The following is a 288,358-nucleotide window of genomic DNA, read 5'->3' as shown; positions in this document are numbered from 1 at the left end:
TCATTTTTTTCCCATAATTATAAAATCTTAGAGCAAGAAAAGAACATATGGAGTTTGTCAAGTCCAACTTGATTACTAAGAAGAAAAATATGCACCAATGTTGGGTTTCTGCATAACTTGGTTTCCTTTCTACTTTAACAGCCAGCATCCTATTTTTTTGTAAAGTTAATATCTTAGATTAAAAAGAATTCATCATCACCCTCACCCGAACACGTAGTGTCACCTTATGACATCATGGTCACCATAGCAACAGCTGTGAGTTTACAGCACATTGCCTTCAGTTAGGGATCATGGTAATGAGTTAAAGTATGGCATCTTCAGATGCTGATGTGAACAGGAAGGGAAGATGCGAAAAAGGAGAAACAGGTGTGCTACTTTTCCTGCCAACATTCCTTAGACCTGAGATGAGGTGGGAGTGAACATGTGAATAATCATTAAGGGACAAAAATAAATCTCCTAATCATCTAGCCAATGAAAAGAAGGAGAGGGGGAGAAGGACAGAAGAGAAAGTAGAAGTATTCTGGCATCCTATTTCCAAATGTCAGAGGGTTGAAAATTCTTGACTCTTTCTCTGCGTTTTGTCCTTGAGCTGTGTAGCATATCAGAAAGAGCAGGGAATTAAACAACTCTGGGAAGAAGTTTTGGACTATACCAGTTATAAGCTTTTCACACTTGGGAAAGTTCTCTAGTCTTTTGAATCTCAGTTATCTCATCTGTAAAAGGGGTGTGACATTTGCATTCTGAGAGTGTTAGGAAGATCAAAGGGTAATGCAAGTAAGGTATCTGATGTGCAAAGCCCTCAGTTTACTTTTTTTCTAAGTGTTTAAATTTTAGACTTATGAAATATGGTAGTCAGTGGTGGACACATAGATGGCCATCCTATCCATTTTTATACTTTTCTACATGTTTGGACTATTCTCTAGTTGTTTGATTTCTAAATAAAAATGTGTTAATTTATTTAAATCCCACTTTGGTAACAGATATCCATTCTAGATACGTTTTACTCTGAGCTTGGTCAAAGCCCTCCACTTCTCTGAACCTTCAAACTGTATAAACAGAAAAATAGATTGTATGCTTCTGTTAACCCTTGCTACTTATATCACACTTTCATATCATCCAATCCTTTCTACGCCTGTGGATTTATCCATCACTGGAACTGCAACATTGAAATTGGAGCTTTCTTTCTCTTTTTAGAATTTTTTATTGGGGTATAGTTGATTTACAACGTTGCATTAGCTTCCACTGTACAGCAAAGTGAATCAGTCATACGTATGCACATATCCACTCCTTTTTAGATTCTTTCCCCATATAGGTCATTACAGAGCACTGAGAAGAGTTCCCTGTGCTATATGGATATTTATTTCTATTCTTTTTGTTTGATGAATGTCTTTCTAATTAGACTTCAGAGAGAAGGTTTTGCAATGTTTTGCTTCTTGTGTCCCCAGGTTCTAGCACAGTCCCTTACACAGAGAAGGTGCTCAATGTATACCTTTGTTGAATAAAAAGATCTTTAGGGGCTTCCCTGGTGGCGCAGTGGTTGAGAGTCCGCCTGCCGATGCAGGGGACGCGGGTTCGTGCCCCGGTCCGGGAAGATCCCACATGCCTCGGAGCGGCTGGGCCCGTGAGCCATGGCCGCTGAGCCTGCGTGTTCGGAGCCTGTGCTCCGCAACGGGAGAGGCCGCAACAGTGAGAGGCCCGTGTACCGCAAAAAAAAAAAAAAAAAGATCTTTAGTAGATATCATTATTTGATATAAGTACTTAAAATGCCTGCAGAATATTATTGAATACCTCTATGAGTGCACTCACTGAAATAGCCAAACGTGCCCTTATATATGCCTGACTTTGTCTATATCGCTGCTTGTTAGCCTTTTGTGCTTGAATCTCTGTCTCCAGCTGAGCCTGTTTCTCTGCATGTCTCTCTTGATCACTTTCAACATACATATGTCATTCTTTTCTTTCTCTGTCTCTTTAAAATCTCCCACCCCGTCTCCTACACTCAGTTTCTGCCCCCCCCCCACGTTTTTTTTTTTTTGTCTGTGGTCTTTAAAAAGATTTTTCCTTGGAACTCTCCTGCCAACATAATTCCATGTGAGTTACATTCGTTTGCAAAACCTTTCACTGCATGAAGATGTTTTATTTAATTAGTAAAAGTTCAATTATTTTTTGTCCCCCGACAGAGCATCATACATCACCAAGTCCGGAGAGTCATTAGCTATGAAATTAATCAGGATGGAGGAAAGCAGAATAAAATCCCGGACCCTGGTGTAACTCACCATGTCTCAGATTCAGCTGTGCCTACCCTCCAGGACGCAGCCCTCTCAGGACCTCTTGGGCCATTCCTGAGTCTGAAGGAGGCAGTTACTCACCCCAGCACACATGCTGCTGCTCAGGGACAGAGGAGGGGACCAAGGGGAACTGAGAGTATTTGAATATCTCAAGCACAAAATGTCCCACCTGGGAACTCCCATGACTCTTGAGAGAAAGTATTTATCTGCCAGAGCCTCTTTCAGGTTAGGTAGAAGGTGACTGCTTCCACTCTTGGGGGGATAAAGAAGAGAACTTGTTTACATCTCTGCCCTGCCTAATATACAGCCTTTAGGGAATGCTGCCTTAAGATTATGATATGATTAGGAATAAAACAGGAACCATGCATGTAAACCCCCAAGAAGCATTTGATCTCTATATAAATTATGTTAATTAGTTACTCTCTCGGTCTTAATGCTCTCTGGTCCTCAGTTTCCACGTCAGTAAAATGGGAATAATGATGTCCACTGTATGTCCCTTGCAGAATTGCTGCCAGAGTAAAAGAAAAGAATAAAATTAACATTGGGATGCTAAAATGACACTTTGTTTCCTAACAGTTCTCAAAAGTAACTTTGTCAAATACAAAACCCTATGTTGGGACTAAAAACAAAACAACACGTGACCATTCTGTTCACCACATGAATAAGAGAGGCAGCCGTCATGTGTCAAAGGGAACACTGGTCAGAGCACATCTTTACCCTTGGTGACTTGTGTGACTTCGAATCTCTCTGTGAACTTCACACAGTGGCAAAATGGAGAGTGGAGGTCATCGCCCAGGGTGTTGCTGTAAGAACAGAGTAAGTTCATGAACATTTAACTGCCTTTATTCTGTCTTGAAATACCATCAGTTAAACTTTATGTTCTTGGTTGCTTCAGTGTAGCTATAGGCTCTTTACAAAATGTATATGGTCTAGTATGTGATTCTTTCTCTTATCATTATTCTCCCTCCTGGATCCTTGTATCAGTTTCTTTATCTGGAATCCATCATTTAGGCAGCTTTTACTAAGTATCATGTGCGATGTAAAGTAGTTTGCTTGCATTACCTCATTTACCCCTCTAAACAGCTCTATCAAAGTTGGGCATTATCTCCATTACACCAAGAGGAGGGGAAAATAGTGTCCTGTAGTTCACTGGTAAGCGGGAGGCCCAGGAGTCAAACTCCTCACCATTTGCTTCTGAAGCTGGAGCTCATTCCTTTTTATGCCATGGCTTTTCAACAAGCTTTCTCTAGGAACTGTCAGAATCTCTGAATTCCCCCTGGGATGCTCAGGTATAAGGAATGGGCCAGCCTAGGGTCAGGTTGGGTTTCCAAGCAGCAGCTGATGTGCTTGCTTTTCTGCCTTGTTCTTTCAAATGCAACCGAATACACAGCCAAGCAGGTGACCCGAGCCTGGCAACTGGGAAATTGTAATAATAGTAAGACTGTGCGTCAGTACAGTAACTTTCATCTGGAGGCATCTGAGGACTCTGCTGACATTAATTAAACTTCACAGCATCCTCATCCTTTAAGGTCAGGACTGTACCAATTGTAAAGAGAAATAAACTGAGATGATAATGACTCTCATCAAAATCAAGATGGATCATTTGTCAGAATAGCCTCTGAAGCAGATGATAGAGGCCCAGTCTCTAAGTCAACAGAAACAATCATCACATAAGGGTGTCCGTGAAAGCACCAGCTGTGAAGTCAGTAGACGTGTCTTTGGCCTGTCCTTGCCATTTATTATCAGGGTGAATAGAGTCAGGACACTTTTCCTTTGCATTCTCCATGTATCCATCAGTAAATCAGGGGAGCTGCTGATCACTGTCTTACTTAGAATCACTTATGTTCATGGCAATATGGTCCTTAATAATAAATTATATTAATTATATAATTAAATATACCTATATAATTATATTTATTAATATTATAATTAATAATAATAATAATCTTCCCAGTGTCCCAAACGGTGCTTCATGTACATGTGCTACCAGGTTGTTTCAGAATCATCTTGGGGATTGGGTGGGGGGGTGGTGATTAGGTGCATCGAAGAAATGCAGAGTCCCAGGGCCCACCCCAGTGACTCACAAACGGAAAATTTTTTAAAACTCCTCAAATGCTTCTGATGATGTCTGGGACCCACTGGAGGCCAACCTTCATTCTGATCTTTGCATTTTTATGAGTTATAGTGATATTTTCTGCTCCTGCCCCATTTGTTCTCTCTCCAACTCTCTTCTCCCAACCCATTTACTGCCCTAGATTCCACCTTAAAATATGGATCATCTGGGGCTTCCCTGGTGGCGCAGTGGTTGAGAGTCTGCCTGCCGATGCAGGGGACACGGGTTCGTGCCCTGGTCTGGGAGAATACCACATGCCGCGGAGCGGCTGGGCCCGAGAGCCATGGCCGCTGAGCCTGCGCGTCCGGAGCCTGTGCTCCGCGACAGGAGAGGCCACAACAGTGAGAGACCCGTATACCACAAAAAAAAAAAAAAAAAAAGAAAATGGATCATCTGCTTGTTTTCAACAACAATTGAAAAAATATTTTCATAGTGAGGTAGCTTACAGGCAATCCACTTATGGTGACGTAACAGAATGGTTCCAAAGGAAATTTTGATTCTATAATAATAGCAGATCTTCACCAAACACTTACTACATGCTAGGCACTGTTAATTATTTTTACATGTATCAGTTGATTTGGTCCTCACAGAAGTCAAATAGGTAGATAATTCATATTATTATCCTTGAAGCTGAGGAAACTAAGATACAGAGAAGTGGGGTAATTTGTCCAAGACCATGCAGCAGAACTAGGATTTGAACCCAGACAGTGTGGCTCTGGGGTGTTTTCTGTTAAGCTCTAATGATGGTCTGTCAACTAATCCAGAGAAGAGAGAGGATCCTGATAACTATGTACTATGAAGTACTAAACAATACTGACACCTTTCAGACTCTGATAAAAGCTATAAAAGCCTCTCCAGAAAATTTTTGCTATCATTTAAAAAGGCAACAAATGTGTCTCTGTGGCTTTTGGGTAAAATTACAAAGCACATTATGGGTAAAACACAAAGAAGAATTTAATGGGCCAAGCTGTCAGTTTTTAATAGTCAGATTTCTTCAAGGTGGTAGTGAGCTAACCTTTGCAAGAGGTGCTCAAGCAAATGGTGAGCAGCAAACTCACAGTGATGCTGCAGATGGAATTTTTCTATAAGAAATCAATTGCCTTTCCGGAAAGGAAAAAGTGCACCTTGGCAGTCTGTAAAGAAGGACACCGAAATACAGTCTCAATAGTGTAGTGTTCATATTGTCTGGTATGTAAGAATAATTAAAAATATTACTAGTTATGTAAAGAAGCTGGACAATGTGGCCCCAAACCTGGAAACTGACCCTGAGATAACCCAGCTATTAAAATTAGCAACAACAAAAAAAGTACTTCAAAGCAGCTATTATAACTATCCCAGGACTTAAAGGAATGTGCAATCATACTAAGTCTCCGGCAGCCACATAGAAACTATAAAGAAGAACCAAATGAAAATTTTAGAAACAATGTCTCAGAGCTTAAACGAAAAATTCACTCATTTGGTTTACTAGCAGACCTGAGAAAACAGCAAAAAAGATCAGTGAAACTGAAGACATAGTAATAAAAACTATCTAAAATGAAGCACAGGGAAATCAAAAGACAAAAAAATAGCAAAGCTTCAATGACTTGTGGGAAATATCAGTCCATTATATCAATATCCACATGATCAGAGTCCCAGAAACAGAGGAGAGATAAGAGGACAGGAAAGCGGCAGGATTGATAATGGTGAAGTGTCTCCCCAATTTGGTAGAAAACAAACTTACAGATCCAAGAACATCCAAAAGGAAAAAAAGCCCCCAAATGATAAAAACAAAGACAATGACATCTAGAGATATTACAATCAAACAATCAAAAATTAAAAGAAAATATTGAATGAGTCCAAAGAAAACGACACATAGATAGAGTAAAACAAGGATGTAAATGACAGCTGATTTCTCACCAAAATCAAGGGAGGACAAAGGCAATCAAATGACATCTTTAAAGTGCTGGGGGAAGGGTGGGAAATTGTCAGCCTAAAAGTTCATATCCAGCAAAAATATCCAGGAAAAGTGAAGGCAAAATTAAGACATTTTTATTTATTTATTTTTTTGCGGTACGCAGGCCTCTCACTGCTGTGGCCTCTCCCGCTGCAGAGCACAGGCTCTGGACGCGCAGGCTCAGCGGCCGTGGCTCACGGGCCCAGCCACTCTGTGGCATGTGGGATCTTCCCGGACCGGGGCACGAACCCGTGTCCCCTGCATCGGCAGGCGGACTCTCAACCACTGCACCACCAGGGAAGCCCCAAGACATTTTTAGATTTTTTTTTTTTTAACTGAGATAATTTGTCTCTAGAAGACTGGAGTTACAAGAAGCGGGAAGAAAGTTTATCAAACTAAAGGAAACTGACAGACCTACAGAAAGAGCTAACAAGTACCAGGAGGGGTAAGCATAAGACTAAACATCAAAGACAATTTTTAAAATTGTCTTTATATATTTAAAATGCATATGACTATTTTGAGCAAAATATATAACACCACTTACATATTGCAGACATATAAGATACGTGAGACCATAAAAGAGGAGGATGGTAAATAACTCTACTGTTGCAAGTTTCTTTCACTTTACTGGAAATAGCGACATTAGGTCCAAGTAGACTATAATAACTTGAGGATGCATACTGGAATCCCTAAGACAACCGTTTAAAAAAAAATAAAATTGAGGTGGTATAGCTGAAAAGCCAATAGAGGAATTAAAATTAAATGCTGGAAAATACTTGATTAACACAGATGAAGGCAGGAAAGGACAAATAGCAAAGTAATAAGAAAATTGTAGACCTAAATCCAACTATATGAATAATAATATTAAATCTAAATGAACTCAACATTGCAATTAAAAGACTGAGATTTTCAAACTAAATAAAAAAGCAAGACGCAATGCAATTGTGTGGTACTTTGAAAATTAAAAGACGGCATAAAAATTACCATGCAAACGTTAAGATTAAGAAAGTTGAATCAGACAAAATGGACTTCAAGACAAGTACTTTTTTATTTTAAAATTGTCAAACATACAGAAGAACTTCCAAATAGCTTAAAGAATTTCTATGCACTCTGCACCCAGATTCTCCAAGTGTTAATATTTGAGCACGTTTCTCAATATCATTCTCTCTATATATCCGGCTTTCTCTTCTTCCCCCTTCCCTCTCCCTTTCTTTGTTTATCTGCGTAAAGATCTGTACACACACACACACACACCCGAGTCTGCAGATCTTTTTTTCCTGCATTACTTGAGAATATGATACATACATAATTCTCTTTTACACTTAAATATTTCATTGTGTGTTTCCCCAAAACTAAAACACTATCTTATATAAACAGGATGCAATGATCAAAATCAGGAAATTTACATTGCTACCATATTATTATCTAATCTACAGATGCTATTTAATTTTTCCCAATCATCCCTCTAAGGTCTTTTTTATAGCAAAAATAACTTTTCTTCTAGTTCAGAATTTAATTCAGCATTAAATGTTGCACTTAATTTTTGTGTCTCTTTACTTTCCATTAATGTGGAATGGTTCCTTAGCCTCTGCCCTTCACGACCTTGAGATTGGGGAAAATCACAGGTCTTCTGGGGTAGAATGTTTCTCAAACTGGGCCTGTCTGATATTTCCTCATGACCACGCTCAGGTGATGCATTTCTTGCAGGAGTACCTTGGGAGTGCTATTGTGTCCTTTTCTCAGCAAAATATTAGGAAGAAAATGGTGCCTGTTTGTCCTACTTCTGGTGATTAACCTTGATCATTCAGTTAAGGTGGGGTCTGCCAGTTTTCTCCTTCAAAGTTACGATTTTTGCATTTGTTTAATAAACATCTAACTGGGAGATTCTTTGAGACCATGCAAATATACTGTTTCTCATCAAACTTTTACTGGTTTTAGCATCTGTTGGTGATCCTTCCCTGAAACGATTATTACTAAGGTGGTTTCTGATTGAAAGCCACAAGTATAAAGAGTAGCACTTGACACTGAAAAAGGGTTAATTTGTTAGGAAGATATAGGAATCATAAGTATGTATATATATATATATATATATACATATACATATATATATATATATATGTCGATAACAGAGCTTAAAATACATAAAGCAAAGCTTCCAGAATTAAATGGAACAAAGATATAAATCCAAAATCATCATTGAAGATTTAAAAATACATGCAGCAAATTGACAGAATTAAAGAAACATAGATACATCCATAATCATAATGAAGATTTTAACACTCTTCTTCAACAGTTGATAAAGTTTTAAAAATTCTGTAAGGACATACTGTGAATAACACTATCAGCCACACTAACCCAAGTGACAATTGTACCACACTACACCCAGGAACTACAGAGCATACAGACTTTCCTAATGTACATATAACGTTCACCAAGAGAGACTACGTGTTGGACTATTAACTAGGTCTCAATAACTCTTAAAAAGAGATATCTTACAGAATATAACTTCTAACCAAATGGAATTATATTAGAAATCAAAAACTTCTAAGACATCTAGAAAAGTCCCAAATATTTGTAAATTAAAATGCTCGGTGAACAGTGCCTTAGCCAAGGAGGTGGCCTTATAGTCAAGTTTTAAATATAGATTCTGCTGTGTGACACACTTAGGGGGTCTTGGGAGATAAACACTATTTTTTAATACATTTTATTATTATTCAGCATTTGCATATTTCAACAGAGAATTTTCAGGTAAAGAAAGAATGACAATATAATTCACTGTGATGCAGATGTTTAATCTCATGATTTGGCAAAGGCCTTTATTGGTGAGGGAAGTAAAGCACGGGCCAGAACACATGCCACCCTCCAGGCTGGATGGAGTGATTCCCCCAAACATATAAAGGAAGGGACCCGGTGCCTTTCATAGGACCTGCTCCACCCCGTGGTTTCTGTGGCTATCTCCTCTATGATTTGCAGAGGAGAGGTACGTAGCTACCCTGCTTTTCCCAGATTCCAGCTCTTAGAGAAATTGACATTATTCAGGCTTCAGGGAACTATAGAAATGAAGCAGCAGCAGCAGAATCACCTGGCAGCACATCACTGCATAAATGCCACTGGATCTTTATTAGAATGGAAACAGAATGCTTCAGAGTAGCTGACCTCAGGAGGCTCTTTCTGCCCATAGACTGTGAAACAAAATTGCATCTATATCCAGATATACATTTATATATTTTATTTTCCTTGTTTTGTCTCTAGTAACTAATTTTCTATTATGAACATTATTCTTTATGTAAGATATATATATGTGTGTGTGTGTATATGCATCTATATTTTTTAAATTTTAAAAGTGAAAGTGAATTCAGTGCTCAAAGCAAGGAAAGGTTTTTTTTTTTTCCGTTATCCCTTTAGAACATTGCGCTGTCCCCATTATTTTGGGAAAGAAATCAGTGCTTTAAAATGATTAGGAAACTAAAGGGGTGGAAAGTCACACTTGATTTATTTTTTCAGGTGATGAACTTCACACTTGAGAGGGAGAAAAGGGACCTGAGAATGTAACTGTGAGTTTGGAATCAGTGTGCTAGTCAAAATGGGTGTCAAGAAGAGAAAGGTGGGAGGGGGCATTACAAATCAGGAAAAGCAATTCAGTGAAGACGTGACGCAAAAGGTCAGGCTGCTAAGAGTCCCTGAAGGGTGAGAACCAGAAATCACACGATGCAGCCCACGCAGGCCCGCATGAAGGACCAGAATAATTGATGATATAAGAGCCAGAATCTGCGTAATTCACAGGATCTTCACCACCCACAGACATGCAGCCCAACTGTCTCTCTGCAAACATTATAGAACTCGGGTGGTGGTGTGAGGGTTTGGGGCTGCAAGGTGATAAGGTAGCTAAAGAGAGAGGGCTTATATGGACAGGGACCTTGGACAGGGACCTGCAATGCATCCCTCTCCCACCCACTATGTTTTGAAGATAAACAACGAACAGGTACCACGTGAGAATCCAACTTCCCAGTGTGTGTGAACGTGTGTGCCAGTCTCTAATACCATAGTATCGTTCTCTCTCTGGTGAAAAGCTGGGATTTATAGCTTCAAAGCGAAATAGACATCCTCCCGTTCCTTCAATCTAACTTGAGCTAGCAACACTCAAGCCTGCCTGGGAGAAAATAACACAGCTGGTTCCCCAGCGGAGGCTCTCGAAAAGGTAAAGAGCAGGCAAGAAAGATGCTAATAGCTGGTCCCTGCTTTTTAAGACCCAGCAAGCCTGTCTGCTATTAATCGTGCCTCAATTAGTGACTCAGACTTGACCAATCAGATGAACAACTCTTCCTGCCTTTGGGAGAAAGCTAGGCAGTGGGTGGGGAGTGGCAGGCCTGTTGTGAAGAGAGGAGTAGATATTGACATTGAGGACCCTACAGTCTCCATCAAGCTCACACATTTCCGCCTAGGTGAGCCTGGGTGTGTTTCCCTAATCACTTGTCCCCTTGAACGGACTTGAGCTTCCAGTAATTGTTCTCGGCGCTCCCTACATCCTTGGTCCTGTTAGACTGAATCTGGCTCTTGCTCTGACCATCTCTCTGTGATTTCTCTAAATCAGAGCAAGGAAGAGGCAGGCTACAGAGTGAATGTGGGAAATCACGTAAACTCTCTGGGTCTGCCATTTTTATTAATGTTTAGATTCATTCACTGGGTGCAAGGCCTAGTGCCAGGAACCTTGGGAACAGGGCTTAGTAGCTGTTGCCTTTGAGGTGCTCACAATTTAGCAGGGGAGACAGACCAATCATGTACTGTGGCAGGCTGTGCTAGTTTGCTAGGGCTGCCCTAACAAAATTACCACAGACTGGGTGGCTTAAACAACATAAATTTATTTTCTTACAATTACGGAGGCTGGAAATCCAAGATCAAGGTGTCAGTAGGGTTGGTTTCTTCTGAGGCCTCTCTCCTTGGGTTGCAGACGGCCACCTTCTTGCTGTGCCCTCACGGGATCTTTCCTCCATGCACACACATATCTGTGTCTTAATCTCCTCTTCTAATAAAGGACATCAGTCTTATTGGATTAGGGCCCACTCATCCATATGACCTCATTTTATCTTAATTATCTCTTTAATTATCTCCAAATACAATCTCATTCTGAGCTACCTGGGGTTAGGACTTTAACCTATGACTTGTGGGGGGACAAAATTCAGCCCATAACACAGGCACTGTGCTGGATGTAGAAAGCTAGAAAACAGAGTCCCTACTTTTGAGAGGTTTTCAGGCTAGTGGGAGAAGCAAGGCCCCAACTCAGTATAAATCAGGCAGGGATACAGCGCTTTAGGAGCGTACTTTAAAATTGAAGGAATAAATATATTCACAAGTAAATAGTCTACAAGTATCTGGGGAGGTTTCATGGAAGAGATGGTAAGAATGTTAGGACTTGAATAGAAGGAGGTACCCTCCCTTCCTGTCGCTTATAAACATTGTCAGGACTTTTGCCTTTCCATCTAGCAGTAAACTCAACACAATGTTCCAAGGGGGTGGGGCAGGAAGGAAAGGGAAGCAGGAGGAGTGAGAAACTGGAGTCTTCGGTTCAAGCAGTTGCCTCCTGCTTGGTAAATCCAAACTCTCTTTTGCTCAGCATCCTTTACATTATCCAAGATGGTTGTTAATTATTTTCACTCAGCTAAACATTCCTAATTCCCTCAAATATGCTCAGGCCATGTAAGCACGAGAAGGAGCCTTAGAATTCTATGAAATTGAGGGGGAACACAGATGAGATTTAGAGAGGGCTGGCAGCCTCTAAAACAAGAATCAGTTTGTGGTTATATTACATTGTACTGTGGAGAGGGTCCATAGTTCTCCCTGAATAAAGCTCACGTGACTCCTTGGAAGGCTTCCTTCCAGGGCGCTTGGAATAAAATCCATTCTTGTTACCAGGCCCTACAAGATCTGACCCCTGCTTATCCTCCAAATTCATCTCCTACAACTCTCTTCCTTACTCCTTGAACCACAGTGATCCCAGCCCCTTCTCTATTCTTGAAACATACCAAGCTGATTCCTGCTCTAGGAAATTAGCTCTTGCCTCTCCCTGGAATGCCCTGCCCCCAGATCTGTGCCTGTCTGGTACCTTCTGGTCATCCAGATCTTAAGTTAAATGCCGCCACCTTTGCACCCAGATTATTAACTTCGTCAGTCATTGTTGATCCCATTGCCCTCAGTATCCTGTTTTGTTTTCTTGATATCCCCATCACAATCTGAAATGATCTTCTCTACACCTTCGTTTAGTGGCATATTTCATGCCACACAACTCAAATGTAAGTTCCAGGAAACCAAGGCCCATGTTTATTGCTGTCCTCCAAGCATCTGGAATGGCATCAGGCACATGGCAGGGAGGTGATCAATACGTATTTCATGCATAGATCCTCAGAGTGACCCACGATTTCTTACTCCATCTCATGTTCGTTAAGTGAACAAATAACAAACAACTAACAAGTAAAGAAGTAAAACCAAGAAACACCAGTTGCATTGAATCTGTGTATTTTGAAAATGAGGCCCAGAGGAGTTCATTCATTTTAACGAGCCCTGTATGGGATCATTTCAGCCTTTTTGCCATCTAGGAACTTCTGTTTGGACCTGATCCAGTTGCCAGTATTCTTCCCAAAATGTGGTACTGGGAATATTCCATAATAGGCTGGCTGGAAAGAGCAGGATCACCTCCCTTATCTTGAACCCCCCGTACCTCCTACAATGCTTTAAATTATTTTTCAATATCTTTCTTGTGCCATCAGGCGGCTTATTACTTGCAGTTCTTTTGGAAGCAGTTGCCATAGTTTCTGTTATTAGTTATTACTAATAATCCAAACAAACACTTTAGTTTTCCCAAATTCTAGGAGGTATTTTTAAAAGGGCCATCTTAATTATGCATAAACAATGGAGAATCACAGAGGATTCATTAACATAATAAACAGAAGTCTGTTTCCAGCATCCCACAAGCAAGGTGATATGAAAACAACCATTATTTGCTGCTTAACAACTGTGGGTTTCTTTTCCAAGTTCTTCTCCCAGCTTTCCTAATTTGGGGACTCTTCTTGCTGCCTATACTCTCACCTGAGGGGAAAGGGAGAGTTTAAAGAGGAAGTGGCTCTTGGTCTTCACCTTGAGATAGAGATAGAAATGAGACCAGGCATACTCCCAATAGATAGTCTCAAAACAATAACATGATAAAATAAGAAGAAGAGTGGATATGTGAGAAGAGCACAGCCTTAGCACCAGAGAGACAGGAGATCCAATCCTAGCTTCACCACTCACTAGCTGTGTCACCTTGGACCAGCAGTATAACCTCTCTGAGCCTATTTCTTCTTCTTTCAAATGGCATAATCCCATGCTTCATTGGGTTATGAATTAAGTTTGCATCTGAATCTCCCAGCTCAGTGTCTGGCACATCCTTAGAAGCTCTAGTTCCCTTTACCCCAAAAAGAGTCCTTAGAACCTTGCTATGGCTTTCCCCTTCTCCACCCCTTCACCTTATCCTAACTTGGGAAGTTGACCTAACTTGATTCTTCCTGGGGCCCCGGCAGGATCTAGAAGCCAGCAGGCTCTGAGTGGTAGCTGCCTGCCAGTTGGCAGGGAAGAGTGGCATGCCAGAGTGGGGATTGAACTGTTGCCATTGGAGATGGTAACAGATGCTTCCTGGCTAAATCAGGGCCCTGTGGTTTGAGACAGAATCCCAATTACTTCAAATTAGGAGATTGCAACCACAGGGGCTTTTAACCCACCCACTCCTCACTGCAGCCGACCTGGCTTCATTTTGTTGAGAGCTATAACCTGGACTCGAGGTTTGTAAGTGAGAGCATCCTGTACACATAATCATGTTTGAATTATTTAAATTTCCCTCTCTCTGAACCTAAGGTCCTCCTTAGCTTAACAGTAGTCCTGGGAGTAGGCAGAGGGCAATAGAAGAACAATCGGGTTCAATTCTGAACTCTATCACTTGCTGGCTGTTTGACCTTGGTCACCTGTGATCCTCTGTTTTCTCATCCGAAATGACGATGATAACTTGAGTCCTTTTCTGATGATGAAAGTGAGATGCCCAGTGTGAAAAGGCTTTGTAAATCGGGAAGGACTGTACAGTCTCCATACCTGCACATGTAGAACTCGCAGAAACAAAGTGCTGACCGTCCTACGCCACTCTACATAAGGGACTCGGGCATCCGTGGCTTTTGGTATCCACCTGGGTCTTGCAACCAATGCCCAGAGGATTCTAGGGGCCAACCGTACATAGTCCTTCATATCATTGGAAGCCCCTTCAACAGTGAACTCAAGCCTGATACCACTAGTGCTAGGAGCACTCAGGATAGAGTCAGAGATTACTGATGCAAATGTGTTGTAAGGCTTAAGCCATTTATTTAAGCTCTAGAACATTCTTTTTGTCTTTCAAATTGAAGTAAAATTAATAGTAAGATGCTTGCCTCACAGGGTTTACAGTTTTATGAGTGTAATGTGGAGCCCTTTGTAAACTGTAAAGCGCTGTGTACACATGAGCAATTATTATTATGTTCTCAGGCTTTTTTGGGTTTGGCACCAGTTGAGTCAGCTGAATGCTCTGAGCAAGAACAATCTGTTTTCTTTCCTCCTGGCAAAGAGCACAAAAGACAGAGCAGCTCATAGAAACTGGGGCAAGAGAAAAAAGACGACTCTCCTCTCTCTCTCTCCCTCTCTCCCTGTCTCTCTCTCTCTCTCTCTCTCTCTCTCTCACACACACACACACACACACACACACATACTCACCTACACACAACTTCCCCATAGATTCCCACAAGTCCAGCATTCACAATACCACGCCAGGGCTTCCCTGGTGGCGCAGTGGTTGAGAATCTGCCTGCCAGTGCAGGGGACACGGGTTCGAGCCCCGGTCTGGGAAGATCCCACGTGCCGCAGAGCGGCTGGGCCCGTGAGCCATGGCCGCTGAGCCTGGAGGCCACAACAGTGAGAGGCCCGCGCACCGCGATGAAGGGTGGCCCCCGCTCGCCACAACTAGAGAAAGCCCTCGCACAGAAACGAAGACCCAACACAGCCAAAAATTAATTAATTAATTAATTAACTCCTACCCCCAACATCTTCTTAAAAAAAAAAAAAAAAACCACGGCAGCACTTGGGAAGCGGCCTCATTTCCTAAGCCGTCTCTGTATCCCAGCCCCGATGCTCCCGCTAGTTGCCCGGATATAGTTAAGATCTAAATTAAGAACGGGTCCCTAGCTCCAGCAGGCCTCGTTGCATGGTGTGGAGCCTGAGACTTGGCTCCCAGGCCACTGACTCTTCCATTGCTTTAGCCTCTGCTTCACCCTCAAGTCAGTCAATCTTTAACTTAGGTTAATTTTTTATGTCTGAAATCCACCACCTTCTCTGCAGTCCCTTGGACACCACCTCATTCCAGCCACCGCACCCTCCTGTTCCCCTCCTCCAGCTCCTACAAGGTCCTCCTTCCCAGCCTCCCTGTCTCCACTCCAGCTTCCATTTCATGGGTTTTCCTCTCTGCACCCAGAGGGGCCTTTTTTTGTTGTTGCGGTACGCGGGCCTCTCACTGCTGTGGCCTCTCCCGTTGCGGAGCACGGGCTCCGGACGCGCAGGCTCAGCGGCCATGGCTCACAGGCCCAGCCGCTCCGCGGCATGTGGGATCTTCCCGGACCAGGGCACGAACCCGTGTCCCCTGCATCGGCAGGCGGATTCTCAACCACTACGCCACCAGGGAAGCCCCAGGGGGGTCTTCTGAAAAACGCAAACATCACTACTCTGCTTAAAACTTGTCAAGGTCTTTCCACTTCTCTACAGTAAAAAGAAAAAACAAATGCCTTAACAGAGCTCACAGGACCCTGCGTGAGCTGGCTCTGTCTGCTTAGCCTCTGCAATACTCCCCTTTGCCCTCTGAGCACCCAAAATACTGACCTGCTGTCTGTTTAGGGAACCTGCTCTCTCTGCGTCAGTCTGTTTGTGGAACATCTCAAGCAAGCCCCTCCTCCCCTGCTTACTTTGCCCCACTTCCAGCTAATTAGCTCTGTACTCCTGCAGGTACCAGTTCACCATCCTCCCACCAGGAGCATCTTTCTTAGTTTATCAGTGGCTTCGTCCCTGGGCTGTGCATGTTCATGGCGCTTCAGCTCTTCCCGTATGGCGGTTATCCCAGCTTGCCATTATAGGTATATATACTTCTGTGATGATATAGTTAATGTTGCATAAAATTCTGAGCTCTGAGAGTGCAGGAATCATACATTTGCTGACTACATCGTCCTAGATTTTGTGCCACAGTACATGGCACAAGATACAATGAATGGACATGAGTCTGGGCAATTCATGTATCCTTTCTCCTTGTTCTCCTTCCACATCTACAAAACGGAGCTAATATGACTTTTTCCACCTACTTCAAAAGATACACAGAAGAGACGAATGAGATGGTGCATCTGATGAGGGCAATGCAAATAAAGCGTCACCTTTTAAACCAGCACAAGGCTGACTGAACAGCAGGGCCGATAGAAGGCCGAGGCGGGTGGCAGTGTTAGGGTTTGCATCCCAGCTGTGGCACTTGGTTAAGTTTCTTAAGCACACTTAGACTCAGTTTACTCATCTGCAAAATTGGAAAATAACACCAAAATTGCAGAATCATTATGACTATCAGGGATTATGTACATAAAGCAGCTGGCAGAGGGTATAGAGCCTACAGGTGCTCAGTAAAATGTGTTATTACTACTGCTGTTATTACTATTATTGCAGATATTCAGGAAAAGTTAGTTTCTATTGATAATTCATTCCATGTCTTGCTTCCTTTAAAGAGAACTTCCTGCAAAATTTAACTGACGACGCCCTCCTTTTCTGACAAATTATCTACATTTTGCAAATCAAATTCAGTATCATGAAATATATGTATTTTGTTATTCACAAATTAACCCATGTTTGTACATCTTGCCTCTCCTTAAGGCCAAGGACTGTTGTATGGATCCATTTTATCACCAGCTGCACCCACCTCAGTGGAAAGTGTGCTGCAGGTATTTAGAGAATTGATTCAGGAGATATGGGTAAAGTTAACTCATTAATTCAGACGTCACTAATTTGCATTTTAGAGTGAGTGAGTCAGAAGTTCCAGTGCATCTATGGGGTAGCTAAGCCTATTCATAGATAAAGTCAGGGTGTTTAAACCAAGGGGGAATGTAGAATGTTTTATGGAGAGTTTTGGAATCAATTTATTATTTGTTTCCAGTAAGAGGAGAATAATTCACAAAATAGAGCTGGGTTGCATCCTAAACAAGTTCTACTTGGAGGGACAGTGACGGTGGCAGGAAGAAGTTGATGAGTCCTCTCTGCAAAAATAGGTATAAAAATAGACACATCAAACGTACTTCAATGCCAGCTTTATGAGAAAGCAAGACAGCGAGGCAGAGACAGAGAATATAAAAATGAATTTAATTTGGGGAATTTTCTCGACACTCCACTGGATATGTGCATGCTCCAGAGTGCACCAGCTGTTCTCCTATCGTGGAGAGGTGTCTGAATCAGCTGTTCTTGCATGCTGGTCTGAGCACTTTGCCATGATGAACGTGCCTCTGGTGTTTAAAGAAACAGTTTTACACTGTGGCCCCTAAACCAAGTCAGCCGTGGAAGATAAGGAATGGCACTGCATTTTACGGGTAATAGCCAGTAGAGCATAGTGGGTAAGAACACAATTTCTGGAGACAGGCTGATTAATTTCAACTCCCAGAACTGCCACTTAACGATAGGACACTAAGCAAATGACTCAGTCCATGTGACAGTTTTCTCATCTATAAAATGGGGATGATGATTGGACTTCCTCAAAGGATTGTTCTGACAATTGAATGCACTTTATATAAAGTATTTGGCACATACTAAGTATTATATATTTATGGTTGTAATTGTTATTATTTGAGGGATTTTCCAAGGGTAATTTAGACCTTACACAGTTTTTGCCTTAAGCACTGATGATGGAACCTAACCCCCAAGAAAGGTACAGCTTCACTGAATCTATAAGATAATTATAAATCATTTTAGATCATTATTAAAGGAGGTCCTTTGTGGGGTTAGCTAAGATATCAGTTTGTCGACCCGATTCAAGTAACGGCCTTTGATTGTGTCTAGATACTCTTTAAATGGACATGGGATGTACCTGTATTTAGTACAATTCCATTTATTTTTTGAAAGTCCTGTGAACCTGACTTTTCATGAATTCCTACTTCCTGTCCACCTCCAGTGTCACTTGAAATAACAGGGAGTATTAGTTCCATGTTATTCAGCATAAACTCTAGTGGGAAAATTGTGACTCCCTGGGTGGCTGGAAGGGTCCGTGTCAGTCGTGCAGCAGTGTTCGGAGAGGAACAGGCATATTTAAGGAAATAAAGCATAAAAGTTCAAAACCAGACCTCTAGATTTGGAGACCCTTAGCTCCAATCCAAGATCTGCATCTAACTGTGGCTTTGGATAAGGTAATTAAGCTCTGAAAATTAATTTACTTATCGGGAAAAAAGGGGGAGGTGATGGTGGCATGTGTTTCATGAGATTTATTGAGATAATGAATGGATATTATCTGCATAATATAGCTGACTCATAAATACTAACTATTATTATGAAAATATCTCCACCTACATCCTAATATGAAAATCCCAATTCTCTTCTATTCATTTAGGTATGGTTTGTTGAGCTAAATAAAACTTAGAGTTGGGAATCATTCTGTCAATAGTTTGGGAAACTTTTTTTTTAATTAATTAATTTATTTTGGCTGCACTGGATCTTCGTTGCAGCGCACGGGCTTTCTCTAGTTGTAGCGAGCGGGGGCTCATCTTTGTTGCGGTGTGCGGGCTTCTCGAGGCTTCTCATTGCAGTGGCTTCTCGTTGCGGGGCACGGGCTCTAGGCACATGGGCTCAGTAGTTGTGGCTCACGGGCTCTAGAGAGCAGGCTCAGTACTTGTGGCACACGGGCTTAGTTGCTTCGTGGCATGTGGGATCTTCCTGGACCAGAGCTCAAACCTATGTCCCCTGCATTGGCAGGTGGATTCTTAACCACTGCACCACCAGGGACGTCCCAGGAAACTGTTATCTTCAGATAAGGCCTTCTTCCAGGACAAGTCCTTCTTTCTCACAAGAAACACTCAGGATGGGTATTTTTCTATGCTTTTTACATGTCTGAAAAATCTTCTCTCCTCTAGAGTTGTACGAGTCCTTGGGACTGAGAAACTTTGTTAAGGGCATCTTTGAACCTTGGTCTCTGCCAGCCATTCTTTTAGGAAAAGGTATTTAACCAGTTAACTGAGAACCGAACAGATTCCAAAGTCGATGTCAGTGTGTGTTCATTGCCCAAGAGAAATACAACAGTGTATGGAAATGATCTCAGAGGCTCTGAAAATGTTCCTTCCTGATCCCCTCATCTGTCAAAATTCCACCCATCTCTTAAAACCCAACTCAAAAGCGATCTTCATGTGAAATTATCCCTGACCATGTTCAGCCTAAACCGAGCACTTCCTCCTGTGAGCCCTTCCTCTGCCCACCTTCCGACCATCTTCCATGAACACCTCTCACATGCTTCACTGGACAAAAGTTATAGCTGTACATTTCTTGTCACACTTTCAAGGAGGAAACAGACCAAAGTTGTTAAAAGTGCATGTGGTTTTTTCGGACGTCTGAATTTAAATCCCAACTTCTTTACCTGTTTGCTGAGTGATGTCGAAAAAGTTAGAGTTTAAACTTCTGGAAGGCAGATGCCAGAACTTGGACAGAGGTCGCCAAAATGCATCTGACGAATATTAAATGAAAGGGGACTTTTTATGAGTTCACAGGGTTTAAGTTCAGCAGGAATTAACTATTTGGCGGTGGCTCCTTGGACACTTGGCAAACACTGATTAATTTCAGGAAATTATAAATAGGGGAGGCATGGGCTCTGATTTCTTAATTATTTTCTTGGGTTCCCTTCAGCCTCGAGGATCTGATACAAGGTCTTTAGAGGTGGTAGGCCTGGGTTCCTATCCTATCTCTCAACTTTGTCATTTATTCTGAGACATAGATCATGTAAGTCACACCCCTTTAAACTCTGGCTTGCTTATATAAAAAGAATAAGAATACCTTCCCCGTAAGATCCTTATGAAGATTTACTTATACCAGCAGACTCTTAATAATGTTCTGTAAAATATTAATCAAAGAGCATATAAATAGATATTCTGGAAAACAAAACAAAACGAAAAACTGGCATGGTCAAATGTGTTTAGGAATTGCTAGATTAAACAAAGTTGAAGAGATTTATTTAAGGTAGAACTTTATAAGATCTTTATATGTCAATGTGCATTATGAATCTTCAGAAAAGATGTGTAAGGTTCGATGTCTCTGAAAGTATCTGCATAGAACCTATGGTAGCCAGAGCTCTTGACATCTTGACAAGTGATGGAGCCCAACTCAAAAAAGGAGAGAGAGAGAGAGAAGTGCTTTTTTTTAACTATTACGTCTCTGGGAAAGGCTATATTCAGAAGATCAAAAGTAGTCATCAAAACTGGGTCCAAGGGCTTCCCTGGTTGTGCAGTGGTTAAGAATCCGCCTGCCAATGCAGGGGACACGGGTTCGAGCCCTGGTCCGGGAAGATCCCACATGCCGCAGAGCAACTAAGCCCATGCGCCACAACTACTGAGCCTGCGCTCTAGAGCCCACAAGCCACAGCTATGGCGCCCACGTGCCACAACTGAAGCCGGCGTGCCTAGAGCCCATGCTCCACAACAGGAGAAGCCACCGCAATGAGAAGCCCATCGACACAACTAGAGAAAGCCCACATGCAGCAACAAAGACCCAATGCAGCCAAAAATAAACAAATAAAATTTAAAAAAAAAACTAGGTCAATGTTTATTCCTGGATTCTTAGTATTGCTTCATGTTTATATTCTATGAGTAGTGAATTGGGTCCTTTATCCATCTCTGTACTAACCAATAGTCTGATGACGACAGTCAGATGGATATGATGCTCTGATTAAATGTGCTTCATCCCTGGAGCTTCAGATGAAATCATTTCCATGTTACCCACCTGGATTAAGAGTACGGTAGGAGTGATTTAGGGTCACATTCTCAGAATGGGTACAAATAAGTTAGAAACAACATGGTATGTGCTACAGAATCATGCCCTCTTTTTTGAGGTGTGGAAAATCAGATGAAACAAAGATACAACACTCTTTGGGAAATATGAGTTAGGTGGTTATGAATAGGACCTGGCCATGGGAGGCCCTCATGAGATGTCAGTCCCCTTTCCTTTTCCACTCTCCTTATGCTATTTTAGTGTCTGATGACACTCAATGAGCCTCTCAAATGAGTCAATCAAACCACGTGAAAAAATCTGTGAATACCTGAAGATCAGTCCAAGTACCAAGTCTTAGAACCTAACTCAAACTTCCAAGCACTTGAGAAGTTCTTTAACCTTGTTCATGAGACCAATCCTATAGGATGCCTGACTATAGTCTACTGGGCATTCTTTAATTGAAGACACCAAAAATAGCTATGTTTCCATATAGCATACAGCCCATAAGAGTCATACATATTTATTAGTTTAAATGCCACAGGAAAGACTTTCACAACTTTTTTCTCCATCCGTTATTAAGGTTATTTTTTTCCCATTCTCTCTGAAGACATGAATACTTCAAGGTGGCCTTGACCTGCTCCTTCTTTCCTCTCTTCCCTGACTGCTCTGGGCTCCCACTTTACCTTTCTTACTTCCTCTGATCCCTCTTGGTTTACCGCCTGCACTCCCCTTGGCCGGTCTCTCTCTGGCTTCAGGGCAGCCTCATTTCCTGACTTCTTTTTGATCTTTATCTATTTTTGCCAACGTGTGCCTCCTCTTGGACCTTTTAAACCCCTCACCCTTAAACCTCTTTCCTCACTTTAGGGCCTGCCATGGCGTTACATGCTTAAATATTGTCTTCCGCAATTGGGAGCCATATGACCTTCTGTTTGCAGAAATCGTATCCATATTCATAGGTGGCTAAGCATATTTTATAAATCAGAATGCACTGTGAAATACACTAACCCATCCTGCTGTTTCAGCTTGCCTAACAGAGGAAGCTACAGTCTCTTGCAATTTTATTCCAAGGAATAAAGACAATGTTTGGCAAATGAGAATGTACTCCAGCTCCTGCCGGAGGGAAGATACCAGTAAATCACACCCCTGTTAACCCCTGTTAACCCTGTTATACAAATATTAACCCCTGTTAACCTGCTGGGGCTTTTGTCTCCCCAGCAGTACCTCTGAGTGCAGGTAAATAATAATAGCAATAATAATAATGGAATTGTACATAAAAATATATTTTTCATCTGGAGGTTTTCCTCCTTGTCCCAAAGCACTGTAGCTTCTGGAATGATCATCGAGCATCCAACTCTGTTTTTCAAGAACCAGCCATGTCATTCAGCCAATAAAGAACTGAAGCTAAATGACTGACTTTTACAGTAAAACAAAAGAGGAGATGAAGACTAGTTTTTATTGAACATCTACATTTCAGCACAGGGTTAGATGTTTAGCCTTATTTGAGCCTCAAAATGATATATATATATATACACACACACACACACACACACACACACACATATAGATATAGGTATAATCTTAGCTTAGACTGCATTAACAAAAATACCATGTACTGGGTGGCTTAAACAACAGAAATTAATTTTGCACAGTTTTGGAGGCTGGAAATCCAAGATCAGGGTGCCAGATGGTCAGGTTCTGGTGAGAGCCCTCTTCCTGACTTGCAGATGGCTGCTTTCTTGCTGTGTCCTCCATGGGACTCTACTCTCTTCATTCCATCATGAGGACCCCACCCTTATGGCCTCAGCTAATCCCAATCACCTCCCAAAGGCCCCACTTCTTAATAACATGACACTGAGGGTAAGGGCTACAACATATGAATTTGGGGGTAGGGGAGTAAATATGCATTCGGTCCATAAGAATATATGTGCCAGTTCTTCCAGAGGAGGAAACGAAGGCTCTGACATAGTCCAAGATCACACAATGAGTGAGCAGAGCACCTACTGGACTCCAATCGCTCTATCTCTCTGACTCCAAATCCAGGTACATTTCAAGACTGGTTCTTTAAAATTTATATATAGGAGAAAGAGGGGGAGAAATAATTCAAAGTCTGTGAAATCTTGCAGTGACGGGGGAGCTCACTTCCTCTCACGGCATCCTGCTGTTTTCATGATGTGGGAAGTAAAGCGTGGATTGAGGATTATGCTCATCTAGTTTTTAGACTCGTCTCTGCCTCTGTTAAGCAAGTTTCCCCCTCTGGAGCCCCTCATCTCCTAAATAAAGGCATTAGGAGGTGCTATGTGAGGTCTGTTCTGAATGACCAAAGCCCTCATTTGTGGAGTGATCCTAATGTGCTATGTGCCAGATACCCTAGTAAGCTCTCATTTAAATTTCCCATGGGCAATAAATCATTCTTTAGATGAGGAAAATGAGAGTTCAAAATGTTAAATTAATCCACCTAGCAAGTAGAAGCGATTGGAGCAGAGATCTGGCCTCAAGACTGTGGTCTCAACAAAAATTCCAAATAACAGTTTAAATACTCTTTCCAGGAGAGTGCACATTCCTCTTAAAATATGAAAAACAGCTCCAGGGATGGTCTTACACATGAAGGTGACCAGGGAACTCTAACCCCATTGATCTTCCTGCTATAAACACAGTCCCTTAAAGTGAAAGACGTATCCAATCTGCCTCCAAGGTCAAATCCTAACTTCCCCTAAGGCCAATCATGGTTGTGGTCCATTTATCTGACTACAGCTCAAGGATATAGAGACGGAGGTTTATGTGCTGGGATTTGAACCTGCGGCTCCCAGAAATCTCATGGGTGGGCAGATGCTCCACTAATTAAGCCCTCCCACTGACTCTCTGCCTTGCTGGCTGTATGTCATTTTTGTTAGTTCCCTGCATGCCATGCTTATACTGCCACTGATACTGTGCACTCTGGTAAAACCTTTCATCTTCATATCTCAGGCTGCTTTTCAAACAGTAATTAATGATGTCTCATAACCCCCTGATGAGATTATTATGTATAAACACAGTCTCATGCACGGCCCAGCAAATTTTGTCATCAGGAGTTGTAAGTTCAATTCACACCTCCACGGACCTCAGACTACCTTCACAAAGGCAAAGGAATGAAGAGATGAAAAACGGCGATACTATAATTCACATCAGGAAAAACTTCTACTGTTGAGCAAACATTGAGATATTTTTGAACATATAAAATTCATGGGTAGCATGATGGTCACTCATGGAACACTGGAGTTGGAGGATAGAAGATAAAGGTCTTCAATCTGCCATTGATACCGAGTTCACAGAGGTGATGTCATCAGTCTATCTTGGACAGCAGATTAAATCCCGTAAGCCTTAATTCTTCATATGGAAGTAGAGATAATGAGAGTGCCTATTTTACAGACTTCACAGAAGAGTTAGTTGTTCAATCAAGTCAGACCATAAATCACAAAGAGTTTGGGGGCCTGTGAAGTGTTATCCAAATATTAATATTTGCAGTCACTATGATCTGAGTTCACGATGACCTGCAGGACAGAAAGCTCCGTTTAGTTTTGTTTACCATGCACTTACTGAGCACCTAGAAATCCCTGCAATGATTCTGGAGATGGAAGGTACAAAGATAGATACAATTTATTTTCCTTCTGAGGATTGCTTGCCTCATTGGGTCTATGCCAAGATACTATGGAGACAGATTTTGGAATTTCAGTCAGCACTGGTTGCAATGCTGTCATCATTCCCTATTTTTTTTCTTTCTTTTTTTCTGTTTTGCTTTTCATAGATAGTGTGAACCCAACCACAATGTGGGATTGCTATGGTCTGAATGTTTTTGTCCCCTCCAAATTCATATGTTGAAATCCTAAGCTCCAAAGGTGATGGTATTATTAGGTGGAGACTTTGCGGGGTGATTTGGTCATAAGGGTGGAGGCATCCTGAATGGGATTAGTGCTCTTATAAAAGAGATCCTACTTACTCTGTTCTCTGCTGGGTCTCCTGCTTGTACACTGAGTGATGGGACTTGTCAGCCTCCATGATTGTCTCTCCATAAACATAAAATTGGTTCTATTTCTCTAGAGAACCCCGAGGAAAGGAAACCAGACACAAGAGTATATTCTGTACAATTCCACTTCCATGAAGTTTTAGAATAGATAAATTAACCTGTTATAAGAGAAATCAGAATCATGGTCGTCTGAAGTAGGGGGTGGGAATTGATGGGGAAGGAAACAATGGAACTTTTGGAGCCGATGAAAATGTTCTGTAGTTTGATTGAGGTAGTCATCACAGGTTTGTATATATTTGTAAAAACTCATTGATTTGTATACTTAAAATGGGTACATTGGTCTTATTGTTGTAAATTACACTTCAGTAAAGTTAGTTTTATACATGAATACAAAGATTTTATCACATTAATAGTTGTCCAAAATATTGGTTTCTTCCCTCACAATCTGGCTAACTTATTCGTTAGACGAGATAAAAATAAAGGGCCCCCTTCAATTGGGAGTTTCTATATGTCTAACAATCCATGTGAAATTCTGAAAATATCAGACTCCACGTGGGAATGCTCAGGTTCTTTTTTTATGAACAAAGGGTAAGCTGGCAGCACCTGCTCTGATTTGTCAAAACCAAGTAGTCTCTATCATGTGGCATTTCACAGAACTTTGGGAACTCAACAAGCCTTTACAGGAGTATGTGAGCACACTCGAAGTATGCTTCTGAGGAAAAGAATATATCGGTTCTAGCTGTTAGTACCTGCTGTTCAGGTGTGCTTAACTCATGGGAAGATGAAAAGATCTGACTCCTAAACTTTCCCAGCAGAATATCATGCTTCATCATCTCCTCTCCCATTTGGTACCTGAAACATAAGGTTCTCCCTTCAATGTCTAGGATGCTGTGTTGACCCCAGCTCTGGATAACAAGTTACATGTTCTGAGTGCTTACTCTGTGAGAGGCACTATAATAACCACTTTATGGACATTACCTGGTTTATTTCTCAGAAGGACCTGAGAAGAGATTATCTTATTCCTTTTGGGTAAAGTGACTAGTGAAGGGCCATGCAAGTGACACAGTTATCCAATGGAATCCATTGCCTGGATTCCAATCCAAAGGAGATGGTGACATGCATGTGCGCTAACCGTGGGGAAACTTCACCTCCTTGATGACAGTCTCTGCCAAAAGCTGGCTTATAAGCTCTGGAATTGGAGACAGCTAAGATCATACGACTTCTGCCCGTAAATGAAGTCATATCGGCCGAATAAAGTTGTACAGAACATATGATCTCAGGCCACGGGCAGAAACGTCATTTCTGTGATTCTCCCCTCTCTTGTGTCCTCTGGTAGGTCAAGGCTGGGGGTCTCCAATTTTAACTGCATTTATGTTTTGGGACATTTTTTTTTTTTTTTTTTTTTTTAGTGGTACGCGGGCCTCTCACTGTTGTGGCCTCTCCCGTTGCGGAGCACAGGCTCCGGACGCGCAGGCTCAGCGGCCACGGCTCACGGGCCCAGCTGCTCCGCGGCATGTGGGATCTTCCCGGACCGGGGCACAAACCCGTGTGCCCTACATCGGCAGGCAGACTCTCAACCACTGCGCCACCAGGTAAGCCCTTGTTTTTGTTTTTAATAAAATGATAGCAGAATGAAATTCAGCTACATAACCGGTGGGAACCCGTGCAAAATAGATGGTTGGACCTTGGTCAGGGTGGGAAGGTCAGTCTCTACTTCCTATAGGTCCATTGCTCTAACCCATGGACAACACCCCAAGGATCACAGAGGGGGCAACACCCCAAGGGATTGCAACCTTTAATTACAACAGGAGCATGTTAAGTACCTGGGTCAGGGGTGGGCAAGAGGCTGCTGCCAGGTTGCCTGCTGAATGCATGATGGTGATACCAAACCAGGGCAAGACACCCACCACCCCGCCCCACCCCAAGAGGCCACAAGGCACTGGCCCAACCCTACTCTGACTTGTGCCCGCATGCTGGCCCCCGCTGTAGACAGAGGATGGTGGTGTAATCCAGTCTTTTCTCTGCCACTGAGATCTGGTCACCACCCAGGATGGAGGGTGGCAGTGGCCGTGAGGTGAGGGTGGGAAGGTAGAGTCTGGGCAGGGCTCAGGGCACCAGGGTTGGAGAGTAGAGTCTGAGGGCACATCTCGAGAAGGTGGAGCCCCGTGCGAGCAGTGCCGCTGAGCCCTCAGCACATGCACCATCGTCCCATCTGACTTCTCTCACAAAACACAGGTTCAAAGGCAAGATGATTAAGAATTTCAAGACCGCAGCAACAGAGCTTCATACCCATGCAGGGGATCCTCCCGAGTCGGGGGCTGTGTGTGGTGTGACCTCACCTACAAAGCTGTCCCTGGCTGACAGCAGTGCATGTGATGGTTAGGTGCATGGGTTTGGGGGTGAGACTGCCTAGATGCAAATCCCATTCCACTGCTTAGTAGCCATGTGTCTTCTGGCCAGTTACTTAACCATGTTGTGCCTTAGTTTTCTTATCTGTAAAATAGTGTTACCGTGAAAATTCAACGTATAAAATGAATTAAGCACTCAGGTTGTAGTACTTGGCACATAGTAAAACTTACGTGTTAGCTATTTCCTCATTATTTATTAATATTTCCCACATAAATGTCCCAAAGCCCTTGTATGCACGTCTCTAAGCAAAGCCATTTGCACTACTAATTCACCGATGTGAGTTATAACGTGTATGCTTCTCTATTTAGTCATCTCCTGCTGCATGTTTTTATTATTGACTAGATTGTTTCAAGACAATATTAAAAAACAATTTGTAAAAAGGGAAAAAAAACTTTGCGTGAACACACATACATAATTGTTTCAATTTTTGCATATAAGATACAAGCACTTGCCAATATGCATGCATATTTTTACAAAGCTGAAACTGTATTGTATATATCATTTATATATTTTTCACTTAATATTAAATTGTAAGCATTTGTTTGTGATGCTACATTATCATAATCATCATTGCAATGGTCGCATAATACCCTATTATGCTGATACATCATAATTCACTATAACTTATTCCCCTACTGATGGACATTTAAGTTGTCCCATTTTGGGGGCAATTATGGCTAATGCTATGGTGATGAGCACTTAGCTTTATCCTTTTGTTGAGTTATTTTCTTGAGATCCATTTCCAGGAGGGGGATTACTGGGGCAAAGGGAATAAATATATGTAGGCTTCTTTCTACAAGTTGAGCCATTGCTTTGCAAAAGGATAATTGTAATGATAATAATAATAGCAATAGCAGCAACAAGGGGCATACTCTGCACAGACTGTGCTAAACTCTCAGCAGGTGTTATATCATTCCATTCTTTCTATGGCCCCAGGTATTCTTTCTGTAATTCCCCTTTTATGTATGAGGGGACTGAGGCACAGGGAAGTTAAATAACTGGTGCAAGCCCATATATTTAGTAAGTGGAAAAGCTGGGAAAGGAGCTAGTCTAGTCTGATACTGAAGCCTGTTAATTACACCAGGCACTTAAACACTCCCCTTTGTTTCCTGCTCTCCGTGTAGTGAGGACCCTATACATTTTCAAATATGTTCCCTTTGGAGTCCCCGTAGAGATCCCCCTTCCACCTCCACACAGTGACTGTTTGCTCTTTGGATGCTTTCTCATCCTATGTAACATCAGAAAGTAATGACAATTGTTTACCTTCGTCTACTCTGTTCTTGTTTTTCTTTCCCTTCCCTCACCTGCCATTTTCTCCCTTTCTCTCTTTTACGCCTTCTCTTCTTTCTTTTCTCTCCCTCCTTCCCACATATTTGGAGGATCTTTTATGTGCTAAGTTTTACTAGAAGCTGATATGGGGTCTTTATCCTTTTTTTGTTTCCTTGGTTGCCGTGACATTTTCCCCTTTCAGGTCTTTAGGCAATTGTGCCAAACGTTAATTAAAAATTTCATCTACTTTACAGTGGTATTTTGCAACTTATTTTGAGTGCCGTTAAAATTTAATTGGTGACTTCATATTTTTCTTTAAATACTCTAAGCTATTTAAGAAGTTTACAGAAGCCTGATCTGTAATTTGCATCCATCTCAGAACAATTTTTTTTCAAAAGAACATGTTCATAATGTATGTCATATATATTTCCACAATATGCAAGAGAATCAGTCTAGGTGTGTGCAGACTTTCTTCACACACTTTTTAAGACAACCATTTGGGATAAAGTGAACCATATTTTGTTCCACAGTGTTCATATATTGTCCAAAGCATTTTTAGTGTAGGGTTTATCTACTCCTATTGTTTTTAATGTAATATCTATTACAGGAAAGAAATGTTCAGATGGTTGTAAGCAAACAGTTACTGAGCCTCTATTCTGTAACTTAAAAATAACTATGAGAAAAAAGAGACGGGGGATTAAATAAGTTAAAAAAAGAAACAAAACACGAGGAAATTGAACAGGTTGCAATATGTGCTGAAGTGGAAGAATCATCCCACACCCAGCACATTCTATTACAGATGTTACAAGAGCACCAGAGAGAGTCTCCAAACATCCAGCACATAATTCAGTGGTGAACTTTAGAACTAAGCCTGGCTGAGAATAGCTTTCTAGATTGCAGTGCCCACCTCTTGGGGCTTACACGTCCCTCTATCTCTCTCATTCCTTCTCCTTCTCACCTCTTTCCCCCTTAAGCCCCTTTCAATCTACAGCAAAATGAAACATTCAAATACATTATTCACTCCAGAAGAAAATGTCAGCTCTTTCTTTCCTCTCCCCATTTATTGTTTTCTCTGGTTTTCCTCCTGGCTGCTGCTGCAGACCCAAGTCTCAGTGGTTTTGGTCTGTGATATTTTGAAATAGAAAAATTGCAAGGAAATATTTCCCTAAGCACCTGGGAGTTGAGCAACTGAAAAATAAAAAATCAGAGGTCTCTAATAGCACCCTTTGGCTGTGGTTGTTAATGGGGTGCTAATGAGACAGGACACGGACAAGAAATATATAAACCCAGGTGGGTTCTTCTAAGATCCAGGTCATCTTCAGGCTCCAGGGGATCCTGAGCCCAAATTATCTTTTTCAAAAAAAAGAACAGAAAAGAAAAAAAATATTGAGAGTAGCCAAAACCCAAAGACATTTATAGAGCAGTAATAATGTAAATTGCAATGGCTTCCTACGAACGTTGGGAGATAACTTCAAATTTGTTTGTTTTTGCTGTGTTTAGTGCCTCAGTATCTCCATAGTATCTACATCTACATCTCATTCCTCCATCACAACCTGAGGTCCCCAGACACAGAACTGTGCTGGGTCCATCTTCAAACACACAGGAGGTCTAGATAAACCTTTGCTGAATGAACTGCCATGGGAGATGGAGTCATGGAAAGAAAGTCCAAGCAAAATGACTACTGGGAATCTTTCCCTCATCTTTTCAAAGAATATCGTGCAACCCAGCATGCCTTCATATAACAAACAGACCGCTTATGTGATACAAGTGAGGAGCCTTTCAGATGTCTGAGTTATGACACCTACTGCAGTATTGCTTACAAAAGAAAATCAAATAAGGGGATACCTTCTCAATACTATCAGTGAAGAACTGAGTAGTTTCATCCATTAAATGGACTAAGTGTTGAAAGAGATGAGTTCATGTCTGCAGACATCAGGAGAGGCCCATGTCATATTTTAAGGGGAATAAATAATTCTGCATATATAATACATGGAATTAACTGGTTGCTCACATGCATTTGTGTATCTGTAGGATGTAGCAGAGTAGCTAACGTGTGGGAGTTGCCTTTTCGGCTCAGTCATTGGGCTAATGTACATCATCTCACTTAATCCTCACAAGCAATCCAGAGAGATGGGTCATGATATTGAGTCCCAGTTCTTCACTTGAAGAAATGGAGACCCAGAGAAGCTGAGTCACTTGCTCAAAGTCACACAGGTAGGAAGTGGTAGAATTGGGACATGAACCCAAGTAGAAGGAAGCCAGAGCAGTGCTGCTAACCACCAAATGCTACTTCCCCAGCCACACTTGAAACAGTGGTTCCCTGGGGGTGAGAAGAGCTTTCACTTTCCATTTTTTGGACTTCCATTCTGTTTAGTTTTAAGCAAGTATTGTCTTCATCATAAAAATAATTCGAATTTTGAAAAATTAAAAAGCAGATTCCAAATGCCCTAGGGGTTTTTATAAGCCATGATGAGCTAAGGCAGTGTGAAAAATAGGAAAATATTTACGCTATCAATGACCAGAGAAGTGAGAAAAAGAAGGGAAAGGCTAAGGTAAGGGAGGAGATGGTAGAAGGAGAAGAAGAAGGAGACTCCTTTTCTTTCTCTATGGCTATAGAGCTCCAGGGAAGCTTAAGAAGGTCCCCCAAATAATAATAACATCAACAGCGCTAGTTTGCACAACCAAACCACAACTAACATTTTTGTAGTGTTTATTTTTAAATCCCACAAAATCTCTTCTCTTTCCTTCCCTCTTCCCGTGTGTTCTTTGCCACCCTACATGGCATGCCCCTGTGGTCTGTTCTGCAACATCTGTGATGACAAGTTGAGCTCAAGACATAAATTAGACTTTTAGTATAGTTTTCCTATACAAGACAATCGAACAATAACCGGTTTCTGTTATTTTTAATTGAATTAGGCAACATTGTGTGGAACACAGAATTGACTTGCCCTATAGTTTTGCCCAAGGGAAAGAAGGAAAGGAAGCAGTGCTAAGGTTTAGGCCAGGCAGAGTAAAGGGAACTCATACCCAAGGTCCCTTTGACCTCAGGGGAGCCCTTCTGTGCATGAGTCGGTTGGCCTTGTGATTGCACGATCACCACACAGCACTGAGACACCAAGGTGAATTCAAGTGTAGAGTGGGACTTTATCCTGGCCGCTGAGATGGGTCTGGCACCTTGGGTGACATGGGTCAGCGAAGCCAGCTTTGTTAATCTCCTAGAGGGACATGACAACTTTTCTGAGTTTTCATGAATAAAATGGGTCCAAAAATGGGTCTAATTGCCCTCCTTTCCAGGGTTATCATGAATATTAAATTGGATAATATATATAATGCTCCTTTCAAATGATAAGTCCTAAATATATATATATATATATATAAATATATATATATATTTTTTTGCAGTACGCGGGCCTCTCACTTTTGCGGCCTCTCCCATTGCGGAGCACAGGCTCCGGACGCGCAGGGTCAGTGGCCATGGCTCACGGGCCCAGCCACTCTGCGGCATGTGGGATCTTCCTGGACCGGGGCACGAACCCGTGTCCCCTACATCGGCAGGTGGACTCTCAACCACTGCGCCACCAGGGAAGCCCAGTCCTAAATATTTTTGATACTCCCTTTCCCCTGTTTGTTTCTAACTCCTGTTCCCAAAGCCTTGCCAACGCTGTTTCCCCCACCCACAGAGCTTTCCACTTTAGGAAAAAATACCAGCTCTCCCCTTTAATATCTGATTTGGAGCTCAGATAAAAAAGCTCAGATAAAAGCTTTCTTTTGTCTAACACCAAGCAACACTGACCTAGATTCAATTGTAGAGTCTCCCCAATGCTCAGTTTCCCCACATCCAAAGTAAGATGATTGGAGAGGATAACTCGAGTCTCGTTTTAATATTAAACCTCCTTAATTCTACATATTTTCATTTCTGTCTCTCTTCCCTCCTCCCCCTCTTTGTGCATTTCTCCCCCTTTCTGTGTCACACTCTGCTGGTGAATAGAATTTAAACCATGAATCAGATTCAGGTGTTTACTTGCATTGCTCACAAATAGAAGACTTAATTGTGCAAGAATAGGTTCCCACTTTTCTGATTGAATTAGTCAGTTCTGTGTCTTTCTCCTCCCTCCCTCTGGCTTTTCCTCTATTTTTAGATAGACAGTCTGAAAAGTCTTAATATATCAATGACATTTATAACACATGTTAATATCTAAAGCGTCAGTGCTCTATTTGTAGAAATGACTGCTCTGATGAGATGCTTTTATTATATCATGACTTTTATTATAAGTAGGATAAAACTGTGCACCCTTTTTTTTGAAAATTAAGTAATAATAATAAACTATTCCCTGCCCCACTTTGTCCAACCATCAGCTTCAAGTACTAGGTTTTCCTTTTTTGGGGGCACTTTTTATAAACTGCTCTTTACAATTTCAGGGTGAATATCTCTCTCCTGGAATAGATGACAGCAGGTTCTTCTGGAAGAATGCATTAGGGAGGTGAGTGCAGACACCTGGGGATCCATTTTATCATCTTCGTAGCTTCACAAGCTCCCTAATGGGGCCCAGAACCTCAGAACTCTGGGGGTGGCCAGTGCTTTGTTCTTTATATAAAATGTATAACCCCCATTTCTGCACCACCACGCTTTGCCAATCATTAAAGTGCATTTTGCAATTATATGAGTTGAAAGTTAACAGCATCTGTTTGGGGAGCACACAGACATGGGCTGGAGTTGCTGTCTGTCCCTTCCCAGCTGTGTCATTTGGGTAAGCCACTTAGCCTCTCTGAGCTTCATTTTTACATATAAAAAGTAGAAAATCAATACAGCTACTTCAAAGAGATGGTCTGAGGATACAATTAGACGGCATATGTAAAATATTGACCACATCTTGAAGGTTCAAGAGTAGGAACTGTTGTTAATTTTGTTGTAATTATTTTTATTACTACATGAAGGATTTCTTTCTTACTCTACATCTCCATGCTGACCTTCTACTTGTTTGACCTTCCACCAAAATTTAGCTAAATGTCACTTGTCACTTTCTGACTGTCCAACTTTATCATGTCCCCTCCAGACCAGCACCTGACATGCACATATACAACCTACATTCTAACCATACAGAACTTTACCTTCATTCTCCAGTAGGCCAGGATTTTACAAGCCTTCATGGTTGGTCTTGCTCTGCCGTCTGCCTACCTGTCTTCCTTTCTCCCCTCAGCTCACTCTCCAAACTCAGCTTAGATTACACCTCCTAAGAAGCCCTCGCTTGTCTGATCTGAGGTTAACCCACCTCTGTGAACCCGTAAAGTCCTCTCTCTGCTCTAGCCTGGCTTTTGCCAGAGTTATTAATGTAGTTGACTGGGTCACTTCTCAGACCATGAGTTCATGGTGGGCAGATATTCTGACTCATTTGCCTTTGTATCCCCAAGTCCTAGCACACAGATCACAATAACTACGTGTTGATCAGCTGATTTCTGTGCCTTTCTGATCCCTCCTGGTAGATTGTCAATTCTTCCAGTTTGTGGATAACTACTTGGTTTTTGCTGGCCTCCATTATCTCTAGCACAAGTCTTTATTTATTCAGTAAACATTCTTGAGTGTTTACACACTCCTTGGACCTAACATAGATGGTGAGGTCTGGTGATCCATAACTTAGAAGAAGCAATTCTTTGGCCCTTCTCTCCACACCACTCACGTCTAATGTAATTCTTCAGCTCTCATCCCCTTCCAGGCATTGGGAAAGGTGAAGGGGCAGGATTGTATGCAGCCACTTTTTTGTGTAGCATACATTATTTTTACTCACATCCTAATGACTAGCATTTAATCCCTTGGTCATAACAGGCTGTAAGGTGAGCTATGATATGTAGTCTATAGTTCATTGGTCATACGCTGTGTGAAAATTTAGGATTTCTCTAATCAAATAGGGGAGAACAGACATTGGTGAACAGTTAGTAATCTCTGCCTTAGGAACTATACTTGACAGACAACATTGTAAAAGACAGATATGGGGCTTCCCTGGTGGCACAGTGGTTGAGAGTCCGCCTGCCGATGCAGGGGACACGGGTTCGTGCTCCGGTCCGGGAAGATTCCACATGCCGCGGAGCGGCTGGGCCCGTGAGCCATGGCCGCTGAGCCTGCGCGTCTGGAGCCTGTGCTCCACAACGGGAGAGGCCACAACAGAGGCCCAAGTACTGCAAAAAAAAAAAAAAAAAAAAAAAGTATCCTTTGTCTGGGGGAAGGGCCTGGGGAGAGAAGAGAAGTAGAGCAGGGGAGGGAGGCACAACATTTGGAGAAGTTATGACTAAGTTTAGCTGCTTGAAGGAGATTTGCCAGAGGCCTGAATCCAATGCACGGAAGCCCCAGGGCACCCAGCAGCGCCTCACATCCTGTGCTGCTTCCCAACCCGACTGCCTTCAAAGATGCAAGAAGGGTGAGGAGGGGAAAGAGGAGGAAAAAAGCTAATAGCTGAACTCCCCTACTTTCCAACTGCCCTCCTCCATTTGAAAAGTGAACTAATAGAGGGTTAGGGACGAGTGGAGACAGATCTGTGCTTGCATCCTGCCAAGCAGAGGAAGGAGCAGTAACGTTGCAGAGGTATTATTATGCTGCCTCGCCAGCATCCTTAGAATAAACCCCCAAGGAGTTCAGGTTGAAGTGGAACAGTCACAGTGCAGCTAACCCATCCTGCACGTGGAATGAGCTATGGCAGCACCTCACCTAAAGACGCAAGTGCAGCAGCTCTTACAATCACGAGGATCTTTGCTTGTTTACAATCTTCTGTTGGGGTTGGGGGACACTCTGTTCATGGCTCCACAGATCCCCCAAAGAATGCACACATCCCTTTCTTTCACTATCTTCCTGCCAATGCTTAAAAAAGAAAAAAATCGCTTACAGATGGCCCATGTGTGCACATGTGTGTGTGAGTGTACGTGTGTGTGTGCATGTGCGCCCGCCCTCCCTTAGCAAAAGCTAGTCTTTTTTGCTCCTTTTTCTCTTCCTGTAGCCCCAGAGGGCTAAAGAGAGCCTCTTGTCCCATCCTTGAGAGGACCTGTCAGCCAGCGAAGTATCAATAATCCCTTTAAGGAGTTTAAAAATAATTTGCTTTCCTGGGGCTTCCTGGTCAGAATTTGGTTTGGGGATTTGGGGGGATTGCAAAGGGAAAACTACTCTGGACTGGAAATCTTGAGTCCTGAGTGTCTAAGAGTCACTGAGTGTGACCTTTAGGGGTCATGATGTGGACTGAAGGAATGTTTGTTAGGTGTTGAACCACAGACCTTCCATCCAGCATTTCCACTTCTGAGAATTTCTCCTGAAGAAATGATCACAGAAGTGTACAGAGATTACTAGAAGGCCAGTAGTAACATCATATGTAAAATTTTAAAAAAAGAAAAGAAACAAAACCAAAAAAAATTGGAGAAACCAAATTGTCAACTGTAGGGAATAGATTATGCTAATTATAAGGCATCTTATCTCTGCAACAGAAACACACACACACACACACACACACACACACACACACACACACACACTAAGAAAAAGAAAGACTAAATTGATAAACAGCAAGAAATGTCAGGTCAGGAACATGGCATTTACCAAAGAAATAATTTTTAAAAGTCTAATAAAATGCCTACAAGTGTATTAGTTTGGCAAATCTGTATTGAATGCCTACTCTGTGCCAATGCTGGCAATACATTGCTTAATAAATACAGGCCCGGACCTTGCCTTCAGGGAGCTTATCGTCTGGCCTAGGTAAGAGCTGTTATATTTGAATAATAGTATTAAACATGATTTTGTATCTTCTTTCTTCTTTTCTCCTGGGAATTGAGAAATATCTTTGTTTTTGTAATTTTGAAAAGTTTGAAAGTAAGTCACCTTGTATTTGGACAACACTTTCACAGTCACTGTGTATCTGCTTCTCACAGCTGTTGATGCAGAGGGAGAGATGGGGGGAAAGGGGGAAGGCAGGAGGGACACGTGTCACTGGGCAGGAATCTGCTGTGGGACAGGCGTACCTACTTTACCCTATTCAGTCCCCAGGACACCTCAGGGAGCCATGTACTCACTGTTAATGCTGCTTTGCAGTTAAGAAACCTCTCAGATCAGGATTCTAATATCCAGGGCTGTATTAGACCTGACCCAAGTTCACCAGTTCACACTTCCTTCAACTGCATGAAACTGCACAGAAACGGGTGGCTTAGGGAACTCCAACCGGAAGTTATACCATCACCTGGAATTCCAACACAGCACTAGTTTCTTGATAAGTTTCCCTTTTTAATTCTCTACCCCCTGCCAGTAGCTTCACTTCCTCTGATTCAGTTTTTACAACTGTAAAATGAAGAGGGTAATAACTTTCTCCAAAGGGTTAGTGAAGCATTAAATTAGTTAATACAGTAAAGCTCTCCAAATAGGGCCTGAGGTGCAGTAAGCTCTCGGTCAATGTTATCTGTCATCATCATCATTATCATTGTTGGTATTAATTACACTGTTTTTTGTCCCGGTCGTGCATAGACAAAACCACACCCAGTCCCCGTAGGCTCTTCCTTTTTCCTCAGTGTCTCCCTCACCCTCTAATCAGGTACCAAGTCCTGTGGATTCTGGCCTTCATTGTATCTCCCATGGTGATGGCCTTCTCTTTGATAACTGGGGGCAATAAATAACCGTAGGGATTTTATCAATATGGCAGCTATCTCTCAGGGCTTAAGCTGAAGAATCAATGGATATGAGGCTCAGGAAGACAAGATGGGCCTCCGAGGGGCGGGGCGAGATACCGAAAGGGAAGGGTGATTAAAAGGCAAGATAAGTGATCACTTTGACAACATAAAGATGTCCCACTTCCCCGGGTTTAACAGGCTAAGCAAGAAAAGAGGATTCCCTATCTGCAGAGGTCTTTGCAGAATCGAAGCCAAGTCTGTTCTGCTAGCTTATCCAGATGAATGGAGAGCAGTCCAGCTACTTAGGCTGAGCCTTTGAATGTAGGAGCCATGAGGAACGTATTTTCAAAGAGGTGGTAAAGCAATTACACCATTAAAAATTATTAAAATAGTGGCTCTGTGATTTTGGAGTATGTAACTTCAACCCTCTGAGACTTGTTTCCCTCCCTGGTAGTTAAAGATCATAAAGTTTATCTCATGGGACTTTTATGAAGATGAAATATATATAATCGATCTGGCACATAGGAGGGAATCAATAAATGGTAGCTATTATCATTACTATCGTGGGTGATAAAATGAGGAAGACACAGCTGTTTTGTTCTGGTAAGGAAGCGAGAAGCAAATGGACATTTATTGAATAATATCTAATGAATTACACTATATGTCATATAGTATGAGTGTATATATGTGTATATACACATATAATCGATGCTTATTGTTAATAATTAACAGTTGTTGAAAGTTAACGATTGTTAATTGGTAATGGTGGTTAATAATATCTTAGCTTTGACAGTAGTATCTCATATTAAGACAATAAAATGAAATACCAATAAAAACTCTGGACACAAAGTACAGGGGGCTTTCTCATGGGTGAGCACATTGACATGCTTAAAAGCGTGATGTGCTCTGATTCCCAAGACTGGGCACAGGGGCTCTGTTCAGGACTTGACCTCATCCTATGTGCCTTTTTACTTGGATGTTCCTGAGTTGTATTATTTATAATAAAACTGTAATCATAGGTATAGATCTTTCCTAAGTTCTGTGAGTCATGCTATCAAATTATTGAACTTGAAGAGGTCATGGGAAGCCTGGAATTGGTAGCCAGTCAGTCGGAAGCAGGAGTGGCTTGGGGGCCCCATGAACATGTGGCTGGCATTCAAAGTGAAGTCAGCCTTGTGAATCCTTGTGGGGGGTTGTGATAACTCCTGGGGGCTTGTGCCAAAATTAAATTATAGTATACCAGTTAGTGTTAGAATAGTTAGGCTTGAAACCGAGCAGTGGATCTCCAAATAGCAATCCACCAGTTAACAAGATAGAGAGAAAATTGCAGGATCATATCAACCAGTGCATAAAAGAAAAGTCACAACATTCAACATTCATGATAAAAACTCTCAGAAAATGGGAACAGAGAACATTCTCAGCTCTATAAGGAGTAGTTATTAAACCAAACCAAAACAAACCAAAACAAAGACACTATAGCCAACATTACACTTAGTAGTGTAAGACTGAGTGTGTTTGCCCTAAGGTTGGTAACAAGGTAAGGATATCTCACCACTCTTATTCAACATAGTACTGGAAGTTCAAGCCAGTGCAGTAAGGTAAGAAAATGAAATAAAAGTCATGCAAATTAGAAAAGAATAAATAACATTTTCCTTATTTGAAGATGGCATGACTGTCTACATAGAAAATCCCGGGAAATTAAGGGGGAAAAAAAAGAAAGAAAAAACCGTAGAACTAATAAATGAATTCAGCACAGTCACAGGATGTAAGATAAATGTAAGAAAATAAATTTATTTCTTTATACTAAAAATGAACATTGTGGACACCAAAATTAATAATATAATGCCGTTTCCAGTCACTAAAAAAAAAAAAATAAAACACTGAAAAAAATTGTAAATCTAGTGAAACAAGTGTAGGACTTGTTTGCTGAACGGTATGTGATACAGAAGAAAGAAAGAAAAGATCTAACTAAATGGAAAGACATATTGTTCTCACAAACTGGAAGACTCAACATAGTAAAAATGTCAGTTCTTCCGAATTTGTATCAACTTTTAACTCCATTTCTATCAAAATCCCACCAAGATTATTCTGTAGATATAGACAAGATTACTCTAAACTTCGGAAAAAGAAGAATAAAGTGGTAGAATGAGTCTGCTTCACCTCCAGACTGATTATAATAAGCCCCATCAGTTAAGATGGTGTGGTGTTGCCATAGAGATAGATGCATTGATCAATGGAACAGAACAGAGAACTCAGAAATAGAATTACACAGATGTGCCGAACTGATTTTTGGCAAAGTTTTTGCTTTAGGCCAGTAAGTATTTGGTAATTTGTTATGGCCAAAATTGAAAACTAATACAGGGTCTTCACTAGTCAGAATATGACTGAGTCCTGAGACCAGAAATTTGAGGACCACTTTACTAAGAATTTAGGCCAATATTTCAACCTTCACGAGCCTCAGTTTCTGTCTGTAAAATAAGGATAACAATTTTCCCAAAATAATAGGGCTGTTTTGAGTATCAAATGAGGTAATTCATTTAAAGTAGAATTGGTTAGTGCTAATACGTGTTAGCTATTATTATTGGCAGAACTATAGTTGGTTAGATCAAAATCACAGAGGAAAGAGGATGGTAAAGAAAAGTGCTAAAAATGAATAAACACTGTGAATAAAAGTCCTAAAGGTATCTTTCTCTTTAATGAACCAGATGTGACTGGAGTACAATTACACTCCGTTGGGTGCCCATTCTCCTGAATCACTTTTTATTGTTCTGAAAATATTGATCTTTTGAGGTAGATTCTTCCCAAAGTTTTATAAAGTACTATAATTCTCAAACAACAACAACAGCAAAACCCACGCTAGCTCTCACTGATTTAAAATACAAAGGCTGTACTTAACGTTTTTAATTTTATTTTATTTCTGCATATTTCAGCACATTGCTTGTGCAAGAGAGGCCTGGCGTTTTCACACATTATCTTGGTGCTCACAAGCACATTCTTCTGAGCCTGGGCTTCTATTCATGTCTTAGGAAGGATGGGCATAAGAAGATCTCCTTTCTTTGAACCACTGGCTAGATCAACTGCCGTCATAGGCAGGGGTGGGGTACCTACTGAGAGCATGTTATTGTTTAGAGACCAGACTGAACCTCACAACCCCCCCCCAAAAAAAACTAACAAAAACCAGAATTAACATTTTTAGCCTTCAAACTACGTCTTTTAGTCTTAAAACCAAGGTTCATAAATGGTTGCTCTTCCTTTATTTACGTGACCAACAATTAAATATATATTGAGCAGGTACTAGAAGCAACACAGGGTCCTAGCCCTAGGAATATGTCTCTTGTTTGTATAGGGATTAGAGTCTGATGTTCACTACAGTCTCGAGCTTATCACACACCAGAAATTCACACACCAGAAATATTTCATATAGCACTTTCCACCACTTAGGTCCTAACAAGGTTTATATTTGGTTGTTATGATAATGAAAAGTAGATGAATGCGCTCTTCTCGTTCAGATTTCTGTTCTGTGATCCTTCCTTTATAATTTGATCTAATCCATTCCTCTCCTGTCTCTGGGTTACTCGCTATCATATCAACCTGTTGTGTTTTTCTTCCTTCTTCATACTCTTTATTATGAAATTATTTTGCCTATTTATTCCTCTACTTGCTTATTGTCTGTCACTCCTATTTGATTATAAATTCCAGGAGAACATAGATGTCAAATGGCTTTTATCTCTGTAGCCTGGTGCCCAGAACTACATGTGACACAGCCAGTGGTCAAAACACATTTGAATGAATGGATAAGGGAATCGTTAGTTTCACTCATACTGGTCTGGGACTGCACTGTCCAATGTGGTGGCCACACATGGTTATTAACTACTTGAAATGTGGCCAGTCCAGAGTAAAAGATGCTGTAAGTATAACATACACTTTGGATTTCAATGACCAGGTCCCCCCAAAAGGTACAATATCACATTAATAAATTTTTACATCAATTTTATGTTGAAATAATAATATTTTGAATATTTGGGTTAAATCAAATATATTATTAACTATTTTAGAAGGTAATTTCACTTATTTTTTTTTTTTACTTTTTAAAATGTGGCTACTAGAAAATTTAGAGTTTTATATGGAGTTCACCTGTGTGGCTCACATTATGTTTCCATTGGACAGTGCTGGTCTACAATGATAGCCATGAAAAACAAACTGCAAGAAATACACAGATGTGGATAGGGTTAATTAATACGAGGGCCCGGGCAGAAGCAGGCAACACTTGGAATAAATTCAGATTCTGGCCCTAGGCAGCTTGGAAAGTGAACATTCCAACCTAAAAGCAGTGAAGCCAGTATTTCAGGGAGTTGTCTGACAGAAGCTAGATGCCACACCCACACTGAGAATCTGGGAAAACATGGACAAGGATTAAGGCTGCCACAACCTCATACTAGACTCTCTCAGAAACCGCATCCCTCCCTTTGATGTGTGACCCAAATGCTATCAGGATGGTGGGCAGCGACTAATGGTGACAGCTTTACGAGCACAGTGGTGCGCAGGGATACAGACAAGGAGCTCCCCAGCAGCTCAGGAGGGACTTTTAAAGGCCGTTAAATCAATGCTGTGATATTTTATGTTTCACTCCAACAGTCCTGGCTTCAGATGGGCAATTCAGAGAGGGATCTGTGGATGCGTCCTGAAGCTTCTCTGGAATTACAGTGGAAGGCTGGGATAACAGGTCTGGTTCTGCTTTGCCTTAGATGTGGGGCTTGGAGACTTACACAGGTGGGGAGCTTCGTCTTGGGAGGTTTGCCCAGTGAGGAGGGTCCACTTTTTGTCTGAGCCTCCTGACCTCTAATTTTTTCTTTGGATACCTTGCTTCAGGTGTGTGAATGTAAAGAAAGCCAAGGATGTTAGTGTTGGTGTGGCTCTGAAATTTTTCTCGATTTTAGTGGGTATGAAATTCCCCACAGAGGAAACATCTGACAATGCAGCTATTCTGCTTCTGTCTGAGGTCTGGGGCTCGGGAATCTGTGTCTTCAAACCCAAGTGATGCTGACGCTGATGGTCTGTGTGGCAAATCCGGGACATTTGCCTCAAAGGACAGATGAGGAAACTGAAGTCCTCATAAGGAAAGAAACTTGGCCGAATGTTCACTGAATCCTGATTTCTGGAGTTGCAGCCACGATGTTTTTAATGGCTCACTGAGCCAAACCAGGACCAGACTTTGGCAAAACTGTCAAGCAAAATATCTGGCGACAGTGGAAGTTGGGGTTGCCTTATGATCTTTAATGCATTCCCTCACTTGGGTGCCAGTTGCACTGGTCTATGCTCAGTTGTCTGCCAGAATAGGAGTTCTTTCTGTGGCCTTGCATCCCTCAAAACACACGAAATGAAACGCTAAGTGATACTTCCCGGAGACTGAGTTCAAGGGTAAAATTAGATTTTGAAACTACTAGGTTTCAAGGCTAAATGAGGGTTTTGTCTCTTTGTATTTACTTTGTGTTTATTTACAACCGGGCTCATGAGGGCCTTTAATATGTTCATGTCATACAATTCATTTGACCCCAGAAATCTCACAAAACTCTAGATCGGAAAACAACAGGGACTCCAGTGTATTAAATATTACAGTATTTTACTATCCATTATTTCCTGCAATTACAACCACTATGTCTGAGGGAAGGGCTGTTATAACCTTCCCAGGTTATTGGATGAAGCCACTAAGGGGCAGGTGGTTTAAATGAATTATCCGAAAGCACAGAACTAGTGAGTGATAAAGTCCTTTCTCAAACCCTAGTCTTCAGCCACCACATCTGAGGCTCTTTCCCACTCTTCTGTGGGTTGAATTACTGGGAAATTAACAAAGGAGTCTCATTCAGGAACGGGACAGTTTCCATTTTGTACCTTTCCTCAAATTACTTTGCACATTTTTTCCCCCAGACCCAACTTGAAGCCTGCAAACAAAGGCATGAGAGTATTAACACCTCAGATGGAGCGTCTGTGAATAAATTGATTTGCCACCTGCAGGCTCTCTAACCCTTCACCCCTGACTATGGATCCTGTGCTCTCTCTATTGCTAATTATTATTTAACTAAAAAAAAACGAAGAACGTGGAAAATGCATGCTGGATTTTAATGTCCACGTGCCAGTAACCATTGTGGAATCCAAGAACAGAGTAAAATCAGGAATGAAAGGGCCCTTCTCTGTGACCCACATGAGCCCCAGGCCTTTCCATTCCTGTGAGGCCGGCAGGCTCCCCTCATCTCCAAATCCAGTTCCATGAGAGCTGGATATGACCAGGAAAGAAAGTCCTTCTTGGAGCTTACCAATTTAGTAGCGCCCAGAATCAAGCATGAGTTTCTGAAAGCAGATTGACAGACACCAGCTCCTTTGGGATAATATGTGGTGGTGGATGGTCACCTCCCCTAGTCTCTAACCCAGCTGGCCTCCGCATTTCTGGCCACCGTATCACACAGTGGGGTTCCCAATAGTCTATCCCCTCTGCATGCCCCTGGATGGTGGGCCTGAGTGTTGTGAGGAGTGTAACTTGGCAGTCTCTCTGAAACTAGAGTCTGTTTTTCCTTTTAATAGTTTCCGCTTACCGTTATTCCTGTATTTACTCCAAGAGGGCTATGAGTCTCAGGCACATTTTAAGAAATAAGACGTAAGAATGGCCTCCTTGAGCATTTGTGTGAGCATTGCACACGTGTGAGTGTGCATGCATGCCTGTGTGCCCCACTGAGTGCATTTACAGGAAGGAAAGGCATTCATTAGTTCCTTAGAGCCACCTCGAAGTGCGTGTTCTCTATATAAACACACCTCTGCAAATGACAAACACAATCTTGAGTTGTGCAAGACCACAGCTATCCCGGCATTCAGCACTGTGGGAGCTCTTGCAGAAGGAAGTGACAGGATTTGCACAGGTGAAGCAGGACCCAGGGATATTCCCAAACTCCCTCCACAATCGCATCTTTCATTTTTACATCAAAGCAAGCCACCCAGTGCTAGAAGTACAGAGTAGTGGTTAATGCACCATGGCTTGGACACCTCTTGTGATGAAGAGCTTACTGCCTCAGGGGAACTGCCCTCTGCCATTTCAGGGTTGAAATGTTTCCTTGTAACATATTCTGCTGGTCTTAAGTGGCTCTGTAGAGTGTCAAGGAACTTACCTGTCCCTTCTTCCACCTAGTGGTGTTTAGTATCTTTCCTCAGGTCTCTGTAGGAAAAAGAAAATGAGTTTTACAAGATTAATAAACAACATTCCCTTTCCTTTACAATATTCAGAACTTACTGAGAAATAAGATTCAAGAGACACACCAGTGAAAATCAAACATGCCAGATCTGTTACCAACAAAAGCTTATTTGGAGGATAAATCAGGTCAGCCACTATCAAGGGCTTCCTTTCACTTCACACTTGAAGTAAATGTACCCACCCATCACAGGCAGCACTGAGCCACTGCACAGCCCACCCTGCCACCATCTGGGCTGAGACTGCCTCTGTAAGCACACGATTGAAAAACATGGAGATGTGTGGGTTCTGGGGACAGGCTGCCTCTAAAAATGGTAGCTCAGGAGGGCTGAGATCCTTCTCTCAAACTCACCCACTGTGTAAGTGAATAGTCATCCTCTGGGGAAGAGAAAGTGAAACCAGAAAGAAACAGAAAGTCTCTCCTCTTGGGCATTAGAACAGGAATTTCCCTCCCTTCGTGGATACTTGAGTTGGGGGGAAGAGGATCACCCTTGCCCCCTCCCCGGCAATTGCTATCTCTTGTTCAGCCGTCCTCGTTAACTCATAATCTTGGGTGACCTTCCCTGAAAGTCATTTGTGGTTCAAAGTACCCTCTTACTTGTGAGCCTGAGCATAGATTAAAAACTGATGTCTAGGCAGAGAGGAGAAAACTGAGGTCCAGAGTGGTTAAGTGGCTCCTTCGAGGTCACACCCGGACATCAAAGCCAGGCTTCCTCCCCATCTGTCCTTGCTACATCGCCCTGGGCTGCCATGCTGGCTCCCCAGGCAGGGACCGTTAGCTGTACAGGCTATTGTTACAGTACTATCTGTCAAATGAAATGACGGTTCTGAGATCCTGGCGGCCTGACCCAGATGAAAACTGGCAGCCCCAGGAGGAGAGAGCGCGTTTGACTCAGCACAGTCCCTTAATCCATCCTGCCTTCTTGCAGGGCACAGGGGGAGTCGCCATGCCTCCCTATCGCCTTAGCGAGTAAGCAGCTGTTGAAAGCACGCTGAGAGCAGCCCACCAGAAACACAGAATGGAGGATTCTGTTTTCTAAAGGAAGCGGTTGATCAAAGGGGAGAAAAATGAGAACGAAGGGATAAAGATGAGACAAAATAGTTAAGGGGGGGAAAGAAAACCATTTCACTGTGCTAGAGCCTGAGACGGTGAGAAAAGGAAGAGGGAGCCAGCCTTCCTTAATGGAGCCCCGCGCCCTGCACACCCATGGCAGCTGACACCCAGGAGGATCCTGTTCAGTTGGCCTGGTTTCACAGCCAACTGAAAGTATGGCACTAAACGTGATCTGTTTTAAATGTATTGCAGTTGAATTATTTAATTTGAAATTTAGCTGGTGCCACAGGCGCTGGAGCGGGAGCAAGAAGAATGAACAAAATAATTTCATTGGAAAACGGTTTAATTTTTAATTATGAGATGGGGCACTTTGAGGGAATGAGGTGATTGGTCCACGAAGCTCTGTCTCCTGGATCCGTGTGGAGTCACGACAGGCGCTTGAGCGTATTTAATTATCCTGTCCCGTTGTCTGTCCACTGACTCTGAGAACTGACAGGGAGCAGAGGCCCAAACAGCGTAATTATAATAATAACACTTATCACTGCAGCTCGTGTTTGTGTCAAGGAAATTTGCACTCATTTTCTTCATTGTTGCAGATACCATAAGGTAACCTTGAAGTCATTTTGTCTTTTTGTATAAAAGAAAAGATACGAAGCCCTTGGGACTGTAGGAGAGAGACTTGGACTGGGAATGAGGAGAAGGGGATGCTACTTCTGTTGCTATGGTAACAATAATCCTGTCACCTTGAGCAAGTCACTTTACCTCCCTCGGCCTTAACTTCCTTAATATATCATAAGGCCATTTGGGTCTGAAGACCTTTTTGATCCCTTCCAACTTGAAAATATGCCTCTCCTCTGTGATCCTAAACCAGATTCTATTCCCTGCAGATGAGGCTCTTTCGGGAATCCAAATGAACACTTCATTCTACTAAATATCATTCTATTTATTAATGATCATTCAATAACTCTTTATTGAGCAGTATTGCACTGTGATCCCTTATGATCACTGGGAATCAGGAAGACTTGGATAACTCAAGTGATGCTAACTCCTAGGCTGATAGCACTGGATGGGTTAATTGATTTCTCTAAGCCATATCTCCCTAAAATGGGGAGAAGGGTAGTAGTTACCTAAGGTTTGTGGTGAAAATTCAATGAAGTAATCCATGATGAGGATTACCGTTTTCTTGTCATAACTCAATTTGGAATCTATAACAAATGGTGCAAAAAAAAAATACATTTATTTATGCATATATTCATGTGAATGTTTAAGCATGGATGTGCAGAAATGTGTGCATCTATAAGCACCTGTGGCCACATAGAGGGATACACACTTGGTCCGTATGCACACGCATTAGTGTATGCTTAAGCACATGGGCATGCACATCACCACGTGCACATCCATATGTGGCCATGCATATATTTATCCACAGGCATGCATGTGTTCAAACACACATCCGCACAGATACATATGCACAGAGGGTATTTTGACAACACTGTGAACAGCTCCAGCAGCAAACACTGTGGTGGTTCCTATAATTTAATTCAGCAGTTGTCACGAAACTTCAGTTCTGGTTTGGGAGGAGCTGGGATCTCCAGCTGCACTGGGCTTCAGCTCTTAATCATTGTAAGTCAATTAAAACAATGCTTTCAAACATCAGTTTTCTGCATCATCTGTACAATCTGAAATATAGAGTGTGTACTTCATTCCAAGTGAATCAGAGGATGCTAAATCAAGAGCAGAACTTGACAATGGTTCTCAAACTTCAGGACCATAGCAACTCCCAGAGCATGCTTCAGATGCCAGTCATTCATCCTCAGCCCCAGAGATTCTTAGGCTGGTGTGAGGCCTGGGAACCTGCATTTAACAAGCCCCGTCAGTGATATAGATGCTGGTAGTTCACGGAATACTTTTTGAGAAGCACTAAATTAGAGACTATGTAAGCCTCCTTATTTTGCAACAGAATAAGTAGAGGTCCCAAATGGTGAAGTGACTTTCCAAAGTTCCAATGCTGCTAATAGCAGGATAGGATTTGAAGCACAGAGCTTGTCCCTGTTTATTAACAAGGTGGAATATGGAGTTATTATTTTGCCTGTGTAGGTCTCTCAACTTCCAACAGGATTTTTAAGGTTCCCAGAGTCATTCTTCTCCCTCTCTCTCTGTCTCTGTCTCTGTTTCTCTGTCTCTGGCTCTGGGTCTGTCTCTCTCTCTCTCTCTCTCCAATTTTGCCCCCTTTCTTTCTCTCTTCTTTTTCTGTGTCCAGTATTTGAATATGCGTAATCAGCTAAATAAAGAGGGTCAAAAGTGGATAAATGTACAAGAAAAATATCTTGGTGGAAAGGGGAATGACTGAATTGGGAAGAGTGTAAATACGTCTTGTGTTCCTATTTTGTGCTAGGTAGTGTCTTGGAGTTTTGTACCAATTAGAGCTGTGATTGGCTGCAAAAAAAAAAAAAAAAAAAAAAAAAAAAACCAGAACAACTGACTAGAGTGGCTAAAACTAATAAAAGTCTATTATTTGTTTATTTTTGGTTAAATAAGGATCCAGGGTGAGGGATTGTTTTGACTGCTTAACAATATTGAGACTGATGTCTGTATCTTAATAGTTCTTTTTGTCATTCCCTCATGTCTGTCAACACACCATCACAAGACAGTTGCTACAGCTCCAGGCATTGCATTTGAATTGAAGGTGAGAAGAAAGTTGGCGATACATAAGAGCTTCATCTGTCCCTTTTATTAAGGAACAAAAGCTTTCTTAGAAAATTTCAGCAGGCTTTGGCTTATGTATCATTGGGGAAGTATTTAGCTGGAAATCTGCTCTCAGAAATAAAATGGATTATGTCAGCAAAGACAAAAGGGGAGGGCTTTGGAAAATTTTGCACCTTCACACTTGTGTCATAATGGAGAAGGGAAGGAATAATCCATGTAGTATAAAGATAAAAGAATAGGTGCTTCTTTGCTAATATTTTGTAGGTGATGGTGGGAAGGTCATCTTTTCATGTAGCAAGCAGTATTCAAGCTTATATACCAAGAACTGGACGAAATGCTGTAAACATAAAGTACAAATAGTAATGGTTCAAGTCCTCGGTTTTACAGTTAAGGTCACAGCCAGGAAAGCGATAGTGCAATTCAAGGTAATGTGAGTTACAGTGGAGACACAGTGTTCTATTTTTGCCTGTCGTTTCCACGCTCCTTAAAGTGTTTATTCGCTCTCTGTGGGTCTTCCAATAAAGAACCAAGACCCACAAAGTTCAATATGAACAAAACCACCTTACTAGACTCATCTTGTATTACTTTCTCCCTCATTCTGTGCACACATCCATGATAACCTTCTTTCCTTCCTATAACTGGCCGAGCTTATTCCTACCTCAGGGCCTTTGCACATGCTCTTCCCTCTGCCAAGAATATGTTTTACCTACCTTTTCAACATACTTCATCCATCAATCCCTATTCATCATTTGGATTTCAGCTCACAAATGATATCTAGCCCCCCTGATGAGATCATATCCGTTGTTGCCACCCTCATAACACTCATAGTGCCTATCATATCCTGCTGGGAGATAATTGTGGCACAATTTGATTCATATATGTCTCTCACTCTATACTTTAGACACCAGGAGGGAAGGGGCTGTGTGTACTTGGATAACCATTCTTTTCTTCAGCACCTAGTGCATAGTAGGTACTAAATAAACATCTATTAAATAGATAGTAGTACATGAATGGGTAGAATGAAGCCACAGGTTCTACTTAGGGGTTCCAGCCTCCACAAAGGATTTAGCATTTGAACTTGCCCTCTTTGATGCTCAGTTTTCCCATCTTTTAAATGGGATACAGCACATTGATTGCTGGGGGTTTTTCCAGTCTTATTTTTCGCTAAGATCTACTCTTAAGCCCTGACTCCATCTCTGTCTTTCTGTGTGCCCCTGAGCAATACGCTTAACTGCCCTCAGCCTCAGTCTCCTTCTCAATAAAAACAAGTAGAGATGATCTCTAAGGCTCCTTCCAAGCCTGAAGCATCAGTGAGTTTTTGAAACTCCAGAAGGAGCATGAAAACCACAGGATGGGAGCCAGAGGGATTCTGCTGAGTTGTGCGTTTGCAGGTGTATCTCAGCAGGTTCCCAGAAGCCGTTCTTGAAGGGACTCAGCATGTTACCTGGACTAATTTGTAAAGGAAATGAAAAGGAAATGGACTCGTTATAATGAACACCATTAATTCACCACTCCAGACTTCACTGTTTGAACAGCAAGTATCAAGTGATGCAATTGTCATTTGTCGATTGAATTCTGCTATTTTGCCTGTTGGAAATGACCAGCCAACACCACAGCGTGCAGACAACGACATGACTACTAATTAGCATATATATTGTTTGTCCTGGTATAAATTTATGGCAAACAGCAATATTTTACACTCCAGTAAAGTTAATAAATGAAGCTTTGAGCTATAAAAATTTCATGTTCCTTTGTGCAAAGGTCAATTATAAATAGTTAAGCACATATTCATTCAAAAGCTGGAGACCTTGCAGCCAGGAGAATGAAATATATTCTGGTCAATTTACACTCTGGCTGGACTTGCCTTTCATTTTATAGCCTTCATGACATCCTTCTTTTCTGGTCTGCACAGTCTGGTTCCCAAAGAACTTCTCTGGCTGGAGGGACTGAATGAAATGAGTATGTAAATGTTCGCAGGTCTACAGTTTGATACCCAGAATGTGTTCAATAAATATCCGTTTAAACTCATGTGGGTAGCCCATGTGAGAGAAGGGGACACAGGGATTCAGAGCAACTCCTGAATCTCTTTGCTCATGGAAAGAACACTGGACTAGAGTCAGATGATGTGGGTTCGAGTCTCAGGTCTGCTGTGAACTAGTAAGAGAACTGAGGCAAGTGACACTCTTCTCTCCAGGCCTTAGTTTTCTCGTTGGAAAAAATGAAGAGCATGTATTACATTAGTATTCCAGTTACCTATTGCTGAATAACAAAATATCCAAGACATAGACTGGTTCAAGGTGTTTCAAAAATTCAATCATTTTATTACATAGCATAAGTGGGTCAGGAAATTGGGCAGGGCTTGGTGGCGGATCTTCTGTTCCATGTGGTGTCGTTGGTCATCATTCAGTGGTATTTGGCTGGTGGATAGCTGGTCTACAGAGCGCAAGGCAGCCTCTCCCACATAGCTGGTGCTTTGGGGGGTGGCTGGAAGGCTGGGCTCTGCTGAGACTGGATCTTCTGTGTGTGGCCTCTCCAGCATGGCATTTTCAGGATAACTGGACTTGGACATGGCAGCTAAGGGCTCCAGAGAGAGTTTTTCAAGGGACAGGAGGTAGATGCCGCCGCTCTCTTAAGGCCTGGGCCCAGAAACTGGCAAAACACCATTTCTACCACACTTTATTGTCCAAAGTAGTCACAGGGACCATCTGAATTAAAATGAGGCAACACAGATCTTGCCTCTTGACATGAGTGCAAGATCAAAGATTTTTCAGCCATTTTTAATCTGCCCCTACCCATGTGTTCTGATTTTGTTGCATATTAAAAAGTGTTGCATGGAAAAGGATTTGGTGGGTGAGTAAGTTTGAGAACTAGTGGGCCAGAAAGTTGAGCCATGTTTTTTTAAACAACAACACTCCTAGAGTCTTTGACTTATTCCTTCATTCTCTTTATACTTAAATGTTTACTATACCAGAATCCTGCCAGGCTACAAAAATGAAACAGTGTACAAAATGGAACTTACATTCTAGTGAGGGAGGGGTTTAAACAATAATAAAATAAATGCATAAAGTCAGATGCCAATATGCATTATGAAAACAAGTTGCAGTGATAGAGAATGACAAGATTTACTCTTTCAAATGGGATGATTAGATGGATTGAAAAAGCATGTGTCACAGGTAGCTCAATAGTGAGAATGGAAGCTTACGGAGGGTTTACACAGTAGCATGAACAGGGTACAAGGCCCCCAGGGTAGGAGCATTTTTGGCCAAAGTGGCTGGGATGGCGTGAGGAACCACCTAAATGGCAGAGTTGAGATCAGAGAATCAGGCAGGGCCTTGGGAACCATAGCAGAGTTTGGAATTTGTTGAGAGTGTAATGGAAAGCCACTCATGAACAAAGATGGGATGGAATCTCACTTTTAAAAGCTCTCTCTCTCTCTGCCTGCTCTAATAAACAATAAGAGGCAAGTAAGTGGGGAACCAGTTAGGAAGCCATTGCAATACTCCAAGAGAGTGAAGATGATGATGACATTACCCCTGCAGAGGTGAAAGTGGAGAAAGGAGTCTAGAATTGGGAGATATGGTAGTAGAGATGACAGATTTTGCTGATGGATGGAATATGGGATGTGAAGAAAGAGTGAGAAATGCCTTTGAGAGTTTGGATCTATGTAAACTGTGGGGAAGTAGTCTTAAATAAGTTAGTGCATGTCATGAATATCAAGGTGAACACTTGCAGACAAAGTCTGAGGACCAAAATTCTAAGGGACACATTTAGGGGAATGCCAAGCAACTCCTCTTGTCAAGGAAAAATTGCACAAGACAGAGTTAAACGGGCAAGGAAGGCTTTATTGAGGACTACTGCCATAGGGGAGAGAGACTTCATTAAACTCTGCTGAAACAAAAGGCAGGAGGTTAAGAGCTGTGTGGGCTACTGGAAAGGGGCTGGAGGATGATTTGGAGAGTAGGGCGTTGGTCAATGGGATTAAGTCATCTGCATTTGCTAATCGGCCTCCATTGAAATTAGGCTCTTACCCTCCCACAGAATCTAGGAGGTAGGGGTACTTACCTAGATGATTACATTTTAAAGGGATGGCTCCCAGGTCCTTGAGAAAGGCATTCCTGAGTTGTTGAAGTTGCAAGAGTCTGGGAGAACATTTACAATACATCTCAAAGAGGCAGAGGAAAAATGTAAGACTGTACATTTTCTGAAATAAATGCTCTAAGGTAAGGGAGATCAGGGGCCTATAGTCAGGAAGAAACCTGTCCAAAGTTTAGTCAAACGGAGGGAATGCTAAGACCATTCTGGTCACTCTATCGTCTGATGCTTCCACGTTTGAAAATTTAGTCACACTTGATGGAATGCTAGCAACCTGGGTCTGTTCTGCCACAGACTATCTGCTTGACCCTGGGCAATAATATTAAATTATCTTAGTCTCTACTTCCTAATTCTTCTACCTCAAAGCCTTTTCATTTTCTATTCCTTCTTCCTGGAAGGATCTTCTCTCAGATATCTGCTTGGCTGACTTCCCCATCTCCTCCTAGTCTTTGGTTTCAGTGGGGCTACCCTCACCACCATATAGAAAGTGGCAAATGTCACTCTGTTGCTTCTTATCCCCTTTATCCCTAATGTACTACATCATTTGTTTATTATGTTTCTTATTGATGATCTGTTGCCTCTGCTGGAATGGCAGATTTATGGGCAAAGTAGCTCATCACAAAATTACTTACGATAAGAAGAGATTTTAAAGAAAAAACCTAAGTGTACAACATTAGAGGAATAGCTAAGAAAGTCAACTCCTCTCCTCAGGGGAATAGTATGCAGCCATTTAAATTATGTTTATGGAGAGAGTCTAATAAGGAAAGCATGTGTCTGGAAAGGATAATTTAAAAGAGTCTGAATATAAGATTACAAATAAGTATATTATGAAAACAAAAAATTTAAAAATAAAGAGAAAAAATGTTAGAAGGAAATATGCCATGGCACTCATAATGATGACCTATACATGTTATTATATCTATATCTGTATTTATATCTAGATAGATGTCCATTTATATATGTATATATAATGTTTTATTCTTTCTTAATTTTAATATTTTTCAATTTTTAAATAATGATCAGGTTTAAGAGTGGAAAAACAGAATCTTTTAAAAAATAAAGACTCTGTGAGACTGCAAGATTATAAAGTTCCTAGTCCCCAATTTGTGACACATCCATGGAGTTCAAACTGCTTTGGCGCTTACAAGGGGACATGTGTAAAGTGAGTACCAAGAGAAAGCTAGAGCCTATCTTTTGGAAAAACTCCCATGGAATTTTGAAGGGGAGCGGAGAAATAGAAGCCTGGGCAGAAGGAACTAGAGGAAGGCAAACCACAGCGAGCGTTTTGGGACAGAAGCATGCCCGTGGAGAGCTCTGGGGATCCTCCATGCTGCAGAGTAGAGCGGGGGAAGCAGTGCAGCAGGTATTATCAATACCAGGCCAGTAACTAGGCAACTAAAAGATCTGTAAAGAAAGCACAGCTTCACGAGAAATGCGGGTATGTGTTTTAAGAAGACGCGGTGGGGATTAACAGCCCTGTGATTCATGGAGACAGCAATTTGTCATCGGTGCTATCTGCCGAGCGTAGGGGACAAAAGTATAGAGACAACACAGGAGAAATGTGGCAATGAACTGAGCGATGAGCACAGATGGGCGAAGCACCAGAATCACTTCACTTTAATTATTTTGAGCTCTGCTTTCACCTAGGCAATGTCCGGGGGCATTGTTCTCCCTTTTTTTGTTTGTTTTACTCTGGTTTGTTTTTTAAATGCTGAAATCAGTTTCTCTAGGATATCTCCTTGGACCAGAGGGAAGGCTCTGTTTTACTGAATACCTGCTAGGTGTCAATCATTACCAGCTGTGGTATCTTTCAGACCTCTCCATGACCAACAGTGTAGGCATTACTATTATTCTCATTTCAGAGAGCGGTAAATTAAGACTTAAAAGAGGTGGTGCGATTTTGTTACAAAACCACAAATCAGTAACTGTAGAATCCTTGTATGGAATCCGTGCCTGGCTAGCTTTTCTTACCATCCCTTTCTACATTGCCGATCAAATTATATGTATGTGAATTCTTCCTCTTGGGCTGGTTCAGAGAATCCGCAAAACCTGTTGCTCAGAATTCAGGGTATTAAGGCTGATTGCAAAAGGAGGCTTTAGTGTTGAGTCTGTTGATTTTCCAGGCTGTGCACTAACTTGACAACTTCACATGCTTCTCCGCATTCAATTTTCTAGCAAAATGGAAAATGCAATTACAGTTTTAGCAAAATATTGTTGTTGCTTCAAAAATAATTAAGCATCTTATTAAATTGCTATTTTACCAAGTGGGATGCAATGGCTCTATAGGGCTTCGTCAGGGAAAAGCAAGGGCTTTTCAGAAAGGGTGTGTATGTGTCTGTCGGGGGAATGCATCTCCAGTTAGTTAATAACCTGAGTTCTTAGAGGAGAAAGGGTGGCAAGGCGACTCCTTTATAGGGCAGATTCTCTTATTAGGAGTTTAATACTAAGGTTGACTGAAGCTCTTTCCATTGCAGTAGCTTTGGAATTTATTTCTCCAGGATCCATTTTCACTGCTTGACCTTAAGGGAGTTGGCTGCGGGGAGAAATCCTAGCAGGTGAAACACCAGTTCGGAAAGTACTTGGTCTGTCAAAAAGGATAAAAGACGCCTTTATTAGAACGCACAGGGAGCTTCCGGGAAGATGGCGGAGGAGTAGGACGCGGAGATCGCCTTCCTCCCCACAGATACACCAGAAATACAACTACACGTGGAACAACTCCTGCAGAGCACCTACTGAATGCTGGCAGAAGACCTCAGACCTCCCAAAAGGCAAGAAACCCCCCACATACCTGGGTTGGGCAAAAGAAAAAAGAAAAAACAGAGACAAAAGGATAGGGACGGGACCCGCACCAGTGGGAGGGAGCTGTGAAGGAGGAAAAGTTTCCACACACTAGGAAGCCCCTTCGCGGGTGGAGACTGCGGGTGGCGGAGGGGGGGAGCTTCGGAGCAGAGGGGGGGAGCTTCGGAGCAGAGGGGGGGAACTTCGGAGCCGCGGAGGAGAGCACAGCAACAGGGCTGCGGGGGGGAAAGCGGAGAGATTCCCGCACAGAGGATCAGGGCGGACCCGCACTCACCAGCCCGAGAGGCTTGTCTGCTCACCCGCCGGGGCGGGCGGGGGATGGGAGCCGAGGTTCGGGCTTCGGTCGGATCCCAGGGAGAGGACTGGGGTTGGCGGCGTGAAAACAGCCTGCAGAGGGTTATTGCACCGCGGCTGGCCGGGAGGGAGTCCGGGGAAAAGTCTGGGCCTGCCGAAGAGGCAACAGACTTTTTCTTCCCTCTTTGTCTCCTGGTGCGCGAGGAGAGGGGATTAAGAGCGCCGCTTAAAGGAGCTCCAGAGACGGGCGCGAGCCGCGGCTAATAGCGCGGACCCCAGAGACAGGCGCGAGCCGCGGCTAAAAGCGCGGACCCCAGAGACGGGCATGAGACGCTAAGGCTGCTGCTGCCGCCACCAAGAAGCCTGTGTGCGAGCACAGGTCACTATCCACACCCCCCTTCCGGGGAGCCTGTGCAGCGCGCCACTGCCAGAGTCCCGGGATCCAAGGACAACTTTCCCGGGAGAACGCACAGCGGGCCTCAGGCTCGTGTGACGTCACGCTGCCTCTGCCGCCGCAGGCCCGCCCCGCACTCCGTGCCCCTCCCTCCCCCCCGGCCTGAGTGAGCCAGAGCCTCCGAATCAGCGGCTCCTTTAACCCCGTCCTGTCTGAGCGAAGAACAGACGCCCTCCGGCGACCTACACGCAGAGGTGGGGCCAAATCCAAAGCTGAGCCCCTGGGAGCTGTGCGAACAAAGAAGAGAAAGGGAAATCTCTCCCAGCAGCCTCAGAAGCAGCGGATTAAAGCTCCACGATCAATTCGATGTACCTGCATCTGTGGAATACATGAATAGACAAAGAATCATCCCAAATTAAGGAGGTGGACTTTGAGAGCAAGATTTATAATTTTTTCCCCTTTTCTTCTTTTTGTGAGTGTGTATGTATATGCTTCTGTGTGAGATTTTGTCTGTATAGCTTTGCTTCCACCATTTGTCCTAGGGTTCTATCGGTCCGTTTTTTTCCTCTTAATAATTATTTTTTTATTTTAATAACTTTATTATATTTTATCTTTATTTTATTTTACTTTATCTTCTTTCTTTCTTTTTTCCTTCCTTCCCTCCTTCATTCCTTCCTCCCTCCCTCCCTCCTTTCTTTCTTTCTTTCTTTCTTTCTTTCTACTTCTACTAATTCTTTCTTTCTACTTTTTCTCCCTTTTATTCTGAGCCGTGTGGATTAAAGGCTCTTGGTGCTGCAGCCAGGAGTCAGTGCTGTGCCTCTGAGGTGGGAGAGCCAACTTCAGGACACTGGTCCACAAGAGACCTCCCAGCTCCACATGATATCAAACGGCGAAAATCTCCCAGAGATCTCCATCTCAACACCAGCACCCAGCTTCACTCAACGACCAGCAAGTTACAGTGCTGGACATCCTATGCCAAACAACTAGCAAGACAGGAACACAACCCCACCCATTAGCAGAGAGGCTGCCTAAAATCATAATAAGGCCACAGACACCCCAAAACACACCACTAGACGTGGACCTGCCCACCAGAAAGACAAGATCCAGCCTCATCCACCAGAACACAGGAACTAGTCCCTTCCACCAGGAAGCCTACAGAACCCACTGAACCAACCTTAGCCACTGGGGACAGACACCAAAAACAATGGGAACTACGAACCTTCAGCCTGCAAAAAGGAGACCCCACACACATTAAGATAAGCAGAATGAGAAGACAGAAAAACACACAGCAGATGAAGGAGCAAGATAAAAACCCACCAGACCTAACAAATGAAGAGGAAATAGGCAGTCTACCTGGAAAAGAATTCAGAATAATGATAGTAAAGATGATCCAAAATCTTGGAAATAGAATAGACACAATGCAAGAAACATTTAACAAGGACCTAGAAGAACTAAAGATGAAACAAACAATGATGAACAACACAATAAATGAAATTAAAAATACTGTAGATGGGATCAATAGCAGAATAACTGAGGCAGAGAACGGATAAGTGACCTGGAAGATAAAATAGTGGAAATAACTACTGCAGAGCAGAATAAAGAAAAAAGAATGAAAAAAACTGAGGACAGTCTCAGAGACCTCTGGGACAACATTAAATGCACCAACATTCGAATTATAGGGGTTCCAGAAGAAGAAGAGAAAAAGAAAGGGACTGAGAAAATATTTGAAGAGATTATAGTTGAAAACTTCCCTAATATGGGAAAGGAAATCAAGTTAAGTCCAGGAAGCACAGAGAGTCCCATACAGGATAAATCCAAGGAGAAACACGCCAAGACACATATTAATCAAACTATCAAAAATGAAATACAAAGAAAACATATTAAAAGCAGCAAGGGAAAAATAACACACAAGGGAATCCCCATAAGGTTAACAGCTGATCTTTCAGCAAAAACTCTGCAAGCCAGAAGGGTGTGGCAGGACATATTTAAAGTGATGAAGGAGAAAAACCTGCAACCAAGATTACTCTACCCAGCAAGGATCTCATTCAGATTTGATGGAGAAATTAAAACCTTTACAGACAAGCAAAAGCTAAGAGAGTTCAGCACCACCAAACCAGCTCTACAACAACTGCTAAAGGAACTTCTTTAGGCAAGAAACACAAGAGAAGGAAAAGACCTACAATAACGAACCCAAAACAATTAAGAAAATGGGAATAGGAACATACATATAGATAATTACCTTAAATGTAAATGGACTAAATGCTCCCACCAAAAGACACAGATTGGCTGAATGGATACAAAAACAAGACCCATATATTTGCTGTCTACAAGAGACCCACTTCAGACCTAGAGACACATACAGACTGAAAGTAAGGGGATGGAAAAAGGTATTTCATGCAAATGGAAACCAAAAGAAAGCTGGAGTAGCAATTCTCATATCAGACAAAATAGACTTTAAAATAAAGACTATTAGAAGAGACAAAGAAGGACACTACATAATGATCAAGGGATTAATCCAAGAAGAAGATATAACAATTGTAAATATTTATGCACCCAACATAGGAGCACCGCAATACATAAGGCAAATACTAACAGCCATAAAAGGGGAAATTGACATTAACACAATCATAGTAGGGGACTTTAACACCCCACTTTCACTAATGTACAGATCATCAAAAATGAAAGTAAATAAGGAAACACAAGCTTTAAATGATACATTAAACAAGATGGACTCAATTGATATTTATAGGACATTCCATCCAAAAACAACAGAATACACATTTTTCTCAAGTGCTCATGGAACATTCTCCAGGATAGATCATATCTTGGGTCACAAAGTAAGCCTTGGTAAATTTAAGAAAATTGAAATTGTATCAAGTATCTTTTCCGACCACAATGCTAAGAGACTAGATATCAATTCCAGGAAAAGATCTGTAAAAAATACAAACACATGGAGGCTAAACAATACACTACTTAATAACGAAGTGATCACTGAAGAAATCAAAGAGGAAATCAAAAAATACCTAGAAACAAATGACAATGGAGAGACGACGACCCAAAATCTATGGGATGCAGCAAAAGCAGTTCTAAGAGGGAAATTTATAGCAATACAATCCTACTTTAAGAAACAAGAAACATCTCGAATAAACAACCTAACCTTGCACCTAAAGCAATTAGAGAGAGAAGAACAAAAAAAACCCAAAGTTAGCAGAAGGAAAGAAATCATAAAAATCAGATCAGAAACAAATGAAAAAGAAATGAAGGAAACAATAGCAACGATCAATAAAACTAAAAGATGGTTCTTTGAGAAGATAAACAAAATTGATAAACCATTAGCCAGACTCATCAAGAAAAAAAGGAAGAAGACTCAAATCAATAGAATTAGAAATGAAAAAGGAGAAGTAACAACTGACACTGCAGAAATACAAAAGATCATGACAGATCACTACAAGCAACTCTATGCCAATAAAATGGACAACCTGGAAGAAATGGACAAATTCTTAGAAATGCACAACCTGCCAAGACTGAATCAGGAAGAAATAGAAAATATGAACAGACCAATCACAAGCAGTGAAATTGAAACTGTGATTAAAAATCTTCCAACAAACAAAAGCCCAGGACCAGATGCCTTCACAGGCGAATTCTATCAAACATTTAGAGAAGAGCTAACACCTGTCCTTCTCAAACTCTTCCAAAATATAACAGAGGGAGGAACACTCCCAAACTCATTCTATGAGGCCACCATCACCCTGATACCAAAACCAGACAAGGATGTCACAAAGAAAGAAAACTACAGGCCAATATCACTGATGAACATAGACGCAAAAATCCTCAACAAAATACTAGCAAACAAAATACAACAGCACATTAAACAGATCATACACCATGATCAAGTGGGGTTTATTCCAGGAATGCAAGGATTCTTCAATATACGCAAATCAATTAATGTGATACACCATATTAACAAATTGAAGGAGAAAAACCATATGATCATCTCAATAGATGTAGAGAAAGCTTTCGACAAAATTTAACACCCATTTATGATAAAAGCCCTGCAGAAAGTAGGCATAGAGGAAACTTTCCTCAACATAATAAAGGCCATATATGACAAAACCACAGCCAACATCGTCCTCAATGGTGAAAAACTGAAACCATTTCCACTAAGATCAGGAACAAGATAAGGTTGCCCACTCTCAGCACTATTATTCAACATAGTTTTGGAAGTTTTAGCCACAGCAGTCAGAGAAGAAAAGGAAATAAAAGAAATCCAAATCGGAAAAGAAGAAGTAAAGCTGTCACTGTTTGCAGATGACACGATACTATACATAGAGAATCCTAAAGATGCTACCAGAAAACTGCTAGAGCTAATCAATGAATTTGGTAAAGTAGCAGGATACAAAATTAATGCACAGAAATCTCTGGCATTCCTATACATGAATGATGAAAAATCTGAAAGTAAAATCAAGAAAACACTCCCATTTACCACTGCAACAAAAAGAATAAAATATCTAGGAATAAACCTACCTAAGGAGACAAAAGACCTGTATGCAGAAAATTATAAGACACTGATGAAAGAAATTAAAGATGATACAAATAGATGGAGAGATATACCATGTTCTTGGATTGGAACAATCAACATTGTGAAAATGACTCTACTACACAAAGCAATCTACAGATTCAATGCAATCCCTATGAAACTACCACTGGCATTTTTCACAGAACTAGAACAAAAAATTTCACAATTGGTATGGAAACACAAAAGACCCCGAATAGCCAAAGCAATCTTGAGAACAAAAAACGGAGCTGGAGGAATCAGGCTCCCTGACTTCAGACTATACTCCAGTGCTACAGTAATCAAGACAGTATGGTACTGGCAGAAAAACAGAAAGATAGATCAATGGAATAGGATAGAAAGCCCAGAGATAAACCCACGCACATATGGTCACCTTATCTTTGATAAAGGAGGCAGGAATGTCCAGTGGAGAAAGGACAGCCTCTTCAATAAGTGGTGCTGGGAAAACTGGACAGGTACATGTAAAAGTATGAGATTAGATCACTCCCCAACACCTTACACAAAAATAAGCTCAAAATGGATTAAAGACCTAAGTGTAAGGCCAGAAACTCTCAAACTCTTAGAGGAAAACATAGGCAGGACACTCTATGACATAAATCACAGCAAGATCCTTTTTGACCCACCTCCTAGAGAAATGGAAATAAAAACAAAAATAAATGGGATCTAATGAAACTTCAAAGCTTTTGCACAGCAAAGGAAACCATAAAGAAGACCAAAAGACAGCCCTCAGAATGGAAGAAAATATTTGCAAATGAAACAACTGACAAAGGATTAATCTCCAAAATTTATAAGCAGCTCATGCAGCTTAATAACAAAAAAACAAACAACCCAATCCAAAAATGGGCAGAAGACCAAAATAGACATTTCTCCATAGAAGATATACAGACTGCCAACAAACACATGAAAGAATGCTCAACATCAGTAATCATTAGAGAAATGCAAATCAAAACTACAATGAGATATCATCTCACACCAGTCAGAATGGCCATCATCAAAAAATCTAGAAACAATAAATGCTGGAGAGGGTGTGGAGCAAAGGGAACCCTCTTGCACTGTTGGTGGGAATGTAAATTGGTACAGCCACTGTGGAGAACAGTATGGAGGTTCCTTTAAAAACTACAGATAGAACTACCATATGACCCAGCAATCCCACTACTGGGCATATACCCTGAGAAAACCATAATTCAAAAAGAGTCATGTACCAAAATATTCATTGCAGCTCTATTTACAATAGCCCAGAGATGGAAACAACCTAAGTGTCCATCATCGGATGAATGGATAAAGAAGATGTAGCACATATATACAATGGAATATTACTCAGCCATAAAAAGAAACGAAATTGAGGTATTAGTAATGAGGTGGATAGACCTAGAGTCTGTCATACAGAGTGAAGTAAGTCAGAAAGAGAGAGACAAATACCGTATGCTAACACATATATATGGAATTTAAGAAAAAAAAATGTCTTGAAGAACCTAGGGGTAAGACAGGAATAAAGACACAGACCTACTAGAGAATGGACTTGAGGATATGGGGAGGGGGAAGGGTAGGTGTGATAAAGCGAGAGAGAGGCATGGACATGTATACACTACCAAACGTAAGGAAGCAGCCGCATAGCACAGGGAGATCAGCTCGATGCTTTGTGACCGCCTGGAGGGGTGGGATAGGGAGGGTGGGAGGGAGGGAGACGCAAGAGGGAAGAGATATGGGAACATATATATATATATATACATAACTGATTCATTTTGTTGTAAAGCAGAAACTAACACACCATTGTAAAGCAGTTATACTCCAATAAAGATGTTAAAAAAAAAAAAGCACAAAAAGGACTGAGCTTTGATTGTGCACCTACTATGCTTCGAGCATTGGATAAAGATATTCTTTCTTTTATTTAGAGAGAAAGAGAATGCTTCATTAATATCAAAGACAAACTCACAGTTTACTAAGCGTCTATGCTGTACCAGGCGCTGTGCAAAAGTACTTAGCATGCAGTTTTTCACTGAGTGCCACAACTGCCTGAATAGGCATTTAGCAGAGATGAGGAACTATAAGCACAAAGAGATTAATAAATTTCATAAGCCATAGAGCGAGTAAATAGGAGAGGTGGCTTGATTTCTAGAATCTTCATCTTGGCCACTGTTTTTTAATCAGTAGCTTAAAAAACTAATGCTCGGATACTAAAGAATTTATTCTATGTGGATAAAAACCTTGTATAACATTACATGTTTAAAGGAAGAGAAGCCTCATTTCAGAGCCTAGCTCTGTTTTGGGAATGTGGGCAATTTACTTTGCGTTTCTGAGGCTCTATCTCTTCACCAATGTTACTGAAACCAGAGTAGACATTAGAATCACCCAGAGGTGCTTTGTGACCACCTAGAGGGGTGGGATAGGGAGGGTAGGTGGGTGACGGAAGAGGGAGGAGATATGGGGATATATGTATATGTATAGCTGATTCACTTTGTTATAAAGCAGAAACTAACACACCATTGTAAAGCAATTATACTCCAATAAAGATGTTAAAAAATAATAAAATTAGGGCTTCCCTTGTGGCGCAGTTGTTGGGAGTCCGCCTGCCGATGCAGGGGACACGGGTTCGTGCCCCAGTCTGGGAGGATCCCACGTGCCGCGGAGTGGCTGGGCCTGTGAGCCATGGCCGCTGGGCTTGCGTGTCCAGAGCCTGTGCTCCGCGGTGGGAGAGGCCACAGCGGTGAGAGGCCCACGTACCGCAAAAATAATAATAATAATAATAATAATAATAAAATAAAAATTAAAAAAAAAAAAGAGTCACCCAGAGGGCTTGCTAAAATCCAGATTGCTGGGTCCTACCCCCAGGGTTATTGACTCAGTTTGTCTGGAGTGGGTCTGAGGATTTGCATTTCTCTCAGGTGATGCTGATGCCACAGATATAGGACGTCACCTGGACAAACTCTATTATCCATACTCTGAATCCAAACTCTGATTTTCCCTGGACTGAAAGACTTTGCTCTCTCCAGAGCGTTAGCTTTGGGGACTTGGTCTGATTCTTCCCTCTTTGTTTGCTAGCTATGTGGTCTTAAACAAGTTGATTAATCCTTTTGAGCCTCAATACCTTCATCTGTAAAATAGGGCTCTTGCTTTCTTTGTCACCACCCTGTTGGGGAGGATTATAAGAAGTCTCTTATGGATGGCATCTAGCCTATTTTCTGGCTCAAATACTTAATAGATGTTGCTTCTCAACATTGGAAAGTTATCAAGATTATTTTCATGATGCCTGGCTTCATATTCATTTATTTTTTTTATTCACTGAATCTACCAAACACTGTAACATTTTCTTGGCAGTTTTTTTATTTCTTAGGTCTTTGCAGTTTCCATTATAAAAATATGCTGTATATACTGTAGAACGCCCAGATTAGAGCAAGGGCCTCACCCACACTACACATCATTATTGTTGGAAAATACTACGTGTATAGTTTCAGTTCAGAAGTCAGATTCACGGAATTCCCCCGAAGAAAGAATTCTGAGTGTTTTTGGATTTAAGGCTTCTATAACCTTCAAGGACCAGGAATCATCAGGGAAGAACCCCAGAGAGGTAAAGATCAAGTTGAAGAGTGGTTAACCCCTTGATGCCAGAGGGACTGTGTCTCAAATTGAGAAATATCCTACCCTGTCCTATCAAGAAGGCATCGCTAGTGATTTATATTAATAACTATCCATCAAACTAGTTAGAAACTTAAATGAATTAAACATATGTTTTATTATTTTAAATAAAACCTTACATCTCCCACCCCCCATAGCTCCAAGCAGAAGTCCCTGAATACTATTTTCCCCCTCATCTTTGTCCAGGTTGAAAATCAGTGTATCTGGTTCACCTTGAATCTTGAGCTGCATATTTTTAGCAGCAGAAAAGCCTATGTAGCCAGCATCCCTGGGAAAGAGGCAGATAACCCCCCAGTGTCCTCCAGCCAAGGAGGAGGGCAGAGGGTTCAGAGGAGCAGAGTGCCTGCAGCTTGGATAATTCACCAGCCTCCATTGTTAACCAAGGAGCTTGCTGGGTGGTGCCAGGACTAAAGGACCATGGAGCAGGAGTTAGAATTTTCAGAAAAGGTCCCTGATCTCAGGCCACCAGTTCCTTTAACTATTGAGATCAAGGTGGGAAGAAGGTTTAGAGTAATTTAAAAAAAGCTCTCATGCATTATTATTGTTATGGATACCAAGCAGTATCTATTAAGGAATGGATGTAATAGGCAGTAGGAATTATAATAGTTAAAGCTCCAATATGCTTACCATGTGCTACTCACTGTTCTGTGTTTATCTTTGTTGACTCGTTTTATTATCATAACATTTTATAGATGAGAGAAAAAAAAAACAACAAGGAACTGAGAGGTTGATGAACTACAAGGTGCTATGTCATTAATTATACTATGATTTCGAGGGAAGGGTTTTCTTAAAACCTTAATTTAGCCGATGAAAAAAATTGAAGGTGACTTCCCTGAGATTCCACAGCTTGCTTGAGAAAGAGCTATAGGCTCTGAGCCCACAGGGTAGAAATCTTTGCTAGATTAATCTGAAGCCTTTCTGGAGGTGATGAGACTTGATCAAGCTTTGCGGTATAGAACAAACCATATTGAGGAGTGCATCTCGTTAAGATTCAGGAAGACCAGGTTCCCACCATGCCTTCCCTAAAGATTTTCATCATGGCCCACAACCTCTGCCCTGTTTATATGCCCAGAGTGATTGGAAAGGTCAAATGTTAAAGTGGATATAAACTCTGCCTGGAATGCCATGAGATGGATCCACATGGCAAACTCCTATTCATCCGTCCAACCTTCATATCAAGGTTCACCACTCCAAGCAGTCATCTTTTCCTCTCCCTCTCTTTTCTGGGGAAGATTTCCTCTCTTTTTTATTTGCCCTCATGATATCTTCACTCACACGGCACTTGAGATCCTCTGTGGGAAGAAGATTAGCAGAGTCTTGTCTTATTGGTGTCCTCATTCCAGTCACGTGGACAAGACTCAGGAAGTGTTTAATTAGTTATCTGAGTGGTCTTTTCTCAGTTCTACAGCATTTTCCTCTCCCTGTGTAAAAGAAGGCTAGATCATTAATTGCACAAATAATTATTAGGGAACTCTGAGCAGGGCACTGTTGTAAATGCAGGTGATACAGTTGTAAATATGATGGAATATATATTACTTAACAGAGGATGCAGCCAATGGATAGGAACATACGAGAGTATGGGAAGAGAGAGAGAGAAAGGCAGAGGGATGAAGAAAGCAACTTAGGTAGTTTATCCACTTGTGTCTCCCTAAAATTCGTATGTTGAGGTCTTAACCCTCAGTGTGATGGTGTTAGGAGACAGATCCTTTTGGTGGTAATTAGGATGTGAGGGCAGAGCCCTCATGAGTGAGACTAGTGCCTTTATAGAATTGACCCAAGAGAACTCCCTTGCCCCTTCCACCATGTGAACGTACAGTGAAAAGATGGCTATCTTTTTTTTTTTTTTTGGCGGTACGCGGGCCTCTCACTGTTGTGGCCTCTCCCGTTGTGGAGCACGGGCTCCGGACGCGCAGGCTCAGCGGCCATGGCTCACGGGCCCAGCCGCTCCGCGGCATGTGGGATCTTCCCGGACCGGGGCATGAAGCCGTGTCCCCTGCATCGGCAGGTGGACTCTCAACCACTGCGCCACCAGGGAAGCCTCCAAGATGGCTATCTTTTAAGTGGGCTCTTGTTGGACACGAAATCTGCCAGAGCCATAATCTTGGATTTCCCAGTTGCCAGAACGGTGAGACATAAATGTGTGTTGTTTATCAGTCCTCCAGTTTATGGCATTTTTGTTACAGCAGCTCACGTGGACTAAGACATACATATACTCATCCAATCATTCATCAAAAATCATAAGCATATATTATATGCCATGGGCTGTGCTAAGTACTGAAATATAACGTCGAACAAGATCTAAACCTTGCCATTAAAATACTTACACCCTAGCCAAATCCCCAGTTATAATCATAATCATAGCCCTGGGATTTGGGCCACAAATATAGAATGGAAGCAAATAATCTTGCCTGTTACGGGCACAGCCTGGCTTGCAAGATTTCCTCATGGCTCTGTGTTTTCTCCTGGGAAAGGGAGCCATGGCTCCAGGGGCTCCATGAAGCAGTGACATTTCCTCTGGCTATTAATCAGCACCTTTACCAGTGCAGCAGCACTGTGGGGACAGGAGGATAGAGGATGTCTCAGATGCTATTTACTATCTCTCTAGAGAAAGTCTCTGACCTCAGTTTCCTTTATTGACCCATTTCACGCTAGTGGAGTGAATTTTCAAGGCCCTTTAGGGACAAATCAGCTCCTCTTGTCCTTGTTAAATGGACATACTCCATGTAGTCATGGATGGACACAACCTTATCATTGGGAAGATAAGGTCTGAAGTGCATAATTTGGCTGCAGTGACCCAGACTGCAGCTAAGTCTTTAGAAATCAGGCTCTAGTGGCAGCATTTCATGAGCAGGACTTAGGATTGGTTCCACATTCTTATCCTAATTTGAAACAGAAGGAGGGCAGGCAGAGTGACTTTGCCCCTAACTTAAATTATACTTAGGCTTCCCCAGGGAGACACCACTGCCACACGCCCCCCAACTCAAGGAGGACTGCAGAAAGGAATTGTATAGGACAGAAAGAAAGAATTGAAGGTAGAAAGAGAGAGAAAGTAAAAGAGGAGGAGAAAACAGGCATAAGGGATTGAGAGCATGATCAAACAGGGAAGATTTCCAGAGAGAACAAGTAAAAGATTAAAATTAACTAATAGGATGGATGCATCAGTCAGGATGGACTAAGTTATGCTGTAGTAACAAATAACTCTAAAATTTCAGCAACTTAAATCAACAAGAGTTTATTTCTCATTTAAGCTGCATGTCTATTGTGAGTCAGAAGGATTATTGTGATCATTGCAGTCACTCCAGAATTCAGGTAGTGGAACAGGCAGCCTCTCATCTGTTTCTGGTCACCACATCAAAGGGAAACTGAGTTCAGAAGGATCTCTAGCAATTAAATGCTCTGAACCCAATAGTAACACACAATTTTTGCCTGTACTGTATTGGATGACCAAGTCACATGGCCCCACTCCCCCAGGAGGTACCAGAGCTATGCACTCAGGAATTAGAGAGCGCTGGTGTCTACCCCAAGGGGCCTGGGAATTGAAGGAGATTCCTCAGAGGTGCTCCTGCCAGTATATTGTTTGCAGAAGTGGTCAGGTCTCCAAACTCTCTCTGATGAAGATCCTGGTCCTGGTAGGAGTGTGACTACTCTTCCTGAGAGTTGAAAAGGAAACTGATAACAAAGCATAGGAAGGAACAATAAAGGCAGATAAGACCATGTTTAATGAGATAATATTCTACTTTTTCTTTCCATTTCTGCTTTTCTGTGCAAGTTTGAATTCTGGCTACATCTTTTATGAACTCTGTGACTTGGAGGAAGTTCCCACTCTGTGACTCAGATTCCTCACTTTATAAAAATGAGCATAACAACATTACAAATATTAGACTTCTGTGGATATTTATTGAGTTAAAACAGGTAAAGGGCTTAGGACAGTTCCTGACACACACTAATAAGTATTCCATGGTATTTAGCATCCTTCTTCTTAACAACTCGGTGAGGTACGCTATGAGTCATGTTGAACGGGCTGGGAAGTGAGACCTGGGAGGCTAAGAATAATCAATATCATGTATGTGGTCACTAGTGGAGCCAAGGTTCACTCACTTTTAGGGACTTTGATTCCAGAGACTGAAGTTTACATTTCACTTCAAAATCATCATTCCAGTTGATCCCTTCAGTAGCCCTGTGGGCTAGAGTCAACAACATTTTGGCCATTACTGCCATCACTACAACTTCCAGGTATCACTCATAAAATACCTGTGTCTGCTTTACATAAATTATAGCTAAGCCTCCTAACAGTACCCTGAGGTTAAGTATTGTCACCTCTCTTTTTTTTAATTGAAGTATAGTTGATTTACAATATTGTGTTAGTTTCAGGCATATGGCAAAGTGATTCAATTATGTATTTTTTTCAGATTATAATCTGTTACAGGTTATTACAAGATACTGAATATAATTCCCTCAAAGAAGTTAAATAGTACATTAGTTTGCCAGGGCTGCAATAACAAAGTAACACAGACTGCATGGTTTAAACAACATAAATGTATCTTCTCACAGCTCTGGAGGCTAGAAGTCCAAGATCAAGGTCTTGGCAGGGCTGGTTTCTTCTGAGCCCTCTCTCCTTGGCTTGTAGATGGCCATCTTCTCCCTGTGTCTTCATGTCATCTTCCCTCTGTGTGTCTGTGTCCTAATCTCCTCTTTTTATAAGGACACTAGTCATATTGGATTAAGGTCCAGCTGTGTGATCTCATTTTACCTTACTTACTTCTTTAAAAGCCATGTCTCCAAATACAGTCACATACTGGGGTAGTGGGGTTAAAACTTCAAAATGTGGATTGGGGGAACACAATTCAGCCTGTAACAAGAGCCTGCCTCCAGATGGAGCCAGGATTTAAACATAGACTGTTCTGATTCCAAGTCCACATGATGCTTCCACCTTCAAGCCATTAGTAAATCCCTCCTGTATGCTTAGCACAGTGCTTGGTGTTTTCCCTTCCTTTTTTTAACATATAGTTCTCAGAGGAAATGTTGGCCCCTTTGGGTAGATGAGAAAATTAGGGACTCATGGTAGGGAGGAATTTCTTCCAGTTTTGTCACTGTTGGTCACCTTGGGGTGCGTTCAGATCTTCTTACTCTTGACTAAGAAGAAACTTTCTCCCTCCTTTAGTTTGCTCCTTTGGAAATGAGGCAACCCTTTTAAAATAATGCCATATCCATTACATCACCAAATGTTAATATTTTTTACAGTACCCACTATGTGCAAACATGAGGAAAGGCACTTAACACGTAGAAAGCAAAGACACAATGCCAGATGTTTTAGGAAATTGCAAATTGCAACCCAGAAGAAAAGGCAAGTAATAGGGAGTAAAATAAAAATGCCACTCGATGTTCAATGGGAAGTACTGTCAATAAATCATGTAAAAAATCATCAGAGGAGGAAAAAACAACTATAGACTATGTATTCAGGGAAGACATTTTGCCAGGGCGTAAGGAATGTGCTGGGGGTAGGGGTGGCTAGAATGCCAGCAATGACAGAGACAGAGGTTCTGAAGAGGTGTTTGGGGGACAATTTCTGGTCATACTCTTGCTTATCTCTTAATGGTTCACCATTGCCTGCAAAGTAAATCCAAGTTTCGTAGGTTGCACTTTGCATCAACTAGCTGATGCTTCAGCCCTATCATCCACCCCCCACACCCACTGTGTAATGATGGACTAAGAGCCAGTCCCTAAAGTGCCTTTCATTTCTGGCTCTGGTCCTTCACTTGTGGACAGGAACAGTGGCAGAAAGGAAGATGCAGGGGCCTCAGTCATGCAGGTCCAAATTCTGGCTCTGCTACTTACTAACTAGTGGGACATTTGGCAAGTTATTCAACCTCTCACTTTGTTGGCCCATAAAATAAGAATAGTAATAACTACCTGGCAAGGGTTAGGGGAAGATGTAATGAAATGAAGTAAATAAAGTACCTAACTTACCACCTACTCTATTATATATACTTAGGAAATGGTAGTTATCATTATAATAATGATGTCTTCCTTGTGCCAGCAACTTCTACTGCTTCTTAGCCTAAACAATTCCCACAGCACTTGTTCACGTTTACACCTGAGCGTTATATAACTGCATCCTATTACTTACAGAGAGAAGCAATGCCATGTGGTGTTTAGGAGCTCAGTCCTGCAGTCAGTCTGCTTACCATTTATTAACTGTGTGACCTTGGGCAAGTCTCTCTGAGTCTCAGCTTTTTTACGTATAAGATGGAGAACAGAGCATTATCTCATTCACAGAGACAATTTGAAGATTAAATGAGTTTACACTATAGTGCCTGGAATATAGTACCTACTCAGTAAATGTTGGTTCTTGTTATCTCCATTTCATAGAGGAAGAAAGAGGTTATGTAATCTGACCAACGTTGAATGACTAGTGGGACAACAAATTTCAGCATCAGAATTTTGTGTTAGATGACTGTGCTCTTAATCACCAGGCATTTGGCTTCCCGCATAAATAAGAAACACTTCCACCTCCAAGTCCTTCCCACTGTCATTATCTGATGCATGTACTTGACAACTCTGCAGGCCAGGCAACAGTCAGACTATCAGACTAGAGATAGGAAGATCTGCCTCCGACTTCCATTCCACTTATAAAGAAATCTGCCTGGATACCACCCACTTCCTCCCTCTACCCTCAACACAGATGCATTTTGCATATGGAAACAGAAGGATCACTGGTAAAGTACCATGTGCAGGGTCAAGTGATCAAGACCAAAATCCGGCTCTCATTGAGATGACAGCTGATTTTTTGGGTTCCTGCTGATTACCATATCCTGTTAGGCACTGGTGAGGGAGACTGGGAAATGTGTGTGTTCGATTATTTTAGGGATTGGATCATGGTTCTCTCTGGCACATGGTAGGTACTCACTAAATATTTGCTGAATGAATGAATTCACAATTAACACACCTATCTACTCGTCTCTCTCCCTCTCCCTCTATCTCCCATCCATCCATCCATCCATCCATCCATCCATCCATCCATCCATCCATCCCTCCATCCACCTAACTAACAAGGCCCCTTCCTCATCTTCATAATGCTCCCTCAAATGGGGGAGAAATTGATGAAAGCAACTACTTACTGTATGGTGTGTCAAGAGCTGTGATAGAAGGGGGTGCTGTAGGCATCAAGGAAAGTTCTCATGACTCGCAAAATTGTTCACTCTGTGCCACTCAAGGTGCCATCCTGCCCACACCTATATTTTCCATACTAGCACAAAAAAGTCACGATTTCAGTGAAAGCTTATATAGTGCTATGGTTATGCTATTAGCAAGCAGCAACAATCATGAAAAGAACTTTAATACAAATGGAACAAAGAATGGAAGAAATCAGGTTGCATTCTCCAATAAGAAAAAGCAATATATATATATATATATATATATTTGGGGCGGTGGGGAAAGGTGGTTCTACATGAAGAACATAATCTATATCACACAAGCAAACACTGCCCTTTCTTAATACTCTGAATCATAGATTCACCAATCTTTTTCTCTTGACCAAAAGGTCTTGTTACCTAAACAAGCTTGAACTATTTTTAAAAAATTTTCTTTGTTAATTTTGCTTTCTTAGTTCTTCTCATTTCTCACTCTATTTGCCTTAAGTTTTTTTTGTTATTTGTTTTGGTTTGGTTTCGTTAAAGACACGTCAACGTTTTTAATTAACTGTGTTAATTAAATACATATATATTTTTTCATATCTATTTAATAAGTAGAAAGCATATAGGCAAAAGAAGGCAAAATGGCTTCATCTATCATCTATGTGTCATACGTTCAAAATAACATATTAGGGGTTCCTTGATGTTTTTCTTACTTTCACTTTCCACATCTTGATAGTCACCAAGGCCTGTTAATTTTATGCCCTAAATTTCTCCCAAACTCACCTCCCTTTGACTACCCTTAGTCACTGCAGTATTTCCAGTCCTCACGGGTGCCTGAACCATTGCAATGGCATCTTAAGTATCTGATCTCCATTCGCTGTCCAGCAATGCTGTGCATCCCCTACAATGTTGCCAGAGGGGCGATTCTAACACCCAGATCTGATCATGCTCTCTACTAATTCAGTGGTTCTCCATCTGTTGTTACAGGTTTAAGTCTGAGCTCCTCAGTATGATGTGATGGACTGACCTAGCAAGATCTGACTTCTGCTTATGGCTCCAACTTCACCTCCCACCCAGACCAGCTAATAGGTAGGGATCTAACAACTCTCCATATTTAATTTTTGTCCATTGTCTGCAAAATGGCTTAAAAGTCCTTCTCCTTTTAATATACTGTTTCCCTTGTCTGCTGTTTAGAGTCTTCACGATTTTTGTATGCCTCTTGTTTTTTTTCTTAACTGCCAAAACTCAAAGATAACTTTTATCCTTGCAAAGAGCCTTTATGACTCCCTTTTTACTACTAGGGCACCTTATGGGTACTGTTATCTTTATATATCGATAGATTGCATTGAAATGTTTTAACTTCCATTTTTTCTTGTAAAGTGATATAACACCTTGTAAACCTTAAGAAAACATCTGAATAAGCAGAATGGAAAAAAAATTTAAATTATCCATAATTTCGGCACTCCAGTGCAGCTGTCATTGACACTTCCGCAGACTCTACCTATAGTCTTTTCTCTAAACGTATATAAGTGTTTATTTTGCAAAAATATATTCATGCTCTCCCTATTGTTTTGAAATTGGCTTTTTGAAATGGAAGAGTATATTGCAAAAATCATCTCCTGCCTTTAAAATTATTTCCTAATATCACTGCCAATGCTGAAACGTATTTCCTTGGACGAATGAGATAATTTCCTATTATTCGAACTACAGTTATGTCCCAAAGTTTCACATTACAAACAAGAAGGCAATTACTCTCTTTATAACTAAATCTTTGAGTGTGATCACCATTACTTCTGTTTGATAAATTTCAATGGGAGGAATTTCTGGATCAATGCACTCAAGTTTAAGCCTTTTGATACGCATTTCCAAATGGCTTTCCAAAAAGACCCTCTTTATTTGCACTCCCAAAAAGCTTATAGGGGTTTGCACTCCCTATAAATATATAGGATATTTGATATGCAATTAAATAAGCGAAAAGTATCTTGTTGATTTAGCATAATCCTTTCTGACGTATATTTTCCTTTACATATTAAACTTACATATATATGTATATTAATTTTATTAATTGGGTTCTCGATTCACTTTCCAGTTCGGTATTTATCTTTTTTTTCTCATTGGTTCATAAAAGGTTTTTTATATTGCCCTTTGTCTGTCATGTATGCCTCATAAAAGTTTCATTTCTTTTTGCTGTCTGCCTTTGAAACAGAAAATGATTTATGATACAATGCCAATTGATTTGAAATGCTACCAGTATTATATATTGATTCATATATACACTCAGATCAGTTTAAGAACATTTAAAAATAATTCGTCAGCCTGCTCCTCTACCACTGCTCTATTTTTAAATTATTTTGGTTCATATCAATATTACTCTTTCTTTGTGTTTTTTGGTTTTGTTTTTTCTTTTGGCTGCATTGGGTCTTCGTTGCTGTGCACCAGCGTTCTCTAGTTGTGGTGAGCAGGGGCTACTCTTGGCTGTGATGCACGGGCTTCTCATTGCGGCGTGAGGGCTTCAGTAGTTGTGATGCACGGTCTTAGTTGCTCCGCGGCATGTGGGATCTTCCCGGACTAAGGAACAAACCTGTGTCCCCTCATTGGCAGGTGGATTCTTAATCAATGTGCCACCAGGGAAGTCCCTCAATATTATTCTTATTGTTATTATTAAAATTAAAACTATATTATTGTAAAGTGGTGCTGGGAAAACTGGACAGCTACATGTCAAAGAATGCAATTAGAACACTTCCTAACACCATACACAAAAATAAACTCAAATGGATTAAAGACCTAAATGTAAGGCCAGATACTATAAAACTCTTAGAGGAAAACATAGGCAGAACACTCTATGACATATATCACAGCAAGATCCTTTTTGACCCACCTCCTAGAGAAATGGAAATAAAAACAAAAATAAACAAATGTGACCTAATGAAACTTCAAAGCTTTTGCACAGCAAAGGAAAACATAAACAAGATGAAAAGACAACCCCCAGAATGGGAGAAAATATCTGCAAATGAAGCAACTGACAAAGGATTAATCTCCAAAATTTAAAAGCAGTTCATGTAGCTCAATATCAAACAAACAAACCAATCCAAAAATGGGCAGAAGACCTAAACTGACATTTCTCCAAAGATATACAGATTGCCAACAAACACATGAAAGGATGCTCAACATCACTAAACATTCGAGAATTGCAAATCAAAACTACAATGAGGTATCACCTCTCACCAGTCAGAATGGCCATCATCAAAAAATCTACAAACAATAAATGCTGAAGGGCTTCCCTGGTGGCGCAGTGGTTGAGAGTCCGCCTGCCGATGCAGGGGACACGGGTTCGTGCCCCGGTCCAGGAAGATCCCACATGCCGCGGAGCGGCTGGGCCTGTGAGCCATGGCCACTGAGCCTGCACGTCCAGAGCCTGTGCTCCGCAACGGGAGAGGCCACAGCAGTGAGAGGCCCGCATACCGCAAAAAAAAAAAAAATTGCTGGAGAGGGTGTGGAGAAAAGGGAACCCTCTTGTGCTGTTGGTAGGAATGTAAATTGGAATATTTACATTCCAATTGGAATGGAATATTACTCAGACAAAAAAAGAAACAAAATTGAGTTATTTGTAGTGAGGTGGATGGGCCTAGAGTCTGTCATACAGAGTGAAGTAAGTCAGAAAGAGAAAAAAATATACTGTATGCTAACACATATATATAGAATCTAAAAAAAAAAAAAAAATGGTTCTGAAGAACCTAGGGGCAGGGCAGGAATAAAGACACAGGCATAGAGAATGGACTTGAGGACACGGGGAGGGGGAAGGGTAAGCTGGGATGAAGTGAAAGAGTGGCATGGACTTATATATACTACCAATTGTAAAATAGATAGCTAGTGGGAAGCAGCCACATAGCACAGGGAGATCAGCTCCATGCTTTGTGACCACCTAGAGGGGTGAGATAGGGAGAGTGAGAGGGAGATGCAAGAGAGAGGAGATACGGGGATATATGTGTATGTATAGTTGATTCACTTTGTTATAAAGCAGAAACTAACACACCATTGTAAAGCAATTATACTCCAATAAAGATGATTAAAAAAAGAATACAATTAAACAAAAAACTATTATTATTGTGATAGACACCACTTACTGATCATAACCAACATAATATTTCAACATAAAATGCTTCAGAAAATATATCTGATTTATTCTTTCAAACAACTTTATGAAATAGGTACAATTATTATATATTTTTCAGATAAGAAAACTGAGACATGTGTTATTTACTGTCTAGCAGAACTGAGATTAAAACTCAAGTTGGCCTAACACCAAACCTACAAACTCAAATCTGTACAAATAATTTCTCTTTATTAATCTTCAAAATATTTTTTGTGTCTATTCTCAGATGGTTTACTCTTGGAGATAAACTTTAAAATAACTTTATTAACTTTATAAAACCAGCCTTTGCATTTTTTAATAAACTTTTGATTATGGTGTACTACACATATGTACATAAACCATAAGTGAGCCTGTGTGTAACCTATACACAGACCAAGAAATTTTCCCTCTTCCACTCATTACTATTCCCCAGTTAAACACTATCCCGACTTCTACACCATAAATTAGTTTTACTTGGTTTTGAGTCTTAAAGAAACACATACATTTATGTTATTGATTGTCTTTTCATGTGCTTTTTGGCTATTTGTATATCTTCTATTATGAAATGTCCATTTTTTACTTTGTTTTTAAATTCTTTGTCTTGTTATTGAAATAAAGAGTATTTTATATATTCTTGACATTCGTCCTTTCTCAGAATACATATATGTGTGTGTGTGTGTGTGTGTGTGTGTGTGTGTGTGCATTTTTCCTGTGCTTCCTATTTTTCAACCCTTTTTTCTGAAAAGAAGAACATATGATTAATCCACTTTTCCCATTATGGTAAATACTTACTCCACAATCGTAATCTTTTAAATGTTTCTTCTCAACCTTTTATTTTTTAGCTTTTGTGTTTAGGTATATATGATGCATTTCAATTACATAATTTTGTGACCATTATGGTCAAGGTTTATGTTTTCTAGAGATACACAGTTGTTCAGAGCATCATTTATTGAAAATACTGTCTCCAGTAAATTACTTTGAAAACTTTCTCTAAATTCAATTGAACATATGTAAGTGTGGGTCTGTTTCTTAACCCTTTCTCCTATTGTCTGATCTATAAATCTATTCTTTTGCTAATAGCACACTGCCTTAATTATTTGAAGCTACATAGTAAGGCTTGAAATCAGGTAAAGGATACGTTTGTAACTTTTTCTTTGCTTTCAAAATTGTTGTAACTACTCTAGGTCTTTCGGATTGCCACATACATTTAGAATTAATTTGCCAATTTCTATTTAAAAATGACTGCTGGGATTTTGATTGGGATTGCAATGAACCTGTAGATCAATATGAGAAGAATAATGAATCCTATTGTTCGTGACTATGGTATATGTCTCTATTTATTTAGGTTTCATTCAACTTCTCTCAGTAGTACAGAAACCTTAAGAATCTAGTTTACTAACCTTTTATATCTGAATAAAACCAAAAGACTTCTCAAAAAGTAGCTCTTTTTTTTTTTTTTTTTTTTTTTGTGGTACACGGGCCTCTCACTGTTGTGGCCTCTCCCGTTGCGGAGCACAGGCTCTGGACGCGCAGGCTCAGTGGCCATGGCTCACAGGCCCAGCCGCTCCACGGCATGTGGGATCTTCCTGGACCGGGGCACGAACCCGTGTCCCTTGCATCGGCAGGCGGACTCTCAACCACTGCCCCACCAGGGAAGCCCAAAAAGTAGCTCTTTTTAATTCTATTTCTGATACCTCTAAATATGAGTCAGAATAGGTTTCTTCCTTTTGTATGTTTTCTTTCGCTTCCCTCTCTTAGCATAGCAGGCAGCTTTTAGTTGAATGCTACCATGTCCTTTTCTTTCAGACTTTCACCATATCCTTTGGTAGAACGTAGACTAGTGGTAAAGCACTTTAATATGACCAGCAACTGGGCTGATATAAAGTAGAGTTGCAGTTCTTATAAAGTTTCATCTCCCTGGTTTGCACACTCCTTGACTACAGCTCTTCCAAGAATTCCCAGCTGAGATCCCTGGGTGTTTATTAGGTCCCCTCCCTGTTGTGGTTTCTGATCACCAATTTTTGTCTGGTCAGCTCTGAGAGACTTGGAACACTCTGTTCTACACTTAAAAAGGCTGCCGCCTTGCTGGCTATTCTCCTGACCTCTACAGTTCAAGAATTCACATATTTCAAGAAAAACCAACAATAGTGCTCACTTCTGTGAACTCTCCTTTTTATGAGAATCTTGGCTTCCTAGGTCTTGGTTACCTTGACAGTCATAAAATATTTTTTTCTCCTCAGATTTGTGAGTTCACCAAAAATTCTACTGTTTTCTTTACCACTTAGCAATGGCCATCTGCCTCCTTCTTCCAGTAATAATAATAGGCAAATGCCCTGAGGAATAATGTGGGTAGATGCTGTATGGTACCTAAACTTTCTATGATTCTCTTCACTCTGGATTCCTGGAATCTCAAGACACATTTCTCTCAATAGTTATGTCTTTTAAACAATTATTGAAAACGTTTTTGTCTTTTTTTTTTTCTCTTTGTTCCCAGTGGGAGACTGGTCTTACACAAGCTACTACATCATGGCCTGAGAATTGTCCTTTTTGTATGTGATTTATCTTTCAGGACATTTGCCCATTTCACTTATATCATCAAATTTATTGGCTTTAAGTAGTTCATATTATTCACTTATTTTTTTTTTGTAGCATCTAAATGATGCCCTTCTTTCATTCCTGATATTGGTAGTTAGAACGTTCTCTCTTTTTTTCTTGATCAGTCAAGATAGAAGTTGGTCAGTTTTAGTAGTCTTTCCAAAAAACTGACGTTTGATTTCAGTGATTTCCTATATTTTGTTCATTTAAAAAATATTACCACTCTTTATTATTCTGTATTTTTACTTTCCTTGGGTTTACTTTGCCTCTCTTCCTCTAGTTTCCTAACGCAGAAGATTAGAAAATATTTTTAGACCTTTTTCTCTGATCTAATAAATAATTTAAAACTATAGATTTCCCATATAAGCACTGATATCTCATATGTCATACTTCACAACTTTTGATATTTTCATGTATATTTGAATTCAAAATATTTTCAAATTTTCTGTGTAATTTCCTCTGTCATCCATTGTTTTTTAGAAGTGTGTTATTTAAATTTCAAGTGTTTGGAGAGCTTTCAGATTTTTCTCTGTTATTGAGCTCAAGTTTTATTATGATCAAAAAACATGCTTTGTATAAATTGATTTATTTTAAACTTATTGAGACCTTTTGTGGCCTAGAAAATGATCTATCTTGGTGACTGTTCCATGTGTGCTTGAATAGATTGTAATCTCTTGTTTTGGGACTGAATACTCTAGAAACATCAAGTAAGTTCAACTGATTAGTAATTTTCAATTTTTCTATATCCTGGGCAAATTTCTTTCTGATTGTTCTATCAGTTAATGAGAGACAGGTATTGAAATCTCACGTATATTTTTTGTCTATTTCTCCTTTCAATTCTGTCAGTTTTTGCTTTGTAAATTTTGTGCTTTGCTTTGTTGTTAAACATATGTAAATGATGATTTTATATTTTCCTATTATAGTCACCCTTTTATTATTATGAAATTTCCCTCTTTTCTCTAGAAATACACTTGTTTTAATGTCTGTTTTGTCTGATATTAATACAACCACTATAGGTTTCTTATACTTACTGTATGCATGATTCCTGTTTCCAGAAACTTAATTTCCACCTATTTGTTTCTTTGCATTTAAAGTATGTCTCCTGTAGGCAGCGTATAGTTGAATCTCACTTTTTTTTGAGTTTCAGAATCTCTGCCTTTTGATTGTAGTATTTAATTTATTTACATTTAAGATAATTATTAAATAGTTAGATTTAGATGTAACAATCTAATTGTTTTCCAATTTCCCTTTTTTTTTGTTTTATTATTTATTTATTATTTGTATTGTTTTATTCCTTTTGTGTTAAGCAAATATTTTTTAGTATGTCATTTGAATTCCACAACTGAATTTTTACATTTTCTTGCATTGTTATTTTTGTTTGATCTGGGAATTACAATATGCATATTTAAATTATTACCTTCTATTTAAAATCAATCCTGAATTTCTTCTAGTTAAAACAAAAATAGATGATTCTGGCTGCAGTAAATTTCCAATTACTCCACTTCCATCCTTTGTAATATTTTGCCATATATATTATCTTATACACAGATAGATAAATAGATCACTTGATACATAGATAGAGATAGGTACTATAGATATAGATAGGTACTATGTATCCATAGATATCTACATAAGTATATCTGTCTATACCTATATCTACATCTATATCTGTATATTACATAGATATGTTATACACAACAACACTTGTTGCATAATTTTTGCTTTAAATAGCCATATATCTTTAAAGGAATCAAGCACGATGACTGTGGAGATGCACTGACTGGATCTCCTTTAGCGTACATGCTGAGGGTAGCGTAGTTAACTGACACTTCCAGGTGCTGTTCCCATAAAAAATGAGGTCATGCTCCCCCCAGGCTGCTCATAGCCAATGACTGAGCAAGCTGGAGATACTACATTCCTGCTCAGTGTGGAATTATCTGACAGGCCCTCTGGCTGAGATTTTCTTAGAAATGTCCTGTGGGCTGAAGACTTTCCTACCCAATCCATCTTTTGTTCTCTCTGTTCACCAACGTTGGACCTGCACTTTAGTCTGAATGCTCTCTGCCTGCTCACATTCTCTCCCCAATAATTCTTCACATACATTTCCTTAAAGTAATCTATCACATTTAAACCCAACTAAGTGTCTCATTCTTGGATGACTTAAACTGACTTAAGAAAAATTATATACATATAGTTGACCCTTTAACAACATGGGTTTGAACTGAGTGGGTCAATTTGTATGTGGAATTTTTTTTTTTTTTTTTTTGCGGTATGCGGGCCTCTCGCTGTTGTGGCCTCTCCCGTTGCGGAGCACAGGCTCCGGACGCGCAGCCTCAGCGGCCATGGCTCATGGGCCCAGTCGCTCCGCGGCATGTGGGATCTTCCCGGATCGGGTCACGAACCCGTGTCCCCTGCATTGGCAGGCGGACTCTCAACCACTGCGCCACCAGGGAAGCCCAGTATGTGGAATTTTTATTAAAATATTTTAAAATAAATATGTACAGTACTATATGGTCCATGTCTGAATCCAGGGTTGGTTGAATCTGTGTCTGTGGAACAACAGATACAGAGGACCAACCGTAGGACTTGAGTATCTGCAGATTTTGGTATATATGGAGGTTCCTGGAACAAATACCTTGCTGATACCAAGGGACCGGATGACTGTGTATATGATTTACAGTGTTCTTTATCCCTTCCTGTATATACAAGTCACTATCTGATTTTACTTCTTTTCAGCCTAAAAGATTTCCTTTAGCATTTCTTTAAATTGTGTCTAGTAGCAATGGATTCTGTCAGTTTTGTTTCTCTGAAAATGTCTTTATGACACCTTTAGTTTTTTCTTTTTTAATTCTTTCAGTACTTTAAATATCTAAATCCAATATCTGGCTTTCATTCAGATGTTAATTATATTATTGTGCTCCTCCTTGTAGTGTGTTGTTTTTATGTTGATGCTTTTAATTTGTTTGTATTATTTTTGGCTCTCAGCAGGTTTACAAACTTATGTGTTTTTTTTTGTTTGTTTTTGTTTTTTAAATTTTGTACAGTTTTATTGAGATTTTTTTGGTTTTCATCCATATCCTCCTTGGGGGGTTGTTGAGCTTCTTGAATCTGTAAATCAACAAATTTAGGGGAAATTTGACAATTATATCTTTAAATATTTTTTGCTCCATTCTATCTTCTCATTCTCGGAGTCCAATTGTTGGACTACTTGACCTTGACCATGGGTCTCTGTGGCCCTTTATGTATTTTTTCAACATCTCTCCTTTCTGTTATTTGAGTAGAAAATTTCTAGAAATCTTTCTTCAAATTTACCAATTATTTCTTCTGCCATCTCAAATCTATTGTTGAACCCATCTAGTAATTTTTTTTCATCTCAGTTGTTACGCTTTTCAAATCTAGAATTTTAAAAATTCCTTTTCAAAGCTTCTGTTTCTCTGTTAACATTTCATTTCTATTCACTCACGAATACCATCTTTTAATTTTTCAAATTTATTTTCCTTTAAATCTTTGGAAACATTTGTGTTAGCTGCTTTGATATATTTGCCTACTAAATCCAATAGCTAGACATACTCAGAGTCAGTTTCTATTGACTGGCTTTTCCTAGTTTGTTTTCTTGCGTAAGGGTCATACTTTCTTGTTCTTTGTATGTTTGGTAATTTGGGGTTAAAAACTGAACATTGCAGATAATATGTTATATAGGCTTCTGGACTCTGTTGTGTCAGTTCTAATAGGCGGTTAACTTGGCTGTACTCACACTGAACTCCCTCTCGCTGTGGTGTGCAGCAGCTGATATATCTTTGTTCAGTTTTTTGGCTTCAAGATGTTGCTTTTTGAGACATGTGCTCTGGATGTCTCCCATATCTACATAATTTAGTGGTCAGCCAAAGTTTGGTGCAGACTTTATACTTAGATTTTATTTGAGGGTCACTCTCTGTGATTCCCATGGATTAAGCTTTCTTTCTTAATCTTCTGGTTCTTTTAGTAGCTCTCATGCCTGCCCTCTAATACCTTGAGAGGCTTCCACTTCTCTGCCATCAGAGATCTGTGTTGGGTGGGCAGCTCTCTTAGGTAAGAAAGTCCCAACATCACAGTTCTTTTTGGTGCAGTAGCAGTCTTTGAAATATAACCTCTTCGCCAGTTTTGACCTGCCTGCTCGTCGTTATTTTGCAGTGTCTTCAAATGTTTTTTAAATAATTTTATCCAATTTTTATCATTGTTATCTGTGTAAGAAATCACCTGTTCTCATCATGTGGCCATTACCAGAAGTCATGGTCCTGATTTAATAGTATTTTCCTCATGCTAGTTTCCATTTATGTGTAGGTAAAATTATATGCTATATTTGTCACATTTTGGAATATAGTGTTCATTACAAATTAGACAAATAAATTAAAAAGCATACTTCTTTTTATGTGCTTAAGAACTATTAAAGTTTCTTAGAAGCTGTGTTTCTTTAAGATTTAAAAATCTCTCTGTGTCCTGGCTATTGTAAATAGTGCTGCAATGAATATTGGGGTACATGTGTCTTTTTGAATTATGGTTTTCTCAGGGTATATGCCCAGTAGTGGGATTGCTGGATCATATGGTAGTTCTATTTTTCGTTTTTTAAGGAACCTCCATACTGTTCTCCACAGTGGCTGTATCAATGTACATTCCCACCAACAGTGCAAGAGGGTTCCCTTTTGTGTTTGGAGGTTGTACCTCACTTCATAGCCTCCAGGTTTTACTCTTTCCTCCTCAACAGAGTTTGTGAGCTTACAGTTACTTTTAAAAATACATTCCTTTTTTCTATTTAAAAAAATCTTTCCATTAAACACTCTGGGCTCTGTATTGTTTCTGTTTATTATATAATACTTGGGTGATTTTCACGTGACATTCATGATCACTGTGTATTTTAGACTTTCAACATATGCTTATATCAATCTTGATAATTTATATTTATTTAGAAAGTAATTTTCTACATATTTTAAAATTTATTGGCAAAAGTGTACATCATATTCTTTCATCTGTTTAAAAGACTCCTCTCAGGAAATGAAACTCTCATGCACTGTTGAATGAATGTAAATGGGTGAATGAATGTAAATGGGTGCAGCCACTATGGGAAGCAGTATGGAGGTTCCTCAGAAAACTAAAAATAGAACTACCATATGAACCAGCAATTCCACCCTTGGGTATATTTCCAAAGAAAACAAAATCACTAATTTGAAAAGGTACATGCACCCCAATGTTCATGGCAGCATTATTTACAATTGCCAAGATATGGAAGCAACCCAAGTGCCCAAGGACAGATGAATGAAGAAGACATTATTTTTTTATATATATATATATATATATATATATATATATAAATACACACACATACATACATACACACACACACACACACACATTACTTAACCATAAAAGAAGAATGAAATTTTGCCATTTGCAACAATATGGATGGAACTGGAGGTTATTATTCTTAGTGAAATAAGTCAGACAGAGAAAGAAAAATACTGCATGTTTTCACTTTTATGTGGAATCTGAAAAATAAAACAAATGAATGAATATAACGAAATAGAAACAGACTCACAGATACAGAGAGCAAACAATTGGTTACCAGTGGGAAGAAGGAAGAGGAGAGGGGCAAAATATGGGTATGGGATTAAGAGGTACAAACTATTGATACTATGTATAAAATAGATAAGCTGCAAGGATATACTGTACAGCAGAGGGAATTTCACCTATTTTATAATAAATTTAAATGGATTATAATCTGTAAAATATAAATCACTATGTTGTACACCTGAAACTAATATATTGTAAATCAACTATACATCAGTAAAAAATTAATTAATTAAAATAAATAAATTTAAAAATAAATGACTCCTCTCTGTCCATAGTCGTAAGTTCTTTTTCTTTTCTAATGTGGCTTATTTGGGTTTTCCTTAGTTTTCTATTACACTCACTTAAGTTGGCTATTTATGTATCAACCCTGCTCTTTAGGCTCTGACCACCTTGAAGTCAAGAATCCTGCTTTGCTCACCTTTGTGTTTAAAACACCTAGTACACCTTATAGGTCTTTTCTGATTGTGTACTTAAACGAACTGCAAAGACTCTGTGTTATCTATGAAGAAACTACTGATTAAACCGATCTAAGAATTTCATTTTCACCAATGGTGAAGCTAAGAGGAAAGTGGACTTGCCCAAGGTTACATAGCAAGTTTGTGGTAGAGCAGAAATTTCTTCTTCCCAACAAACCATGCTGTCTTGCTAAAATGGATTAAACGGAAGACAGCTTCAATTACCACCTCTTCCACACACATATATTCAAGTAAATTATGTACTTATTCCAAAGCAATTTAAGCTCTAAAATTGTGAAAGTCTTTCCATTAATATTCTGCTTCGTAAAATCATTTTTGGTTATTAATGACACCTAAATTCAGGGCTTCTTGTTCTTGGTGTTGTGTCATCCCAGGATCATGTCAGTGTGTGATGGATGTTGCTAATTTAGTGATTCTTTGCAACTTTGTAGAGAATCACCCTGCCAGTTTTTGGCAAGAAGATTTGGTTTATTAAACTTGGAATGCACCATCCAGGATAAATAATGTCTAGGTCTGTCGCACTTTAGGAATGTGTTCCAACTGAGGAAAATAAATAAGCTTTCTCTTTTCTCTCAGCTGTATCTATTCATTTTGACGTCAATATTCTATGACGATAAACATAGAATATCGAAGGAAGGATTAAGCTGGCAGTCAGGAGACCTGGGTTCTTTTTTTTTTTTTTTTTTTTTTTTTCAGTTCGCAGGCCTCTCACTGCTGTGGCCTCTTCCGTTGCGGAGCACAGGCTCAGCGGCCATGGTTTATGGGCCCAGCTGCTCTGTGGCATGTGGGATCTTCCCAAACCGGGGCATGAACCCGTGTCCCCTGCATTGGCAGGCAGACTCTCAACCACTGCACCACCAGGGAAGCCCGAGACCTGGGTTCTTAACCAAACTCTACCATTAACTTTCTGATGACTTATTTCCTTTCTAGGGATCACAGATCCCTTATCTTTAAATTGAAGCACTTAAATGTGTACACAGAGTCTGAGCATACCTCAGAGATGCCTTAGAGATCTCTATTTAATGCATAAGGACAGAAAAGCTTTCAGAAGCCAAAGCTTTGTCTAACCTCTGAATATGAAAAGGAAGCCCAGTTTTTTTAGAGAAGCATTTCCTTTCTTTTCTGCCATTAATCAAGAATTCAAAAAATTGCACCCTTATTTTGATGGAAGCCAGCCTCCAAAACTTTCATAAGGGAGATACAGAAACTATGTTCTAAACAGTCAAAAGACTGAGAAATCACTTTCAGCACTTTTGTTTTAAAGTTGTGGGTTAAAGGAAGCAGAAGACAAAGACTTTATAGGGGAGGTGGCTTTAGAGATGTTCCTCGAGGAATGAATAAGATTTTCACGTTCACTCGTTAATCCTTTTATTCCTCTAGTACTCTGTTTATTCAGCGTGTAATTCTTGGGATCCTACTGTGGACCAGGCACTGTGCTAGTCATTGAGGAGACCATCGTGAGCATTAGGGGGGTTATTGTCTAGGGAGGAGGTAGACATTAACCCGATGATAATCACATGAATGTACCATTACAACTTACTGTAGCTATTATGCAATAAGAAAGTACAGTGTGACTTGATGTAATTCAGTGAGGGTAGTGAAGGATGTCCAGAAAAGGCCTGCTTCTTGGATGCAGTGACCCTTGGGCTGATATCTGCATTGTAACTGGGTTAAGGGGAGGTGTGGGAGGGGTAGAGGAAAGGTTCTGAAGAGGGAGGGAGACTGGTGTCCTTATAGAATGGAAACGAGGTCGGTGAGGCTGCTGCTGAGAGTCAGGAGGGGACGTAGGGAAAGGATATTCTGGGCTAAGAGCAGATATGGAAAAAAGCACAGCCTGTCCTGAGAATTATAGGTAATTGCATTTGGTACGAGCTTTCCATACCTGAGGAAAGGAAGTGGAAGTTTTTGAGGGAAAAGTAGGTTGCGTTTGTACTATAGAGAGGTTTAGTTGACAGGTTAAATAATCCCTGCTTAGGTACAATGTGTTAAAGAAAGTCAGAAAAGTTATTGTCCTTGGAGCATGCTTTTACAAATGTATATTTTTTGCTAGGTGAGGAGATTTTTAAAAAAAAGGAAAGAGGGCTTCCCTGGTGGCACACTGGTTGAGAGTCCGCCTGCCGATACAGGGGACACGGGTTTGTGTCCCGGTCCGGGAGGATCCCACATGCCGCGGGGCGGCTGGGCCCGTGGGCCATGGCCGCTGGGCCTGTGCGTCCAGAGCCTGTGCTCCGCAGCGGGAGAGGCCACAAGAGTGAAAGGCCCGCGTACTGCAAAAAAAAAAAAAAAAAAAAAAGGAAAGAAAAAAAACTCACTCTAAGAAAGGGGGTCTGTGAGGGACACCATGTGTGTAGACCACGGGATGAGTGCCTGCACTGATATTACCACGCATCTTGCGGGCCCTTTTATGTGGCTAGTTGCAAAAATGTGTGAGGAATGGAAGCCGAGCCTCTCCCTTTTCATCACCGATGCCGTTTGTTGTTGCTTTCTGCCTGTTTTCTTCCTTGAGGTGTCACCCAGACTGTACATAATGACACGGAGAAAAATAAAAGCATCTCTTTTTCATAGTTGGGTTGTAGTAACATATGGTCATGTTCACTCTGCAAAGACAAATAGCTCAAGTGATAATCACAACAGGGTTGAGAGGTGCAGGAGGAAGATTTTTGCCAGGATCCCCATTCACAGCTGACTCTGGAAAGAGAACAATGTGCTTTGACAGCTTTTTAGCCCCTGCAAAGAAGAAACACTTAAATACCTGCACTGGAAGAAATAGAGGGCTGAGAAGCGGGCTAGGATACAGGAGTCATCGCACCATGGGGGGCAGCACCCACTCACACCCCCTCAGCTTCTACACCAAACTCTCACCAAGTCCTGTCAAGTTTGTTTCTTAAATTGCTGTCTGTTTCTCCCATCTTCTACCAATTTATTCAGGTCTCTATTTTCTCTTGTCTGTGCTATTTCTTTTTTTTTCTTTTAATTTTGAATCTCTCTATTGTTTATTATCTTTTTTTAAAAAATGTATTTATCTATACAGCAGGTTCTTATTAGTTATCTATTTTCTACATATTAGTGTATATATGTCAATCCCAATCTCCCAATTCATCCCACCCCCACCCCCTTCGCTTTCCCCCCTTGGTGTCCATACGTTTCTTCTCTACATCTGTGTCTCTATTTCTGCCTTGCAAACCAGTTCATCTGTACCATTTTTCTAGATTCCACATACATGTGTTAATATATGGTACTTGATTTTCTCTTTCTGACTTACTTCACTCTGTATGACAGTCTCTAGGTCCATCCACATCTCTGCAAATGACCCAATTTCATTTCTTTTTATGGCTGAGTAATATTCCATTATATATGTACCACATCTTCTTTATCCATTCATCTGTCGATGGACACTTAGGTTGCTTCCATGACCTGGCTATTGTAAATACTGCTGCAATGAACACTGGGGTGCATGTGTTTTTTGAATTATGGTTTTCCCTGGGTATATGCCCAGTAGTGGGATTGCTGGGTCATATGGTAGTTCTATTTTTAGTTTTTTAAGGAACATCCACACTGTTCTCCATAGTGGTTGTATCAATTTACATTCCCACCAACAGTGCAAGAGGGTTCCCTTTTCTGCACACCCTCTCCAGCATTTGTTGTTTGTAGATTTTCTGATGATGCCCATTCTAACTGGTGTGAGGTGATAACCTCACTGTAGTTTTGATTTGCATTTCTATAATAATTAGTGGTGTTGAGCAGCTTTTCATGTGCTTCCTGGCCATCTGTATGTCTTCTTTGGAGAAATCTCTATTTAGGTCTTCTGACCATTTTTGGATTGGGTTGTTTGTTTCTTTAATATTGAGCTGCATGAGCTGTTTATATACTTTGGAGATTAATCCTTTGTCCATTGATTCATTTGCAAATATTTTCTCCAAGTCTGAGGGTTGTCTTTTCATCTTGTTTATCGTTTCCTTTGCTGTGCAAAAGCTTTGAAGTTTCATTAGATCCCATTTGTTTATTTTAGTTTTTATTTCCATTACTCTAGTAGGTGGGTCAAAAAAGATGTTGCTGTGATTTATGTGAAAGACTGTTCTTCATATGATTTCCTCTAAGAGTTTTATAGTGTCTGGTCTTACATGTAGGTCTTTAATCCATTTTGAGTTTATTTTTGTGTATGGTGTTAGGGAGTGTTCTAATTTCATTCTTTTACATGTAGCTGTCCTTTTATTTCATCAGTGCCTTATAGTTTTCTGAGTACAGGTGTTTTACCTCCTTAGGTAGGTTTATTCCTAGATATTTTATTCTTTATGTTGCAATGGTGAATGGGATTTTTTCCTTAATTTCTCTTTCTGATCTTTTGTTGTTAGTGTATAGGAATGCAAGAGATTTCTGTGCATTACTTTTCTATCCTGCAACTTTACCAAATTCATTGATGAGCTCTAGTAGTTTTCTGGTGGCATCTTTAGGATTTTCTATGTATAGTATCATGTCATCTACACACAGTGACAGTTTTACTTCTTCTTTTACAATTTTTATTCCTTTTATTTCTTTTTCATCTCTGATTGCCATGGCTAGGACTTCCAAAACTACATTGAATAAGAGTGGCAAGAGTGGACATCCTTGTCTTGTTCCTGATCTTAGAGGAAATGCTTTCAGTTTTTCACCATTGAGAATGATGTTTGCTGTGGGTTTGTCGTATATGGCCTTTAGTATGTTGAGGTAGGTTCCCTCTATGCCCATTTTCTGGAGAGTTTTTATCATAAACGGGTGTGGAATTTTGTCAAAAGCTTTTTCTACATCTATTGAGATGATCATATGGGTTTTATTCTTCAGTTTGTTAAATGGTGTATCACACTGATTGATTTGCATATATTGAAGAAACCTTGCATTCCTAGGGTAAATCCCACTTGGCCATGGTGTATGATCCTTTTAATGTAGTGTTGGATTCTGTTTGCTAGTATTTTGTTGAGGATTTCTGCATCTATATTCATGAGTGATAGTGGTCTGTAATTGTCTTTTTATATAGTATCTTTGTCTGGTTTTGGTATCAGGGTGATGGTGACCTCATAGAATGAGTTTGGGAGTGTTCCTTCCTCTGCAAGTTTTTGGAAGAGTTTGAGAAGGATGGGTGTTAGCTCTTCTCTAAATGTTTGATAGAATTCACCTGTGAAGCCATCTGGTCCTGGACTTTGTTGGAAGATTTTTAATCACAGTGTCAGTTTCATTACTTTTGATTGGTCTGTTCATATTTTCTCTTTCTTCCTGGTTCAGTCTTGGAAGACTATACCTTTCTAAGAATTTGTCCATTTCTTCCAGGTTGTCCATTTTATTGGCATAGAGTTGCTTGTAGTAGTCTCTTATGATGCTTTGTATTTCTTCAGTGTCCGTTGTAACTTCTCCTTTTTCATTTCTAATTTTATTGATTTGAGTCCTTTCCCTGTTTTTCTTGATGCGTCTGGCTAAAGGTTTATCAGTTTTGTTTATCTTTTCAAAGAACCAGCTTTTAGTTTAATTGATCTTTGCTATTGTTTTCTTTGTTACTATTTCATTTGTTTATGCTCTGATTTTTATGATTTCTTTCCTTCTACTAACTTTGGGTTTTGTTTGTTCTTTTTCTCCAATTCCTTTAGGTGTAAGTTTAGATTGTTTATTTGAGATTTTTCTTGTTTCTGAGGTAGGATTATATTGCTATAAACTTCCCTCTTAGAACTACTTTTGCAGCATCCCATAGGTTTTGGATTGTCGTGTTTTCATTGTCATTTCTCTCTAGGTATTTTTTGATTTCCTCTTTGCTTTCTTCAGTGATCTCTTGGATATTTAGTAACGTATTGTTTGGCCTCCATGTGTTTGTGCTTTTTACGTTTTTTTCCCGTATTTGATTTCTAATCTCATAGCGTTATGGTCAGAAAAGATGCATGATATGATTTCAATTTTCTTAAATTTACCAAGGATTGATTTATGACCCAAGATGTGATCTATCCTGGAGAACGTTCCATGTGCACTTGAGAAGAAAGTGTAATCTGCTTTTTCCAGATGGAATGTCCTATAAATATCAATTAAATCTATCTGGTCTGTTGTGTCATATAAAGCTTGTGTTTCCTTATTAACTTTCTGTCTGGATGATCTGTCCATTGGTGTAAGTGAGGTGTTAAAGTCCCCCACTATTATTGTGTTACTGTCGATTTCCCCTTTTATGGCTGTTAGCATTTGCCTTATGTATTGAGGTGCTCCTATGTTGGGTGCATATATATTTATAATTATTATATCTTCTTCTTGGATTGATCCCTTGATCATTATGTAGTGTCCTTCCTTGTCTCTTGTAACATTCCTTTTTTAAAGTCTATTTTATCTGATATGAGTATTGCTACTCCAGCTTTCTTTTGATTTCCATTTGCATGGAATATCTTTTTCCATCCCCTCACTTTCAGTCTGTATGTGTCCCGCAGTCTGAAGTGAGTCTATTGTAGACAGCATATATATAGGTCTTGTTTTTGTATCCATTCAGCAAGCCTGTGTTTTTTGGTTGGAGCATTTAATCCGTTCACATTTAAGGTAATTATCGATATGTATGTTTCTACTACCATTTTCTTAATTATTTTGGGTTTGTTTTTGTATCTCCTTTTCTTCTCTTGTATTCCACTTAGAGAAGTTCTTTTAGCATTTGTTGTAGAGCTGGTTTGGTGGTACTGAATTCTCTTAGCTTTTGCTTTTCTGTAAAGCTTTTGATTTTTGCAGCGCATCTGAATGAGATCCTTGCTGGGTAGAGTAATCTTGGTTATAGGCTCTTCCCTTTCATCACTTTAAACATATCCTGCCACTCCTTTCTGGCTTGTAGAGTTTCTGCTGAGAAATCAGCTCTTAACCATATGGGAGTTCCCTTGTATGTTATTTGGCATTTTTCCATTGTTGCTTTTAATAATTTTTCTTTGTCTTTCACTTTTGTCACTTTGATTACTATGTGTCTCCGCATGTTTCTCCTTGGGTTTATCCTGCCTGGGACTCTCTGCGCTTCCTGGACTTGGGTGGCTATTTCCTTTCCCATGTTAGGGAAGTTTTTGACTATAATCTCTTCAAATATTTTCTCAGGTCCTTTCTCTCTCTCTTCTCCTTCTGGGACCCCTATAATGCTAATGTTCATGCATTTCATGTTGTCCCAGAGGTCTCTTAGGCTGTCTTCATTTCTTTTCATTCTTTTTTCTTTATTCTGTTCCATAACAGTGAATCCCACCATTCTGTCTTCCAGGTCACTTATCCATTCTTCTCCCTCAGTTATTCTGCTATTGATTCCTTCTGGTGTATTTTTCATTTCAGTTATTGTATTGTTCATCTCTGTTTGTGTGTTCTTTAATTCTTCTAGGTGTTTTTTCTTTAATTCTTCTCGGTCTTTGTTAAACATTTCTTGCATCTTCTCAATCTTTGCCTCCATTCTTTTTCCGAGGTCCTGGATCATCTTCACTACCATTGTTCTGAATTCTTTTTCTGGAAGGTTGCTTATCTCCACTTAATTTAGTTGTTTTTCTAGGGTTTTATCTTGTTCCTTCATCTGGTACATAGTCCTCTGCCTTTACATTTTGTCTGTCTGTCTGTGAATGTGGTTTTTGTTCCACAGGCTGCAGGATTGTAGTTCTTCTTGCTTCTGCTGTCTGCCCTCTCGTGGATGAGGCTATCTAAAAGGTTTGTGCAAGCTTCCTGAGGGGAGGGACTGGTGGTGTGTAGAGCTGAGTGTTGCTCTGGTGGGCAGAGCTCAGTAAAACTTTACTCCACTTGTCTGCTGATGGGTGGGGCTGAGTTCCCTCCCTTCTGGTTGTTTGACCTGAGGTGACCCAGCACTGGAGGCTGCAGGCTCTTTTGTAGGGTTAATGGCAGACTCCAGGAGGGCTCATGCCAAGGAATACTTCCCAGAACTTCTGCTGCCAGTGTCCTTGTCCCCATGGTGAGCCACAGCCAGCCCCTGCCTCTGCAGGAGACCCTCCAACACTAGCAGGTAGGTCTGGTTCAGTCTCCTATGGGGTCACTGCTCCTTCCCCCGGGTCCTGCTGCGCACACTACTTTATGTGTGCCCTCCAAGAGGGGAGTCTCTGTTTCCCCCATTCCTGTCAAAGTCCTGCAATCAAATCCCACTCTCCTTCAAAGTCTGATTCTCTGAGAATTCCTCCTCCTGTTTCTGGAGCCCCAGGTTGGGAAGCTTGACATGGGGTGCAGAACCTTCACTCCGGTGGGTGGACTTCTGTGGTATAAGTGTTCTCCAGTTTGTGAGTCACCCATCCAGTGGTTATGGGATTTTATTTTATTGTGATTGTGCCCCTCCTACCATCTCATTGCTGCTTCTCCTTTGTCTTTGGATGTGGGGTATCTTTTTTGGTGTGTCCCAGTGTCTTCCTGTCAATGATTGTTCAGCAGTTAGTTGTGATTCCAGTGCTCTCGCAAGAGGGAGTGAGTGCACATCCTTCTACTCCACTATCTTGAACCAATCTCTCTGTTTAATATCTTTTGATTTCAATAGTTAAAAGTTCAAGACAATATCCAACACATTCAAGTGAGCACAGATAAACTGTTAAACCTAAATTACTTCTTTTCCTAAGTCTGTTCTAAAGACAATTCCTTTAAGTTTCAGCTTTATTGAGGTATAATTGACAAATAAAATTGTAAGATATTTAAAGTGTGCATCAAGATGATTTGATAGATCTATACGTTGTGAAAGGATCCCCCTCATCTAGTTAATTAACACATCCATCTCTTCACATATTTATCTCTTTTTTTGTGAAAACATTTAAGTTCCAGTCTCTTAGCAAATTTCAATTATACAATACAGTGTTATCAGGCTTCCCTGGTGGCGCAGTGGTTGAGAGTCCGCCTGCCGACTCAGGGGACATGGGTTCGTGCCCCGGTCTGGGAAGATTCCACATGCCGCGGAGCGGCTGGGCCCATGAGCCATGACCGCTGAGCCTGCGCGTCCAGAGCCTGTGCTCCGCAACGGGAGAGGCCACAACAGTGCGAGGCCTGCGTACCACACACAAAAAAACAAAAACAAAAAAAACAATACAGTGTTATCAAGTGCAGTCACCATGTTATACATCAGAACCTCAGACCTTATTCCTCTTGTAACTGCAAATTTGTATACTTTTACCAGCTTCTCCCTATTTCCCCCACCTCCAACCCCTGGCAACCACTTTCTACTATTTTCTACTGTTTCTACGTGTTTGACTTTTCTCTTTCGATTCCACATATAAGTGATACCAGGCAGTATTTGTCTTTCCTCTCTGACTTATCTCACTTAGCATAATGCCCTCAAGGTCCATCCATGTTGTCACAAATGGAAGGATTTCCTTCTTTCTCATGGCTGAATAATATTGCATTGTAAAAAATACCCCACATCCTGTTTATCCATTCATCTGATGATGAACACTTAGGTTGTTTTCATATCTTGGCTATATTGTAAATAATGTTGCAATGAACATGGGAGTGCAGCTGTCTCTTTGATACCCTGCTTTTATTTCCTTTGGATGTATACCCAGAAGTGGGATTGCTGGATCATATCTATGTTATTTCAATAGCCTCCTAATACTTCCTTCTCCTTTCTATTATCTGTGCTGCTAAAAAGTTATCTTTCTAAAATACCAATTTGACCATTTTACTTTACCGTTTAAAACCCAGTGAGGGTTCCCTATTGGTTTCGATCTATTGTACAACCCAAGTTCTTGAATTTGGTGAAAAATAACCTCTAGGAATCAGCCCTTCCTAACTTGGAGCCTCATCTCTGCTCAACACCTGTCCATCACAAGCACATTTTTACACTTCTGTTCAATGACTGATGGCCTTATTTTCAGTTCCATGGATGTTCCAAATAATCCAAGCCCCATGTTTTTCCTTTCCAGCTTGCTCTTACTGGAGTAGTTTTCCTTGCTCCTACTCACCCATCAAAACCCTATTCAGCATTTCCTCTCTATGAGGTCTGCTTAAAGCTTGCCTTCAACAGCACTGAATAATTACCTAACTACTCTCTTTTAGCATCTACATATCTTTTACAGATCTCTGTGATTTCGCCATTAATAATTGTAATATGTTATAATTACCTATTAATGTGACAATCTCCCTATTATTTGGGGGCTTCCTGGAGAAAATGGGGTTCTTCATTAGTCATCATTTGTCCTCAAAGGCCATTATGAACTCTCCAAGCAGCAATACTAGCTGATGTTTATAGAAGGTTGCTATGAGCCAGGAATTGTGCTAAGTCATCCTTTCAACAGCAGGGTAGTAGGGGCTCAATACAGTCTTTTGGATTCCAAGTTCCTCATCAGATAGAGTTTGATCCATTTGCTGATTCACAAATAATGGGGTGAAGAAATTACGTCCTTAAAGCACAGTCTCAGCTAAGGACCTGAGATGGAAGGGACAATTAGGTGATGAATAAAAAGAGTCATACATCTGCTATCCAGGATGTTCAATCGGACTCAAAAAGCATTGATTAAATACCTGCTGCATACCCAACCCTGTACTGAGCAATTTACCAAGTGTTTGCTTCAACAGAGGTGCTCTACCTTATTCCAAGTCAATTTTTCTAATCTGTAAATGAAAATGTATTTGTATTTTGATCATTGTGTTTAAGTTCCATGTGCATAAAAGATCTCACCAGGGACTCAACGCTGAGCACATAGTGGAAAGAGCGAGCACTGGCTAGGAGTCATCAGGGCTCGGGCCCTGCTGTGTGAGCTCAGGCCAGATGCCCCCTCTCTGTGTCTCAGTTTCACCACCTTGAAATTGAGAGAAGTGATCTGGTTGGGTTCTTTTGTCTCTTCCATCTTTGATGCAATCTGTGGCTTAATGGCTCCCTCCTCAGAAGTTTCTCTAAAAATGCCGTTTTCTTTACCTCCAGTTGAAGGAATTCCCCTTCTAGCCTTGAAGGTATAAATATCAAGGGAAGCTGCCAGTGGCATTAGGGCTTCTCTCCTCAAGCTAATCGTAAGGGTTTTTGGAGGTTAAGATATATCCCTAGAAGTAAGAAACAGACCAGCAAATAGCCTGTTTCTGGGCCCCGTATTATTCTGATGCCATGTGTTACTAGGTAAGGTCCTAGAGAAGGTAGAGAGGCAGCCGTGAAGTTGCAACGTCTGATATCACATCTCAGCTCTGCCAGTGGTGTGATCTGGGAGGAAAACCTCAAAATGGGGACAACGTTGTACTTATTGCATCAGCTAGTTTTTTAGTAAACCCATGTATGATGTTTAGAATGGTTTGGGCATATAGTGAGAGCTCCTTAAATATTATTATTATTGTTCATATCATTAATCAAAGTGCTACTTAATTTTACATAGAAGAAAACTAGGACCCAGGGAGGTGATGTGACATTTCTATGGTCACAGAGCAACTCCTTCAGTAAGAAGAAGCTAATACCAAATATAAAGGAAGGATCACTGTCACAGCAACTGATATTTGTATATAACATTTTAGGTTTGCAAGGGGCATCAGATAGGAACGCTTATCCTCACTCTGCAAGAGAAGAACCAGACGCAGAGAGGTTAAGTGATTTGGTTACAGGGGTCATTCATAGCAAAACTGGGATACGAACCTGGATAATTCAACGCCAGAGCTTCTTCCCGTTGCATTAAATTCACGAGGTTGGTAATCAGTTTAAGCCCCTAGCCCCTGTGCCTCCCTAAATTCTCGGCACTTGAGTCAGTAACATAAGAAGAATTCTGCAAGTTTGGAGATGAGAACATACCAAGGTCAGTGTATCTGTCAAAGTGTCTGTTCAACTGCCTATCAATCATCTGTCTTCCGGTTACTCCCAGTGGATGGGGGGGGAGGAGGGAGAGGGATGTTAAGCACTCAGTGGACTTGACTTTGCAGACATTGCCTGCTCTTTCTCTCCAGAGTCTGCCTCCCCAAGTGCTCCTCTGAGCCCAGTGGGAAACCTTGAAGTTTCCTTTGACACTCCAAGCCCCAGACCCCCAAGCAGATGGTCAAGGACGTTTGCCCACTTACTTAATGGCCCGCTCAGGACGTTTGAGGATCCGCACTATCTTCCTATCAGCCTCTCCAAAACATGCATTATCCATCCGTCCTTGAAGCAGGTCCCTTGATGCATTGATTAAAACAGTCCTGTGTCGGATAAAGCCTATGCAATTTTCCAAAAGTCATCATCTCGGCATTTCCCCTGCCACTGTGGAGCACCCCGCCTCCAATTTGGGGACTTGCTCATTTGTTTTCCTTCAGACTATCTTGGAGACACTGTTTCCAGTGACCTCTGCTAAAGGAAGAGAACAGTACACTCTTATCCTGATATTATGCAGCCACAGTGACAAATTGGTCTATTTTGTATGCTTGACAGAAATGGTAGAGGTAGGAAACAGGAGAGACATATGAACTCACTGTATCTTTGACCACTTGTAGATAGAGTTTGGAAAACTTTGTTTTTTTTTTTTTCTTGTTCCTCTCCTTATGTCTGTTCTCATATATTCTCCCTTTAGTTAGTCCTGGAATGTGACAACATTTCCAGAGTAGGCTGCAATTTGAGTAGATTTTTGAAGGCACTATGACCATGAACGAATCTGTCATGATTTTCTTGAAACAGCTCCCCCTAACCTCTCTCCCCTGCCCATCCTTCTTAGAGACACACTCTCCAACTTCTCTGCTAGTCAAATGCTGGATTTGTTTCTACCCTACCCTCTTTTTCATTGTTCATGTCATTAAATCTTATCAAATCTCCCTTAAAAATGTTTAGTTTGTTCACCTCTCTTTGCATTTCTATCACATGTCCCTTGTATGGGTCTATGAGAGGGTGACTTTCCTACGTCTGCGTTTGTGTAATTTTTGATACTTCCACCGCATTTTCTTACACTGCATCATCATCTATTGTTCTGCATTGAATTGTAATGAATGTAAAGCGTGGTTGATTCACCCATGTGGGTGTTGTATTGGTGTTCTCCCCTGAGCTTTCCCTGGCTCTCAGGGGGTCGTTGTCTATCTACTATGTCTCTCAAAACAGAAAGCGACAAATGAATGAGTGATGGATGGAATGAGAAGAAATTATCTCCTGATCACGGAGGGGGTCCAGGTGGCTGGGAGGTAATTCTACAAGGTGAATTGTAAGATGGAACTCTTCACTTAGAAACAGATCAGGAGACACAGGGAGAGAAACCAGGAAACTGACCTGCTGAAGCTCTCCTTCCCCCTAGCTGCTTCTCTTCCTTACCACCTGTACTATTCCTGGACCCATCCCTCTGTGCTCTCATGACCTCCTTACTCATCTGTCACCTACACAAGATTGTAATTGCCTTATGAGGAAAGAATTCTACCTTTACTCTGAATGCACCTGCAGCCCCCAGCAGAGTTCTCAGTGTTTCTTAATAGGTGCTTAATACGTTTGAGTTGAATTATGACAACCTTTGGGGCTAGAGACTTTAGAAAAACTTTCATTTGAAAATATAACTTTTTCTCTTCCGTGTTGATTTTCCTTTCATTCTTGCTTGGTATTTTTAAGTTTCGTTTGTTTGCTTTTGGATTGTCATTGTTGTTTTTAATCCTAACCAGTCTAATCTCTGTTAATAAAAAGCTGAAGGAAGGAGCACTGTTTGTCCCCTGGTAGGCCAGGGAATTCAATTGGAGGAGAATATTGCTTGGTAACTATCGCATTCCAAGCAAGAGAACCCATAAAAGAAGGTCAAACTTCTGGATAACTGTGAGATCACTTGTTCAGGGTTTTAGCTGGTATGAATTATGTTGGCAAGTGAAAAAGAAAACAATCTGATGTAAACTGACATACACAAAGATGGTATTTATTACTTCACATCATGAAATTTCCAGAGCTGGGGTAGATTTGAGGGTGAATAGATTCAGTGTCTTCAAGAACCTAAGTTATTTTCATCACTCTTCTCTGTTATCTTTGAAATATATACATTGTCCTCAGATTCATTCTTCTGAAGTTCACAACATCGTGGCGGCAGCAAATGGGACATTGTGTTTCCTTATTCACATTGAGCGGCAAAATGAGATTCCCAATCCTGAAATTTGTTCTTCCTTTTAGCCAATTTAGAATGTATGAATAATAGGATGACTAATAGACACCAACAGAATGTGATACACTCATTGGCTTGTGGCTAGATTCCTGGACCCATCAGTGGCTAAAAGGGAAGAGTTACCGTGGTTGGCTTAGACAAAGGTTTCCTAACATTTGCATTATTGACATTTTTGAGGCCAGATATTTCCATGTCCTGAGAATGTTATCTTGTGCATTGAAGGAGCAGCATCCCTGGCTCACTATATGTCAGTAGCATCTCTCCCCAGTTGTGGCAACCAATAATATCTGGACACATTGCCATTTGTTTCCTTGGTGGTAAAGTCACCCCCAGGTTGAAAGCCAGTGGCTTAGAACAATAGATTTGAATATTTAAGAATCAACCACCATGTCTGCCTTAATCAATTCCCCCTCACTTCGCAGATTTTTCCTTTGAGAAATAAACCCTTGAAGTTGTTTTATTTTTAAATATATGCTTTACTTACAAGGTCCTCGTCATACTATGCCCAGACTATTACACATCTAACAAGTCTCTCTCGTATTTGCTTCTTAAGAGTCAGAAAGTATGGGAATTCCCTGGCAGTCCAGTAGTTAGGACGCTGCTCTTTCAGTGCCAAGGGTGAGGAAACTAAGATCTCACAGGCCACATGGCCAGAAAAAAAAAAGAGTCAGAAAGTAGAATCTGCACTGGCTATGTGCTAGCCGACTGTCTCCCTTCATACTAACCATGCCATTTCTTTTCTTTTCTTTTTTTTTAACATCTTTATTGGAGTATAATTGTTTACACCGATGTGTTAGTTTCTGCTGTATAACAAAGTGAATCAGCTATACATATACATACATCCCCATATCTCCTCCCTCTTACGTCTCCCTCCCACCCTGCCAGGTGGTCACAAAGCACCGAGCTGAACTCCCTGTGCTATGCGGCTGCTTCCCACTATAACTATGCTACTTCTCTAGTATGGTACCTCTTTATTTATCTATCTATCTATCTATTTATTTTTTAACATCTTTGTTGGAGTATAATTGCTTTACAATGCTGTGTTAGTTTCTGCTGTATAACAGAGTGAATCAGCTATACATATACATATATCCCCATATCCCCTCCCTCTTACGTCTCCCTCCCACCCTCCCTATCCCACCCCTCTAGGTGGTCACAAAGCACGGAGCTGATCTCCTTGTGCTATGCGGCTGCTTCCCACTAGCTATCTATTTTACACTTGGTAGTGTATATATGTCCATGCTACTCTCTCACTTCATCCCAGCTTATCCTTCTCCCTCCCCATGTCCTTAAGCCCACTCTCTACATCTGTGTCTTTATTCCTGTCAGTATCCAAATTGGATAGGTAAGATTTAAGGAGGGAAACCTGATTTAAGGTAGTTGATGTCATTGTAAGAGAGAGAAAGGAGAGGGAAGAAGTGTGAAGTGTGGTAGCAAGCAAAGTTCTCCACACTCAGAATAGCTACATTGGCTTGTCTTTCATTCTGTGAACAGGCATTGTGCTGAATCTGTTATGTGCGTTATCCTATTTAATCCACAATAATACATGAAATGTATGCATTTGTCTATGTATTTTACAAGTGGGGAAACTGAAACCAAGAGACATTTTATTCTTGCCTAAGGTTGCATACTATGGCTTTCATGCAGCCGCTGGGACATAAAAACACAATTTGAACCCAACCCCTTGCCACTCTGAACTCACTATTTTCTAACCCAATGTCTGCCAATATCCATGTCACTCTTCTTTTATGAGCCCATCCCTTGGATCGCCAAGCTTTCAGGATTTTTTCCTTCATGAGGACAAGCATACTGGACACAGGAAGCAGGAGGAGGTGGGGTGTAGGGGGTGTGAAAGGAAAAGGAGGTTATTGAAGGAAAGCTTGAATCTGCCTTACAGACTCATTCCACAAGGCTGCCTTCTGACTCATGTGATAAGTCCTACTCCCTCAAGTCACCTTCTTCAGCCACAGCTGCACACAACACAGTAATCACCATCAGAGGAGTCATCTCCAAATTGCAAAGGACAGCCCAGCACAGGAAATTATAACAGATAACAAACACCGCCTGTATGTATCCATCACGCAGACAAGGGCTGCATGCAGAATTCTACTCCATCCCCTGTAGCTCTCCACTGCCTTCCTTTTCTTTTGCAATTGCACTGATTTGAACCACATTTTTCAAAAGTCTCCCCACTGGTCTCCCTGCTTTTTCTCTCCCCCTTCCAATCTATTCTTACTTAATTGGATTACTTTTATTTTCTTAAGCCACTTAACACGTCACTTCTCTGCTCCTAAAAATGAACAAACCAACTACGAAAGAACTACAATAAAAAGAAACTAAGCTGAAGCTTCTTGCTCATTTTTGCCCTGGCACGGCATCCCAGTCCTTCTGTGATCTGGTCCCAGCCGAGATCTCACTGCTGGTCTTTGTACCTACCAGATTCTACCCTACTGAGCGTCTGCATCATTCCCATTGGGACTGTCCCCTGCTGTGTCTTTGCTCACGCTCTTCTTCCTGCTTAGAATGCTCTCTGATAACTCTGTGTCCTGCTTGCCCTGGTTTGGCAATCCCACTATATTCGCAGTGTTACTCAGAGAGGCTAAAGCCATTGTACCCATTTTATAGGTGACCAAAAGGAGAACCAAAGATGTATGAGACAAAAGTCCAAGTCATGAAGTTTGTAGATTGTAGAGCAGGGACTGAAATCTTTGTCTTCTGATCTTCTAATTCTTTGCCTAATGTAATCATATTCACTATTTTTCACACACAATCCAAGAGCGAATTTGTATAGCCAAAACCGCACCCAGCCCCCTTTCTCACAGCTACTTTATCTTCAAATTTCAGCTGGTAATATCAGCACAGCCCATTTAAGAACATTATCAAGGAAACTACTCTCCTGTTTCCTTTGTCCTAAACTCAAAGGAACCATCTCCATGAGATTAATTCTGAAGCTGCTGTAACAGTTGTAAAGGTAATGCCATCTCCAGTTATCTTAATTGCATATTTGGGAAACCCGCCCTGTGCCTGTTTCATATGGCATGCCATTTGGTGTTTATGACCATCATACTGGAGTTAACAGCATATGGGGAGCTCACCCACTCTGAATACTAAGCTGATCCAATCTCTCTCCCAGAACTGACATGAGAAATAACTAATAAAAGTGATTACAATAATAGAGGGTCATATAAATGCCAAATGCAATAGCTATTCTTCATTATAAAGTTCCTTAATATCTCTTCTCCACCAACCTCATAAAAATAGGGGAGGGAGAAGGCAAGATATTATACATAAATCATGAGAAATATTTCCTCAAGCTTTACTTCCAATCTGTCCATTTAGGGTTAAGATTCAATGTTAGGGTCAACTTGAAGGTGAGGCAAAGTTTCAGGGATAATTGAACTAGAAATTGTGTGACCTTTCCACAGAGCTCTCTTTGTATTTATGCATTTTTCTCCAACCAGCAATAATAATGATATAAAAATATACAAGAATAACACTTAACTAAATCAGATGCAGATGGCTGTTTTATCAAGCAGAGGCAATTTTTATCATTTTAAAAGCTTTTGTTTTTGTAAAGGAAAGAAAATGGGCCATGTTCCCTTGCTTTTTTTTAAGAGAAGAAAAGGCATATGTTTCTTAGTTTGAAATGGAGTATTAATGGTGTTTTCTACTGAGAATTGCTGCGCTAGAGTGAATTGTAGAAAATGTATTTACTTGCAAGCTTTCTGGTAAATTCTTCTCTGACTTAGAGAGTTAGTGGTATATTATATCAGCCTACCTTTCCAAGATAATACTGTACACGCAGTACTGAGAGTCAATCTTCTGAGCCGTTTTTTAATAGATCATCTTGTTTTCCTTGTTTATATTATTGATTTAGGGAAAATCATTTGGTGAATATCGAGAGTTCACCTAAATGAGAAGATGGTAATATGCAGCAAGTAGACAGAAAGGGATATCATCTAACTGGGGTAATAAAAACCTTGCTCTGCACTGCAGTTTATGGTTTGCATTATCCTATTTGAACCTCACTGTACCCCCTGAGAGTTATGGGGACAGAGACTATTGCTCTAATTTTATTTTTTGGAAGTCAAAGCGTGAAGGGTTTAAGTGGCTTTCCTGTGGCCCCCTCCCCACGTGTAGCTGGCAGTCAAACCAGGACTAGAACCTTGGCCAGTCCGTGTGATGTTCCCTCTTCTGCACAAAGCTGCCTCTAGATTAAAAATCAACCCATCTATGCAGAAGCATTTATGGAGCACCTATTGTTTAGCTGGTACTAGAGTTGAATCAGTGACAGACATAACAGTGTTTTTAGGTGCTGTCCCAGCACACAAGGTGCTTACTATTGAGTCTAAAAGACAAGAAAGAAATGTCAGAACTATTTAGTGAGTAAAATGTGAGTGTGAACAACTGCAGGATCAGTAGAGGCTGGTGATGGGGAAGGCCTCATTCGGGAATGAACAGAAAACTAAGGATGTTATTAGCTAACGTTTATGGAACATCTCCTATGTTCCAGTCACTTGAGTGGTAACTTCCTTCACTCATTCTAAAAACATTTTCCAGTTTTGACCCAAAGAAGGTGCTTTGGAGACTTGCAGGAAAGAAAGTCTAGTCCTGATACTTTTAACTATAGGAGGACCAGGAGGATGTGACTTCACCTCTTTGGGCCTCATTTTAATCTGAAAAAAAAAAAAATCTGTTTAAAAAAAGTACCCAATTTTAATATTTCTATAAATAGATTGTAAAATAAAATATTGGGCAATAATAATGACCTTACAATAATTTTGGGGTTTTTGTAATTAGTATAGTAACTTTTATTATTATTACTCTGTGGTAAGGACTGGAGATACAGAAATGAATAAGAAAATGTCCCTAGTCTTAAGAAACTCCATCTAGTAAGAAAGATTTCCATATCCCTCCCTCCCTCCCTCCCTTCCATTTCTTTTTCATTTGTCATTTCTTCTTTTCCCCCTTCTATCATTATTTACTGAGTGCCTTTTCTGTGCCAGACAAAAGCACTAGGTCCTTGATTTTCAAGAGTGTGTTGGGTGCTGACCAAGCCCTGAAGTAGGTCTCTGTCTAGAGGGGGAGATAACTCACAATAGATAGTTACAATGAAGGGTGGGAAACCCTGGGATGGAGTACACCAAGATGCCAGGGGAGTACAAATCAGTGGCAGAGAGGTTAGAAAAAAGTTATAGAAAGCTTCTCCGGGAGTAGGAGAACTGTACTGAATCCTAAAATGCAGCTGGGAGTTGGCCAACCAAATGAGCATTTGCTGTTTCACTAGGTTGGAGCGTTGCTACCTCACTAGGAGGGTGAGGCCCAGAGCAGCTTCATGCCGTTCGGGGTCCTGCAGCGGCTAGATGACCAGGCAGGATGGCTCTGACTCTACATCCTCTCTGTCTAATCCAAGTGGTACGTTCCTTTGCCAGTTTAGACCTCAGTTTCTCTAGCTGTAAAATCACAGGATTAGTCTAGAGTTTTCTAAGGTATGTTTTACTGTGAATATCAAAATTTTTATCGACTGTAGCAGTGACATAGAGGTCTCCATTTGGGGGGGGTCTCTTCACTATTTGTATCGCTTCCTTGGGGATTGCATTTTTATCCCAAGGTTTCAAAGATTACTGAAGACTCCTCAATTAGGTACTCAGTCATAAAGCTTCTTGAGTTTGAAACTCATCTGTTAGACTCAATAAATCAACCTGAATATTTAACAGACATCTCATATGTAACACCTCCAAAAACAAAATCCTTATTCTTTTTCCCTCAAAGCCCTGTCATCCCCTTATCAGTGAATGGTGCCAACATTCACCTAGTGGCTCCACTTAGAAGTCTCTGCTCCTGCCCTCCTCTCCCATCTAACACCCAGTCCATGTGTTCTCCAGAATGTCCTCTACTCTAACGAAACAATATGGATCAAGGCAGAACACAACTGTGCTAAGACGTTGGTAGGAAACTTCATAAAGAATGAGTCAGGGGCTTCCTTGGTGGCGCAGTGGTTGACAGTCCACCTGCCGATGCAGGGGACACGGGTTCGTGCCCTGGTCCGGGAGGATCCCACATGCCGCGGAGTGGCTAGGCCCGTGAGCCATGGCCGCTGAGCCTGTGCGTCCGGAGCCTGTGCTCCGCAACAGCAGAGGCCACAGCAGTGAGAGACCCGCGTACTGCAAAAAAAAAAAAAAAAAAAAAGAATGAGTCAGAAAAATAGCACCAGAGTGCAAGGATCAATCTTACTATCACTTAAAGAGTGACAGCCAAACCATGTGTCCTCTGGGATGCAATAGGAAGTCCCAGTCACCATCTATGAAACTGAATGTAATCAACCCTCTAGTATAACGTTCAGATCTTAGGAAATACAGGGGATAGAGGAACATGCATAATGACGTTCTGAATATACAATCAGGCAAATACAGAATGTGGAAGTCTACATGACAAAAGACCCAGTTTAAAAAAATAATGTTAATTTCATTAGCGATGGAAGAGTTTCCTTTTGTAAGTAATTCCAAGTCAGGCAAAACCAATCTATACTACAAAGGGTAGAATTGTGGTTACTTGTGAAGGATACTGACCAGGAAGGGACATGTGGCTTAAAATTATGTGGTTTATAATCTGTGAGGTTTTTCTATGAGTAGGTAAGATTTATTGAGCTGTACACTTAGGATTTGTGTAAATGATACCTCAAACAAAAATATTTTATTAACTAATTTACATAAAGAGAGAGAAAAATGTTACAAAGTAGACTTAAGAAACATATTAACCTCATTCAATGTGAAAATCTTATTTGGATTCTGATTTGGGAAAAGAAAACATGTAAACAGGAACTTTTTTTTTTAATTGAAGTACAGTTGATTTCCAATTCTGTGTTAATTTCTGCTGTACAGCAAAGTGATTCGGTTATACATATATATACATTCTTTTTTTTAAAGAATATTTTTTTTAAAGAATATTCTTTTCCATTATGGTTTAGCACAGATAGTGAATATAGTTCCCTGTGCTATACAGTAGGACCTTGTTATCCATTCTATGTGTAATAGTTTACATCCACTAAACCCAAACTCCCACTCCACCTCTCCCCCAACCCCCTGCCACTTGGCAGCCACAAGTCTGTTCTCTATGTTAAACAGGAACATTTTAGATACAATGGGGAAATATTGAACACAGATTAGACATTAAATAACAATAAGAAGTTCATAATTCTGTTATGTGTGATAATAGTAATGGTTACAAAAATAACAATGAGGAGAGGGAGGGAGAAGAGGAAGAGATGGTCCTGATGTGGTAGAGATACTGAATTAATTGCTGGTAAACATGATAAGATGTTTGATATCAGCCCCATAAGACTCTAGGCAGGAGTCAACAAACTGTGGCCCACAAGTTAAATCCAACTACCACCTGTTTTTGTAAATAAAGTTTTATTAGAACTCATTCCCATTCATTTACATATTGTCTAGGGATGCTTTTGTATCACAATGGCAGAATTGAATAATTGTAACAGTAATCCCTGCCTTCAAAGCTGAAAATATTTACTATGTGGCTTTTACAGGAAAAGTTAAGCAACCCCTGAAGGGAGTGAGAGAGGAGAAAGAAAGAAGGAAAGAAAGAGAGAGAGAGGAAGGAAGGGAGAAAGAGAAAGAAAAGAAAGAAAGAAAGGAAAGAAAGAAAGAAAGAAAGAAAGAAAGAAAGAAAGAAAGGGAAAGAAAGAAAGAAAGAAAGAGAAAGAAAGAAAGAAAGAAGGGATGGAGGGGGAGAGGAAGGGAGGGAAGGGAAGGAAAAAAAAACCCCTAGAATGCTGCTCAACTGTGTGATGGCTATATACAAATTTATTTTTCTAGTCTCTCTACTTTTATTAATATTTGAAGAGTTCTATAATATTTAAAAATATATCTTAAATGTGGACATGTCCCACCATGAGTCAAGTCATCACCATCACCTAGAATTATTCAGTAGCTTCTAACTGTTCCTCCAGCATCCTCTCCTGTCCTCCCACCCTCTTTTCACTATACTTAAACCAAAGTGATCCATTTAAGATGTAAATTGAATCATTTCACTGAGTGTATTAAAGTTTCTAGTGGAAACATTAAAGTCTGAAAAAAATCCACATTTCAGTCTATAACGTGGCCATAAATGAACTGGCACCCCCCAACCTCATGGGCTTCATTTACTAACACTGTCTGTAACAGCCTCCTCTTAATATTCTTGGTAAACTCCAAACTTATTTCAAATTCAGGCCTTTTTATAGGCTATTTATTTTACCTGGAAACACTCTTGCCGGGCTCTTTGATTGATTTCTTCCATCATACAGGTCTCATCAGAGAAAACTTGTACCTTATTAAAATGGCATCTCCCCCAATTAATCTATATCCCCTGTTACCTTATAGTGTTTGAATTTTTCAGAGTATATATATTTATTATAGCTTTGTATATTGTTTACTCATGTACTAGAAAATAAACTACACATAAATGGAAACTAACCTCTTATTTATTACTTTGTTTTTACCCCTTAGAGTAGAAGCAGAGCAGAGAGTTAAAGAAAAGGGGGAAAAAAAAAAAGAATATGCTGAAAAACGAGTAGGCTCATAGTGAGTAGACAGAGATACTATAAAACAAAAAATTCTAAAACATAGAGATTCATGTGAGGTCAAAGAAACAGAATGCTGGTAAACACAGGAAGCTCTGCAGAGCAGAAGTCCAAGAGAGGTGGAAGAAACAGCAGTTCACATGATGCGGCTCACCTATGGGAAACTTACTGGGTAAAAGATGTGGTCCTAGGAACTGGGAATATAGAAATGTCTAATGTAAATTCCTTTATACTCAGTCAAATGGGATTCCTGGTGAGGATAATAATAGTTCACCTGCTAACCAGGGTGGATCATCTCCTGTATTCCAGGCCCTATTCTAAGGTTTGTGGATGTATTATCCCATGGGCATTTCTTTCTCACAACAACACTCTGGGATAAGTACTATTAGAATCTGCATTTTACGAAAAGGATATTGAGATGCAGAGAAATAGAGTGACTCACTAAGAGCCAGTAGGTGAAATAAACAGCTACCAACGTAAAAGACAGTATTATGGCAGTATTGAATTTTTGCCACATCCCTCTATTGTAGGACTAGGAATGATCTATCAGGACATGTGAGAGAAGGCTTCATAGATGAAGCAGGCAGCGTTCGGCCTGTGCCTGGTGGTATTGGAAAGGCTTCTTACCTGGAGACTAGGGTGATGGTTCTCCAGCTTGACCAAAGGCCATGAGTAACACTATAGATATGTCAAAATACAGTTGAGTGCTTAACTCAACTCCAGAATCCGACAGTGCTCAGAGTTGGAATCCCATTCTGCTAGGTACCAGCTCTATGACCCTATGATCAAGATCATAGTTCTAATTTCTTATTCTGTAAAATGCCACCTGTCTCATTGGGTTATAGTGAGAACTAAAGTAAGGCTTGCATTTGAAGCACACTACCTGATGCATAGCGGTGATCAGAAACTTTATCAGCTCTTACTCATTCCAGTTTAGAAACAGTAAGTATAGGCAGCATATCACCAAAGAAATCTGGTGTGATACGTCTGTAAAAAGTATTCTGAGATCAGTTCACTGATAGCTAGGAATGTGAGAAGTTTGCAAGTTGATCCATCCGAGGCTTCGGACTCACATAAAGGGGTCTGAGTGCTCTAGGCAGGAGATTCTAGGAGTTGTGGTTTTGAGGTGAACTCAACAGGGCATCTTAAAGTATCTTCATTTTTATGATTATTAATAAGCACAGTTCAGGACTAAATAAGACAAAACCTCATTAAAAGTCAAAAGCAGCCCTCTGGCAACTAATGTGAGACTTCTGTAGAAGCAGTGGTGATCTTCTGAAGAAAAGCACACCCCACTTTATTTTTGGAAATATCACTCCTGCAACAGTGAGAGACTGGATGGGGGTGGCTGAGATTTATGTTGGAAGGTCATTTTGAAGGTTATTGAAATCAAGTGAGCAGTGAGCAACTGAACAAGAGGAGTTACAGAGGATTTTAGAAGACGACGGTGATTGGACAAACACTGTGCTCAAAAAGAAAAAGTGATGGCAGAACCAAAACTGAAAATTAGAAAAAGAAAATGCAGGGCTTCCCTGGTGGCGCAGTGGTTGAGAGTCCGCCTGCCGATGCAGGGGACGCGGGTTCGTGCCCCGGTCCGGGAAGATCCCATGTGCCGCGGAGCAGCTGGGCCCGTGAGCCGTGACCGCTGAGCCTGTGCGTCCGGAGCCTGTGCTCCGCAACGGGAGAGGCCACAACAGTAAGAGGCCCGCGTACCGCAAAAAAAAAAAAAAAAAAAAAAAGAAAATGCAGACATTGGTTTTAATAAGAATAAAAAAAGAATCAGAATTACTTTAAAGTCATCCAAAGCAACTGTCAGGGCAACTGGATTTGCTCCAGAAGATCCAGATGTTGTTCAGGGCCCAAAGTTGGTGACGTTGATGAGAAGAGTCTGAGAATGAGAAGACCTCCTGTTCCAGGGTGATGTGAGTGATTTTGCTGTAATTCATGTCATGAAGTTAAGGAGACAGACAATCAGGCATTAGAACGTCAAAGTTGAGTGTTAGAGATCGACATTCAGGAAAGATGATGGAGTAACCAATTAAGACTTTCTTCCATAGTAATCAGCTTCTTCTACATCACAACAGAAAAGTCTGTCTTCGAAGCTTTACAAACCTGTGTCTTCCATGGAAGCATTTATTGAAACAATTCTTCCCAACAAAGTGCATTGAGCACTATTGTGCAAATGATTGTACTCTGGGCAGTGTGGGTGATTTCAAGGAGAACAAGATCCAGGCCTTTTAACCTGCATGGTCTACTCCTGCATTGTCCAATATGATAACAGTTAGTTACATGGGGCTAGTGAGAACTCGAAATGTGACTAGTCCAAATTGAGAAGTGCTATAAATGCAAAATACACTCCGGAATTCAAAGACTTAGAGTGAAAAATGTAAAATGTCATTAATATTTTATATTTATTTATTATATGTTGAAATAATAGTATTTTGGATATATTGAGTTAAAATATATTGTTAAAATTAGTTTCACCTGTTTCTTTTTACTTTTCTAATGGGGCTACTTGAAAAACTAAAATTTGCAATTGGCTTTCATTTGTAGCTCACTGTATTTCTACTGCATGGCGCTGCACTAGACCCTGACCGATTAGACTTCCGGTTGCCCCCTAGAATAGCTGGCATTTAATGGCCTCATTCCTCAGCCTACAGTCAGCTTTCGAAATCTTGCCCACTCCTGAAACCCATCTGAAAGGACATTGCTTCAATTCATCTTTTTCTGAAGTCTCTTCAGAATTCTGAATTTCTGAATTCTCTCTTGAACTTCTAAGGAATTTATTTACAGGCATGCCTCATTTTATTGATATTGCACTTTATTGATATCTGCTTTACAGGTATTGCATTTATTATTATTATTTTTTAACAAACTGAAGGTCTGTGGTAACCCTGCATGGAGCAAGTCTATCAGTGCCCTTTTTCCAACAGTATGGGCTCTCTTAGTGTCTCTGTGTCACATTGTGGTAATTCTCACAATATTTCAAACATTTTCATTATTATTATATTTATTGTAGATATAAAACTTCGATGCATGAGGAATTGCTTCTTATGGATGAGCACAGAAAGTGGTTTCTTGAGATGGAATCTAAATCTGGTAAAGACGCTGTGAAGCTTGTTGAAATGACAACAACAAACTTAGAATATTACATAAACTTGGTTGATAAAGCAATGGCAAGATTGGACAGGGTTGACTTCATTTTGTTTTTTATTTATTTTTTAAAACTATTTATTTATTTATTTTGGCTGCGCCAGGTCTTAGTTGCAACACACGGGATCTTGGTTGCTGCATGCAGGATCTTTAGTTGCGGCATACAGACTTTTTAGTTGCGGCATGTATGCGGGATCTAGTTCCCCGACCAGGGATTGAACCTGGGCCCCCTGCATTGGGAGCATGGAGTCTCACCCACGGGACCACCAGGGAAGTCCCTCCAATTTTGAAAGAATGTCTACTGTGGGTAAAATGCCATCAAACAACATTGCACGCTACAGAGAGATTGTTCTTGAAAGGAAGAGTCAATTGATGAGGCAAACTGCACAGTGGTCTTATCTTAAGAAATTGCCACAACTACCCCAACCTTCAGCAACCACCACCCAGATCAGTCAGCAGCATCAACACAGAGGCAGGACGCTCCACCAGCAAAAGGATTACAATTTACTGAAGGCTCAGATGATTGTTAGCATTTTTAAGCGATCAAATATTTTAATTAAGGTTTGTACATTGTTTTATAGACAATGATATTGCATATTTAATGGACTACAGTGCATATAGTGTAAGCATAACTTACATGCTCTGGGAAACCAGAAAAATCGTGTGACTCGCTTTATTGCAATATTCACTTTGTTCAGTGGTCGGGAACCAAACCTGCAATATCTCCAAGGTATACCTGTATTCATATAATGTATTTATCTTATCTTCATCTGTATTTTTTTATTTATTTTTTCCAGAATATGAATTTTTTTGAAGACAAGCATTTTATATAACACATTTTATGACCCATAGATCCTAGCATAATGCTTTATATATTTTTTTCTTCTGAATTTAAAATAATTCAAGGATCCTGTAATCTGTTATGGAGTCATGATGCTTCAGGGATCCCATAAACTCTTATATATATGAAAGGGAGACACATCCCCTTGCTCCTGCTTTTGTGATACTGTGGCTACTAATGTAGATGGTCAGCAGCTTTGGACAGGGAGAAAATAGGTAAAAATGAGTTTCTAAGTATAGGGAAGCTGAAACATGAAATAGAGGCCATAAGAGAGAGGTTGATAAAACATCTAATCGTACAAGACAGTTGAGAGAGAAGGAGATGGAGAGACAAAGACAGATAAACAGACAGAGATTGGAAAATCTTGATCTGCTTTTCTGACTAGGGAATAGCACATAGTCCAAGTGGTCAGATTTCAGATATATAATCCAAAGGAGGCTAATTCCTGTAAAATGCAAGCCTCAACTTTCAATGGCTTAATGAAATAAAAGGTTAAAGTTAGTTTTCCTTCACAGTAGGATCCGATGTGGAGAATCAGGATTCTAGGATATGCTGTACTCTGAACAGTCATTTAGGGACCCAGACTCCCCTCATTTTGTGTCTTCTTCCCCCTCTAGTTCATAAGAGAGCTCTCCATTCAGCTAATACAAGAGGAAAAATAAAGATAGGGACGTTTATTCATGCATTAGTCCCAGAAGTGTCAGATGTAACTTCCATTCACATCCCATTGAGCCAAACTTGGTCACTTGACCACACCTGAATTTAAAGGAAGGGGAGGAATCATGGTCTAGGTGTGGGTTAGAGAAAAAGGGGAGAGCAAATATGTTGGTGAACACTGGAGTCTCCAGCCCCAGAGAGTACATGTAGGATGGGGCTTTTGATCATTTGTTCTTCCATTCATTCCTTTAATACAGGATTTCTCAACTTTGGCACTATTGACATCTTGGGCTGGACAAGTCTCTGTTATACAGGGATATCCTGTGCCTTGTAGGATGTTTACCAGCATTTCTGGTTTCTACCTTCTAGGTGTCAGTAACACCCCACCAGTCATGTCAGTCAAAAATGTCTCCAAATATTTCCATATATTCTGAGGGGAAGGAGATTGCCCCTAGTTTGATTTACTATTCCTTCCTTTATTATTTTCTGTATGCCATGAAATATCTCCTATTTGCTAACATGGTAAAATTATAGAATTCTTGATTCAAAGACATCAGGAGTTTATTTATTTTTTCCTGATCCTTTATTCACAGAAGTCCCTCAAGCATCACATCAGGGAGATACGAATCAGAGACGACAGTTCTTATCTCAATTTTCAGCCCATTTATATGCCTGCATATAATATTTACCTCTATGTTCATCTCCCTGGCTCTCTAGTCTTATGATCAAAAATTTGTCTCTAGATTATCTTCTATTTTTAATCTCTGTTCAGTCATCTTATTCTGTAATACTGAATTTAGCTTCTCACAACTCTTGAATCTACAGGCTTATTCCAAGATTCAGTCTTTCTTCTCTTTTGTAACAGGGAACAAGAATCATACAAGAACTAAAAGTATCATATCCCAGAAATATCAAAAAAAATATGGCACTCATGCTGTAGTTACCACATCCTGCACTCTTGGTAGACATCACTAGTCAATCATGCTAATCTTTCCTCCTGAGCCTGAGGTCCACCTCAGAATCCAGAAAGCACTTAAGGCAGTTACTATCGATTGAACAGGATTGTAACAAGAGATTAATATTATTTGGTCTACAAGATCTGGTCATTTTTAAAGCCATAGAAACTGAGAACCAGGTGACGAAGTGAAGTGCTCAGGCCACACAGAGTTTTGGTCTTCTGGCCTCATGCAGTTTCTTCTTCTGCACCTGTGGTATGACTTAAGGAGGCTTGCCCAAGCCTGGTGGGACTTGCTTGAAAGCAGAGCCTTGGAAAAGGTGCTAAACAAGCGTATTTCTTGGAACAGTGGTTGGGTGAACTTGAGTTTAACCAGATTCTCTTTTCTTTGCTTTTTGAGCAACAAAGAATACTCCAGTTTATTGCACAGAGATCGGAGGGCTGTAATAACCCTCACCACTGTGATTTTTAAGAGATCAAAGAAAAAAAGAAGATTCTGAATGGTACCTAAATGCCTGCATTTAAAATTCAAGAAAAAATAAAAAGCATCACATAAAAAATTAGGTTAACTGCAGCAGAATTCATGGTGAATGTGGCATGTATATTTGAATGATAGAATTTGACATTCAGTCTTAGCCAGCCTTTTTTAGAAAAAAAATTATCAGAGTCTGGTGGGAAATCAGAAGCCGTTTATGCTTTATTGTTTGTATACAATCAAACACACTGGGAAGAAAAATCGATCCTGGCTTCATTTTCTCATCTGGGTTTTATTTCTCTACCCTCAGCTTTCCCGACCGAGGCTCACACTGTCCATGTTTCTGTGAAATGGGCCTTATGCTCTCATCTTGCCTTTTGATAATTATAGGTCTCCCCAGGAAAATGGCTTTACAGAGAAATTTTATAAATGTTTCAAAGATTTTATTATGAAGAATTCAGCCCTTCCACAATTATTAGTTTTAAAAGGTGCTCTTATAGCCATTGCTAGTAGAACAGCTATTGATCCTTTCATAAAGGGAAGACCAGCTCTCGTACACCCACATGAGTGCTGTACCTTGGCAGCTTTTAAACTCATACAATAATGTGGTAAAGCAAAACAATCATTTTTCTTGTTGGAGGACCTCTCATTCCCACTAATGGGAACACAATCAACTTTAGGGCTATGGGCAATAATAACCGCAAATTTCACTTTTGTTTTAACAGTTATATTGGAGGCTGTAATGAACTTCACCTTGTTTCGTGAAGTTTGCTCAAGAGGCAGTTGCTAACCTTGTTAAAGAGACAACCTTCCAAATATCTCTTGACTCAGTCACCCCTCTCCATCCTCTTTGCCTTAGCCATCAACTCCTTTCACTACTGGACACTTCCCAATGGCTATCACCCTGACTTGCGTGTCCTCCTGCTGTAATTATTGAATGCCTCTCCCTTGACTGTAGGAGTAAGTCCGAACTGTACTATAGGCGTGCTAAGCCCCTGGGGACCTGGTTCTTAACATACTTTGTCTCTTCACTTACTCTCACACGAACCTCATGAAGCAGCCTAACAAATCAGTGATCATATCGTATCTCATTTGGTGGAATGGAGAATTATGGCATGTCTCTCAAGGCAGCTGTATAGTCTAATCTATGGTGGAGAAGTTTTACTTTTTTTTTTTATTAATTTTTCTTGGAGTATAGTTGCTTCACAATGTTGCATTAGTTTCTGCTGTACAGCAAAGTGAGTCAGTTATATGTATACATATATCCCCTTTTTGGGGGGTTTCCTTCCCATTTAAGTCACCACAGAGCATTGAGTAGAGTTCCCTGTGCTATACAGCAGGTTCTCATTAGTTATCTATTTTATACATAGTAGTGTATGTATGTCAATCCCAATCTCATGGACCTAGAGATTGTCATACAGAGTGAAGTAAGTCAGAAGGAGAAAAACAAATATTGTATAATATCACATATATGTGGAATCTAGAAAAATGGTACAGAAGAGCTTCTTTGCAAAGCAGAAATAGAGACACAGATGTAGAGAACAAACTTATGGACACCAAGGGGGGAAGTGAGGAGGTGAGTTGAACTGGGAAATTGGCAGAGAAGTTTTAGAGCCAGACAGATATGAGCTTTAATTTTCTTTTCTTCAGTTAATAAATGTCTGTGAGAAAATCATTTAACCCCTGGAATCTTGTATTGTAAAATGGGCATGATGATAAGAAGAAACAGATGTTAAGGGGCCAGGCACAGTTGCTGTCCTATCATTGTTATGCCAAAAGAAAAGGAACTATATTTCCATAGGTTATATAATATAATGGGAAAATATAGAGGTGTCAGAGGCAAGCAGATCAGGTTTTAGTTTCGCTGAATCTCAGTTTTATCATCTGTAAAACAGAGATCAGGAAATGGGGCTAGCTGGGTTATTAAGATGAAATATGACAATAGATATAAAATGTCAAGTACATTGCCCAGCACAAAGTCAGTGTTTCAAAAGATGGTATATATGATTACTATTATGCCCTCTATGCAATAAAATAGCACTAAAAACATTATTAAACTGCATTCCAACCACACAATGTTAGTAGTGAGTTAGAGGTGAATTCATGCTTGCAGTCCATTTATCCACTCACTTTATTTAATGAGCATTCTTTTAAATTACCATCTTGTTCCAACTATGGTTCCAGGTGACAGAAGTACAAAGATGAATGTTATAGCTCTTGTTCACAAGGAGCTCCCAATCTACTGGAGGAAAGATTTTTCAAAAGGCACGATGCAATATATACATGTGAGAAATATCCAAACAGTGTTCTGCAAAAAAGTGAAAACCAATTGCATCAAAGAAAGTTTTAGGGAAGTACTGACAATTTGAGCATGACGGAGGAAGTGATATCTCAAAAGGCAGTGTTTAGAGGAAGGACATTCTGGAAGCAAGAAACACTTTGAGCATAGACACGGGGATGGGAAAGGTCTGGAGAATGCTGGAGCACATTAGGGAAATGTAGGGAACTCGGAGGATGCCACGGGACTGGAGGAATGCTGGCAGGAGATAGGAGCTTAGCTTGGGGGTAACGGGAGATGACCCCCATTCAATGCAAGATTTTTTTGAATGGCAAAGTGACCTGGTTAGAAAAATGCTTAGAAAGATGATCAAATGGAGATTTGGAGACCAGTGAGGAGGCTGCTGTAATAATCCAGGTAAGAGTTAACAAGGGAACTAAGGTGCTTATAATAGAAATAAAACGTCCAGACGTGAGAAAGACTGCGGCTGTTTTAAGGAGAAAAAAATTTAGTTAATTATTACCATGTGGGGGATATTGTATTTTTTGTTAATTATTGCTGTGTTCTGGCTTGTAAACCCAATGGTTATTCTGATGTTTGAGCAGAAAATATTGTCTCATCAAAAGCAAATTTCATTAGCAAATAAGGTCAAGTGTATTTGCCATGGCCACACCACAGTGGGCGTTGGAACCCAGATTAGAATGTAGGTCAGTCTGGGTCCAAAGTTTACATGCTTTCCATGCCTGTGTTCTACCATACTGCCTTCTGAAGGCATGTGCTTGGGTACTTTGCTCTGCTGGGTAAGGTGTGAAGAGAGCATAAAGTTCATGGAGGAGTGTGATGGGAGATAAAGCCACACAAAGAAACAACGATTAGATTACACAAAGCCTAGTGAGCCAGATGGAGTCAGATCCTGGGGGCAAAGGGGAGTGCTTGAAGAACTGTGTGAAATTAAGAAACATGAATATGGGAAAGAATGGTGGCAGGGAGATAGGTTAGGGGTGTTGCAAAGATTCAGGCAAGAGCATATAGTAGCTTGAACTAAGGCATGGCCATGGGGATGGAAGTCTACTTATTGATACAGACAGTATTAGCAATGTACTGCCAAGGAGTAAAAGCAGGTTTCCAAGTACGAATCTCACATTGTGTTTAGAAGGTAAACAGATGTCTGTATTTTTACCTGGGTCTGTATCTTTCTCTCCCATTCTCTCTCTCATCCTCTCTCTCTCTCTCTCTCATTCTCTCTCTCATCTCCTCGTACCCCACTCTGTCTCCCTCTCTCTCTGTAATGTCTTCATGGGTAATCTCAGAGTGAGAGGATAGCTGGCATTTTTCGGCCCTTTTCTATTATAGCTAATATACTTTTAAGTAATGACTTGTGTCAGAAATTGTGCTAAGAGCTTTATGGTCATTTGCTTATTTAATCCTTGTGATAGTTTTATGAGATAGGTATTAATGTAATTATCACTATTACTACTGCTACTATTATTATTATCCCCATCCTAAAGTGAAATTGAGACTCGTGGTAAAAAGTAAGCAGCCTGCCTAGAGCGTAGTTGCTTTGTTGATTGGATGAATAAATACAGATGGTGCATATTTTAGTAACAGGGTAAGAACCCCAACTAATACTTGCATGCTTCCATGGATTAATATTTTAAACACCATGAAATAGTTTATATTTCATCTATTAGTTCCTTTTATTAAAGATAAAATATATTTAATATATTTATAAATTGATTCACATAGGCTATAAAACATTCTTCACAAATTATATTGTTGTCTAGCTCTCACTTACTCATAGGAAAAAATGACCATTTTGTCTCTTAAAACTTTTATTATAAAAGAGATACATGGGGCTTCCCTGGTGGCGCAGTGGTTGAGAGTCCGCCTGCCGATACAGGGGACACGGGTTCGTGCCCCGGTCCGGGAAGATCCCACATGCCACAGAGCGGCTGGGCCCGTGAGCCATGGCCACTGAGCCTGCGCGTCTGGAGCCTGTGCTCCGCAACGGGAGAGGCCACAGCAGTGAGAGGCCCACGTACCGCAAAAAAAAAACCAAAAAAAACCCCCAAAAAAACCCAAACAAACCAAAAGCAACCTATTTGTTACATTTATAGTTAGTAATAATATGTCCAAATATATTTTTCTCAATCTAACAATGTAAGTAATATTTATAGAATCCTCCCACCACAGTGAAAGATAAGAAGATAGCATGCACATGGGCACATGGACACACACTCACTTCCTTCCTATGTCCCTACTTCCAGTTTCTGTTAGTTTCATTTTCATATATATATATATATATATATATACTTTCATAGTTTATAGCAGTTACATTTTGCATAGTAACCAACATTCTCACCATTCCTTAACCTTAGTTCTACATTAAAATAAAGTCAGTGCATAAGAACTTTGTTTTCATAGTTCCTCTTTCTATGCATTTTATTTTGCTTCATTTCTTGGTTGAATGGATTTTATGACCAGGCTTTTTTTTTTTTTTTTCCCCCCAAGAAGGGCTCATGGGTGACATTTCATCTGAGTTCTACCATGTATAAAAATGGCTTTCCGGGACATGTGTATATGTATAACTGATTCACTTTGTCGTAAAACAGAAACTAACACACCATTGTAAAGCAATTATACTCCAGTAAAGATGTTAAAAAAAAAAGGCTTTCGATTTCCTTTATGCTTGAACACTGATTTGGCATGGTGGAAAATCCTTGAGTCACACTTCCTTTCCGTTAGATCATTGCTTATACACATTGCTTCCCTGTCTGCTAGCCCTGAACCTGGCCTAGGCAGAAACAGAAGCCTATCTGCTCCTTATACCCCTCTTTGGAGGGAATCATGTGTGTGTCAGGAGTCATTCTTTGCCTCTGAAATTGAATAACCTACACAGTTACGTCTCACACTTGATATGATTTTGTCTGTCTATCTGTTAAATCAACTTTCCCAGGATTTGTCGCACCCTTTCACTTTGCATGTGTAAGTATTTCTTTAATTCAGCATTTTTTGTTACATTATAAGAAATATTATTCTCTTGTCTAATTTGTTCTCTTTTTTTCAGGAACATTAATCGTCCATGTGTTTGCTCTCTTCTGTATTTCATAGCTATATTTTCTTCAATCTCTTACTATTTATCCTTTTTCATGTTATTTTATATTATTCCTCTAAACCTGTCCTCCCTAACTTTGTTTTGATGTTCAATGAAGTCTTAACTCTACTTTTTTTTTTTTTATACTTCTCACGATTTAATTTCTATCATGGTTTGTTTATTCTTGTCTAATTATTTGCTAAGTCCTCTTCCCTGGGGTCATTCCCCTCCTTAGTGATCGATTTCTCTGTTTCTGCGAGAATAAGTCTCTTGTGCTTCCCTGGAAGCCTTATATGGTCATGGTTTTCTAGGTGATGATTTAGACCTGCTTAGCTTTCTTCAGGTAATTATGCCATGTGAAGGTACAGACATGATCCAGCAGCAAACCTATGTTCTAAAGAGGTATGCAGGAGATGAATTCAGAAAAGACCACTGCAAAGGGCAGGGTTGCAGGTGCCTAAGAGATGGATCAGGTTGGAGTTTTCACCAGGTGATCTCTCAGACTCTGAAGAGTGAGGATTTTATAGCCTAACTCTGTGCACTCTCTGAGTTTAAAGATATGTATCAGTCTCAAAGGGAGTTATCTGGTCAATCCAAACCCATGCTTATGTCAGGAATTAAACACTGAAATTCAAGAATAACCAACAAACACTAAAGGCTCTTCAGAGTGCCCATTGCACTGCCTGGAAAGATATTCGAGATAATCAGAATGCAGTCTGGCTTTCAGGCTTGTGGCAGACAGTGCTGCATGGTATTCAGGGCAGGGGATTTGTGTTGGTTGACTGGGCTTGAATATTACCTGTATCACGTATCAGCTGTGGGAACCTGGGCAACTTATTTGATATCCCTGAACATCCATCTGTGATTATCTGTAGCAAAAAAAGTAAATTATGTCTGGAAAATCCATGGAAAATTACCTGGCACAAACGAAATATTCAGTACAGCTGCAATGATTGTAATGTAACCAGAAGTAGATGGAGTTTTTTGCGGTACGCGGGCCTCTCACTGTTGTGGCCTCTCCCGTTGCGGAGCACAGGCTCCGGACGCGCAGGCTCAGCGGCCATGGCTCACGGGCCCCGCCGCTCCGCGGCATGTGGGATCTTCGCAGACCGGGGCACGAACCCGTGTCCCCTGCATCGGCAGGCGGACTCTCAACCAGTGCGCCACCAGGGAAGCCCGATGGTGGAGTTTTATTGGAGGTAGTTAGCACTTGTTTTGGCTTATAAGGCATTGGTCACAACGTCTGCTGTGCTAAGTGTGAGCTGCCTCTGTTTGAACATGACACCTATGAGCTCCTGGAGAACACACACAAAGACCGCATCCACTTCTCCTTCTCACCCAGCACAGTCCTGCCCACAGAATGATAGGTGGCTGCTGATACATATTCTAACCAGATTTCAGGACCCCGTGGCCTCCAACAAAGGGGGCAAAAGACAAACTTTGGCCTTGTGGTAAGTGAGCTTCTCACTCCACCCACCGAGTGTTTTTATCCGTATGGATATGATTCCACTTTATTCTGTATAAACCATTTGGGAGAAAAGACCTGTTAACTATTATAAAATGTTAATGATATTTTTAACATTTTGATGTTCATGATAAAAATGAGTTCATTAAAGAAAAAACTTACAAATATGAAGCAGAAAATAAAAATCACCTTTCATCCTACCAACCATAATACGCCACTTTATTTTAAGATGTTTCCATTGTATTTTTAATGCATACACACATATATTTATGTCTAGGTACAATATGTCTATAATATATTTAGCGTTATGGAGGGGAGTGAATTGGGGAATATTTTAAAAGATGTTTAGCTGTATTATTTCCCAACTCGACAGAAGAAAAAAACTAAAAGAAGCATTTGCCTAACAGTAAATTATTTCTCGAAGAAAAAGTCTTTAGCTTTAATGAACAGACACAAAGGCAGTTGTTTATTTGTTGATGGCCCTTCTAGAATCCCCGAAGGGGTTTGGAAACGCTGCCTAAACAGGTGAAACCTCCTCTCCCTGCAGTCTTATTCCCACCATTAATTTATTTAGAAAATCTTTTTACCTCTAGTAAAAACATAAACACAAAGTTATGTTTCAGTCCAGACTGAATTAGTGGAGTCTGAATTAATGAGATTTGCCTGTATTTAATTCAGCTTCTTCAAACGTGCGTTCCTCCTGATAAAATCACCTCAGGATGCAAGAACAAAACAGTAACAGTTAAAATATGCAATGGCAGAACGCCAACTCTGAGTGTACCTTCAGAAATCAATGAGACACCACTGAGGCTTTAAATCTTGCCCCGCGACGGTGAAGGGTTAGCTGGGACGAAGTGAGAGAGTGGCATGGACATATATATACTACCAAACGTAAAATAGATAGCTAGTGGGAAGCAGCCGCATAGCACAGGGAGATCAGCTCGGTGCTTGGTGACCACCTAGAGGGGTGGGATAGGGAGGGTGGGAGGGAGGCACAAGAGGGAAGAGATATGGGATGTATGTATATGTATAGCTGATTCACTTTGTTGTACAGCAGCAACTAACACACCATTGTAAAGCAATTATATTCCAACAAAGGTGTTAAAAAAAAATAAATAAATCTTGTCCAGGAGGTGAGTGGATTGTGTTACAGTTTGGATAAGCTATTCCAGGGCACAGGCTTGCCATAGAAAGTACTCCACAGGCTCGGGGTCTGTGGAGGTACAATTTGCGTTTTGTTAGCAAGAACTTTGCAGCAAAAGATGCTAAAGCTGCAAAGCAGGCCCAGCTCAAATCTGAATGGCACTTGGACTTGGTACAGATTGAGCACCAGACTGGTCTTTAGTGGAGCATCTGGTTCAAGCCATCATGGTTGGTGAGGGATCTAGATACTGACCATAGTGGCCAAATCATGAGAGGATGTTAGGAATAGTTGGGGAGAAGAGCAAAAAAGAAGCAAATGAAGGTTAGGGAGAAAAAGGGGACTGGATGGGAAGGCAGAACAGGAGTAGATGTTTTTGCATGCAAATAAGGGTGATTGACCCAGAAATAGACCACGCCCTCATTTCTACCTGACTTTATCCTGAACATGCTTCTCTCGGATCCATATTTGCATGACTTTTGAACATGCCCCACTTCCTAAACTGAGACTAAACCCTTTGAAGCAAATACTTAGTCGTGGTATCCCCAGTAAATATGATAGCATCTGACACATAGCTAAGGCTTAATGAATGTTCATTTAATGAACAAATGAAGGAATAAAACTGAGACACAGACCCGTATGTCTCAGAACAGCTTTTTTTGATCCATAAAAGGGGAGAGAGATGAAACAGGTTTCGGAAGTGTTTGATGTAGCCAGGCCTGAATATCTGGCTGCGTTCTGTTGTGACATGGAGCGATTTGAGCTTATGCTTATCTTAAGCATCAGGCTTTGGGAAATAGTCCTGGGTCTGAAGGGAGGGGAGTTGCTTTCCTCAAATAGGTGCTGTTAACTAAGTCCAACAAGGTTACTCAGGGCGTTTTGCATTTTAAACATCTGCAGTACCTTACACCACTAAGACCCTGAGAGCTGGAAAGTCAACAATGAAAAGCACAGTGTTTGCAGTGAAGTCAATGTAAGATGGTGTCAGGAGGATGTGTCCTGCGCTCCAAGACCACTGGGAATTCCAGCTCTGGTAGCATCATTTACTTCCTGCAACCTGCAGGACACTTTCTTTCCCTGACTCTGATTCTAGACAGACAGACAGACAGACATTCGTTAACTAGAAGCATGCTGCAGACCACAGGCCACCTCCTCACTCCTCACCGGGAAGTAGAGTGAGGGCTCCAGCAGTTGTGTTTGGAAGAGTGAGTGACCTTTCTTCTCTAGGATCTGCCTACTTGCAAAGTAGTGCACTGGTCTCCTCCCCGATGTAGGGGCGAAAAATTTGCCCCCCCAAAATATGTCCTTGGCGTGAGGATTGTTTGCAGCTGGTTATTTTTGAGAAATAGATGACTCAGGAAGTTTTTCTTTTCACATCCCCCTTAACTGCCTAAAAGAATTTGTAGAGGGCTTCCCTGGTGGCGCAGTGGTTGAGAGTCCGCCTGCCGATGCAGGGGACACGGGTTCGTGCCCTGGTCCGGGAAGATCCCACATGCCGCGGAGCGGCTGGGCCCATGAGCCATGGCCGCTGAGCCTGCGCATCCGGAGCCTGTGCTCCACAACGGGAGAGGCCACAACAGTGAGAGGCCCACGTACCGCAAAAAAAAAAAAAAAAAAAAAAGAATTTAGATAGGGAGGCTGTACCAGAAAGAGAGCTATTACCAAAGATAACTTCTTTTTATATCAGAAAGATTTCTCTGAATGGCAGGGCAAACATCTGTTTTCTAAACGGTTGTTCTTCCCCTCACCCTGTGAACTGTCTGTCTCTCTTTTGAAGCCCCAGACCCCTATCTCATTCTCCCTAGCTCAGGATGGCATATAAGCCTCAATTGCCTGGTTATTTATGGTTTCGTATTCTTATGGGGTCCTTGGACGTACATGATTAAATCTGTTTTTCTCTCATGAACCTGTCCCATGTTGATTTAATTCTTAGACCAGTAGGAAGAACCTAGAAGGGCAAAGGAAAGCTTTTTTCTCCCCAACACTGATATGCCAGGAGGGAAGTTTTATCTTCAAGGGGAGAGACCTGTAGTTGTCTAGTGCCGTCTATGATTGCGTGGGCATATCTGTAATTTGGGGGTTTATATCGTCATGCACACCTAAACCACATCCTCCAATCTCTCCTTTATCAGTGTGACAGGTGATATTTAGATTTTTAACGCCCTAACCACTCTCACTCTCCACTGGTTTAGAATGCAGGTGACATAGGGTCCTCGAAACATTATCCAGGAAGGCACTTGACCTCAGGGAATCTGAGATTTCTCATGCACACAATGGATATGCCCATGCAGGGGGTCTCCCAGGTGTGATAAGGAATAAAAAAGATGATCAGTAGAAAAGTGGATGGTTGTTTCAGGGTTGCCCAAGATGACCCCAAGCCTCAATGATTCACTAGAAGAACTCACAGGACTCAGAAGCTGTTACACTCACGTTATAGTTTATTACAGCAAAAGGGTGCAGATTAAAATCAGCAAAGGTAAATGCGCGTAGAATGAAGTCCAAGAGAATCAAATGCAAGCTTCCAGGTATCTGCTTCCTGTGGAGCTGCAGGGACACTTAATTCTCCCAGCAATGATGTGTGACAGTAGAGGTCAACTGTTGCCACCCAGGGAAGCTCACCTAAGCGCTGGGACCCAGGATTTTCCTGGGACCAGTTATGTAGGCATAATGCAGCGTCCACGTGACCGACCTCAGGTACTCTGACTCCGGGTCCGCAGAGCAAAAACAGAGAAAAGCCCTACATCACATTTGTTAGCACGATCTGTCTGCTCAAACTGGCAGCATGGCCCAAGGCCCCAGGCATATAAAAGCACTCTTCTCAGGCAGAATATTCCAAGGACTTAGAGCTCCTCTCTCAGCAGTTGGCCAAGAGCCAGTCCTGAAGACAAGTCTTAGAAATTTGCAAGGTTTGAGCAACCCAAGTAGCTAAGTTAAGCCTTTCTTGCATAAAGGTCAATCATAAGGTACTATATTCATCTATAACATTAGGTTTCTTAGTGTAAAGGAAACGTACTGATAAGAATGAGGTCTATATTTCAACTAGAAGATCGCTACACTAAAGAATACTGTGAAAGCTTTCTGATTGGGGAGGGTCCACCTTTTCCTTTTGAGGCAGCTAAGTACAGTACCAAGTACGACAGCAGGTGCTCAAGGTTTGCTAGACGAAAGAAGGAGTGAATGATTTCAATAACACGAGCTTGGCATGAGAGGTGATGTGAATCCAGTTCTTCCAAAGTCCCAAAGCCAAAGACATTTTCTGAGACTCAGTTTCCTCCTCTGTCAAATGAGGAGGGCTATGCCTATCTTTCTTTCAGAGTCTTTTGGAGAATTAGAGATTTGAACAGCTCGATGCCAGGCACATAAGTAATAATGGTCCTGCTTCACTGAGGCACAGTCAGAAGTCAAGCCATCCTAGGGAGACCCACTGCTTACCCATAACTTTATCCCTCGTGTGCTGAACTGGCATAAAAACAAAGCAAGGAAAGGTTTAAGTGAGAAGATCATCACTCCAGACCTTTGCTCTGGCAGCCATGAGAAACGTGCCACGATCAAACCATGAGCATCTTCTAATACAGCAGGATTTCCACTTTCTACACCCAGCGTGATGTTTCTATTTACGTTGCTTCTTATCAGATGTCTGAAAAGTACATATTACGACTTCAAAAAATATTTATTTTTTAATCAGCTTATTAGAGAGTTCCACGTACAATAAAGCCGTTATATGGCAGCAAATCCCAGCTGCCGTGAAGGGTTCCTTGCAACGTGACAGATTTAGGTCAGTGTCATTAACAAACATCCAGACCGATGTTGCCAGCTTGAGGATCACAGATGTCAAATTCCCCTCGCGAGAGGACAGAGGGAAAGAGGATTCGTCATACTGGATCATTCTGCCCATCCATCGGCCTGTCCCAGGGAGGATCCTGAACCAGATGCTCTGGAAGAAGGATGTTAAATATCTACATAGTCTCTGAGCAGAACACGGGAGTGAAAGTCAAATGTTTTCATTCCTGCCCTGGATTATGGACTAAATGTTTACATCTCCACCCCCACCCAACCCCTCTGACCTCAATACACATCTTGAAACCCTACGTGAAACTCCAGTGTGATGGTATTGAGAGCCGAGGCTTTTGGGAGGTAATCAAGTTTAGATAAGGTCATGAGATGGAACCCCCAGATGGGATTAGTGTCCTTATAGAAAGAGAAGTCTGGAGCTCTCACTCTCCTTCGTGTGGAAAGACCCAACAAGAAGACAGCCATGTGCAAACCAAGAGCAAGTTCCCACCAGGCACTGAGTCTCTGGCACCTTGATCTTGGACTTCTCAGCCTCCAGAACTGTAAGAAATAAATGTTTGCTATTTAAGCTGCCCAGTTTAAGATATGCTGTTATAGAAGCACAAACCGACTAAGACACCTTGTGTCTGCTAATGACTGTGTGACCTTGCCTAGGCCTCTTTAACCTCTCTGGGCCTCTGTCTGTGCATGTCTGAAATAAAGAAAGCAGCACATGGGTAGTCCACAAGTACTGAGCACATACCTGATGCCAGGTGCTGTACTAGGACTAGGGATACAACAGAGACCAAGATAAATACAGTGTCTTCATAGCTGTTCTGCCAACTTATATCTAATGGATATTAGTTTATTTCATTACGTACAGATGTGAGAAATGTTACCTATTATTTTTCTTTATAAATTATATGTTTCTGAGTTATCATCTACCCGATTAGCAGAATGACCATCACACTCATTCCTGAAATTCCCTCCAGCCCTCTCTTGGATGCTGCTTTAATCCTGCACACGTATGGCCGGAAAGAAAATGAGGCAGAGGCCTGGTCCTTGGTCTCTACTGACCACTAGCTCGCAGCTATGACCTGGAGATGTGTGCAGGAATCCTGCACGCTTCTCCTACAGAGAGCATGCTGGGGTCACTCATGGTACAGTCTCATGCCTCGGGGTCTTCACAAGGCAACCTGGATACTTCCCTCAAGGCCACACACCAGGTGTCCATTCTCCAAGGCATTCAGGCCAGCGGTTGCATTAAAGGTCCTCCTCCCCATGGGGAAGAAAGGTATAGTCTCATTCTCAGAAAGTCCAAGCTACCATGCCATCTCCCAAAGAACCTGTTCTGTCTTCTGATTCAAGTACCTGTCTCTCTCCACCTACTCCACAGTGACTACAGCCTAATTCTTTGATGGACCACCGTATTAGTCTGCTCAGGCCACCAGAACTAAATGTCACAGACCAGGTAGCTTAAACCACAGACATTTATTTTCTCACAGTTCTGGAGGCTAGAAATCCAAGATCAAGGGGTCGGCAGATTTGGTTTCCTCTGAGGCCTCTCTCCGTGGCGTACGGAAGGCCACTTCTCCCTGTGTTCTCACAAGGTCTTTCTTTGCATGCACACATCACTGGTGCCTTTTTGTGCGCCCAGATGTTTCCTTTTTATAGAGACACCAGTCAGATTGGATGAGGCCCACCCTAACAGCCTCATTTTAACTGAATCACCTCTTTATTTCCAAATACATTCACATCCTGAGGTGCTGAGGTTTAGATCGTCAACATATGAATTTGGGGGGACATAATTCAGCATGTAACAGCCATCAACACTATCAACTGCTCCACAAGATGCCATTCTTGGACTACGATGAGAGTGGTCCCCACGCAGCTGTGCAAAGCAACCGGTCTACTGACCTCCCCAGAGGGCGTCTTCTGCAGGATCGTCTCTGAAACCAAAGGAGCTGCTGGCCTTTCCCAGGGGTTCAGAACTGTCTTGAAGGACAAAAGCTGCATTTTGTGGGTGGTACGTGTGAATTCTCAAAAGGACAGATGGATGGTGACTTCTGTTCTTTTGGATGGTCCCATATTCAAGAAAACAAGACACAGTTAATCTCTTAATCAGGACATTCTGCTTCATTAATGATAATAATTAATAATAATAGGTAATACTTATCTTGTGTTTGCTATATACCTGGTGCTTTATACACATAAGCTCCTTTAATCCTCCAATCTTAAGAATCATCGTAAGGATCAAAAACAGAAATGTCAGCAGACAATGCACTTTCAGAGGAAGGATAGCGAGGAATACATATTTATTTTGCTCCTACTATGTGCAAGGTGCTATTTTGGGTATTTTATCTCCATAGTCTTTTTTAATCCTCATAGCAGCCCCATAGGTGGGTGTTAATATCTTCATGTACGGATGATGAAACCAGCCTGAGAGAGATGAACTAACTTGCCACACCGCTAAGTCTTGGCCTGGACCAGGGTTCACTCTCAAGGGAAGTTGACTCCAGAGTTTGTGCCCTTAAGCGCTATTCTAAAGAGGCAGGTGGGTCAGATGAATTTCTTGCGTCATCACTAAGGTTGACCAGAACTTTATATGAGACAAGTTCTCGGAGTGGATCAGTTCCTGGGCAAGTAGTTGGTTCAGACACAGCTGCTGCAGGCTATGGGATGATGACTATTTAGTTGAACTTTACCTGGTAGCAGTGGGATGAAGAAAACAAAAGTGAGTGATAGAGAGTCCAACCAAACAGCATCAGGTCGGCCATAATGACATGAGGAGTGGCAGGAGGGCAAGCCCTGTGGCTGAGAGTCAAGACAGGCAAATCAAAAGGGGGGGCAGGGAAACAGATGATACATGAATTCAGGTTCAAGAGCAAGACTCTGTGCATTAAGGAAGGGGTGGTGATGTATCCCCTGCCTCCCCACCCCCCCACCCCCAGAGAATGCAGCCTCTCCTTTCTTCAGGGATGGGGAAACTACGCAGAGGATCAAACCAGGAGTTCAAGAGACTAGACCGGGGGCCCAGGTACTGGGTTACAAGCATAAAGTGGGACAGCCGGAGGGCTGACGGGCTGCTAGTGCACTTGATCACATGTCATGCTTGAAATTCTGCAAGCGCTGCTAGTTGCTCTTAGGATAAGGTCCAGAATCCTCCTATGGGTTGCAAGACCCTTCATCACATGACTATATAATACTTTTACCTTCTGCTACTCCTTCGCACCCCCAGCCCCAATTCATTCGTCTCTGCTCTCTCTTCTTTCCCTCCCTCTCCCCTTTTCTCTGTCTCATCTCCAGCTGAACTGGACCATTGCATGTACTGCCACTCCACATGGAACAAATTTCCCTTCCTTTTTGTTCAACTCTTACTTATCATTCAAGACTCTCATTAAACATCAGATCTTCTGGTGCTTTCCACGACTTTCCCTCCCTTCCCTGTCCGATCTAGGCTAGGGGTTCATGTTGTAGACTCCCACAGCATCTTATACTTCCCACTCCTTAACACGTATCACACTTCAAAATGAATGTCTATCTTTCACTCTGAACTGCAAACTTCAGGAAATATTTGTTGAATGAATGAATATAGAGTTGAACTCTGACACCTTCAATCTCGACTGACTAAGAACAGTATTCTCTCCAGATCTGACTTCGAGACTGAACTTGTAGGTGGTAATAAGTGGCTGCAGCTGTAGGGAGAGGTGGCCCACGTGAGCCGGGAACCTCGCATGTCCTGCTGGCCACAGTTGCCACATCGACATGCAGTGAAGCTGACTCACCAAGTCCTTGGCTCGGCAAATCTTTCTTAGCACATTGTTTCTGCAGTATTTGAAAGAAATTTTTAAAAATATTCGCTCTGTATTTTTTCCACTAATTTAGACTCTTTTCCCCTTTGCCAGCCTTCTGTCCAACCGAACCTCCCAGAAAACTCTCCTCCCGGGTGCTTCCAATTCGCACGTGTCCCTTGTGCTATAGGCGGGATTTTAAGCAAAAGTTTGGTCCTCGGCTTCCCTGGTGGCGCAGTGGTTGAGAGTCCGCCTGCCGATGCAGGGGACGCGGGTTCGTGCCCCGGTCTGGGAAGATCCCACATGCCGCGGAGCGGCTGGGCCCGTGAGCCATGGCCGCTGAGCCTGTGCGTCCGGAGCCTGTGCTCCACAACGGGAGAGGTCACAACAGTGAGAGGCCCGCGTACCGCAAAAAAAAAAAAAAGAAAGTTTGGTCCTTTTCAGGATGGCAGTAGCAGCCCTTAATGTACCAGCACAGAGCTCTCTCTGCTGTTCCTGGCTGGGTTGCTAAGCAACATCCCTGCTTGCTTGGAAATGGGGCGAGGCTGTACCAAGCTTTGTCAGAGAGGACTCTGGGAACAGTCACCACTCTTCTTCATCACTTCTCTTACAAACTCAGTCTTTCATTCCCTTTTTCCCCGATTCCATTTTTATCATTGAAAAATGATGTCTTCTTCCATTCTGCCCTCCCCCTGTGTGAACTGTTGGAAGCTGGGAATTTGTCTACCTCTTCCGCTTAGTTTCTGTGCTATAGCTGATAGCCAGGGAGCCACATACTCAACAGGGGAAGCCAAAGGGCATAATGGGGTCATGACTTCAAGCTCCAGTCTCGATGCATGCCTTGCCCAAAGGAATTATGAAAGCTAACTTTTACTGAGTGCTTCCCATGTACCAAGGGAGTTCTAGGCAGGCCCTTACCTGCACTAAAGGGTGTAAATCTGTAAAGGGTGTAATGGGTGTAATATAAAGGGTGGAAGTCTGCCAAGAGGAACATCCTCATGGCAACTGGATCAACTGGGAGTTTTTATTCTCCCCAAGCGACAGATGAAGAAACTCCACAGAGGTTAAGTAACTTTCCAAGGTCACAGAGTTTATAAGAATTGAACCTCTTCAGGCCCCAGATCCCACGCTGCTAACCACTCCATCTCACTGTTTAATTTTGTGCTAAAAAAGTAAATGGTGAAACTGAACTTAAGTTACCAACCTTTTTGGTGCCTAAATTCCTCACCTGCATGATGTCGATAATAACTCTCTCCTAGGCATTTATGAGGATTGGATTAGATACACGCTAAGTACCCAGGGCATCATAGAGGAGCAGTAAACATTACATGCCTTCTTTCCCTCTTCTGTGAATGTATGCTGAATCCCATTTCCTAAGACCTGATTGACCTTACAAGGTTAGAAGGTGAAATAGGCATTTATATTCCCCTTTCCATAGACACTGCTTGAAAAAGCACATGTAGAAGTAATTTTTTGGTAAACATCTAAAATTCTTTTTTTTTTTTTTGCGGTACGCGGGACTCTCACTGTTGCGGCCTCTCCCTTTGCGGAGCACAGGCTCCGGACGCGCAGGCCCAGCGGCCATGGCTCACAGGCCCAGCCGCTCCGCGGCACGTGGGATCTTCCCGGACAGGGGCATGAACCCGTGTCCCCTGCATCGGCAGGCAGACTCTCAACCACTGCGCCACCAGGGAAGCCCAACATCTAAAATTCTTTAATCACAATGTAGTTTATTCATTCTGCCTTTCTGTCTGTGTGTCACTGTAAGAGAAAGAAAAATTGGTTTGCATGTTATGGTCAAGAACAATAATTCTGGGACTTCTAGGATAGGCGAGATACAAATAGCTTGAGAAAGTGGGGTGACAGCAGGAAGCTGAATGAGAAACAAGGAAGATATCTTTACACAACCCCACCCACTGTCTACAGAAGTCATTCTCCATCCTCCCCAATTATCCCAAAGATCCCATCCAGCTCTGTGGGGGGATGGGCCAGGGATAGATTTCAGGAGCCTTGGATCAGACTGGTTCCAGCCCATGTTGAAATGTAGGAATAGGCCCAGCTGGAGATCAAAGGCCTCCTCTTTGTATGCTAGGCATGGAGAACAGACTATGGCGTTCATCTCCCGCTCACCACCTGCATATTTCACTCCCTCAGCACTGCTTTCCCAGAGAAGAGCAATGCACAAATCAATAGCACTTTGCCCAAAAAGATGGTGGACCTACCTGGAGCCAGCAGGCTTCCCTGAGGTGTCTGAGCAGGACTGTGAAATGTATCTGGGCTCTGTGCCAGGTCCTGCTCCTCCGGATGGAAAATCTGTCCTAGACAGCCCGTTCCTCCTGGGTCCCTGCTGAAGCTCTGACTCCAGGAGTCAGTACATTTAAAGCTATCTGGGTACCCTTGACTCTGGCTCACAGAGGAATTGAATGGTTCTGTAATAAAACAGTGGTGCCAGATGCCTCTTAAGGTCTGGATTATGCTTATAAATAACTTTGTTAGGCCACTTATTTTCACTAATTGGGGAAATCGTGCAGCATACTTAAGAGACCTATTTTTGGAGACTGGCAAATCATAATTCCATCACTAGCTGTGTGACCACAGACAAGTTATTTCATCTTTCTAAGACTCAGTTTCTTCATGTGTAAGCTGAACTGATAATTCGACCCCCCCTCATTGGGTTGCAGTGAAGTTAAATGAGTAACTCGCATCAAATTGTTACTGTGGTGTTTGGCTTGTAAAATGAGCCCAACTGATGTTAGCTAGTATTATGAAGAATATTATTTTGCGTATCTGTCTATCTGAAGTATATTTTTATTTCTGTCACCTGTTTAACAGATAGGCTTCCTATATGCCAGCCACAGTTTTAGGCTCTCAAACATATGTAGTTCTCATAACCAGCCATGTTAGAGAGAACCTGTTAAGAACCTCATTTTCACAGGAGAAGAAATTGAAGCACAGAGAGGTTAAACATCTCAGTCAAGCAGCACAGGTAGTTAAGTGGATGAGCTCTACTTTCTCTTGTCTCCAGGCTGTACCCTTAGCTACAGCCCTATGCTGCTAGTTATTTTCTCATGTCAGGAATAATGTTGACTATAATGGTTAAATCACTCACCTGGAAGTTGGGGGATCTGAGTTTTAATCTGAGTTCTAATCCGAGGTGTCTAATAATTCAGGAAAACCCAGCTCCTGGGTCCAGGCTTTAAGCACAGCATCCTTTTGCACACTAACAAAATGCTAGGTGATGTTATTATTAATTTATAATTATACATTATGCAATTACCACCATATAATTAACGATCTCTTGGCAGCGTTTGTAATCACCCTCTAATTTGTAAGAACGTTACAGTTTCCTCACTGATGCAAGCCTGTGGCAGAGTCACACCAATCTTGGGTCCCTGGTTAAGGTTTGCAGGGATCACTTGACAGGGAGAGCACAGCCATCCCCGGTGACATCAGTAGGAAAATTTATACCAGTAGCTTGGGAATCCCTTCTTTCCCTTATCAATCAGCTTGGAAGCTTTTATTTAAAACTTTTGTCAAAGCCGTTTTCTTCTTGGCATAAATGGCTCCATGTAGAAGTTTTATGGAGACTGTGAAATCTTGACTGTGGACAGGCTCCTTGTTCATTCTTAGGATTCTTAGGGAAATATTGGCCCTGGGGTGGAGCCAGTGCAGTTCTGGTTGTGGACGCTTACCAAGCAAGGAAGTTTGGGAGTGGAGGTCAGATACTCAAATGACAGTCAACTTGTGACTCATGAAGCTCATTTGTTTATTCCAAGCTATTTAATGGAGGTTTTCACTTAAACTGATTTCACACTGTTATAGAGTAAATATCTGTGTCCTAATATTGATACATTGAAATCCTAAACCCTCAAGGTGCTGGTATTAGGAGGTAGGGAGGTGATTAGGTCATGAGAGTGAAACCCTCATTAGTGGGATTTGTGCCTTTATAAAAGAGACCCCCGGAGAGCTCTCTTGCCCCTACTGCCACGTGAGGACACAGTAGGGACAAAGCCCTTTATGACCAGGAAGTGGATCCTCACCAGACAGTAAACGTGCAGGTGCATTAGATCTTGGAATCCCCAGCCTCCAGAATGTAAGAAATAAATGTTTGCTATCTGAGCCACTCCATCTATGGTATTGTTGGAATAGACTGAATTGAGTAGGACAAACCCTCTCTCTTTCAAACTTCATGTACTATTGTACCAGGCTCAGTGAACCAGACTCTCTCTCCACTGATGATGCAGTACTTACCAATGCATGCCTGCTCATCCTGTAACCAAGCTCATTACTTTCTGGTTTAGAGACCTCTTCCTTTTAGTTAGTGCTTATACAGAATGTATCTACTTCATACATTTGGGATTTTGTATATTTTGGGTTTTATTAACGTGACCATAACTGTCATTTCCATTAAGGTGTTTACCTGTATGTTACTGTATTTTTTTTTTTTTTTTTTTTGCGGTACGCGGGCTTCTCACTGTTGCGGCCTCTCCCGTTGCGAAGCACGGGCTCCGGACGCGCAGGCTCAGCGGCCATGGCTCACGGGCCCAGCTGCTCCGCGGCACGTGGGATCTTCCCAGACCGGGGCACGAACCCGTGTCCCCTGCATCGGCAGGCGGACTCTCAACTACTGCGCCACCAGGGAAGCCCTACCTGTATGTTTAAAACTGCCTTCCCTAAGGGCAGGATTCAGCTATCTGAACTACATTACCTTGATATGAGATTCTAGGCCAAAATATGCTTGAGATAGGGTAAAGGGAACTGAACCCACGCTCAGTGTTCAAGACTTTTAGGACAACTTTGGGTGCAACTCCTCATCTTTGAAAGCTGAAGTGTTAAATTTCATAAAATAAAGGTCTAGGCAAGACCAGAGGCACTGACTGAAGGTTTGTAGTATTCTAGAATGTTCAAGAAAGATCATTAAGGGATCTGTGAAATATTATTCAAAAGTGTATGTGAAGTCTCCATAAAGCAGTCTCTGTAAAACTTCTACATGGAGCCATTTATGCCAAGAAGAAAATGGCTTTGACAAAAGTTTTAAATAAAAGCTTCTGACCACATTTTTATTGGGAAAGAGTCCAGAGCCTTCACATTTCTCAAAAAGATCCGCAGTTCCCCCAAAGTAACTATGACTTTCGAGTTGATTTCCTCCCCATTGGTTCCAAACTGTCCCATCCCATTCCCTGCATCTGTCTTGATCTGTGAGTTTTTGGGAGGAAAGGGGGTTCCAAGCCAGTCAGAGAATGTACCATATGCCTTGATGCTGAATGCTTACCATTAGATCCAATACTGAAAAGTGAGGGATGACCTTCCACTTGTAACTTCAGGCCCTGATAATGATTTGGAAACACAGGGATATTGAGAAAGGAGAGTTCATTCAGGTAACCTCTTCCGTCTGTAGGTTCTCAGGTTGGCAGAGCTGGAGCCACTGGTATTACTCTGTTCTTAGGAAGAGAGTACTCTCCGCTCAGCCTGAGCTCATTATAACCAACCAAAGATTTGCATTGATCTTCAATTGGAAAAATGCCTATATAGAAGATTTTGGTGACATAGAAAAGAAAGATAGAGGAGAGAGAGAGGATATTTGCATATGAGTTTCTGTACATTATTAGCTTATTAGTTTAAATGTCATGGAACTGATTCTTGGTTAGGAGGTTGGACTGGACAGTCTTTTACTTGGAGGTAGTGAAAAGACAACTGTAATCATGATCAGTGTTCAAGACTTGTAGAATAACTTCGAGTATAACTCTTCATCTCTGAAAGTTGAAGTTTTACAGATTCTTAATGACCCCTTTAGCCTAAAGAGTCTATGGTTCTATGTGTCCACTCTTCTCTCCACTTTCCCTACTGAATTGACCATCTTTAATCCTAATAATGTGTTTTGCCTTAAAGTCCACTTTGCTATTAACAGTACTACATCAGCTTCCTTTTAGCTAATATTTGTCTAGGATACCTTTACGCATCTTTTTATTTTCAAACATTTTTCCCATTACTTTTTTTTTTTTTTTTTTTTTTTTTTTGCGGTACGCGGGCCTCTCACTGTTGTGGCCTCTCCCGTTGAGGAGCACAGGCTCCGGACGCACAGGCTCAGCGGCCATGGCTCACGGGCCCAGCCGCTCCGTGGCATGCGGGATCCGCCTGGACCGGGGCACGAACCCGCGTCCCCTGCATCGGCAGGTGGACTCTCAACCACTGCACCACCAGGGAAGCCCTTTTCCCATTACTTTTAAAAGTTATAACTTGTAGTCTGACCACCTCTGTCTCTTTACTGGCAAGTTTTGTCCAAGTACATTTATTGTGATTATTTGTGTGGCAAGTTTTGTTATTATGTCTGTTTATGTATTCAGCTATTTTAATGATTCTTTTGTTTCTCCTTTTCTGCCTTCTTTTTAATTAAAAAACTTTCCCCCTATTAATTTCAACGTTACACATTCTCCATCTATTATTTTAGGGGTTAATTGCTTCTCATGCTTTGACTCTCTGATAGCTTCCCCCAATCATTTATCACCATCTAGTGGATACATATTATTCTTCTCACTTTCTTTCCACAAACAGAGAATAGGAGAAAATGTTTGTCATTGAGATAAGTTTATCAACATAGACAACCCAATAAGATACTCTACATTTAAAATATATCCTTGGAATCGGATAATCCCAAAGCCTCTTTCCCTCTTTTGTGTCAATTTGTTTTACTTCCTAATCTTTCTTCCACTTTGTGATCTGTAGTGCCTGTGCAGCTATGATTTTAATCAATGAAGGGAGACTTTGCTGTTAGTGTGAAGTCTTCTTGTCCTCCTCTTTGAAGGGGGCAGATATGCCAGGGTCCAGAATTTTCCAGTGATTTTATTTGATAGCTAATTAATGGCCTTCTGTGGTTTCCATGGCAATGCCATGCTTTGCTGCCAGGCTTATCCAAATGGGTACTCTGTTCACTCTTTTACCTTAGCATCAGCCTGTTAATCAGACACCATAGGTCCTTGGTTGCTGCATCAAACTGGTAAACACTAACTGAATTAAAATCTCACTTGAGGGCTTCAGGCTTCTCTTCCTCCCAGCTGGAGGGGAACCTTGTTAGCTCAGAGCGGGACCCAAGCAAGAGATACTTGGAAATCCACATAACTTTGTGTCCTTTTATAGAAAGTATTTTCACTTCACCTTTGAACAGATATTTCAATGTCTGAATCTCTGAATCTCTGTGTCCTTGAAAATTTATATATTTCCCTGATCTTTCCAATCATTTGATATTGCTGTATTCTCTTTGTAATATAAAGTGATGTAATTACTGTTGTTAGGGTAATGGGAAGAAACCTTTCTTACACACATACAAGCACACACACACACACAGTTGGTGAAGTCTGGGGAAGAACTCGGGTTGAATGCTGTAACTGAATTCAGATGAGGATTAGGTAGCACAGTGCATATGAAGATTGTCCTGTTACCTGTAAAGGGCTGTGTAAATATAAGGGGTTATTACGTTACGAGTACTTGGAACTTCTTGGAAGGTAGAGATGAAAGAGAAGGGAAGAGAGACAATTGAATTCATTCTTTAGGTTATAAGGCTTATGGATGGTTATTTCAACTTCTCATTAGAGTCGAAATCCTCACTTTCCTTGGAAGGATTATCATTTAAAAGGATACCCTTTGACACTATTATTTTTACTATTTTAACTGACCCTCAAGTACCCATACATATTTATTCCTTTGTGCTTTCGCATTCTCTGTTCCTTTGGCCCTTCTGCTCCTTGTTATTCGCCCAAGTCCTATTCATTTTCAACACTCAGGATGAACATGTCCATATAAAGCCTGTACCAACTGCATGAACAGAATTCATAACTTCTTCACGTCTCCTCCCTCCCTGTGTGTGACCCCACAATAGCACTCATCATAGTGCACTGTAATTACTGTTTACTTTTTAATTGGTTCATATGTCTCTTTCCTTAATGTGTGAATGGCACAAAAGCATGGACCATTTCCTTCCAAATCTCATTTTTCTGGCATGCCTCATTCATCTACTAGGTGTTGAAGACATGTTTAATAATTTACTGACTTTCTGCAAAATCTTGTGCTTGATAAATAGCTGCTATGTGACCTCTGGCATGAAGAATTTCCAACCTAAATGAACACCGAATCCTCTCAAAATCTGAGGTCAAACAACTATGTTGGTGTGAAGTGCACATTAAGTGTTAAAGTTCGTATCAAAATATATGCTAATTCATACTAAAAACTGGAACATTACATTTGGAATTTCACTATGCAAAAAACAGGATATATCTTCCCCTCCACTCCCCCCTGCGCACTCACACTGAAATAAGCTAGATAATTCTTTACTTCTTCTGCACTGAAGCCCTCTCCTTTCATCTTAAAATAAACTATAAGGGGGCAGGTATTCTCTTTGAGTCATATTATTACAGACTCTGGTGACCCCTGAGATAGTTTTTGTATTTTATCTACAAAAGCATTGACATGAGGAAAAAATGCACATTCTAGGACTGGAACCAGTGAATGGAAGGTACACAGAAGCTGGTAAAGGTACAGAGAACCATCTAATAATTAGCTCTATTTTATAACACAAGCTGGAATGAGCACTATTGCTCTCCCCCAGTGAAAGGGGAATCCAAGGAACGTGGAAGATAGATCTAATGAGCTTCCTGTTCCTGGAATGGTCCAGTTAGCAAACAAGGGTATCTCCCAAAGACAGTAAAGAGATTTGCACTGGGCAGACGTCGAGACCAGAAGAGTCCTATTTTCTCTCCCAACCCTGAAGTGTGTGGTCCTGTTTCTCTGCCAATTTGGAAATGAAGATTCGAAGCACCTCTAGCTAGTACCACCCTAGCAAAAAGATAAATGCAGAGTTCCTGGAGAACTGGTAAGAAATGGTATTTGCCCAAATCCTCTACAGAAGTGCTTTGAGTTTTCTTTCTTGCATCTCTCCTTTCAGTTTAAACCCCAAGTCCCAGACAAGGCTTCTCAGTTTTCAGCGATGCCCAAGAAGTGGCAGTGTTAGTGTATTTGTGTGTCTGTGTGTATTGAGTTAAAGGACCTTTTTTTAGATACCTACCTGGGGAAGTCAGCCTGGCAGACCAATGCACTATTAAAACCTACCCTAGTTTATTTTGGTTATTGATTTTTCGTCAAACTAAAGTTTAATATGCAAAGCATTTCTAGGAAATCTGACATCATTTCTTTTTGGAGATGGTAGGTAAAAGGGGTTTCTTGATTAAAAGAAAAAGAACTATCAAAACAACCTGAGACTGAGAAACCCTCATCCCTTGGCAGTTTAGTTGGAGTAGACACACAAGTGGCCAGCATGATTTAGACGGAGCCAGAAGGCAGGGCTCAAATCGCTATTCAGGCAGTAACCATGTGTAGCCAAGGGCTGCCATTTCTCTCTGAGGCTATTTCCCAAACTGAATCAAGGAGGTCACTAAGCTGATATCCAAGGTTCCTTACTGTTTTGAACACCCTGTGATTATGTGAATGCCGCTCCCCCCCAATCCCACCTATTGCCCAGCTTCGATTGGCTTCAGTTCATTCAGCGTGAAAGAAGCTATCTGGGTGAGACAGAACTGTCGTTGCATCCCCACCCTTCTGTGCAAATGAATCAAAAGAACCACAAGGAATTAGGGATAAAGAGGAAAGAAATCATAACCGAAGAAATATCTTCTTTATCTATGTCCATTTCCTCCCACAAGGAAAAATGGCAGTGTCGGTTGTACATTACATATATCTTTCTTTTTAGTGTTTAATCTTAGCACCTGCACAGCAGAGATCTTTACAATTCATTGCATATGCTCTCTCTCATCTCCCCCCTCAATACAGCACCTGAGGCCTAAGAAGCAACTCCCTCCAAGCCCCTCCCAAGGCTGAGACCCTTCTTCACGACAGAGTATAGAAATAACAAACATGCCCAACGGTTTTATACAGTTGCTAGAATGTTTTCGTTTCCAACGAATGAAGATTTTTCCTCCTTTCCTTTGAATATTAATTACATTTTACAAATTTGTGTTTGTTTTGCTTTGCTTGGTTCTGTTCTGTTTGTACAACAAAAGGGAACGTCCGTGGCAAAGAGTCCAGGTTAACAGAGCTTGGCTGTCATCTGGTCCGACTGTTTGAGGATCTCGGTGTTGTAGAGGTCCAGCGCGTGGTTCACCCTGATGATCTCGCTGTTGGTCAGTTTCAGGCGGTGTTTCAGCATACACGAGAACAAGTCCAGCTGGGGCTTCCCCGGGGCCACAGGGGGGGCCAGGCGATTGATTCGGTCCCGAATATCTAACAAGAGGAGCATCACAGACGAAGAGGAGTAGAACTGGCCGCCCTGCGTGTAGGACTGGTTGACCTGCTGCACGGCGCTGCGGAGGAGGTCGGCGTTGAACCTCAGGCTGTACCCGAACACCTGCACATCCGAGATCTTGATGTAGAACTGCCTCTTGGAGGGATCGGACAGGTCCACAGGGCCCTGGCCAGTCTCATTCCGTAGGAGGGTAGGTAGCCGAGTCCGACTACGTAGGTAGATGTGGACCGTCTCAAAAAACGTTTTCCACCGATTGCCCAGCAGGAGGGTCCAGTTGTAGCACTGGCTGTTCTGGAGACGGATCTTCTCCCAGCGCGGGTAGCCAAATTCCCCGAAGGGCATGTTCCAGCCCTCCGAGTGGCTCCCGCTGAAGGGGTTGATGTACACGAAGAACATGGGGTCCAGGCTGCTGTTGCGCATCTGGCAGATGCGCATGGACATGCCGATCACCATGTGGATGAAGTCCATGCGGTTCTTGTTGCTCTTGAGAGTGAGGGACATGCGCTTGCGCCACCGGGGGTCAAAGAAGGTGTCGAGACGGATCTCGTTGCTGATGAAGGTGGTGTGGACGTAGAGGCGCGAGTCCATCTTCTGCAACAGGTACTTTAGCTCCAGGTCCTGGAAGTCCAGGTCGGTCTCGAAGCTGATGAACTGCTCGCTCCGCTCCGAGTCCACGTTCTGTGGTTCGCAGCGGCCTCGATACAGCTTGTAGCCCTTGTTGCAGGAGCCGCAGAGCGAGATGTTGGCCAGGCTGCACATGGCACAGCTGTTGTTCCCTCCGATGATGCAGGGGATGGGGCGCTGGCACAGCGTGGTGCTGCCGTGGCACACGCAGCTCCTCTGGCTCTCCAGGAAGGTTCCCCAAAACCCGTTCTCATTGCAGTAGAGAAGCGACTGGACCCTTGCAAGCCACTGCTGAATTGTCCTGAGGGGTAGAGGTGAGATGGAGAATGTTAACCATCGTGGGTGGGCTTGTGGTTGTCCAGCTAGTAATGCAAAGTGGGGCTATGCTTATCCAACTGCTAATGCAAAGTGGAGCTGCCCAAAGAATGAAAGAACTGGGTGGAACAGTTATCATAGGAAGGGCACCTATGATAGTACTACAAGAACTACACTGCAGTTCCTGCTAATGCCACAGAGCAGCTACTCGACCTTGTACTCTACCCTGCTAATGTTCAGTGTCCTCATCAGTAAAGGGAAGGGGTTGGAGTGAATGTTCTTTGAAGCCTTGCAGCTCTATAATTGTATTACTCATTCGTCCCGCAGAAGTTTGATTCAGAAAATTAAAGCGTATGAACTCAAAAACCCCTGCCGGATGACAACAGATTGTAAAAGACCGGCAATAAGAAGAATTTAGGGGTTAATTCTTTTAACCTGTGCCAGGTGTTTCAACCCTCTTCACAGATTCCTCCCATGAGGTTATATAACATCCAAAAACTTCAACAAAAACAAATTATATTTTATATTACTCTGGAGATCAGGAAGTGCTTCCATACTTATGGTCTTATGTGATCCTCCTAGTGGCTTTTCAGAACAGGTAAGAAAGATGTTATTTCCCCCATGTTTTCCAGAGCTCCAAACTCTCAGGTCAGTGAAATTTCCATCACGACATATACCTCTAGGCCCCCCTCTCCACAGCCCCTCAACACGTTTTTAAACAAACCCAAGCCTGTCCGCACATTCCAGCCTCTGAAACATTCCAGTGAAGGTACATACTAGATCAGATAAGAAGCAACAGAAGAATAGGTAAAAAGATGTAAGACAGTCAGCTTAGTGGCCTCTCATCTTTCCTCATTTCTGTGCAAGTCCCCTCTTCCACGCTACAAATAATCCGTTACATGTGTCTAGCACTTTTTACCCCGCACAGGGTACATTCACTCCCATTTCCTCACTTGAGCTTCACAACCACATCCCCAGAATAGCTTGGGACTTGAGGTCAGTCCGAGATCGCTTCAAATCCTGGCACCTCCACTCCTGAGCCCAGGGAATTCCCCCCACACCGGGCTGTGGTGAGGATGGCATGAATTGTTTTGTGAAGTCTGTGTCCCTAACTTACTTGGTAGGTATTAGGGACTCCATAAAAGTTAGTTCTTGTTATTCCTGCCAAGGGACTCTCAGCTCCACTTTCTAGACATGGCAGGAGAAGCTCAGAGGTGAAATCATACAATGAGCGAGTACAGGAATCTCCTGGCTCGTAGCTCTTCAAACAAGAGTCAAGGAAGCCTTTCTTAAGGCTCTCACGTGCTGTGGTGATGTTGACGATGATGACGACCGGGGCGGCAGTGGTTCCTGATCCGCATTTTTGAGAACTGGAAGTGGAAGCCCTTTTGCATTGTACTGCATCTGGCAGGAAGTGCTAGCGATCTACCTATTCTATCACTTCCACTGCCAAGCCACAGTCACCAAGCCCAAGAACCATGAGGTAGGCAGTACCGCCTGATATTGAAAGGCATGTGCGCTGGCCCAAGCAGAACTGAGTTCGAGGCTCAGTTCTGTAACCAGGAACAAGATACTTCGTGTCTTTGAACTCAGTATCCATATCTAAAAAGAGACTAATAAAGCCCGTCTTAGGCAGTGAGGGAGAGGATTGAATGAGACGGTGTATTTAAAGCATTGAGCACAGAGCCTGGCATAGACCAATTATTAAAAAGGTAATAAGAAGTACTCTCATCCCAGAGAATAAGCGCTTCCTTTGAAGGCACTGAGACACTCTCAGGGATTTCACTATCCCTCTGGGGTTGGAGGGAAACCGTGTGGTTACTTGGGACATTTGGAAATGGATACTGTTGCAACGGCTTCCCAGGATGCTGTGCTTTAAAGGAGGTGCTTATCGGCTGAGAGAAAGCGGAGGAATAATTAGAGCGCTCTTTGAAACAGCTCTGCCTTTTAACTTCACAGAACGATCCTGGCTTTGGCAATGAAACCTCCCTCATAACATTCAAAACACTGTATTGAAACCCCTGGTTTTTTGGTCAGTTTCCCCTCCAGGCTCTAAGGCTGGAGAGAGGGGACCCCCTCCTTCCCTGAGCATCTAGCTCAGAGCCTGGCTCTAAATAAATGTTTCCTGAATGAATGAACAGACAAAAATTAATATTTTTCTTATTTCTCACTTAAAAAACAAACAAACTCCTCTTCTCTCTCCCGAACTGCAGAATTAGTTTTCAATACCTTGCACCCGCACAGCTCCAGGCCTCCCCGCTCTCTGCTTCGTGGGACCAATCCCATTACAGCCTGGAGAACAGCAGCGGGCCCAGCCTTCAGGAGACGAAGCTGGAATGATAATGAGCCATGCGGCTCCCAGCTCCCCAACCAGAACATTGACTGAATATCGGCTATGAGTCATCTGATATTTTTGTGAGCCGCAGGGGCACGCCACACGTCTCTGATTGCGTGTGGTTCCATCTGACAAGAGCGTCATTTCAAAATGCCTCTTTCAAATGGCCCACACTTGCCCCGTCACTCCCTCTCCAAGTGACAGGACAGTACCCCATTTAGAGCTCCTCTGTTCCCATCTGCAAGGCATTCTATAACCCCGTAGAGCGCCCCCTTTCTCGTGTCTCATCATTGGGACCCTTTGTCAGGACCGCATCCCCCCACTCCTTGAATCAATGCCTCATTGTGGCTGAGCTCTCAGCATTCTCAGTGAGGGAAAGAGGAAGATGCAAGTTCCCGGTGAGGCTGCCACAAGCAAAGGGCCGAGTGGCCAATTAGGATTCCAGCCCCGTCGAGCAGGAGGGACTGGGGACAGAGGCCCTCTGAGGCGCAGCAGAGAACTGCCTGGCACCTGCATCTCCTGACCCCAGAATAATCGTGAGGTTGTGGGCTGTATCAAAGAAGGCATTAATGATACTGCTAGAGGACTAAGAGGCGGGGCACGGGGAGGGGGGCTGGGAGCGCGAGGCCCAGGGAGAGGAGAAAGATGGGCACTGGGGAAGCGTGAGGAGAGAAGGAACGGCCTCAGTGATGGAGGTGGAGGGGGAAACAGGGAGCCCGACCCAGGTGAGCAGACGGGGGCTGTGGACGAGGAGGGCTGGAGAGGGGAACGGTGACGGGATGCAATTAGCGTGGGCAGGATGGAAACGAAGACACTCAGGCAAGCCTTCATGCGTCGTAACCCCCGGGGCCACGGGAGGGCACACCACCCTTTTCTGAAAGGGGGGTGGGGTCAGACGGAGAGCAGTGTTATCGGGGAGCCCCGACTCCCAAGGCCAGGGAACGTTCTTTAGCTTTCAGTCCTTCGTTTTGAAGAGAAGAGCAAAACCAGACAAAACAAGCTCGTCCCAGTTTTTTGCATGCTTGTCCTTAGCACAAGCAACTTCTGATAATGAGGAGTCCACCTCAATCAGGGCAATCTCCTACACCTTCTCCATCTCCAGCCAGTGCTCTGGGGAGTAACTGCTGCTATTCAGAAACCCTGCCACGCTGGAAGGCATGCAGCATCTTCAGTCAGCCAAGGGAATCCATGGCTCACAACCGCCGAGCGCTCACTGTGTACCAGGCGTGTGCCAGAGCTCTCCCAGAGCAGCATGGAGAACCGTCCACAGCACAGGTGAGGAGAGTGAGGCCTTGACAAGTGGGCTAACTTGTCTGACATCACAGAGTCAGTCCACATTCAAACACCAAGTTCTCTAACTGCAGCACCAGTGCACTTTCCGACGTACCACAACGTAAAATTATAACGACAAAGCCAGCAAGAAGGAGGAAGCAGGCCACAAGAAGAGAAATATATTGAAATAATGGAAAAATACTGAAACTTTGAATGTGTGAAGGGCCTATTATCACATTCCTTGCTTCCCCTGGACCTGCCAGGATCCCTCTCCTCCATTCACAGATAATTGGAGCTCACCGACAAGTGCTCAGGGAGAGGCTGGGGACCAGGGGTAAGAGGGAACGCGGTCTATAAATACCATTTCCCAGGCTGGCTGGTGACAGCCCACCTCAGCTCTGGCAACAGAGGAGCGGCTTAATAGGCCAGCTCCAGAGAGATGGGGCGGGGGCAGTTTTCACAGAGGGCTGACGCAGACCCACTGCAAGGCATTCGGTGTGTGGCAGTGAGGACCGCGATTTCAGATGCTTTTCTCTGTCCCTGGGGATCCAAAGCATCTTCTCTTTGCAGCCAAAGCTGAACTCCAATACATCCAAATCAGCATCTTTCTGCTGGATGGGATTTCAGTTCATTATGATGGGAGGGGTGGGGGGAGCAGGGGTGAGGGGAGGGCAGGAAGCTGCATTTTTCTTCCTAAAGCTGGAAAACCCTGGGGCCTGGTAAGTAGGCTCCCACAGAGGTTATACATGAAGCTACTTGGACCACAGAAGCAGAAAACCTTCAAGAAGAAGCCTTGGAAATATCCAGCCCAGCTCCCTCATGTTTAGACCTGAACATTGAGATTTAGTTGCTTAGGTGGGGGATCAATGTTTCTTGAGTGCTTTCTTTTTTTTTTTTTTTTTTTTTTTTTTGCGGTACGTGGGCCTCTCCCGTTGCGGAGCACAGGCTCCGGACGTGCAGGCTCAGCGGCCATGGCTCACGGGCCCAGCCACTCCGCGGCATGTGGAATCTTCCCAGACCGCGGCACGAACCCATGTCCCCTGCATCGGCAGGCGGACTCGCAAACACCGCGCCACCAGGGAAGCCCTCTTGAGTGCTTTCTATATCATGGCAGTCAGCCTTTATCCCTACATCAGCCCCATGAGATAGGACTCCTTTGAGAGGAGAGGGCATGAAAGACCAGAGAGGGACTGTGACTTTCCCATGGTCACACAGCATGGACGTAGATCAGAGCTCAGGATTTCTGGATCCAAACCCTGTGTTCCCTCCATTTCCCGCTGTACTTTTCCTACACTCTCAAACCCAGGCTGGAGGAGAAGCTAGGCTCCGGGCCATGGGGACACCTCTGCTGCTCCCCTGCAGGCTCTGTCTTTGCCTCAGCCAGGATTTTCTGGCGACCTGACAGGCCTCCTGGTGACACAGCTGGAGTCGCTCATCATTTGGAGGACAGAGGCTATGCCACCCAGGGTTTCCCATCAGTGCTTTCAACAGGGCACGCCTCCCTTTCGGAACCACCTGGTGGGAAGCCCAGGCTGGGATTCCTAATTCAAGCAAACTTCCTGCTGATTTTAATTGGAGGTTTTGCCCAAGACAGGAATGCAGTGCCAGGCCAGTGGCATTTTAGGGAAGATCATAGGAATCGAGTGCCAAGGAGAAGGGGGGAACAGATTTAGGCTAAAATAGAAAACTATAATCCATAAGTCCCATTTGCCTACCAGGAGTGTTTATTTAAAAGGGAGAGGAAAGTTTAAAAAATGAAATCAGAGTTCTGAATCAGTCATTCTTCTATTAATTCCTAAGACTCTACAAATTGTGTACTCTATAGACCAGAGACTAGTGGTAGACTGGGAAGACAAACAGTTGTTTTTAGGTTTCTGATGATGCACTGTTTAGGGGGTGTGCTGTGTATGACTCTGTTGTGTGTGTGTTACAGGAATAGTGCTGATACAAGATGAATATATCAATGGTGTCAGAATGCTTGGGGCTCTACTGAAAGAAGCCTCGATTTATGGATGTGCTAGGGTAAATTATAACTGGCCATCAGACCCAGTCTGTGTTCATCATTTTCCCCAGATTCATATTTAGCTTTAATCATTCCCCTCCTTGAGTTTCTATCATTGACTTAATAGTTTGTTTTCCTTCCTTTAGTTCTTCACATAATGTCAAAGAGCCTCATGGAACAGCTCATAGCGATGGAAGAAAAAACCCAAAGAAGAATTTTGTGGTCCCTTGCCACGATGAAGATGCTTTCTGGTTTGGAACTGTGGAATGAAGGCAATAGGTCTTATTGGTGGAGGGCAGAGGCAGAGGGTAGAAGGGGGGAGGGGAAGAGCAGCAAAGAGAAAACCCGATGGAATCTTTAAAATTAGGTTGTCAGGAGTTTAACTGGGGAGGATTATGAAACAATTTTTGCAAATTACATAGCTCTGTGTCTGGAAGGAGGTGACAGGCAACATCAGCTACATGTTCAAATTCAGCATTTTGCTTTGGGGCATGGATGTGCTGAGGGTAAGGAGGAAGGATCCAGAAGCTTCTTTAGGGCTGACAGAAATGCTAAAAGCGGCAGGAAGCTCCCAGGTGGAGAGCTGCCAGAGAGTTTTATTCTTCCTGGGCGGAAGTCAGGCAGGAGAATGACATACAGACCAAAGGTGAGAGAGTGAGAAGGGGCTAACCAGGTGTAACGGACCTCACCCTGAAGCACAGTGGTGGTCATCTAGATCAGTGATCTGGGCAGTGACGAGGGGTGAGCCAGTTAACAGACATGGGAGTCAGTTAAGGAAATGCTGGATCTGCTCTACCACTATTTTGTTGTGGATATTTGACCTTGGATAAATCACTTCACCTCTTTGATCCTCAGTTTCTTTATCTGTCAAATGGGAACGGTAACACCTACCTTACACTTTAACTTCAGAACAAGAATCAGATACGTGAAGCTCCTGGGAGGTTCGCAGTGAAAGGAAGCTATCTGTGATTGACCGTTAACTGTAATTACTACTGAGGGCAAAGGAAAACTGTGTTTTATATTCCTCTCAGGTAAAAATATTCCTCTCAGTTACTACAACAGCCCAGTTGATTATAGCTTAATGTCCTAGTCTCCCTGTCACTCACCCTCCACAGTTCTAATGAACGCTGTCACCATGATGCTTGAAGAAAGAGCTAGATGTGGGCTTTGGAGTCAGAAAAGATGGGGTATTGAATCAGAGCTCCGCTCATTACTTAACCTTGAGCTAATTGCTTGTCCTTTCTAAGCTTCAGTTTCCTCAACTACAGAATGGAATAATAATACATTACTTGCAGGACTGTTTTGAAGATCGGATAAGATAATGTATGTAGAGCTTCTAACATAGGTAGGTACACATTGTCTCTCATGAAAACAAACTATTGTGCTCCTCTTGAGCTCCCAAAGAAAATGGTCCCTTTGAAATAAGTATAGATTTAAAAATCCAGGGAAAGAATTCAATAAATATTGTTGGGTCCATTGAATATTGATATTAAAACAGCAACAACAACAAAACTCTCATTGATACTTAATCTCTTCTATACCCCAGAATCATTAACAGATGGATTGCAGATCTAAATGTGAAAAGTAAAATAATAGTATCAACAAAACACCTTTTAGAAGAAAACACAGAGGAGCATCCTTATGACCTTGGAGTAGTCAAAGATTTCTTAACACAGCTCACCATAAAGGGAAAAAACATGTTGACTGATAGGGATATATTAGGATTAAAACACATGAATCAAAAGATACCATTCAAAGAGTGAAAAGACAACCCTTAGTTAGAAGGGTTAGTTAGAAAATATATTTGCAATATCTTTACCCAAAGACTATACTTATAGTACATAAATAACTCCTACACTGGCTGGATGCTGGGCTAGTCAAAGGCATTTCATGCTGCCTGAGTTTGCCACTCCTTCCTGGGTCTCTTTAAACCAGAGTAGATGCAATTATCACAATTTATATTTTTCTTCAGAAGGTTCTCACTAAACTGTCTAATAAATGTGATTTGTCCCAGAAAAAAAAAAAAGGACCAAACAGGAAAGTAGGCAACTGATAACGATGATATGAACGGGCATGTCATAAAAGAGGATATTCAATAGGCTAACAAGCACATGAAACTCCCCGTCATTAGTCATCATGACCGCGCCAATTAAAACTGCGATGGGATACTTCTGCAGCAGGATGGCTGAAATAAAAATAAAAAGGATGAGAAACACTAAGTATGAGCAAGGATGTGGAACAATCAAAACTCTTCTATGCTACCTGCAAGAGAGATCATTCGTTCAGCAAGTTTGGAAAGTGGAATTAACTACTGAAGTATCTGGAAAGCTGAGCGATCCCCTCCCTAGTAGACACCCAACAAAAATGCACATAGACGTTCACTCAAAGGCGTGTGGAAGACAGCAGCACTCTGCCACAGCCCCAGCCTGAAGACTGTGCAAGTGACCACCGCAGCAGAATGGATGTCTAGAAACACAGCGGCATACTCTTGAGAATGAATGTGCCAAAACCACACAAAACAATATGAAGGAATCTCACAGAAGAATGAAAGGTGAAAACAGCCAGATACCAAAGGGGCCACACTGCACAAAGAGAGGAAAAACTGAGCTACCGTGTGTGGAGCCATGAGAGGCATAATTCCCTGGAAGAGAAGGCTGATGGTATCAGAAGAGGACACAGTGGGTTTCTGCACTGCTAATAACGCCCTGTTCTTTGATCTAAGCGCTGGTTACATGTGGGAATTCATTCTGTGAAAATTCATCTTGCTGTACACTTAACGATACTTTCACTTGCTATATATCTCTAACACTTCCATAAAACATTTACCCCAAAAAATCGTCCTTTAAAACAACCAGAAAAACAGTATTAAGGCAGCAATATGTTACATTTTTATATCACTTTTAAACTTTCTAAAGCTCTTCTGTTTGGTTCTCTGATTTAGATCTTCACGACTTTTCTGTGTCATAGGTTGGGTTGAGGGGTATCAAGGATTTTTAAGGATATGAAAAACTGGGCTCAGAGAGGTGACGTGACTTCCTGAAGGTCACCAGTGAGCTGTCACGTCACTAAGATTACAACTCACCCGGATGTGAGTTTGTTGGTCGATTTGGAGGGTGGAGGTGGGCAGGAGCATAGGGAAATGGTGCTAAAGAGGATAAACAGCTACAGAAATTGTAAGAAATTAGTTCTATTTCTGACTCAATCCTCTAAGCCTCTAGATTCTTTTCTGAACAAGAAGCCACTTCTGAGCCCCAGGGAAGGAAAAAAACCCCTGAAAATCTAAAAGCAACAAAAAGGGTCTGGAGATACTTATTTTCTTGCCTTACGTCAACCAAGGGAGTCAATTCCCTACTTGCTGCAGATGTACAATGACAAACAGGGATGGGCATGGAGGCATCCCTGGTAGCGCTGAGCTGAACAAACCCTGCACATCACTCATGGTGAAGCTCAGCTGCCGACACGCAGCTCCCTGCCCCTCACCCTGATTGTGCATCCTTGGGTTGCCATGGGGTTAGGCCTTACTGCCTTCTTAACCTCCGTAAATAGAAAAGAAATGCACAAGATATTCTTAGTGAAAAGCTTCATTGCCCCATGGTTGGGAGGGTACTTCTAGGATTCTGTGACTGACAGCAGGCTACCCCGAGCTAGCCCAGGGTTATCTGTTGGCTTGTACCTCTTCCTCAATAGGACAATTTAGTACACACTCAGAATAGGTCCTTGCCACGAATTTGCCACCTCCTCCCAGGGTGCGTGCACGTGCACACACACACACACACATCAGTAGGTCAGGGACTGTCAAAGTAGCAATTAACTCTGGTAGGTGGAGCTGTCTGCGTGTTTAGCGTGGCAGATTTTCAGAATTCCGGAGTGGAATGATGCCTAGACAAGGCTTAGTCCACGGGAAACAGAGCTTATGTGACTTGCCTGAGGTCACACAAATAGTACCTGGAAAGCCAGAGGCAGAATCTTTCCCTTGAGGAAGGAAGGACCCTGCACACGGCCACAAATGTAGACCGTTCATCTTTCCCCAACCTCTCCCAAGGGGACCGACAGCCTTTTACCTGGGTGACTGTGCATTGGGGGAAAGGAAATATTCATACTTTTCAAGGATTACTGGACACTGGCTTTGAACTGATAGTATTTCTAGGAGACACAAAATGTCACTGCAGTCTACTAATCAGCATAGGTGTTTATGGGGGGGTCAGGTGATCAATGGGACTTTGGTTCAGGTTCTTCTCACAGTGGGTCTGATGGTTATTTCCGCATTCCAGAGTGCATGCTTGAGATTAATCCATAATTGGAAACTCCTTCCTTCCCACTTCTGGCATCCCCACCAAATAATAAAACTTATATTATGGAATATTCTCTCCCTTTAACCAGCTTCCAAGAAAACAAAACAAGACAATAAGAACAACAACGAAACACGTACCTAGGCCGAAGCATGTTGCAAGGGGCATAAACCATACGATAAATCCGCTAAAACAAACTTTGTCTTGATTGACAAAGGTTCAAAAGGGCAATTTTGTATTACAAGATATTTCTTCATAAGGTCTCTGAAGAGTGCACGAACCTCTGTACTAAAATGTATCACAATGGAAAAATAAACAAATGACAAACCCACAATGTATGGCGGGTGGCCACGTATCCTTTGACACTCCTCCCATAGACAGGAGATCTCTGTTCCCCTCCCTTGAATCTGGGCAGATTCCACCACTCCTTTGACCAATACAGTTAAGGCAGAAGTGATTCACTTAGTTTATGGACTCAGCAGCAGCCTCTACTTCTTGTCTCTTGGAAAACTCCCCCCTTAGAGCTCTGAAGCCACTTACAAGCAGGCTGACCACCCTGCTGAAGAGACCACATGAAGTGACCCTGAAGAGACAGAGCTGCCCAGCTGAGCCCAGCCTTTTGCTCACCTCTGCTAAGGAACCAGATATGCGAGTGAAGCTCTCTTAGAACCTCCAGCTCAGCCCAGCTGCCACCTAAGTAGCAATGAGTGACGTCGCGTCACCTCATGTAGACAGAAGAATTGCCCAGCCAATTCGGGCACAAATTCCTGACTCATAGATCATGAGCATAATATAATGATTGGTGCTTTAAGGCCCTAAATTTGGGTCAATTTGTTAAACAGCAATAGATATTTAAACTGTTATATACCATGAGCCCCCAGAGAGAACTCAGGATCTCTCTTCCTCCTTCCATTACTACCAAGCTATGTAACTGTACCAGGCAGAACTTGAAAAATGTCCTCCCTCCCCAAGATTCCAGGCTCTAACCCCCAGGACCTGTGGATGTGGTGAGAGATCACTCCCAAGACTGTGTCCTGTTATTTGGCACAGTTGATGTAAAGATACTGAGATTATCTAGGTGAACCTAATTTAATTAGAGGTGTCCCTTTGAAAGCAGAGAGTTTTCTCTGGCCGTTGGCAGAAAGAGAATTCAGAGAGATCCAAAGCCTGAGAAAGACTTGCTGCACCTCTGTTCCTTTGAAGATGGAATGGTCCATGTACCAGGACTGGAGAATAGCCTCTAGGAGCTAAGAGTGAACTCTGGCCAATGACCAGCAAGGAAAAAGTGACCTCAGTCCTATAACCATAAAGAAGTGAATTCTGCCAACAACCAGACTGAGCTTTGAAGTGGGTTCTCGACATCTTCATTTCTGCTTGTGAGACATCAGCAGAAGATCCAGCTATACCAGGCCCAGCCTCCCGACCCATGGAAACTGAACGATAATAAATGCATACTGCTTTCAGCCTCCAAATGTGTGGTAATGTGTTACAGAACAATACAAAACCAATATAGTTACTCTGGCCAAGACACACTGTTCTATTTTATTCTTTAATAAAATGACAGGAATCGATTAGATGATCTTTTAGGTTCCCTGACAGCCACGACATTTTATGATTTTGTAATTTTAGGCCATTTAACCTTCCTGAGCTTCAGATTCCTAAGGTAAAGCACAGGTGCAGAGGCCCAGTCCTGTGCCGGTTTTCTTTTACCTGCTAGAGCTCAAGATCTCTGTAAACGGAGGCACCCCTGTCTTATTCATCATCTACCAAGACCTCATGCATAACGCCTGGCACTTAGTAGGTGATCACTAAATATCTGCTGGATGAAGGAATGCATGGATAAATGAAGATTCAGTATAAATATTAAGGTATATATTCTTTGACAAGAACAAAGGGCTATGCTTATATAGGATGGCAACAGAAGAAGGGATATTATTTCATAATGTTGGACCAGTCATTAATTTCTGTAAGCCTTAGTCTTCTCACCTGTACATGGGGAGTCTAATCCTTGTTCTAGCTCCACCCAACCCCCAGGTTATTATAACAATCAGCCCTTTGCAAAATAAAATAATCTATACGTAAGGTATCTGTCTTATACATAAGGTATTTGTCTTAGTAATAGTTTACTTTTTAGAATTGGGAATATATCTAAGCCAAATGAGGTAAATTTATTCCCTAATTATACCAGAGACTGAGTACCTTCCTGCTGTTATTTTGGCCACTGCTGGTTAGCAGTCTTGCCACCTCTCAGCAGCAGTTCTACATGCTGGGATACAGAGCCATTAGCATCTGTTTAAGCAGAGGTGTTGGAAACTCAACTCGAAGAAGTCTGGCTGAAGGATGAGGATCTCTATTGTCAGGAAGTCACAAGCTGTGGTAGCACACCAAATAACCTGGGTCATTACCTCTTAACCTGGAGTAAATCACTCTCTTCCAAGGCTGTGTGCTGAGGAACCCAATCCCTTAAAAAGAATTCAAAAAGAATGGTTCTATGGCCAAACAAGTTTTTTAACAAAATGCATATGACCCCTTCTCTATTTAATTATTTTTTTAATTCAACATTTCCTAAACTTATTCAATCAAAGACACCACTTCCTCCCCTCCCCCCATCTCTTCACCCCTTCCCAATATCCTATCAGTTCCCTCAAGGGAACTAACTTTTGCCTGGTTTTGACCAAGTGCACATATTGTGAGATGAGAACATATTTATGGCAGTGAAGAGAGGCTTCTAATCCAAGGTTAGTTCGGTCCCCAGACCAGGCATATCAGTATCACCTGGGACCTGGGACCCAACCCAGATCTACATAAGGAATCAGAAACCTTGGGGTGGGGTCCAGCCATCTGTGTTCAAAAGGCCCTCCTGGTGACTGTGATGCCCGCGCCAGTTTGAGAACCACTGCCTTAACCCACAGATCTGTGGTAAAGCTCATGTCAACACAGGACATTCTCTCTACCCCAAGTTCAAAGCATCATCATCCCTCAACTTCCGTCTCAAATGGTCCCTCACTTCAGTTCAGCAAATGCTGTGTCCTTCTATGCCAGGCACTCTACCTGTTACTGCTGGGGGGGGGGGGGATACACTGGTGAACAAGAAAAACAGAGTCCCTGCCCTCACAGAATCTGTCGTCAAGTAGGGGAAATCTAGGATTAAACACACAATTGCAAACGTGCCAGGGGGTAGAAAAAACTTCCACGCAGGATGCAGTAAAGACATACTGTTGACAGTGCAACCTGGTCCAGTGTGCCAGGACAAGCATCACTAAGAAATGGGGGTTTGATCTGAAATTTAAAGGATGAACAGAATAATCCAGGCAAAGAGAAAAGGCGATTCTTAGAGTCTTCCCGACAGGAATACATTTCTCTCCTTTCTTACCTTTACTGCTATTCAAATTCCATGTTTATACAATGGGAAGCATAACAGCATCTATTTTACAGGGTTGTTGTAAGGATTCAGTGAGTAAATTATGTAAGGCATTTAAAGCTGTGCCTGGTACATAATAAATAGTTATTATACATTAACTATTATTATCATGGCGAGTTAGTAGGAATAAGAGCTGCTGTCTCAGGACAAGCTCCTGAAATTGACCTGCCTGTAGTGACTTGGCACACAACTGACACTCTCCCTTCCATCTGATCAGAGTGATGTGTGATGCTCTTGGTACACTGAATAGTCATGGCGGGTCGGTTACCCTCCTACAAAGCCCACGTGCTTCTGGTCCCTCCAAGTAACAAGCACATTTACCAAGAGTCGTTTTGTTTGTTCCCAAACCTGCTTATGCCAGTTGTATTTGCTATTATGTTCCTGAGACCAAAGTATTCTAGGAATGTGTCTTCTACTTTATGAAAAGTATGTTTAGATCTCTATTTTTGTGTTTGGACAATAATTGTAAAATGCTACACAAAAGCATAAAAATGTCTACGATGAGAAATAATATTAGCTTATAAATTGTATTGGCTTAAACACTAAAGATGTAAGCAAATTAGCTTTAAGTATGCCATTTAACTATCGCTCTCCTTTCTTCCAAAGCGATTAAAAAATTAAACTTTTTGAAATAAAAAAAAGTCAAATAAATCAATGAAATGCGAGCTTTTTTCTGTGGGAACTCATTTGAATTCTGTGGGAAAATTCTATAAAGACCAGTTGATGAAAGAACTGCCACCCACTTAAATAAAGGAGAAGTACCTGGAGAAGACTGGGAGGGTTCATAAAAACCTACAGACGTTTAGGTGTTGCTTCTTAAGAGTCTGTAAACTACTGCTCCACTCTGAATAAACCAAAGTTGGAAATACTATACTATAATTACTATACTATATATAGTATATATACTGTACTATACTATACTATAGTATACTATACTATAATTACCGGTGTGGTTTATGCAAGAAAGCCAGGAAAACATCAAATGGAATATATTATACAAACACCCTCAAAAAAGATTTTGGCCCGACTTCAAAAGGCTGGCCAAGAAATATATATTTATATATTTTAAGTTAAAATAAATTGTGTTTATATATGTGCAGCATTGCATACATTTTAGCGTTCCTTATTTTAACTTTTTCTATTAATTGAGAAATCATTGGTTTCGAAATCTGTCTGATAAGGAGCCTGTGCTTGACTTCTTACTATGTGCTAAAAGTGGCATATATATTCTTTTATTGATTTTTCCGACGGTGGGTATCATTTTTATCTCCACCATGTCAACTGGAAAAACGAAGTTCAGATAACTTAATACTGTGCCAACGTTCCATTGTTAGTAAATGGCAGTCTACACCTTGGTCTGTCAGATTCCAGAGTCTAAAGCCTTAAGTATCTGAAATTTCATTGCCTCTCTACTACGTTATTACATTTTGTTGGGCTCATGAATTATTTTCTCCAATGGAAAGATCTGTGTCTTAGAAGCAGAAACAGTGTCTTCATCAAAAATCTAGCATCTACTACAACTGTGCTCTTGATTATATTAACATTGCATCTGTGCATTTCTTTATAGGTTATGAAGAGTTTTCACATACAGTATCCAAATTGACTGAGACATCAACTCCATAGGGTAGCTTTTCTTATTATCCTGATCATACAGGTGAGGAAACGCAGGGCTCAGGTAGGTTTCGCGATTTTTTGAGGTCACACATCTAATAAGTGGGAGAGCAGGGACTGTCAGCCTAATAAACTGACACTGACTTCAGCTCAATAAAAGATAAGAAGTCACACCCCTCTGCCCCCCAGCAGGAGTCTGTGGAGATTAAATCCAGAGGCAAGTAAGTATAGGGTTCAGAGAGAAGAATCAAAATCAGTGTGGATACTGAAGGTTCTCATAATAGAGAGAACGATTATCCTGGTAGCTGGACTCTTTCCATAGACACCAATTAAACGCTGTCTGGAGCAGGAAGTTTGTAGAAAGCTGACCTGGGCTCAGAAGCTATGGCCCCACGATTGAAGCCTGAGGTGGATGCCCCCAAGAGATCTTCATCCGAACAATGCATAATTATGTTGTGCCTGGCTAAAGCCCGGGTGCTGGGTCAAGTCCACGTGAACATGAGAAGTAAAAAGAAACCGAAGACCAGGAGTCACTGGAAAAAGGCCAATAGTTATACTGCCTGCCCTCAAGTTAAAGCTCCATGAATCTCCTTTGTCTTACAATACTATATCCTCTACAAAAATCGGGACAGGGTGTGGGGAAAAATATCAAATCACACTGTCCTTAAGCACCTAGTTGGTGCTAGGAATTTCTTTTCATCTCACTCTTGGAAGTGTCTATTTTTGTCCTTTTTTTTTTTCACTAGGGCGCATTTCCCAAAGTAGTGGACTTAACAACAGATCCTTGCAGAATTTGGATGCAGGTCAATTAAAGACAATCTCAATTTGCAGTTTCCATTTTACTGCCTGGACTGTCACAGTCAGAGGGCCTGAATTTTAATCACGCTCTGTTCACACATTCCCAGAGTGACCTTGAACACGTCACAACTCCCTTTGGCCTTAGTTCCTTCCTTTGTAAATGAAGAAGACAATTTAAACCACACACAATGTAGTATGTGAAAAATCTGTAGATTATTTGTATGGCAATGCATACAATTTTAAAATATTGTGTCAACATGTTTTGGGGACCCCAAGTAGAAAATAATTTATTTGCCCATTCATTGAGCACATTTTAAAAAATGTGTGCCAATTACCATGCTAGGGAGTTATACTGTTAAAGTGATAAAAAAAACATGGGTCCAGATGCGTACATGGGGCTGACGGTCTCACAGGAGAGACAGGTGTTAATAACTGGGTAAACAAAGGTACAGTGGTAAACTGAGATTTGGGCTTCATTTGGGAAATCAGATCGCGAGGAAAACATATTAAACAAGTCCTGATACAGCCTTTCAATGCAAGGAGCACAGGCTTTTGAGCTGAGATCTGAAAGATGCATAGATACTATTGCAGATAAGGAAGAAGGAAGAAAGCTTCAGGGAAGAGCCTGTGTGAAGCCTATGGGGTGGGAGGAGTGTGCACACCTAGTGAATTGAAAGATTAGTGAGTTGGCTGAGCGAGCCAAGAAGAGGTGTGAAACACAGAGTAAGAGGCAGGCAGAGGCCAGATCACGACAGACCTGTAAGTCATCTTAAGAGTGTGCCCATTCTCCTAAGAGCAGGGATTAGTCACCAAAGGCTGTCGAGATCAAATTTGCTTCTTAAGTAATAATTCTGACGGCCTCCTGGAACATAGATTAGAAAGTGATTTGAGTAGATTTTGGGAGGCTTAGCTAAAAGGCTACTGTCATTTGGGGCAAAAGATCTGAGTTTGAACTGTAGGCTACTCATGAAAATTGACTAGCATCATCAGAAAGCAATATGGTTCAAAGATTCAATTTCCATTCTTGTATCAATATTTTGGAGTTGAACAGTTACTCTGTCACTCTCTGTGAGTGATATTTCTCCTAGGAGTTGGGAAGGACCTCAGAGATAACTGAGCCCAGTTGTTTTCAAATTGTTTTAGCAAAAATTAAAAAATCACCTTATTTTCCCAAATGAGTTTTAACGCAGAATTCTCATAAAGAAAACGGCTAAAGAGCTGCCCTGGTTAAAGGTGAGGTGCACCTGGTCTCTGCTCAGCCTGTACCCGCCCCGCAAGGCTCCTTTTTTGCACCCAGCGTTCTCATTCTGAAATATATGCTAACAGATCCAGTGTGGACTTAGTCGGGCTCACAACAGGGCCCAGCCAGGGGGACTTGAACTCTGGTTCAAACAAGTGTCCTTCTCAAAAGCACATCCTGAGGCTAGATAATGATGCTTTGAAGACAAAGACCCCTTCGCTTGTATCTTTAAGTGTCTTACAGTGTCTGGCATAGGACGGGAGACCAGGTAGTCAGTAAACATTTATGGAATTGCACAGAAGCCAGCGGAGTTCACTGCTCAAGCTGATTTTGTGCTGCTTTTCTTTTTTCTCTCCCTCTCTCCCTTCCTCTTTTCTTTCCTCCCTCCCTCCCTGCTTCCTTCCCTCCTTTGCAATGAGAGGTGATTTCCATCACATTGCAGTTTGTAGTTTAGGCAGGTAATCTGAACACCTTGGATCATCCTGCCTCAGGGGCAGGTAGAATAGCATAGATGTTAAGGGAAAGGACTCTGCCAGGGTTTGAATCCTGCCTCTTATTTGATGTATAATCTTCAGCGAGTCAATTAACATCTCTGGATCTTAAACTTCCCCATTCATAACATGGGATGAGTTGATGCTGCCAGGTGAGTTGTCATGATGATTAAATGAGGTGAAAGTGTGTAGGACAGTGCCCGGGGCAAGAGAAATGCCTTACAGTGTTACCTTGAACCTAAACTCAGCCCCATTCTCTTCCTGATGAATTTAATTCCAAGTTCACCCTGCTTGCAGAGCCCCCTTTCACAGAGCACTCAGAGGTTACACAGTGCTGGCAGACATACCATCTCAGGTGAGCCAGAGACCCTCTGAGGCAGGATGAAGAAATTATGCTGCCTGTTTCACAGATGAGAAAACCAAGGTTCAGAAAGTCTAGTAATAGTGACCAAACTCAAAGCCCACTTCCCAGTCTTTCCGCCTTTTTAACTGCAAAACATAAGGACCTCCTGGTAGCGAAACAATCCACAGGAAACTTCCCTGTGGGTCCCGCCTTTCTTCGACCTGTCTAACTGAAGTACTGTGGTCTGACTCTAGGGCCAGCTCCTGCACAAGCCAAAAGAAATCCACCACAGTATGCCTGGGACCTCCCAAATCACCTAATACGTGATGGAAGCCCAATCTGGTTGGGTGTTACATTCCCCATTGGCAGGTGTGGTCTGGAATTAATCCTGCTACCATCATCCCAACAAGCACTGACCCTTGGGGGTGGGATGAGTCTTATTTATCTTAATGCTTCCAGAGCCCCACACAGAGTAAGTTCTCAGGAACTCCTTGCTAAGTTGACCTGCACTGAACCTGACCTCTTCTCTGTACTTACAGGGGCTGTGTCTGGTGTGTCTGCCTGGGCTCTGGAGCTGATTCCGGGTTCTACAACTGGAGCCGTTTCTTGAATCTCAGCACACTACACTAGGGTCTATAAAACTCTGCTCCTGGTCTGTCATCACCCACATGACCTTGAGGGGCTCACCCTGCCTGTGACATCATCCTACACTCAGGCCAAGGTGCCCCAACCCAGCGCAGCCGCCTCTCCTGCTTCTGCTCGCCTCCTAGAGCCTGCACAGGGCTCCTGACCGCCACACCCACCCATGGAGTCAGCAAGACCCTTCCAATCCTGCTGCTTATCTGCCCTGTGACCTTGGACAAGTTAATTTAATTCCATCTCTGCCTCGTCAGTTTCCTTACCTATAAAACAAATCCAATCGCATCCACTTCATAGAGATAATGTGAAGATTAGATGAAAAAAATATACGTCATCATCAACACTCAGACTCACTGAACATTACTGTGGGCTAAGCAATTTGTATGCAAAATCAGTGCCTGGTAAAAATAAGAAAAATAGCTTAACACGTATTGAGTGTTTTCTGTGTGCCAGGCCCTGTTCTAAACAGTTTATGTGGGTTCAAGCATTTAATCCTCAGAACAACCTTATGAGATTGGCACTGTTATTAGCCTCATTTTATAGATGAGAAAATTGAGGTTCAAAGGTGGTAGTAACTTCCCCAGGGTTATAAGGTGAGCAGGCAATAAATCTGGGATTTGAACCCAGGCAGTCTGACTCCAGAATCTTTATACATAGCCAGCTCTATTGCCTATTATAATAGCTGCTCAGTTAAGTGTTTGTTATTGCTCTGTGATTGTGATTATTATTATCATTCATCTTATTTGCCCTACATATAGGATAGTCACCTCTACCTCCAATTATACTCAATTTATCCTGTGGTGCTTAAACTCCAAAAAGATTTCCTCTGCCCCCAGTGACCCACAACCCCCGGCATTCACCTGCTTGAATCTGGGCTGGGCTTTTGGCCAACAGAATATGGTGGAAGTGATGCTCTCTGACTTCCAAAGCTAAGCTGTAAGAAGCCTTACCGTTTCCTCTTAGTCTCAGGAGGCTGTCGTGTTTCAAGAAGCCCAGGCCACCTGGAGAGGGTACGTGTAGAGCCAGCATCCTGCCAGCCCTGGGAGTGAGCCATCTTGGATGTCCAGTCAAGGCCCCCTGTGACCCCAGCCCCAGCCGACCTGAGGGAGCCCCAGCTGTGCCCAGTCAGTCTACAGAATCCTGAGAGTTAATAATAAGTGTCGTTTTGAGCCCAGAAATCTTGGGTGAACTGTTTGGCAACAACTGATACACAGAACCCCCCTTTTGCCGTCCAGCTCAATATTAAAGTTCCAGTATGCCTTCAAACCAATTACCTATATTTGACTTCTCACTAGATTTTATAGGTAAACACGTCTTTGAAGTAACAATAAAATAATATTTATTGCCCTTGGGTACATTATTAAACCGTCTGTGCCTCAGTTCCCTTATCTGTAGAGTAGAAATAGTAAGACCGTAAGAGTACCTAGTCTGTAACGCTGCAGTGAGGGGGAAGTGAGTTAATTCACATGAGACGCTTAGAACAGTGCCTGATCTTTAGAATCCATATACAGGTGTCCCCTGCTTTTCAAAAGTCTGCTTTATGCCACTTCGCTTTTACAAAAGACCTTACAAGAGACATGTTTTCACTAACCTAAAGAAATCCAAAGATTTTAGCTTTTATGAAGAAAGGTAATTGCTTCTTTGCTTTATGGCAGTTCAGCTTATGAAAGGTTTCACAGAAAAGCTCTATTTTCGGATAGTGGGGGAAACCCGCACTCAGTGACAACTCTCTATTAACTGAGTCAGGCTTTTTACTTAATCTGAAGGCTAGCGCAATTATCCCACGTTGCAAATGACGTACATAAAGCCCTGTGGCTAGTAAACGGAGCCAGGATTTGGATCCAGTCCGTGTGCTGCTAAAGACCCGGGCTCTTTCCCTCTCCCACCCCCGCCCAACAATGCCACCCTTCTTGACACAAGTGATGGCATCTGCTTGGTGGACTCAGCCCCCATGGAGCCCAGGACACAGACAAACCGCAGCAGAGCAAGTGGTTCATTTGCAAATTCCAGCTTGCTCAGCTCAGGTGGCCCAAGGTCCCCAGTGTTAGCACCTCTGTCTGACACTGCTTCGTGGCAGGGAGGTGCCCTGCCTGCTGGTGTGAGAGACGCTCATTAAAGCCTCTGGTTCAGATGGCAGGAAGCAGCCCACAGCCAGCAAGGAGGTTCAGTTCTCCTGGGAAGGCTTCAGACAAATCAGCACAGCTGCATTTCTATGTCCCTTGCCCACCCCAGTATCCAATACATACTAAATGAATATAATTGAGTGACATGCCAAAGTGGAATTCCAGGCACCCTCTCCAGGTGAGTGAAGGAGGGATGTAATGATTAGGGCAAGTTTTCTTATCTCAGGAGGAGAGATGACAACACTGCGAGTTCTTTCTTTGCAGGTCCCAGCGGTGGCAGGGTATTTCTAGCTGTCTGTGCCTTGCAGAGGAAGAGCAAATTACAGATGTGGACAGGTTTTGCACTCAGAATAGTGAGGCGACCTGCTCAAGGTCCACAGCTTGCTAAGGTTAGGGTGCAGTCTCATCCAACCCCCGATTCTGTTCCGTGTTCTTCCCGTTACCCGATTTTGTCCCTCCTTCCTCCCTTCTAAGGCCTGTCCAGCTCCTCTCTCCTCTGGAGCCCTCCTGAGCCTTCCCTAGACCCAGTGTGCTCAATGGTGCTCTACACTCTGTGCCCTGGGCACTCTGCTCACCTTTAATCAATGTGTTTTCCCCGTGTCTTTGGGCTTCTGGACTTTCCACTTCATTTTCTGGAGTGACAGCCAGCAACACTGACAGGTGCTTTTGTTTAAAGTCTGGTAATGGTTAAGTGTGAACTCTTTTGCCCAGGTGCACAGCCAGTGTGGTCAGCCTGGGGATGCACCATTTCTCCACTTAGGGATCTGATCAAAAGCCACCTCTTGTGGTGTCTAGGCTCAATTATATCCCCCCAAAATCCATACAGTCAAGTCGTCACCCACAGTATCTCCGAATGTGACTCTATTTGGAGATAAGGTCTTTAAAGAGGTAATTAAGTTAAAATGAGGTCATTGAGGCGAGCCCTATCCCAATAGGACTGGTGTCCTTATAAGAAAGGAGGATTTGGACACAGATACACAGAAAGAAAAGACCCTGTGAAGACACAGAAGATGTCTAGCTACAAGCCAAGGAGAGAGGCCTCAGGAATAACCAATACCTCAGTCTCAGACTTCCAGGCACCAGAACTGGGAAAAAATGCATTTCTGTTGTTTAAACCACTCAGTCAGTGGTAGTTAGCTATGGCGGCCCTAGCAAGCTAATATATGTGGGGAGTTCTTCCCGACTGCCAACAGATCTCCTCCTCACTCCTCCTTTAAGAGACATCTTTCACGGCACTGTCACCGCGTTCACTTCCGAATCTCCCCCAGTCCTGATGCAGGTCACTTGACTGATGCTCAGTGGGTCTAAATGGAATCCACTTCAGACCCTCACTCATGGTGGCAGTTTGGGCAGTTGTCACAGATGACAAGGGAGCTATTTTGTGACTGGGCCCCTTTCCTAGTCCCTGGTTCTGCAGCATTTTAACAAGTAAGCCACTGCCGGCCGAAATTCCATTTGTTTCACAATGATCACAAGCTAGATGAAAAGAAAGGGGCTCCAAGTTGGGGGGAATGGGGAGAACAGAGATGAGCATGGACGAGCGCAAAAGGAGAAGGTTTTATTATGGGAAATAGAAGAAAATCTGCGACTAATGTGTGGGTTTTAGGTTAATGGGAACTTAAAATAAGGGGCCCTCCATATTGGCTGGTGTAATCAGCAAAGACTTCCTGAAGGAGGCAGCATTTGATCTGCGTCTAGAAAATCGAGAGGAAAATGAGTGCTTGGGTGAGGGTGGTTGGTACAGAGGAGGGCTTTTTTTTAAAGAGCTTGGTGCTTTTTAAATTTTGAGTGCATATAGAGCAGGGTGATTAAGAACACAGTACTTAGAGTCAAAGAGTCGGGGTATCTTGTCTCTCGTTCTTATATCAGCATCGTTGACTTTTGGGGCCAGATCACTGTTTGTTGTGGGGACTGCAGTAGCACTCACATGTGTTATGACACTCAGAAATGTCTTCAGACCTTTCTAAATGTTCCCTGGAGACAAAGCCACCTCCATTGAGAACTACTGACTTACACTGCTGTTTGGGACCAATTCCTTGCCCTCTCTGAGCTTCAGTTTTCTAATCTGTACAATGCGGGTAGCAATTGTGGATACAATATGTGGCTGACACAGAATCTGTTAAGTGAAGGTGACTTAGCCTCAGTCTTTTTAAGAGTGGATCTATTTTCACTGAATAAAGTTGAGTGTGGAATCCCCAAACATGAAACAGATGAACGCATCAGCGCTCTGGCAGACGCAGGGTGGACAGACCCAAGCCTGCTTTCCTGCTCTTCCATGATGCCTTCATGGAAACCCTGGAGACACAAATACAGAAAACCCCCAGGTGTAGCTCATGAATGCCCTGGGAGAGTGGAGTCTGAGAGACTTGGATTTGAATTCTCGCTCTTTCTCTGTGGGTCCCTGAGAAAGTTGATAAACCCTAGGTGCTATGAGGGCATGAGCCCTGTCTGGCTTGTTCACCCCTGTGCTCTCCATCATTCTTCAGAATACCTGGTACATCGCGAGCAGGGCTGGGACTAGGGTGAGGCCAGCGAGGCAGGTAGGCATTTGAGGAGGCGCTCCCTCCCAGGTGAGGACCCTGTCCTCGCATGACCGGGGGAGGGAGTGCTTCCTTCATGGTAGGTGCCTCCTTTGCTTCACTCTACTCCAGCCCCTGAGCAAAGGCCCTCAGTCAATAAATTGTTTGACTCATCAGTTAACCCAGTTTCTTCACCGTTAAGATGGGGATGCTAAAATCTGCTTTGCCAAGTAATTTTCAAGTTAGGTAATACATTTAAGCAACCAGAAAATGTCACGTAGCAGTCAGGGCTACTGCTAATTTCCTTCACCTGTCAGATGGATCAGACAGACTATAGAGGCTGAAAGTTCAGGGTATTTTCAGGAAACAGAAATCCAGTGCAGCCAGAGCCAGTAGGGGAGAAGCCAGAGACAATCAAGAAAACTGTGGGTCAGGACCATGCAAGGCCACGAGCTCCAGATACATCTTCCGTAATACATGTGCCCCCGCACCAGGTCTGAGCCTGTGGAGGTGGCAGGTGGGCCAGCACTTACCTCTCTCTAGGCAGCTGGTGGTTGGGATTGTGGCGGCAGCGGACGCTGAGGCCGAAGAGCTTGCGGGCAGTGCGCTGGATCTTCTGCCTCTGGGCCTCCGTGGCGCTCTGCAGGAGCTTGTAGCGGTTCTGCAGGTCCCAGTCGTTGCCCCAGTGCTGATGGATGCTCCCAATGGTCAGGAAGTGGTTGCTAGGGAGACGCTTCATGAACGATTTAAACTCATCTAGCAAGAGACAAAGGCCAAGAAGGCGGGCTGAGCATGACACAGCCCCCACCTGAGGCGCAAGTGCTTAGCCCCATCCACAAGCAAAGCAGGCGCACGATAAAGCCAACTTGTTGGAGGCCTGCAAACACGGAGCTAGCCTGCTCCACTCCTCGCACGCAGTGAAGAGGCCTGGAACTAGCCTGCTCCACTCCTCGCACACAGTGAAGAGGCCCCTGTGTTTTCAGTAACGGGTCTTTTACTTTGCTACCGCAGGAGTGAACCTGCATCCCGCATCCTTGCTTCAGACAGGGCTGCCCCAACTTCTGTCATTTGAATGCCAACTTTATGACATTCACTTGTACTTATATTTACTTGTACTTATCTTTGAATCAATTAAAACAAATTTTTATCCAATCCAAGTAGAGAATCACTATCAGATGCCCTCGGTAGAACGGGAGCTATAAAAATAAAGCTGTGAAAATAAATATAATGAAAATGATATTAATAAATTCTAGCCAAATGCTGTGGCCTGCTAAATGACTGAACCCCTGTGCCTGCTCTCACTTTGAAATTTAGGGAAGGAGCAGGTGATAGATGTGAAAGGATATTAGCAGCAACTGAGACATTCTCTGTGATGTAATCTTCAGGATCGACAGAGAACTGACATCGATCACCCTCCCCACTGTGTGCCCCACTCTCACTGGAAGCTGCATGTGTGGACCACCTTACATCAAGTCACATTTTGGGAAACTCCAGATGGGGACGAACTCTTGGGTCTCCTGGGTGAAGATTTCTGCCTCAGTTTGTGATGCTGAGTTTCAGTGTGTCAGCATGTGCTACAAGGTGACACAGCCTTAGAAGAAATTATCTAGGTCAGCTTTCTTGTTCTACATTTGGAGAAACTGAAGCCTCGAGTGGGAATATCATTTTCTGAAGGTAGAACAGTCCATGAGTAACAAGAGACAGGACTAAAACCTGAGCTGTTGTTTTCTGATCTAATACCTCCTACTCAATCCCCCACTCAACTATTGGGAAAGTTAAAAAATTAAGAGGTTGATCATTTTGCAGGAAAAACAGGCTAAATGGTTGGGATATCTATCTATCATCTATCATCTATCTGTCATCTATCTATCTATCTATCTAGCTAGCTAGCTAGCTAGCTAGCTATCATCTGTCTATAGATATCTGAAGCTTGATACTTTCCATAAAACCTACAAGGAAATTTCAGGTATATTAGGCATTCTTTTTTTTCTAAAAAATGCCTTCTAAGCTCTCGATAAGCACCAGGGTCAGTCTTAAACATCTAAAATATATAAGTGATTTTACAGCAAACATACGAGGTGGGTGCTTTTAGTGCCCCCTTTTATAGAAAGTAAGACACAGAGAAGTTAATTAACTTACCAAGGTCACACAGCCAGAAAATGGTAGAATTAGAACTCTAGACTGGCTCCGAATCTTATGCTCTTATGTAGCATGTTACACTTACTCTCAACACATAAAGAGGATCAGTGAATTGAGAGGAAAAAAACTACATATTTTTTAATATATTAATATCTTTTCTGTTAAGGTGCTGAAACAGGAGTCTCTGACTCCTCAGGAACCTTGTTATAGACCGTTAGACATGCACGAGTTCAGACTGATTCCTGACCCTTGGATGGCTGTATAAGCATTAGTTTCTCAATGCCTCAGTTTCCCCATCTGTCAGTAAGAGCATCTAATTCAAATCTTGAGAGACGCTGTCTGCCTAAACAGTTTTCGATATCCAGAAGGTGCTGAGTGGATGGCTGTGTAAGATTGGGAGGATACACACGACGGTGCTGACGGATTTACTCAGTGGGCTGGCTGGGGGCAGGGGACTGGCCCTGATGACGCTGCTGCTCTGGCCAGTCCAGCTCTCCCCGCCACACAGCTCATCCTGCAGAGGGCTCTGCTGACCTCGGAGGAGAGAACAGTCCTTTCAAAGAACCAGAATTTGGGTCAGATACGAACACCTAATTAAAAAGTGAAAATGATTTCATTTTCTTGACTAAAAGTAGAAGGGTTCCCTCCCAATAAAGGAGGCATAGACCCCCATTTATGTGTGTAAACTAGGTCCTATGTGACCACTAACTCTCGAGCCTTGAAGGAATCAATGGCTTTGACCTTTGGCCAGTCATCAATTCCTCCAAATTACTTGGGGCTGAGTCCTTAAGGTTATGGGTTGCAAAGGAAAAGGAGGAAAGTGTACATGTACGAGCCACATACACGCGTGGATGGATGGCTTTGTTTTCATGGGTACAAACATTTCAAATGGATGAGTTGAGTGCAGGATATCTAGAGGAAAGGTGTGCTTTTGTGGAGAGACAATCGTGACACAGAAATCATTTCTGTGGCCTTTTCAGCTTACCCTGCAGCATCTCAGCTTTCTGAATTTCCTTCCACACCCACCCACTCAAAGTGGCTTCTCTTCCTTGGGAATAAGGATTCTGTGCTAGGGATTCCTACTACTTGTGCACACAGCCTACACCCCCCTCTGCTTTTTAGCAATCAGTAGAATCTCTTTTCAAAAGCATTTTATCAAATGCTTCTTTTGTTTGAGGCCAAATAATCATCATAATACATTTCCATCATGAACCTCTCCTCTTTCATGGATTCCCAGGATTTTAAATGGACTAATGGGTGCAGGTTCCTAAGGCATCACAGCTCCGCTCGATGACCCCGTGAGAGCAGAATCACGGATGCATTCTGCGCTCCCAGAACTGGTGGGAGGCCTAGAGATCACGGAAACCAGTGGTTTTCAAACACAGCGCTCTACAGCTCCGCTTTTATCTGCGGTACACAGTGGCCCCAAGGTAAGATTTTGTTTGATCAAAGGGTTTCTTGGCTAAAGATTTAAATAAATTCAAATATTAAAAACACAAACATGCCCTCTCATTTATCAGATGAGGGAACTGAGGCCTGGGGGTGGGTAAAGTAGAATTAATAAGTTACAAAAGCTGCTATGAGCAGTGGCTTTGGAATCAGGCATTCCATTACCAGCGCTGTCATTTACTAACTACGTAACCCAGGGGAAGACACTGGGTCTTGACACCCTCCCTCCTCTAGAACACAGGAATATCACTACTCACTTTAACTCAATCTATTAACGTTGTAATAGATTTAAGGGATATATGGTTGTGTTAAAAACAGAAACCCTCTCTACATACGTCCATTTATTTAACAGATCTCTGAGCACATATTAAATGCCAAATATCTACTTGGCATCTCTTTTTGGAAGTCTCAAGGGTTCCCAAGCTTTTCATGTCCCAAACTGAGTACACAGTCTTCTTTCCAAACCTTCCAGGGTGTTCTAGCTCTGTGAGTGGTACCAGCACCCATCAGATTGTCTAGCAAGCATACCTAAAACACATCCTTGGAGCTCACCTCAATGCCCTTCCCTTGAACTCTCAGAGTCAATCTACCATCAAGCCCTGCTAATTGTTCCTTCTAAATACCTCAGCATCTCTGCACGTTTCCCATTTTTACTACCTATACAACCCCTGTAACTCACATGGCAACCACCTCTCTCCCAGGCGCCTCCCACTGGTCCACCTGCACTCACCCTCTGGTCTCTGCACACTCAGGTACTGAGACTCTCCCTCGAGGCGGCCTCTCCTGACTCCCTGGCCATACTGCCCTCCAATGCCACGAGATTTGCTCACAGGAGCCCCTCACTCCTTACATACATATGATTAGCATGTCACTATTCTCTGCAGAGTTACATGATCGGTGCCGGGATTGCCCATTAACTAGAAGCTCCACGAGGCAAAACCCCAACTTTGCACCTCACCTACTTTATGGCCTCGGGTGACTGATGTTCCTCCCCTGAAATTCATTTTTCTCAACCACAAAAACAGGAAATAGCTAAGTTACCTGAAAAGTGACTTCCAGCTATGAAAGTCTGTGAATTCGTTGGCTACCTATAGCAATATCTACCTATGTATGTACATATATATAGATATATACATATCCATACTTACACATATGTGTGTTCATTTATTTAGGGAGACAGGTACACACACGTGCACACACACACACACAGACTCAGGAATCAATACAACTAGCTTTGACTCCCCTCTCCAGAGGCTTCCTATGTGCTATGACGCGTTATTCTCTCTGTCGTCTGGGTACCACAGAAGCAATACATCATAGGACCACGAACTTGATTATGTTATTCAGTATTCCACTCGCTGGAGACTTACTGAGTGCCTACTCTCTGATGGCTGCTAGGATGGCTCTGGACCCTCCAACGTGAAAGGCTTGGGGGGTTACTGAGTGCTCCCCTCAGCTATACTAATTCCAGCGAGATCGTTTTCCCGACTCGGCAGGGCACCATTCATGCAGTAGTGGCATCAGGCTCTCTACCTGAATTCTCCAGGTCCTTGTAAGCTTCGGCCCAAGACTTGGCCATGTTGGCCAGCGTGTACTCCATGATCTGGATGTCGGTGATGGGGCAGTTGCACTGCGGGAACTCCTCGGCACACTGGCATCTACACTGGCTGTTCTGGCACACGTATTCCCCCTCACCGTTGCACATGATGTAGCTCAAGGCTGATTGGACAAATTTCTCTTGCAGATACTGAGGGAAGATGATCTGAAGACCTGTTTGAGAATAGCAAGGAGGGGAAAAGGAAAGGTTAGAAAAGGTGTTTCATTAACAGTTTCGAGAGGTGATGCGTAGGACTCCGAAGCTGCTAGCTTTCTCTCTGTGTAACCAAACTATCTCTGGGCCTGCCTAGATCCACACAGGGCATAACTGGCAAGGCCTCCAGTTGCCTTGCTTCTAGTTAAACTTCTCAGGTCATGACCTTGGCCATCTCTGCACTGCATACTCTATTCTGTGATATTAGGACTGAAGCTAGAGCCAGATCTGTTAATATACCTTTTCCATTTTGGGAGAAAACCCTTACTGAAAGCACAAGATTGCCGTTTATTTTTCCTTATTTCCTTCTTTTCTTTCCTTTTCCTTTCATCTAATATTTATGAACCCTATTTATGAAGCACAAGCCCTGAGCTAGGCACTAGGTCTATAGAGATAAAAAAGACACGACCTTTGCCCTTGGGGAGTTTATAATATAATCAGCAGGGGTAGACATGGACACACATCATCATAACATAGCTTTATAGACCCAGAGCACAGTCAGCCATATGAGGTAACTGGACAGCAGAAGGCTGCAAATAGCATTGCTGGGATAGCAGGGAAACGTTTGCGGAGGAGATATTTGGGCTGGTTGAAAAGTGAATAAGAGATCATTATGTAAAAAAGAACAGGAAGCATACTCTAAAGAGAGGGGTAGCAAGAACTAAGACTTAACATGTCTGGGAGTTGCTGGTGAATGAAATGAATTTGACGGGTGGGGTTGCAGTGCTGGAGGAGAACAGGTTTTAGAAAAGGGCAGATGCCAGAGTGCAAAGGTCGTTATTATATATGCTAAGGAACTTGGACTCCATCCTGTGAATAATGGGAATACTTTGGTAGTTTCCTGGGTAAGGATGATAGAAATAGAGTTATATAATTGAACATGACCACAGTATCACTCACACGTACACATAAATATCAGTGGAGAATGGCATCAAATTAAATTAATTATCTCTTCTTTGCTTAAAAATGAAGAAGGCAAAGCCCACCAAGAGGAAATGAGTAGTTCATGGTTATAAGATGAGTGCTGTTGGCCACACCTCATGATTTTTTCTCTACACTTGACTAATCAAAGTCCTAAGCCAGAGGGCCAATGATGGAGAAGGATTTATCTGGGCACGACTACTAACTACTCTTGTACCTATGAAATGTCAGCACAGCAGGCCAGCGCCTATGGTGCCCAGAAAAAAGGACAACTCTGGGCTAAATTAATTAATTCAAGCACTTTTGCCTGGGACATTTCTCTCCACCTCATTTGGAGCTGCCAACAGTTTTTGCCACCAGTGCATACTGGGGTAATGGTTTTACTACCCACTGTGTAAAAGAGAACTGTGCTATTTGGATTAAATTTTTTTCTCATTCGTGCTTCAGGGACATCCCTAATCCTACTCATCAGGGATCTTCTGAATAAACTCAGCATTTCTTTCACTCTCGACCTCAAAGTTGTGTTTCTAGATTTTTATCTTTGTTTCTCTTGCTTTCAGATTATTAAAAAAAAAAAACGAAGCCCATCATTTCAACCTGTCTTCATATGGCAGCTAAAAAAAGACTATTTTCAGAGGGGCCTTGTGAAAAAGAAGACTGTGCTTCTAGTATGCCTTCTGGTAGGAAATCATAACACAGTAGTTAAGAGCTGGGCATTACTAGAGTCAGGCTTCTCTACTGACTACCTAAGTCATCTCAAGTTAGTTAGTCAACCTCTCAAAGGCTCCACTTTCTCTTCTCTAAAATGGAGATAACTTTAGTACCTACATCAGAGGGTTATTGAGAGAACTAAGTGAAATAATTCTTTAGAATTGTCTAGAACAAGTCCCTGACGCATAGCAAACGAACACATGTGATTTATTCCTAGTTTTGATGATGATGATGACAGGGATGCCATTTCTCTGATTAAAGTTTTTTTAAAAGTTTCAACAGAAACTTCAGGATAAACAAAGGAACAATAGCTGTGAGTATCTAATCAGAAGAAGAAAATATCTAGAAGGCAGTGTTTGGGTATTTGGAGAGCTTCCACAAAAAAGTGGGGTCTAGAATTATGTGTTTGTTGAACCAGCACTGGTGGGAGAGCTATTCGGAAAGGTGGATCCTTTGTCAACATGCACGGAAGACGTTCTAACAGAGCTGAACAGCCCCGGGGCGATGCTCCATCACAAGGCTGGGTGGGTGAGTGCCACCCCAATGAGCAGAGGGTCCAAATCAGTGAGTCACTGCTCAGAAGGGCTCCTGTACGGAGGGGTATGATGCAAATACCAAAAGGTAGAGCAAACCAAATCAAGCAGTAAAGTCCTTCTAAACCAAGTCTCTAATTCTTTCGGAGTATGCATTATTGAGTCACTTTATCTGTATCACCATGTTCACTTCCAAAGCAAAATTTATTTTTAGCTGATCCCAATCCCCTACAGGCATCTAAGTCTATGGATTGGGGTTAAGTTTCTGTTGCTTAAAGACATTCTACAGACTATACTCTCAGTCCTACTTTTCTAGCTTGCTCATCATTTTCTTTCTCCCCCTTTGTAGGGGATAAAATATTCTATTCTTAGTCCCAGCCCAAAAGGAATCTGGGGAGAGCATTTTTCAAAAATTGCATTAAATCATTTCTCCATCTGGCAAGGATACAAAAGGCAGTATTACCTACCCCATGTAACGCAACTGAAAACAGATGAAGTTTGGGATTGGGGGGTTTCTGGGAACAGCTGAAACACAAAACTGGTTGCTCTTTAAAAATGGAAACCCAGAACCTGCCAAGCTGTCTCTGAGGCGGAATCTCCTGGGCAAATTTGAAAGAGAATAATGAAGACATAGCAATTAAAAAGCACTTTTCTGCAAAATGTCATTACTGTTTAAAGTTACATAACCATTTCTCCAGCAGCGGAGGTTCACATAGCAGTCACCGGCAGTGTCGTCTCCCAATGACCTGTGTCCAACAAAGAGGCCCATTGCTGAGCACCTCCTACATGGGCGCCTGAGTCCTGCCGGCTTCAATGGGAACCATAAATAATCTGGAGGGGGATTTGGCCTGGGGAACCACAGTTTGAAAGATATACAGCTGCCGGCTGGGGTGGAATCTTCTGTCCCCAGAGTTCCCAAAGATATACACACACACACATGGAAAGGAAAACTGAGAAAATGAGAGAGAGAAAAAGGCCACCCTTGGTGCCAAGCATATAAATTTGGCCTCACAATACCCAGGAAGGCAAGAGTTGAAAGCGCCATTTGCACAGCGACTATCCCAAGCTAAACATATGGACTCTGCACCCCCAGCCCAGTCTTGTTATACTTAAAAAAAAAATCTTGTACTTTAAAATGGCATGTTCTGCTGTTCCACAGTGGGCACGATGTCGATGTGGGAACCCCCATGTCATCTGCCTTCTCTTTTGCCGATTTCTGCCCCATCTTCCTCAGTCCCCCCTCCTGCCTCACTTCAACACGCACGTTGCACGATACCTTTTGTATTTTACGTACAGTCTCTGTGCTGTCACACGAGAGGGTATCTCTATTTCACTGACCGCGTCCTTTCTCTTCTCTCCTTATCCTCTCTTCTTTTTTTTCAGGACACACGGGCATCCTGCCCTTTTTCAGTCCCTCTTTTGTGCCAGTCTTATTCTTTCTACAGTCTCTGCACTTGTCCTCCCCTGTGCCTAGAATATTCCTTTTCCAGATCTCTGCCTGGCCCCCTTGTCCTGCCATCCAGACTTGTCCAGACCACCCGAGTTAAAATGTCTCTTCTATTTGCTTCACAGAATTAGTTTCTGAATGAAATTACCTTATTCATTTGTCTTCATTTTTGTTCCATCTCCCCCATTAGACAGTGGGCTTAAGGGGGACAGCCCACTGTCTAATGGGGGAGATGGGCTTTAGGGGGACAGAGGCTTATCTGTCCACGACAAGCCCCCAGAATGTAACTTAAGACCAAGCCTGGTGGAGGTTTCAGACTCTCATTTGTTGAATGAAAGAAGCATCCCCTTTCTCATCCCAACTGAAGAGAAAGTTGTCCCTAAAACCTTTGAGGCCATTAGAATTGAGGACATGTCCATAGCTCCACAACTACAGTAAAAGACTCAGAACTTGAATCTCGGAATTTGGACTGAATTCTGAAACACTCGCAGGTCCTTCCGCATCTCCAGTGGGTAAGTGTGGAAACTGAGACGAATGCCTGGCTTGGGGCCTCTGTGGTACCTATGGCACAGAGTGGCCTCTGGGAATGTCTTAGCCCCTCTGAAACTCAGTTTTCTTGCCTGTGAAGTTAAAAATTCCAATAACCACCTTCCAGGGCCATTGAAAAGGGTAAATGAGGGGAGAAAAGGCATAAACAGCACTTTAGCAAACACCTGACTCTTATGGGCTGAATGTTTGTGCCCCTCCCACCCCAATTTCATATGTTGAAACCCTAACCCTGTCCCACCTTGTGATGGCATTAAGAGGTGGGGCCTTTGGAAGATGATTAGGTTTAGATGAGGTCATGAAGGTGGAGTCTGCACGATGGGATTAGTGCCCCTATAGTAAGAGGAAGAGACAGGAAGGCATGCACCCTTGCGCTCTCTCGCTCTTCCTCCCTCTCTCTCTCCCTCTCCCCCTCCTTCCCTCCTTGCCTCCCTGAGCACACACTAAGAAAAGGCCACGTGAGCACACAGTGAGAAAGCAGCTGTCTACAAGCCAGGAATGTGCCTTAATCGGACACTGAATCTGTCGGCACCTTGACCTTAGACTTCCCAGCCTCCAGAATGGTAAGAAATAATGTCTCTTGTTCAAACCACCCAATCTATGGTATTTTGTTATAATTAAGTGTTCAATAAATGTTAGGTTCCTCCATTTACACCCTATTAGAACATAATCCATTACCTGGACCAAACTTGAGCCCTTCTTGGAAAAATCCTTCTTGAGTAGCCCCATTTGGGCTAGTAGGAAACATGCCAAGAGTGCAACTTGTCTTAATAGCATTATAGTAATTATTGTAGGTGCTCATTATTATTGTTCCATTGTTTGTACTTCAATGAATTTTCCTTCCTTCCCTCCCTCCCTCCCTCCTTTCCTTCCTTCCCTTCTCTCTTCCATCTATCTTCTTCTTCTCTCCATCTCTCTTCCCTTCTTTCCACACATATTGCTTAAGCTCTACTGGGTGGCAGGCACTGTGCCACAGATACCAGGGTGAATAATGCAGGCAACTCCCTGCCCTCGCTGACCTCACGGTTAAGGAAGGAGACAGACCTGTAAACAAGCTGCTTGGATGCAGTGAGACCAGTGCTTTAGCAGAAGCACAAGATTGCTCGGGGAACACACGGCAAGAATACCTAGCCCAGCATGGAGTAGGGGTGGTCAAAGACTCTCTTCTAGAGGAAGCAGCATTTAGGCTGAGACCCAACGGATTAACAGGAGTTAGGGGAAAGGAGATCCACAGGAAGAGTGTTCTAGAAAGTGGAAACAGCATGTGCAAAGGCCTCAGGAAATATTATTCTTTCCAACTAAGAACCAACTTAGCCATCACCTTTCTTTCTGATTAAGGTTCATCTTTTTTTGTTTGTTCATTTACTTCCAAGTTCCCTAGAGAAGAACAACTTCCGGCACCTCAGAGAAGATCACAACTCTGAAGGGAAGAATGACACAGAGCAGAGATCTGTCAGCTCATTAGAGGAACAGCGCTTCTTACAACAACAAAGGTCAAGGATCCTGGTCTCTTACAGGCAGGGAGTGAACCTGAGATTCAGAAAAAGAAAGCGGCTCACTGTGCTTCTGAGTTTCAACCACTGGGGGGCGCTAAAGTAACAGAACTTTCAGGGTAATCTTACATTGGATCCCTGGAGACCTTTGAGGACATTGTCAATATTGCTGTTGTCAATATTGCTGTGTAAAGCAGGCACCTGGTTCAGGTGACTGTGCTCAGTGAGCTAGGGAACACTTAATGTCTGGAAAAGAGGACACTAGCAACAAAAGCCAATCCAACCTTCATCCCTGACCCTGACCCTGCTCCTCTGCTGATAGGACCTCTTAGCCACTTTCTCCTTCCTTCAACAAGCAGTACCTGAGGAACTGCTGGACTAGATGTTTCCTACCTTCTAAGGATACAGAAGTGCTACTGGAGATTCAAAACTAAAGTTCAGAATCCAAGAGACAAAAGCCTTAACTGATGATTAAAACATAAAGTTGTATGATGTCTGGTAAATAGTAGGTGTTCAATAAATATATTTCAAATATTGAATAAGCCAGTGATCTATTATGAAGATGAAAGAAAATAAGCCTGGGCATGATAATTATGGAAGACTTCGTGATGTGAGTGGGATGTGGGCAGAGTCTTGAGACACGAGCCTGGTCTCAGTAGATAAAGAAGGGCATCCCCAGCGTTCCATGGAGAAGGCATACGCTGCACAAAGTTGGGTCAGTGTGTGCATACCTTGTATCAATCTAAGTCTTGTTCAAGGCAAGAGTTCTATATCTTCCTTTGGTTTCCCTCAGCTTTGTTTTTATTTTATTCTATATCCTAATTACCTAATATAGTAATATTTTTGATGGATTTGCTCTTTTCTGACCTATTTCATTAAACATTAAATGTACGATCTCTTACAGTGCTAAGAGGAAGAGGGAAAAATACAGGTTCTGTTTTGGTTGAGTATAAATATTTTTCTATCCTGTTCTTGCATCAGAATGTGGCCCCCTGTAGATCTCTCAGAGCCCTATAGGAGTCCCACCTGTTGTCTTGTACCTGCTAAGTTCTGCTTGTCAAATTCTGTCCATTTCTGAAAAGCACGAGGCGAGGAGAAGGACAGCAAGGACTGTACCTTTTGCAAAAAGTCAGCCTGACCCCCTTCCTGTGAAAGCCCAGGGATTTCAGACTGGCAGATAAAGGACTTCATGGTTGCAGCAGTCATTCTGAACCTCAGTGTAATGAAGGCGTGCAGGTCAATTACCCATCTGTTTGTGTTTCTATTGCCGTGAATTACAGTATCTATCGCTGACAGCTCATTGGAGTGGAATGGAAATAAGATGATAATTCACAGGGTGAAACTGTGCAGAAAGGGCAAAAAGGCTATGATCTCATTCAGAAGCTCAGCCCTGTCTCCATGACGGGTCATTTGCACTCCAGGAAATGAAGAAGGGCAGCTACCTGGGGGGAAAAGTGGGTGGGTTCTGGCTCCCCCTTCTGGATAGAATAACCCTGCGGGATCTTGAGGAGTAGACATGGAACTCTTGGAGGAAAAATACAGGTAAACGATATTCCGCACAATAAAATGAAAACCTTTTTAAACCAGCAGAAGTTTTGAGGGGTGACTGGCAGGATAGAAAGGTGACCCGTAGGGATGCTCCAAAGAACCTATTAATGCGTATTCAGTGCCCCTCCCTGCAGTGTCCTGCCTTTGAAAAATTACACACTCCCACCCTCTGAACTCAGATAGGTTCCCGTGACATGTTTTGGTTAATGAAATGTGCAAGTGATGTTTGCAACTTCCAAAACGAAGCTACGAGGACCCACACATGGATCCATCAGATTCTCTTTTCCCATCACCACAAGAACAACAGTGTTCCCTCTAGAGGCCACTGCTGTTCTCCAGATAAATGCCTTCTTCATTCTGTGAAGCAGAATCACAAGTGACTTGTGACCATGATGCAGCATCAGTAAGAAATGAGTATTTACATTTGCCAGCCACTGAGATTCAGGGATTGTTTGTTAGCACAACATAACCTAGCCTGTACTGATGGATACAGGAAGTGGCAAACTGGGGCCCGCGGGCCTATTTTCACAAATTAATTCTATTGGAATGCAACCACACAGATTGAAGTATTGTTTACAGCTGCTTTCACATTACAATGGAAGAGATGGACAGTTGCAACAGAGACTGTGTGTGACCCACAAAGCCTAAAATATTTACCATCTGGCTCTTTACAGAAAAAGTTGGCCAGCCAGTGTACTAGTTGATCATGAAGATTCTTTCAACCTTGATTTTCTGAGTCTATTCTGTGCTGGTCTTATTTCAATTATTAAGCAAATAGGTATCTATTAGGTGCCAGGTACTCTTTCAGGCACTGGCGAAAAGGCAAGGAACTAGAAACAAAATCCTTGCTCTCGTGGAACTTACCTTTCAGTGAGGCAGACAATCAGAGGAGGATTTAAACTGGCAAAAGGGATTGGGGGCAGGGAGACTTCTAAATGACAGTTTTAACTTTGAAAAAGAGAATATGGTCTGAACTATGAAATCGCTAACGATAAGGAGGCCAAAATACTTTTTTTCTCCAACATAATTTAAAAATTCAATTTCATAAAATTGCAACATGAAGATGCCCTTGAAGCTTTAAGAAGAGGTTGAGTCAATTTAAACCTAAGCTTCTTCATAGAATTCATGATAAAAACCAAATGACACCTCTAAGATTCTGTGTCACCTGATCCCTAGGTCAGCTGATGTCTGCAGATTCTTTTCTCACCTAACTCCCCTTTTTTGCTACATCCTGTACCACTACCACCGCTGTCCCCCAAATGCTCCAAATTCTCTTTGTTCAAATTTTGCCTCCAGCTCTGATTAACGGCATGACCTTGGGAAGTTAAAACTAAGAGGCTTAACTTCTCTGATTTTCAGTTTCCTCATTAAAGCTTCCTGTGTAGGGTTTTTGTAAAAGTTAAATGAACAATTTTATATCTTGATTGTGGTGGTATCTTGATTACATGATTGGATATGTCTGTCATATTCATAGAACTGTTCACCTCGAAAGGGTGAATTTTTCTGGATGTAAATTATATCTCCATGAATGGGAAAATAAAATCAATTACGTAACCCATGTGAAGCTATTAGTACATGATAGTTATCCAACTAATGTCATTTCCTGTCCTCACCCTGTTTTCTTTTGCTTTCTCTGGAAGCCTTTGACAATCTGAGGCATTCTCTCTGGGGGCAACCAAAGCACCTTGCACATAACTCAAATTCTAGTAGAACACATATTGCATCATACTATGTGTGTCTATATTCATGTTCCTCCTAGTCTGTGAGCTCCTTGAATGCAAGAGGCAGTACCTCATTCACCTCCCACTTCCTTGTTATCTGGCACATTAGTGTGTACCCAGTAATGAGTTCGAATGAAGGTGAATTTAGAGAGGATGTGCTTCAGAGAGGACTGTGTTTCTGTGTTCTGGGCTTAGCACAGCCTACCTCCCTAGAGCCATTCCTCATGAGCAGGACCTGTTTCATCTTTCCCAACATCATAGCTTGAAACCTGAAGCTACTTTAACTTCAGCTCAATAGTGAAGGGGACAGGTGCTCAGAAACATCTGAGTGAAAAAATGCACAAATTGAAAAAACATCCTAAGAGAACAATGATGCTAAAAGGCCTTGACCACTCATTTCAGCACATATTTTGTTTGGGATCCATTGCTGCAAATTATGATTCTTGACAGCTATAACTGCCTTTTCATTCTTTCCATGCTATCAAGCACAATACTAGATCACAGTAGGTGTGTAAAAATAAAACTGTTCAATTCAGGCACTCTTAGGAAACTCCTTTCACTCACCATGTTATTGAGGCAGGCACTGTACTAGATGTTAGAGATATAGAAATGAATAAGACGGTTTCTGACCTCAGGGGGCTCCAGTTGGGTAGGAGAACAAAATTCATAAATGTACAACTAAAATAAAATATACACACATTTCAGCAAAAAGGAATAAAGAAAAGACCTCTACTTCTGTAAGAGTAGAGGAGTTTGAAATAGTTATTGTGGACAGGATTGAACCCAAGTGAAATTACAGTCCAGCATTTGCCAAGCTGTATAACACAGAATCATAGATCTGCAGATGTAACCAAGATCAAATACATTCAGGAAACTCTGTATATTTAATCCAGCTCTTGAGACTCCTAATACACATTAGCCCAGTTGAGGCACTGAGAAGTCCTGCAGTAAATAAGTGTGGTTTATGTTATTTAATCCAGTGTTTCAGTATTATTGAGCTTTTGCTACATTTCTGTTTCCTAACAAACAGCCTCCAAATCCCAGTGGTTTACAACCACAAAGGTTTATTTCTTGCTCATGTTTCATGCTGGCTGGGCTTTGGCTCTGCATCAGATGTCTTCTTCTTTCAGATCTATACTGAAGGAGTGGCGTCTCTCAGGTATATGCCATTCTCATAACAGAGGGAAACAAAAGCCAAGCCAAGCAATGTCTCCTCAAGTGTCTTCTAAGATGAGGCATGCATTATATTCTCTTACATTCCATTGGCCAAAGCAAATCATATGTCCAAGTGCAATGTCAACTAAGTGGGGTGTATACATCTCCCACAGGACAGCATTGCCTGTCACACGCAATGCACTGTTATGTATAATTCTCTCAGGGAAGAGAGAGATGCAATCATGCAATGTACCACAAAATAAACTTATTTTTCCACCAAAGCTTATTTTTTAAAATTGAATTGTCATATGATCCAGCAACTCCACTCTTAAGGTATATACTCAAAAGAATTGCACAGAAGTATTCAAATAAAAACTTGAACACACTGTTCATAGAAGCAATATTAACAAAAAGGTGAAGACAAACTAAATGTCCATCAACTTATGAACGGATAAACAAAATGTGGTCTATCCACACAATGGAATCTTAACTCAGCCATAAAAGAATGAAGTACTGTTACGTGCTACAACACAGATGAACCCTGAAAACATTTTGTTACATCAAAGATGCCAGAAACACACACACAAAAACATATTGTATGATTCCAATTATATGAAATGTCCAGAATAGGCAAGTCAATAGAGACAGAAAGAAGATTAGTAGTTGTCTGGGGCTGGAGGGAGTGGGGAATGGGAAATTACTGCTTAATGAATATGGAATTTCCATTTGGGATGGTGAGAAAGTTCTGGAACTAGATAGTGATGACAGTTGCACAACACTGTGAATATACTCAATGCCCCTGAATTGTGGATTTTAAAATGTTTAAAACATTAAACTTTGTGTGATATATATTTTATCACAGTAAAAAATTAAGGTTCAAAGCAAACGGATTTGACAGTTCAAATAAATTTAAATCAGTAAATATTTATTGAGCATATACTACAAACTAAACACTGAAATAAGAAGTGAATAATGAATACGTTAAAAAGGATATGATTCTATTTTCAGGGAATTTAATTGCAATTTAGTAGAAATATGAACAATTGTGCACATGAAACAAGGTAGAATGTATCTAGAACACAGTAGAAGTGCATTGAAAGTGCTATATTTGCAGTGCCAAAGAAGAGCTTAATTGTGCCTAAGATGTATTGTGAGGGAAAAAAATAAAGATTGACTTAATAATCTTAAAAAATAAACAGGTACTGTGTTTGAAGAGAGTCAATGTATAAAAATTTCCACGGGTGATTTATTTAGGTTTTGGCCATCCTGACGCCTGATTTGTGTACAATCAGAGACCAACAAGGAATCAAGTGGGATGTGGTGGTTAAAGTAGGTCAAACTGTCACATTGATCACTGATCAGTCAGGAGTTCCATGCTGCACGCTCGGCCACAAGTTTATTGAAAGGTATAGCCCCACGTGACCACATACCAAATGATAAATCTTCTGACATTCCCCCCCCTCAACACCAGCTTATGCTCCATTAGCATTTCCACCTCTTTCTGTACAAGTCTGAGTCTTGAGTCACCAAATTATTCCAGATTTCCCCCGGTCAGAGGCAGCCCTTTTTATAGTCATCTATACCTGGAATGTTGCGAGGCTTTCATAATCGTCTGTTATAAAGGTATTTGATCTTTTCTGGTTCTGGATTCTTTTGAGAGTATGAGAATAGCTATGGAAATGGCACACCTACGCACATCCACAAGTTGGCAAGTAATTTTAGGAAAATCGCAGACTTTCTAAAGTAAATAGCAGAACCTATCAGCACATAGAAAGCGCTATACAACTACTTGCTCCAATAAAAACCATGATTATATGTTCCAGGTTGAGACACAATATGCTACACACTTTAAGAGCACTGGCATTGAGTGGACCTGTGTTCAAATTCTTGCTCTGCTGGCTACAAGAGCGTTACTAACTTCTGTGAGCCTCAATTTGCAAATCTGGAAAATGGGTCTGTGTTGAGGTTTCTGAGAGATGAATATAAAGGAATGAGCTCTATACCTGGCACGAGAGAACTATCCAGGAAATCACAGCTATGATTTTGTATCCGCCCTCTTGGGTTTTAGGTCAGGTGCTTTCAACATATTTTTCAAATAAATGCAGAACCATGATTCCGAGGCAGTGGTGTTTTTATTCCCATTTATTAGAAGACCTAGAGAAGCTCAGAAACTTAATTAACTAGTCCAAGGGCTTATCACTATCACATGTGCTCTCGTACACTCCCTATTTGTCCTGAGTTTTTTTTCCGCTTTTTTTTTGTTTTGTTTTTTTTGCGGTACGCGGGCCTCTCACTGTTGTGGCCTCTCCTGTTGCGGAGCACCGGCTCTGGACGTGCAGGCTCAGCGGCCATGGCTCACAGGCCCAGCCGCTCCGCGGCATGTGGGATCTTCCCAGACCGGGGCACCAACCCGTGTCCCCCCGCATCGGCAGGCGGACTCTCAACCACTGCACCACCTGGGAAGCCCTCTGATTGAGTTTTAATTGATATCTTCAATCCACTTCTTAAGAGGAACTTCACTTCTCACAAGGCAGAGAACATGGTGCCCCTTGTCTCATAAAGTAAAACCAATACTTGGAGTCAAGCAGTTGGGTGGAAGTCAGCAATCCCATTTTTCATGAAGGCGCTGCTCTTTTATTCAACAGGCTTTACAGACAGCGCCACAGGAAGACGGAAACACGGATTCCCATCAGTGCCTCCTAGGCCCCGGCTAATCGGCAAGAAGGGCCTTTAGTCGCAAGCCGTTGCCGGTGACCCCGGGCTAATTCTTAATGAGGATTCAGCCCGAAGCTGCTGACTAGAGCAGGCTCTGGCAACAATCACTCCGCCTTCCACTGGGGTCACAAGGCCACGTGGGGTGACGGGGCTTCATGAAAAGAAGGCCTGATGACGTTCCTTCCCCTCTTCCTCGACTACTGCAGTTGGGCAGGGATTTATTCCCATTCTACCCACATCTAGAATGTGTTGTGCTGACTCAAGGCTCCCTGAGAAAAGTAATCATGGATCCCAGGCGGCTAGGAACCAAAACCCGGGGGATCTTGGGAAAGTGACTTCACCCCTTGGGGCCTCAGTTTCTTCATCTATGTAATGGGGAGCATGATCCCTATCTCTTAGTTGGTGGGAGGGATAAACTGGCTCATGGATATAAACACAATATGCCTAAGAAGGAGTAAGAGCTCAAAATAACGTACATTTTAAACAGTTCAAATACTCTGTTCCCCTCTCTCTATTACTTGTTGCAAGATGATTTTAAAAATCATTATCTTCGGGCTTCCCTGGTGGCTCAGTGGTTGAGAGTCCACCTGCCGATGCAGGGGACACGGGTTTGTGCCCCGGTCCGGGAAGATCCCACATGCCACGGAGCGGCTGGGCCTGTGAGCCATGGCCGCTGAGCCTGCGCGTCCGAAGCCTGTGCTCCGCAACGGGAGAGGCCCCCGCAGTGACAGGCCCGCTTACCGCTTACCGCCTACGGAGGAAAGGGATTATTGATGCTACTTCTCTTCCTCATCCTCCCTCTGCCTTTCCTCTATTTCCTCCTCTATCCCCTCCCTCCCTTCCTCTCCCTCTCCCCTTCCTCTTTCTCTCCTTCCCCCATCCTTCTAGTTCTCCCCTTTCTCCTGTTCCTGTAACGCCAATCCTATGCAAAATTTCAATTCAGCAAATACATATCGAGTCCCAATGTCCACAGCATTCTGTTGAATACAATGAAACACAAAGTTGGCAGAATCCCGTCCTTAACAAGGCCAATCATCAAATCTAATAGAAGAGGTAAAACCCAAATGCAAAAGAACATGTTGCAAGATGAAGTTTTAAAAAATGCTGTACAAGAGGTCTTAAAGAGGCTTCTCAGAAGAGGTGGCATTTGCAGGAGTAAAGGGGCATGACTCTTGCCTGAAATATGGACACATCCAACGCAACAGAAAAGGCACATGCACTTTGAAGAATGCTATCCATGCAAGAAGGCTCCTGGTATAGAGTAAGCCCTCAGGACATTGTCCTTAGGTTGAACTGGATCCAGCACGTTGGAGAATGAGAATCGTAAGAATTCAGAGAAAGGAGCTCACTATGGGCTGGGCGATTCATTCATTTAATTATTTATCCATTCATTTATACATTCATTTAACAAATATCTTCTGATCATTCTTTATGCGCCAGCTTCTATACATCATGCTAGAGATAGAGATGGCTCTTACCAGTGAGGAATTTATACTCCAACTGGGGAGTCAGATTAATAATAGGATGATTATACTATTGCATGACAAATCCTAGGGAAGAAGGTGGGCAGGGTGTCTAACAACCAGGGCAGAAGAATTAAGAGAAGTTTTCCTGGGAGAGGTGAAAGTCCAGGAACTAGAGAGATGATGTACAAAAGTTTGAAGCAATAAAAAACAAAAAAAGATGACTGTAGTAAAATGTAAGAAATTCCACAGGCCTGGAGTAAGGATATAGTACGTATTGGATGACAGACTACGACAAAGCCAAGAAAATTGGCAAGAGTTTGATTATGAATAGCCTGGTGCCCAGGTCTATTCCTTATACCCATATCAGAGACTGTGAAGGGTTTTAAGCAGGGAAGTGACAGTATTTGATTTGATTTTAAGAAGAGCACACTGGCTGCTTCGATGGGGATGGATCAGCAGAAGTGATCAGAATCAAGAAGGCTGGTTTGACAGTCACTCCAGGGAAGAGAGAAATGATGATGGGAGGAGGTGAGCCATGACAGGGGTAAAGAAAGAAGGACTTCTAATAAGGGGATGGATATTAGTGCTGGGTATGGAAAGACAGACTGAACTCAATAAAAGAGAGAAGGGAAGTCATTTAGGGCGTGAAAAGATTCTGAGTTCACGAGTGATAGGAGATAGAGACTGGTCTGGTCTGGAAGAAGCTGAGGTTTCAAGAAGAGACACAATGAAAGTAAAGAAGGGGTAAGGAGGAGGAGGAAGAAGGAGGGACGAAAGAAGAAGGAGAAAGAGGAGGAGAAATAATTTAAGATCAACGAGTGAAATGGGCCATTTGAACGTGAATATTAGCAGGAGGCTCTCAAAACACAGCAGAGTCTTGGGTGGCCTCTCTGGAGGTGCAGAGTGTAGATGATGCCTGGAGTCTTGCACCCCATATCCCCTCACTGCCTAGCATCCCATCTTTTCAAGATCTTGACTGTACTCTTGTCCATTTTTCTCTTTTGGAAACTGAGAGTGGGTTAGTGACTTCACTCCTTTTTCACTGAGGAAAACACTACGTGTCACTGAATCTAAGATGCCATTTTTTGTAAAACGTATCATTCTTTTGCATACGCTAAGAAAATAAATAACCTGCCAATTAAACTATGACATACCATCAGTTATAAGAAACATTCTAATTTCAGAGATACTACAATCTGAAAAATCTTGTAACACATCTATGAAAAGTGATCAGAAGTAAAGTTTAAGAAAATGGTCCCATTACCACAACTGTGAATTGTACCCACCCCACCTATGGGTCCATAGGTTCTCCTTCCCTTCACTCTGTATGAACTTGCAGGAGCTCTTATCTAAGGCAAATAATTCCAGTCATATACAAGATCCTATTCACTCTTCCCTGCTCAACTATGACCCTAAAATAATCCCTCTTACTCATAGAATCAATGTTTCCCTCTCTGAAGAATAACTCCCATCAGCATATAAAAGTTTTGTTGCTTCTATATTAAAAGAGAAGAAAAACTCACGCACTCCACGTCACCTTCTGTGTTGCTTCTATATTAAAAGAGAAGAAAAACTCATGCACTCCACATCACCTTCTGCTATTGTGCCATTCACTGCGAGATTCCTCCGTAGAGTTCGCTAAACCCCTACCTTCACTTCCTCTCTTCTTATTTTCTCTTGAACTCACTCTACTCAGGCTTCCACTCCCATAATTCCACTGAAGCATCATTGTTAGGGTCACCCATGACCTCCATGTTGCTAAGTCCACAACTCTGTTCTCATCTTCATCTTACTCATCCTATAAGTGGCGTTTGACACAGTTGACAACGACCTCTGCTTTGGAAAACATTCTTCCCTTGGTTTCCAGGATACCACACTCTTGGCTCTCGTCCCACGACACTGCCACCCGCACCCCTGGCCACTTCTTAGACTCCTTTCCTTGTTCCTCATTAGTATGCCTTTACCCCAACTCTTCGATATTAAATTCCCCATGGCTCAATAACTGGATTCCTTCTTTTCTCTATCTACACTCTCTCCCAAGGTAATCTTGTCCAATCTCTTATCATTAAATATCATCGCTATACTAATTTATATCTCTGTTCTCTCCCCTGACTTTCCAAATGTCCACTCATCATTGACAACCGTATATATAAGAGACTTCTCAAACCTAGGTTCAAACCTAATTAGGTTCGAACCCAATTCCTCATATCCCATCTGAACGGATCCCTCCCACAGTATTCAACCACAGCAGTAAGGCAATGCCATCATTGCTGTCACTCAGGCAAAACTTTGGGAACATCCTCGGCTTCTCTCTTTTTCTCACAAGCATTTTCTCAGTCCATTGCCAACTAATGTCAGCACTACTTAAAAATATATCCACAATCCAATCACTTCTTACAACCCTCATTGCCACTGTCATGGTCCAGGCCGCCATTTTCTCTCACCTTGATAAACACTATAGCCTCCAAGCTGGTTTCTGTGTATGTGGTCTTGCCCTCTACAGTTCTTTTCTACATAACAGTCATAGTAATTCACGTAAAATGTAAGTCAGCTCCAGTTACTCCACTGCCTGAATTTCCAGTGGCTTCTCATTTCATTCAAAGTAAAACCTGAAGTCCGTTCCATGGTCTACAAATTTCTAGATGACCTATTCCCACACTATCTCTCTGATTGTAAAGAAAATATATTTCTTTCTTTACTTGTTTCTTTCTTTCTGCTCCCCCAACACCCACACACTAAATATAAACTCCAAAATGACTGAGACTTAGCTTATTCACGTCTCTACATCCCGCTCTTAAAACAATGTCTGACATATAGGTGATGTTCAATAAATATTGCTAAATGAGTAAGTGAATGTGTGAATGAATACATTTCTGGATTATCCCTAGATTTCAGCAAAACGTTTTCCCTGCATCTGTTTCCACTTCAGTGAGCTACAAAGGCAGAGGTCTGCTCTCTGTACGTCCATCTCACCAGATGGATACTAGATTAAATTACATGACAATGTCGGTAAAACACTCAATGGGCTTCTTGGAGAAAGAAGGATAAAAATAAGAAGTTATCATTATGCCACTAGCATTATTACAACTAGTTTAGTTCGGTGGTTGCTGCTTTGACTACTAATAGCCTCTGCTCATTTCCATGATCCTTTCTTCCTCATTTTGAGTCTCCTTCTCCAATCCTCCTCTTCCTGTTTCCTATTTCCCTCCATCTTTGCCCTGATTTGTGAACCTTTTATGAAACACCACAAAGTGAATGTCATTAGGCTGTCATTCATATCATCCTCAATCTACCCAAATAAGCCTCTGCAGGATCTCACGCCAGCCTCTTTCAGAGTCTTTAGGAGGGGAATAGAGGAATACAGAGCAACCCGTTTTGAGAAGGAGAAACTCTGAAATCAGGTCAGGTTAAAATTCTGGCTCAATCACTTATTAAGAAACCTCTCTCAGCCTCAGTTTTCTCACCTACAAAATGGGGATGTTATTTATGCCTTCCTTATAGGAATGCTATGAAGATTAAAAATGTAATAAATCCAGTTATACAAAACAAATAAATAAGAGTTAAAATAAAAACAAATACATAAATGTAAATATAATAAAAATAAATTAACACAGTCCCTGGCACTCAAGGAAGTGTTCTATAAATAATATCTATTATTTCTGGTTCCTCCACCCCTCAGTCCATACAGTTTCCCTTCTAGCTGGGCTGGATCACCTCCTGATCATTTGTCTCTGCTTTATTCATGTCTTCCCTTTGCAGAGGATGTCAAGATAGAGCACATTATTAAATAAATTTTTAATAGCTGCATATTGTATACACAGAAATGTACACATATAAATCATGTGTGTACAGCTGCATGAATTTTCACAAAGTAAACACGTCCATGTGTGGCTACTGTGATCAAGAAACAGAACATTGGGCTTCCCTGGTGGTGCAGTGGTTGAGAGTCTGCCTGCTGATGCAGGGGACGCGGGTTCGTGCCCCGGTCCGGGAATATCCCACATGCCGCGGAGCAGCTGGGCCCGTGAGCCATGGCCACTGGGCCTGCGCGTCCGGAGCCTGTGCTCCGCAACGGGAGAGGCCACGACAGTGAGAGGCCCACGTACCACACACACAAAAAAAGAACATTACCAAGACTTCCAGAAACCTCTCTCATCTCTCTTCAGTCACTTCCCCATTCCTCCACCACAAAGGTTAATGCTCTTTGGAATTCTAAAGCAATGTATTTGTTTTACTGTTTCTGAGCTGTGTAAGAATGGAATCATACAGCATTTCCTCTTTCGTGTCTGGCTTCTGTTACTTAATGTTGCATTCATGAGATTCTTCTATATTTTTGCATGAAAGGGTAGTTGATTCTTTCTCATTTCTGTATTGTAGCCCATCATGTGAATGTATGACAAGTTATTTACCCATTTTTTTGTTGATGGCCATTTGGGGCTATTTCCCTTTGGGGGACTATTTTGAACAAAACTCCTATGAACATTCATGGTTTTTGGTGAACAAAGGTCACACTTCTGTTGGGCATATTCCTAGGAGTTGTAATTGTTAGGTCATAGGGTGAGGACATATTGAGTTTTCAGTAGAAGCTGCCAAAAAGAGTTTTCCAAAGTGACTGTACTAATTTATTCTCCCAGGAGCAATGCATGTAAGTTCCCAGTGTTCAACATTGTCACTCCTTGATACTGTCACATTTTTCAGTTGAGCCAGACTGATCGGTGTGTTATGACACTGTTTTAATTTACATTTTCTGAGGACTAGTAAAGTTAATCACCGTTTCAAATATTTATTAGCCATTTTGATATTCTTGTTTGCGAAGCGCCTGTTCATGCCTTTTACCCATTTTCTTGTCTTTCCTGATTGCCTGCCTTTCTCTTATTGGTTTTAGAGGTTATTTACATATTTTACACATGAGTTCTTTGTCAGATACATTTATCACCAATATTGCCTTCCACTCTGTAACCTGCATTTTCATTCCATGAATAGCATCTTCTGATAAACAGGAATTCTTAATTTCAAAGTAGTCCAATTTATCAACCTTTTTCTTCTACTTGGTGCTTTATGGATGCTACTGAATAAGTATCAGCCTACCCAAAAGTCATGAGATATTCTTCTGTCTTATATTTAAGAAGTTTTTTTGTTTTACCTTCCACCAGGAGAATATTTTTTCCTCCTTTCTATGATCCCTCTACCTAGACAGACAGAATGGATTACCTCCTTTTCCACATCTCTGTAATAGTATGCATTACTTTTACTAGCTCTACTATATTACACACTACCTTGAATCATATGTATTTTCCTGTCTGTCGGCTCTCTTACTCCCACTCTCCATTCACTCAAATACCTAAATCTTTCATGGTCTTTTCACTGAATCCTGGTAGTGACACCTCCTAAGTAACTCCAAAATTGGTCTATTTCTCTCCATCCCAACTGTTGCTTCCATGGTTTCAGTCTGTGACATCTCATCTTCAATACTGCAGTAGCCCTTAACTAACCGGTCACCAACCTCCAAACTACTCCTCTCTAATTAATTGACCACACAGTAGCCAGAGTGATCTTCCAAAGCATTAATAATCTCTTCCTGCTACTTTGTTTTTTAAAACCCTTTTATGGTTCCCATTACTCTCAAATTAATATTCAACACATTAATGTGTTACAGAGGCCTTCTAGGATATGACATATTATTTTGCCTTTCTCACCATTGATATCTCTGCTTTAATCTCTTAAGATCTTTTCAATTTCCTTGAATGCCATTCACGAGGACTCTGCTCCATAGCTATGTCCCTGCCCCCTTCTCCACTCTTCAGGTCTCATTCTGTGCATCTTTTTATCAAGAAAACTTCCCTGATTCTCTAGTAGGTGAAATCTCCATACTACTGGGTATCAAAGAACCGTCACAATTTTTTTCCATCCAAACTCATTGCACATTATTATTCGTCTAAACCCATGTTTTTGATAGAGTGTATATTTCCTTGGGGCAAAAAGTATGTCTGTCTTGTTCACCACTGTTTTCTGTGCCTAGCCCAATGACAACATGAGTTCTTGAAAAATATTTGCTGAATGGAGTTGAACTGATTTGTGCTCACAGGCCCAGGATGTAGCACTGAATTTGGCACATAGTCAGTCTCGATAAAGGTTTGGTGATGCAGCATCTTCCTAAGCATCAGTATCGATTCAATCACCAACACGGTGGAATGATGATTAAGTAGTTTCTATAACATCCCTACCAAACGTCACCAACATATAACCCTAATAACAAGAGAGTCACTATATGCTTCAGCAGGACATTCCAGGTTTGGACATGAATGTGCATTAGAAGATCTATTTTATACTGAGTTTAAACTGAGATCTAGTTTAAACCTGGGATCCTTGTAGTTTCCCACATGTAGATCAGGTTTGCCCCATTTTATCCATATTATCGAATTTGACTAACTTTTCTGCAAGACAGCCCTTTAGGTATCCACAGACACATCCTTCTGCTCTAAGTCCACCTTCATCAGTTATGTATTATAAGACACTCTCCTTCAGTTTCTTGATGTCCCTCTTGAAATGTGCTGCCCACACTTGGACCCAATCCACCAGGTGTGCTCTGACCAATCTAGAACAGAACAAAGCTGTCATCTCCTTCTTTTGTGTGAATAACATGCTGCTAATAATGTAACCAATGGCAGATCTGGGTTTTAGGACTGAGGCTTAGGCTACAGGTGCTTATTGAGAAACGGAATTCAAAATTACATGTGAACATGAATATGCAGAATGAGAAAATTTAGGGACTTAGAAGGTGAGGGAGCCCTGGATCTTAAGCTTCCTTAGCTTCACTGTAAATCAGCTTCTAAATGGCCCTAAGATCTTAATAAATTCCTAGTGAGATCCTGTTAATCCCAACTAATTTACTCTGATTATAACTTACCTCCTACGTGCACAGCAGGGTGACCAGACACAGACCGGAGCCGTACTTCCTGGATTCAAACCCTGCTCTCATCCCACAAGCTCACTGTAGGCATCACAGGAGCTAATATTGAAAATCCTGGTGCACCCAAGGTAGGTCTGTCTTCCTTATTCATTTCTTATCAGGCATTACCAAACTCATCTGTCTACTCTTCTGTCTACTAAAGGGGTGCAGGATTATTCTTCATGTACTTGAGGTTTTGTTTTGTTGGCTTTTGTTTTAATGCTAGACCACTCTCTTGGCCTGAATTTTCCTGATGGATTTTCATTCATTGCTCCCAAGTGACACTACCAAGCTTGCTCTGTACCACTTTCCAACCATCTTCTATAACAGGAGCATGAATCAAAGAGTTGCCAAGGAACCAGAATATAAAAGTCACATTAGGCTCTGTTTAGCTCGACCTGCCAATCTCAACCCAGATTTCCTCCCACTGACATTCAGAATCACCTTTATCAGATACCTTTCTAAAAGGTCACATTCTTAGTTCGCTCAAAGTTAAAGCATATGACAGTTTTTATGACTATAAAGTTAATACACGATCATTGTAGAAAAGTTAGAAAAGGAATTGGAAGACTAAAATAAATCATCTGTAACCTAATCATCCAGAAGTAACCTCTTTTAACATCTCGCGTAATTCCTTGCAATGTTATTTTTCCTTATCCTTTTACATGAAGATCATGCCATACATTCAGTCAGAAACCATCCACTTTTTAATTAACATTACAGTAAATCATTTTCACGTATCCTGAAAATTCTTTATAAACAACATTTCAGCACCTGCCTAATATTATGTTGTATGGATGCTACACAATTCATTTAGTCTCCTCATGTGGAAAATTGAAATCTTTACATTGTTTTTTTCTTTGCTATTATAAATTATCCTTTTTAAAACAGCACTATCTATACTTAAAGTTTTATCATTTTCCCCCTACAATCTCCCCTCCTCTTTATGATGAATTAATCAGGATAAAATGACTATTTTAAAGAGTGTATTTTCTTCAAGGTCTTGAGTATATATGGAGCACATAACATGTACCTGACATATAATAGATAATAAACAAATACAAATATGTATGTATTTCAACAAATTAATCCTTAGAATTGTTGCAATTTCACTAGCCATGCCTAAGAGGATCCGTCTTTCTATATTCCAGCCAGCACTGAACGTTCTCATTTGGGAACTCTGCTAAAAGCACGCACACACACACACAAATGCGTACGGGTGTATGAATATACTGAAGGCCACTAATGATTAACAAACAAGGAGAAAGAAGTTGACACAGAACCAAAAATTCTATAAAATGCCCTATAGTTCTTGGAATTCAAATAACATCTGCCAAAATATATTGAGAATCAAACACAATAATGTAGGAAATTCAGAGGCTATGATATGAAACTTTAATATATATTAGATCTGGAACACCTATAAATAACACTGTTTAGACACTTTCATCAAAACAATCAGATAAAGCTCACATTTCCATACTTTATATCTGAAAACTAATTAATAACCATGAATTCAATGTCCCATATATGTTAAAATTTTTAAAAAGACATCATATCACAACTGTCTTAATTTGCATATTTTTATTTTTTGTTGGTTTCTCTGCCTTTCATCTTAGTTTTCATTCTCCCTCCACATCATGCCTCCTGATACCCCCTCATCCCTCCTCCCCCAGGCTGCTCTCCCCTCCCCCTCTCTGTTCCCATCATTTCCACTGACATCCTACCTTGAAGGTGCAGTTTGCTCTCCGTGCTTTGCAGAAGGACGGAACTCACAGAGTCCAGATTGTCATAGCTGTTACAGCCCAGAGGCCCAGTGCGTGTCTCTGTGACCTGGAGTGGACATCAAGGGCGACAGATGTGAGACAGATGCCCTTGTCTGGGACAGATCCTGCAGAGTCAGCCCCCAGCAGAGCTCAGGCAGCAGAGAAAGCCTGACCTGAGCCAGCGGCCACTTCTTGAGCCCCTTGCCTGTGTCAAGGACCATGCCTGACTGTTGCCAAGCAGACAACGGGATAGCAGGGCAATCTAGCAGACTGGAGCCAGGACGCCCACGTTCTATCCTTGGTTCTCACTGCACAAAGCCATTTCAAGTATTATATGAACTAAAAATAAGTGGAAACACTATAGTGTATTTCAAAAGCATGGGCTTTGGAGTTAGGAGAGTCAGTGTTAGATCCCGGCTGCGCCCTTTATTTGCTGTGTGCCCTCAGGCAGTCACTTCTGCAAGCTCCTGCGATCTGAAGCTAGTAAATCCTAGGGTGCTGAGCCTAAACCTGACGGGTGTAAGTGCCTGACACATGGCATATATTCAGTAACTGACATCTTATTACCAAGAGTCTCTATAAATTGTAACGTGCATTATCGATGAGTAAATATGCGTTATCATTAGGCAAGAACAATAAAATTATTCCCATTTTCAAAAAAAAAAATTAGCAAACAGCACAGTCAGCTCCACTGCAGAATGATCACCCCAATCCCCTGGTGGTGTGTTTCTCAAACACTGTCTTAGAATAATTGAGGTGGTGGACAAGAGGGAAACAGCTATTCTAAAAGATAACCTTGAAATATGAATGGTTTAGTATGTAAAGTGGTTTCTTCATGTCTTTAGCCTTTACTTTCCATTATTTAACACAATCACTTGTAGGCTTGTTTTGAGGTTTGCATCCAGCTGTAAGGACACAGCGCTGACTGCTGTCAGGAATGATGACTTGGGAAATAGTCACACAGATCTCCCAATGCCAGCTCTGCCCCGTCCAGCAGCAGAGCCTTGGATCACTAACTCCTCTTTCTAAGCCTCAACTTCTGCATCTACACAATGTCAGTAATACTGTTACCCACCCTAACGGTAAAGGGACCACATTTTTGAAGTATCTAGCACTTAGGAAACAGTACAAAAATGGAAGGTTATTAGGCTTTGCTTTTAAAAAATAATGTATTCTTTTTTGTGTACAGAATAATGACCTCGTTACTGTTCAATGAGATTCAAAACTACCAATCCGTCTTGCTAAAGATGCTCGGGAAGAGAAACCACGGGCAAAACCTCCCCACCTGGGTCAGCTGCTCATCTTGGACAAAGCTGGCAGGGAGACCAGTTCTAGCCAGCTGGGTCTTGAGGTAGCGTCAAGAAATGGCTAGAAAAACTCAAGTGCCAGACTGAGTGTCGAGGATGGTGCTACTGCAAGAATGGCTCCTTGAGTGGCCTGTGTGCAATTTCTCTAAGAAACTCCTCGTGAGGAGGCACACTGCACTTCCGGGATGCACAAAAGAGGATTACCTTCTGACAGAGCTTCAATATCTCAATTCCGCATCCCATCCCGCGGGGAGGGAACCATTTGGTGATAATGAAAACCAGGCCTTTGCTTCACTCAGACTCCGATGGCTTCATCGAGCTCCATGTCTCTGTGCTGAGCTCCCTAACACCATAATCCCCCCAATATAGGCGATTCTTCTCGGATAAACTGGCTCTTTGTTGATCTGATTTATTTCTCCCCTTCCTCCCTCCCTCCTCAGCAAGTCTCTCCCCTCCCACATTTTTTCTCTTCCCTTGGTCAGTTTCTGACTCATCTGCCTGACTTCCACCAACACTCCCCGGCAACCCCTCACCCCTTCACACACACTTTTTCCCTAGAGATCCCTTTTAAAGTCTTGATATAAGACTAGGTCTGCATTTTATTCAGAAGGAAGATGCTCAGGAAGAGAAAATAGACTGAAGAATGAGGTAAAATGCAGGTATAATCTGGTTTAAGAAACTTTGAGATGCAAAAAAATCTTCATTGAAACCCTCCAAAGAACTAATCCTTTTTTATCAAAAATGTCCTCCTTTATTCTCTTTATAAAGATAATCCTTGAATTTACTGCATTTAAAGTGGAATTTTTTTAAGTACCTATGCTCTAAGGCATTGAGCTGAAAGTCTCCACAGCTGTTCTTACCAATGTGGCTATTTAAACTTAAATAAATTAAAAAAAAAACACCTTACAAATTTAGTGTCTAAGTAGCCACATGTCACATGCTCCATAACCCCATATGACTAGTGGTTCCTGTCTTGGCCAGCACAGATACAGTCTCTCCATTATCTTGGAAGGGTCTATTGGACAGCGCTGGGGTAGATGAGCATGGGTCGGCACATGACAGACTGCCTGATTTATAAAGTTTTATTGGAACACAGCCATGCCCATTTTTTACACACTGATTGTATGGCTAATTTTGTGCTATAGCAGCACAGCTGAGTTGTAGTAATACCGATCATATGACCTGCAAATCTTAAAATATTTACTATTGACCCTTTACAAAAAATCCTCGTGGATCCCTGGTCTAGAGAGTAGAGTTCTAGTCCCTGTTAATGCACTGGCTAGGTGTGTAACCCTGAGCAGAAGTCTTTAACCCTTGGACCTGAGTGTTCCCATCTGTAAAATGGGGAGGGAGGATGAAAAACACAGGTGTTGACCAATTACTGACCTAGGCATAATCTGACTCTTGAGAGCTCTGTGACCTTTTGAAAATGATTTACCCACTGTAGCCTGTTCCTTCACCTAGAAAGGGAGTCTGGAAATCATCCACACAGAGCTTTAAGAGTGAAGGAGAGTAAGCTGGGACAAAGGGAGAGAGTGGCATGAGCATATATACACTACCAAATGTAAAACAGATAGCTAGTGGGAAGCAGCCGCATAGCACAGGGAGATCAGCTCGGTGCTTTGTGACCACCTAGAGGGGTGGGATAGGGAGGGTGGGAGGGAGACGCAAGACGGAGGGGATATGGGGATATGTGTATATGTATAGCTGATTCACTTTGTTATACAGCAGCAACTAACACACCATTGTAAAGCAATTATACTCCAATAAAGCTGTTAAAAAAAAAAAGAGTGAAAGAAAGTACTATGTTTAATTCTGCCACGATTACAGCCAGGGTTGCCCGAGGAAATCAGTGCATGTGGTCGCCTTAATGACAATGCTCGGGATATTAGGGGCACTTGACAACCTCAGGCACCTCAGGCAGAATGGTTGGAGGGGGGCACTGTTAGCTCCCTGGGTAAGAAGCCAGGGATGTCATCTGCCCGTTGACTCGCAGGCCACCTTTGTGCAGTGCTGTTGTCTGAGAGCCTGCCACCCGAAGCCACCCGCAAGCCGTACCTTGATTGCTCCAGTTGATATCTGGATCTCATGGAGCCTCCTCATGGTACCATCACGGTCCACAAAGTAGGACGATGCCAGCTGGTGCAGAGCTTCAACACTTTGAGTGGCATTCCCTGACTTCCTGTCCAGGCGACTTTTGTCCATGTACATGGTCAAGGCCTCCTCCCCTGCACAGAAAAGGAAAGAAGCCAGGCAGCCCGTTGAGCTTTGGGATGCGTAGAAAGCCTTCACGGCTTGGATGCCGAAAATAGCTTCAGACCTCTCACTCATTTTGCCCAAATTTCCTTCTGCCTCTGAAAATCAAGAGCACAATGAAAGCAAGACAGTCCAGAGGTGTCTGTAAGCGCCAAGCTCCATCAGGACGCAGATCATGGAAAGCCTCTTAGTCGTCAAGTCCAGCTCTTACTAATCCACGTCATAGTTCTCACCAGCATCATCTCGTAACACAACTCACTTCCTCTCTTCAAGGCTCAGGCTTTTCTGTAAAATGATGGATTCGCCATAGATGGTCCCTTCCCATTCCTTTCTTCTCCTCTGTTTCCTCCTCATCATCCAATTCCACCTATTCCTCCTCTCATTTCTCCCCTCTCTTCTTCCCTTGTTCTTTCCTCCTTTCCTTTCTCTCTTTCTCCTTCTGCTACCCCTTCCCAGACAGATGGATGTACGGATGGATGGATAGATAAATAGAGATATAGACAGAGAGAGAGGGAGAGAGATAGAGAGATAAGACATAGTTCAAACACAGATACAGACAGATAGAGAGGAAAAACTAAACTGTCAGCCCTGTGATGTCAGACACTGTCTATATTAGCCACTGCCATACCCCTTGTACAAAGCCCAGTGCTTGGCATATAGTAGATAGTAAATAGTTAAACCATCAATTTTTTTCATTCATTCAATAAGTATTTCTTAAGTTACATCTTGGGGAGAGAGGAGATGACATGAAAGTTAGGCATAGGGTGGAAGAAACAGAGAGAGAGAGAGAGAGAAACAGAAAATCTTATATAATTTACCATGAAGTTTTCCTTAGAAATACATGCATAGATTACTAACAGTGCTAACTAATGGTGCATTTTATTGTGGACAACAAGATGTTTCACCAGAACTTCATAAAGGAAGCTCCAGGTATGCCACCTAAATAGATCTGATCATGGTGCCGCTGGTTTCACTCTCAACTAACTGTGAACTTGGGGACATTTCTTAACCCCTCTGATTCTCGGTTTATTCATGAACAAAATCAGGAGAAGAACAGCACCTACTGCATAGAATAATTAAGAAGAATAAATTAATTAACACACGTAAAGTCCTTATATCACTGTCCATTGTAGCAATCAAAAATCATTTGGAGTAGTAGTAGAAGGCAGTCTCTAGAACTAGACTGCCTGGACTTGAACTAGCTATGGGAACAAGTTACCTGCACTCTTTATACCAGGGGTCGCCAACCCCGGTCTGCGGCCTGTTAGGAACCAGGCCGCACAGCAGGAGGTGAGTGGCCACAAGCTCTCCATCGCTCCCCACCGCTCCCCACCGCTCCCATCACTCCCCACCGCTCCTACCGCTCCCCACTGCTCCTACCGCTCCCCACTGCTCCCATCGCTCCCCACCGCTCCCATCACTCCCCATCGCTCCCCACCACTCCCATCACTCCCCACCCCTCCCCACCGCTCCCATCGCTCCCCACCGCTCCCATCACTCCCCACCACTCCCCACCGCTCCCCACCGTTCCCCACCGCTCCCCACCTCTCCCATCACTCCCCACCTCTCCCATCACTCCCCACTGCTCCCCACCGCTCCCACTGCTCCCCACTGCTCCCATTGCTCCCCACCGCTCCCATCACTCCCCACCACTCCCCACCGCTCCCATCACTCGCCACCGCTCCCATCACTCCCCACCGCTCCCCACCGCTCCATCACTCCCCACCACTCCCACCGCTCCCCACCGCTCCCATCACTCCCCACCGCTCCCACCACTCCCCACCGCTCCCCACTGCTCCCCACCGCTCCCCACTGCTCCCCGCCGCTCCCCACCGCTCCCATCGCTCCCCATTGCTCCCATCGCTCCCCACCGCTCACATCTCTCCCCACCGCTCACATCGCTCCCCACCGCTCACATCGCTCCCCACCGTTCCCCATCCCTCCCCACCACTGCCATCGCTCCCCACCGCTCCCCACTGCTCCCATCGCTCCCCACCACTCCCATCGCTCCCCACCACTCCCGTCGCTCCCCATCGCTCCCCATCACTCACATTACTGCCTGAACCGTCCCCCACCCCCATCCGTGGAAAAATTGTCTTCAACGAAACCAGTCCCTGGTGCCAAAAAGGCTGGGGAATGCTGCTCTATACTGCAGTTTCTGCATGTGTAAAATTGAGAGTACTAACTGTACTTTCCTCCTAGGGTTGTCATAGGATTGAATCCGTTAATGACATAAAGCACCTGAGCCCTGCCTGGCACATAGTAAACCCTGAGGAAGGGTTAACCACCGTTATTCGATTACCACAAAATACCAATCGTATGAGACTTATCCTTACTTCTAGTCAACCCAGTACAACAGGATAGTCAGAGAACAAACATTACCGATACTTTCTGAGGACAAAAGCCTGATATCTAAGATAACTGAAATTTCTTTAGAACACTGATGATTTCTGAGTTGAATGGAAAACACAATTTACTTTCAAAAGAACAGTGGTTATCCTAGGACGAGGGCACAGTCCTGACCTAGGTTAATTCTTCTGCCTTGGACCCCTCCATGACTGCTTCTAGAAAGTGGTTTCATTGTCATTCAGAGTTCTCCACGTGCAGCCTCCAGCCTGTCTTTTCAGCCCTGTCTCCCTCCCTGTGTTCCAGCCAAACCATTCCTTCTGCCTCCATGGTTTATTCTTGCCAATTCCTCTCAGGCTTTCCTCAGACTCTTTTTTATTCTGTTTGGAATACCATTCTGTCCCTCCCCTAAATGGCTGACTATTGAAATCCTATCCAGCATTTTGGGACCAATTCAAACATCACTTCCTCTTACTGCCCTGTGTCCTTGACCTGACATCTCCTATACACTCTTCAGAGCCTGCTCGGCTGGCCATCACCTTACTGGCGAGGTTTCCCCAGCCACACCCTCCCCCCTGCCCCCCCCCCCAGAGAGCTGTCATCACCTCTGTCCATCACGCTCTAGTGTGTCCATTACGTTTAGCTCAGCATGCATGCACTGGGTATTCCGTGTGTTCTGAGCACTTTGGCAGGCACTGGGTGACAAATGAATAAGACAGTGTCCCCGTTCTTAGAGTCACCCAGTGACTACATGCATGCTGGCCAGTACAGGAACCACTGGCCAAGTGTGGCTACTGAGCATATGAAATGCAGCTGGTCCAAACTGAGATGCACTGTACCTGTAAATTACACACAGCAGAGTCCCAAGATCTGGAAAATGTAAAAAAACAAAGTAAAATATCTAATTAATTAATAAATGCTGGAGAGGGTTTGGAGAAAATGGAACCCTCCTACATTGTTGCTGGGAATGTAAACTGATGTAGCCACTATGGAGAACAGAATGGAGGGTCCTTAAAAAACTAAAAATAGAGTTGCCATATGATCCAGCAATCCCACACCTGGGCATATATCCAGAGAAATCTCTAATTCGAAAAGACCCATACACCCCAATATTCACAGCAGCATTATTCACAACGGCCAAGACACGGAAACAACTCAAACACCCATCAACAAATGTTTGGTTTAAGAAGATGTGGTATAAGATCTTCTTAAACCAAACATAAAACCAAGCCATAAAAAGGAATGAAATAGTGCCATTTGCAGCAACATTGATGGACCTAGAGATTATCATACTAAGTGAAGTAAGTCAGACAGAGAAAGACAAATAGTATATGATATCACTTATATGTGGATTCTAAAAAATAATACAAATGAATCTATAGACAAAACAGACTCACAGATAGAAAACAAACTGATGGTTACCAAAGGGAAGGCAGGGGAGGGATAAATTAGGAGTATGGGATTAACAGATACAAATTACTGTACATAAAATAGATAAGCAATAAGGATTTACTGTTTTTTCAGAATTTTTCAGAATCTGAAAAAAGTATATATAACTGAATCACTTTGCTGTACACCTAAAACTAATACAATATTGTAAATCAACTATATTTCTATTAAAAAAATAAAAACAGAACTGTAATGGAAAAAAGAAATAAAAATATCATTAATAGTTTATTAGTTGCATGTTGAAACGATGCAGGGTGCCTGCATCCCTGTAGATAATGTGGGACCCAAGACACTGATGATCTGGTCTCTCTAGCTGCATCCCGTGCTGCTTTCTAGCTGTGCTCTATCCTGTACAAATGTGCCCTATTTTCTCTTATGATTGGGACTCTGCTTTTCTCCTGGCTAACTTCTACTCATCCCTCAGGTGTCACTTAAGACACCTCCTCTAGGTAGCCTTCCCTGAATCCCCCACTGTTTACCTAAACTAAAGTAAGAACTCTAACCATGGGCTCCCACGATCTCTTTTATTTCTCCAATATGTTACCTGTCACATTTCCTGGTGATTTCTTGTTTAATAGCCTCTCTCTTTTACTAGAGGAGAAGCACTGTGAAGTCAATGAGTATGTAGGAGTCTTTCGTCATTTCACTGTCTTTGCCTAGCACGATATGGGCATATATTATGTGCTTAACAAATGATCAGGGTATGTGTGGGTAAATAGATAAATGTGGAAGTGGTCCAACTCTACGGTGTTTGTTGATTGACTGCAATCTTCCAGTAAGAAGATTCATCATTTTCAAAATTAATCTCTGGGTTCCACATGCCTAGACTCAAGTTGAGTTCAGAATAAAAAACTCATATATGCACCTTCCCATGAAGTCTTCGCCAGTTATGCAGGAGGACACAATTGGACTCTGCAGTAACCTGAATAGACTTGGCTTAAAAACGACTTTATATACAATTAGACATTGAGTTCCAGGTGTGGTGAGTGGTGGCCTGGGGCAGGAAGGACTCTGATTCTTCTTTCTAACGCTCCCAATGCTTTTCCCAGGTCAAACAAAGAGCAAATGTTCAGTTATCATTTGATGGATAGATGGATGGATGGGGAGATAGATGATTAAATGAATAGGTGAATAGATAGGTTGGTGGAGAGGTAAATGATTAAATAAGTGAATATACGCTAGAAGTTAGAGCCAGGAAGCAGAGGATATAAATATTACAAGTGTCAGCTCAGGCTCGCCAAGGGGCCTGTGAAAGAGAAGGTGAAACAGCTCAGTTCCCTCCGGACTGAGAACTGGCAGAAGCAAACCTTAGATCAAGAGGGGTTAATGGACTTCTTGCTGCATTATTAAGACTTAATTTCTTGTTTATTAAGAGAACATTCTGTTTAGAGTCGCTTTCCCATTTGGGCATTCCTGCAAATTGCCTCTTCACCCCTTTCCTCAATCTTTCTGTCTCTGGGGGCTTTGTCTCATTCTCTGTAGCACTTCTTTCAGAGGGGAACAGAGTGGGACACGTAGGAAATGGGGGATGTGGGGGCAAGTCAATCATCTTATCCTTTGAGTCACCTGGGGGCACTGTTCCCAGAAGAAGGAAGGGGATGTCTGGATTTCAGGCCTCTGGGGCATCCCTCATCCTTTCCTTCTGAGACCCTGTGACTTTATTCTTAGCCTTCCTCTTAGCCAAGGGGAGCTCTCCCAAAATACAGGGTGGGGAACGAGTATACACACAAACATACACAAGCACAAAAACGTGAGTGTTCACCCATCAACAGACATTCATGCAATATATATACATTCACATACATGTGCAAGCTTACACATACACATATATGTGTACACTGTACTCATATACATGGGTGTAAGATGTATGCGTGTGTGCATTGCATATGTATGTATGTATGTCTGCATATAGATTAACTTTCACGCAAGCACAGGCAGGCGTCTGTGCACATCCATCTGTGCAGGGAGACATGCGCTCCCATGCACGTGTGCAAGCTTAGCTGTATATATCACACAGACACCCACCTCCAAGGTGTTTCCTTTCATCCAAAATATGATCTTCAGAGGGACTAAGGGAACTTGCTATCCCTGTATTTATGTGGGTCATTCCAGACCCCAATTTTTTCCCTTTACCACCATCCATAAAAAAATCACTCATACCAATTATGTTGAGTTTAACGGATTTCACCCCAAGAGTGAAGATCCCATGGAAATGTCTTAGATGTCAGCCCTCCTGCCAGCTCCACTTCCTCCTTCTCACTCCGCTTCCTTCCTTTTCCCTAAACGCATTTACTTGTCCTCTATGTGACAGTTTAAGAATCATCTTTTGTTGTTTGAGCGTGCCCGCAGGAACTCACCTGACACCCCAAACAGCTAATCAAAGGATTTCCTCTAAGTGAATACGGTGTTCTCCTTAGGGAAAATTACAGTGAATACAATTCTCTGCACCTCCTTATATTTAGATGGAAAAACTGATAGCCAGACAGGAAAGGGAATTTCTCAATGTCTTCCATTCATCTAATGAGTGGTAGGAATGGGTTTTAATCCCAAGTCCCCCAATTTTTTAGTCTCACTAAATGATAACAATAACAATAGTTATAATAAAAACAATAATAATAATAATAGCTAGAACAACAATAGCAATGATTTGTTAGGTGCCAAACACTTTCAATGCATCATTTTATTTAATCTTCACAATATGCATGAAGTACTAGTATTATTTCTATTCATAGAAGAGGAAACCAAGGCTGAAAGTATTGAGTAACCTGCCAAGGTGACCCCAAACTGGTGAGAAACAGGCGATCAAACTCCAGAGCCTGCCCTTGCATGCCCTACAACGTACCGCCTCCATTCTCTCCCATTGCATGGGAAGGCTCTTAAGAAATACTTTTCCACAAATGAGTGAATGAAGTGATGATGTACGAAGGACCTCACACAGTTGCTGGGTTGCTGCCACACTGTGTCCATCAACAGTAAATCCCCCACCGTCACCCATGCTGAGGATTCAGGGAACATTTAGGGCTTGCTGTCCAACACCGGAACTCAATCCAAAGCTTTGCATATTTTAAAATATTGTGCTGTGAAAACAGGAGAGGACCAAGGCTCTGTGAATAATTCAACACCTCGCCTCAGAGAAATTAAAAATATATTTCACTGCAAAAGAAAAGTCTGTTATTTGGGACTTCCGGGGACTTGGACAGAACACAGTTCCTAATGGAAGCACTGCATTGATCTCAATAATTGTTTTTTTCAAATGAAATGGGAGATGGGGGAAATTTAAAGAAAAGGGTACAGGTTAATGCCACACTCAGTGTAGAAGTGATTTCATTTTCACTTTACAATAGAGTAGAATTTATACTACTCAAATGTTAACACTCAAATGTTAACACTCAAATGTTAAAGAATACATGCTGGCTGGTTGGTTGTTGGATTGGGTGGGTTGGCAGGTGAGTGACTTGGTTAAAGAGATGACAGATGTTGGGTCAAAAAAATAACACAGGCTTTGTGCACAGAAAACCCTAAGTTCAACACTTATTTTTGTCACTTCTTAGCTATACCTCTTGTAAGTCTCAGCTTCCTTATCTATAAAATGGAGATAATATAACTTAACTTGCCATTTTTGAGGACTAAAGACTATGTACAACACCTGTTATGAGCAAATACTCAAGAAAGTGTAATAGGAGTAGCTAAGTAGTGGATACGAATGAATGAATGAATTTGCCCAACCAATTTCTCCACCCAAATTCTCCACATCATTGGTCTTCCTTGAAATGCATACCTAGAAAGCTTCCCCACCCTCCTCTACCCAGCCAACTCCTACAGAGCTGAACTGCCACTTCCTCCAGGAACTTTATACTGACTGCTCCAGCTTGTAGCACTCACCCTCCTCTAAAAAAGATCACTTGTTATAAGCATGCCTCAGTCTACCCACCTGCCTCTGTCAGTACACCAATCTTGTTCAGCTGACAGGGGCCTTATCTAAATGCATAACTTTGCAGCTCTCTGAGCAGGTGGCATGGTGCTCCACTGCCGAACGGGCTTTCTCAAAATTCAGTGGACTTAGTCATTGTGGCAGAAAACTGATGGCCAAAGGATTGTAGCTCATTATATAAAATGATGCACGCAGGCAAGACCATAGCGTCTAAGTGCACTAGCCTCTACCATTTCCCGTTTTCTTTGCATTTCTTCCCTTCCTTTTATCCTCCCCTCTTATCTTCACTCCCGTGAAGATGAACTGGACATGATGGGGAGGGATGGGTAAAGCTGAGCAAGGTGGAGCAATTAGGCTGCTTTCCTACTACTCTACTCCAAACCCATATAAGATACAAACAATACCCCATTTGTAAAAAGATAACCTCAAGTTATCAACCCCTAAAGCAGACTTCAACAAACAAAGGCACTTCTCTAAACATCATCTGAAGTTATTTCCCCAGATTACACTGCATTCCAAAGGAACTAATATAATAATACGATTAAACATTCCCAACGAATTGAGCGAATTCCAAGGTGAAGCCATTTTTCCACAAAAGTTAGTAAACTCTCAAGTTAGACTGTCCCAGAGAACGGAATCAACCAAGACAATGTGGCTTATCTGGCAACATATACTTCTGAGTGACATACGACGGCAGAGATGTCAAGATGGCTTTGATCCTAGGCCATCCCACCGTCCTCTCCATCTCAGACTCAAAGTCATGACAAGGCTAGGGCCCAGTGGCTGCTGACCTACCTCCCAAGGTAGCGGAGATGAGGAGGTGGGTGCCGTACTTTTTGATGATGGTATCGATGAACTGCTGAGTGGTGGGTCTCCTGCCAAGCAGGCGGATGCTCCTTTGAAACTCCGGCATGAGGGGCACTGGATGACGGACCAGGTCTCTCCTCTCAATGGCTGTGTTCCTCACCTTCCAACGGGCAAACTCCCTGGGCAGGAGACATGAGTGAGACTTTCCACTTACCACCTCTACCCCCAAGCCAAAGCCCACCCAACCATCCCATCCAGGCGTCTGTCCTTAGGTGAGAGAGTGCCCACAATTATTTTTAATATTTGTGAACTGATACTTAGATCTGGAGCCCTCAGTCTAGATCTAAGTATTGGGTACTATTCTCATCACTGGGATACTGCAGTGAACCAGACAGATGCAGTCATGTTCTCACGATGCTTACAGATCATCAGAGATACAAAAATCATTGTCATCTAGTTGCTTATTCATCTCCCTCACTAGACTGTGAATGAAACCAGAGAGATGGGATCTTCTTAGGTACATGGTACATGTTACATGGTGCGAGTCACAAGTATGCTAGCTGGATAAATAAATAATCAAAAGAATAAAAGGAAGGAAGGCCGTGTACCAATGGACAAGACGTTAAGGCACAATGCAACTTGAAACCTGTTCTAAGACAATTCCACAACCCAATAATTAGTCCAGAGTTCAGTTTCATTCGAAATTTTCACATGCATTCACTGAGCAAATACTGTTTGGAAGAAATTAAGCTTTGTTCTGACCATGTAAGGGAATTTCCACTCTTCCCTTCACTAATGACAGAGAAAATCAAGACAGAAGAACCTTGAACTTGGGAGTCTAAGCTCAGGGTCTTGCTCTGCCTCTTGTAAACTATGTGGTGTGATCTTGGGCAGAGGATGTCATTTCTCTGGATCTACAATTCCTTATTTATAAAATCCAATTAATATTATCTATTTCCTTTTGCTGGTGCCCGGATTACATGAAACATAGGGTGTGAAAACACCATTGGAAATGCCAGGCACTAATCCAATGTGAGAGTTTTATAACTTTTATTCCCTCACACATTCACAGATACATAAATCATTAAAGGTTCACGTGTAATGAATGAGGAGAATGCAAACCAAATACAAGTAGACATTTAAAGGGCCTTGGTTCAGGTTGTTTTTGCTTTAATAATGACCTCTGCTCCTACCAAAGATGGAGCTCCCCCTGAAACAACCAGTTCTCCAACCTGAGTTACAAGCTCCAGGTCCCTTGAGAAAAACAGACTAGCCAAGAGGACTGTAAGGTCAGCCCAGATAAATGATGGGAATGAGAGTTTAATGAAAAGGTCTCTCACTCCTGCCACAGATGAGAGAGATGAATAAAGGAAGGGGCACAGAGCAAGAAGAAGCAGAACAGGGTGGGAATCGGGCTGGAATATGTCTCGGTAATTCAGTGGTGGAGTCTGACCCCTGATGCACAGAAAACTGTGTCTGAGGAAGAAGCTTTCCAATTGGAATGCATTTCCAAGCCTCAGAGCTTACAGTCTGTGGCTGCTTAACAAACCTCTGTCCATAATTCATAACATAGTTTGAATTCTAAATAAAATCTCAGTACTCTGCACATCTTAGATATGTAGTAAGTCAATCAACTGCACTCAGTGAACCTTGCAGGGCACCTACTAAATGCAGAATATCATGTGTACAGGAGGGGAGTGGACACATCCCAGTCTCAGAAGCTCACAGTCTGGCAGGAAAGGCAAGACATGTCCAGCTTATTGTAAACCAAAGACTACAGGATGCAGAAGAAGGAACACAGACTTCTGAGGTCTCTAGGGGAAGCTTCAGTGAGGTCTTATCTTAACTATAGTTTTGAAGTTCACATGTGATTTAAATAAACAAAAATTTTGTTTAACATTTAAACAAAACCCAACAATCCACATGGATGAAAGGGCAGGAGCAGAGTGAGTGAGAGAGGGATACATAACACATTATGGTAAGAGCTGAACAGGAAGGAAAGTGTATGAAGAGGGTGTGAAAGGGGACAAAATGGAGCAAGGGGGTTGACCAGACATGAGAGTGGGGAATGCGAGAGCCAGCTGAGGGGAATCTTATAGGTGAGGTAGCTGGTGACACAACTCCCCAAGATTACTGCTCCCTGATGTTCACACCCTGTGTAATCTCCTCCCCTTTAGTATGGGCTGGACAGGACCCAGTGATTTGCTTCTAATGGACAGAATTTGGAGGTGATAGCATGTTAGTTTTGTGAATAGGTTACAAAATAGTTTTGTGATTAGTTTACTTCTCACTCAGCCATAAAAAAGAATGAAATAATGCCATTTGCAGCAACATGGATGGACCTAGAGATGATCATATTAAGCAAAGTAAGTCAGAAAGAGAAAGACAAATACCAGATGATATCACTTATATATGGAATCTAAAATACGGCACAAAAGAATAGGTCTATGAAACAGAAACAGATTCACAGACATAGAGAACAGACTTGTGGTTGCCAAGAAGGGGGTGTTGGGGAGGGATGGACTGGGAGTTTGGGATGAGCAGATGCAAACTAGTATGTATAGGATCGATAAACAACAAGGTCCTACTGTATAGCACAGGGAACTACTGATATATTCAATATCCTGTGATAAACCATAATGCAGAAGAATATGAAAAAGAATATCTATATCTATAACTGAGTCACTTTGATGTACAGCAGAAATTAACATAACATTGTAAATCAACTATACTTCAATAAAAGGAAAACAAAAAACCCCATAACCCCCAAATATGGCAACTTCCGTTTTGCCCCTCCCCTCTGTCTCTCTCTCTGTCTCTCTTTGTCTTTGTCTTGTTCTTGCTGCCATGTTGTGAGATGCACTGTTGAGAGATCTATACCGGGAGGAGCTGAGGGAAGCCTCTGGCCAATAGCTTCTGAGGAACTGAGACCACACAAGGGACTGAGTTCTAACAGTAACTATGTGCATGAGCTGGGAAGCAGACCCTTCCCAGTGGAATCTTCAAATGACAATAGCTTGGCAAGAGCAAGGGCACCCCATTGAGCCACAGCCAGATTCCCTACCCACAGAAACTTTGAGATAATACATAGTGTTATATTAAGCTACTAACTTGTGGGGTAATTTGTTACTCAGCATTAGATGACCAATAAAAGGCAATGAGAATCATTAGATACTTCTCTTCTGCTTATCCCTGAAACTTATAAAGCTATGTACGTGTAGTTATGAAAAATATATATATGTATATATGCATAGAAACATACACATATTTCAGTATAATAGACATATCGTTCTATACGATTATGTTATAAATTATAGTTATGTTATATACAGGGATATATATATAGAGAGATAGATATATAGATATAGAAATATATGACATTTATTTATAGCTTACAACCTTGGGTTACTATTTTTTTCATGTGAATATGTCTACAGTCCTCAAAACTGACATGCATTACACTCAGAGAGGTCAAGTAACATGACAAAAGTCACACAGCTCATTAGTGGTAGAACTGGGGGTAGAAAACTTGTATCCTGACTCTTAAATCACACTTTTAATGTAGATACTGAAAAGTAGACTATAAAAACCATAGTAAAACCAGTACTGACACAAAGAAACAATACCACCCCCACCATCAAATTATAAGCCTATGACTTAATTCCTTTTTCTTTCTTTCTTTCGTTTTTTTTAAACAGCCTCCACATTCTTTCTGATGTTCACTAGCTATACACCCAGGGCCTGCCATCTGTGTTGCTTCCTTGAAAAAACTAAGGAGGAAGCCAGTGCTGGGTTCCTGGTTCCTGCCTCACAGGATGGATGCAAGGCCTAAGTAAGGGGATGCATGTGACCCACTGAGCACAGTGCTGGGCACTTGGGAAAAGCTCAATAACTGAGGGGTGTTATTATGAAGTGCTGACTCTGCCAGGCACTGCCCGTTCAGCACCACAGACAGCTCCCGATCCTAAGGAATTTCCATCTTACTGAATGATGTGCTATTTGCAACCGTCATCTTAGTCACAGAGGAATCAGACAGGAGGATCCCTGACCTAGTCTGGAGGAGCAGCTGGGGTGGGAGCGGGGATGTCAAAAAATTCTTCTATATAAGTTGAATCTTGACGAGAGCATAGCATTTGGCCAGACAAAGATAGGGGAAGGATATTTCAGGAAGAATAAGCGCCACGTACAAACATGGAGAAAAATAAGAGAGAACAAGACAGTTGGAGAGAGAGGGATGTGTGTGTGTGCAGTATTCATGTGTATTGAGTGCATGTGATATATAAATGATAAGAGGTAAAGACAGAGAGGTTGTCAGGGACCACACGATGAAGGGTCTTGTGTGTTGAACTGTGTTATTAGATTTCTATCTATAAACTCTGTTCTTTTTTTTTTTTTTTAAGATGTTGGGGGTAGGAGTTTATTAATTAATTAATTTATTTTTGCTGTGTTGGGTCTTCGTTTCTGTGAGAGGGCTTTCTCTAGTTGTGGCAAGCGGGGGCCACTCTTCATCGCGGTGCGCGGGACCCTCACTATCGCAGCCTCTCCCGCTGCGGAGCACAGGCTCCAGACGGGCAGGCTCAGTAGCTGTGGCTCACGGGCCCAGTTGCTCCGCGGCACGTGGGATCCTCCCAGACCAGGGCTCGAACCCGTGTCCCCTGCATTAGCAGGCAGACTCTCAACCACTGCGCCACCAGGGAAGCCCTGTAAACTCTGTTCTTAATGGCCAACAGTCCAGACTAAAAATGTTCTAAAAATGAGTCTATGTGACTCTGTGACGATCATGAGAATGTTGGAGTTAATACTGTAATAGCCACAAGATTCTACAATTTTATTCTCTTTACCAAAATATACTTCAGTAAAAAGTCTTCACGGTACCTAGATCTATTCAGAAGTAGATTTAAACAACATTAGAACTAAAACAGTTCATTTATGCTTTCAAAATTTGAATGCTTATATTTTTCCAGATCTGAGTATACAGCAATAAACAAACTAGATAAGAGTCCTGCTGTCAAGGGGCTTACATTCTCGTGAGAGTGGACAGACAATAAAAGGACAAATGTGTAACATGTCAGAAGGAGAGAAGTGCTATGAAGATAAATAAAGCAGAGGAAGGAGGTAGGAGGTAGGCGTATAGAACTACGCCCTCACCCTGGGGTGGGGTGAGGGCGTAGTTCTATATAGGTGGTCAGAAAATGCCCTCCTAATTTGATGACATTTAAGGAGACTTGAAGGAAATAAGGAAGAGACCATGCAGCCACCTGGTGGAAGAGTAATCTAGGAAGAAGGAACAGCAGGTGCAAATGTCCTGAGGTAAGAATATGTTTGCCAGGTTTGGGGAGGATCAAGGAGGGAGGATGCAGGATGAGATAAGTAGATAAGTAGAAGAGATGTTATGAAAGGAAGGGCAAAAAGAAAAAAAATAACATCAAAACATGGGATGGAGTTGGCACCAATCTCAAAAGGCCATTCCACATTTGGTAAAGACTTTTTATTTTTAAATTCTAAGTAATATGGAAAGTCAAAAGAAGGTTTTGAGTAATGACACCATCTGATTTATGTTCTAAAAGAGGAGTAGGCAATCTTTTTCTGTAAAGGGAAAGATAATATTTTAGGCTTTGCAGCCATAAGGTACCTGTTACAGCTACTCAACTCTGTCCTTGTAGTGTGAGTAGCCACAGACAATAAATGAATGAGTGTGGCTGTGTTCCAATAAAACTTTGTTTATAAAAGCAGGTTTCAGGCCTGATTTGGCCCATGGTGAGTATGACTCCTGTTCTAAAAGCATCACTATGACTCCTTTCATAGAAGTCATCTAATCCAACCCACTCAGTTCATAGATGGCAAAACTGAATTTCAAAGACATTGACTTATTTTCCCAAGATCGCACAGCAAAATGCTTGGCAGGGCTGAAATCAGAGCCCAGGGCTTGTGACTCCAAGTGCAGTGCCCTTTCCACTGCAACATGCCACCTTAAAAAAATAGTAAAAGAAAATAAAAGAGAGAAAAATCCTGCTTTTCATGTTGTCTAACTGCTCTGCTGACCCAGGAACAATTTTATGTAAGTTCTCAGTGAATTGAGCACAACATAAAATATATCTTTCCTTCTGAGCCCACAGGACAAGCAAATTCCCCTTGGAGGAGAAGGCAGAACTCACAATGGCATAGGATATGTTTATGCCCAATTAAGCATCCCAGCAGGGCGGGCAAACCAATTAGACTGAGATTCAAAAAGGATCCTGGATGGAAGGCATGGGGTAGCTGCAGCAAGGCTCATCCCACTAGGGGAGCGGAGGGTGGGAGGGCGGGTGAAGACAGAGGCAGAGGATGGATGGAGACTGGATCCAGGGTCACAGGACTTAGGATGAGGGTACAGAGAAAACCACAAGCCCAATGCTCTCATTTCAGAGCACTGCTTTTATAGTAATACTCCCTTGTCCCCTTGGCTAACCCTCTGTTTCCTAGAGACACACACACACACACACACACACACACACACACACACACACACACACACTCAATGACACATTGAGAATGAGGCTGCACTGAAGAAAAGATTGTGAGACAGGCAGGAGAACTGGCTCTCTGCCCTTGTGAAGGTGTGTGTTTAACTCTCCTGGGAAATAAGTTGATAGTATTAGATGATCTTCAGCTTTGTATCGCTCAGCCAGGACCCCGGCAGATAGAAATTTTGGGTTAAAACCTGACCCTGCCATCAGTTAGCTGTGAAATCGTGATGAGCTTGCTTATACTCCAAAAAAATGTAGATGTAATCTAGGGGAAGCATATCTACCTTAGAGGGGTGGGTTTAGGTTTATATTAAATCACGGAGCACAGTATCTAGAACATAAAAACCCTGAATAAAGGTAGTGTTAAATTTATTATCTATAATACCATTGTTGTCATGGTCATAGGAGGGGCTCCAATGGGAAGGTGGGGAATAGTGGATGATGGATGGTGGGTAGAAGACAAGAGGAAACAATCCTGCTCTTTTTAAAGCTATCAGTAGGTAGAACTTTTGTGGAGGGATTTGATTCCTGATTCCCGTGAAGTATGATAAAAGTACTGACTGCACTTAAGAAATGGACTGACAGTTTATAAACTTCCTCCTACTCTATCTCCTCATATATGTGATGAAGACTAAAAACATGCATCTCCCAGATTGTTCTGAGAGTTAAATGAAATAATGGTTAGAAAACCCCTTTGTAAACTGCAACAGGGTATGGACAATTGTAAGTTGTTGTTTATTATTATTATTTAGTATTATAATTATATCTATATTTAATATTATTATATCTATATATTAATATATAAATAATATATATTATTTAATATTATTATGATGATATTTAATATTATTTGCATAGGGCACAGTTATAACGATATTATTATTCCTTAACATGTTTGCTTTTGTTTCATCATGTGTAAAATGGGGGATCACAATTTCTACTTCTCAGGGTTATGAGGAGAACATCTCCAGTAGTGTTGGGTCCTTAGTAAGTGCTGGATAAATGTGAGTTTCCTCCATTGTTTCCTAGATAATCAAAGTTACTAATTACCTCTAAGGAAGTGAAGGGTTGCTTTACTCTTCTTTATGAAACATGTTTTGCAGCTTTTTTAAAAAAATTGAATCTGATTGCATAGCAGAACCAACTGGAGGTGGTTTTCAAAAACACACCTATTGTATAGACTTCAAAAAATAGAACAATGGAAAAATAAAGGGAGGAAAACAAAATGAATTTGGAGTTAAAATTAGCATGCAAAAGCAACCCTATAAAGTCCTGAACACTTGATAGAAGTGGACAACAAACGTCTCTGAGCTTCCTTGCAGCCAAAGGAAAAAGGGAATCACAGACCAAAGAGCCACACAATCAAGAAGAAAACAGAGCAGCTGTTGTTCAAAGTTGTTGGAGATAGAGAGTTCCTGGATGCTGTGATAAGATACAAACATCTACTATGGTTTCTCATAAAGAGATGGATGTAGTTGATGCCGGTGGGGAATGTCCTCACTGTCAATGTTTGATTGGCTCAATGTAGCCTAATGCATATGATGAAGCACCACTTGGTAATGCAACTCCATGAGAGACAAACATTACTGTTTAAACAGGAAGCACTACAGTGATCTGACTTAATCCAAGGATACATTTTAGAATATTTTATAGACATTGTATCCTCAATAAATGTTTGCCGAAAGCATAACTGATTAAGGTTACAGGATGTTTGCATTTGTTTATTCCTGGGTGGCTTATTCCGTTGGTTGCATTTATTTGGAAGTGAAATAAAAATAAGCCGCTGAATGTCTGGGGCTGGGGGCTGAGGAGGATCTGGGACCACTTCCATTACTGTTAGCAGAAAATTATCCTCAGAGATGAACAAGGGAAATCATAGAGGAGGGGACTGAGGAGGTGAAGTCATTGAGCCGAGAGAGAGAGAGAGAGAGAGAGAGAGAGAGAAAGAGAGAGAGAGAAGGAGAGAGAGAGCATTTCTCTTGCCTGCTGTTCCCAGCCTCTCCCCACATGTTCCCCAGCCAGCTCAGGGAAAGGTGAACGCAAGGGCACATGTGAAGTGGAAATGATGCATCTTAACAAGTATGGTGTCCTCAACAAATCCCCTGCCTGTCTCCATGCCTCAGAACATAAGTGAGAAAGCAGCTGAGGAATCCCAGCATCCAAGTGGTTCTCCAGGGTAATTTAGCTCTAGAAGGGTAAGGAGAGGAAAAGCAGAAAACAAATAAATGAACAAACAACCAAAAAGAGCTGTCTCTGAAAATGTGATTATGAATAGTGTTGTTTTAATTACAAGTAAAGACACTGACTTAACTATAGAGAAAATAATCTTTGCTTACAATTTGTATATAAGTCTATTTTCCAAAGTGTGTTCATTTAAGTAATGGCCTTTTTATTTTTCTACTAACCCTAGTAGCAGTTCTAAAGGCTCCTATGGGAATAAAGTTCAGAGAAATGGGGGCAACTAATCCAGGGTAAGCATCCTGGAATTGGGCTACATGCTTCTCGTTGAGTGGAAACTGGAAAGGGAAAAACAGCAACACAGCAAGTACACTTGAATGGCCCAGGTTTGATAGAAATGGACCATCTCCAGAAAAGCAAGTGGGATTCTTCGTGGAGCACTGTTACTGAGGACAGGGACCTCCATGGGGGTTATGGGAATTCATCACGGGGAAAGCAGCTTAGAATGTTCTTGCTTTATTTTACTCGGAGCAGACAGAGTTTCCTTAGGTACCCTCAGTCACCTGAGCTACCTCACTGCCATACAGAATCCAAAACATCAGAATGAGGATGAAAGGGGTTTTGGAACAACCATCCAAGGACGTTGCTGTCATTTCACAAATGAGGAAATTGAGACTCAGAGAGAGAAATGGACTTGCCCAAGGCCTCAGAACCTTTGACGGCAAGAGGGACTAAAATCTGGGTTCCTGATTTCAGGTTCAGTGTCCTCTATCCTGATCCGCTGTCCCATCCCATTATCTCAACACTGTGGGGTCTGTACTGCACTTGGTCCTTTACAAAGCTCTGTCATCATATACATTATCCTCTCAATAACCTGGAAGTGGGGGGGCATTTCCATCCCCATCACAAGTGGGGGAAACTGAGGTCCAGGGCAGTGAAGACCACATGACAAATCCATGTCAGAGCTGGGACAGAAACTCAGCTTCCATGATTCTCTGCCTGGGCTCTTCCTTGCTTCTTCCTGCCCCCTCATCCTCTGCCTACTCTGGCGTCACCAGGCCAGTGGAGGACAGATGTTAACTGTCCCAAACTGCCTTGTCGGGAGCACCCGCGACGCTCTGCAGAAGAACGAAATATGGCATATGGAGAAAAAGCAAATAAATGATCCACTGAGCACCTGATAAAGCGGCACAAAACAGGTCCTTTCCTGACATTGTGGCAGTGTGGGAGGAGCTCAGAGTTTACAGCCAGAAAGGCCTGGCTTTGAATCCCAGCATAAAGCCACTCATTAGCTGAGTGATCCTTTGCAGATTGTTCAGCCTCTCTGAGCTTTCTTTATCAGTACAATAGGAATCCTAGTACTCACCTTGCAGGGTTACTGGAAGGATTAAGCATAATGAATGCAATTAATCTGGCAGTAGTAGCTACTCAATAAGTGTGAGTTATTTATCCTTTGGCAAGGCATTCTAAAAGGGGAGTTTGTCTCATAACACATAACTTTTAATGGATATTTTAAATGATCTTAATATGCCCATGGGCTCTAGGGATTACACAAACTGCATATAAATAAAATATTTAAAATTCTGTTTACTCGATTTGTCTCTCTGCTTATTTCCAAAACATCTATTGTGAAAGCATGAGTCATAACTAAATATAGATTAATAAAAGTTTGGAGCAGCAATTATTTTCCAATTGTCATAAATCCCATTAAACATTGCAGTTAGATGAATTTTCTTTTTCAGATCACAAAATTTGAGAGCTCCAAGGGACCACAGAGAACATCTTGGTATTGCCTTCGATCTTTAGATGGAAATATGGAAACTCTGAGAGGGGAGATCATTTTCCCAGGGACACACAGCTATCAGTAGCTGGTTTTAAAATCCAAGTCTTGCACATGCTCATTTCCCTCTGCCACAGCACATCTTTCTAGGAGAAAAACGAGCAAACTTCTTCCCTAGAAAGTAATACTGCATTTAATTGCCAATTTTTTTCTCGTTAAAATATTTTAGGATTAGCAAGTATGCTGTCATCTGAGAGCCTCCCCCAAACCTGCATTCCCAGCTAGGTCCTTCTTTTGTTTCCCTATAGAGAAAGCTTTCCTGTCCCTGCTTTAAACTCATTAAGAAATACCTTTTTCTTCAATCCAATCAACACACATTCACTGCATTTCTGGTCTTATACCAGGAATTTGGGGTCTAAAGCCATCCTTTACTTAAATGTATCAAAGTTCTTAAGAATGATTTAACTTAGGGGTCGACAAACTATGGCCCACAGACCAATTTTGTCCCTCTGACTGTTGTGGAAATAAATTTTTATTGGAACACAGTCTCACTCATTTGTTTACATATTATCTATGGCTGCTTCTGCACTATAATCTCAGGGTTTAATAGTTGCAACAGAGACCACAGGGCCCATGAAGTATAAAATATGTACTATCTGGTCCTATACAGAAAAAGTTGGTTGATCCTGATTTAACCCATTGAGCTGGCCAGTCAAATAATGTATTTTAAGGAAATAATAAAAAATGACAGATCAAAGATTTATAGACTGAGCTACTCAACAGAGATAGACAGATCATTAAATTCTGTGTGTTTTTAAAAATGCCTTTGCCCTAAAAATATTTTAAAAACATTGGGCAAAAGAAAATTAGAAAATGAGGATGTTTCCCACACAGCCTGCTTGAATCTCCTTTAAAGCCTAAATAACAAAGTCATTATTTACATACAAGTTAGAAGGACTGATTTTCTTAAAAATGCCCGGATCACACCTGAGTTAAGAAAATAAACACGCTTCAAGTGGAATTTATGATTTGATGATTAAACAAGGTAATTGACTTAATATACACAATGATGGAAAAAATACCTTCTGGGGGGGGGCCTAAGGCATTCTCAGAGGTATTTGATTGCCCAAGCACTGAACGAAGAAGGAAGATACCGCCAATTTTCCTAGTTGGTGGAATGTGATGAGTTGTAGCGCCATGAAAACCTGGCTCCAATGGCTAGAACTGCAATGACCAGGAAGAACTGACAGCAAGATAAAGTCCCACTCAATATAGCAAGCTTTTTCTTATTGTTAGAATGAATCAGGATAGAACAGGGAAGAAGGGAGCCCTTGTCTAAAGATATCAAAGCAGAGTCTGAGTAACTGATTGACAGAGATGCTTACAGAAGGGATTCAGAACCCGCACGGTCACTGCAGAGTGTTGCTATTGCTGTCTTTACCCACTCGGAGACCCTACGTGTTTCAGGAAAGAACATGAGCTGTCTTCTGAGTGCCCAGGTGAACTGAAAATGTTTCCTTGCAATCCCTGACAGCTATACTGGTCTCACACAGACACCAAGATGAACTACAGTTATGGAAGAGATTACCTATTTAATTTTTTTTTTTTTTTTAACCTCTGAGTTAGTTGGATGACACTCCAAAACACACTGAGAGACGTCAGCCCCGTGCTCTATCCCATGGCTACCCCCAGACTCTGAATTTTCATTTTATTTTTTCTCCTAAAGCACCTAAATAGGGTTCCGCTCCATCACATGATCCTTCAGTTCCTCTTTTTTGTGTGCCCATAAATGACTAGCATGTGTTATTTTTCTTGGGCATAAAGGTATTTTAATGGCCATAGGCTACGAAAGTCACTGCCAATCAACCACTCTTCTGCAAGTTCACTTTACTTTCCAGAAGAGCCTAGCTCCCTCTCTCTCCTACAGATGCTTATCCACCTAAATCCATGGACTCAGCCACAAACAATATCTCTCTTCTAACACTGGACAGGCTTGATTTTTCAGATCCATATGCCTAAGCGTAAATATATATTCGGCACCGAATATGGACCAGGTGCTTTGCATTAAAGCACAAGCACCCTGGGAGGTGGTTATAATCATCCCCATTTTACAGAAGAGGAAGCTCAGATTCAAAAACCCAACCAGGTTTAACTCTGTCACACTATGTGCACACCAGATGTGACTTATGATTACTTGCAACCCAATATTCTGTCTAGCAAGCTAATTGCTTGTTGTGACTTTATATGAACTATTCTTAAACTAGCTTGTACTTCTTACTTACCTCTTGCATTTTCAGTGAGGGACTGCCAACATTTTGGCCTCCTTAAAGGCTAACATTGGGTCTAGAAGAATGAGGACTGGCCTTCGAGCAAAGGCATCATAAACCTACCATCTACTCTACCATAATAAGCTGGGCTACCTTAGACAAGCCATGATTCCTCTTTGGATTTCACTTTTCCCATCTGTAAAATGGACAGTTGGGTCGGACGACTGGCTTTTAGACTTTTGTTTAGACATGAAACATTTGATTCACAAATTCATTCTTTCAAATAAGTTTTTGTTTGTTTTAGAGGATTTACCATGATTCTGTCCCTATTTTAGGTGCTAGGGCTCCAGAAGTGAACAATACAAAGAACTTGCATTTTTCTGGAGAAAACACAAATAATAATTTTCCAATAAATGTTCTGCAAAATAGGTAAATTTGATATAAGTAGAGCTTCTCCAGGAATGGGGATGATTGCAGAATCCTATCTCTCCCCTCACCACCACCCGCCTTCAGGCTAAGCTCAGAGCCCAATTTGAAAACTCAGACTCAGATTCTATCTGTGCTTTGTGAAACAGGATCCATAAGCCACCTGCACCAGAATTTGGTGGGAAGCCATGTTAAATACAGAAACAACAGCTCACTCAAACTTAGCAGTCTCAGCCTCTGCCTTTCTAACAAGCTCCCAGGGGACCCCTCTAGAGAGCAAAATTGAGAACCTCGGGACTGAAGGGCTCTGATGTTTCCCCTTCTCTGGACAATCTTCCCATCATTCCCTCCTAGTAAACTCTTTCCCTACCTACTAGGTCTCAGCTGAAGGTCACTTCTACAGGAAACGTTCCCCATCTCCCCAGCCAGCTCTGGTCCCCCAAACCCCTGAACTCAAGTGGCAATCGTGGACATGTGTGATGATTTATTGTCATCTCCTCCTCTCGACAGTAACCTACGTGGGGCGGGGGCTATATTCTATATTCTACTGGAACCTTAAAGTGCCCAAATAAATAATTCTTAAATAAGTCAAGGCAGTACAAGTTTGTGAATATATTTTCTCTCCTTTCCAGCATTAAGAAACTCATGTTTTTGAAGTACCCTCGGCAATCAGGTTGTTTCACTGCCGATGCTTAGCCCTTGGAGTCTGGCACGTTACCTTAGGACTCTGTTTCCAAATTACCCAAGTCTTCTGTGACTTCCTGTTTCTATTTCTTACTGCACCCTGTTCCACGCGTAGGCAGAGGTGGCAATTTAAACCTCAGAAGTGAGGAATTTTGGAATTAATCTTCAACACCTTAGTGGTTTCATTTTTCCCTTTTCCAATCAGTAGCACATCTACTAAGTCCAGAGATCTGCAGGAAAGGACTCTTATGGGATTAAATAAAATGAGGTTCTTAGCCAAAACACATGGAGGTGCAAACACCGCCCACCTGACTCCCCTGCTTCCACCTCGACAACTCTTCTCAAAGTGTGGACTGGTTCATGATGCCACCTCCACCTTGTTGGGAAGCCATCAATGAGCCCTCACTGTCTACAAAATAAATAGGAAACTCTCTGAATTCCTATTCAAGAGTCCTCATGACCAGAGTTAAACCTGAAAGTCTCAGCTCCTTCTATTACCCTATCCTTACTCCAGTCAAACTGAACTGCTCTGTGGACCCATTCCTAATATCATTTCCTTACATTTTTCTTTTCTTTTAAATATTTTTCATTTTTTATTGAAATATAGTTCATTTACAACAATTTAGGTGCACGACAAAGTGATTCAGTTATACATACATATATATATATACATATATATATATATACACATATATATACACTCTTTTTCAGATTCTTTTCCATTATAGGTTATTAAAAGATACTGAGTATAGTTCCCTGTGCTATGCAGTAGATCCTTGTCTATCTATTTTATATATAGTAGCGTGTATCTGTTAATCCCACATTCCTAATTTATCCCTCCCCATCCCTTACATTTTTATGAACATTCCAGACACAAGCCACCACCTAAACATAGCCCAGACCTCTTAATTCTGAGTGGAATGCCTTCCATGCCTACTTAATTCACCAGCTTCTTCTTGATTCCTAATCTCCCCCTGGCCCTGGCCAGTACACAGCTTTATTTATTTATTTATTTTTGCGGTACATGGGCCTCTCACTGCTGTGGCCTCTCCCGCTGCAGAGCACAGGCTCCGGACGCGCAGGCTCTGTGGCCATGGCTCACGGGCCCAGCCGCTCCACGGCATGTGGGATTCTCCCAGACCGGGGCATGAACCCGTGTTCCCTGCATCGGCAGGCAGGTGGACTCTGAACCACTGCGCCACCAGGGAAACCCTACACAGCTTTATTTTTTATTAAGCTCCATCAAGTATACAAAGCCACTCTTACATCCAGGCTTTCCTACCTTCATGTACTATTTTCTGCTGGAAAAATGATTCCCCTACTTTACCTGGTTCCTTCTTACTCACCAACAGAGAGCACTTTGCACTTCTCAATCAAAGTATATATTACCCTGTACTACAATTACCTGTTTACTTCTTTCTGTCCCTGCTCCATGATGCTTTCTGCCTGAGAACGGGAAGAAGCTAGCTTGTTCAGGCTATTCTTAGCACTTATCTTAAGACCTGGCATATGGTAAGTTCTGAAATAATTGAGGTGATTCCATGAATTCCCATCTATTCATTCACTCAACCAGTATTTTTTGAGCACCTATATGTTCGATGTAATTTCTAAATGCAGGAGATAAAGCAGTGAAAAGAACAGGCAAACTATTAAGCTCACATTCTAGTAGGAGAGTCAATCAATAAATGAAGCAATGCTTATGCAATAAAATGCCAGACCACGGTAAGTCTCATAGAAAAATGAAGCAAGGTAAGAGGACAGAAAATGACACAGGTAAAGGGGGCTCACTTTTGTATGGGGGCACTGGAAACTCCTCTAATGAAGAGAAATAGGACCAGAGACCCAAATGAGGTAAAGACGACTTAGATTTGTTTCAGGCAAAGCAAAAAGCAATGGCAGAATATCCAGTGCTGAGAGTGAACTTAGAGTATTTGAAAAATGACAAGACGGCCAGTTTGGAGAGGGAGGGACAGGTGGCAGGGCCTACATAGAGTCAGTCCTAGTGGACCAAGATGAGGGTTATGGATTTTCCACTAGGAGTAATGAAAAGCCACTGGACAAGTCTGAGAAGGGTGATAGGATTCGAGTTAAGTTTCAGAAAGATCACTCTGGCTGCTTTGTGGATGAGAGCTGAAGATGGAAAATGACACAGCTGGAAGCAGGGGTGCCACCAGGTGGCCACTGCAGTGGTCCAGTGGAAGCCGACAGTGGCCTGGATGAAGGTAGCAGTGGTCAAGATACAATAAAACTGGAGATGTATTTTGTAAGTAAAATCTATAGGATTTGCTGATATAGGGGTGTGAAGAAAAGAACCATGGAGGCTCTGGGTTTGGAGTAGAAATAATGGGGTTGATAGTGATGTCATTAGACAAAAATGGAAACATTGGTAGAGGAGCACATTTGAAAACAGAAACCAAGAATTCTGACTTTGATGGGACACATTTAAGAAGGCTATTAAACGGTTGGGTGTATGAGTCTGAGTTCAGGGAGAGGTCTAGGCTGGGAATATAAATGTGAATCATCGGGAGAGACTCTATAAAGCCTCGAGAACAGATAAGAACAGATGAGATCATCAGAACATGGACACAGGAAAGGGGTCCAAAGGCTGAGACCTCAAAGTGCTCTAATACCTAGAGACCGGAAAGAGAAGGATCCCGCAAAGGCACTGAGAAGGTGATCCAAGCGAATAAGGAGGAGCAATGGGAGGGAAGTTGAGTAAACACCGTGATTTAATTAATGTCAAATTGAATCTCTCTACCATAGCTCACATGACCTGCTCACAGGATCTGCTCACCTCTCTAACTTCACCTTCTACCGTTCTTCTCCCATTAACTGCACCGCTGACCTCCGTGGCCTTCCTCAGATCGGCCTGGATGCTTGGCCCTCAGTGCCTCTGTAGCCTGCACGGGGCACACTTCCCTCAGATGTCCACAGTGCTGCCCTAGCCACCAGCTCAGAGAGGCAATCTCTGACCACCAAAGCTAAACCAGCCCCCATCCCATTACCTGATTTTCATTTACTTAGGACAAGCGTGTCACTATCTGCAATTTTGGTTTTTTTTAAAGAAGATGTTGGGGGTAGGAGTTTATTAATTTATGTATTTATTTTTGCTGTGTTGGGTCTTCGTTTCTGTGCGAGGGCTTTCTCTAGTTGTGGCAAGCGGGGGCCACTCTTCATCGCGGTGCGCGGGCCTCTCACTATCGCGGCCTCTCTTGTTGTGGAGCACAGGCTCCAGACGTGCAGGCCCAGTAGCTGTGGCTCACAGGCCTAGTTGCTCTGCGGCATGTGGGATCCTCCCAGACCAGGGCTCGAACCCGTGTCCCCTGCATTAGCAGGCAGATCCTCAACCACTGCGCCACCAGGGAAGCCCTATCTGCAATTATTTTATCCATTTGTTTACACTTTGTTATCTTCCTCTATACACTGTCCAGGTCCAGCCCTTTTCCCCACTACAACATAAACTCCAGGAGGACAAAGACATTGTCTTATTCATCGGATGGTTCACTGCATGAGCCTATTAACCCTGCCCAGCACTTACAAGGTGCTCAATAAATATTTGTTAAACCCAAAGAATTCACCTGTCCAAATGCCATCCATTAAGATCAAAATAAAATCCTACTTCACTTATGGAAACTTCCCTAACACCTCCATCTCAAAGCAGAATGTGAGAGACGGTAACATACAGCAGAAAGAAGACAGGCCTGGAAATCAAGTCAGAATGGGGTTCAAGTTCCAGCTCTGCTTCTAATCAGCTGGGTGGCTTTTCACCCGTCATGTAAATTCTCTGGGCTAATTTCCTGCACAGTGGGGATGATAAGGGCCCTTCTTCCCCAAGTTTCCTGTTGGAGATAATAGATGTAAAGGGTTGGCCATATAGAGGGCTCATAAATGGTGAGTATTATCTTATAATCATTGTCCTTCCCTCCCCTGCTTTCCCAATGCAGGTACCTAAACCTCTCATGACCCTGGATTACAAGTCTTTTGCATTTGGGGTTTGTCCCCATAAAATACCGTGTGATGATCAATACCAGCGCAACTCTGTCTGAATGCAGTGACTTGCCATTTTCTAGATTCCTTGTAAATGCTTGCGGAATGATTCACCCTCCCCTTCCTCAGGGGCATGAAGCATTTTTAGCCTGAGTTTCTTCCACTTCATATTTACTAGTGTCTTATCCCGTCCAGTACTTGCACTGGGATCGTGGGAGTTTGCCCATATAATCCCCTGCTGGACACTCTTACTTCATGGTTTCTTTCCAATTTTTTAAATTCTTTCTCCCCTCCCCCCTTTTAAGCTAACATTTATACAGTGCCTTCCAGTTTGCAAAGTACCTTTCAAATACCTGAGTTTAATCCTCAAGGCCACCCTATGTGTTGCGATTTTTATTTGCTCCATTTTTTAAATGCTGAACCTGAAGCTCCACAGGTACGTGACTTTGAACACTCTGCTCTCTACACTTTGCCACACTGTCCACTCATCCATCCAATTTTTCATTTGCTCATGCATGCATACATTCACTCAGCAAATATTTATTAAGTCCCAGACACTGTTCTAAGCACTTGAGATCTATCAATGGACAAAACATTCACAGATCTTTCCCCTTTGAAACTTCTTTTCTAGTAGGAGACAGACCAAAAAATGTAAATGGTTTAAGCAAGTAAAATAAAAAATGATAAATACTATGGAAAAAAAAAAGTAAGGTGGAACAGGGTAAGGGAGAGGGGAAGTGCTGGCAGAAGGGGGTGCGGTTTCAAATAGGATGGTCAAGGTCAAGGTCACTGATAAAAGACCTGCAGGAGGTGGGGAGCGAACTATGTAGATTACCAAGCAGAGGAGACACCAGGAGAGCTGTGACTGCAGAGGAATGAGTGAGGGGCAGGGCGTAACAGCAGGTAATGTCAGGGAGAGAGGGTCTGACCATGGAAGACCTTGGTGAGTACTGTGATGTGATGATGTTGGGTTTTATCCTGAAATAAATGGGGAGCTATTGCAGGTCAGAGCTAAATAATTGGCATCATCTAACTTACATTTCACTCAGTGCTAATAGGAACATGGTAGAGCAAGGGGAGAAGCAGGGGGATCATACAGGAGGCTTCTGCCATCATCCAGAAGAGAGAGAACAGTAGCTTGAACCGGGGAGGAACAGGAAAGGGGACAAGCAATGGTCAGGCTCTGGGTTTATATTTTCAAGTTAGTAAACATAGGGTTTCCTGAGAAATTAGATGAGAGGTGTTAGAGAACAAAGGGAATCAAGGAAGAGCAAACGGCTTTTGGCTTGGGCAGCTGGAACTATGGAGCTTTCATGAACTGATATGGGAAAAGCTATGGGATAGATCTGGCTAGTGATGGGGAGGGGCAGTCAGAAGTACAGGTTTGGACCTGATATATTTGAGATATCTACCCGAAATACAGGTGAGAGGTCCAGTGTGCAGCTGTGCATACAAACCTGCATTTGAGAGGGAGCTGAGCAGGAAATGTTGGTGATTCGCCCCACTCACTTTCAGAAATAATCTGAGTGAAGATTTATTCAACTAACCAATGTGTGCCCACTATTCACTAGGAACCACACTAGAGATGGGTGTTCACATGTCCGGGAGAAAATGGACACAGTTCCTGCCTTGCAGTGTTTACAGTCAATCAGGAAGACAGAGTCAGTATAAGAAATAAATAATTATGATAATTAATTACACTACGATATGATAAGCTCTTTGGCGGAGCAAGTACAGGAAATAATGGTATTACGTAGCTGTGGCATCTGACCTAATCGAGGGGTTTTCCTGAAAGCTTGTTGGAGGAAGTGAAAAGTACGATGATACCTGCAGAAATATTTAGGCCGAAGCACACGAACAAGAGGAGTATTTCAGGCAGAGGGAAGAGCCCAGAGGTGAGAGAGAACATGGAGTATATGAAGGAATAAGAAAACTTTAGAGGGGATCAGGTAGGTGTAGGGTGGAGGGGTTGGTGGACGTGGTGAAAGAAGGTGCTAGAAAAATGGATGATGGGCAGATTAAAAAGGGATTCATCTAGAGGACGATAAAGAGAATCACCTAATAAGAGGGTGGATTTAGAAAGTTTAGAAAGAGCTTTCTCTGGCTACAGATTCCCCTTCAAAGGGAAAGTCTGTGAGATGTTTAGCAAAAGGATTTTGTTCATGCCAGTTGTTGGCAGAAGCTCTCTGATGGCTACTCAAGACTCCATTTACCTAGGGAAGGGAGGAACGGAGGGAGGGAGGGAGGGAGGGAGAACAAGAGATCCCGCTGGAAGGCCAGGATGTGGAGTTACTGTGGGAAGCTCTGGACCAGTCTTTCTTATGCATTAACTGAAGCTAAACCCAAGCCTCCTGGGTTTGAGCAGAACGTGAGCAGGCAGATTGGGCACAATGGGAACTGGGGACTGCCACCAGCAGAAGCCTCCTGTCTGGCAGGAGGGGACGGGTGCTGGGACAACCTCCATATGAACCACATCACTGAAAACCTGCAAGGGAGAGAAGAGGGACTGCTCACCAATGAGACAGATTCCAGGAGAAATCATGAGGGGAGACTTATGGATTTTCACCCATTCATTCAACCTGTGGGCACCAGCTGCTGAGGGTGACATGAAGCGGGTGATATTAAGATAAGTATTTGCCAGGAACACAAGGGTCTACAAACCCTGCCTTAGATCAGAATCTCTTCCCAGAGACACAGCCTCTGTCACCAGTGGTGCTTCTATTCTCAACGCAACTGAATTCAGCTGGTCCCCCATGTTGAAAGTTGTTTCTGAGCCAGATCAACGTCAACAGCCTTGAACCAAAGCTGATCTGAGGGCCTCCTTTCCCCACCTCTGCTCCACAGCTGAACGCAGTCTAGAGCTTCCCATTCCATTTCAATAACAGGATGTACGTGCCATGGCAGAGCAGAAGGGAGCACAAGAGGCCATTTCCCAGAACAGGCTGATCTCTCCTCTGAGGCTCCACCCTGGAACACACCAATCAAAGTCCATGACTTTGACCATCCTAGGTAAAGGGAAGGGGACAGGTGGGAACTTCTTCTCAGGCTGGTCCAGCTGGTGCCCAATGTGACTCGCCCAGCAAGTTCTCTGCTGGGTGCCGGGGACCTAACGGTTAACAAGATGAACCCTCCCTTTCAAGGAATTCGATCCAGTGGAGAAAACTTAAACTCTAAGCTCTGTAACGTCAGGGAAAACCAGGAGTTCTCTATTTACTGCATCATCCCCAGAGCTTAGCCTGTGCAGACCCTCAGTATTAGTACTTACGGAATATGGCGCACTCTAAACTGGGGAGAAGGGTGAATGGGAATTCATGTTGGAAAATCACATGGTGTCTTCTGGAGGTGGCGGCAGTGGAGATGGTACCTTCAGCAGATATGAATGTGTAGCACTGGTGGGTGAGCAAAGGGATGGATGGGTGGATAGGGTCACAGAGATGCCCAAAATTATTTACAGTCCGGGAACTCAAGTGCCTTGCGTTCTGGGATTGAAATCACTCAGTTCACTCTTTGAGAGCTGCCTGAGGGATACCCAAATGCCTGAAGCATTTGTGTCCAGAAGTCCACACACTGTAGGAGAGGTGATGTCATGAGATGAAACGGAAGAGCCCCTACCATGCATGCTGGACACTCACAGCATCACCCATGAAGTATTATGGCCAAAAGGATGTATCCTGTATCTAATCAAGAGTCTAGACCCAACCTCCAGTTTACAGGAAATATAGGGGACAGGGGGTAGGTTAAAGAACACCACATAAAAACAATCAGACAAATCCAGAATGGAAACACTCTATGTAAGTATTGCTCTGGAGTCTTCACAAAGTCAGTGTCATTAAAAAATAATAAATAAAGGCTGGGATGGATGGTTTTGGATTAAAAAAAAAAAAGCAATGTATGAACTTTGATTGGATCCTAGAAAGGAAAGAAAAAAATAGCAATGAAAGAGTCTTGGAGAATATTGAGACTATTTGAATAAATATATACTATTTATTAGATTGTATTACGGAACTATTGTTAATTTTCTATGGGGTTTTAATAGTATAATTCTTTATTTGCTATGAAATGTATGTATTTATTATTTATAGGAGGATGTATTATTTATATGAATAGATTTATTTATTTATTATTTATGCACATGCTTATTCTTAGAAGAAGATGCCGAAATACTGCGGTGGGGGGAGGTGATGGCTGCATTTCTGTCATTTCAGAGAAGGAGAGAGAGAACAAAGAGAGAGAAAGCAGATGCAGCCAACATGAATGATTTTCAAATCTAGGTAGAGTAGATACAAAACAGAAACAGATTCACACACACAGAAAACAAACTTCTGGTTACCAGAGGGGAAGGGAGAGAAGGATAAATGAGGAGTATGGGATTAACAGATACACATCACTATATGCAAAATAGGTAAACAACAAGGATTTACTGTAGAGCACAGGGAACTATAGTCAATATGTTGTAATAAACTATAATGGAAAAGAGTCTGACAGAGAATATATATATACACACATATATAAAACTGAATCACTTTGCTATACACCTGAAACTGACACAACATTGTAAATCAACTCTTGTCCAGTAAAAAAATTTTAAAATAAATAATTTAAAAAAGTGTATATATAGCTGTTGATTTTCCTTTCCATTTTAAAAATTTTTCAAAATTTACTTTTTTTTGAAATATTTCATAAATATATATTAAAATTTGGGGGAAGTTATTTTTGAAGACAAATAGAATATTACACTTTGCTACATATTAAATATACATGTATACATGTGTATATGTGTATGCACGTGTGTGTGTAGACAGATAGCGAGAGTACTTCAAAGTGGCATCTTGTTGGGTGTGCTGATCTGGGCCTCCATGTTGAGCTGAGTGTGTCAATGCTGAATTCTTAGAAGCAGATGAAAGCATTCTCTCCCAGAATACTGTGGAACATGCCTCAAGGGTCCCACCTGCAAGTCCCAAAGAGCCAGCTCCCAGGATAAGGAAAGCCAGCTACCCAGACACAACCTAGGTTGTAGGGGCAGCCCGGAGGGGACACAGGCCCTTTGTGTGCTGAACTTGCTACTTCCAGGCATTTTCTTTCCACACCTTTTCCTGCTCTAGCAACAAACATCAAAGACCAGCTTTCCTCGGGGCCAAAAGGGTCTCAGTGGCCACACCGTGCAAGTAGACGCTTCTCTGTGACAGCTGTTTCTGTACCAGTGCCCTCTCTTTTTCATTGAATAACTCAGGGTAATCTGCATTTATGTTGTATTTACTCATGTTTATAAGTAAAAGTGAGAGCAGTTTGAACTAAGCCTTGTTGTGTAAGCTCTCTGTCCATAGAGGTGGTTGTCAGGTCAGAGAATGCGGACCTGGGAGAGAAGTGCGTACAGAATCCCTGGTCCCCTCGTACATGCAGGTGCTGGAAGCACACCAGCAGCGTGGGGCTTCAGGGCGGCTTCCTGAGCACAGTTCTAGCAGTTGTCAGCACCCACTGCTTGGGGAGTAGAAAATAATGGTCACTCTAGACATTGATAACCTACACAGGAGATAAAACTCAGAGAACTCTGGAAAACAGAAAGAATGTAGGATCCTATTTCTGGCTCTATCATCAAAGAGTTCTGTGAACTTGGGCAAGCTGTTTCTCTTCCCTGGACCTCAGTTTCCCCATCCATAAAACAGAAGGTTTGGATGGTCCTTGTCATTACATACTATAATTCTTTGCAACAATTAGAGAGCAAATGAGTGTAAACCCTGGCTAATTTTTTTTTTTTTTTTTTACTGAAGTGTTTAAAGTGATTTACAATGTCATGTTAGTTTCTGCTATACAGCAAAGTGATTCGATTACTTATATATACATATTATTTTTCAGATTCTTTTCCATTATAGTTTATTACAGATATTGAATGTTGTTCCCTGTGCTATACAGGAGGTCCTTGTTGGTTATCTATTTTATTTATATTAGTGTGTATCTGTTAATCCTAAACTCCTAATTTATCCCCCCGCAACCTGCTTTCCCCTTTGGTAACCAAAAGTTTGTTTTCTATGTCTGTGAGTCTATTTCTGTTTTGTAAATAAGTTCGTTTATATCATTTTTTTAAGATTCCACATATAAGTGATATCATATGATATTTGTCTTTCTCTGTCTAACTTACTTCACTTAGTATGGTAATCTCTAGGTCCAACCAGATTGCTGCAAATGGCATTATTTCATGTTTTTTAAATGGCTGAGTAGCATTCCACCGTGTATATATACCACATCTTCTTTATCCATTCATCTGTCAATGGGCATTTAGGTTGCTTTCATATCTTGGTTATTGTAAATAGTTCTGCTATGAACACTGGGGTGCAGTTATCTTTTCGAATTAGAGTTTTCTCCAGGTATATGCCCAGGAGTGGGATTGCTGGGTCATATGGCAAGTCTATTTTTACTTTTTTTGAGGAACCTCCATACTGTTTTCTATAGGAACCCTGGCTGATTCTTAGTCTGAATCCAAAATGAGGCCAGAGAAGCTGGGCAAATGGAAGGGCAGGACTTTGCTGGGGTTGTGGGGTGGTGAGGATTTGAGTGAGAAGGAAAAGGGCTAAAGGAATTCCAGGGGTGAGAAGCCCTGTGAGCAGGGCAGGGAGGCTGGACTGAAAACAGCATGAAGGAGGGTGGAGGGGGGGAAGGTCACACAAGCATTGGCCCACTGAGTCCAACTTATCCTGCAAGACCCAGTGCCAGCACTACTTCCTCCAGGAGCCTTCCAGATCTCCAATATCCACCCTGCCTCTCCTGCCTGAATGGGTTGGTCCTTTATAATGACCTCCTTAGTACTCATTAATAGATACCAATTACTGACCACTTACGTTGAACTAAGTGTTTCAAATACTGTCTCACTCAACTGTTTCAGCCAAAGGCCAAGGTGAAGATGCAAAAATATCAGGCACAGAGAGGTTATGTTACTTGCCCAAGGGTGCCCAGCTAGACCAAATCTCTTTGCCACTATTTCATCCTATTTGTCCATTGCTTATTTTCCCTCTGGATGAAGACAAGGACAAGTCACCTCTCTACCTCTGTATTCTCAGGTCCCAACACGGAGCTGAAGCTGACTATCAAAACGCAAACTTGAATGCCTTGGCCTAGATACAGACGGTAGTGGGCCAGGAAGCTACAAGTGGAGAGTGAATGCCATTGGCAATCTTACCCTACTGAGTCAATCATATTCTATTTCTCCCGAGTCATCCCCCAGATCAACCAGCCAAGGAAACCTCTGCCCTCTCTCCTCCCACCCACCAGCTGTGTTCTCTAAGTGGCAAGTGTTTCCCAGCTCAGAGGAACAGAGAGCACATCACAGGAAATGCGGCCGTCCTCTCACAAACTTCCACCCTTTTCTCTTTTCCTCTTCACCCCTCCTACTCCCCTCTGGTTTCTCTGTCTCTTCTCTCTTTTCTTTTATTGCTTATCTCCTTTATTTCCTTATCGGTTATCTTTTCTTCCTCACTCTCTTCTTCTTCCCTTCTCTTCTACGTTTTCTCCCTCCTGGCAGCCAGACAAAACATCTTTACTTGAGGACTCATTTTCCTGAAATATGTACAGCAATAATCTTAATTGGGTACTTTCCTAAACACATCTAAAACAAGGTCCATAAGTTTCCGTCATAATATTTCCTAATGACAGTTCATTTATGTTTAACTATCCAAGCAACACGTGAACGCAGTTTCTTTGTTTTCTTTAAAAAAAGGTTTTAATTAAAGATAATCACCATTATCAGGGTAAAACCGTCCTGATTTTTCTTTTTACATTTACAACTGTATAAATATACTCTTGGAAAATATAAGTATTGCTTTGTGTGTGTGTGCGTGCGTGTGTGTGTGTTTCATGTATGTGGGAACGCTACCCTGTGGATAGCTCTCTAACTTGCGTTTTTGTCCCCACAAGTCCCCTATAGAACTTTTTTTATGTCAATGAAAAATATGCTTTATTCTTTTTAATGGCTTCAGAGCATTCTACACTATCAATAAACTGCAATGTATTTATGCATTAACCTCCTAGTGGATATCTAGGCCACTTCTAATATTTTCACTATTATTTTACAAATCATCTGGCAATGAACACCTTGCTCCATACCTCCCAGTACAGGGGGAGCATGTTTTCTCTAAGGAAGATACTAAGAGAAGTATTGCTGGATCAGAGGATCTGCACATTTTAAATGATATAGATACAGCCCAATTGCTTTCCAAAGCAGCTGTATAAACATATATTTTTTCCTTCTTAATTTCCTTTAAAATTATCTGCGAAGGCCCCACAGTTTGCTTATCCATTCACCTGTTGAAGGACATTTGAGTTGTTCCCTGTCTTTACGTTTCCCTTCTTTCTGTATCACTTCTTCTTTTCCTTCCTTCTTCCTTCTCCCAATACATTAACTTCTGCAACAAACTAGAAGCAATGAAACCTCCATAAATGAAACTGAGAAAGCATTTCCAGACACTGATTTGCAAAAGTCAGCTCCTAGTGACTGAAAGCTGATTCTGTGGTCCTCTTCTTAATGCCACATTTAGTGACATCGAGCTGGTAGCTTGACGGGGAGAGTATTTCCACCATGGAAGATGGCAAATACTAATCATCAGAGCTTTTGTAGTGCAGGAAGGGTACACATAGTTAATGGTTGTTAAACACTGGGAACAGCTGTTAAACATCTACCAGCGTACCACTGATTCCAAGAGAAAAGCCCGCCATGACAGAACTAGAGAAAAAACCCAAAGCCAGTTATAAAAGGTCCCAACTGAGTGGTACAGCTTAATACAGATGAATGATGAGTGCCTGATGGTCAGAATTAGGTGCCTTTCATATTGAGCTAGGACAAAAAGGTTATAACTTTTCAGGAAAAGAGAAATGTTCTTAGAAGTTTAAGTGTCATGGGAATCTCGCAAGGCAGGAAGTATGGCATCTATGATAAAGGCCTTGAAGATCATTGTGAAGACAGCTCACCCTACTTCCCTTACTCCCCAATCCCCTTGTTGGGTGTATTTTCAAAAGAGGTCACCAACCTCTGCTTAAAGACCTTTCATGGAAGCAGAGAGTAAAATGGTGGTTGCCCGAGGCTGAGAGATGGGGGAAATGGGGAGATGTTGGCCAAAAGGTATAAAATTTCAGTTATTTACGATGAATAAATTCTGTAGATCTAATCTACAGCCTGATGACTACATTTACTAATACTGTGTTGTATACTTGAAATCTGCTAGGACAGTAAGTCTTAATTGCCAAACAAACAAAACATGGGAACTATATGGGGTGACAGATATGTTAATTACCTTGACTGTGTAATCATTTCATAACGTACACATATATCAAAACATCACGTTGTAGACCTTAAATATATACAATTTTTGCTGTTAATTTTATCTTAATAAAGCTGCGGGGGAAGAACCTTCCAGTAGCTGGCAACTCACCACCTCCTCAGGACTGATCCTTGTCTGTAAGGAATCTAGCTGCACCCCATGGCCTTTGCCTACTGCTCCTCTCCCCAGTGCTTGGGCAAGGTAGACAAACCTTGTCCCTTGTTCCTCACCTTCTCTGGGACGTACTTCTGTATTCACAATTCAGAGTTTGTACTGGATGATGCCTCACGTCTCTTCCAGCACCCCTGACTCCTCTGATCCCCACACCTCTCCTTTCACAGACCCCTCTCGATCTCCCTGCATCCCCTTCTGCAGCCCTGCTGCACCGAGGGCACTGGCTGTACTTAGAGCCTAACTTTCCTGAACTATTTCCCACACTGTTAGAGGCAGCGTTGCCTCCCTGACTGACTGCTTGGTGATTTTGTTTGGCATTTTTTTTTTTTTTTTTGGCCTCATATAGAGCTTACTAGGGAACCATTTCACATTCCACAGATTATATTCGTGACTCTGCTCCAGTGGGGAGCTTCAAACTAAGAGATGGATGAGGGACCCCTGAAGAGCTAAGGGAGGCCCTGTATGAACTGAGTAAATAAGACAAATTCATCCACCTCCCTTTGTTTTTTTTTTAATTTAAAGCATTTTTCTGTCAGTTGACTTTTATATACTCATAACACCCCAAATAAGGAAACAGATATACCTCTTTATTTCCATTTCATTGATGAGACAACTGAGGTTCAGATACATACACTGATTTGCTAGGGCTCAAAGCGAATCAATAACAGAGCCAAGCTTATCTCTGATCTTCTTAGGTACTCTCCAATGTTCTTTGTAGAGAAGAGAAATAAAGCAACAACTTCAGGCTACTTGGGGAAAGTTCAGTCTGCCTTAATGAAAAGGCTGAGTAATTTAATATTTGACAACAACCCAATACCATTTAGTACATATAGTAACTAGAACACCTGTCCTTATTTAAAGTCTTGGGTTGGTAAACTCCCACTCCTTTGAAACTGAACTCAGCTCTATGATTAAACCACTGCAATTCTGCCCTGGCCCCTGGCTGTGCAGGGTGCCCCCCAAGGGGCTGCCTGCGTCTTATGAGACTTGAAAGCCTAGAGAGAAGGGTCTTGTGTCCTATACATTGTCTTCAGCACCTAAAATAGTACGCAGCAAGTAATAGGTGATTAACACATATGTATCACATGAAACTAGTGGGGGACTCTTCACAGGTAACCAATGCCGCATTCACATCAATTGTGCAGAAAAAGGTGGAAATTAGTTAAACAAGTGTTGATCATTGAAACCTGTGCTAATGAACTGATGAGAATAAATTATAATTAACATAGCAATTCTGTATACAAGAAAATGATGCCTCTAAAAATGCTTAAAATGTTTGCATGGAAGACTGTCAACAGCACTCTGGAAATGGTGTTCGTGCCAATTTATTAGTTAGCGAATTTCCTTTCAACAAGTCAATAAAAGAAAGCTGGCAATCTGTGTATCTTCTTTGGAGAAATGTCTGCTTAGGTCTTCCCCCCATTTTTGGATTCGGTTGTTTGTTTTTTTGTTATTGAGCTGCTTGTAAATTTTGGAGATTAATCCTTTGTCAGTTGCTTCATTTGCAAATACTTTCTCCCATTCTGAGGGTTGTCTTTTGGTCTTGTTTATGGTTTCCTTTGCTGTGCAAAAGCTTTTAAGTTTCATTAGGTCCCATTTGTTGATTTGTGTTTTTATTTCCATTTCTCTAGGAGGTGGGTCAAAAAGGATCTTCCTGTGATTTTTGTCATGGAGTGTTCTGCCTGTGTTTTCCTCTAAGAGTTTGATAGTGTCTGGCCTTACATTTAGGTCGTTAGCTGGAGAGGGTGTGGAGAAAAGGGAACCCTTTTGTACTGTTGGTAGGAATGTAAATTGATACAACCACTATGGAGAACAGTATGGAGGTTCCTTAAAAAACTAAAAATAGAATTACCATATGACCCAGCAATCCCACTACTGGGCATATACCCTGAGAAAACCATAATTCAAAAAGAGTCATGTACCAAAATGTTCATTGCAGCTCTGTTTACAATAGCTAGGACATGGAAGCAACCTAAGTGTCCATCGACAGATGAATGGATAAAGAAGATGTGGCACATATATACAATGGAATATTACTCAGCCATAAAAAGAAACGAAATTGAGTTATTTGTAGGGAGGTGGATGGACCTAGAGTCTGTCATACAGAGTGAAGTAAGTCAGAAAGAGAAAAACAAATACCGTATGCTAACACATATATATGGAATCTAAGGGAAAAAAAATGTCATGAAGAGCCTAGGGGTAGGATGGGAATAAAGACACAGACCTACTAGAGCATGGACTTGAGGATATGGGGAGGGGGAAGGGTAAGCTGTGACAAAGTGAGAGAGTGGCATGGACATATATACACTACCAAACGTAGGGTGGATAGCTAGTGGGAAGCAGCCGCATGGCACAGGGAGATCAGCTTGGTGGTTTGTGACCACCTAGAGGGGTGGGATAGGAAGGGTGGGAGGGAGGGAGACGCAAGAGGGAAGAGATATGGGAACATATGTATATGTATAACTCATTCACTTTGTTGTAAGGCAGAAACTAACACACCATTGTAAAGCAATTATACTCCAATAAAGATGTTAAAAAAAAAAAACAGGGGCTTCCCTGGTGTTGCAGTGGTTGAGAATCTGCCTGCTAATGCAGGGGGCACAGGTTCGAGCCCTGGTCTGGCAGGATCCCACATGCCGCAGAGCAACTAGGCCCGTTAGCCGCAACTACTGAGCCTGCGCGTTTGCAGCCTGTGCTCCGCAAGAAGAGAGGCTGCGATAGTGAGAGGCCTGCGCACCGCAATGAAGAGTGGCCCCCGCTCGCCACAACTAGAGAAAACCCTTGCACAGAAACGAAGACCCAACACAGCAAAAATAAAAAAATAAATTCATTAATAAACTCCTACCCCCAACATCTTCTTAAAAAAAAACAAAAAATCAAAAACATGAGTGGGAAGGGAGGAATAAATAAACCAAAAAAAAAAAAAAAAAAAAAGAAAGCTCGCTACCTGCTCAAATCAGCACAAATTCTGAATTACTGGGGTCAAAATAAATGAGGCTTATAAGAATGTTCATATGCTTTGACCTAATAATCCTTCTACTGGGAATCTATCCTAAGGAAATAATTCAAAAGAAGAAACGTTTTATGTGCACAAAGAGGATCCTGGCAGCTTTGGATATAATTTTGAAAAGATGGCAGTAAAATAAAATGTCCAACATAAGGAAAATGGTAGATGATCTCGGGAGAGACTTCTTGGGACCCAGGCAAGTGTTGAACAGAGCAAGAGAGGGGAAGGATGCAGTGTTTTAGATCATGAGAACATGAGTAAAATATCTCATCTTTGAGATGCAGTGGAATTAAGCCCAATTGAGATTTAATAGTAATCATTTAGGAAGCCTAACTGAATCAGGAATCTCACTACTCAATTTATTGCCTAATCACTCCCTCACCCCAGTCCTTCTTTATGTCATTTATTGAACATCTACTATGTATGAGGAGAAACTTAGGAGACCAAGGAGACATGATTCCTGTCTTCAAGGACAATCTGGCGTAAAGTATTGGTCCCAACTGAGTGTAGTACAATGCAACATCTAATAACTCTTCCAATAACAGAGTAAGTGAAGGTTGATTAATTCTGAAAGAGCAGCGATGTATGAAAGAAGATTTTTCAGAGGGGGAAGCGTTCAGCCAGGTCTTGAAGACTGCTTAGGAGTTTAACTGATGGCAGAAACATAAGTAAAGCCACAGAATGTGTGTCTAAGAAATGGGGACACACTCAGAGCCACCAGCACAAAGGTACAGAAAAGGGAGGTGATGGGGATAAATCGTGGTTTGGGGATGGATGATGGAGAGACCTTGAGTGCCAAGCCAAGGAACCCAGCCAGCACTGCTTACACTGGTTCCCTGAGTGTAGAAATGAGACAGGCTACCGATAGGTCAGGAATTACATACAATTCTCATTGCTCACTGCCCTTCATGCCTGGCCTGGCAGAGATACTTCTCCTCATATGGGATGTTTTATTCTGTTTTTAAGAGCTCTTCATTTGTCATTTGGGACAGAAAGTTGGAGCTGGTTGCAATCTGCAATCCATCAGCCTGCCTTTGTGGAAGAACTACCAGGAAAGGAGCATTCTTCCTCTGCAGGTCTTTTAGTGTTGATGTAAGCATTCAAAACTCACTTAAGCAGTGTGTATGAGGAGAAAAGGAAGGAAGGAAGAGGCAGGGAGAAACAGAGAGATACAGAGAGAGAAAGGGAGATTAAGGATGAATGGCATTTTCTATGACCATGTGGGAATAAATCAGCATTAACAGGGAGTATGAAGACTGGGGGAGGGGCATTCCTTTTTAAAAAATATTAAAATCACTCATTGTTCTACTAGTTTACTATATATCTTTGTACTTTTATTTCTTTTACTTATGCTAATATAAATCTAGCATCACTGCCTATAGACACATAAAAATTTTTTAAGGCAAAAATTGGGTCATGTGAGTATCTGCAACTTGCTTTATTTTTCACGTGATGATATATCATTTTTTTTCCAGATGAGTACACAAAGATTGCCTCCATTCCTTTTAGTGGCTTTGTGGTATTATAAGGATGTTCCCTAATTTATTTGACCAATCCTTATTGATAGATATTAAGGTTGTTTCCATTTTTTGGTTCTTTTTTGGCTAGTACAAACAGTGCTGCAGAAAACGCCATTGAAATGCACCTCTCTACACACTGTATTTCTTGAAGATGATTGCTAAAGTGGAATTACAGAGCCATAGGGCATAGACATACTGAATTCTCAAGAGTACAGATTTAAGCTTCTATCAGTCAGGTCTGGAAGTGTTGGCTTCTCCACATCCTCTAAGGGTTTGAAGAGTTTGGTCAAAGCCTTTTGCTCCCTTGCCTCCTTCCCGCCCCATCCCTTGCCTGAGAATTATTATGCATAGCAGAGACACTGCTGCTGAATAGAGTGCTAAACTCGAGGGCAGTGTTGAGATGGAAAGTGGTTGAAATTCACTCCCGAGAGGAGGCACCATGACACTTGGATCCAGCGTGGCCCTGCAGTTAGCAGTGCCCAGACGCTGGCCACAGCCCCTCCTATAAGACCCAGCAACACAGGGTTGAGGCGCTCTGGACCTTGGTTTTCCACCTGAGAGACAAGCAACTTGGTCTTGATGACTGAGGGTCTCTTTTGACATCCAGTGATTCCAGGAAAGGAGGAATGGAGGGAAGGAAGGATACAGGGAGAGGGGGAAGAATAGAAAAGTAATGAGGAAGAAGAAGAAAAGTGGGGAACAAAAGAAAAAGGAAGAAACCAAAGAAAGGATGCAATGAAGAATAAGCCCATCTCCACTCACTGTTACAGAAAAGCCTTTTAAAAATTCAATATTTAGCAACACCAGGAAGAAAGAGGAAGGGATTACGAAAGGGAAGTGAGGAACAAGAATGCTGCTTTTTTATTTTCAAAACCCCCAAATTTAAATTTGTCCAGAAATTTTTTTTTTTCATGTTGAGTGAGAGGGAGAGCACAGGGGAGAGAGCGACGTGACAGATGTCAACTCTCAGGTTGTGTGTTTCCGTGTGCACCACAGACACAAAAGCTCTCTGCCCCTGGCAAGAAGGCACGGTCTTTTCTCTTTAATAGTATATTAATCACAACTGCCCAAGGCATCATCCTCACTCACCACCACTTCTTAGATTCCTCTTAAACCTTTGTCAGGACAGAAACTGATGCTAGGACCTGACCCATGATGCAGAGCTATGGAGAAGCAGAAAAGGAACTGAACTAGAGGTTAACAGAGATTTGGGCCTAAATCTGCCCCTCAACGGTTCTATACCTGAAAATGAAGTCATTTCGTCTCTCTGGGCCTCCTGTGACGTTTCCTAAAATGAAGAGGTTCAAACAATCGTCCTCAAAGTCCCTGGACGGACCGGCAGCATCACCTGGGAATCTGCTAGAAACGCAAAATTCTTGACCCTATCTCACACCTACTGACTCACAAACTCTGAGTGGGGTCCAGCAATCTCAGCAAGCCCACCAGGTGATTATGATGTAGGTTTAAGTTTGAGAATCACTGAATCAAAAAATTACAAAGGTACCTGCTACTTTCAGGGACACAAGCTTAGCTCTAAGGATTAAAAAAAGGGGGGGTGAGGGCTTCCCTGGTGGCGCAGTGGTTGAGAGTCCGCCTGCCGATGCAGGGGACACGGGTTCGTGCCCCGGTCCGGGAAGATCCCACATGCCGCGGAGCAGCTGGGCCCGTGAGCCATGGCCGCTGAGCCTGCGCGTCCGGAGCCTGTGCTCCGCAACGGGAGAGGCCACAACAGTGAGAGGCCCGCGTACCACAAAAAAAAAAAAAGGGGGGGGGGTGAAATTAAAAATCCCTTTCCTAGTTTTCAGATCCCCCAGGTCAAGGGCTACACAGACACGTGATGCTATCAGCCCTCCTGGTCCCCCCTTAGGCTGTTCCTTACCACCTTGCTGCTTAAACTGTAGTCCCTGGATCAACAGCATCAGTGACATCTGAGAGCTTGCTAGGAATTCACAGTCCCAGGTCCCACTCCACACCTGCTGAATCCAGAGGGTACGTTACATAGGATCTTGAGCTGCTCTGAATGCGCCTTAACATTTTCAAAGTCTGCCACCAGATCTCTTGTCTTTCGCTCCTTCCCTTCCCTTTCTTGATGCTTCCACTCGCTCATTTTGCATCTATCTTCTTTGTCTTTTAATTACCCTTGGAAATGCCCTTGCTTTCTAGAGGCACGGCTTAGACCTAGGCTGACCATCAGGTTTAACGAATCGCCAGCTACCCAGACACTTGAATATCAAATTTCATATTCAGAGCCAATGGCTAAAGAAGCTGCACTTTCCTTCTCTCCCTGTGGGAGGCAGTGTGGGACAGGCAAGGGTCTTGAACTCAGCCATCATCTGATCAGAGTTCCAGTCCCAGCTCACCTCTGTCTGACAAAAACATTTAACCTTTGGAGCCTCGTTTCTAAAATGGAGATACTCATCCTTTTTTCTTGGGTTTGTTTGTGAGGATCAAATGAGATCATGGAAATGAACGTAAAAGACACAATTCAAATGCAAGGAACTGTAATGCTGATTACCAAAGCCACACTTTCCCTCCCCCTTTCCCCAGAGCAGATCTCAAACTCTTGCCCCCTCACCAGATGCTGCTGAAAAACAGGCACCAATTTCCGCATCCTCTGTCCCTGGGTTTTTATTAGGAAAGCAAATACTGGATTGTTCCTCCCCCTCCTTCTCAATAAAAGTGTTTATCACCCTGTAAATTCCAACATATCCGTAGCTTGTTACAGAGAGAAAAGGTCGCCGCCAAGAAAGATGTGTCATTCCACAGGAAATTTGGGTTTAATATGTACAAGGGAGCCGGCACATGGAAATCTCTTTGGAAATGATAAAGTCCTATAATGAAAAATACCACTACAATACTGGGCTCATTTCAGCAGATAAATATTTAATATAGATCAGCCAAGATTAATTGCCTACTGAAACGCTCCCGTCCTCTGGCTGGTGAGGAAAAGAGCATCTTTACGTTAATTTATGACAGAGTGTTTGAAACAAGCAAAGCTTAGCTTGTTCCAGGTTCATTTCACCTGCCATTGAGAAATGCATTGCCCATTTCCCAAGGCCTTCTGCTCTGCGCTGGGCTCCAGCTGCAGTGTGGAGTGTACCGGCCACTCCTTCGCATACTAATCAAGTTCTCGCAGGAATGGGGGAAAAAAAAGTTCTAGAGAATCAGTGAAATCAGGACACGGTACAAACCAGTGAGAAAGGCTGTCTTGGTCTTCATGGGACTGGTGCTGAACGGATCTGCATGTTCAAAATAGATCAGGGACCACAAAGGGAATCCAGCAAATGAGGGAAGTGCATGCACGTGTCAGGAACTGAGGAATTTGGCTTTAAGCACTTACCTGCATTTAACCCTCACCAGCTGGAAAAGGTAAATCAGAATGTCCCCATTTTATAGACAGGGGAGCACTGAAGCTCACAGAAGTTGAATGGTTTACCCAAGGTCCACACAGCTAAGTGGAAGAGGTACAATTTCAATTTAGAGCTTTCTGACTCTAAATTTAGAGCTTTCTGTGTCTAATTACTCATCTGCCTGCCAAAGTTTTGTACTTGGGGATTAATACCTCCCAGGAAACTTCAAGTTCAGACTTTTGGCTCCTAGACTCTTTTTATACCTCGCCCTTCTTAGTTTCTTTCTATTTATCCATCCTCTCTCTCTTTACTTCTCCTCCTCTCCTATCCATCATCTTTCGGCAAAAGGTGAGCAAACTAGAAACAGAGTAATACTTCTCCTCCTCCTCCTCCAATTAGCAGCACCTTCAAAATCATCATCCCTATATCTTTGTTATCATTAAAACATCAGCATTGGCACCAACTGGAGAGACTGTTATCACCAACAGAATTGTTCTCATTGATCTTTGTCACCGCCAACATCAGCAACTTTTTTCACCATAAATTATATACCCTCTGCAGAGCTGAAGACACCAAGAGTGTCATCACCATCATCATTTTTAACAAAGAGCAACAAATTTAATGTGCACCTACTATGTACTGGACATACAAAGAATAAAGGGTACAGCCTTTGCATATATCAACTTTTGATGTAGCTGGGTAGACAAGATAATTGACAATACAAGGCTCTGATTTTAAATGCCAAAAGAGTGCCATTTGGTATTTTGAAGGATCAGAGACAGTCATACATGCTACAAGAAGCCACATACAAGAGGACAAGGGAAACTCACTGGGCAGGGAATTCTAGCCTTCTGTCCATCATTAATACATGCATAATTTTGACCAAGTCAACTAATCATTCTTACGTCAGTTTATTCAATAGAAAATGAGAAGCAAGTGCTAGATAGATTTTCAAACCCTTTTCTAGGCCTAAAGATTCTTTGAACACTTGAACTGTACTACCATGTGGTTGCCTGTATTTTTTTTTTTTTTTCCAAATAGCTAAATAGTCTGGTTGATTTCACCTTGAGGAAATTGAAGGCAGTGAGAACACTGAGATGGGGGGAAAAAAACCTACCTTGCAAATCTCATCTGATTTCTCTCTCCTCTCTGAGGACCCCATCTTGGATTATTCTAAATGCTCATTTACAGGGGTACAGAGCACTTTAGTTTTAAATAATTCACAAGGTGCTTTAAGCGCTCCCTTTTGAGAGTATTCCATCATAAGAGAGACCCGGTTCCAAGGAACAGTTCTTGAATAGCATCCTTAATACATCATTGCAAGATGGAGTTTCCTCATTATCCCTAATCAGAGACAGCTCACATTTTTTACTTTTGTTCCACATAGTCTTCTGGGAGTAGATGACTCTCAATTTGAACCCCAGCTCTTCTCATCATTGTCTGTGTTACCTGGGGCAAATTCATTAACTTCTCTGAACCACATACACCTCACAGTAGAAACGGAATAGTCACATCTTTATGGAGGAGTAGTTACGATAATCTGACTGGTGACATACATCAGAACACTGAGCCTTCTACACTGAATTTTTTCCCTGAAGATCAGAGAAACAGGCATATAAATAAAGCAATATAAATGACCTAGGGAATCAAAATCTCAAAGGTTTCCAGGGTCATGGAAGTAATGTCTTAGTGGTGATGTCTGAACAGCATCCACATCTGACGACAGCAGCTGTGACACAGTTCCAGCCCACTGTTGATCTATACAAATGATGACAAAAGTTTACCAGACTTATCTATTTTTCAAGAAAAAAACAGATATTTGGATTTTTCTCTGAAATCTTATTTGTTTGTTTATTTATTTTTAAAGACAAAGGCCCAAACTTCTGTTTAAAAACTCACTATAGGCCAAGTAAAAGCACGTCTTGTCTTTGGACCAAGATTTATATATCACATATCCATACACAGAACAGATGGTAGGGGTAGTTGTTAAATGTCTGTTCTATTTGCATGCAAGGACTTCTTCCTACCATCCTTTTTTCTTCTCATCTCCCCTGAAGAGACTCATTTCAGGAGGACAAATGACTTCAACCTCATAGTCACTTTCTGTAAATAATTCACTGTGAATGATGCTGTCAGTGCGTGACTCTTGGAGCCTGGATATATGAGGCAACAGTCACCACTCAGTCCTTTTTCTTCCCTTTTTTGGGAGTAACTTTGCTGTATCTCAGACATAAACTGGTGACCTGATGCATGCAAAATACAGCGCTGAATGCTTTGGAGACAGAATGGATGACTAGAACTTGGGCCTTGACTTCAACAACCCATAGACTCCTTGTGATCAGAAAAAGTGGGGAAGAGTGGGAGAAACACAATAGAGAAAGCAAAAGGATGTCTTTCAGCAGTCACTGAATTAAGCAACATCCAATGAATGCCTACTATGTGTTATGCATCAAGGGTGAAACAAAGGCTGGGAGTAATAGGTTTGGAGGAGAAAACTGGTAAATCTTAACAGGATCACACCATTTGTTGGTGATATCTTCAGTAAGGGGTGGGAAAGGCTTCTTACTCAATCTCATAGCCTCAGGATATAAGACAGTGCCTGGCACCCAGTAAGTGCTCAATAAAAAATATTTGAATCAAAGAAAAGAGGTGAATGCACCAAAGAGAAGGTGTCATTGAAACAAAATCCTGAAGTCTGAACATAGTTTCAAAAGGCAGATGACGGAGAGGAAGGAGAGAGAGCAAAAGACCAGGATGAGAAGAAGCACAGAGGCAGGGCCCTGTGGATGAAATGCAGGGACTGATAAATAATTGGGTGTGGCTTTGCCCTTGTGAAGAAATACATAGTAAGGAAAAAACTGGAAAAAGAAGCTAACATATCTGGATTTTAAATCTGTGAGTACTGGAAGCCATTGAAGATAGAGAAGAGGAAAAAGTATGGTCTGATTTTTATTTTAGGAAATCAGTTATGTCTGGCTGTTCTCTGTAAGGGAGAGATCTAATTAGGAGACAACCTCAATTATGGGATTGAGAGAAGCTGATAGTGTGTATTAGGGAATGGAAATAAGAGGGCAGAAAGGATAAATCAGAAACAGTAGTGTTTGATGACCCATTTGATATGTGGAGAGTGAGAAGAGACACACCTCAGATCCTCCATTAAGCTGGCTGAGAAACCTCCTTAGGGATTTAACCTCATCCAGAGCCCCAACCACTACAGATAACGTCTGAAGAGGGCTGAGGAGCCCAACAGTTACTCATTCTAAGTTCTCATCAGCTTAGACACCTAGGAGAACCCATGCATTGGCCAATAACCCACTGACATGACTCAGAAGACTACAGTGTTTTCCATCCTTGACTGACCACGGGGCTTGGCACAATCCTTCCATCTTCAACCTCCTGAACTGGGTGATTTCTCACAAACTCCATTACAATCTATTACTATCTCTTGCCTGGCGAATTCTGATAGCCTCTTTATTGGTCCAAGCTTTGCATTCTAGTGTCCCCTACTAGTCAATCCTACAGTGATCTTTAACAAGTAAAATGTGAACTTCTGGTAAAGGTATCAGAACAATTACAAAATCCAGATAAGTTTTAAAAGAAAAACAACAACAACAACAATTTAAAAATAATGAAAAGCACCCCAAAGCAGAGAGACCAAAGGAGACTTTAACCATGAAAAACTACAGCTGAAAAATGTAAGAATGACAAGTCTATAGCTTTCCAGCCTGAGGGTGCTTCCCAACCCCAAGGCAATAAACAGTGGTGGAAATCTACAACCTCACAGGCTTGGAGCAGCATAGAACAGAGGTCAGCAATAGAAGAACAGAAGAAAATCATAAGGGAGAGTCTTGGTAGCAGGAGAACTGCAAAAAGAGTGAAAACTAAATTCCTGAGTTAAAAACTCTGCCCAGGGCTTCCCTGGTGGCGCAGTGGTTGAGAGTCCGCCTGCCGATGCAGGGGACACGGGTTCATGCCCCGGTCCGGGAGGATCCCACATGCCGCGGAGCGGCTGGGCCCGTGAGCCATGGCCGCTGAGCCTGCGTGTCCAGAGCCTGTGCTCCGCAACGGGAGAGGCCACAACAGTGAGAGGCCCGCGTACCGCAAAAAAAAAAAAACAAAAAAAAAATCCCCACAGATTAAGTATTTTCCTTCTCTAAGTCAGTAACAAGGCAAGGATTTACATTTTCAACGCTTCTACTCAACATTTTACCAGAGGTTCTTGCCAGTGCAATAAGGCAAGACAAAGAAATAAAGGGCATACAGATTGGAAAAGGAGAAGTAACACTCTTCACAGATGATGTTGATAGTGTATGTAGAAAAACCTGAGGAGTCTACAAAAAAGCTACCATAAGTAATCAGCGAAGGTGGAAAGGAGAAAACAATACGCAAAGTTCAATTATATTTCTAACACAGCAACAAAAATATTTAAAAGTAAAATAAAAATTAGATTTTAACTTGCAATATCTTTCAAAAACATGAAATACTAAGAGACACACTTAATGAAGTATTATGCACAATACTTGCACACTGGTAACTGCAATTTATTACTGAATAAAGTTAAATATCTAAATAAATGGAGCAATAAACCATGTTCATAAGTTAGAAGACTTGATGTTGTTAAGATGCCAGTACTCTCCAAATTTATATATAGATTCAACAAAGTCCCAATCAAAATTCCAACCAGTAATTGGTAAAGTGTAATATTAGTGTAAGGAATATAATAGTGTTCACACAGAAATGGTCAATTGATTTTTAAAAAATTTTTAAATTAATTTTTTATTGGAGTATAGTTGATTTACAATGTTTTGTTAATTTCTGGTCAACTGATTTTTAAGAAAGATGTCAGTGCCATTTAATGGGAAAAGAAATGTATTTTCAACAAATAGAAATGGAAAAAAATGGATATTTATATTGGGAAAAAATAAACATTAACCCCTTACCTCACACCATACACAAAACTTAACTTGAAATGAATCATCCCAGATACCATGGGTCTACACGTAAGTATCTGATATTGGAAAAGACAGATCTCAGAGGCTCTTCTTACATATCTGACCAAGAGGGGTGGGCAGTGACACCTTGGCTCATCTTTCTGTTTTCAGCTCATTGCAAGCTATTGCAGTTTACCTGTGCATGATCAAGTGGGATCTGTGAATTCCTTACTCAGTATTAACTAAGCCAACACTCCTAAAATGGACAGTTAGCTTTGAAAGTTTCCTGCAAAGAAATTACCAACTGAAGATAAGACCAATAGCACAAGCAAAAGAAAATGGCAGAGCTGATATTTCTCCTATCGTTGGGGAAAGTACTTCAACAATCATGGCACAAAGTAAAAAAATCATAATGAAGCTATCATGTCTGTCAAGTTCCTTCCCCAAATTTAAAATAATTAAAAAGACTATTTGACATTAAAGTTTCCATCTATCCACAGTTGCTAATAATACACTGTTAAGTAACAATGAAATAAATTTTTAAAAAATTTAACTGTTCTTATTTATTCCTTCATATCTTTTAAAATGTCTATAATAGTATAACAGTGAGCATTATATAATAGTTGTTTATAAGATGTAAATGAACATAGAAAATAAGATAGAAAAAAGGAAGCTCAAATAGGGAAAAAGTACACAAATTGGAAGACATATACAAGTTGAGAGAGAGGGAGAATGGTGAGTAATTAGATATGAAAGTAGTACATCAAGGAGATTAAGAACACAGATTCTGGAGTCCTGAATCCTAGCCTATCCACCTACTAACTGTAACCTTGGGCAAGTTACTAATTTCCCCCATTTATGATATGAGGCAATAGTCATAGGGTAGTAGAAGGATTACGTGATATCATCCATGATAACACAGAATCTGAAACATGGTAAGCACTCAAATATTAGGAGTTACTATAATATTATTATTGTTTTCTTATTTTTACTATTACTATTACTGGATAAGAAAGAGAAATGACTCGAGAATACTGTCCAACCTTCCTTCTCACTGGGACCTCTGACTGATGCTGGTGCCATTATCTGAGACAGAGAACACAGGAAGAGGAGTAGATTGGTAAAGAAGGAGAAAAGTAAGGATTCTGAGATTTCATGAAAAAATCCAATGGAAATGTCCATTTGGCAGCTGCGTGAAAGGATTTTTGAGTCTGGAGCAGAGATGAAAGCTGAAAACAGATATTTTGGAGTTGCCGGAATGGAGGATAATGGAAGACAGGGGAGTGAGTGTGATTACCCAGGAGGAGTGGAAGGAAAAGCAGCAGTTGATTGACATCTGGAAGAGGAGCGGCTTAGGGGAAAGAGCCATAACACAGTAGGGGTGTCCCCTAGCCTGTTGATCAGACACTCAGCCCCTCCATTCATGCAACAGACTCCACATGAAAATCAGAAAAAGTGCTCTCTCCAGACAGGCCAATGTCAGGAAAGCATTCCTTGTAGGTGTAATTATGCAACCTTGGGTTGCCAAGGGTATCAAAGGTCGCTGAAGCCAATGTCCCACCTGTGTTTACATTCTCTTTAGGTCAGACTATGCTAAGTAGGATCGCTTTGGTGATGGAGAGTGACTGCCCCCTCAGTTCTATCAAGGTAGTCCCTCCCATCTTCTAGCAACTCTGACCATTAGAAACTTCTCAACTGCAAGATTGTCCTCTAGTAACCACTACTAATTCTCTCTCTGGAGCTAACCCATGAGGAACTTCTGATCCCCAGTGCAGCCTCTGTAGGCATAAGTTCACAAGCTTCCTGCACATAATAGATATTTGTCCAGTGTTAGGGGCCACTTTCTCTAGTTTTCTTTGAGAGACAGGCTTCCAAGTTAGTACTGAAAATCCAGCACCCAGTGAGTGACAAGCAGATGAGGAAGTTGAGACATCTGAAGATGTCTTTCACCTGGTCTTGTCTCCCAGAAGTAGGTGGGTGGTACTTAGCAAAAGAATAAGATCCAAAAAAAGGAAGTGAATTATAGAGTAGACTGAAATAGAACAGCATAATAGGTACAGCTATGTCTCTTCTCTCTACCATCCTCCATCAGCAGAAGACAAAAGGATCTCTACACTGAAGTGTGGTGAGCTGGTTGTTTTTTAATGATACCGCATCAATCTGCTCATTTTAAGAAAACAATCTTTAAAAAGTACTTTGTTCCCAGAGTCAGGAAATAATACTCCATGAGAGTTAATTTTCTGGAATCTTTAAGAAGCTGAGGGACCCACGGAACCACACCATGTAAGGACTGCATATACTCCATTTCTCCTTTCAAATATCACCTCTGGAATCCTTATGCATGTATAAGATGGAGTACTGCATGTTTGCAAAAATCTTCTCCATTCTCTCTTAAAAAGTATTGCCATAAACAGGAATGATGTTCCTAAACTGAGTCCCAGTGATAAGAAGGGGCTTATCAAACAAAAAGGAGCTGTGGGCGGACTTCCCTGGTGGCGCAGTGTTTAAGAATCCGCCTGCCAATTCAGGGGACACAGGTTCGAGCCCTGGTGTGGGAAGATCCCACATGCCGCGTGGCAACTAAGCCTGTGCGCCACAACTACTGAGCCGGCGTGCAACAACTACTGAAGCCTGCGGGCCTAGAGCCCATGCTTTGCAACAAGAGAAGCCACCGCAATGAGAAAGCCCCGCTCACCGCAACTAGAGAAAGCCCGCACACAGCAACGAAGACTCAACGCAGCCAAAAATAAATTAATTTTTTTAAAAAAGGGAGCTGTGGGACAGTTAAAATGAGCATTGAAAGATGTGTCGGAGGCTCAGAAGCACGTCAGTGTCCCATCATTTACCAGGTATATCACACTAGACAAACTAGTTAGCTGCTCAAAGTTTTGCCTACCTCATCTTTAAAATGGGATATTACTACTCACTTGTTATGGGAAAGTGTCTTATGACTTTTAAAGCATTATATAGGGAAGGTGTATTTCAACAGGAAAAAGAAGAATGGGAAAAGGAAAGAAAAAAAGGACATGAAGAAGGAGGAGAAATGAAATTGTGGAGTATTAGAAAAGGAAAATTTGCTCCAGTCACAAGGTGATTCAATGTCAACAATGGAGTAGGACACAGGCTCCTTGAGTCCCAGGGCTGCTGTCACTTCTCCCCCGCCTAGCACTCTGTAGAGCCAGGGGTTACAAGCACAGAGTCTGGAATCAGACTGTCTGGGTTTGAATCACAGTTATGCGACTTCCCAACTGTGTGACCTTGGGCTAAATACTTCTGTGAGCCTCCATTTCCTCATCTGTAACGTGGGGTGAAAGGTAGTAGCTGTTGTGGATAGGATTGTTGTGAGGATCAAATTACTTACTAAGGTTGTTAGGTTATTCAGCTATTAATATATTCAGTATCATGTCACACTAGCTCACTATTTCCATTTTGTGTGTGCTTTGTTTTTCAACATTGTCTTGGTTCTGGAATGAACTCCAACTGGATTCTGTTTCGGAATTCTTCCCACTATCTTATTCACTTCAGTTCAACTTGAAACAGCAAGGGTGGGAGAGTTACATGGTAAGGAAGTGCCCCTTCCTGAACATTCTGTCTTTAGAAGCCCCTGCTCCCTAGTAGTCCCTTCCCTTGCCCTTACTACTGGTGCTGCTACTACTACTATTAAATTTAAAAGCAGGTTGAGGGACTTCCCTGGTGGTCCAGTGGTTAAGACTCCAAGCTGCCACTGCAGCGGGCATGGGTTCGATCCCTGGTTGGGGGACTAAAATCCTGCAGGCTGCGCAGCATGGCCAAAAATTTAAATATCAAAATTAAAAAGAAACTAAAAGCAGGTCGAGCCGAAGCGGTTAGTGAGAACTCAGTGCTGTCTAAAGGAAATGCAATACAATCTACATTTCCCTTTGCTGACAAGCATCCCAGGCCTGAGTGCCTCAGCGCTTTTTTTGTAAATCAAAAGAATATTGAACTCATTATGCTGAAGCACAAGTTATCCTTTCATCGGTCAATTTGCCTGGGTCAACTGTACTCGCGCATTTATTCGAGACGTCTAAAAGATAGTACACGTAACAGTCCGTCTCCAATACTACAGCTGCCATTCACTCTGTTATCCTAGAATGATATTCTGAAATCAGGCTATTCCAATGCACTGATTAGGTACCAAAGCACAATCTTGGATCAGAGCAGTGAAAGGAACCCAAAGCCAATCCGCCGGTGCCAGTAAACAGAAACAGTAGGGCCCACATTTACACGAAGGTGCAGGGGTTACTAAGCACATTTACTTCCTCTTCCCCTTTTGAGCATCACACTCTACATCTCTGTCAGGGACATAAAGATTGTAAGTTCCTCTTTAAGAAGGAGGAAATCGAGGCTCAGAGAGGCTAGACATTATTCAAAGATCTAATGGAGAAGGGACAAAGAATTGAATGCAAATCTTCTGTTACAGGTTTTCTCCTCCACCCCATCCTCTGCGTTCATTTCTTCCTGTGTTCAATAACTAAATTCCGAGGTAGTCTCTCATGTTAATTGAACAGCATCTGATTTTCAAACTATGTCTTCACCCCAAGTCCTGTCTTTATCCCTAACATCCAATACCCTCAGCCTCTCAGTCTCTTGACCTACTTTATCTCAATGATCTTCACCCCTGCTCTCTTCCAGCATCCTACTTTCCCCCATGATGACTACTAAAATGTGTCAGCTCCCAAAGTTCCTCTAACTCTGACGCATTACGTTAAAACCTTCTAGTCTCCGACTTGTCTATCACAACACCTGCTCCCTACCTCTTTAAGACTGCTTGACCCATGACCATCTTCTTTCCCTTTATCCGCTCTTATCGACTCTCTTCACTTCCTTTTGGATTGACTGAGATCCAATGATCCATCCCTATATTTACCTTTGACCCATACCTGTAACTCCTTTACCCAATTGTCCTTCCATCTCATCCACTGGGCAAAGCCCACCCTGTCTGAACCCACATCCACTATCCATGATCTTACCTCAAATTTTCAGTTCTTTGGGAGAATAATATCCCAGCTGCACAGACTACAACTATTATAAAATGTGATCACAAACATGGTCAGAACCCTAACTTCTTCCTGGTGATCCTTTTATATTTCCTTAATCAGATCTTTCTACCATTCTTCAGATTAACTATTTCATAACATTGCATTTTTTTTTCTTTTATTGCACTCCCAAGTACCCCTTCCTCAGCAACTGGTTTCACATCCTACTTCACAAAGAGAACAGAAGCCATTGGAAGTCCCTTCAAATCACCAGGAGTGAAATCAACAGATCTATCTGCACCCACACCTCTTTCCCTTCTTTCTTCCTATTTCAGCTTAAAGGCATCCCTTCTTTTACCTCAATCTAGGCTCTTACCCTTTCCCTCCCTTCCCCTTCAGGAATCGCCTCATCAAAAATAACCCCCCTCTGCCCCTCAGCACCAGTCTTTCCCTCTCTTCACCGTCACCTTCCCTCTTAAAAACCAAACAAAAACAACAAAAAAGCCTTCTTTTTATTTCACATCCCTGCTGCCTTTCAGAGCCACGCTTCTTAAAAAAATATATCTACTCTCTTGCTTCTCCCTTATTTTTCAACCCACTGCAATCTGGCTTCTGTCCCCAACATTCCACTTAAATAGTTCTTGCCAAGGTCAAGATTTTAAGTATAAAAGACTACTTTCAGTTCTTACCTTAAGTAATATATCAGATTACCTTCTCTCTTAAATATTCATTTATTTTAGCTTCCATGGTACCAACTGTCCCTGATTTTGCTCCTTTCTACTGGCCATTCCTCAACTTCTCAATGTTTTTCTCTGCACATGTTAAACAGGCTCTTCCATAAGTGAAGACTCCCAAGGGATGTTTTCAATTACCATTGGTAACCTGATGACTGTATTTTTTTTTTCAAGCACTCTCTTTTGAGGGTTAGAACCATTTATAAAACAACTACCTACCAAGTCTCTAACTGGATGTTCCAGGTAGTTTAAATTCAACATTTCCAAAGCCGCCTCAACATCTTCAGACACAAACAATGCCCCAAAACCCTCCTGGCATTCCAAGGCTCCCTGTCTTAATAAAAAGTAAAACCACCCACCAGGTGACCAAGTTAAAAATGTTCCCCCATTCTTTTTCTATTTAACCTAGATCAAGTGATTCATCACTTAAATTATGACCTTGCTAAGTCCTTTGCAACTTGAGTCTTCCCTCTCTTTCAACATTCACATGCAAATACTGAGTCTTTGGTCTCCTTAAAGTATCTCAAGTTATGATTTTGTTTATATGACATTATTGAAATGATGCAATTACAGAGATGGGAAACAAATTAGTGGCTGCCAGGGCTTAGGGATGATAGGGAAAAAGGAGACTTGTGACCCTAAGCAGATAGCACTAGGGAAATCTTTGAGGTGATGAAACTGTTCTGTATCTTGATTGTGGTGGTGGTTACATGAATCTACACGTGCGATAACATAGCATAGACTATACGCACACAGTGTACCAATCTCAGTGTCCTGGTTTTGATATTGTACTACAGTTATATAAGATGTAACTCTTGGGGGAAACCGGGTGAAGGGTACATGGGATGTCTCTATACTGTCTCTGCAACTTCTTGCCAATCTATAATAATTTTAAATTTTAAAAAATTAAGAAAAACATATCTCAAATCCCCATCAATGCTACTTTACTCCAAGATACTCTCCTTTCTCACGTGGGTCACTGCCATAGCATTCTATTTTCTTGCCATACATTTTTGCACTCTCTCCCAACTTTCCCCCATCAGTGCATTCTCTCCATTTTAGCAGAAGTGATCTTTCTAAGATGACAACCTGAACATGCTTTGCCACTGGGCAAAATCCTCTAAATCCCTATTGTCCTTAGAACCTGGTTCCTAAATTGTGTGCTGAGATGCTGCAAAGTACCATAGCAAGCCACAGGAGCACAGTGGGATATTTTTAATGTTTAAGCAAAATGAGGGATACTTGATATTTATTGGGTATCACGAAAACTATTACCCTGAGGTAGTTCACAGTTTCAACGTGAAAACACACTACATTTCTTTCAATAACAGCATATCTTTGTTAAGGTGGGTTTTTGGCAGTTGGTACAATTATAAAACTGCAGAAAAATTAACAAGGAACCGGAAAGGAAGGTGGCTGTATCGAATTGCAAGGGTTGAGCAGTAGTAACTGTGGTTATTTAAGGATAAAATAAAGATATTGTTTTTCCTTAGATTCACATGTATTATTTTCCAAATGGCTACTAAACTTTTGGGGACATAAATACTTCATTAAGTTGTTTGTACTTACGTACTTAATAAACAGAATTATTAGTATTTCTCTGACCTTGGGAAATAAAATCACTGAGACTTTAAGAGCATCTTGAAATGAGAAAGTGTGGGAGCCATCACCTTAGGGTAAAGTTCAAAGTCTTGTATATAACATTCACAGGGCTTCGTGACCTGAACCCCTTCTGATTTCTCTGGCCTGCATGCTAACATTTTCTCTGCCTATCACTCACAATGAGTTATCTGCAGGTCCCAGAACAAGTCTACCCCGTTACAGATACCCCCTCAAAACACACACACACACACACACACACACACACACACACACACACAGCGCTAACTTCCTTTGCCTAACTCCCACCGTCCAGATCTGAGAAAAATTTTTTCTTCCTTAAAGGCTTTCTTAATCTTGCAAGGTCAGCTTCAGCACCCTTCCTTCACACTAATACTGCATTTTATACTTCTTTCCCTGCACTCCTTATACGAGGTAGCAATGTGGTTGCTTATATATTGTCTGTTTCTCCCCAGCTACATTCGGTGCTCTTGAGACCACAGATCAGTAACACTTCGGTGTCAGCGGAGGCTAACATAGTCCCTGCACGTGGTAGGGATTCAACAAATCCTTGCCGAACTCATGCACAGGTGAGCAGTTCCTTACCAAATCAGACAATCCCAAACCATTTAGCAGTGCAGAGACTTCCATATCATTTATATTCACCTCCTTTTTTCTCGCACAAACCACCCTCCCCCATCAACGTGGTATAAAGCCGGGTGTCATACTAGAGTCACAGAGAGCTTGTCACAAGCACTCAGGGATGGAGGCTGCTGGCCTTCTGTCAACAACAAGGCTGCAATTTGAGAAAAAGCAGAGTGACCCTCACCACTGTATACACCCCATCCTGAAATGCTGCTGACTACGGTGAAGGGGCTGAGGTGGGAAGCCATCTCTGGGGGCCCAGCATCTCCCGAGCAACACACATCAAAGACAACCTGGCAGGCACCGAGAAGACGAGAGGTCGCAGACTGCTCCTGTTACCTGGGCTGATTAATAAATTAGACGCTTGCAAATCACGGGACGTGCACTGTTTACAGGAATCAATGCGTGCTGATTGCTTAAGGATGCTTTGCCAGCGCGTAGACCTCTGGATTCCTGCCACATGTGTCACAGGGCGTCAGCAATCTTCCTCTCTCTTGTCCTCTTTCTGTGTTTTCCTCCAGATAAGTGTCCTCTTAATATGAGACTGGAGTTATACTGCCTTCCTAGAGCACCTGGGCTACAGTGCACACAGGTCAAGCACCCCTCTTGTGGTTGGAGGTCTCCAGCAAGCTTTCACAGAGTTCTTAGGGATGAATTTGCAGGTAGGGGTGTTTCAAATACAAATGGGTAACTTGTTTTAGTTACTGGTCCTCAAGCACTTGCTCTCTGCTAAGTGGGATTATGCCTGGCAGAGCCAGGATTCAAACCAAGGTCTGCCTGAGCCTAAAGACTTGCTCTTCATCGCTAAACTTTAGCGGCTGTGTTATTAGGGTTCACATCAGCTTAGATACTGACTTGCGGCTGGAAGTTTCCATCAAGGTTTGCAGAGACAAGTCAGGTGCAGTTAAAGGGTGGGATGCAAAGCCTTCCTCCAAGCTAGTCTGGGAATCCACTGCTAATGAGACCTAGTAATTCTCATGCCCAGAAGGAAGGCCTTGAGAGATAAGGAAATAGCCTGGAGGCAGAAGCCTGGGCATTCTGGTTCCTTTCTTAAGAGACAGAAAAGTATCCGTTGGCTGTAGAACTCTCCATAAAAGAATGCATCCTGCCACAGGGTGCCTAGAATGGAACTAGGGCAGGTAAGCCCGGATGCAGCCCAGGAAGGGAGCTGCCTGACAGGTAGGTCCCAAGCAGCTTTGTTGGTGGACCTGAGTGGTACTCGGGAATTAATGAATTCCATCTTTATAGCCTTTGTCTTGGCTCCAGTGTCCCCTTCCTCTCCCTTGAATTATTGCCACAGCTTTCTAACCCTTCTCTCTCATTCCCTTCCACGCATGCCTCACGCTGCAGCCAGAGCAATATTTCTAAATGTATATCGGCCCATGCCAGTCTCACGTTTCAAACCCTTCACTGTTTTCCTGTCACCTCTATCAGACAAGGAACAGGTTCTAACCTGAACCCACAGCAAACTCTGCTTCTCAAACATGGCGCAATTTTCCTCTGAGCAAAAACGTAACCACAACATAGCCTCAAAGTCAGTGTTTTTCAAACTGCAAGGTCTACCCCGTTAGTGGAGGCTGAAATCAATGAAGTTGGTAGACACCAGTATTTTTAAAAATAAATGAATCAGAAAGGAATAGGTTATATTAGAACGGTATGAGTAGAAAATACCAAGATGCATCACATGGAGTAAGGTTAAGTATTTTTTTCATGAGTTTTCATTTCAATTACATATCTTCTTATCTCTAGGCTTACTGAGTGTCCTGAAATGTATTTCTTAGCATAAGTGAGGTCAAGAAATGTAAAAATGAAACAAACAAAAAACCCCACTGTTCTAAGGAGAAATGTACTAGTACCCTGACAATTAACTGGAGTTTGAAGGTTGTTTGAAATCAATTTGCCTTCCTAAATTCCTTTCACTGTTGGCTCCAAGCTGCCATCCAGCCTTATTTCCTATCATCACTACAGTAGGACCACCCCATTGGTGGAGGAAACATTCCAAGATACCCAGTGGATGCCTGAAACCATGGATAGTACTGAACACTATGTATACCATATGTTTTTCCTATATATACATACTTTTGATAAAGTTTGATACATAAATTAGGCATAGTAAGAATTTAACAACAGTAACTAATAATAAAATAGAACAATTACAACAATATACTGTAAAAGTTATGTGAATATGGTCTCTCCCCCTCACCTTTCTTTCTCTATAAATACCTTATGATAAAAATGTAATGCCTTTTCCACCTTAACTAAGCCCTTATCATGCACTTTGGCCATAACTTTTGCAGTCTGAGGTGTGACAGCAAAGCCAGCATGAATTTGTTTCCTTCTTCACAATCTCACAGAAGATTCATTCTTACCATAGATCTTAGCAACCTCAGCATATAGTGTTTTTCCTTCCTTATTAAGTTGAGAGCTTTCACCTTTTCACTTAAAGGAAGCGCTTCACCGTTTCTCTATGGCCCATTTGAATTGTCAGCACCACTACTCTGGCACTTTGGGGCTATTACTAAGTAAAACAAGAGCTACTTGAAAATAAGCATTGAGATCCCAAGACAGTTGATCTGAAAACCAAAACCGAGATGGCTACTGATTAACAGGAGGGGATACACTGGACAAAGGGATGATTCGGGACCTGGGAGGGGCGGAGCTGGACAGTACAAGATTTCATCACACTACTCAGAATGGTGTGCAATTTAAAACTTTTGAGTGGTTTATTTCTGGAATTTTCCATTTAATATTTTTGGACAGCAGTTGATTGTAACTGAAACCGCAGAACATGAAACCTTGGCTAAGAGGGGACTACTATACTACTCAAAATACACACACACACACACACACACACAGAGAGTTCCAGGATTTCTTCTGCCTCTTTGCCTTTGCAGGCACTACCTCCCTTTATCTGGGCTGCTTTTTCCCCCACTGCCTTCTCATAAAATCCTAATCCTCCTTGAAGACTGAGTCAAATATCCCTTCCTCTAGGATGCCTCCCTAGATTTGTCTTTTCCCCCCATCGTTCCCCACATTCATGATCCCAATGCCAAGGGTAGTTCCCACCCCCACCACAAACACAGCACCCAGCGTATTGATCAATCAGGGAACTGAGCCTATGGCACTGTGGTTATCTGCCCATCAGTCGGTTTTCCCCAAGACACTTTGAATTCCTTGAGGTCAGGGATCCAGTCTTTCCTCTCCCTAACTCCAAGGAACTGTCGTAGAGACTGGTCAGTAGGAATTCGGAGATCAGTAAACATTTTTCAAATGAATGAGTGAGTGGCAGGTGCTCCAGATCACAGATCGGGTCCCTTTCTTTCTTCCTCAGCCAAGATTTGGGGCATAGAGTCTGAAGCTCCAAGGGCTTGTCTTCATTCTCCTCCTAATTTCCCCAGTCATAACAATCACCATATCTTATTACGTCTGTTTTAAGACCCCGTGTCAGTCTGCCCTTTGGAGGGAGGTGTGCAAAAGCCAGTCCATTTTCAGACATGGCTCCTGACTAAAGCTGAACAATTGCTCTGCAGAGATTGCAGCAAACTAAGCTTAGCAGCTCACAGAAGCCAGTTTGGTAATGGAATGGGAGCAAAGAGGTAAAGTACTGCAAAGGTACCAATTTGGCAGCAATAAAGCTATTGGGCTTAGAAGTGGAAGATCAATTTTAAATAATCAACACAGAAGATTATCTCTGAATTGACATCAAGTGGCCCGGGAGATGTTTGCTGACTATCCCTCCCCATCCCTCTCTATTCAGGGACAGCTTGATCCAAAACTTGGATTGAATGAGGGATAAGGTAGGGGCAAGGGCACAGGGTATTGATTCTCACCAGTGATGCCAACCTCTATGTGGCTGAAATTGACAATGACAAACGTGGGACACCGTCCCAGTCTCATCTTCTTTTGAGCCCACTTAAAGAAAAAAAAAAAGTATCCCTTAATGCACTTTGCCCAAGCTGGTTTTTTATGACTCAGGCCATGTGTATCTGAACCTAACAGTGGGTGCCTAAACATCTTACCTCCTATAGAATACTACAGTCAGATGAGAAACTCACCAAATCTCCCAGAACTCCTGGAGGAACGGAGGCTGGTTATTTCTGGGGTAGAAAACTAGTTTCTCTTAAGTGCTACTTCTCTGCAGCAGGAAGCAAAAATCAATTCACCTTCCTTAACGCATCAGCTGCCACCCTGATCTGAGGGCATGTCTGAAAAGATGGAAAATCCCTTCCCCTTTGGTCCTGCAGCCAGATTGTTTTGGGAACCCAGACACTGCACTGGCACCTATACTTCATTCCAACTCAAACTCATGAGGACCAAACTCTAAAACCATTTTTTCTAATATCCTTCCCAACCATCCCTTTTCCTTTTTTCCTAAAATCCTTGATTTAGAGCAAAGGTGCTCAACCTCTATGCTACTGGCATTGTGAGCCAGATAATTCCTTGCTGCAGAGGGCTGTCTCTGCATTGTAGGGTGTTCAGCTGTATCCCTGATCCCTGGCTTCTATCCACCAGATGCCAGGAGCAAACCGCCTCCCCACAACCAACTGTGACAACCAAAAATGCCCCCCTGACATTTCTAAATGTCGCATTAGGAAGCAAAATCACCCCTAGGTTGGTGGTTCTCATGTCTATCCTAGACCAACTACAAATCCAAATATCTGAGGAAGGACCCAGGCATTGGAATTGTTTAAAAGCTTTGCAGGTGATTCTGACGTGCAGCCACTTCTTTGCATATTAAACCAAGGTTTCATCGTCCTCTGTAACTATGGCTCTGGCCTCTGTTGAAGTTTTCATCCCCATACCCACAGGGTGAAATGCCAAATTTAGGAATAAGAAATAGTAGTGCAGAAATTTAAGAAATGAGAAGGAGGAGGAAAAAAAGATAAGGTTATTACTGGTGACAGAAAACTGAAGCTGTTAATTCCATTTCTTTGAATTATAAACCAGGAAGTAGATTTAGATCAAAGTGTTCCAAGCAAAATCCCAACAGGTAGGGTGGCTTCCTCAGCCAGGGGCCAGCTCCCCAAGTGGAAGCGGTGTCTTTTCAGATCACTTTGACACAGGCTGGCATCCAAAGAAGCAACACTCAAGCTGCCAAAGCCAGGTAGAGCCAGTGCCTCCTGAAGCCTGCTCATGCGAATTCTGATCTCTCTGAGAAAAAGAGGTGGTAGGGTCAAAGAGGTTTGCTTAAACATTGTTAAACAGTCTAGGAAAGACCCTGAAAAGCCCTGCGGTAAGGAAGCCTGTATAACTTTGCTTGGTTTTCCAAACAAATATATCTATGTCATTTGGGAGGCAATACAGCATGGTTACACATGCAGACTCTGGAATCTGCTCGTTTGTGATACATTCTACTCTACCATGAAGTAGCTCTCTTTCCTTGGGCAAGCTAGGTAAATGGGGATGATAACAATACCTAAGCACAGGATTATTATAAGGACCAAAATCTGTTGCAGTAATTTAGACACTGTGTGTCCATGCTAGACGCTTGGTAATCTTTCAACGTTAGCAACTGACTTATCCTTATTACTGTTTTTATTATTATTTATTTGACTATGGGATTTTTTTTTCTAGAAATGCCTTTTAACATCGCACTGAACTCCAGCTCCATGTGAGATACTTTAAGAAATGCTGATTTAGACTAATTTGAGCCACACTAATAGAAATACAACCCTTGCACCATGTGATATCAAGATTCTATCTGGAAGCCAGAGGTTGCGGGGGGGGGGGGTCTCCTTTCAAGTTCAACCACAGCATCCTGAATGGTGGACTTCACCCTCACCACCCAAGTCTGTAAGCTCCTCGAAGCAGGGACCTGTCTACCTTATATATCATCAATTCCCCAGTGCACAGCATCTGACAAACCTAAGCACCCAATATACACTTTTTTAAAAAAATCAATTAATTTATGTTTAACATCTTTATTGGAGTATAACTGCTTTACATTGTTGTGTTCGTTGCTGCTGTATAACAAAGTGAATCAGTTATACATATACATATGTCCCCATATCCCCTCCCTCTTGCGCCTCCCTCCCACCCTCCCTATCCCACCCCTGTAGGTGGTCACAAAGCACTGAGCTGATCTCCCTGTGCTATGCGGCTGCTTCCCACTAGCTATCTATTTTACATTTGGTAGTGTATATATGACCATGCCACTCTCTCACTTCGTCACAGCTTACCTTTCCCCCTCCCTGTGTCCTCAAGTCCATTCTCTATGTCTGTGTCTTTATTCCTGTCCTGCCCCTAGGTACTTCAGACCCTTTTTTTTTTGGATTCCATATATACGTGTTAGCATATGGTATTTGTTTTTCTCTTTCTGACTTACTTCACTCTGTATGACAGCCTCTAGGTCCATCCACCTCCCTACAAATGACCCAATTTCATTTCTTTTTATGGCTGAGTAATATTCCATTGTACATATGTGCCACATCTTCTCTATCCATTCATCAGTCGATGGACACTTAGGTTGCTTCCATGTCCTGGCTATTATAAATAGTGCTGCAATGAACATTTTGGTACATGACTCTTTTTGAATTACGGTTTTTTCAGGGTATATGCCCAGTAGTGGAATTGCTGAGTCATATGTTAGTTCTGTTTTTAGTTTTTTAAGGAAACTCAATACTGTTCTCCATAGTGGCTGTATCAATTTACATTCGCCCCAACAGTGCAAGAGGGGTCCCTTTTCTCCACACCCTCTCCAGCATTTCCAATATATACTCCTGAATGATTTTTGGACAAGGGTCACATCTCATTCATCTCAGCAGAATCATCCACCCAGCCCCAGCCCCAGCCCCATTCATTTAGTGAAGTATCTTTGCCACAAAACCTACAAAAGATATTTTTGTGAAACACACGAAGGAACCATCAAGATGGTGGATTAGAACAAAGATTTATGCAACTCTGATAAATGTGCAAGATGGTTAGGCAATCAGACATGGTTTACCAAGATTTGATTTACATTCAACTTTTAGGTACTTATTTAAGGCTCAAAGGAAGGTGCACCATAAGCCACAAACCACTTGCTCTGAAACCTGTAGGGAAAACCACTCAATATGAAACCACGTCTTGTGGCACAGTGACCACCATTATCAGTGCCCGCCACCCCCACCCCCCGCCTGACTCTCCAAAACCAAAGCTTAACAAAGGGTACCACAATCCTCCTTTTAAATCTACCTCTGAAATAACTGCCAAATTTACGGCAACTACTGATGATCTCAAAGTCAGGAAAAGAGAAACAGAAAAACAAAACACAAAAAGGCAGCGGGAACATAGGAAACACCCTTTGGACCAAACTGACTTTTAAAACACCACAAGAAGAAAAGAAATCATTTCTAGCAATACCATCAGCTGTCTGAGGTCAAAGAGGGAATGGCTCCTGCAAAATTCCAAGCTCTCCATGATTGACAGCTAAACTATTTCTTGCCACGGCGGCTACACAAGACATTTAATATTATGTCCATTTTACAGATGAAGAAACTAAGTCACAGAGAGGTTGCAACTTGTCCGTGGTCAGCGGAAGTCTCTGGGTATTTGGTCATACACCAGGTAACTAAGAACTAAGAGAGGGTTATGACAACATAGAGTTAAGGGCTCACGTTGTGGAATCTCAGAGGCCTGCTTTTATTCCCAGCTCTGCCACATCCCAGATGTGTGATGTGGACAATCTCCTTCACCTCTTGATGCCCGAGTTTTCTCATTCGTAATATGGGCAATACTAGTATCTCCCTCACAGACTATTTAAGGACTAATATGTGTATGGGCTTACCAGAAATTGAAACTAAATGATTCTATTAGAATGATGATTTCGAACCTTAATAAAAAAATTTTCCAGAGATAAGAAAATTTAAATTTGCAAAGCATCTCACACCAAGTTAATCTCATTTGACCTTGTAGGTGGGACAGACATCACTGTCCCTTTCTAGAGAAGAGAATATTGAGTATCTGAGCGGTTACTTATTCATACCTCTCTGTGGAATGATAATTGTTTGCTTATTCACTCTTTTTTCCCTCCATCTTCCACCCCACCTCTGAGCTTGGTGAAAGAGGAGATGGACCTTGCAGGTTGTGTGTGTGTGTGTGTGTGTGTGTGTGCGAGCTTTGTTGTTTTCTTTTGGTCATCTCTGTATTACCGAATCATAGCACGGCTTACAGTACATGATTGGTGTTAAATTCTAAAGCACTGGATGTACGCTTGAGTGAATGATGCATGAATATATTTGCCCAGGATGAGGAAGCTAGTAAGCAGCCCAAAATAAACACCACCTGAGTCTGCAGATTCGAAGTCCAGAGTCCTCTCCGATATCCCATGCTGTATTTCCAAATGACAATATTTCATGCAATCACAGACTTTCAGAGAAGGGAAGGACCTTGGAGACCATCTTAGCGAACATTCCCCTTCCGCAGATGAGAAAACAGGAGCTCAGAGAAGTCCCACTACTTGGCCTAAATCACACAGTGGGGAGGTGAGCGGACTGAGCCAGGACCCTGGTTCTCTGCCTCCAGGATCAAGGATGCTGTCCCTGTACCCAGGCAGATTCAAGTTCAGAAAACTCCCCCAGCCTCCACACATCAGCTCAGACTTAGGAGTGACAGAGCACGAACCTCGTGCACCCAGACTACTGTTTGTGCACAGTTTATTGCTCAGCGTGTGAAGCAACAGGAGAGAGGACTTCTGCTGGGATTTAATTTGAAAGGTTCTCATCATTGCCAGTGGCACAAACTCCCCACCACGACTCTATGAGCTGAAGCCAGCCTCTGCCTGCATATGAATGAGGACAGAGATGGCCTTAACCCACTTAAGTGAGGAGAGCAGACTTCTTCCCAGTTTCTGAAGCTCCCAGATCACCCTGGGCTCTAGCCTGGATTCGAGGGTTGGGGGCACTGGCCGAAGCTTGAGGTCTAGGACATTTCAGAAAGGCTGGCTCTGTAGATAATATGGCGCATGCTGGTAGTAAAGCCTTTCTTTCATGATGCAAATGTCAAGTTTCTAATGTGCTATGTCCATGTTAGCACACAGGAAGACACACTTCGAATCACCTGTGGACATGCTTTAGCGTTTCAACAAAGTAGTGAAGAGAAGGCGTCAATGGACAACAGCCCTGGAGAGCACATCCTTGTTGGCTTTTGCTCTGGTCTGAACCTGGCCTAGATGAGCACACCCATCTCCGGGTACCTATTTGCATGTGTGTCCAGGTGAAGATTACAACAGGAGCCACACCTAATCTTTCACACAATAGGTCCCAAATCAATGTTTATGATCTTCCAATTATGCCTATCCTGCACTTTCTCTTTTGTAGCACTTATACCGTGTGTGTGTGTGTGTGTGTGTGTGTGTGTGTGTGTGTGTTTAATTAATGTACTGCTATGGGAGCAAGGACCATGTTTGTTTTACTCGCCATCGTGTCATCTGCCTTAAACACGGTGCTGGGCCTCTAGCTAGTGCTTAATAATTATTTGAGGATTAAATAAAGGAAGGAAGGAGTAACTAGATGACCAGGGGCCTGACTTCTGGATTAAACTCCATCATTTAATTAACCATGTGACCTTGGTTAAATCTTCTATTTAATTTTAGAGCTGGAAAGGATCTTACAAATCAGCTTGTTGGATGACTGCAAACTTTTGTTTTAGCAGTGGAATCCCAGGAAGAGCATAGGTGAAATATGAACACAGAAGCAGATGCAAACTTTCTTTTGTATAAGGGCCAACTTTCAAACTTGGATTTGACTGTTCAGCACAGAATCACAGGCATCTGCAGCTGGTAGCAAATTCATGAATCATCCATCCCTAGGTCCACAATGTCACACAGCGTGCAAAGGAGATATGCCCTTTTTCCTGTCAAATACACAGAAGACGTAAGATCTGAATTCACGGCTTCCCAGCTACAGGTTAGGATTGTTTCCTCCGCCATGCTTCCTCGTCTCCTATTTCAGTTGGCCCAGAAGTGTTCCTTGACCTTAAGATGAAGCTTAAGCTGTCTTAGAGAGAGCTCTAGAGAGTTTTTTGCATTCTCCAATTTACTTAAGTCCACATTTTTCGTGTCCTTATGATACAAGGCAGAACAAAAATCACTCTGGGGATCCAGAAATGAATTATATATAAGTCTTGGCCTCACACAGTTTCCAGTAAGGTGAAAGAGAAATATAAGAATGGTATTTCTCCAAATGGTTGACAACTAAAGAGGTGTAAGTGTAGAGAGCTGTGGAAATATCAAAGAGAGGTGATCAAGTAGGGTGGGGAGAGTCCAAGATGGTTTCTTAGACTCTCAAAGAGGAAGAATCTGGGGCTAAGTCCTTTTGGGATGAGTAGGATTCCCAAAGGCCAAAGACCAGTTCGGACTTGCTCAAGAAAGAGGTATTCACTGAGAGTCCCTACTTGTTTCCAAATGTGTGAATATGTCTGGGTAGGATATTTGCTCTATTAATAGCATCTGCAAAACAACACAGCCTACACCTGATGGAACTGACTAAAAACACTGTCTGTGACTATGCATGCAGATAAACCAGGGCTTGAATCCCAGTCCCACCACTCACAGACTGTGTGACTTTGGACAAGTTATTTCACCTAGCAGAAGCCCAGTTACCCCTTCTATAAAGTGGAGAAAACAAATAGATGCTATCTCTGATGTTACTGTAAGGTTTAATGAGATAGTTTACAAAGTACTATGCCCAGCACACAGTAGTAAGTACTCAAAAAATACTAGCTGTTCTCACTCACCATTGCTAATCTCTTGCACAATGTAATAAATTAAATAGATGGATAAATGAATAAATAAATAGATAAATTAATAATGAAAAAGTGCATAACAGACTTGGCTCAGACACTCCTCCATACAGCGAGGCCCATGCCAATGTGTGGCCCCCCAAAAGCACTCAGTGAATGAAAAGCAAAGGCAAGCTTAGCCCAGCTCTTACCTGTATATTTTATATCTGGTTGTAAATCCTTGACGGTGTCTTTCCACAAAGGATAGGTAGCTCCTGGAGTGGTGGAAAGGCCCCCTGTCTGAAATAAGCCAATCAAATTCCTTGGAGACATGTTGGTCTGTCCCAGCTGGTTCCTGGTGGGAGGGCTGCACTGAGATACGGCCCCATACAAACAGGAAGTAGAGGAGCTCAACAAACCTCCAGTTCATGCTTTTCTGCCGGCCTTTTTCCTCTCATTCTTGCTCCATTCTGTGGAGTCCTATGAAGAAGAGAATAAAAAAGAGAGAGAAAGAAAGAGGAAACAAAAGAGGGAGAGAGGAAAGGGGGGAGGGTGAAGTAAAATAAAAGGAAGAGAGAGAGAGACAAAGGAAAAATTTTTTAAATGCTCTTAACACATCATCATAATCCTTTACATCAGTAGAGTGTGTCAGGGTTTACAAAAATCAGTGCAGTTTCTGGTTAAGAGCGTGGCATCTATGGACATCTGGGCTTGCATTCCTGCTTTGTTGTTCACATGTTCTGTGAACACGCATGAACACGTACAAACTGCTGAATCTCTTAGGGATGCAGTTTCCTCATCCGTAAAACAGAGGACGGGCTTAAGCGCCTGTATCTTGGCACCTGGCACATCATAGGCATTCAAGGCTTAAGTGTTGAAAGAGTGAAATGAATGAATGCAGAAACAGAGTCTCCTACAGCCAGGAAGGAACTTGGAGATAGAACTCCAGTATCCATCCCACCCGCTATCTTCACAAACAACCTGAATCTCACAGCAGGGACTCGGTGAATGAGAATCCCTTTCTCTCCTCCTCTCCCACAGACATGCACCAACTGAACACAGGCTTTGCTTTTGCATCATCAGGTGAGTACAAAAAGTCTTGGGATGCATCATGATCACGGCTATCCGGGTTGAATACCTTACAGATGGAGAGTTTATGGAGTTCATTTGAACGCACTTCTACAACGCTTAGTGGACTGTCTCCTTCACCCCAAGGAAATGTAACTAGAGGATCCACCCATCAGTGACTCTGAGCCTCGAGGTTCTCTCGTACTCAGAAGGGGAACTAAAAGCCAAGGAACTAGTGGGGTCTTGCCCGCCTCTTTTTTCGGTGGTAGCACAGCACAGGGGTGCCATGTTGGAGAAATGCTTAAGACTAAGGGAGAGCTTAAGTAGGGGCTCCTTGGAAAATTTACAAGTTTTGTTTTTATCATCACAACATCATTCTACTTGCTAGTTTAACACTGTGCTGTGTCCACCACCCCACTTAGTCTAGAAGAGCTTATCTTACTCTACATTGAAAGGTAGCTGGGAATGCAGGCTCCATCAATTATAAACTGTATTATTTCAGGCAAGTGATTTCACTTTCTGGGCCTCAGTTTCCTTGTCTGTAAAATGTAGTTAACAATAGCACCTACACCCAGAACTAGCATGAGAATGAAATGACACCATTTATGTCCAAGTGTCCCATGAAGCACCTGACATTTTTAGGAAGTGCTCAATAAATGGCATCAATGATGATGAGGATACAGGTAATGATAAATCTTGATGGTGATGATGTCCACACAGTCCCTGCTGGGAGTGTCTTTGCTCCTACAGTCCCCACTGCCCCACCAAATCCCGTTTATCTTTCAGTAGCCAGTTGAGGTCAGGTCCTCAAAGGTCATTTCCTTTTTCTATTCCTCTCAAAAATTGTTCGTTGTTCCTTTCTTTCAGCTCTCATTGCTCCTTTATATAACTGTATGTTAGTACTTACTATCTTTTATTGTACTTATTTGTTTTGTGTGCATTTTGCTCATGGGACTGTGAGTCTTTAACTGGCAAGAATCTTTAAAAGACTGTTTCTATATACTGCTGGCTGTGTGACTCTGGACAGTCATGGCCTCTGTCTAGATCTCAGATTTTTATGTCTAACGTTTAAAAACATGGCGAGGACAAAACCAATTTGTCGAGTGGAAAACCACATAGAAACATGAAGAAATATGATCCCTTACTTGTCTACTCTTCCAGCTGAAAATGGGAAGAAAGTCAAGCTAAGAAAGAGAGAAAATCAAAAAAAGAGAGGGCTTCCCTGGTCGCGCAGTGGTTGAGAGTCCGCCTGCCAATGCAGGGGACACGGGTTCGTGCCCCGGTCTGGGAAGATCCCACATGCCGCGGAGCGGCTGGGCCCGTGAGCCATGGCCGCTGAGCCTGCGCATCCGGAGCCTGTGCTCCGCAACGGGAGAGGCCACAACAGTGGGAGAGGCCACAACAGTGAGAGAGGCCCGCGTACTGCAAAAAAAAAAAAAAAGAGAGAGATGTGAATTTCCGACCCAATTGGCGATTTCTCTCCGTGGTCCGACTGCACCATTTTATTATGAGTAGCTACAAAAATCTACTTGGCACTGCAGGCCCCAGCTGTCGGGGGCAAAGGAAAAAGGCATGTGAGCAGAGGAGTGGGCTGGCAGAAGCTGTGGCCTCAGGTTTTGTTCAGAGCCTACAACAAAGACGTACATGTGGAGTACAGAACTGTAACAGCTCCAGCTGCCAAAACCGTCTGCCAGAGCCCACCTGAGCGGCAAGCAGGGGGTGGAGGCGATTGTTCAGAGATCCCGGCGGGGAGCTACAGCACACTGAAATCACAGCGTGTCACCCATCCAGCCCTTCTGCGTGGCTTCTGCTGTGAGTGGGTGCGGGGTGGGAGCCTGGGAGAGAATGCCTGGCTGTTAGACTGTTCACAAGGAAACAGGATTCGGAACACTGCAGCTTTCAAAAGTGAAACAAGGCTAGACGTGGAACATCAGCGTATGTGTGTGTGTGTCTGCACGTCGGAGGGTAAGACCTCAGCCCCGAGCCCTAGAATTTGCTGAAATTTGAAAGATGGAACCCAGTGCTTTCATTCTGGCAGCCATTTTGCCACCTAAGGGACATCTTTGCTTGTCCCAACGGAGGGGATGCTACTGGGATCTAGTGGGTAGAGGCCAGGGATGTTGCTGCACATCCTACAGTGCACGGGATGGCCCCTCCCCCCATGACAAAGACTATTGGACCTAAAATGTCAGTGGAGCAAAAGTTAAATCCTGCTCTAATCCAACTCCTTCTTACAAGATCAGGACCTGAGTGGCTGACTGGGCTAGACTCCTGTCTTCCAGCTCCTGGTTTTCATGCTGCCACATTGTCTTGGCTGGGCAGTGGGCCAAGACAGGTCAGTAGCTGTGTCTGAACCTCTTTTGCAGTTGGGGTCTACGATACAATCTACATCTCAGCAAGTACACATGACTGCTTCACAGAAGAAGTCTGAATACATCTCTCTTGGCTCAGAGAATCACAATAATCCACAGAACACTAAAAATGAACATGCAAGTTTCTATGAGGTGCATTTGAATAGAACTGGACATTTTGTTGGGCAAGAGCAAGGATTAGTATGTATGTTACCTAAATATTGTCATATCACGACAGACACAGTGATTCCCATTCTGTAAAAAGGCCCAAATTCGCACCAACTGTACTGGAGACTTGGGTTAATATAAGGGTCCCATGACTGACATGTATGGAGCACCTATTGTGTACTTGGATCGAAAAATGTCTGTTCTCTTGGCAGTAGCCAAAGCATCCAATTCAGACTAGATGTTAACAAAGGTTTCTTCCCTGAGGTGGGTACAGCTCTCCCATTTAACAGATGAGCACGTTGGAACTTGAAGACATTAAATAACTTTCCCAAGCTTGCAGGTCCTAAGTATTCAAGAATCTAACCTGTGTATATCTCATTACGGGTATAGTTTCCACTACATCCCCACCCTCACCCCACCCAGCTGAAATTAGATCCTGCCCTCTAGAGATTCAAAATATTGTGGAGGAGTCACACCGAGGCCTGAGGAATTCTAGTATGAAATAGGCTGTCATAAATACTATAAGCAAAGAAAAACGTCCCGTGGAAGAATAGAGGCCAGAGATAATGTTTCTGGCCAAGAGACCTGGAAAGGATCCTTACAAGAGGTGGTGTTTGAGCGGGGCCTTCATAGCATGCAAGTTTTTGGTGAGCAGAGATGAGCAAAAGGGAATTTGAGCAGAGCAAGTGCCATACAACAAGCCTTGGGGGTGGGAGAGGGCAGAGTGATGGCGTGTGTGCCCAGAGTAGCACCCAGGTGGCAGAGGCTTGAGTGAGATTTTAGGACCCAGGTAGGGCCTTCAAGCACCTGTATCTCCCTCTGAATCCCTCAAGCAAGGACTGTATATTTCATTTCCATGCTACCCACCAAGGGCAAAGCACTGTAGATGTTCAATAAATTCATTCATTCATCCATTAACAGGTTTAGCTGGAAATTAAACAGTGAGCAGGGCTTCTTTTCTGTTGGGCTGGGAGAAGTAAACAAATGAGCAGTAAATGTACGTGTGACGGTGAGCAGTGCTCTAAAGAAAACCAAAGCAGATAAGACAGGATTGAGAGTGAGGTTGCTGCTTTACATACAAGGTGCTGAGGAAAAGCTGCTCTGATGAAGTCACCTTTGAGACGCGACCTGAAGAAAGTGAAGGAGTGAGCGATGCAGAGCTTCGGGGAAAAAGAAATGTCAGTGGAAGGAGAGGAAAGAGAGGGTCAGCAACGGTTTGCATTTCGATACAGTCAGAGGCCAAGTTGTATTTCAGTGTCCTGCAGGGACCTTACAGTTTAGTTGCGATGAAGGTCAGTTGGAGGAGGAAATCACCAATCCATTAACTGAGCACTTACTATGTGCTGCTTTACACATGTGACCTTGTTGCAATACGGAGAGGTTATGGTCCCCATTTACATGTGGGGGGAGGGGACACTAAGGTCCGGAAAGGATAAGTAACTGGCCCACCATCACAGAGCTGGCAAATGGCAGAGTTAGAACTGGAGGCTGTGCTGTCCACGCTGGGAGCCACTGACCACGTGTGGCTACTGAGCACTTGAAATACGGCTCATTCAAATCGAGATGTGCTGTGAGTATGAAATACACACCCACTGGATCTCAGACACTTAGAGGAACCGGCTGTAAAATATCTCACGGATATTTTATGTTGGCTACATGTCGAAATAGTACTATTTTGGATATACTGGAGTAAATACAATATGTTATTAAAATTCGTTTCACCTGTTTCCTTTTAATTGTTTTAATGTGGCTGCTAAAACTTTAAAATTACGCATATGGATGGTATTCTATTTTCACTGGGTAAGACAGAGCTCAAACGAACCTTTTCCGCTCTGTGACACCACCTGGAAAGGTCACTCATCCATCTCCCTTTGTTTTGTTTGCTTTTATCTTGTTTTTCAGGTATAGTTGATTTACAATGTTGTGTTAGTTTCAGGTGTACAGCAAAGTGATCCAGTTACACATACATGTATATCTATTTTTTTCAGATTCTTTTCCCTTATAGGTTATTACAAAATATTGAGTGTAGTTCCGTTCCCTGTGCTATACAGGAGGTCCTTGCTGGTTATCTATTTTAAATATAGTAGTGTTATATGTTAATCAAAAACTCCTAATTATCCCACCCCCCTTCCCCTTTGGTAAGCATAAGTTTGTTTTCTATGTCTGTGGGTCTATTTCTGTTTTGTATATAAGTTCTTTTGTATCATTTTTTTAGATTCCTTCTCCTTGCTTTTATTAACATTTGGAGAACCCAATTCACTCCCCACTATGACTGATTGAGCACTTGCCCCCTCCCTTCAAAATCAACAAACAAACAGTAAATACATTTCAAATAAAAACTCCCATGCTCACGGCCACGTCTCTCCATCCCCAAATCGCAGGGACAGCTCTGGATATCCACCACCATGCATTTTAGAACTGTTGTTTTTCCAACATTCATAAAGGGAACATCCTGCCACTGAGTTTTAGAGCCTGCGAAAGAGAGGCTGGTTCTATTTCCGAGCACCGTCCTTGACCTGACTGTGACCTTCTGTGAGTCACAGGCCGGCTGCTGTGAGGGGCTCTGGTTGGCGTGGAGCTGCGGACGTGGGCTGAAGCACGGAGAGCACGTCAGCTGAACCATGCTATATATACACGCCAGCAGTGTCATTAAGGGAACGGGTTCATCCCACACGGAGCACATTCTCTAATTCTTGCCACTGTAAATTACTTACATCCGAGGAGCACACACCGGAGACAGAGGAGAGAAGGGCCTTCCAGTAGCAGTATCACCAGCTCCCCCTCTGGAGTTTCCTACAGGGACTGCTGGGCCGTAGCTCACATTCAGGCCAGAGAGTGGAAGGGGACGCTTGCTCTGTCCCCATCCCTGGGGCCCTGAGGCTGATGACCCAATCTGAGATCACCCACAGTGCCTGCATCCTAGCCTGGGTCAGCCTGAGAAGCTCATCCAGGCTTCCAGATAAGACACCTCCCAGGAGATACAAAGCTACAAAGCTGGGTGACCTTGAGCACATTAATAACCCCCTTTGCCTCAGTTTCCTCATCTGTAAAATTCAGGCAGTAATAGGAGGATGAGTACCTCCTAGGGTTCAGATAAGAATTAAAATAGGACTTCAAATACAATTATTTTAGTCTAGTTTTGAGCCAAGACCAAGACAATAGTTATTATATTCTAAAGAGGGGTGCCTGACCACTATACAGGACGTATAAAAAAGGGAGCCAAAAGGCACTTTTTGAGATTCTTAACCTCTCACCCACAGGATAACAGAGTGAGATGTCGGGATCTCCAGTGGAGTCTGAGGGAGAACGGCCTGCCTGCTGTGAATCCCCCTGCCCACTCCCACACAGCTCCAGGGGAGAGTCAGGGGAGTAGCCCTGCACCTCAAGCTTCAACAAGACCCCACAAAGAACATGATAAATGTCCCAGAAGCTTGGAGGAATATGGCAGATTGGTGTCTGACTCACACGGCAGAAATCTAAAAAAAGAACTCTAAAGAGGGAATTCTACAGAGGGCTGAAACCTGGCGGCGGAGTAGAGGCTGCAAATTGGGAAGTAAGTGCTGAGCTCCTGTGTAAAAGGAATGTTTCCCTCATGGATCGGAGGTAGGCCACATGCAAGAGAAAGCTAAAGTGGAGGGAAAGGGCACGCCAGTGTGAATGAAAAATGCTGCCTGCCACGTTAGTAAACAAAGGATGTTGTGGCCATCAAGCCACTACGGCCCCCTCAACCGAAGGTGCGCCCTGAGGGACTCAGGATGGGAGAGCACAGGATACTGGCCTTAGACAGCTAAGGTGCATATCAAAGGAATGATTCCAATGAGCCCAGGCTCTTGCACCTTGAGATACCTCAAGTCAAATTCATTAACTTGACGTATCTGGTTTTCTTTGGTAATCAGTACTCTTTCGAAGTTCCAACCACCTGTTCTTTGTGGCAAAAATTCTTATACAACCTGGTTCCTCCCTTACCTCTTTGGAGCAATCTCTCAGAGCTCTCTGAGGGGCTGTGTCCCATGCTCAAGTCCTCAGTTTTGTCCACCAAACGAAACATGATGCTCAACTTTTAGGTTGTGCATTTTTTTTTTTTTCAGGTGACACCAGTAAGGGGAAAGTGGGATTGGCCTGACATTGATCAAGGGTCCAAGGAATGAGTGGTCAGAAAGCAGTGGAAAAGACGTGTATTTTCCTTCATCAAAAGAATCACAAGTGAGAGATCTCAGGGAAGAACAAAAGCTCCAAAGATACCCACCAAATGTTGTAAGTTAAAAAGGTTGGAATTAAATGCCTGCTAAGCCCACAGAGAACTGATGCACAGTTGTCAAAAAAGTACTAGTCAAGGAAGATTCTTGCTACCTCCTATCTCTCCACCCTTCACCAAATCTCGCACCTTGAAGAAATCAAGATGAAGGTTAGCAAGGAGGAGATAGGACAAAATCATTGGGAAAAGACAGGAGAAACTGGAGGAAAGTTAAGTTTCCACTTTAAATGAAATTTGATTTACTTTGTAACACACTGAACTGGAAACTTTAACTACTGAACTGAGATTATATGTGATAAGCAGAGGTGAATAGAAAATTGTTGAACATAATTTGGAAAAATCATGGACTTGCCTTAACTTTCATCCAAATGCCAGAGGAAACGCGATAAAAGTAAGTTTAAACAGAGTGAGAGAAGAATTAAGTTTTTTTATTTGTCTTTGTTTTTGTTTATTTCCTGATCTTACTCTGAATCCTATTTGGTCAAAGAAAAGATTTCACGTATTAAAATGCTTAACTCAGTGTCCAGCTCAATGTAAAAGTTCAATGAACTCCAACTAGTATTTACTAATCAGGGCACAGGAGCAGGAAAAAATACCAGAACTTCTAGTCACGTGTTTATTATCTACATTCAGTGTCAGCCCAAATATCAGACAGTCACAAGTCACCAATGATACTAGAATGAAGAATGCGAGCCCTACAGCATGAAGAAGCTGGGCTCCATCTTCCCTTCACTTTCAGTGTCTTGTGATGCCCTGGCATTTATCTATGCCTAGTGATATGCAGTTTACAATTATGTTACCTGATTTTAACTAAACCAACTCTCACAAAATAAGTAAGTGGCTTAAAAACTAAACCAACTCTCACAAAATAAGTAAGTGGCTTAAAAAGAATCTGTGGATGACGTTAATGATAATAATTCAACCCAACGTGAGCAAGAAAACGGTAGAGGACCAGCCACATCACAATGCCAAACCCAAACAATAAGGATCAAATCATATTTTTCAAGAATTGTCCAGAAAACTCTCATTTGAAAAGATACATGCATCCCAATGTTCACAGTAGCACTATTTACGATAGCTAAGGCATGGACACAACCCAAATGTCCATTGACAGATGAATGGATAAAGAAGATGTGGTATGTGTGTGTATATATATATACATACATACACACACACATATATGTGTATATATGTATATATTGACACACACACATATATATATATAATGGAATATTACTCAGCCAGAAAAAAGAATGAAATAATGCCATTTGCAGTAACATGGATGGACACAGAGATTATCGTATTAAGTAAATCAGAAGAAGAAAGATACATATCATATGATATCACTTATACGTGGAATCTAAAAAAATGACACAAATGAACTTACTTACAAAACAGAAATAACCTCACAGACACAGAAAACAAACTTATGGTTACCAAAGGGGATAGCAGCATGGTGAAGGGATAAATTAGGAGTATGGGATTAACATATACACACTATTATACATAAAAGAGGTAAACAGCAAGGACCTACTGTATAGCACAGGAAACTACACTCAATATCTTGTAATAACCTATAATGGAAAAAATCTGAAAAAGAATATATATATATGTGAATATATATATGTATAACTGAATCACTTTACTGTACACTTGGAACTAATACAACATTGTAAATTACCTATACTTCAATTTTTAAAAAGTCATTGACAAATTAAAATTATCACTGAAAAAACCCCAAAAGATTTGGCCAAAACAATCTGAGATGATCAAGAGGACTAATTAAAATATGGATTTACATATACAATTATTAATGCTGATCCTTGCTCTAAGGGAACATTGAGCACTGAGGAGCTGTGATATTAGCTAGTGAAGGTAACATGCATAAATAATTCAGGTACATACATTAATAGGGAGGTATGTAGTCAAAAATTTTTACTGGGTATATGTGTGTGGTTAAAAACAAGCCTAGAACCACTGGACTGAGTGTTCATTATAACGTGCATAGTTTATATTATTATTTTCAACCACATAATCAATTTCTCTAGGAAATCCCATAGGCTTTTCAAAATCAAAGTATCCCAAATGAAAGCCATCATCACTCTCTCAAATTTCCTCTTCTCATGGTCCACATTCAGGTGAATCACACAGTCTCCCAAATCATGCCTGTGATAAGCCTGAGACTTTTCCCAAATTCCTCCTCTACCCTATTCAACCATCTCCACCACCAAGACCACCATCACCACCATCTCCACATCCTGTCAATTCCCTTTGTTTTCATATTCATCCACTTCTCTTGACAACCTTATCCTTCTCCTGTCTTCCCTGTAAACCTCAGGGTGGTCCTTTACTTCTCCTCCCTCCCCTTATATCCTTTGCTTCAGAAATCCATTCTCTCTTGCTATCTGCCATTCAAAAATAGCGCTCTGACTCGGACTATCACAGTCATCTCCCTGCTGGTCTTCCTGTTTCATGTATCAATATCTCTGCCACCTCCATCCTAAACACCACTCTAGTTGCCAGAGTGATCTTTCTAGATACAGATATGACTATGACACTCCCCTAGTTAGACAGATTTAACAATTCCTTACTGATCACCTTGCCTCTTAGTCTTGCATTCAATGTTCATGAGCTGGATCCTCTGTATAATAAGCTTTTCTACTTAACTTTTCCACCTCCCACCCTCAAGCCACCCTGTTCTCTAGATTCTCTCCCCAAGTGCACTGACTGAATACACTACAAATCATCATACTTTACTACCTCTGCGCATTCTGTTCTTACAATGCCCATTCCCAGTGCCCATCTTTACAATGGGTCATTCATCATTTACATTATATTTAAATGCCTGAGTAAGAGTGAGTGGATGACTACCCTGCATCTACTATATGATAGATAATGTGCCAGACTGTTTCATATGCTCCATGGCATTAAATCCACAGAACTATCCTTTGAGACAGATAATATTATTTCTATTTTGCAGATGATAAAATGGAGACTCTTCTTAAAAAATATAGTTATTCTTGCAATGTCAAATTATTTAAAATGGCAGAACTGAACTTCAAACTTAGCCAGTTCTAAGTTCTATGACTCAGTGCTTTAATATACAAAGCTAAAGACCCACACCTCCTTAGTTGTAGTTTTCCTGTTTTGACAATCATGAACAACCACAAATTACCTGTAAGTACATTAATAAAGAGAATGGCTGACAAGTCAAACTGAGGCATAAAACTTCTGGAAATGTTGAATCTAAGGAAGGCCATGACAATCTGAAAGAAAATGGAAATATGTGGAATACTTAGTTTTGTGATTTTGGGGGATCCTCAATACCATTTTTTTCATAATTAATAATGTAAGTTACATATAGCATCTTTTTCTTCATAAATATTTCATTTGGAGGCAAATGAAATATTTGGAAACGTGAAGATCTAAATTCAGTGAAGCTGCCTTTTAAGTGTTCCTTCAAAATCGTCAACAGGCTCTGCAGGAGATATTTCAAAAAGGAAAGTGAAATTAACATTTTAGAATGTCTTTTCTTTGCCAGTTTGGAAAAATCCAAGAAATATTTGTTGAGTCCTTACTATTTTAATTAGCTCTCACAGCCCAGAGTAGGAGGTGGGCACAAAAATGGACAAATTAAACATAATGGGTGGAACCAGAGAGTTGGCAGCACATGAAACACCTTTGGGGGGAGACCTTCAAGATGGCGAAGGAGTAAGATGTGAAGATCACCTTCCTCCCCACAAATACAACAGAAATACATCTAAATGTGGAACAACTCCTACAGAACACCTACTGAACGCCGGCAGAAGACCTCAGACTTCCTGAAAGACAAGAAACTCCCCACGAACCTGGCCATGTGGCTGACAGGGTCTTGGTGCTCCAGCCGGATGTCAGGCCTGTGCCTCTGAGGTGGGAGAGCCAAGTTCAGGACATTGGTCCACCAGAGACCTCCCGGCTCCACGTAATATCAAATGGTGAAAGCTCTCCCAGAGATCTCCATCTCAACACTAAGACCCAGCTCCACTCAACGACACTCTATGCCAAACAATTAGAAAGACAGGAACAAAACCCCACCCATTAGCAGAGAGGCTGCCTAAAATCATAATAAGATCACAGGCACCCCAAAATATACCACCAGATGCGGTCCTGCCCCCCAGAGAGACAAGATCCAGCCTCATCCACCAGAACACAGGCACCAGTCCCCTACACCAGGAAGCATACACAACCCACGGAACCAATCTTAGCCACTGGGAGCAGACACCAAAAACAATGGGAACTATGAACCTGCAGCCTGCGAAAAGGAGACCCAAAACACAGGAAGTGAAGCAAAATCAGAAGACAGAAAACACACAGCAGATGAAGAGTCAAGGTAAAAACCCATCAGACCAAACAAATGAAGAGGAAATAGGCAGTCTACCTGAAAAAGAATTCAGAGGAAAGATAGTAAAGATGATCCAAAATCTTGGAAATAGAATGGAGAAAATACAAGAAACGTTTAACAAGGACCTAGAAGAACTAAAGAGCAAACAAACAATCGTGAACAACATAACAAATGAAATGAAAAGTCCTCTAGAAGGAATCAATAGCAGAATAACTGAGGCAGAAGAACGGATGAGTGACCTGGAAGATAAAATAGTGGAAATAACTACCACAGAGCAGAATAAAGAAAACAGAATGAAAAAAATTGAGGACAGTCTCAGAGACCCCTGGGACAACATTAAACACACCCACATTTGAATTATAGGGGTCCCAGAAGAAGAAGAGAAAAAGAAAGGGACTGAGAAAATATTTGAAGAGGTTATAGTTGAAAACTTCCCTAATATGGGAAAGGAAAGAGTCAATCAAGTCGAGGAAGTACAGAGAGTTCCATACAGGATAAATCCAAGAGGAAACACACCAAGACACTAGATCAAACTATCAAAAATTAAATACAATGAAATAATATTAAAAGCAGCAAGGGAAAAGCAACATTAACATACAAGGGAATCCCCATAAGGGGATTCTACTGATCTTTCAGTAGAAACTCTGCAAGCCAGAGGGGAGTGGCAGGACAAATTTAAAGTGATGAAAGTAAAAAACTACAACCAAGATGACTCTACCCAGCAAGGATCTCATTCAGATTTGATGGAGAAATTAAAACCTTTACAGACAAGCAATAGCTAAGAGAATTTAGCACCACCAAACCAGCTTTACAACAAATGCTAAAGGAACTTCTCTAGGCAGGAAACACAAGAGAAGGAAAAGACCTATAATAACAAACCCAAAACAATTAATAAAATGGTGATAGGAATACACATATCAATAACTACCTTAAATGGAAATGGATTAAATGCTCCAACCAAAAGACATAGACTGGCTGAATGGATACAAAAACAAGACCCTTATAGCTGTCTACAAGAGACGCATTTCAGACCTAAGACATAACCAGACCGAAAGTGAGGGGATGGAAAAACATATTCCATGCAAATGGAAATCAAAAGAAAGCTGGAGTAGCAATTCTCATATCAGACAAAATAGACTTTAAAATAAAGACTATTACAAGAGACACAGAAGGACACTACATAAGGATCAATCCAAGAAGAAGATATAACAATTGTAAATACTTATGCACCCAACACAGGAGCACCTCAGTACATAAGGCAAACGCTAACAGCCATAAAAGGGGAAATCGAGAGTAACACAATCATAGTAGGGGACTTTAACACTCCACTTTCACCAATGGACAGATCATCCAAAATGAAAATAAATAAGGAAACCCAAGCTTTAAATGATACATTAAACAAGATGGAACTGATACTTATAGAACATTCCATACAAAAACAACAGAATACACTTTCTTCTCAAGTACTCATAGAACATTCTCCAGGATAGATCATATCTTGAGTCACAAATCAAGCCTTGGTAAATTTAAGAAAAGTGAAATCGTATCAAGTATCTTTTCAGACCACAACGTTATGAGACGAAATATCAATTACAGCAAAATATCTGTAAAAAATACAAACACATGGGGGCTAAACAATACACTACTAAGTAACCAAGTGATCACTGAAGAAATCAAAGAGGAAATCAGAAAGTACCTAGAAACAAATGACAATGAAAACACGACGACCCAAAATCTACGGGATGCAGCAAAAGCAGTTCTAAGAGGGAAGTTTACAGCAATACAATCCTACCTCAAGAAACAAGAAACATCTCAAATAAACAACCTAACCTTACACCTAAAACAATTAGAGAAAGAAGAACAAAGAAACCCCAAAGTTAGCAGAAGGAAAGAAATCATAAAGACCAGATCAGAAATAAAAGAAAAAGAAATGAAGGAAATGATAGCAAAGATCAATAAAACTAAAAGCTGGTTCTTTGAGAAGATAAAATTGATAAACCATTAGCCAGACTCATCAAGAAACGAAGGGAGAAGACTCAAATCAATAGAATTAGAAATGAAAAAAGAGAAGTAACAACTGACACTGCAGAAATACAAAGGATCACGAGAGACTACTACAAGCAACTACATGCTGATAAAATGGACAACCTGGAAGAAATGGACAAATTCCTAGAAAAGCACAAACTACTGAGACTGAACCAGGAACAAATAGAAAATATAAACAGACCAATCATAAGCACTGAAATTGAGACTGTGATTAAAAATCTTCCAACAAACAAAAGCCCAGGACCAGATGGTTTCACAGACGAATTCTATCATTTAGAGAAGAGCAACACCTATCCTTCTCAAACTCTTCCAAAGTATAGCAGAGGGAGGAACACTCCCAAACTCATTCTATGAGGCCACCAAAACCAGACAAAGATGTCACAAAGAAAGAAAACTACAGGTCAATACCACTGATGAACATAGATGCAAAAATCCTCAAGAAAACACTAGCAAACAGACTCTAACAGCACATTAAAAGATCATACACCATGATCAAGTGGGGTTTATCCCAGGAATGCAAGGATTCTTCAATATACGCAAATCAATCAATGTGATAAACTATAATAACAAACTGAAGGAGAAAATCCATATGATCATCTCAATAGATGCATAAAAGCTTTTGACAAAATTCAACACCCATTTATGATAAAAACTCTCCAGACAGTACGCATAGAGGGAACTTACCTCAATATAATAAAGGCTATATATGACAAACACACAGCCAACATCATTCGCAATGGTGAAAAACTGAAACCATTTCCTCTAAGATCAGGAACAAGACAAGGTTGCCCACTCTCACCACCCTTATTCAATGCAGTTTTGGAAGTTTTAGCCACAGCAATTAAAGAAGAAAAAGAAATAAAAGGAATCCAAATTGGAAAAGAAGAAGTAAAGCTGTCACTGTTCGCAGATGACATGATACTATACATAGAGAATCCTAAAGATGCTACCAGAAAACTACTAGAGCTAATCAATGAATTTGGTAAAGTAGCAGGATACAAAATTAATGCACAGAAATCTCTTGCATTCCTATCCACTAATGATGAAAAATCTGAAAGTAAAATTAAGGAAACACACCCATTTACCATTGCAACAAAAAGAAGAAAATACCTAGGAATAAACCTACCTAAGGAGACAAAAGACCTGCATGCAGAAAACTATAAGACACTGACGAAAGAAATTAAAGATGATACAAACAGATGGAGAGATATACCATGTTCTTGGATTTCAAGAATCAACATTGTGGAAATGACTATACTACCCAAAGCAATCTACAGATTCAATGCAATCCCTACCAAACTACCACTGGCATTTTTCACAGAACTAGAACAAAAAATGTCACTATTTGTATGGAAACATAAAAGACCCCGAATAGTCAAAGCAATCTTGAGAAAGAAAAACGGAGCTGGAGGAATCAGGCTCCCTGACTTCAGACTATACTACAAAGCTACAGTAATTAAGACAGTGTGGTACTGGCACAAAATCAGAAATATAGATCAATGGAACGGGATAGAAAGCCCAGAGATAAACCCACGCACATATGGTCACCTTATTTTTGATAAAGAAGGCAAGAATATACAATGGAGAAAAGACGGCCTCTTCAATAAGTGGTGCTGGGAAAACTGGACAGCTATGTGTGAAAGAATGAAATCAGAACACTCCCTAACACCATACAAAAAAATAAACTCAAAATGGATTAAAGACCTAAATGTAAGCCCAGATACTATAAAACTTCAAGGAAAACATAGGCAGAACACTCTATGACATAAATCACAGCAAGATCCTTTTTGACCCACCTCCTACAGAAATGGAAATGAATACAAAAATAAACAAGTGGGACCTAATGAAACTTAAAAGCTTTTGCACAGCACAGGAAACCATAAACAAGACTAAAAGACAACCCTCAGAATGGGAGAAAATACTTGCAAATGAATCAACTGACAAAGGATTAATCTCGAAAATTTACTAGCAGCTCATGCAGCTCAATATCGAAAAAATAAACAACCCAATCCAAAAATGGGCAGAAGGCCTAAGTAGACATTTCTCCAAAGAAGATATCCAGATTGCCAACAAACACATGAAAGGATGCTCAACATCACTAATCATTAGAGAAATGCAAAGCAAAACTACAATGAGGTATCATCTCACACCAGTCAGCAGGGCCATCATCAAAAAATCTACAAACAATAAATGTTGGAGAGGGTGTGGAGAAAAGGGAACCCGCCTGCACTGTTGATGTGAATATAAATTGATACAGCCACTATGCAGAAAAGTATGGAGGTTACTTAAAAAACTATAAATAGAACTACCATACGACCCAGCAATCCCATTACTGGGCATATACCCTGAGAAAACCATAATTCAAAAACAGTCATGTACCACAATGTTCATTGCAGCTCTATTTACAATAGCCAGGACATGGAAGCAACCTAAGTGTCCATCGACAGATGAATGGATAAAGAAGATGTGGCACATATATACAATGGAATATTACTCAACCATAAATAGGAACAAAATTGAGTTATCTGTAGTGAGGTGGATGGACCTAGAGTCTGCCATACAGAGTGAGGTAAGTCAGAAAGAGAAAAACAAATACCGTATGCTAACACATATATATGGAATCCAAAAAAAAAAAAAAAAAGGTTCTGAAGAAGCTAGGGTCAGGACAGGAATAAAGACAGAGACGTAGAGAATGGACTTGAAGACACGGGGAGTGGGAAGGGTAAGCTTGGACAAAGTGAGAGAGTGGCCAAATTTAAAATAGATATCCAGTGGAAAGCAGCCGCATAACACAGGGAGATGAGCTCAGTGCTTTGTGGCCATCTAGAGGGGTGGGATAGGGAGACTGGGAGAGAGACACAAGAAGGAGGGGATATGGGGATATATGTATATGTATAGCTGATTCGCTTTGTTATACAGCACAAACTAACACACCATTGTAAAGCAATTATACTCCAATAAAGATGTTAAAAATAAGTAAATAAATATAATGTAACAGGGCAAAAATAGGGTATATCCAGTGTTCTGTGGAGCATGGAGCCCCAAGCTAGGGTCTCGAAGAATGCTTCCTGGAGATGACATCCAGGAGAGGACTTAGAAGATAGAGGGGCATCTGTGAGGTGAGTAAATGCGGGGCCTCCATTTCAGGCCAAGAGAGAAGCATATAAAAGGAATGAAGGATTCTGTTGTGAGTATAAAATCTACAAACGTTTCAAAGTTACGCAGTGGCAATTCTGAAGCACAGAATAACAGGAGATGAAGCAGAAGAGCTAAATGATGTTCTTTTTTTGTAATCATATCTTTATGCACAACCAGTTTCTTGAAGACATACATTCTTCTCCCCTCCCGCCACGTATGCCCAGGAACTGGAACCAATCATATTGCAGGCACTAAATTCAGTATTTACTGAATGAATGAACTGAACAAATGAAGAGCTAGGGCTAGCCCTATAGGATCACAGTGAACCAATGAAAGCTTTTAAACAGAGTAGTTCTATGTTAGAGTTTCATTTTCAGTGGGGTAGTAGATACATTTAAGAAGGGACAAGGATAAAACTGAGGAGGCTGTTATAATAGTCTAGGCCAGATGTGGTCTAAAGAAGATATATTTGAGAGACAGAAAGTTAAAAAAAAAATTGAAAGGCAAAACTAGCAAGATTTGGTGACTATCTAGGAGAGTGGGGTGAAGAAGGAACAATGTCTCTGATGACTTCTACATCTGGTTTGATGATTAGGCTGATAACAGTGTCATTCATGATAATAAATGATAGTGAAAAATCAATGGATTTAGAGTGAATAATGACAAGTTTCCTGTTGGAGTTGAGTTTGAGTGTCTGTTGAACATTCAAATCAGAATTTTCAGTAGGCTATAGAATCCTTCAGTACAGATCAGAAGAGAGGCCAGGACTAGAGGTAGAGGTTTGTAAATCAACATGAACTAGTGGTAGTTAGAGCTCTGGAATTGGCTGAGAATACCCAGTGAACACGTGTGAGACAACAGTCATGGAAACAAATATGGAGCCGTGCTCACAGTTAGGCGGACTGAAGACGGAAGGCCCCTATGAAGTACAGTGAGAAGGAATGGTAAGGGGGGAGGGGAAGAATCATGAGAGGATAATGTCAACAAAGTCAGGGGAGCAGAAATATTTAAGAAGAGTCTCAAGTTTTGAAAAGCTACAGAGTGGTCCAACATAAGGAATGAAAATGCCTCTTGGACTTCAGAATACAGAGGTGGTTGGCAGTTTTCATCGCCCTGATGGGAACGGAAGATTCCTTGAAAGAGATGAAAGCATGCAGGGACATGAATGGAGCCATGACGTGTAGGGTGCCTGGCAGAGGAGGAAAGATCAAAAAAGCAGTAGTCAATGCTTCTCCTTTCACTCCACCAAGGAGGGAAGCAAACAGTCAACGAAAGGATGAGGATTTTAAAAATTTATTTTGTTGAAGTATAGTTGATTTGCAATGTTGTGTTTCTACTGTACAGCAAAGTGATTCAGTTATACATATATATATATATATATATATACACACACACACATACACACACACAAACACATTCTTTTTTTCATATTATTTTCCACTATGGTTTATCACAGGATATTGACTATAGTTCCCTGTGCTATACACTAGGACCTTGCTGTTTATCCATTCTATATTTAGAAACTCAGAAGACAGATACAGAATTAAAGAAGAAAAGAAAAATATGGGAGGGAAAGGAAATTAGTACTGATTGAAAGAACAGCATGAGGGCTGGAACTGGGGTGGAATGCCAAACTCTGCACTGGCCATTGGGAATCAAAAATAAAAAAGTGTCTATGGCTTTAGGGGGCCATATGCTGGTGACAGACCTCAAATTGCAAAACAGTGTACCGAGTTTTATCAGACACCTGAATAAAGGGTTGTTGGAACAAAGGGAGGGGAAAAGTTAACTCAAACACAACCAGTTCAAGAAGACTTCCCAGGGTGCTGAGATTTTTCTTGGGGTCTGATTGTTCAAGATTTTCCAGCTGAAGGGAGAAAAAAGGACTTAATAGAAGAAGGTATTTCAGGTAGTGGGCCTAGTATGAGCAAAAGGCATGGAATCATCCAAACCCACCTACTGGGTGCAAATCACTAAACTAGATGCTGCGTGGGATACAGAGATGAGTAAGAAAAGGTTGCTCTCCCTACAGAGGAGTACTGAAGATCCTGGAGTCAGAAAGGGATGCCAAAGATGGGAACCGGCACCACACAGGTGCTCAAAATATAATTGTTCAATAAATACTGTTCTGTTGAGTTGATGGCTGAATTCTTCCCTGTGGCTAATCTATTCTGAATACTCAGTGGAGCAAATAAATAAAACACATTTCCATCTGAACCTAAATTTCAGCACTTACTCTTCAAAAGCTCTGACCCTTGGCTTCATGTTTCCAACAGGTCACTAATAAAAGCAGATGAAAGGTTCCTGGTGGATCCATTTGGATAGAAGCTCCTGGGGCTCTGCTCGTTCTTGTGCAATGGCTTCATTCCCGTACATGGTGCTTTTAAAAGAATGAACTAAAAGGACTGTTACAACTCCTGCTTGTCCATGACAATCATGGAACCCAAAGAAGAAGGCAGGGGACACACATCTGAGGGTTTATGCAGGTGCTGGGTTGGCAATCACGGATTTTAAAAAGCATGGTCAGTTTGGAGTCTGTAAGTACCTTCTCTCTTAAGGTACCCCTCATTCCATCCTTGCATTCCAGCAAGATCTCATGCTGCAAAGGGATAGAGCTTCCCTTTGATCTCAGAGGCACTTTGAACATATGTAGGGCAGAGATTTATACCTCCCATTCCAGAAATGAGAAATTAACATTCAGCAAGGGAACATCAGTAAACCATTTTAATACAACATACATAATTCACTTAGCCCTCAAAACAAACCTCTGAAGAAGGTATGATTATTATTCCCTGATTATTATTCTCATTTAGTGGGAGAGGAAACCGAGGCCAGAAAGGTCCAGTAATTTCCCATGGTCTCAAAGCTAGTGTGTTATTTTGTTTTGCTTTCTTTGTTTATCTTTTTAACCTTAATCCAGAGTGAGTTTGGTTCTCTACCGCTAACAATACACAAAGCCCTACCAGGTAAGAGCAATTTCTCAACACAAAATGCATTTTTAATAAATGTTCCAGGTGAATAGTATGCATACTAAAGACCCACTGTGTTGGCAGGGGAGGGGGGTAGGTAGGGTCCTCTGAGGCCATCGCTTAACCCGAGGAAATGCCTTACTGTTGTTGGAATGTCAAGTATCACCATGAGCTAGAATCAGGATTCTTCCTGTTGTCCTTCAAATCCCAAATAAAAAAAAACCATTGCACTGTCTGACTTTTAAGGGCCCAACTAGTCCCATCCGTGTGATTTCGAGAAAGCTTCATTACCATTCTGAGCATCTGTCTTCCTATCTGTGTTGCTATATTTAGGAAATCTGGATTTAATCATTTTAGCCACCATTTCTGAGTCCTTCCTATACTGATGATCATGATGAAAATAATTTATAAACATCTAGTATATGACAGGAGCTGTGTCAAGAACTTTACAAACATTATTTCAGTTGACATCCACAATACCAGTGGCATAGATGTGGTAGATTATTTTAATGGTCCCAAATCACCCCTCCCTATAATCAGGTACTTCCTCATGGAGTCTTCCAGCTCTTCTGCCAAAGGGGTGGAGTCTACTCCCCATTCCTTGAATCTGGGCTCATCTTTGGAAGTCCCTTTGGTCATTAGAATGAGGCAGGAGTGATGCTGTGCTAATTCTGAGCCTGTGTCTCAAGAGACCCTGTGGGTTTCTGCTTAACTTCTTAGACTTCTGTTACTGCCACAGAACAGATGTGACAGGTGTTTCAGAAGGAGGATGAAAGACAGTCCAGCTAACATGCCTCAGCCAGGCCAAGCTTAAAGCAGAGCCCCAGCTGAACAGCAACAGCAAGGAGGTCAGCCTAGATCAGTGAGACTGGGTTAGATGAGCAGGCCCCGAGCTGACCCACAGATACATGAGTTTTTCCATTACGGTTTATTACAAGATACTGAATACAGTTCCCCGTAGATGCATGAGCTTAATAATAAATGCCAGTTATTTAAAGCCACTGAATTGGTGATGAGTAGGGGGAGGGGGGTGAAGGGGAGGGTAGCTAACAGGCACACTAGGTAATATTACTATTCCTATTTTGTAGATAAGGAAACTGAAGGTCAGTGAAGTTCAGTGACTTGTTCAAAGTCACATCATGGATAGCAGGAGTCAGAGTTGAGATGGGATTCAAGGTGTCTCCAAAGTCTAGGCTCTTAACCCCACACTGCACTGTCAGCTACTGGGCTGAGGAATCTGGCCCCCAAGCCCGTCATCTTTAAGCTAGTGTAGACGGTGAGTCCTAAGCAGTCTTTTTACAACGCGCTTTCCCTTCCAGACTTCATCATAAATTCTGAAGGTGAAATCCCAAAAGCCTTAGTCTTAAAAAAAACCCAGATGATTTTAATGTGTTTCTACAGATGATTGGCCCATACAGGGAGTAAGACAGGAGCGCTAGTGCTGAAAGAGGGGGGCACTAAATATTCACTGAGATCCCCTCCTTCTCAGAGGCTGTGAATGTGTGGTGTAACTTAGTCCATCTGTGCATAAGAAAGGAGGCTTGCAGATTTCAAGCCAGAAAGGAACAAGGTGTTTCACTGGGAGCTTGAGGAAAGAAGAAAAAAAATTGCATCTTTTGGATGAAAGGACCCTTAATCTTCAAAACGCAAGCCATTTTTCCATACCAAAGCCCCTTCAAGACCAGGAAGTCTGCTGAGGCCTCAAGTCAGGCAAACAGCTCGTGTTCTGCAGATTAAGGAGCCTTTGACCCAAAGGATCCATTTTTGTGGAACTCTAAAGGAAACGCCTGGTCTGTTTCTAGCTGGCACACTCCCGGACAGAGGCGGCTCTAAATGCGGTCCCAGAAGACAGCTGGCTGCTGCCCTGCTGGCCCTTGGGCCTAGCACACAGTAGGCAGACAGTCGAATGGGAAAGCCCCTAAAAGAGATCCTTTGCCCCAAAGTACCACACCTGCTTCCTTGCCAGGATGCCCCAAATGCTCACTATAGAATAAACACAACTTTGACATATGGAAAGCCCCCGTTCAAGGGAGGAGGCTAACAATAGCAAGCAGCAGGAATGGGCACATATCTAACACGCTCGAACTGAGGGGGCACGTTACCTTATCTGAGCCTCACAACACCACCATGTCACCTGCAGGATGTGGAACTGAGTCCTCACTGCATGGACGAGGAAACTGGGTTCCAGGGAGTTGAAGCGGTGAACCTAAGATTACCCAAACATGGTGTCCTGCTCCTTCCTAGATCCAGTCTCAGGCCCGGAACCATCAGCCCAGATCAAGTCTGAAGCAGGCGTATTTATGGAGGCTAAATTAGAGGATGCTATGAGGTTTAACTGACCCTGGCTGAGACCCTATGCTGAGTCAGGATGCCTGAATTTTAGCCCCACTCCTAGTACCACTGCAGAGGCGACACAGGGTAACTGGTATCCCCATGTCTCTGGAATCTGGTCTCTGCACCTATAGAATCAGGAAGTTTGGCTTGGGTGTTCTCTTAGATTTCTTCCCAATTTAATATTGTCTTGGGCTATGATTCTATGCTAGTGAATTGAAGAAGAAACTTAGAGAGAGAAAGAAGAAAAAGAAGGAGGAGAAGGAAGGGGAGGAAAGAGAGGGAAGGAGGAAAGAAATGAGGGAGAGAAGAAGGAAAAGAGGGAAAGAGGGGGGAGGGGGAGAGAGAGAGCGAGAGAGAGAGAGAGAGAGAGAGCGAGCGAGAGCGCACCATGCTCAACTCTGGCTTGCCTTGGATGAGGGGAAATTATGCCAGACGAGAAGGATGGAGTCTGACGAAGTGAATGGATTTGATTTGCGTAAGCCTTAGGAAAGCAAATATTACTGAAATGTTGGCTGACCGCCACTGACTTCCAAACAGAAAATGGCTTCCAGATATACTGTGGGTGCTCAGCAGGGTCTGTTAGAGTGAGTGATGGGGTGGTCACGTGCTGCTGGGGAACAGGGAGAAAATTATAACGGTCTCCGGACAGAGACCAACAGGAAGAGCCAGCTCAGGAGGAGGAGAGAAAGCTCCAGCTGGGCCTCCCTCAGAAGGCTCAGATAATTTACACAAAACCCACAGAGCGCTCTGGAAATGGTTAACCTAAGATTGTTTGAGCCAAGTCACCATTCCGGATGCCATGAGAGTTGGTCGGTACAAAAGCACTGGTTTGGGAGTCAGGGTGCCCGGGCTCCAATCTCAGCTTGGCTTCTGATTCATCGTGTGGTCTGGGTCAAGGCTCATCCTAACCATGGACCTCAGTTTGTCCGTGTAGGAAACAAGTGGGGCTTTCAAATGATCCTTAAGGGCCTTTCTGACTCAGGCATGCTATGGCATATGATGATCAAATATCAGTGACCTTCCCTCATTCAACAGGTCCTTACTGGACACTTCTCATGTGCCAGGCGTCATGCTTGAGGATGAGGCAACTGACATCCATAAACCTAAAACTGGCTTTCTGTGAGATCATCAACACTCTACTAAGGCAGGGAGGGACCCAAATGTGTCATCTGATGTGGCCTTCTATCTCCGGGGAGTACAGAATCTTACGGTCTGATGTTCATCTTATTCATGATGATCCGCAGGGAAGGGAAAGAGCTTTCCTTAAGACCCACTAGGATCTCACATAATTGGGAAGTTCTTCCATTGAGTCTTACCTGAGCCTTGCCTGCCCTCCAGGAAGGTAGTTCTTACTAAGGCTGAAACATATGGGTAAAAATCTCCTGGTTTGCATATCAATACATCATGTACATGTTGAAAAGAACACCCATCAGAAATGTCCTCCTAGGGCTTCCCTGGTGGCGCAGTGGTTGAGAGTCCGCCTGCCGATGCAGGGGACACGGGTTCGTGCCCCGGTCCGGGAAGATCCCACATGCCGTGGAGCGGCTGGGCCCGTGAGCCATGGCCGCTGAGCCTGCGCAACCGGAGCCTGTGCTCCGCAACGGGAGAGGCCACAACAGTGAGAGGCCCGCGTACCACAAAAAAAAAAAAAAAGAAAGAAATGTCCTCCTAATCCTCTTAACTATTTTAGGTTGAATGGTCCTTAAAGAGAATCAAGTCCAGCTGCTTCATTTTATGAAAAAGGAAACCAAGGCTTGCCCAACGTCCCATAGCCAGTTAATGGCAGAAACCAAGAATAAAGACCAAGTCTTCTTGCCTCCTCCTGCATACACTTTTTACTACTCCAAGCATCCTCTCCTATTCCTACAGGCATTGATCTTTTTGGTAAGGTTTTGTTTTTGTTTGTTTGTTTTGCGATACTCGGGCCTCTCACTGTTGTGGCCTCTCCCATTGCGGAGCACAGGCTCCAGACGCGCAGGCTCAGCGGCCATGGCTCACGGGCCCAGCTGCTCCGCCGCATGTGGGATCTTCCCGGACCGGGGCACGAACCCGCGTCCCCCGCATCGGCAGGCGGACTCTCGACCACTGCGCCACCAGGGAAGCCCAAGGTTTTGTTTTGCTTTGTTTCAGCATAAGGACCATTTCCAGTGAAGCCAACTTCCCAAATTCAGCTCCTCGTTACTCTGAGAGCAATCATCCTATAATGTGTGTGAGGGATGGAAAGACATTTGAACCTTTGGGGAACACACTGGGGAAGTGATGGAAAGGGTGGGCTCTGAGGGTGGGAGCAAAATGCGAGAGAGAGAGCGTGCATGCTGTACTGGGGAGCAGAGGAAACAAGAATGCCGCAGTCAAATGCAGAGGTGGAAACAAAGCAGTTGTAATGATTTGAAAAGGCAGCTCACTGAGGTTGACGCTGCCTGCCCGGCTCTTCCTGGTCTGCCCTCTGCCAGGCAGATCTCTGAAGGCTCATGCCCACCCTCAGAGGTTCAGAACTATCTACTCAGTATGCAGGGGTTGAATTGCAGGCAGTCAGGACCAGATGAGATGTGTGCATTTGACAAGATGAGAAAGGGAGGGAGACAGAATATGAGAAGGAAAGAGGGTGGATCCCTTTTCTCGGATGAATGTAATATAAAAGAAACCAGGTGAAAAAGTCTAGGAGGACAGGTACCTGACTCTATGGAACTGGGATGCGGCAGCTTTCTCTTTAAAAGCAGGACTACGAAAACTGAGGAAGAAGGTCCAACCTCTTTCCCATCATGATGGATGGCTCTGTTCCTAAGTAGTTTTAATATTCTCTCATCTGAACCACTTGATCAGCCTCCTAATTCATCTCCTGAACTCAATCTTTCCCTTCCAGAGCCTTGCAGGAAATAGATGCTCACTAAATGTTTGATGAGCAAATAAACACCCTCTAACATTGATCTCATCATATCTGTGATGACGAATTTTTAGTGTATCACCACTTCTTCAGGGAATGTAAACTCAACAGCCTACAGAGTCCAGGCCATAAACGCGAGGGAATGAAATGGTCTGGTACAAAGTTTAAGAAGGAAGCATAGTGACAAATGGCAGCACATTACCCAGTCTAGGACAGCAGACTGCTTCCAATGTAGCAATGGTATTCTTAAGCTGCCATGTCACCTGATTTCTCAGAAGTCAGATGGAAATCCAGATTTTTATGTGAAATCTCTCCATTTTAAGCACTGACAAATGATCTCTCCCCTACCCTCTACCTGTGAGAGTCAAATACAATGCATCCCTGTGCTAACAGATGCATCTGGGTTTACAGGATCAAGTCCAAATATCTTAATTAATCTCTCTCTTAACTAGATCTAACCTAATTCCCAAATCTTGTTATCCCTTTCTATACAACTGTATAGATCCAGAAACCACAGTAAGTCCAATTTCTGGACACTCTGGGAAATGTCCTGCTGTCTTTATCAGTGCACAACATTTTCTCTGCCCATTTTGTTCCACCTAAGCCTTGCTTCCTCCAGGAAGTC

General features: G+C 42.0%; 1 protein-coding gene across 1 annotated transcript; it reads right to left on the bottom strand.

The window, feature by feature from the left end:
- Nucleotides 1–138,648: 138,648 nt before the first annotated feature.
- On the bottom strand, nt 138,649–262,569 carry BRINP1 (BMP/retinoic acid inducible neural specific 1; the record flags this gene model as incomplete). The annotated part of the gene is made up of 7 exons (XM_082656999.1): nt 138,649–139,789; nt 163,420–163,642; nt 168,008–168,244; nt 191,217–191,322; nt 194,621–194,790; nt 203,340–203,530; nt 262,352–262,569. 7 exons carry the CDS (start codon nt 262,567–262,569, stop codon nt 138,649–138,651), a joined length of 2,286 nt encoding a protein of 761 aa, XP_082513125.1.
- Between the last annotated feature and the right edge of the window lie 25,789 nt (nt 262,570–288,358).

The sequence above is a fragment of the Grampus griseus genome (genome assembly GCF_964374135.1).
Source record: "Grampus griseus genome assembly, chromosome: 6".
NCBI classification, from domain to species: domain Eukaryota; kingdom Metazoa; phylum Chordata; class Mammalia; order Artiodactyla; family Delphinidae; genus Grampus; species Grampus griseus.
The sequence above is the reverse complement of the archived record's forward strand: the minus strand, read 5'-3'. Positions and strand labels throughout refer to the sequence as shown.